Source organism: Lethenteron reissneri, chromosome 38, assembly GCF_015708825.2.
Source record: "Lethenteron reissneri isolate LAM-NWPU_2019-01 chromosome 38, ASM1570882v1, whole genome shotgun sequence".
Lineage (NCBI taxonomy): Eukaryota > Metazoa > Chordata > Hyperoartia > Petromyzontiformes > Petromyzontidae > Lethenteron > Lethenteron reissneri.
Genome location: NC_083816.1, coordinates 3,136,986 through 3,423,439, shown reverse-complemented (window position 1 = coordinate 3,423,439; position 286,454 = coordinate 3,136,986). Strand labels below are relative to the sequence as shown.

General features: G+C 51.6%; 9 protein-coding genes across 20 annotated transcripts; 5 read left to right on the top strand and 4 right to left on the bottom strand.

Moving 5' to 3' along the window:
* Positions 1–12,170: 12,170 nt before the first annotated feature.
* On the bottom strand, positions 12,171–13,899 carry LOC133351671 (tetraspanin-7-like). Its single transcript, XM_061567064.1, has one exon. The coding sequence runs from the start codon at positions 13,305–13,307 to the stop codon at positions 12,567–12,569; it is 741 nt and encodes a 246-aa protein (XP_061423048.1). The 5' UTR covers positions 13,308–13,899; the 3' UTR covers positions 12,171–12,566.
* A 10,467-nt stretch (positions 13,900–24,366) lies between these two features.
* On the top strand, positions 24,367–41,635 carry LOC133351630 (CXXC-type zinc finger protein 1-like). 3 transcript variants are annotated; one of them, XM_061566973.1, is made up of 16 exons: positions 24,562–24,975; positions 25,231–25,379; positions 25,830–25,936; positions 26,381–26,598; positions 27,253–27,353; positions 27,462–27,580; positions 28,336–28,494; positions 29,651–29,785; positions 30,454–30,561; positions 30,863–31,047; positions 32,390–32,597; positions 33,471–33,581; positions 34,458–34,507; positions 35,114–35,210; positions 36,857–37,009; positions 41,021–41,635. In XM_061566973.1, the coding sequence occupies exons 3-16, from the start codon at positions 25,880–25,882 to the stop codon at positions 41,168–41,170; spliced, it is 1,851 nt and encodes a 616-aa protein (XP_061422957.1). In that variant the 5' UTR covers positions 24,562–24,975; positions 25,231–25,379; positions 25,830–25,879; the 3' UTR covers positions 41,171–41,635. The 3 variants fall into 3 exon arrangements, with proteins under 3 accessions (XP_061422958.1, XP_061422956.1, XP_061422957.1); XM_061566974.1 differs by lacking the exons at positions 24,562–24,975; positions 25,231–25,379 and adding an exon at positions 24,367–24,435 and having other exon boundaries at positions 28,345–28,494; XM_061566972.1 differs by lacking the exons at positions 24,562–24,975; positions 25,231–25,379 and adding an exon at positions 24,367–24,435.
* A 2,626-nt stretch (positions 41,636–44,261) lies between these two features.
* On the bottom strand, positions 44,262–64,125 carry QRICH1 (glutamine rich 1). 4 transcript variants are annotated; one of them, XM_061566885.1, is made up of 9 exons: positions 64,012–64,125; positions 56,877–58,165; positions 55,642–55,828; positions 54,757–54,911; positions 54,342–54,456; positions 52,725–52,833; positions 51,898–52,049; positions 48,221–48,311; positions 44,262–46,449 (listed from the first exon to the last, which is right to left on the bottom strand). In XM_061566885.1, the coding sequence occupies exons 2-9, from the start codon at positions 58,149–58,151 to the stop codon at positions 46,266–46,268; spliced, it is 2,268 nt and encodes a 755-aa protein (XP_061422869.1). In that variant the 5' UTR covers positions 58,152–58,165; positions 64,012–64,125; the 3' UTR covers positions 44,262–46,265. The 4 variants fall into 4 exon arrangements, with proteins under 4 accessions (XP_061422869.1, XP_061422867.1, XP_061422868.1 ...); XM_061566883.1 differs by lacking the exon at positions 64,012–64,125 and adding an exon at positions 59,587–59,808; XM_061566884.1 differs by lacking the exon at positions 64,012–64,125 and adding an exon at positions 59,594–59,808.
* A 431-nt stretch (positions 64,126–64,556) lies between these two features.
* On the top strand, positions 64,557–81,452 carry LOC133351608 (tetraspanin-33-like). 2 transcript variants are annotated; one of them, XM_061566930.1, is made up of 8 exons: positions 64,557–64,840; positions 68,855–68,912; positions 71,279–71,406; positions 72,358–72,432; positions 73,138–73,233; positions 74,050–74,178; positions 76,082–76,243; positions 77,227–81,452. In XM_061566930.1, exons 1-8 carry the CDS (start codon positions 64,754–64,756, stop codon positions 77,329–77,331), a joined length of 840 nt encoding a protein of 279 aa, XP_061422914.1. In that variant the 5' UTR covers positions 64,557–64,753; the 3' UTR covers positions 77,332–81,452. The 2 variants fall into 2 exon arrangements, with proteins under 2 accessions (XP_061422914.1, XP_061422915.1); XM_061566931.1 differs by lacking the exon at positions 64,557–64,840 and having other exon boundaries at positions 68,884–69,022.
* A 3,536-nt stretch (positions 81,453–84,988) lies between these two features.
* On the top strand, positions 84,989–100,347 carry SARS1 (seryl-tRNA synthetase 1). The gene is given in 14 exon segments (XM_061566926.1): positions 84,989–85,136; positions 86,707–86,920; positions 87,765–87,835; positions 88,458–88,538; positions 89,400–89,558; positions 90,082–90,225; positions 91,078–91,233; positions 93,074–93,196; positions 93,198–93,296; positions 96,217–96,346; positions 97,601–97,758; positions 98,350–98,442; positions 98,444–98,480; positions 99,366–100,347. Coding segments are annotated over 13 exon segments (1,515 nt in total). The 5' UTR covers positions 84,989–85,136; positions 86,707–86,784; the 3' UTR covers positions 99,494–100,347.
* Positions 100,348–104,104: 3,757 nt separating this feature from the next.
* Positions 104,105–127,216, top strand: STRIP1 (striatin interacting protein 1). 5 transcript variants are annotated; one of them, XM_061566980.1, is made up of 21 exons: positions 104,105–104,567; positions 105,279–105,348; positions 106,061–106,135; positions 106,808–106,942; positions 107,329–107,449; positions 108,947–109,015; positions 110,617–110,723; positions 111,633–111,760; positions 113,137–113,322; positions 113,926–114,137; positions 114,355–114,420; positions 115,388–115,451; positions 116,184–116,255; positions 117,222–117,296; positions 118,055–118,152; positions 119,371–119,497; positions 120,678–120,778; positions 121,937–122,003; positions 123,259–123,363; positions 124,512–124,716; positions 125,264–127,216. In XM_061566980.1, the coding sequence occupies exons 1-21, from the start codon at positions 104,478–104,480 to the stop codon at positions 125,515–125,517; spliced, it is 2,427 nt and encodes an 808-aa protein (XP_061422964.1). In that variant the 5' UTR covers positions 104,105–104,477; the 3' UTR covers positions 125,518–127,216. The 5 variants fall into 5 exon arrangements, with proteins under 5 accessions (XP_061422964.1, XP_061422962.1, XP_061422961.1 ...); XM_061566978.1 differs by having other exon boundaries at positions 117,222–117,332; XM_061566977.1 differs by having other exon boundaries at positions 113,923–114,137; positions 117,222–117,332.
* Positions 127,217–128,126: 910 nt separating this feature from the next.
* Positions 128,127–142,303, top strand: SELENOO (selenoprotein O). The gene is made up of 9 exons (XM_061566981.1): positions 128,127–128,969; positions 132,265–132,468; positions 133,241–133,421; positions 135,826–135,956; positions 137,087–137,364; positions 137,589–137,733; positions 139,125–139,310; positions 139,903–140,062; positions 141,425–142,303. The coding sequence occupies exons 1-9, from the start codon at positions 128,221–128,223 to the stop codon at positions 141,590–141,592; spliced, it is 2,202 nt and encodes a 733-aa protein (XP_061422965.1). The 5' UTR covers positions 128,127–128,220; the 3' UTR covers positions 141,593–142,303.
* Positions 142,304–142,549: 246 nt separating this feature from the next.
* On the bottom strand, positions 142,550–155,620 carry OTUD5 (OTU deubiquitinase 5). The gene is made up of 9 exons (XM_061566982.1): positions 154,509–155,620; positions 151,719–151,812; positions 149,063–149,127; positions 148,781–148,937; positions 147,604–147,752; positions 146,538–146,723; positions 145,840–146,086; positions 145,130–145,255; positions 142,550–144,032 (listed from the first exon to the last, which is right to left on the bottom strand). Exons 1-9 carry the CDS (start codon positions 155,214–155,216, stop codon positions 143,884–143,886), a joined length of 1,881 nt encoding a protein of 626 aa, XP_061422966.1. The 5' UTR covers positions 155,217–155,620; the 3' UTR covers positions 142,550–143,883.
* A 19,768-nt stretch (positions 155,621–175,388) lies between these two features.
* Positions 175,389–200,401, bottom strand: LOC133351776 (S-adenosylhomocysteine hydrolase-like protein 1). Of its 2 annotated transcripts, XR_009756224.1 has the most exons (18): positions 200,270–200,401; positions 198,500–198,611; positions 197,421–197,558; positions 196,835–196,935; positions 195,603–195,705; positions 194,049–194,143; positions 193,644–193,750; positions 191,909–192,025; positions 189,429–189,492; positions 188,405–188,493; positions 187,104–187,174; positions 186,932–187,026; positions 186,371–186,469; positions 184,315–184,383; positions 183,233–183,311; positions 182,130–182,250; positions 177,774–180,354; positions 175,389–175,630 (listed from the first exon to the last, which is right to left on the bottom strand). XR_009756224.1 is itself a non-coding variant. In XM_061567283.1 (17 exons), the coding sequence occupies exons 1-17, from the start codon at positions 200,384–200,386 to the stop codon at positions 180,348–180,350; spliced, it is 1,584 nt and encodes a 527-aa protein (XP_061423267.1). In that variant the 5' UTR covers positions 200,387–200,401; the 3' UTR covers positions 177,673–180,347. The 2 variants fall into 2 exon arrangements, 1 of the variants encoding a protein (XP_061423267.1); XM_061567283.1 differs by lacking the exon at positions 175,389–175,630 and having other exon boundaries at positions 177,673–180,354.
* Positions 200,402–286,454: the final 86,053 nt, after the last annotated feature.

Below are 286,454 nucleotides of genomic sequence, written 5' to 3'. Positions count from 1 at the left end.
GGGTAGGGTTAGCTGAGTGACAGAGGTAGGGTTAGCTGAGTGACAGGGGTAGGGTTAGCTGAGTGACAGAGGTAGGTTTAGCTGAGTGACAGGGGTAGGGTTAGCTGAGTGACAGGGGTAGGGTTAGCTGAGTGGCAGGGGTAGGGTTAGCTGAGTGGCAGGGGTAGGATTAGCTGAGTGACAGGGGTAGGGTTAGCTGAGTGACAGGGGTAGGATTAGCTGAGTGGCAGGGTTAGCTGAGTGACAGGGGTAGGGTTAGCTGAATGACAGGGGTAGGGTTAGCTGAGTGGCAGGGGTAGGGTTAGCTGAGTGACAGGGGTAGGGTTAGCTGAGTGGCAGGGGTAGGGTTAGCTGAGTGACAGGGGTAGGGTTAGCTGAGTGACAGGGGTAGGATTAGCTGAGTGGCAGGGGTAGGGTTAGCTGAGTGACAGGGGTAGGGTTAGCTGAGTGACAGGGGTAGGATTAGCTGAGTGGCAGGGGTAGGGTTAGCTTAGTGACAGGGGTAGGGTTAGCTGAGTGACAGGGGTAGGGTTAGCTGAGTGACAGGGGTAGGGTTAGCTGAGTGACAGGGGTAGGGTTAGCTGAGTGACAGGGGTAGGATTAGCTGAGTGGCAGGGGTAGGGTTAGCTGAGTGACAGGGGTAGGGTTAGCTGAGTGACAGGGGTAGGGTTAGCTGAGTGACAGGGGTAGGGTTAGCTGAGTGGCAGGGGTAGGGTTAGCTGAGTGGCAGGGGTAGGGTTAGCTGAGTGACAGGGGTAGGGTTAGCTGAGTGACAGGGGTAGGATTAGCTGAGTGGCAGGGGTAGGGTTAGCTTAGTGACAGGGGTAGGATTAGGAGTAGGATGATTGTTATGGGTAGGTTTAGCGGTTATAGGTAAGGCGTAGGTTTACAGGTTAAGGTTAGATGTTAGTTAGGGGGTTTAGAGGTAGATTTAGGGTTTACGGTTAGCGGTTACTCGATGCAGTTCAGGGTTAGGTTACTGGGTTAGAGCAGGGGACTTGGGCATCGCGGTCACTGGTGGGGGGTGTAGGGTTAGGGCAGCGGTCGGGAACCTATGGCTCGCGAGCCATATATGGCTCTTCCGGTGACGGCATATGGCTCCCAGACAATTTGAGTTGAAAAAAAAAATCAGTTTGGAACTGATTTTAAAATACTTGTGATATTGCTTAATAATACTGTGTCATTTTAAAGTAAACAGAAATTCGTTTTGAAGATAAAATTTCTCGGGTCACGGGTCCCGTGACCAGAAGTCACATTAAATGTAAGACATTTAATTTATTATACGTTAAAAATACTATATGGCTGTCAATGAAATATATTTAGAAATATTTGGCTTTTATGGCTCTCCCAGTCAAAAAGGTTCCCGACCCCTGGGTTAGAGGTTCGTGGTGGAGGGGGACGGCGAGAGGACTGCTGGCAGTGAGAGTGTGAGCGAGGTGTCTCGTCCACCACGAGCAGAGAGGATCCGTTCGCGCGCGGGTCGGAAACCAAAATAACAAGAACGGCTATTTTTTTAGAATTCGGCAAAAACAAAAACTCAATATGCCAAGAGCCGCAATGCCCTCCTGCGTGGTGAATGCGAGGCGGTGGTCCTTACTAAGGCACGTCACGAAGCAGCCCTGAAGGAGCTGCGTGCTTGCTCTGGAAACCGCGGGTCGCTGACAGCGGGCGGAGAGCGCCTCCCCGTGGAGAGCGCGCGTGTGGTGATGTTAGATGGATCACGACGGCGCGTGGCGACAAGTGCCGTTGAAACAGGCGCAGAGGCTCACACACCGTGCAGTACCACTCAGTGGGACACTAGGGGCGTGGTACTGGGTGCGAGCAGGAGGAAGCCAGATGAGTCCCACCGACAGAGGAGGGGATTGTAGTCTCCACCAGCGCCGCAGGGAATCACCACAGTGGGCCAGAGGTCGCAATCGGGTACCCGATACCCGTACCCTACCCGATACCCGGCTACCCGTACCCGGCCGGGTATCGGGTAGGGTACGGGTACGGGTACCCGATTGCGACCCGGGTGCGGCCGGGTACGGGTAAGGAATCAAAACCTGTTTGCGGCCTCTGCAGTGGGCCACTGGGAGAGTGTCAGAGGTGGCAAACAGGTTTTGATTCCTTACCCGTACCCGGCCGCACCAGGGTCGCAAACGGGTACCCGTACCCGTACCCAGCCGGGTACGGGTAGTCGGGTATCGGGTAGGGTACGGGTATCGGGTACCCGATTACGACCTCTGGAGAGTGTGGTGGGGGGTGGCTGGTGGTCGGGGCCATGTGAGGACGAGTCACCCGGGCACCGGGTTAAGCACGTGATAGGCCGGGGTGAGTAATGTGGGCCAAAGGTGAACGAGAGGGCATGGGGGGTGTAGCTGAGAACGTCCAGAGAGTTCCCGAAAGAGGCGTGGTTAAGGGCGGAGCCAGAGAGGGAAGAGGTGCGGTGTAGCCTGGAACCGTCAGGAATATTCTCGACGTAGGGCGCGGCCGAGGGTGAAGCCAGACCACGCCGAGAGAGATAAGGATGTCGACGGACGATGAAGACGATGGAGCGATGATTCCCCAGACAGCCCCGGGGACCGGGAGCCCAGAGAGGTGCTCCCCGCGGAGCAGCGCGAGGAGGACTGCACCTCGGCGCTGCTGCGGGCGCCTGCAGGGGCACGCCGGTTGAGAAGCACGTGCCTCTCCGACCTGTTGTCTGCGGCTGCGGCGCTTGTGGCCGAGATCGAGGTTGAAGTGCCGGATGGAGAAGCGGCGGCGTGGGAAAAGCGAGGAGACAGTCCGGCCGCCCCCGCCGCCGCCATGTCACGAGCGCGGGAAGCCATGGAGCCGTAGCCTGCGCGGGCAGCCGCCATTTTATCGGCGGGGCGGCAAAACCGCTCCCGCCAAAGTTGACGTGCCGCCGGCTTCGCGCTTGGAGGTGTCCACCCTGGGGAAGCGGTAAGGGAGTTCGCTGCCTCTGGGGGCGATTGGGCAGCCTTTCAAAGAAAATTTCTGTAATGTGCGAACTAGCTGGTTGGACTGACACGCGTGCGCTGCCTACAATGTTAGATGACGATGCCTTAGCGGCTTTTTATGCGATTCCCCCATTGGAGAGGACAACGTTGACGATGGCGTGCGCGCAGATGACATCGATTTTTGACCCGCCGTCCAACGTGCGACAGAAGTTTGCCACGCGGAGACGGGGAGAGGCCGAGATGCCCCTCGCCTTCCACAGCGCACTAATGTCGCTGGGCCAAGCGGCGTACCCTAAAATGGATCAGGCAGGGTTGGACTCTCTGGTTCGGGAACGACTGTTGGCGTTGGCACGGGACATGGACGTTTTTTTGACCGCCACAGAAGATGACGACCTAACATCTCTTAGGGCAGCGCGCTGTATCCAGGCGCACTGTAATTTGCGGCGGCAAGTCGGAGTGACCGCGTGCGCTCGACTGCCGGGAGACATCGAAAAGCCAGAGGAAAAGGAGTCCCCTCCAATTTGAGCATCGCTGGTGGGAAGTCAGCGGGCGAGGATGGACGTGGGATGGCAGCAGGAGGTCGTCTCTTCCCCGTGGAAGGCGCCCACCACCTGCTTCAAGTGCGGCCTGCCCGACCACGTCTCCAAGGGATGCCGCGCCGAGCCGGGACAGCTCGTCGCGCCTCCATCATTCTCCACCCCGCCGACCTCCGCTCCTCCGAGCCCAAAGGCGAGTCATGGTGCATCACACACCCGGCCTACGCAGTTACCTCAGGCATCTCCATCACAGACGCATGTTCGCGTGTCGCTGATTTTAATCGTGTCACGGCGCGTGAGATGCGTGTGTTTTGAGGGTGTTGGATGGCCGCGGCGTTCGGGTCAGTGGACGGCATTGGCACACGGGGCCATAGCAGCGGCAGCGGGATCGTCAGCAATTGTAGGGACGGTGCGGGGTGTAGAGGTCCGGGTGTTGATAGACACCGGCGCATCCGCCACCCTGATTTTGGAACTAATTAACAGGTTGTTGCCGCAAAAATCGATTTGTTTGGGACCTATAGGGAGTACTTGTGTCGCTGTTAATGGTGGAAGTTTGGGCATTGTGGGTCAGATAATTGCAATGGTTCGGATCGGAGATATTGAGATGACAGGACCAGTGTTAGTCTCAAAGTCACTTTCTGTACCTTGTCTATTGGGGACAGACTTTTTGAAGAAGATGCCCCTTAGAATACTTGTGGACCAGGGTTGTGTTGAACTGCCGTCGGGGAGTCGGTTGGCGTTCTTGTCGGCCCCAACTCGATTGAGTGCGGTGCATGTTACAGTTCAGACCCTGGTGAGGGAGGCTGTTCGAGTTCCCCCGGGAGCACAAATTCTTGTGCCGTTACGACTGCGAAAGCAACTCGACCGAGAAGTTATGGCCGGGGGGTTCTCCTGACTTCCTCGAACAGGGCAGTTAAGGGTCTCATGCTGGTAGGAGCCCAGACGATCGTGAGGGGGGATCAGAAAACTTTCCTCCAGGTTTTGAATGCAGGATTTCATACCGCGGTTGTGCAGGCAGGTACGGTTTTGGCTCACGCCACGGCTGCGTGTTGTGAAGAGGTTTCAGTGGAGCGAGGAGTGGCGGCGGACGAGTCGTGGATGAATGTGTTCTGCGCTGAGAACCCAGATTTGACAAGTGAGCAGAGGGGCGAGTTACGAGCCTTGCTCCGGGAGTTCTCTGACGTTTTTAGCAAAAGTAGATTTGATATGGGATGCACGTCTTTGATGCATATTGATACGGGTAATACCACTCCCATCCGCCAAAATTCGTTTCGGTTTAGCCCAAAAGAAAAGGACCTTGTGCGTCAGACTGTCAATGAGATGTTGGCCGCCGACATGATTTCACTGTCCACCAGTCCGTGGGGGTCGCCCATCGTTCTGGTTAAGAAGAAGGACAGGAGTATGAGATTTTGTTCCCACGGATGGACGATTCATTGGATGCCTTGTCAGGTGCGCGATTCTTTTCCACCTTGGATTTGCTGTCGGGGTTTTGGCAGTTGCCCTTGGATGAAAGCTCAAAGCCCAAAACAGCGTTTCGCACCCCACATGGGCTTTTTCAGTTTAACTGTTTGCCGATGGAACTTCACTCGGCCCTGGCTACGTTTCAGAGACTGATGGAATTGGTGTTATCGGGACTCCAGTAGGAGTTGCGCTATATTTATTTGGATGACGTGATCGTCTTTGGACGCACATTTCGAGAGCATCTACAGCAATTGCGCTCGGTGTTTGTTAAAATGCGGGCGGCAAATTTGAAATTTAAGGCGCAGAAGTGTCATCTCTTGCAGAGGTCGGTTCGTTACCTGGGGCACATTGTGAGTGAGGCGGTGATTGCCATGGACCCCAATAAAACTGCTTGTGTGCGCTCGTGGCCAGCCCCCAAGTCGGTGGGTGACATTCCCAGTTTTGTGGGGTTCGCGTCGTATTGTCGCCGCTTTGTGCCCTGGTTTGCGACAGTCGCGAAACCGCTCGACGCTCTCACCGCTAAGGGGCAGAGATTTCGTTGGGGAGAAGAGGAGGAGGCCGCTTTTGTTGCGTTGCGAGATGGTCTCGTGAATGCGCCACCCCTCTGCTACCCCGACCTCTCTGTACCGTTTGTGCTGGACACGGACGCCAGTGACACCGGAATAGGCGCCGTCCTATCGCAGCTAGAGAACGGGATATAAAGGTTGGTCGCGTACGGGAGCCGGGTGCTGTCTCCCGCAGAGCAGCGTTATTGTGTTACGCGCCGCGAGTTTCTAGCCATCGTTAACTTCATGCAGCAGTACCGGCCGTACCTATACGGTAGACATTTCGTGGTACGCACGGATCACGCGGCTCTGCAGTATGCGCTACGAGTTGATCAACCATCGGGACAGCTCTCGCGCTGGTTAGAAGTTTTGCAGGATTACTCCTTCACTGTCACCTACAGAAAGGCGTCGTTGCACTGTAACGCGGACACTTTGTCGCGATTGCCGCCGAAAGGCCAGTGGGGCAAGGTGTTGTAAACCAGAAGGTGACAGAGTGCCTTGCGCTATGGTAGCGTATGTGGACGTTTCATACAGTAGCGCATGACAGTCGCGCGCGACAGTACCATCGGCTTTGCGCTCGACGAGTGGGGGCGCCTCCAAGTGGAGGGCGCCTCCCTTTTGAAAATGCGTCGCCGCGTCGGTACAGCGAGTTGCAGAAAGGGCCCGGGGGAGGTCTCCCCGATGGTCATCAGGGATGGGCTGCTTATGAGGTGGGATGCAGAATCGCAGCACCATCGCATCGTTGCACCAACTGTCCTGCGGGGTAAAGTCGTGAGGGCTGCCCATGTGCGGCTAATGCACCTTGGTGTGCAGAAGACATTGTCTTCTTTGAAGCACGACTTCTTTTGGCCCAGGATGTCTGCAGACGTCCACAACATCCTACAAGCATGTGTGGAGTACGCGCGTCGTAAACACCCGCAAAGGCTGGCCCGACCAACCACCGCTGCAGTCTATTGGGGTGTCGTACATAAACGAGCTTGTTGCTCTCGACATCCTCGGCCCATTTCCCACCACGCCGAGGGGAGATACATTTCTGCTCATGGAAGTAGAATACCTGTCACGGTGGGCCGTCGCATGGCCCCTGCGGGATCAATCGGCTACATCCATTACCGACGCTTTCCTTAATGGGTATGTCTTGGACAAGGGGGCCCCGGAATGTCTCCTTACGGACCAAGGCCGTAACTTTTCTTACAAGTTGTTGAAGGATGTGTGCGACCTATTGGGTACTAGGAAAATTCGGACTTCGCCCTACCACCCACAGACTTAAGGGATGGTGGAAGGGCTGCATAGGGCTCTCACCGCAATGTTATGCCAGCAGGTCAATGAGGCATAGTCCGACTGGGATTTACACGTTACGGGCGTCCACGCGGCCTATAGAATGGCCCCTCACGCCTCTACCAGGTTCTCCCCGTTCTTTTTTACGTACGGGAGAGAGTGTGACTCCCCCCATGGAGGCCCAGTTGAATATTGACTCACCTGCTAAAAAGATTGCTGTGCCGGAACTTACGCGCCTCACGTTTAGACGGCTGACTGAGGCGCGGGAGGCGTCCTGTCTGAATTTGGCTAAACGACAAGCGTCCAACGAAGCCGTGGAATGTCGGGGAGAGGGCTTGGCAGGACTGCCCTCAGGTGCCCGTGGGCACGTCCCCCAAGTTATATAGCCAGTGGCAGTGCCCGGTCGAGGCGATAGAGGTCAAGAGGCCCCAATGCATTCGGATTCAGGTCGGTCGCAGACTTTGGTACATGCACCCGTCGCGACCGAAACTGTATTTTCTGCCTTGTCTTTATGTTTCATCCCCACTGCCCCGAGGCCGGGTGTCTGATGTGCCCGACGAGCCCAGGCGTGCGCCTACCGAAGTTGTGCCTCAGTGGATTTCTGTTCCTCCGCCCACAGGAATCCAGCACTTGATGACCTCGGGGCTGCCCGTCACGCCGTCAGAAAGCCATCCAGTGGGGAGGGAGCAGCTGACATCCGCTTCCCCTCCTCTCCTATCTTCTGTCCAGGAGGGGCTACGCCCGTTAGGCCTTCTTCAAGTCATCCCCGGGGCCCCCGGTAAACCTGCCCTTGCCCCGCCTGGGGGCCCGGCGACAAGAACCCGCTCCAAAACTGTGACTATTTAATAACCCACCCGGTCATCCTATTTATTTCGCCGCCGCCTGACAAGAAACTGCAGCCATGAGCCAGGCTGCGTTTGCCGGTTGAACTGGGTCCTTCCTGGACTCGTGGGCGGCGGTGGGTCGGCGGTTATCGAGTTTTGTACATAGTCCAGGGTGGGTCATTATGGGGTGTCGGAATATTTTGTTGTTGTTATTGCTGTATTGCATTGTTGTTGTTCGTTCGGGCTCTTGACTTGCGAGGGAGGTTCTTATTGTTGCTGCTGTTCATTGCGGGTAGGGTTTTCGAATTGTTGTCTCGCTATTGTTTACGAGGTCTTCAAGTTGTCATGTTTACTTTTGCTTGCAAGCTAGGGGCTTCGTTGCTTTGGGTGTTGTGTTCTGGTAGTTCGTCCCGCTGTACAGGGTATGGGTGTCAGCTGGGACGGCTGAGTTGTAAAACGGGGGGGGGGGGGGTGCTGTAGTGATGTTAAATGGATCACTACGGCGTGTCGCGCCAAGTGCCGTTGAAACAGGGGCAGAGGCTCACACACCATGCAGGACCATTCAGTGGGCCACTAGGGGCATGGTACTGGGTGCGAGCAGGAGGAAGCCAGATGAGTCCTACCGACTGAGTAGGAGATTGTAGCCTCCATCAGCGCTGCAGGGAATCACCACAGAGTGGGCCACTGGGAGAGTGTGGTGGGGGTTGGCTGGTGGTCGGGGCCATGTGAGGACGAGGCACCGGGTTAAGCACGTGATAGGCCTGGGTGAGTAATGTGGGCCAAAGGTGAACGACGGGGCACGGAGGGAGTAGCTGAGAACGTCCAGAGAGTTTCCGAAAAAGGCGTGGTTAAGGGCGGAGCCAGAGAGGGAAGAGGTGCGGTGTAGCCTGGAATCGTCGGAAATATTCTGGACATAGGGCGCGACCCAGGGTGGAGCCAGACCGCGCCGAGAAAGATAAAAGGGAAGCCCCGATCACAGATTCGGGCTGTCTGCAGGTGAAGTGGAACCCAAGTGCTACGTCTTCGTCTCCGTCTTCGACATCGTGGGTCAGGCAGCACGTTGCTGCATTGACCCGATTATAGTTATCCCGTATGCAAGAGAAATAGGTGTATTGTGGTCCTATGCATAACAAGAGTGAGAATAAGCGTATTTAGTCCCGTGTGTAACAGTGTTGGGTAAAGTGTAGAATAAACTTTGTTGCCTCCTAAATAGTGTCTCTGAATGACTCACTACACGTGTATGAGAGAAGGGGAGAGAGAAGGGGGGGGTGGAAGAGTACAAACCGCGCACGAACTGCTGACGCATCCGACCCCTACCCATAATCTTTCCCATAACTCCCACTACACTCACCACACTTCCCACACCACCAATTACTTCACACACCAAATAGCACCCATATAGGTTTTTGGGGCAAGTGCTGTTAGCGAGCACCTATGCGGGCCTGCACGGCGGTGCGATGTTTATGCGCCGTACCAGCTACTCATTTAAAGCTGAGTCGACCTAGGGGGAAGCCCAGGACCGGTTCATATACAGTGAGGGGAAAAAGTATTTGATCCCCTGCTGATTTTGTACGTTTGCCCACTGACAAAGTAATGATCAGTCTATAATTTTAATGGTAGGTTTATTTGAACAGTGAGAGACAGAATAACAACAACAAAATCCAGAAAAACGCATGTCAAAAATGTTATAAATTGATTTGCATTTTAATGAGGGAATTAAGTATTTGACCCCCTCTCAATCAGAAAGATTTCTGGCTCCCAGGTGTCTTTTATACAGGTAACGAGCTGAGATTAGGAGCACACTCTTAAAGGGAGTGCTCCTAATCTCAGCTTGTTACCTGTATAAAAGACACCTGTTCACAGAAACAATCAATCAATCAGATTCCAAACTCTCCACCATGGCCAAGACCAAAGAGCTCTCTAAGGGTGTCAGGGACAAGATTGTAGACCTACACAAGGCTGGAATGGGCTACAAGACCATCGCCAAGCAGCTTGGTGATAAGGTGACAACAGTTGGTGCGATTATTCACAAATGGAAGAAACACAAAGAACTGTCAATCTCCCTCGGCCTGGGGCTCCATGCAAAATATCACCTCGTGGAGTTGCAATGATCATGAGAACGGTGAGGAATCAGCCCAGAACTACACGGGAGGGTCTTGTCAATGATCTCAAGGCAGCTGGGACCACAGTCCCTAAGAAAACAGTTGGTAACACACTACGCCGTGAAGGATGTCCTGCAGCGCCCGCAAGGTTCCCCTGCTCAAGAAAGCACATATACATGCCCGTCTGAAGTTTGCCAATGAACATCTGAATGATTTAGAGGACAACTGGGTAAAAGTGTCGTGGTCAGATGAGACCAAAATGGAGCTCTTTGGCATCAACTCAACTCGCCGTGTTTGGAGGAGGAGGAATGCTGCCTATGACCCCAAGAACACCATCCCCACCGTCAAACATGGAGGTGGAAGCATTATGCTTTGGGGGTGTTTTTCTGCTAAGGGGACAGGACAACTTCACCGCATCAAAGGGACGATGGACGGGGCCATGTACCGTCAAATCTTGGGTGAGAACCTCCTTCCCTCAGCCAGGGCATTGAAAATGGGTCGTGGATGGGTATTCCAGCATGACAATGACCCAAAACACACGGCCAAGGCAACAAAGGAGTGGCTCAAGAAAAAGCACATTAAGGTCCTGGAGTGGCCTAGCCAGTCTCCAGACCTTAATCCCATAGAAAATCAGTAGAGGGAGCTGAAGGTTTGAGTTGCTAAACGTCAGCCTCGAAACCTTAATGACTTGGAGAAGATCTGCAAAGAGGAGTGGGACAAAATCCCTTCTGAGATGTGTGCAAACCTGGTGGCCAACTACAGGAAACGTCTGACCTCTGTGATTGCAAACAAGGATTTTGCCACCAAGTACTAAGTCATGTTTTGCAGAGGGGTCAAATACTTATTTCCCTCATTAAAATGCAAATCAATTTATAACATTTTTGACATGCGTTTTTCTGGATTTTGTTGTTGTTATTCTGTCTCTCACTGTTCAAATAAACCTACCATAAAAATTATAGACTGATCATTTCTTTGTCAGTGGGCAAACGTACAAAATCAGCAGGGGATCAAATACTTTTTTCCCTCACTGTATTCATATGAATATATTAGTCGTGAGCGGGAATATAATTCGAGTGGCCGGGTTTGGAACGCAGCACCCTAACCACTACGCCACCGCTCACTCACTACATCGCACTCACTACACACCCTACGCCCACCACGCTGTCATCACACTGACCACGCTCACACCACGTGCACACACCACACTAACCACACTCACAGCACACACACCACACCTACCACTCACCACACTCACCACGCTCACAGCACATGCACACACCACACCTACCACACCTACCACTCACCACACTCACCACGCTCACAGTACATGCACACACCACACCTACCACACCTACCACTCACCACACTCACCACGCTCACAGTACATGCACACACCACACCTACCACTCACCACACTCACACCACATGCACACACCACACTCACCACATCTACAACTCACCACACTCACCACGCTCACACCACATGCACACACCACACTCACCACACCTACCACTCACCACACTCACCATGCTCACAGCACACACACCACACCTACCACTCACCGCACTCACCATGCACACACCACACTCACCACACCTACCACTCACCACACTCACCACGCTCACAGCACATGCACACACCACACCTACCACTCACCACACTCACAGCACGCTCACAGCACACACACCACACCTACCACTCACCACACTCACAGCACACTCCCCACGCATATTACCCTGACCACACCACACGTACTAAACTCACACCACACATACCACGCTCACCACACTCACCACACTCACCACACCACACATGCTACACTCCCCACCCGTACTACACTCACCACACCACACCACACGTACTACACTCACGCCACACATAACTACGCTCACCACACTCACCACGAGCTGCCCATGATGTGAGCAGTTGCCGCGTTTTATTTTCCGATCAAGATGAACAAGTCATGGGGGTGGGGGGGGGCACGCGCGGACGGGGTTCAAGGCCACACATGGCCAGTTGCGGTTTTAAGTTCGGACAAGGTGCGGGGGGCAGTGTCCACCCCCTCCACCCTCCCACGTGCCCCCCATTCACCGGGTGAGGTCACGTGACAGACAACAGATTACACGACCGCCACCCCCCCCTTCCTATCCCGTCCACGCGGGGCCCCCAAGGGCCGGGGACTGGTGGGGGGCCTGGTTTGGGTGCCCCCCCCCCCCGGCCTCTGGGTGTAGAGTCAACGCTGCCTCCACACGGTGTACGCGACACGCGTAGCCCAGGTATGTGACACAGGTACCCCGGGTGCCGCTACACGTGTATCCCGGGTACACAACACACGCACCCCGGGTACGCGTCAAAGGTACCCCAGGTGCGCGACTCAGGTACTTCGGGTACGCGACACACGTACCTCAAGCACGTGACACACGCACCCCGGGTACGCGACAAAGGTACCCCGGGTGCGCGACTCGCTGCACCCACACGCGCTGTGTTCGCGATTCACGCGTCCCCACGGGCCCCCTTCAGCCCCCTCGGACCCCCTTGGCCTCTCAGCAGACGTTCGTCTTGACCCTCCCTGAGTCTCCCCCGGGATCCCGTAGGAGCTCTCGTGGCTATCCCCACGCGGTTACTCACTGGACCTCCTTGGTCCTCTGGGTCCCGTCAGCAGGGGTTGTCCCCCTCGCCGTCGGCGTCTTCTGTGTCTCCTCCGAGGACCCCCCCCCCCCCACCCCACCGCTGGGCCTCTCTCCAGCCCCGGTCCCTTTGCAAGTCTCTCTGGAGCCCCTCCTGGTTCCCTCGGGCCCGTGGCCTGGGGCCCCTTTGGTAGAGACGCGTCCCGATGCTCGGGGTGGAGCGGCAGGGCGGGGAGGGGAGGGCCACCCCCTCCTAGGACAGGGTGTCGCGGTCGCCCTCGGGCCCCGGGCCGGCCTCGATGCGCGCCGCGAGCACGCAGGCGAGCGCGATGCCGATGACCTGCGTGAAGGCGAGGCCGAGGGCGCCGCACGCGATGTAGAAGAGGTTGTCGCTCACGAGGTCGACGAGTTTGGTGAAGCAGCCGTCGGGGAAGATGCCCTCGCCCGCGGGGCCCACGGGGTCGCTGCGGCACCCGCGGCGGCGCACGCAGCAGCTCTCGGGCACCGAGCCGTTGTTGAGGCGGCCCCGGGACCAGGGCGCCGGCAGCCAGTCCTGGAAGCCGTCCACCCCGCAGCAGTCCAGGGCCCTCTGCAGGCCGTCCATGGCCGCGCTCTTGGCGTCGTCGTCTCCGTAGAGCCGCAGGGCGCGGGCGAGCCCGTGGCGGAAGCCCTCGGCGATGTCGCGGCGGTAGAAGAGGCCCGAGAGGCCCGCGGCGAGGCCGGCCACGAGCACGGCGACCTGGAAGAGGCCGTAGACCCGCAGCAGGCGGGGGTTGCCGGTGGCGGCGCTGAAGCAGCCGAGGAAGCCCCAGGCGGTGACGGCGGCCCCGGCCGCGAGCAGCACGTAGGGCGCGCTGCTGTAGTCGCCCGTCGTGAGCTCCTCCAGGTAGAGGGACAGGGCCAGGCGGGCCCACAGGCCCAGCGAGAGCGTGGCCAGGCCGGCCAGCCAGAAGAGCAGGCTGAAGCACACGAGCGAGGCCTTCACCACGTCCATGGCGAAGGTGGTGACGATGACGGTGGTGGAGGTGGTGGTGGGAAGGGGGGAGATGACGAGGTTGATGACGGCGGGAGGTGAGGGCCCTGGTGGGGAATCTGAGGGAGATGATTCTGTGAGAAGTGAGGGAGGTGAGGGGTGGATGAAGGGAGGTGATGGGAATGAGAGGGAGATGTGAGAAGTGAGGGGATTTGTGAGGGAGATGATTTGGGGGAGAAGTGAGGGAAGATGAGGGGAATGAGGGAGTTGAGGGAAGATGATGAGAATGAGAGGTGAGTGAAGGTGAGGGGAATGAGATAGTTGAGGGAAGATGAAGGAAATTAGAGGGAGGGAAGAAATTATGGAGGTGAGGGTGGGTGAGGGGAGACGCCAGAAAAGGTGAGGTGTAAATGAGGGAGGTGAGAAGTGAGGGAGATGGGAGGATGATAAGGAGGGGTGGGGGGCGGGGGGTGTAATGAGAGGACGTGAGAGGTGAGGGGAGACGAGGAGATTGAGGGAACTTGAGGCAAATACGAGGGAGTCGAGACGTGAGAGAGCCAACGAGAGGCACGTGAGAGGGGAGATGAGAGGGAGGTAAGGGCACGTGAGAGGGGAGATGGGAGGGGAGATGAGAGGGGAGATGAGAGGGAGGTAAGGGCACGTGAGAGGGGAGATGAGAGGGGAGATGAGAGGGGAGATGAGAGGGAGGTAAGGGCACGTGAGAGGGGAGATGAGAGGGGAGATGAGAGGGAGGTAAGGACACGTTGGAGGGGAGATGAGAGGGGAGATGAGAGGGAGGTCAGGGCACGTGAGAGGGGAGATGAGAGGGGAGATGAGAGGGAGGTAAGGACACGTTGGAGGGGAGATGAGAGGGGAGATGAGAGGGGAGAAGAGAGGGGAGATGAGAGGGAGGGAAGGGGAGGTGAGAGGGGAGATGAGAGGGGAGATGAGAGGGGAGATGAGAGGGAGGTAAGGGCACGTGAGAGGGGAGATGAGAGGGGAGATGAGAGGGAGGTCACGGCACGTGAGAGGGGAGATGAGAGGGGAGATGGGAGGGGAGATGAGAGGGAGGTAAGGGCACGTGAGAGGGGAGATGAGAGGGGAGATGAGAGGGGAGAGGAGAGGGGAGATGAGAGGGAGGTGACGGCACGTGAGAGGGGAGATGAGAGGGGAGATGAGAGGGAGGTAAGGGCACGTGAGAGGGGAGATGAGAGGGGAGATGAGAGGGAGGTCAGGACACGTGAGAGGGGAGATGAGAGGGGAGATGGGAGGGAGGTAAGGGCACGTGAGAGGGGAGATGAGAGGGAGGTAAGGACACGTGAGAGGGGAGATGAGGCGAGAAGCGAGGGACCGACGGAGGAGGTGGTGAGGTTATGAGGGGGATAGGTGACGGAGACGAGGAGAGGGAGGCGAGGGGAGTGATGAGGAAGGGAGAGAGGAACGTGAGGGGGGGGGGCGAGGGGAGACGTAAGCAGCGCACGGGGAAGCGCAGAGGGGGAAGAAGACGCAGTAGACGTGGGGAAGCGAATCGGAGACGTGGTACAAGACCTGAGTGGACGAGGGGAGAAGACGCGATGGAGACGCAGGGAGACGCGGGGGCACTTGAGTGGATACGAGGGGAGAAGAGGAGGGAGACGCGGTGGAGGGTGGGAGGGGGGTTGAAGCGGCGTTAGCAGCGGCCGCCTCCGGCCCCGCGCATCGCGGCCGCTGCTCCTCTGGCTCCGGGCGTCGCTCCCCGGGGTTCTGGCTGCAGGGATGGCGGCGACGACGAGGACGGGAGGTGGAGGAGGAGGAGGATAGTAGAGGGGGTAGGGGGGGGGCAGGAGGAGGGAGACGCGGAGCCGCCCTGATCCCCCCACCGGCTCCGTGATTTACGCGTTGCGCGGAGCGTAAATCGTCAGCCTCCCTCCTCCCGGCCGCTCCCCGGGGTCCATCTCAAGGGAGACGGAGCGGATCGGAGCGAAGCGGACAGATGGAGGCATGAGCGGCTCCACGTGGATGAGGGGTTGGGGGGGGGGGCTGTGCCCCCCAAACCCGGGCAGACTTCAGGAAGATTTGGGGGCCAACCATAGAACCCCACCGCCCCCCACTCCAATTAATAAAATAACCAGGCGGATGACACGATGTCTCCTCCTCCTCCTTCCCGTATTCGTCTCTCCGAATAGAACAAATAGCGGCATCGATTGTTTGACTCATCCCGTCAGCTACGCGGCCTCCTGGGCGGGAGACGAGGAATTGCAGAGAGAGAGAAAGAGGCATTGCTGACGTGTTGGTCAGTTTAACACGTAGTAATCGTAGTCGGCTTTCGCGAGCTATATCATCCATGATAGAGTTTTCTTTGGGGTTAGATCGCGTAAATATATAAATGTGTCGTTAAACCCCGCCACCACCCGACACAGCCAGTGGGTAAGGGCTGTGTCACGTAAACAGAACGTGCCAATTGGAGAGCAAAGCCACAACATTTACAATCGACTCAGATTGTAAATGTCGTGGCTTGGCTCTCCAACACACCGGTTAGTGCTGGACCAGTCACGAATTGGCCACGTTCTGTTCACGTGACACAATCCTTACGAGTTGGCTGTGTCGGGTGGTGGCGGGTTTAATGACACATTTATATATTTACACGATCTAACCCCCCCCCCCCAAAAAAAATACCTGTATTATGGATGACGCGTTGGTGTTGACGAGAGAATGAAACCTGGCAGAGATTGCCACCCTCCCTCCCCCCTTTCTCCTCTCTCCTCCCTCCCTCCCTCTCGTCTCCAATCAACTATGCTCATCCCCGCTCCGACTTCAATCCCTCTAACCGTGTTCTTCATTGCAGCGGCTCGGTGCCCTTGCAATGAAGAACACGGTTAGAGGGATGTAAATGAGACTTGGATTGCAATCTTGTGTTTCGTTAAGAGCTTTATTGGGGACCGTAGATCGACATCGGTGCAGTTGAACAACAAGTTAAACATGGGAGTGACCTCCTCAACCTCGTCGTGAGCGCCGCACGCTTAACGCGGTTGACGAGGTGACGAGGTGAAGAGGTGAGGCGTTGCCCACGTGGCTTAGCCGCAGAGATTCATAGCGGCCAAATACTGTAAACGCACGTTGATTCTAAATGTGGAGGGGAAAATCCACGCGGCCACAGAGAGACACGCAAACTCCAAATATACAGCAGCAGCAGGCATCGTCAGGGTCGGGATCGAACCCACGACATCCTGTACACCAGGCGAGGTAGTTAACATCTCATAGCCACCGTGGCGCCCCCGGGGCCGCTGATGGTTCCACCACCACCACCACCAGAGTCTTCCAGGAGGAGGAGGGTTGTCAAAGCCAGGAGGTGTGCGATGTTTGGGTAATTGACTCTATGCGTGCTCGATGTTGAATTATTTTGAACCATATCGCATCATAATGCTGTGCATTACAGATAGAACTAGGACCCGCATCTATACACATCTGGGCCAGGTCACCAGCATCGGTTTAAAGCGACGCCTGCTGCTGCTGCTGATGATGATGAGACGCTGAATGTAGAACCAACAATGAACACTGCTGGGAATGCTGCACTCCTGAGAGCAGCGGTTCTTAAACCTCGGGGGCATCTCGCACCGCCTGGGGCTGCGAGATGCCCTTCCTGGGGATGCGAGAGACATGGACAGATTGTTTTATAAAGCAAATAATGGGAACACAAATCAAGCACGGGCACGTAAGTACAACTACTTTGTTTCGCCAAACCTCTGCAGCTATTAACATTATAGAAATGAAGTACTCTTGAAGACGCTTGGACACCGTAGTAAGGCACACGTATTTATTTACACAATGTCGTACAGCACTGGAGGGGTGTATCGGCCCCCTCACCCGTATAACTGGGAATACACCTCTAGCTAGCCTTCCTACCCGAGTCCTCCACTAACGGGCTAGGGGAGGCTGTCTGGCCCGACACTGGTCAGTCGGGCTACGGTACCCGGAGTCCCAGAGGACTAACTCTGGTTCCGGGACCACGCCACTGGCTCCAGCCTGCGCTGCCCTTACAAGGGCGGCGTCCCAGGGGGAGTCCAGGGCCTATCTGGCCGGTCTTCCGTCTTCCCTTAATTACTCCAAGACTGAACCCCGAGCTCTCTGGCTCATCCCTTTTTGTACCCCCCTAGAGGATCGAAACCCCCCTCACGCCGTCCGGTGCGGACGTCGTTGCGGGCACCACCCCGTGTACTCACGGAGTCCCCGCCCACTGTGTTTATTATCCGTTAGCTCCTATGCAAACAGCCCTACACAAACAGCCCCTCTGTAACAGCCCTACATCACCCCCCCCTGTACAGCTCGCAGCCGTCCCGGCTGCAACAACTTCAATAAAGGTTAATTAACCCCTGGATCCCCGCGTGTGCCTCAAAAAAACGTTTTGTAACGATAACATGAAGGGAACAACAACAACAACAATAAAACCCACAAACCCCGAAGGGAACAATCCGACGCACCCCCCCTGAATAAATACGAATTCCGTAAGAGCGACGTATATACAGGTTTAGCAGGGAACCCCTAGCACACATGCAACACAACAAAAATGTGGCAGGAGCTCCCCACCGACGCAGCACCCCGCAACCGTACACAAGAGAATTAAGTGTTCTTCCAATGCATCATAAGAGTCTGCGCATTTTTGCGCGCGTCCTTGCTGCAGGCCCGTCACACGGGGCAATCCCGGGTGGCGAACCCGCCGGTGGCAGTTGTTCATTCCGTATTGAGTCCGCGTTTGACGTCGCGAGACCCTCGGCATCCCTCGCAGCGGTAGGTGGGTGCGAGCCCGTCAATCCCGGTGCACCTGTGGGCGGGACAGCCGGCGACACGTCAGGCGAGGGCAGCAAGGACGGACCCTTTGAGTCGGCCGACCCCCCACATGTTTGGCCACGCGTGTGTGGAGTGGGGCCTCGCACCGCAACGAATGGTTTTAGTCTCGAGGGGTGCACAAACCACCGGCGCTTCCCCCATTTGATGCGAACACACTGAGGCCGCAGAACCTCGACCACCTCTACAGGACCCCTCCACGGCCGCGCCAGTTTAGGGGATGTTGCGAGTGGTACCTGGGGGCAGTGCAGCCATGCCCTGTCCCCCGGCTTCCACTGCAGCACGTGCGCGCGACCCAGTCTGAGGCGCTCATTTGCTTTTTGACGCTGTTCTGAATTTAGCATGGCAGCATCCCGTGCCTCAGTCAATTTTTCAAGGTTGAATTTGACATGGTCAATTAATTTTGTTTTACCCAGTGGTGTGGGGATCTGCAGCTGCGCCCGAATGGGTGGGTCAGGGTCGCGCCCATACATGAGGAAGAATGGTGAAAATCCCGTTGCAGCATGGGGGGCCAATCTGTATGCTGCCAAGACCCCTTGGATTTTCAAGTCCCAATCAGTCTGTGAGTCCGAAACCTGCTGTGATAACATAGACGAGATGGTGCGATGCAGACGCTCGACCATCCCGTCAGTTTGCGGGTGATAGGGGGAAGTACGAATCTTTTTCGTTCCTAGGAGCTCACAAACCTGTTGGAGGAGTTTTCCGGAAAAATTTCTACCCTGGTCGGTCAGCAGCCGCTCCGGGGCACCTTTGTCCATGACATAGCCTTGGACAAAGGCGTCGACGATGGCTGCTGCCGACTGATTGGCCAGGGGCCAGGCCATAGGCCAGCGCGTAAAGTACTCGACCCCGGTTAACAAATATCTATTACCCCTAGGGGTGGCGGGGAATGGGCCCAGAATATCCAGCGCGACAAGTTCGTTTACTCTGGAGACCCTGATAGACTGCAAGGGCGGGTTTGATTCTCGTGCTGGTGGTTTTCGCTGTGCACACCGCGGGCATGAAGCCAACAGATCTGAGACATCCCTTGTCATGCCTTGCCAAAAGAAATCACGCTGGAGCAAGGCGAGGGTCTTTTGGGTACCCAGGTGGAGGAGGCGCTCATGAGCAGCCCACACCACCCTACCCCGTAAGCCCGAAGGGACCACCAGCCGGTGTCGGTGGGATTTTCCGTCCCAGTGCAACAGCAACCCCGCGTGCATTTCCCATGCGTCGGCATCACCCGATCCCCGCCCTGCCTCCCCGGCGCGACGACGCAACGCGAGGAGGGAGGTATCCTCCATCTGGAGGCGCCCCCATTCCTGAATGTGCAAACCCAGCAGGGAATCTTTCCCTTGTTGTTCAATAGAATTCGGAACAACTGTCCCGCCGTCGGCGGCGGCCGCAAGGCCCGGAACCGACACGTCCCCTGCTGGCTTGCAACGTCCCGACCCCAGGAGGCACGCACATTCCGAGGTGGTTGGCATGCGCGACAGAGCGTCCGCGTTGGTGTGGCGAACGCCCTTACGGTATGTGGTGTCGAAATCAAAATCCTGGAGGATCTCCAACCATCGGGACAATTGTCCCGATGGCTGTTGAACTCGCAGGGCGTACTGCAGTGCCGCATGATCTGTGCGGACGGTGAAACGCCGACCGTACAGATATGGGCGATACTGTTGGATGAAATAGACAATTGCCAACAGTTCTCTGCGGGTGACACAATATCTTTGCTCTGCTTGAGACAACACCCGACTGCCGTACGCAACCACCCGTTCGACGCCGTCAACCACCTGGGAAAGCACGCCCCCAATACCCGTGTTGCTCGCATCGGTGTCGAGCAGAAACGGCTTTGAAAAATCGGGGTAGATCAAGGGAGGAGCTTTTACCAGGGCGTCCCGAAGGGAGCAAAAAGCAGCCTCCTCCTCTTGACCCCAGTGGAACCGAACCCCTTTTGATGTTAATGCGTGTAGGGGTTTGGCAATTGTTGCAAAGTCGGCGACGAACCGTCTGTAATATGACGCGAAGCCGACGAAACTCCTGACCTCTCCCACCGAGGTGGGAGTCGGCCAGGAGCTGACACACTGCGTTTTGGCGGGATCGGTAGCAATACCCGAGCGCCCTACGATGTGGCCCAAATAACGCACGGAATCGCGTAACAAATTACACTTTTGGGGCTTGAACTTCAAATTAGCAGCCCGCATCTTTAGGAAAACCGCCCGCAACCTCTGGAGATGTTCGTCAAAAGTTTTAGCGAAGACAATAACATCATCCAAATAAATCAGGCACGACTCCCATTGCAATCCAGCCAAAACCAATTCCATCAAACGTTGGAAGGTTGCCGGCGCTGAGTGTAAGCCCATCGGCAACCGGTTGAATTGGAACAGGCCGTGCGGTGTACGGAAAGCAGTTTTAGGTTTCGATTCATCATCCAGAGGAAGCTGCCAGAATCCCGAAAGTAAATCCAGCGTGGAGAAGAATCGCGCTCCCGCCAAGGCGTCCAGCGATTCGTCCATCCGTGGGAGCGGGTATGCGTCGGCAACCGAAATTTTGTTAAGGCGCCGAAAATCAACGCAAAACCGCAACGAGCCGTCCTGCTTTTTAATCAGGACGATCGGCGCTCCCCAAGGGCTGGTAGAGGGAGAAATAATGTCGGCGGCTAACATGTCATCAACAGCCAATTTGACATGGTCCTTTTCGGCGGGACTCAACCGAAACGGATTTTGGCGAATTGGCGCGCTGTCACCCGTGTCAATATGGTGACGCAGCAGATGAGTACAACCCAAATCGTATTTATTCCGACTAAAAACGTCGGAAAATTCCTGCAGTAGCGATCTAAGCTGTTGGCGCTCTGAATTTGACAGGTCCGTCGATCCCGCACAAAGCGCGTCGAGCCACCCGTCATCGCTGTCCGAATGTGGGTGCAGTCGGGCGGCGGTGCCGACATGATTCGCAACCGGTTCCTCGCAGGGCATCGGCGTCGCGTGCGCAAGCACCGTCCCTCGAGGAACTACAACAGGTTGCGATCCCACATTGAGGACCGCGATGAAAGGGTCCCCATCTCCCCTCACGACGGTCAGGGCCGGAATCAAATGCGGTCCACTAACCCCGGCCCTAGACGGTCCCAACAGGATTCCCTGGGCCCCGATGCCCTCTGCGAAGGGCCGACGAAGTCTTAGAGGCACTAACATCTGAGCTCCCGGCGGCACACGAACCGTTTCAACGACGGACGCTGGTATAGTTACGAACGCCGTCCGAATCACAGAAGGGGAGGGTAAAAACGCCATGCGCCGTCCCGACGGGAGCTCAATGCATCCCTGGTCTATTAAAATACGGATCGGCATTTTACCCAAGAAGTCCGTCCCCAGCAGGCACGGAACCGCCAGCGAGGAGGAAACAAAAATCGGGCCTGATAATTTGATATCCCCGATACAAATTTGCGCTCGAATCTGTCCAATGATGCCAAGGGAGCCCCCGTTCGCCGCATAGAATGGGACATTAACTGGCAGTAAGGGACGGCTTTGGACAGGTAAAATGTTGTAAATCAATTCGGAAATAATGGTCGCCGATGCCCCCGTGTCAACCAGGATGCGTACCTCAACCCCGTCAATATGTCCCACGACGGCCGACGACCCTGACGATGCGGCCACAACGCGATGGGCCAACGCGGACCACTGCCCGGGCTCGATTCGAGTCCCCACAGTGGTACGCGCCGGCCCGTCGCGATGCAACGTCGTCCCCCCATTCGTTGCGATGCGAGAGTGTGCGACAGGTGTGTGTGTTGGCCAAACATGTGTGGTGTCGCGACTCGCCGGATCATGTTGATGGAACTTGGGAGGAGGAGGAGGCCCGGCGTCCTGGCGAGGCGTCGTCCCGCGCTGTCGGGGAGAGCGGCACCCCGAGGCGACATGGCCCCGGACGCCGCAGTTGAAGCAGCGCGGGAGCGCCGGCGGCGATGACGGACGGTCGAAGCGGCTCGACCCATCCCGGCCCGGCCGTGCTCCCGTCCCCTGCTGCCGACGATGGTTGACGGCGAAGACCTCCTCCGCCGGGAGGGTGGCTGCCGCCACCGCACGCCCAGCCGCTGCCCTGCTGGCCTTCCGCCGCTGCGACAGCAGGTTGGCGTGGAGGAGTCGCGCCGCTTGTAGAGAAGTCATCTCTGTATCCTCCTGTGCCACGACGGCGATGTCCAGGTCGTCTGCCAGCAGGAGGATTTTCTCAGTCACCATGGCGTCGACCCCGTCCTCGTCCATGCGAGGAAAGGCTGTCTTGGCCAACGCCAGGAGACTTGTTCTGTATGCCAGCGGCGACTCCTTCGCGCCCCGCTGGCGGTCGTAGAACTGCTGCCTACACTCCGCGGAAGGCCCGTAGACCCCGGCCAGCAGCTGCAGCGCCATCGGTAGCGTAGAGCGCTTCTCCTTCGGCGCTGATGTGAGGGCGGCGAGCGCGTCGCCGTCGAGGAGCGCCGGCAGCGCGCAGAGAGCTTCAGCATCTGTCCATTTGGCCATTTCTTGGTGGGCGAGGAAGCGTCTCTGGAAGCCGCCCCAGTCGCCCTCTGCGCCCACAAATTCTTTAAGCGGAGGCAGTCTTTGGTGCAGCGCAGCGGTTGCCGTGGAGTCCCGCGGGCTGCTGTCTCTCCGACTCGGCTGTGTCTCGGCGCGAACGGCAGATGGTATCGCCTGTCGCAGCCTTGATGACGCGCCCTCCTCCGTCGTTGACGCGGCAGCCCCAGCGCGGCCGATGTCGGACCCGAGGTTGAGGTTGGCCACGCCCCTAGCGGTCGCCGCGTCGATGGCGGGAAATTCAAAGTTTGAATCTTCGGAAATGGCGGGAAGGCGCTCCGGACGCCGGCTCCCCTCGCCCCGCGGTGGACCACCAGCCCCCAGCCGCGTGATGTTTTCCAGCGTGGCGGCAGCGGCGTAGAGCAGTTCAGCCAGCCTCTCGTGAGCCAGCCTCAGCTCGTCTGTCCGCGGCTCCTCTTCATGCCGACGCTCCGGTAAGAACGCGTCCGGCCCCGGCTGCACGTTGTCTTGTTGAGCCATCTCGGGCTCGACAATTTCGGCGGCGTCTTCCATTTGTTGTACTTTGGCCCGAGCTGATTGGCGCGTGTCCATGTTCGTGGTTCTTCTGACGCCAGATGAAGTACTCTTGAAGACGCTTGGACACCGTAGTAAGGCACACGTATTTATTTACACAATGTCGTACAGCACTGGAGGGGTGTATCGGCCCCCTCACCCGTATAACTGGGAATACACCTCTAGCTAGCCTTCCTACCCGAGTCCTCCACTAACGGGCTAGGGGAGGCTGTCTGGCCCGACACTGGTCAGTCGGGCTACGGTACTCGGAGTCCCAGAGGACTAACTCTGGTTCCGGGACCACGCCACTGGCTCCAGCCTGCGCTGCCCTTACAAGGGCGGCGTCCCAGGGGGAGTCCAGGGCCTATCTGGCCGGTCTTCCGTCTTCCCTTAATTACTCCAAGACTGAACCCCGAGCTCTCTGGCTCATCCCTTTTTGTACCCCCCTAGAGGATCGAAACCCCCCTCACGCCGTCCGGTGCGGACGTCGTTGCGGGCACCACCCCGTGTACTCACGGAGTCCCCGCCCACTGTGTTTGTTATCCGTTAGCTCCTATGCAAACAGCCCTACACAAACAGCCCCTCTGTAACAGCCCTACAGAAATATAAAACAACATGTTACTATTGAAAACTAAAGAGGTTGCAATGCTGCAGTAAAGGTGAAGAACCTCTGGCTGAGAGGCAAGCCCCGTGCGGCTCACGGAATGGGTCAAGAGATCGGATCACCTCCACAGGGAGGGTGGAGGGGGTTGGGGGGTAGAGGCGGGGGGTGGAGGTGGGGGGGATGAAGATGGGCGGGGTGAAGGTGGGGGGGATGGAGGTGGGGGTAGAGGCGGGGGGTGGAGGCGGGGGGAGGAGGCGGGGGAAGGAGGCGGGGGGGATGAAGGTGGGGGGGATGAAGGTGGGGGGGATGAAGGTGGGGGGGAAGGAGGCGGGGGGGATGAAGGCGGGGGGGATGAAGGCGGGGGGGATGAAGGCGGGGGGGGTGGAGGCGGGGGGGATGAAGGTGGGGGGGATGGAGGTGGGGGGGATGGAGGTGGGGGGTAGAGGCGGGGGGTGGAGGTGGGGGGGATGAAGGTGGGGGGATGGAGGTGGTGGGGGGGATGGAGGAGGTGGGGGGGATGGAGAAGGGGGTGGAGGCGAGCGGCCACACAGCCCCCCCACCCCACCAACTCGTGGGTCCCGCGTGACGTCACTCTGCGCGTGCGCACTGAGGGCGACGAAGTGAGGCCCAGTGTGGGCTCGCTCCCCAGCGGCGCTGTGAAGACGGCGAGGAGGTGACCGGGTCCCCCCCACGACCCCCTCATCATCATCCCCACGGCCCCCCTCATCATCATCCCCACGGCGTCCCTCATCATCATCCCCACGACCCCCTCATCATCATCCCCACGGCCCCCCTCATCATCATCCCCACGGCCCCCCTCATCATCATCCCCACGGCGTCCCTCATCATCCCCACGGCGTCCCTCATCATCATCCCCACGGCCCCCCTCATCATCATCCCCACGGCCCCCTCATCATCATCCCCACGACCCCCTCATCATCATCCCCACGGCCCCCCTCATCATCAACCCCTCGTCATCCCTCTCGACCTCCTTCATCTCTCGCGGTTCGCGCTGACATTCCAGAGCCAGACATTCGACGCGGTGGCGGTGGTGTTGGTGGCGGTGGTGGGTCGACTCTGGACAGACTGGGCCCTGTCACAGGAGCGTGGAATGCGCCACTGCTCCGGCTCTGCGGAGGCGCTGGCGCACTAGTCGTGTGCCCTCACAGTGGTCGCTTGAGTAGCAGCTTTGCCCGTGAGACTGGGGCACAGGGTGAGGGCTCTGAGTGGCGAGGGCTAAAGTTGCTTTGGTTCACCAGCCGAGGCAGTTGCACGGGGTTCGTGGTCGCGTAAACTAAAACTGTTCAAACATTTATTTTGTATTTAACAGTTAAAGCCCGCGGCGCTCTAGAGCTCGTTTGCAGAAGCGACTAGGCCACAAATGATAGCTGGGCTAAGTGGCTTATCATGTGGACATTTATAATTTACATTTATTATTTATATGGCGCTTTTCCACCAACGTTTTAAGGTGCCTAGCAGCCGAGTACTCGAGACGCGTGATGTTGATTCTAAACGTGGAGGGGCGAATCCGGAGGACCACCTGAAGAGAGACGCGCAAACGCCAGACACACAGCAGGCGTCGGGATCGAATCCACAACCTCCCGCATACCAGGCGAGGTAGTTGATATCTCGCCAGCGCACGTCTTGTTGGATCAGGGGGTCAGGGGGTCAGGGGTTCACGTCTGGCAGCTCAACTCCGTGCAGAACCTCACCCATCCCTTTCAACCCTCACCTCGGTCGTCACTCAGCTCTCTATGCTCCAACCCTCTCACCTGTCACCCTCTCACCTGTCACCTCACCTCTCAACCCTGCACCTCACCCGTCAACCCTCGAACACCTCACATCTGTATCTCACACAGGTTCTAAACTCTCTCACATTCGCAGCTCACCCCTCACCTCATTCGCTCCCTACTTCTCTCACCTATCACCCCTGTCACCCCTCTCACCCATAACCCTCGCCCATCTCTCAGCTCTACACCCAGGCACAGGTTGTCAACCCTCTCACCTGTCGCGGCTCGCCCCTCCTCCGCGTTGTCGCCCGTGTTTCTGTTTGGCTGTGGGGGCCAGGTGGAGGTGAGGTGGGGTCACGTGTCCGTGGGAGCAGCTGCCCCCCCAGCATGGAGAGCAACAGCACGGAGAGCGATGTGGAGCCGATGAGTGGCGCCAACAACAAGGTCACTCGCCGCGACTCGCCCTCACTCAGGAACTCGCGTGCACACTACAGACTCTCACACAAACACCACAGACAATGAAATCCATATACTGTTCTTGTACAACAACAACTGCCATTCGTCACTAAGTGGCGGTGACCTCACCACGGTGCCTGTGTCAGGCCAGGTGAACTTTTAGGCCACGTGAAGTGTCGAAGGCTCGCTGACAGGAGGTCACGGGACCGATGCAGCAGGTGCCATGGGTTGATTGACTGAGATGACTGGCAGATGCACCAGCTGTGCCCCCGACTGTGCTAAATTGTACACCACAAACACCACTCACACGCCTGTCACCCTTAACCTCTGTCATCACACTATTCCAGCGCTCTCTCTCCCAGCACTCTTACCCACTCAGTCACCCACTCACCCCCAGCACTTTCTCCTGTGTGTCCGTTCTCGCTGGCACAGGATGGTGCTGGGCCAGGTGACGCCAGTCGACGGCGAGGAGATGGGGTGGGAGACCACGAGGTCCGGGGGTCCCGGCCTAGCGGTGGGGGTGGCGGGGCAGGGGGTGGCAGGGCCCCACCCAATGGAAGGGTTGCTCCGGTGGGGGGGCGGACCGCCCTTGAGACGGAGCCGGCTGTATACTGCGTGTGCCGCAAGCCAGACACGAACCGCTTCATGATGTACGTGCCGGTATCACCCACTTGCACACCCACTCGTCCATTCAGCTCCTCAGTCGATCATTGACCCACTCACGACACCATTCACCCACCCACCAAAAAAAAACAGCCGCCATTCGCAGCTAAGTGGAAGTGACATCACCACCGCGCTTGTGCCAGACCAGGTGCACTTTGAGGCCACCCGCTCACCCATCCACCCACTCGCACATCCACGCACTTACCCACCCACTCACCCACACACTTGACACACGTGTTTGGTATTGTGAGAAGTGCCATTGTGGTGGACTATCATATCCTTGTACATTTCAACCACTGTGGAAAACACTATTCACCCAACCCATAGCCGAGGCAAAGCACGTTCCTGCTCACATGAGCATGAAGGCGGTGCTCATCTCCCGTTTACAGCCCTCTGTGCCAGTGGTGGAAATTCCTAATACCTCTGTGTCACCTGAATCTCAAGTTTTCAAGTTGTTGGTGACCGATGGTGGAGTATCTGCGTGGCGTCGGGCAGTAGCTAAATGTCTCTCGCTTGCAGCTTGTGATGCGATGTAACCGAGTATGTTGTATGAGGTGCGCCGGTTTCTGCCAAGCCGCGGAGATCGCGTTGTCCGCGGCGGATAATGAGTCGGGTCTGCGCCGCCGTGGCTCGCTGCACAGAGGCTGTGACAAGTGCAACGAGTGGTTCCACGGCGACTGCATCGATATCACGCAGAAGATCGCCAAGGCCATCAAGCAGTGGTACTGCGACATGTGCCGCGGTACGTGGGCCCCACCCCCCTCCCCCGCCACACGTACCCATCGTCAAGCGCACACGGGCCGCGTAGCTGACTTGTTCTTTCCGTTTGTTGCTGCTGCTTCTGCTGCAGCCAAGGACCCGTCGCTTGCCATCCGCTACCGCCAGAAGAAGATCAAGGACAAGAGCCGGGATGCAGCGCGTGACTATTCGGCCGAATACGACGGCAACTGCAGCTCGGAGAGACGGAAGGTACGTGTGGGGGTAGGCACGGTTCACGGGAGGCCTGTGCAGCACCTCAGATTTATTGAATTGCTATGCTTTTTCTTGTTTACCCAGGAAAGACATACAGGAGGGTCCTGCCAAGTTTTCCCTAGAATGGGGGCGATGTTGTTGCCGCCATGTGTGATACCAATTGAGTAATTCTTTCGCGAAATTTTCAGCATTGGGATGTTTTGGCCGATACTAGTTACATTGTATATTTGTTTTTAGTGAGGGGAGGAAACTCGAGCAGAACAGAGGGAGAACATATAAAGGCCACAAACTCATACAGTCGCCTGCTCACGCTCTCATTTACTCTCACTCTCACCCACTCACCACACCGCAGGTCGCACAACACTTCTCTTTCTGCTTCTACCCTCATACCGTTGCACTGTGGAATTTCCTCCCATCATTGTCGTATCTTTGCACAGGCTCTTACAATCATAACCTTACTTAATTCAAGAAACTTGTCGCACTCTTATTTATCTCTTACAACTTTGATCGTGCTGTTTTTTGCAGGCTTTTTGGGCCTTTGGTCCTGTGCTCGGCAACTGCTAAGAAACTCTGCTGTTGACTCTGCTCGTGCTCCTGCTGTTGTTTTCTGCTGCAGTTTATTCTGCTTGTGTTTCTGTTGTGGTTTCTGCTGCTGTTGCTGCTGCTGTTGCTGCTGCTGTTGTGTCTGCTGCTGCTGCTGTTGTGTCTGCTGCTGACTGCTCGTGCTGTCGTTATTGTTCTCATTGCCGCAGCAACTGAAGCGCTCGGTGCGCATGTGCGGCGAATGCGAGGCGTGCTGCCGCACCGACGACTGTGGCCACTGCGACTTTTGCCGGGACATGAAGAAGTTTGGTGGCCCCAACAAGATTCGGCAGAAGTGCCGGCTCCGGCAGTGCATCGTGCGCTCCAGGGTTCGTTCCGTTACGTTTGGCGGTCGCCCGACAGCCGACAGCATTTGTACTGAGTGTGTGTGTGTGTGCTGTGTGTGTGTGCTGCGTGTGCCTTGCGTGTGTGTGCCATATGTACTGTGTGGTGTACTTCATTTGTCATGTACTGTCCCATGTGTGCCGTGTACTCTCGTGTTTCTCGCATACTCTGTGTGTCGTGTTCTCCACGTGTCGTGTTCCCTCTGCGTGTTGTAGTCTCCGCAGATCGTGTACATGGTGCGTCGTGTTCTCCACACACTTCGTGTCCTCCATGTGTTGTGTCCTCTCTGCATGTCGTGTTGTGTACTCCGTTCATGGCTTGTACTTCAGATGCGTGCCTTGTATCCTGTCGTGTCCTCCACGTGTCGTATACTCTATCGTGTCCCCCACGTGTCGTATACTCTATCGTGTCCCCCACGTGTCGTGTACTCTGTCGTGTCCCCCACGTGTCGTGTACTCTGTCGTGTTCCCCACGTGTCGTGTACTCTATCGTGTCCCCCACGTGTCGTGTACTCTATCGTGTCCCCCACGTGTCGTGTACTCTATCGTGTCCTCCACGTGTCGTGTACTCTGTCGTGTTCCCCACGTGTCGTGTACTCTGTCGTGTCCTCCACGTGTCGTGTACTCTGTCGTGTTCCCCACGTGTCGTGTACTCTGTCGTGTGCTCCACGTGTCGTGTACTCTGTCGTGTGCTCCACGTGTCATGTACTCTGTCGTGTCCCCCATGTGTCGTGTACTCTGTCGTGTCCTCCACGTGTCGTGTACTCTGTCGTGTCCCCCACGTGTCGTGTACTCTGTCGTGTGCTCCACGTGTCATGTGCTCTGTCGTGTCCTCCACGTGTCGTGTACTCTGTCGTGTCCTCCACGTGTAGTGTAATCTGTCGTGTCCCCCACGTGTTGTGTACTCTGTCGTGTCCCCCACGTGTCGTGTCCCCCACGTGTCGTGTACTCTGTCGTGTCCCCCACGTGTCGTGTACTCTATCGTGTCGTGTACTCTGTCGTGTGCTCTGTCGTGTCCTCCACGTGTCGTGTGCTCTGCCCTGCCCCCCACGTGTCGTGTGCTCTGTCGTGTCCTCCACGTGTCGTGTACTCTATCGTGTCCTCCACGTGTCGTGTACTCTGCCCTGCCCCCCTCGTGCAGAAGCTGCTGCGTGTGCGCGACGACCACGGCGGCTCGAGCCGCGAGGGGGCGCCACGCGGCGCCGGCCTCGGCTCCTCCGATTCGGACGCGCTGCTCTCCTACCACGACTACGCCGCCTCGCCCCGCGGCGACCAGGTCCGTGACGGGGGGGGTGGACATGGGGGGCGTGGGGGAAGGGAGGCTGTGGCGGGCTGTGGGGGGGAAGCGGTTGGAAGGGGGGCGGGGGTGTAACGCTCGTCTTAGCGTCACATTCGTACCGTGCCGCACAGACTCAGCTCACTCCCGGAGAGAGCGAGAGAGAGACTGATTGGTAGGCACGTTAAACACAAAGGTGAGGGGGAAGCCAGTCAGAACCAGCGCTACCAACACTTGCCTAAGCTCTGTGGTCCTATTTTGGGATGTTTGGCCAACTCCATTAATGATGAGTGTGTGCATAGGATATCGATTCTTGTGGCACAGTATCATTTTTCTAAAGTATAGCACAAAAAAGTATGATTTGTTAAGTTATGGTAGATAACACAGATTTCGTTTTCATGGTACATGTGTGCTGCGCATGTTTGCGTACGTGCACGGGTGCCTATGTATGCATGCGTGTCTGTGTGTGCGTGGAGAGCAGTGGCGCATTGGTTAGTGTGCTGCACCACGAACTTGTCCGGGCGTGGTGCTGGCCACCCACCCCCCATCGTGTGCCGTACCGGCCTTCATAGGTGCTCGCTAACAGCACTTGCCCCTACAGTCTTGTTTAAGGCTATCCGGGGGATCTTTGTTTTTGTGTGCACGTGCGTGTGCTTGTGTGCGTGCAGTTCCCGTGGAGCAGTGGGAAGGAGGACTCGCAGGATCACAGCTTGTTCCGTAAGCGCGCCGTGAAGCTCAAGCACGTGCAGAAGCGCGAGCGCCGCTACGAGAAGCAGGTGCTTGCTAGAGACCCCTCGCTCGTGCAACTCTGCGTCCCCCCGGATCCCCGTGTGTCCCTGCGTGTGACCCTGGGAGTCCTCGTGTTTCTGGGCGTTTCTGTGTTTCCCCGTGTTTCCCTGGGTGTCCCTGCGTGTCTCCGGGTTTCCCCGAGGTGTTGCTGCGTCCCCCCGTTTGTCCCCGCATTCCGGCGTCTCTCGACACGTCCGAACTTGTCTGCGCGTGTCTCCACGTGTCCCCGCGTGCGGCCCCCCCACGGGCCCCCACGTCTCACGGCTATGCTGTGGCGTGGCACCGTAGAACCGCTCGGAGCGCCACCGGGACAAGGCCCGGCACAGGCTGCGCGTGCGGCACAGCGAGCGCGGCGGCCCCGAGGCGCGCGAGACCCCGCGCCAGCGCCAGTGCCTGGGCCCCGGCTGCACGCAGGCCGTGAGGCCCACCTCCAAGTACTGCAGCCACGAGTGCGGCATGAAGCTCGCCGCCAAGTGAGTGATGCAATATCAGCCTCTCAGAGCCACCCAGAGCCTCGCTAACAAGGTACACGATACCAAGTGGGTGACACTAACACAAAGATCCCCCATATATCCTTAACAGACTGTTGGGGCAAGTGCTGTTAGCAAGCACCTATGAAGGCCGACACGGCACACAATGGGGTGGGTGGCCAGTGTGGACAATTTTACACACCACACCAGGTACTCATTTGAGGCTGATTCGACCTAGGGGAGGCCCAGGACCGGTTCAAATAATCGTCACTGATGTGAGCAGAAATCGAACTCGGGTCGCCGGGTTTGTAGCGCAGCACGCTAACCGCTACACTACCACTCCCTAAACACATCCACCCTTACCACCTGTACTGACCTTTACCTTCCAATCACTACACCAGTGTCGACGGTTACCAGCCGACTCTGGCAAAAAGAGTGACACCGGCCCCCTCCTAACAGTTCTCCCTGCATCCCCCACCCTGTGTCTCCCTGCATCCCCCACCCTGCGTCTCCCTGCATCTCCCACCCTGTGTCTCCCTGCATCTCCCACCCTGCGTCTCCCTGCATCTCCCACCCTGTGTCTCCCTGCATCCCCCACCCTGTGTCTCCCTGCATCTCCCACCCTGTGTCTCCCTGCATCTCCCACCCTGTGTCTCCCTGCATCTCCCACCCTGCGTCTCCCTGCATCTCCCACCCTGTGTCTCCCTGCATCCCCCACCCTGTCTCCCTGCATCCCCCACCCTGCGTCTCCCTGCATCCCCCACCCTGTGTCTCCCTGCATCTCCCACCCTGTGTCTCCCTGCATCTCCCACCCTGTGTCTCCCTGCATCTCCCACCCTGTGTCTCCCTGCATCTCCCACCCTGTGTCTCCCTGCATCTCCCACCCTGCGTCTCCCTGCATCTCCCACCCTGCGTCTCCCTGCATCTCCCACCCTGCGTCTCCCTGCATCTCCCACCCTGCGTCTCCCTGCATCTCCCACCCTGCGTCTCCCTGCATCCCCCACCCTGCGTCTCCCTGCATCCCCCACCCTGTGTCTCCCTGCATCTCCCACCCTGTGTCTCCCTGCATCTCCCACCCTGTGTCTCCCTGCATCTCCCACCCTGTGTCTCCCTGCATCTCCCACCCTGCGTCTCCCTGCATCTCCCACCCTGCGTCTCCCTGCATCTCCCACCCTGCGTCTCCCTGCATCCCCCACCCTGCGTCTCCCTGCATCCCCCACCCTGTGTCTCCCTGCATCTCCCCGTCTCCCTGAGCATCACCTCCTGTCCCATTTCCCGCCTCCACATCACTGTCTGTGCTCAGTTTGGTTTCAATTAATCACATTTTTCCCTCCCTCCCTCCCAGCCGTATCTACGAGATCCTGCCGCAGCGTATCCAGGAGTGGCAGGCGAGCCCGTGCGTGGCCGAGGAGCTGGGCAAGCGGCTGCTGGAGGGCGTGCGCCGCGAGCAGCACACCGCGCGCCTGCGCCTCGCCCACATGGACCGCCGCTTCCTGGAGCTGGAGGCCGTGATCACGCAGGCCAAGCAGCAGAGCGTGTGCGAGGACGAGGAGGTGCAGCGGCGCCACGCCACCACCACCACACGGCCGCCACACCACCACACCGCCACACCACCACACCACGCCACCACCACCACGCCGCCACGCCACCACGCCGCCACGCCACCACGCCGCCACACCACCACCCCGCCACACCACCACACCGCCACACCACCACACCACGCCACCACCACCACGCCGCCACGCCACCACGCCGCCACACCACCACCCCGCCACGCCATCACACCGCCACACCACCACACCACGCCACCACCACCACGCCGCCACGCCGCCACGCCGCCACACCACCACCCCGCCACGCCATCACACCACCACACCACCACACCACCACACCACCACACTACCACACGACCGCACGGCCATGCCGTGGCGCCACACCACCACACCACCGCACGGCCGCCACGCCGCCACACCACCGCCATGCCAGGGCGTCACACTCCTACCACGCGGCCACGCCGTGGCACAATGCCACCACACACTGCCACATGCTGCCATCACACTGCCATTTCACGCTGCCAGAACACCACGCCACATCTGCCACACCACCGGAACGCCGTGCCACGGCGCCACACCACACCGCCACAGAATGCCACCGCCACATCACTACCGTGCCATACCACCACTGCCACCATACCACACCACGTCACTCCGGTTCCAACACTCACTGACTCACTGGCTCACTGGCTTGCACGCATACTCGCTCGGACGCATACACATGCTCTATTGGATGCACATTCATGCTCACTCATCACTCACTCTTCCCGTCCCTCCATATCTCACCTTGTCTCCGGTGTCTTTCCATGTGTCCCTGTCTCCCCGTGCCTCCCCGCCTCATCTCGTGTCCCTGTGTCTGCCCGCGTGTCCCAGGTCACAGATGGGGACAACGAGGAGGCGGATCTGCAGATCTTCTGCGTGTCGTGTGGCCACCCCATCAACCCCAAGACGGCGCTGAAACATATGGAGCGCTGCTACGCCAAGGTGCGCCGAAGACACGCGCGACGGCGATACTACTGTTAACTACTTTTTTTCACCTAATTTTATTTTACCAGGTATGGCTCACTGAGTTATGTAGCTCTTTTTCAGAAGCCACCTGGCCACAAATGATAGCCCAACGAAGCAGCTTCTCACGTGGAAATATATTGCAGCCAAAGACGGCGGGGAGATGAAGAGAGTGAGCGGAGGGATATGGAGAGAGAGAGGAGAGGAATGCTTGTAAAAGAGTAAGACAAACATAGAGAAGGAGAGAGAGTAAAGGATGGAGAGACAGAGAGAGAGACGGAGGAGAGAGTGCGAATAGGAAGGATTATAACTGTGGAGGGAAAAACCAGAATCGAACCCACGACCTCCTGAATACCAGGTGAGGTAGTTAACATCGTGGCGCCCCACTGCGGTGATTGTGACCGGCACGTGATGGCGTAACGCATGCTGACGTAACGCGTGATGACATAACGCGTGATGACATAACGCGTGATGACATAACGCGTGATGACATAACGCGTGGTGACATAACGCGTGATGACATAACGCGTGGTGACGTAACGCGTGATGACATAACGCGTGATGACATAACGCGTGATGACATAACGCGTGATGGAGTAACACGTGATGACATAACGCATGATGACGTAACGCGTGATGGAGTAACGCGTGATGGAGTAACGCGTGATGACGTAACGCGTGATGGAGTAACGCCGAGTCGATCTCGATGGCCACCGTCACTACGCGGCAGTGAGCAGGGGACGAGAGGCGAGGCGTGGAGACGCTCGCGGGAGCAGCCGGAGCGCGCGTCCTGACGCGCGTATTTCTGTGCTCGTTTCTAACCCTTGCTCCCGACCGCCTTTGTCTTCCCCGCAGTACGAGAGCCAGACGTCGTTTGGATCCATGTACCCAACCAAGATCGAGGGGTGAGGATGAGCACGCGAAGCCGCCCTGAGCCGCGAGACCACCACCCCCCCCCACCCCAAAATAACTAAGCAGACAATAATTCACTTCCTTCCCATATCCACCTCTCCATATACAAAAAAAAAGTTTTTTTTTTACATCCCATCAGCCTTCTGGGAGAGCATAATCTTAGCAGCATTGGTCCAAAACGGGTAAAACTCAGGACCGGCTTTGACATTAAGTATCTAAACAGCGGAGTCGGGCTTGCTTGAACCAACGCTGGTGAGATGCCAGATATTTATTGGCAAGGACCCTTGTGTTGTGTGTGGAACACACGACACAAATATAAGTAACAAAATAAATAAGAAGACATTTCGCCAATGAATACGAACGTAGGGAGTTCGTACGCCATTTTATGAGTCCAGACCCTTACGTGTAGGCGCACACACGCGCACGCATGTGTGTGCGCATGTGCACGATTGCGCTCTTTGTGTGTGTGTGCGCTGGCCACCCATCGCCTCTCGTGTGCCGTGACCGGCCTTAAGAGGCGCTTGCTATCAGCGCTTGCCCCAACATCCTGCTAAAGGCTATATTGTGGGGGGTGGGAATCTGTGTGTGTGTGTATGCAGGGCGACGCGCTTGTTCTGCGATGTCTACAACACGCAGAGCAAGACCTACTGCAAGCGGCTCCAGGTGCTGTGCCCAGAGCACTCCCGGGACCCAAAGGTTGGTGGTACCCCCTTACACCCCCTCCGACCCTCCCTCCCCACACCCAGAAACCCCAAAAGGGGGTTGGTCCTTCGTGGGGTCCCCTCCTCCCTTACGCTCAGGGGCCGGTCTATAAAGATGCGTGTGTGGGGGGGCGGTGGGGCGAGGAGTAACACTCAATCTCTGGTGGGGGGGGGGGGGGCGGTTGGGCGGTCCTGACATGTCGGCCTTTTCAAACATGGCCCCCCCCTACATGAATGGACACGCACGCAATGCGTTCTGTCTCTAGTAACTAAGAATAAATACCAATTATCAGGAGCTCAAGGTGGACAATTGTGCCCATAGCCCCTCGGCCCCCGGGTTAGCCGGCATTGGTCTGAGCGACCCATTTTTTTTTATCATGGTTTCTGCGCACAGGCCCAAAGTTCCAGAAGGTCAAGCTGCCAGCAAGAGACGGCACTCTCAAATTTGCGAAATAGCCCCAAGGGTTAACACGTATCTTGCCTTGAGCCAGGTTGTTGTAATAACCTGGTGGGAAAAGAAACGGTGGTGATTCTGGGCGGAGGGAATTCCACATTGGAGCAGTGCGAGGGAAGAATCAGAAAGATAATTATTGTGGTGAGAGCGAGTGAGTGGCACAGGCGCCTTGGTGACGTCACCGCCACTTAGTGGCAAATGCCAGTTGTTGTATGCTGTGTGTGGGGAGCGGTAGTGCAACGGTGAGTGCGTTGTGCTACGAACTCAGCGACCCGAGTTCGATTCCCGCTCACGGTCAACACCAGTGACGATGATCTGAATCAGTCCTGGGCCTCCCCTAAGTTGACTCAGCCTCAAATGAGTACCTGGTGCGGTGTGTAAACATCGCCACTGGGGAAACAAAGGTGGCCGGGCGTGGTGCTGGTCACCCACCCCCTTGTGTGCCATTCCGGCCTTCATAGGTGCTACTCGCTAACAGCAATTGCCCAAACAGTCTATTAAATAGACTATAAGGGGGATTTTTGTATACTGTGTACAGGTGTGCGCGTGTAAGTATAATCAGGTATATAAATGGGCGTGTGCTTGTGTGTATGCATCAGTGCATGTGTACAGCATGTGCCTTTGTATGTGTGTGTAGGTGTGTGTGCGTGTTTTGTCATGTGTGAGTGTCGATTCGCTGTAACGGCGCCGGTCGTCTTATCGGCGCAGCTCAGATGCGCCGCTCGGCCGGCCTGGCGGAGGCTGCTGGGGTTGGTGCCATGTCCCTGCTGATTTATGGGCTTTGCCTCTGTGTGTCTGAGGCGTGCGGTAGAGGGGGGGGGGGGGCACGCAAACCGCCGCAGTAACGAAACGCCCACATCCAGCAGCAGGTGCCACGGCCGGGCGGGATTGATGGGCGGCCGTGTTTCATGTCGTATTAAAGTGAGGGAGGAGACTGACGGTCTGGAGATATTCATGGGATCCTCACAGCGGGAGGTGGCCATTATGAAACGTTACAGCTTTGCTTTTTTGTAAGGAATGCTTCCACCATCATACCGCGCTGTTCTGCTGAAGATGAAGTCTCACTGCTGCTCGGTGTGTTGCCACACCCCCGCCCCCCCCCGCGTGTGTGTGCGTGAGTCGCCCTCCATGTGTGCGTCGCTTCCCCCCCCCCCCCCCGTGTGTGTGTGTGTGCTCACGGACTGCAGGTCTCAGTGGACGAGGTGTGCGGCTGCCCGCTGGTGCGTGACGTGTTCTCGCCCACCGGCGACTTCTGCCGCCTGCCCAAGCGCCGCTGCAACAAACACTACTGCTGGGAGAAGCTGCGGCGCGCAGAGGTCGACCTGGAGCGCGTGCGCGTGGTACCTTGCACACGCCGCCCCCCACGGGCCTCATCGCACAGCATCAACAACAACAGCCACCGTCCAATATTATTCATAATATAGGTTTTTTGGTCAGAAAATGTGTCGTAACCCTCCACCACCCGACACGGCCAAACAGTAAAAAATGTGTCGCGTTTTCAAAGGACAAAATTATTCACTTCTTTTTAGCCCACCGGTGTGCTGAAGAGGATCAACAGCATTTTAAAATTTGAGTAGTACGACGTTTCGCTGATAATTACAATCAGCTTCATCGGGCAAGAATGGTGAAGCTCTCCTGTTGCTTCCGTTCTTAAATAGAACAGCCTCAGGGTGACGTCATCATTTATGAGCCACCGTCCGCCACCAAGTGCCGTCGAAATCGCCGCGGCCTTCGTGCCACACTAGGTGAACTTTGAGGCTATTGTGGAAAGGGTGGAAGGCTTTTGCTGCTGGCAAGAGGTCACGAGACATACGCAGGTGCCGTGGGATGACTGAGATAACTGGCAGATGCATCACCTGTGCTCCCTACTGTGCAAATTTCCTGCATTTTAGCCACCCGACGCTCTGCTCGTTATGGTAAGCGTCGCTCCTCTGCCCTCCGCTATTGTTGGAGGGCGACTACCTCCAACTGCCCAGTAGCCTCACAGTGCACCTAGCCTGGCACTACCCAGTAGAATACTTCACGAGCCTCCAGAGGCCAATTTTAACATTGGTACCAGTTATCGGCAAGAGCCATTAAGCTCCACAGCCTTCTGTACCACATCAGCTCCATGTCTTCTCTGGCCCGTGCCGTCCCTATTTAGCCCCCTCTATCTGCTTCGGTATGTGGTGGCTGGGCATGCGGGCTACGTGACCCAGCCAACGCAGCCTCACTTCATCACAAGTGCCCTGTGTCACACACACACACATACAATCGTCGGGCTGGGCCCTTTCTCATTAGAAGTCGCACTGCACGCCAGCTGAGAAGCCATCTCGTTGCATTTGCCTCTAATCAGATGCACTCCTCACTGGCGACTGATTATGAACGATCGCGGTCGCTGCGCGCCAGGTAACTCAGCAGCAGAGCGAGTGGGAACGTTGTGCTTTCAAATCTTGCTTTGCTGGTTGAATCGGCCCGTCTTTCCCGCCGGGGAGGATATGAGTACCAATTTATGGGGGGGGGATGACCAACAGTGGTTGACTGAGACTCGCCCCTGCCAGTAGCAATGTTTAATTTACACCTAGGTTGCCGCCTTGTCTGGGTTTTATCGTCTGTAACCGAGATCTGGTTTCAGCATTGCTGTGCTGAACTGTGTTCCAGTAGACTGCACAGTGTCGATAGACCTGGGCTGACTGATGTGTGCCTGGGTTTGGTCTGTGCTGTGGAAGGTGTCGCCACCCTAATTTCCCTATTCACCCCCCCCCCTGACTGGGTGTGCGGGGCTGTGTCCAGGAGATTGAGCACCAATGCCACAACTCTCATTCGAGCGTTCAGCCAGAGGGCAGCAGCATCACCGTCTCCATACTCTCTTCTTGTCACGCAGGGTTTACGATTTGTGACGCGAATCGTTGTCAGTGTCCGGGTCTGCAGCATCTTCGTGCAGGCTGCAGATTCAAACGCTGCTGCTGCTTGTCGAATTTGTAACGCGCACCGTTTTCGTTCGGAAGTGCGGGAAACTACGGACGAGCGGGAAAGCGACCCAGAACCGGTTGTGTCAACAAGTCATTCCCCTTGCTCTGTGGTCCTATGTTGCTATGTTTGGCCACTTCCGTTACAAGAACGAGTGTGTATATGCCATGTGGGAGGAAACGTGAGTACTGGGATAAAACCCACACATAGGTGTGTGGGGGGCGGTGGGGGGAGGAGATACACTCAATCTGTAGTAACTTCCAAAGCTCTGGCCCTATATCGTGATGTGTTGGCTCGTTAATCGTCGCACGCGCTGACGCGAGGTCGCGTGCCATCGCACACACGACTGGCGCGCCTATTGAACAGCTGTTGGCGAACACAAGCGGTCGATACGAGCGGAGAAAGAAAAACACAGTCAGCGATTTGGCCAACATGCCTCACACGGGTTGGGGAGGCGGGTGGGGTCAGGGGTGGGTGGGTGGGAGTGCTGGGGTGGAGCTGTGAGGAAGAGCAAGCGTCAAGCCTTTAGCCTCCTTTGTGAGGGTGCTCACCTCCCTGGGTACAGCCCTTGCACAGCCAGTGTTGGAAATTCTACATTACTATGGCAGGGGCGAGTCTTTTCATAAGATGACCACTGTTGATTTAATCACAAATTGGTACTTATTTTTATCGACGCCTCCCCCCACCCCGAGGGAGAGATGATGGGGCGAGTCAACTCAATAGCAGGATTTTACCTGACAGCCCTTCCGCTTGCGAGAAGCCCTCTTACTCTGCCGCTGAGCCACCTGTTTGGCGGACCGCGGAGATTGAGACGGGAGTGTTGGGGGTTCGTCTGTGCGTCCCGTAGCATGGGGAGGCCGCGTGTGCCCGGCTGTGTGCCCGGCTGTGTGCCCGGCTGTGTGCCCGGCTGCGTGCCCAGCTGCGTGCCCGGCTGCGTGCCCGGCTGCGTGCCCGGCTGTGTGCCCGGCTGCGTGCGTGTGGAGTGCTGCGTGGGGAGCGGTAGTGCGACGTTAGCGCGCTGCGCTACAAACCCAGCGATACGAGTTCAACTCCCGCTCACGGCCAACACCAGTGAGGATCATCTGAATCGGTCCTGGGCATCCCCTAGGTCGACTCAGCCTCAAATGAATACTTGGTGAGATCGTCTAAACATCGGAACATGGGAGACAAAGGCGGCCGGGCGTGGTGCTGGCCACCCACCCCCTCGTGTGCCGTGTCAGTCTGTTAAGGGTATACGGGGATCTTTGTTGTGCTGCTTGGAGGCTGTGTGGTGCACATCTCTTGTGTATGGGGTGCATGTGTTGTGTGTACGTATTGCGCGTGTTGCATGCACATATTGTGCGTGTTGCGTGTGTTGTTGTTGCGCACGCGTCGTGTGCATTGTTGCATGCCTGGAGGCCGTGTGACCTTGGCTCTCCCCGTCTCTTTGAGCCGCAGCTCGGGTCAACGCGTGATGAACGAGCGTCCAGGGATAGTGGAGTCGCACAAATCTCTCCTCCCCCCCGCCCCCCCTTTTTGGCCCCGGGCCCAGCCACACACGTTAATCACGTTTATTTCTCGTGCACGCCCCCCCCCCAGCCCCCTCCTCCACACCACAATCAATCCTTGTGCCCAATTATATAAAGATGTCATTTGCATTCCGTGATGACTGGGAGGAGGCAGCAGCAGAACTCGGGGGGGCCCAGATTTGCGTCAGAGTTGTCACGTGTGCACGCCCCCGGTGGGCCAACGTCAACCACGCGTCACTGCACGAGCCCTTTAAACAAAAACATCTCCCGCCCCTGCTACCCAAAATGTTGAATATTTTGCATTTCTATGGGGCTCACTTAAGTGTCCTGGCATCTCAGAGCCTTGCATCTCAGAGCCTGACATCTCAATCTCAAGCATTCAAAGGGCACCCCAGTGCAGCTGCGAAAGTGTGGCATCCAAATTGAGTAATTTGTTGTGTAAATTTGCCAACTTTCAACCAAAAAGCCCGTGCGCAATGGACTACTTTTACTGAAATGACGTCACAGGATCTTCATCCACTGCGTAGCAGACTGGCACGGAGTAGTTTTACGGTCAATACACACCTCAGTATTAACCAGTGCAGCCTGCCGGATTACAACCACGAACCTTTTATAAAAAAACAAGGGCTCCCGCACTCCCACTGGGCCACGATGTCCCGATCGCGCTCTCGGTATCCTAAAACTAGGAATCCGTCGTGAAGCCTGGCAGGGCTACTGCAACCCTCCTTCATGGTGTGTCCCTGTTTCCATGTGTACGTGTGTATATGTATACGACTGCGCGTCTCCGTGCGTGTCCACAATTGTCCGTGTGACTTTTAATGACTGCGTCTCCTTGGCTGTCTGCGTGTCTCCGTGTGTCTCCGTGTGTCTCTGTGTGTCTCCGTGGTGCCTCAGTGGTACAAGTTGGACGAGCTGTTTGAGCAGGAACGGAACGTGCGCACGGCGATGGCAAACCGCGCCGGCCTGCTGGCACTCATGCTGCACCAGACGATCCAGCACGAACCGCACACCACCGACCTGCGTAGCTCCACCAAGGACACCTGAGCAGGTCCACCAAGGAGACCTGAGCAGGTCCACCAAGGAGACCTGAGCAGGTCCACCAAGGAGACCTGGGCAGGTTCCACCAAGGAGACCTGGGCAGGTCCACCAAGGAGACCTGGTGAGCTCCTTCAAGGACACCTGCGCAGATCCAAGGAGACATGAGAAGAATCCCGTCTCGTCGCATATCTCATCTCGTTCCCGTTCCCTTTCGTCTCGAGGGGAAATGCAGGTATCACGTTTGCACCGTGAATGTGCGAGTCACAGGGTCAGCTGGAACTGCACTCTTCCTAACTCACCTGTAACTCGCTCACCTGTTGGTCCCTTCTCCCAGACAGAACATTTTACTCGCCGCGTGTACAAATCGCTTTCTAAACTCGTTATTTCTGGAGGTGAAATCTCTGCGTTTCTGTTTTACTTTGTATCGAGAGGCATTGGGGCCTCAAGGGCTCTTCCAATAAAGACGTTACCACTGAATGTGTCGCATCGAGGTGTGTGCTTGGTGGTGTGCGGTGCTGGTTGACACCAGGACCTACTGTGGACCTGGTCTGCTTGTCATCTATAAGTTCCATCTCCCACTGCGGAAAAGACCCCTTCAAACCCATAGGAGCCTGGTCTCAGCCAGCTGATTAAGGTTACAAATAAAAGTCATCCCATGTGGGGTTGGAAACATACCCCCCCCCCCCACCATCCCGATGCAGAGAGGAAATGGGAGAGGTTCAGGACTGACTCGTACAGCTGCATTTGGTACGCAGCCCAGACCTCCCCAGACCCTGGCTAACATCGGTGGCGTTCAGCCTGCTCGTCCACCAGCGGATTGATCAAATCCGAATGAGCGCCACTCACACGTTGTGGTTCGCTTGCAGGCCGCGTCTCTGCTCACGGCCTGAGTTCCAAATTGAGATGGAACCCAAGTAAAATCAACGATGTCTGGAACGTGCAGTATTCCCAATAATCTTTGGTTCTTTCGGTAAAGTCACGTAGGTGAAAATAAATTCCCAATGTTAACATCGACGTTCGCAACGAGATTGGAATGAAAACATATGCAGTGGTTTAAAAAAAATTACTATTTAGAAGAAAAGAGTTGCATGAATATTCAACAGCAATGTTCAACGTAAAATTTTTACTTAACCGTTAGTGACTGCAGGAATTCATATTCTATGGTTCTTTCGGTAAAGTCACGGAGATAAAAACAAAATACAAATAAAGTGAATAAAAAATAAAAAAAAAGATTACATCATCATTGATTGTGTTACGATCGAAACGTGATATTTTTATTATTTTTTATTAACTTAATTTTCATTATTTTTTCTATCTACGTGACTTTACCGAAATAACAATAGAAAAATGTTCAACATTGCAGAAAATCATGAACGACTAAATCGCAAAAACTAATCATGCATGATACTGCTGCTACAGGGCGTTACTTTCCAGGATAGAAATCGCAAAAAAAGAACTATTCACCATTGTTAAATCTACAAATGCGTGAGGCTGCTGCTGCTGCTGCTGCAGGATCAACACTCAAGCAACCGTGAGTCTGCTCTCCGGAAAGTTCCCTGTGAACCTCTGCAGTATCGACACCAGCCAACGGGCACGTGTACAGAGACCAGGTGTTTTAATCAGTTTACAAAAATATATATTGGAGCTGTGTGGGTGAGAGGCGCGATGTCCTGAGGCACAGGCACTGCATCCCCTTTCCCCAAACCTGCGTCTTTGCTCTCACCGCTCAGTTTCATTTTCTACAGCAAATTTCCCCGTGTGGTGCTATCGCATGGCAGCAAATCCTATCACCCTTCCTTGACAAATGCACATGGCAGCATGGAGTGATGTGTGGGACAGAGGACCACATGACGAGAGACAAACATGTGCACAGCATCACTGCGAGGCTTGGGCAGGACGCGTCAGGGTCAGAAGGGACACTGATAGCTGCTGGTCGAGACTGAACAGTGGCAGCCAAGCAATGGAAGGCGACCCAGCGGACGTCCACTGAGCAGATGGAGCGATGATGATCCATTGGTGTGCAGTATCGCATGGTTGTTGAGAGGTGGTGGCGGCGGCTTGGGGAGGACTTCATCCAGTCATGGTTTTGCCATGGCTGATGATGAATCATGTTTACCGGTGATGGGTGGCCGGGTGGCAACACTTTTGTCTCACGGTAAGGAGTACCTGGGTTCCATTCTTCACTTTTCTGCGTTGAGTTTTTATCTTCTCTCCTTGCTCTGCATGAGTTTACCGTGGGTATTCTGTGTCTGTCGGTAGTTGCGTAGATAGGTTCAAAGAAAATAACAAAAAACTCTGTTTCGATCGCAACGCAAGCGGTCGTTTTTTAATTTTCTTTGAACCTATGGAAAGACCCAAAGAATATGGATTCCTGCAGTCACGAAAGCTTTAAATCAGCATTTTTTCCTATGGGTTTTGAGGTTTCCTCCCATAGCTAAATACAGGTATTGGCCAAAACCACATTACATATCTGAGAAAGTACCTGCACTCAAATTGCGCTCCCGCGCACGATCGCGTGACAGTGGCGGCACTGCTGCTCGGGAAGTCACGAGCTCGGAGGGTGCGGCGCACGCGCATCGTGTCAAGGGAGTCCGTGTGTTCTGTATCTGGGTCTTAAACCAGTCGCATGTTGAACTCTTGAGTTCGTGGTCTGGACAAGACAGAGGGCATTTTACACGACATGTGGGTTGTCTTGTGCCAGGCATACAAGGCACATTGATGGGAGTGGAGCCCTCCCGCTGGCTATGAGCAGCGCGCACCTTTGCTTGTTAAATCTACTCAAACACCCACTTACTCGCTCGCTCGCTCTTTTGGTTCCAGCCTCCACGCAGTCTCCTGCCGTGTGGGTTGTGGCTCATCATTTGCAGAGGGAGCTGGGTTTAAAATAAGTGTGACCTCGGGATCGACCCAAGGCCTAATGGAGGTGGGAAGATGGGGTCGCCATGTCTGCTGTGCACCAACAGCATTCGGCAGGGAGGTGCAGTGGTGGCATGACAATGGCCTTGGCCGCGAGGACATCTTGATCTCCCCCCCGATGCCACAGGGCCCAGCAGGGCCACCCATTTCGCGCCCGTGTGCGGTTCACGCCGGAGGCGACTGCGCTTGGGAAATCACTTTAATTTGCAAACTCGGCGAACTTTTATTACCTTGAAACTTACACAAGATAAACTAATTAGGATTACATGTATGCGTCTAAACCGATTACACGGAAAACACACCACCAGGAGGCCTACAGCAGGAAGGACACCCTTGCCTTGCGAGCTACTCAACGGTTACAAAATAACTTTATAAAAATATTTTCATACATGTATTAGAAACACGGCTCTCGTGCCACGATAGGAATGTCACCTATGTCGGCCGCCAACCAATGTGAGCGCACGAAGCATCGGGCCCCCCACGTTGGCCACCCGCCCGCTCGCCCCGTGCGGAGGCAGTTGTTCGAGTAGATTTACTAAGAAGCAGTGGCCTTTACCATCAGATTTAGTCAAGCCACAAGTTTATTGTACAAGTCAGCCACGCGGGCCCCAGATGTACGGCGAGGGGACACCCTGCAGATGAGGGAATTTTGGGGGGGGGGAGCGAGGACACCAGCTGTCAAGAACAGCCACTGAAAGCATAACCCGTGCTGCGACACGACCGCCCAGCTAGCGGCACACTGTAGTGTTAACGAGCGTGGTGTCTCACTGGATGAATGGCTTCCACTCGGACCCTGTGTCTGCGGTGCTGCGATTGGGGGTTGCGTGATCACGGTGGGGATGAACACGAGGCAGAGGGTGGTGTGGGGTGAGCATGGTGGGGGAGCAGGTACAGCCCAGACGCCGGGAGATGGGGGCTACCCTCACACCCCCCTCCCAGGTTCTCCCACAGCAAACACTCCACAGGGACAGCTTCACCTCATCCACACTGTAGATCACTCACCCAGCCACCCACCCACTCGCCCAGCCAACCCACCGACCCATTCACCCAGCCACCCAACTACTCCTGCAGGTCACAACACTTCTCTTTGCTGCTTTTCCTCACACTGCTCCAATTTGGAATTCCCTCCCCACTGTCTCTTATCCCAAGCTCTAATATCGGTAAAATTGCTCAACTTCTTGGTTCTTTCGGCAAAGTCACGTGACTTTACCGAAAGAACCAAGAAGATGAATCCCTGCAGTCACGAAAGCTTTAAATCGAAACATTGCTCAAATCAAGAAACACGTCGATTCTTATTGGAGCGATGTTTGCTGCTGCTGCTGCTGGCCGTTGGGGTCTGTGCTCAGCAAGTGTAAAAAAAATAGAGGGGCGCGGGAGTACAGAACCCACACGCGGATCTAGATGTGAATCCGCGGAGGGGAGGGGGGACTCGGGGGCCCCCCCACCCGCCCACGGCGGACTAAGGTGCAAGGGGTCGTTACAAACCCGCCAGCGGCAGAAGCACGGGGGAGAAGAGAAGCGGTTAGCAAGGCAGCCGATTCAGAAAACACTTAAGAGCAGAGCCGACGGCACACGGCTGAGTGGGGCCGACCTCTTGACGCCACCGGTAAAATGCATGCATCAGGGCCACGTTCCGTGCCCAATACTCACCTGCTCCTGGCGGCACGGGCGGTGGGTAGGGTGGGGTGGCGTGGGGGGCCGTCGGCACCGCGCGGTTATATACAAGCGGCGCCGACTCTTCCTGCGCGACGGCCGCACGTGTGCGCCGAACCCCGTCGGAAGCAGCCGGGTCCCCGCGCGCCGACATGGGGGAGCGTATCGATTCGCTGGGCAGCACGGCGTCGGGCGCCGCACACGCGACCGAGAGAGCGTCGCCAAGGGACCCCTAACCGTGTCCGGGACCGTTCGACAAACGCCCGTGCCCGTCGACGGCCGCACCGCGCCTGGCGCGAGACGGCGGAGGACGGGGAGGGGGGTGGCGGGTGGCTTGGCGGCAGTGCGGGTGGCCGCGGCGGTTCACCGGGCCCCCACCGCCACGGGCGGCCACGGCCGCGTCGGCGCGAGGAGTCGTCCTGTCCGCACAGCGACGGAGGCCGCGTGCCGTCGCGTGCCGCCGCGGCGGGGCCGGCCGCGGGCCGCATGCAAGGCCGAGCGCGCAGCCTCCTCTGCTGCTGCCGCCGCCGCCTCAGTGCAGGCCAGCGCTAGAGTGAGCGTCCTGCACCTCCCGCACCAGCAGAATGCGCGCCAGCATCTGCTCCATTCCGCTGGCGCCCACGGGCTGCGCCGAGTACCAGATGGGGCTGTTGGGCGCAACCACGGGCTCCGGCGTCAAGTAGAAGATGTCGCTCTTGCCCTTGACGCTCTGGGGGCTGAGATGCAGCGGCGAGGCAAAGCAGCAGTGGGCAGCGTGAGTCCCACTCTCGGCGCACGGCGAGTGAACCAGAGACAGGACCCCGTGAGAGTGAACCAGAGAAAGGACCCCGTGAGAGCGAACCAGAGACAGGACCCCGTGAGAGCGAACCAGAGACAGGACCCCGTGAGAGCGAACCAGAGACAGGACGCCGTGAGAGCGAACCAGAGACAGGACCCCGTGAGAGCGAACCAGAGACAGGACCCCGTGAGAGCGAACCAGAGACAGGACCCCGCGAGAGTGAACCAGAGACAGGACCCCGTGAGAGAACCAGAGACAGGACCCCGCGAGAGTGAACCAGAGACAGGACCCCGTGAGAGCGAACCAGAGACAGGACCCCGCGAGAGTGAACCAGAGACAGGACCCCGCGAGAGTGAACCAGAGACAGGACCCCGCGAGAGTGAACCAGAGACAGGACCCCGTGAGAGCGAACCAGAGACAGGACCCCGCGAGAGTGAACCAGAGACAGGACCCCGCGAGAGTGAACCAGAGACAGGACCCCGTGAGAGCGAACCAGAGACAGGACCCCGCGAGAGTGAACCAGAGACAGGACCCCGTGAGAGTGAACCAGAGACAGGACCCCGTGAGAGCGAACCAGTGACAGGACCCCGTGAGAGTGAACCAGAGACAGGACCCCGTGAGAGCGAACCAGAGACAGGACCCCGTGAGAGTGAACCAGAGACAGGACCCCGTGAGAGCGAACCAGAGACAGGACCCCGTGAGAGTGAACCAGAGACAGGACCCCGTGAGAGTGAACCAGTGACAGGACCCCGTGAGAGCGAACCAGAGACAGGACCCCGTGAGAGCGAACCAGAGACAGGACCCCGTGAGAGTGAACCAGAGACAGGACCCCGTGAGAGCGAACCAGAGACAGGACCCCGTGAGAGCGAACCAGAGACAGGACCCCGTGAGAGCGAACCAGAGACAGGACCCCGTGAGAGCGAACCAGAGACAGGACCCCGTGAGAGTGAACCAGAGACAGGACCCCGTGAGAGTGAACCAGAGATAGGACCCCGTGAGAGTGAACCAGAGACAGGACCCCGTGAGAGCGAACCAGAGACAGGACCCCGTGAGAGTGAACCAGAGACAGGACCCCGTGAGAGCGAACCAGAGACAGGACCCCGTGAGAGCGAACCAGAGACAGGACCCCGTGAGAGCGAACCAGTGACAGGACCCCGTGAGAGTGAACCAGAGACAGGACCCCGTGAGAGTGAACCAGAGACAGGACCCCGTGAGAGTGAACCAGAGACAGGACCCCGTGAGAGCGAACCAGAGACAGGACCCCGTGAGAGCGAACCAGTGACAGGACCCCGTGAGAGTGAACCAGAGACAGGACCCCGTGAGAGCGAACCAGTGACAGGACCCCGTGAGAGCGAACCAGTGACAGGACCCCGTGAGAGCGAACCAGAGACAGGACCCCGTGAGAGTGAACCAGAGACAGGACCCCGTGAGAGCGAACCGGAGACAGGACCCCGTGAGAGCGAACCAGAGACAGGACCCCGTGAGAGTGAACCAGAGACAGGACCCCGTGAGAGTGAACCAGAGACAGGACCCCGTGAGAGCGAACCAGAGACAGGACCCCGTGAGAGTGAACCAGAGACAGGACCCCGTGAGAGTGAACCAGAGACAGGACCCCGTGAGAGTGAACCAGAGATAGGACCCCGTGAGAGTGAACCAGAGACAGGACCCCGTGAGAGAGTGAGAGAGAGCGACCAGTGCGAGATGCTCACCACTTGAAGAGGTAGAAGTCGTAGAGTTTGATGGGGCAGCGGAGCGGGTTCTCGACGTTCTCGGGCTGCTCGGCGTACATGTCATCCGTGACTGCAAACAAAGACAAAGATCCCCCGTGTAGCCTTAACACGACTGTTGGGGCAAGAGCTGTGGGCGAGCACCGAGGCTGCACGCGCACACACAGCGCCCATCACTGGAGTTGCTCATCAAAACAGATCAACAGCCAGGTAGACGTGGTGGCTATGCACATGGCCTGTAATCCAGCACTGTGGAGGCAGCGAGAGTTGGCGGATCTCACACTCGTTTTGAAAATCCCTTCTATTGGACGTCGAGAAGGAGCTGTACCCTGGCTTGCCATGTGAATGCGGAACGGCAAAAATATGAACGCCACTGGTTCCGTCTGTGTGGCATCGCGTTGCCTCCTCGCATGTGTGGGTTTTCTCCAGGTACCCAAGGTACCTCCCACAAGTATGAACTCTCATTAATTGGATGAAAACACAATAAAAAATGCTAGCTCGCTGCCTGCTGCCTTGCTACTCATCTGTGGTTCCTCCACGCGCTTCCGAGACAATGGTTGTGCGTGCCTCTGCGTGCGTGCGTGCCTCTGCGTGCGTGCGTGCCTCTGCGTGCGTGCGTGCCTCTGCGTGCGTGCGTGCCTCTGCGTGCGTGCGTGCCTCTGCGTGCGTGCGTGCCTCTGCGTGCGTGCGTGCCTCTGCGTGCGTGCGTGCCTCTGCGTGCGTGCGTGCCTCTGCGTGCGTGCGTGCCTCTGCGTGCGTGCGTGCCTCTGCGTGCGTGCGTGCCTCTGCGTGCGTGCGTGCCTCTGCGTGCGTGCGTGCCTCTGCGTGCGTGCGTGCCTCTGCGTGCGTGCGTGCCTCTGCGTGCGTGCGTGCCTCTGCGTGCGTGCGTGCCTCTGCGTGCGTGCGTGCCTCTGCGTGCGTGCGTGCCTCTGCGTGCGTGCGTGCCTCTGCGTGCGTGCGTGCCTCTGCGTGCGTGCGTGCCTCTGCGTGCGTGCGTGCCTCTGCGTGCGTGCGTGCCTCTGCGTGCGTGCGTGCCTCTGCGTGCGTGCGTGCCTCTGCGTGCGTGCGTGCCTCTGCGTGCGTGCGTGCCTCTGCGTGCGTGCGTGCCTCTGCGTGCGTGCGTGCCTCTGCGTGCGTGCGTGCCTCTGCGTGCGTGCGTGCCTCTGCGTGCGTGCGTGCCTCTGCGTGCGTGCGTGCCTCTGCGTGCGTGCGTGCCTCTGCGTGCGTGCGTGCCTCTGCGTGCGTGCGTGCCTCTGCGTGCGTGCGTGCCTCTGCGTGCGTGCGTGCCTCTGCGTGCGTGCGTGCCTCTGCGTGCGTGCGTGCCTCTGCGTGCGTGCGTGCCTCTGCGTGCGTGCGTGCCTCTGCGTGCGTGCGTGCCTCTGCGTGCGTGCGTGCCTCTGCGTGCGTGCGTGCCTCTGCGTGCGTGCGTGCCTCTGCGTGCGTGCGTGCCTCTGCGTGCGTGCGTGCCTCTGCGTGCGTGCGTGCCTCTGCGTGCGTGCGTGCCTCTGCGTGCGTGCGTGCCTCTGCGTGCGTGCGTGCCTCTGCGTGCGTGCGTGCCTCTGCGTGCGTGCGTGCCTCTGCGTGCGTGCGTGCCTCTGCGTGCGTGCGTGCCTCTGCGTGCGTGCGTGCCTCTGCGTGCGTGCGTGCCTCTGCGTGCGTGCGTGCCTGCGTGCGTGCCTGCGTGCGTGCGTGCCTCTGCGTGCGTGCGTGCCTGCCTCTGCGTGCGTGCGTGCCTCTGCGTGCGTGCGTGCCTCTGCGTGCGTGCGTGCGTGCCTCTGCGTGCGTGCGTGCGTGCCTCTGCGTGCGTGCGTGCGTGCCTCTGCGTGCGTGCGTGCGTGCCTCCGTGCCTCTGCGTGCGTGCCTCTGCGTGCGTGCGTGCCTCTGCGTGCGTGCGTGCCTCTGCGTGCGTGCGTGCCTCTGCGTGCGTGCGTGCCTCTGCGTGCGTGCGTGCCTCTGCGTGCGTGCCTCTGCGTGCGTGCCTCTGCGTGCTCTCAGATCTTCTTGAACTGAGAATGGGGCTCTTTGTGGTCACTCCCGGTTCCAGTGGATCTACTGTGCCACGGCGCGAAGTGGTGTCCACATGTCCAGCGTTTTCCGTTGAATGTCTGGACATTAAAAGGATGGGGCTCGCGACCCTGGGCTTTTCAGATCAGGCAAAGAACGTGGACAGCCTCAAAGGGCTGGGTCAATGCCAGCCACTGGAGGGCGTTCTCCTGTTGGTGCATCAAAGTGGATCAGGACCACCTGTCATGCGGGTTACCAGATACACCCAAACTTTTCCCATCGTGGGGGTTACGTTCTTGAAAATTGCAGTAATGTGCAAATCCGCAATTTCCGAACTCAAAGGCATATGGGGAAACTAGGGTTTGATTCATGGTGCGTAATACGATATCACCTCTCCTTTTGCTTTATGCTACCCTACATTAACCCAAACACGAAACGGGAAGACAGGATGGTCCAGAAGGACCCCACCAGAATGGCTGAGGGCTCATTCCATGAGAGCAGTGGTGACATCATGGGCCTGGACATCCAATGTGCTGGTTGGAAGTCATTTGCAAGGTATCGTAGTGCAATGCCTCAGCCTCCGTTGGCAGAGCAGTTCTAACGATGTTTAAGGAGTGACCTATCTCTCCTCCAGGTACCAGCTTTAGTATTATTGCTAAATGTTCAGAATCACATAAGACCAGTGGGTGGTGGCATGGACTAGAGTAATACCCTTTATCGAGATACAAAACGTTATATTGTGACTAGTTCCGTGACTAGTTCCGTTTTGGCAGCAGAGGTCTTACTCTGAATCATGAGCGACATTTTTTCCATCGGGCTGTGTAACGCTGTGTGGAAGCCATCTGGGATGTCGCTTCATATGAAGCTTCATATGAAGCTTCAGGTCTTCTCGGCCACAGTCATGCCCTCCCTCCTCTATGCTTGCGAAACGTAGACCCCTCTAAAAGAACATCTGTGCCAGTTCGAAACTTTCAGACTGGCCTGCCTATGACCCATCCTGGGTTTAACCAGGCTGGATTGTGTGAGCTCAAATGTTCTTCAAAGATCTGACCATATTCCCATTGGCGAGCATCTCCAGCAGGCAAGACTGCATTGGTTGGGTCTTATAGCCAGCATGCCCAGCCACCACATGCTCAAACAGCTTCGGTTTGGCCATAGAGGGGGCTTAATGGGTGTGGCACGGGCTAGATAAGAAATGAGCTGATGTGGTACAGGACGATGTGCAGCTGAGTGGAGTTGCCGATGGTGTCAGCTGAATAAAGATCGGCCTCTGTAAAGAAGGTTTGTGGGCAGTTAGAGGCAGGCACCCTCCAACAACAACATAGGGCAGATGAGTGATGCTCACAACAATGAGCGGAGCGTCGGGCGGCTAAAACGCTGAAAGTTTGCACAGTAGGAGCAGTCAGTCAAACCATCACACCTGGGTCTGACCCGTGACCTGTTAGCAAGCCTTCGACACTTCACATGACCTCGAAGTGCATTTAGCCTGGCACAAGCAGTGTGTTGACATCACTGCCACTTCGTATTGAATGTTGGCAGTTGTTGTGTGTCCTTGTCTCTCTGTATTTGTGTACGCTCTCGTCTCTCCAGCGGCCACCGTGTGTGTGCGCAAGGTCGCCAGGTGTGACTGTGGTCCCGGTGTGCGCATTCGGTACTTTTCTGCCCGGCCTGGATCTGCCCGTAGTTGCGCAGGTAGCGGATGCTGGCCGTGCGGTCCTTCACGCTGTTCGGGTTCTTCTTGGTCTGCTTGAGTACGCGCGAGAACGCCAACTTGGCGTGCTGCTCCACCGTCTTCAGCATGAAGTACCTGCGTGGGTACACACACAGAGTAACGGTCCCAGAACACATTCAATGTTCACGCCTGGTCATGCTACGGCGGGTTGCGTAATAGATGCTAAAAACAAGGTGTCATGATGGGTGCTCGGGTGTGTGATGGGCGCTGGGAAGCACAATGGGCACTCGGGAGTGGGTTATCATGGTTGCTAGGGGAAAGGGAAGATGAAGGTTGCTAGGCAGTGTGACAGGTACTATGGACTACGCATTATGATTTCGATTTAAAGCTTTCGTGACTGCAGGGATTCATCTTCTTGGTTCTTTCGGTAAAGTCACGTAGAAGGGAAATATTAAAATAATAAAAATAAAGGCGCCCTTCCTCCTCTAACCCAGCATAAATATACGCTGCCAAGCTTGGTGCTGTTCATTCAGACGCTGTCTTTCCGACAGACCTGTTCTTCACCTGAGGACGGCTGCTTGCGTTGTGGCCGAAACGTCGTGAGAATTGTATTTTATTATGTTTTATTTGTTTTTCCCTTCCACGTGACTTTACCAAAAGAACCAAGAATATGCGTTATGATGTTTGGCAGGGACTCGGGAGTGCGATTGGCGTGAGGGAGTGTGGTGGCTGCTATGGATTCCACATTGCGATGGTTGGCAGAGACACTTTTCGTGCCTGGCATCTGCCGAGAGGCAGCGTCAGACTCACTTTGTGTTGAAGTACATGAGAGTGTTGAGCAGCGTGGCTGGGGAATGAGCTCCCAGCTGCTTGCATTCCCACAGCATCTCCTCCGTGATCTGGCTCGGAATGATAAACCCTGCGGCGTAGACACACGCCCACAATGAACACACGGTGCATAGCCGGCATCCGCCAAGATCACAAACATTATTTATGGAACCTTTTTGCCAATATCAAAGTATGAAACATAAGAATAGGTTGTACCCTTTCTGGCAATAAAACAGGTATTAAGATTTCGATGTAAAGCTCTCGTGACTGCAGGGATTCATATTCTTGGTTCTTTCGGTAAAGTCACGTAGAAGGGAGATAATAAAATAAAAATAATAAAATATAATTCTCACGACGTTTCGGCCACAACGCAAGCAGCCGTCCTCAGGTGAAGAACAGGTCTGTCGGAAAGACAGCGTCTGAATGAGACGCTGTCTTTCCGACAGACGCCGTCTTTCCGACAGACCTGTTCTTCACCTGAGGACGGCTGCTTGCGTTGTGGCCGAAACGTCGTGAGAATTGTATTTTATTATGTTTTATTTTAATTATTTTATTATTTCCCTTCTACGTGACTTTACCGAAAGAACCAAGAAGAGGTATTAAGATGTGCTCAACCCAAGCGATAACTGCACTGATACTTGCATTGACTTTGTGCTGTTCGGCTTTTGGCGTTCTCTGGTGTGACGCTGGCGAGACGAGGCCATAAAGAAGGCTGTCTCTGGTGTAGGCCAATCAGTTTCCAAGACAATGCCTTCTATTATGACAGCATGTTTGTTTGCATGTTTTTCCACAAGAACATGTGATTAATGCAGATTTGATTCCTTGCGAAAAGTATATATTTGGTGTTAAAACCTGTTTTATTGCCAGAAAGGGTAAACACCTATTCTTATTTTTCATATCACAAACATTACTTGTAAATTATGCAAGCAGGATCACACAACAACCGTCATTCGCCACTAAGTGGCGGTGACATCACCACGACGCTTGTGCCAGGCCATATGCACCTTGAGGCCACGTGACGTGTCGAACACCCGCTGGCAGGAGGTCACAGGGCAGATCCAGGTGCCACGGGTCGACTGAGACGACCAAGATGACTGGCTGATGCACCACCTGTGCCCCCTACTGTGCCAACTTTCTGTGCTTTATCCACCCGGCGCACCGCTCGTTGTTGTGAGCGTCACTCCTCCGCCCTCCGTTGTTGTTGGAGGGCGACTGCCTCCAACTGCCCAGTAGCGTCCTTCACAAGCCTCCTCCACTGAGGCCGATCTTGACACCGCTGGTACCAGTCATCGGCAAGTCCACTCAGCTCCACATCCTCCTGTACCACGTCACTCCATCTCTTCTCTATCCCGTGCCGCGCCCGTTTAGCCCCCTCTATCCGGCCGAACAAAAGCTGTTTAGGCATGCGGTGGCTGGGCATGCGGGCTACATGACCCACACACATACATACAGGAGCAAAATTGCCCCCTACTGAAAAATCTCGACAGGACCCTCCTGAATAAAACATTCCGAGGCTGGATGAGGATTTCCTAGGTAAACGAGGTGTGGGTGTGTACGGCACGGCGAGGGGTGGGAGAGGAGAGTCGGTGGCCGTCTTACCGAGCGGGCTCACTTTGGGCTGCCAGTCCCTGAGCACTTCGTGCAGCTGCTCGGTGAACTTCATGTAGTAGAGGTCGGTGAAGATATTGTCCACGCGGCCATTGTCGAACATGAACTGTGGGAGGAGAGATTCAACAAGAAGCGGCTCACACCACCGCTCTCACCACCACTAACCACCACTAACCACCGCGAGCACAGCGCAGGTGGGGGCCCCACACATGCGGGAAGAGAGCGCGGGGAGCATGGACAGGAGATAGCAGGGCGAGGGGAGAGGGTGCAGGGAGAGGGGAGTGGGCACAGGGGGAGGGAGTGCAGGGAGAAGCTAGAGAATGGGCGCAGGTAGAGGGCGTAGGAGGGGGCACAGCGAGTGGGCACGTGGAGAGGGTGCGGGGAGTGGGCACAGGGAGAGGGCCACCTTTTGGATGTTGAGGAAAAGCAGGTAGAGCGCATCGGAGGGGTAGGGCGTGCCGTCAGCGCGCCGAGACTCGCGCGCGATCAGGCAGAGGCCATAGTTGAGCTCGGCCACCGCGGCCGACAGCAGATCCTCCTTGAACTTCAACGGCGGCCTCCCTGCACGACACGGACACGCGGGCGTCTATGCGGGCGTCTACGTGGGCCACAGACGCGGGGACGTCCAAGCGCGAGCGTCTGCACGCGCCACGGCCGCGCAAGCCACGGACACTCGAGCGTCTGCGCGGGCGTCCGCGCGCGCAACCGACGCACCGGCGTCTACGCAGGCATATACGCGTGCCATGGACGCGCGGGGGTCTGTGCGTGCCACGGACGCGCGAGCACCACGGACGTGCGAGCGCCTGCGCAAGCGTCTATGCGAGCATATGTGCGCGCCACAGACGCGCGGGCGTCTGCTCCCGCCATGGACGCACGGGCGCGTACACGTGCCAAGGATTCGCCAGCGCCTACGCGCGTGCCTACACGTGATGCGGACACGCGAATGGCTTGTTCCAGAGGGTTGTGATTCAAATTCGGTTCAAAGTGTAGAGGTACTGAGGGTTGTGGATGAGACGGTGTGGGTAGTGAGCACTGTAGATGAGTGTGGAGTGGTGAGGGCTGTAGACTGTGTGGGCAGCGAGGGTTGTAGCTAGTGAGCACTGTAGATGACTGTGGAGTGGTGAGGGCTGTAGACTGTGTAGGCAGCGAGGGGTGTAGATAGTGAGCACTGTAGATGAGAGTGTGGAGTGGTGAGGGCTGTAGACTGTGTAGGCAGCGATGGTTGTAAATGGTGAGCACTGTAGATGAAAGTGTGGAGTGGTGAGGGCTGTAGACTGTGCAGGCTGCGTACTGGTGGGGGGCTTGCTGCTGGCCTCCTTGGTGATCTCGGCGTTTTTGTTCTGTGCCCACTGCCTCCAGAAGGCCATCCCCTCCTCCGGCTTCAGGGAATCGTCCAGGATCATATCCGGGGGGGCCGCCGGCTCTGGCTGTCCCAGCTCCACGGCGGGGGGCGCCGGCTGCTCCGAGGGGGCCTGGGGCTGCCGGCCGTGAGCACGCAAGGGTCATCACCATCCCCACGCGTCACGCAAACCCGCAACCCCAATCCTCCCGCACGTAAGCGGACCATCACGACAACACCAGGCACCCTCCCTTATTGCAAGCACTGCATGGTTACGTCCACCACTCATACGGTGTCGAGGCACCGCCTTCACCGCACTCCATGCACCGCAGCATTAACATAAACCATCTTCATCCGCACCAACATTTCCTTTTACAATTCCACATATTTGGCTGAACAAGCAAATAAAATTAGGTTCTGCGGCTCTAGAGGATTAAAATATCAGTTCGACTTGGGTGCGACAAAACACATTGCTCTTATAAGCAGTGGGAAGAACTGCCCTCGACTGTCTTCACCAAAAAGTAATTTAAAGGGATCTTAAGCGTAGCTCTTATTTGAACTTCCGTGTGCCACTCTAACACGAAGGGTTGTACTCTTCAGTTTGAGTCCCGAACGGATTCTTCGTCGTGCCGATATCGCGATCGGTTAAATTTGGGAGAAAACGAGAAAAGTAAATAAATCCTAAACAAATGGCTAGTGTGCACTGAGAGGTATATTTTATGTAACCAGGTGGGAATTCAAGAGACCAGGATGAGTCTAATTTGCAAGAGTAACCTGGGTCATCAAAATGACTAAAACAATAACATAAAAAGTACAGCAAAATGAAACAAATAGAAATAAAAAACAACCAGAGCAAAAATAACCAAACAGAAATCAAAGCATAATCAACCGCGTTACGAAAGTCGAAAACGTTGCAGACAATTTCATATTAAAGAGAATATAGATGTGCTTAAGTGCTTGTTTTCGATTCCGAGGGGAGCACAGCAGATGGCAGCACTTGCCACACTGGATATGACAATACAATACAAGTCATGTTTTCTCCACAAAAGCTCAACCGATATTCTCCATCTCCGAACTGGAAAATCGGCCAAATTGAGTGCAGCAGCAACTGTGATGCGATGGACTATTTTGTATCGTTATTTCGCGACGATGTACGTGACATTACACATTTGTGCCTTCAGCCTTACCAATGCGGTCTCTCGTTCGACGCCACTCCACACCGCGCTCGCTCGCGACGGGAGCGTCGAGTGCGTGGCCCAATGGACCGCGGCCCCCCCCCACCCACCACCCCTCACCTGCAGCTGCTGGTGGGGCTCCCAGTACTGGGTGGCCTGCGAGGTGTACATGTTCCCGCCGGCCTGCACGGCCACGGGCAGCTGGATGCTACCGTTGACGAACTGCGAGGCAAACACCGGCGTGCCGATGGCGTGGATGACCTCCTGCGTCGTTTTCGAGACGACCGACTGGTTGTCTTTGTCATCGGCACCGACCCCGGGGCCCCTGAGGCCCAGCACGGTGGCCTGCCCGGGGGTGACCTGCACGATGCTGTAGGCCTCCTGTGGCAGGCTGGTGTGGCCCTGTGCGTCCCCACAAGCGCCCGCGTGCGGCGTGTAAATGGCCCACGTTTCTGTCTGCGAGGGCGAGATTGCGTTGGAGGCGTACAGCTGGCTGCTGTCCACCGTCAGTAGTTCCTGATGCACAGGGATGTAATTCTGCTGCTGCTGTTGTTGGTTTTGCGAGGGCAGCGTCAGCACTGTCGCCACGGCGTTGTGCATGGGCTGCTGCTGCTGCTGCTGTTGTTGTTGTTGGTGGTGATGGGCGATGGTGTACGACACGCTCGCCTGCATGTCCACCTTGCGCTTCTTGACGGGCTGGGGAACGCCCGAAGAGCTGGGCCTCCGCTCGCCCACCTTGGCCACTGTCTGTTCGTGAGGCGGTGAGCCGCCCTGGGGAGGGGAACCGTGGCTCTGCTGCATCTGCTGCTGCTGCTGTGCATGCACGGCCTGGCCCTGCTGCAGCTGCTGAACTTGCTGCACCGTCAGCTGCTGCGAGAGCTGCACCTCTCGGATTTGCTGCAACTGTATCTGGTGCGCCTGCTTGGTCTGGCTCTGAGGTGACTCCGCCTGCAGGCCGCTGATCGGACACTGCATCTGCTGCTGCTGCTGCTGCTTCATCTGCAGCTGCATCTGCGGCGACTGGCCACCCGGCTGCCCGTCCTGCTGCAGCGGGGAGCTGATGGGCCGGGCCAGCTCGAGCAAGGAGCCGGCCACGTCGGCGTTCTCGGAGTAGATGCAGTGCCCCGGAGCCTGGTACATCTGCGGAGACGTGAACTGCTGCAGTGCCTCTGGGCTCTTGCCGCTCAGCGAGTCCAGGAACTCCTTCATGCGGTTCTGCGGGATGGCGCGCGCCTTGAGTCGCACCAGCTCTTCATAGGAAACGGCGTTGTCAAGCGAATGATTCATTCTTTTTGAAGGACCTGAAACGAGAGGCACGGAGATGTGACTCGCGAGGGGTGACGACGTTTCCCCCGACGTGACGAGGCACAAATACTCCCGTGGTCACACTCGAGGTGATCCGTCTCGACCGACGAGTCGAGTAGCGCAGCACGGGCAAGGAACCGTGGTGGTGGGGGGGGGGGGGTGCATGGCACGCAGAGGGATGGGGTAGAGGGGCCGGGGAGAGGGGACAGTGGAGATGGGGAGGGACGAGAGTGGACAGTAACAGGAGGGGAGAGTGATTGTAGATGGAAGGGGGGGGGGCGAGAGAGGAGAAGAGGCAGGAGCTGGAGAGGGGAGACGGGAGAGTTTAGTGACACGAGAGAGACGGGACGGGCACACGTGAGAGCGAAGTGAGGTAGAGTGACAACAGCTAGGACAGCGGGGAGGGTAAACAGAACAGAGGGAAGAGGAGAGATTGGAGAGCGTGTGGGTCAAAAGGGAAATTTGAGGACGGAGAGGAGAGGAGGGGAGATGTAGGGGATAGCGGGAAGGGAGAGAGGGAGGCGAGCACGCAGAGTGGATAATGCAGTGAGAGTGAAGAGGACAAGGGAGATGGGGGGTGCAAAGGGAGATGATGGGCGCGAAAGGAGCGTTGAGAGAGCAATAGGAGCTTGGAGTGTGAATGGGGGCGCAGAGGGTGAGTGGAGATGGTGAGTGGAGGGTGAGGGGTGAGGGCGTGAGGGGTGAGGGCGTGAGGGGTGAGGGCGTGAGGGGTGAGGGCGTGAGGGGTGAGGGCGTGAGGGGTGAGGGCGAGAGGGGTGAGGGCGTGAGGGGTGAGGGCGTGAGGGCGTGAGGGCGTGAGGGCGTGAGGGGTGAGGGCGTGAGGGGTGAGGGCGTGAGGGGTGAGGGCGTGAGGGGTGAGGGCGAGAGGGGTGAGGGCGAGAGGGGTGAGGGCGAGAGGGGTGAGGGCGAGAGGGGTGAGGGCGAGAGGGGTGAGGGCGAGAGGGGTGAGGGCGAGAGGGGTGAGGGCGTGAGGGGTGAGGGCGAGAGGGGTGAGGGCGAGAGGGGTGAGGGCGAGAGGGGTGAGGGCGTGAGGGGTGAGGGCGTGAGGGGTGAGGGCGAGAGGGGTGAGGGCGAGAGGGGTGAGGGCGAGAGGGGTGAGGGCGAGAGGGGTGAGGGCGAGAGGGGTGAGGGCGAGAGGGGTGAGGGCGTGAGGGGTGAGGGCGTGAGGGGTGAGGGCGTGAGGGGTGAGGGCGAGAGGGGTGAGGGCGTGAGGGGTGAGGGCGTGAGGGGTGAGGGCGAGGGGGGGGACGCTGCGAGCGGCCTCCCGCCCCAGCTCGGAGCGGCCTCGACTCTCGCCCAGTTGAGTCCTCAGGCCGCATCTCGGGCCTAGTCGCCTCAGCGCTGCGCTCGCTCGCGGGTGAAGAGCCCCGCGACCGAGGCGCGTTCGCGCACCTACCTCGCACCTCGCTCGCGTCCCACTCAACGCGCCGCCCTCCGCCCGACGCCGCCACTGCCGCTGCTGCTGCTGTTGTTGTTGTTGTTGCTGGTGCCGGGCCCGAGTCGCCTCGACTCTTACAGCTGCCGACGCGGCGCCATCTTGTAGTCTCCTCCAGGCGAACTCTCGCGAGAGGTGGCGCGAGATCCGCGCGCGAGACTTCCCCCCCCCCCCACACGGCCCCGCCCCCTCGCGGCCCCGTCCCTTCGTGGCTCCTCCCCCCCCATCGCGGCCCCGCCCCTCCCCCATCGCCCCTCCCCCTCCTCCTTGCGGCCCCTCCCCTTCCTTGCGGCCCCGCCCCCCCGGGGGGCGAGTGGTCACGTGGGTCGAGGAGCGTGCGTCGCGATTGTTGTCATGGGGAGCGGTGGTGCATCGGTTAGCGCGCTGCGCCACGAACTCCGGCTGCCCGGGTTCGATTCCCGCTCACTGCCAACACCGTTGGCGAACATTCTAACCCGTGTTGGGCCTCCCCTAGGTCGACTCAGCCTCAAATGAGCACCTGGTGCGGTGTTTAAACATCGTCACTGGGAAGACAAAGGCGGCCAGGCGTGGTGTTGGCCATCGACCCACCTCGTGCGCCGTGTCGGCCTTCATAGCACTTGCCCCAATAGTCTGTTAAAGGCTTTACGGGGGTTCTTCATCTTTGTTGTGATTGTTGTCATGGGGAGCGGTGGTGCCGCGGTTAGCGCCTGCGGAGCGCGACGAACCAAACAAGACGAGTTCGATCCCCATTCACTGCCAACATGTGGCAGCGAATATATCCGAATCAGCCCTGGATCTCCGCTAGGTAGACTCAGCCTCAAATGAGTACCCGGTGCGGTGTGTAAACACTAGCACTGGGGAGACAAAGACGGTCACTGCATCGCGCGCTTGCAGATGAGCTTCTGTGGCCGTCTGGAACGCTCTTTCTTCCGATGTTAGGAAGCCACTGGAGCGATGCACTTTTTAAATCCTTTATATTAAGTTCACATGCTTGCTTGCGCGCTTACGACCGTGCAAATCTTTCGGTCGTTTTTTAACCCACTTCCCGTGATCCAATCGAGCTGACATTTTCCACACAGACTCGTTGTGCGTGACAATTAATGTTCGTGGGAAAAATTCCAAAATTTTACACTTTTTAGGACAAAAATATTATATTTAATTACCAATTGCTTAATGGTGCAATGCAATCATCTGACCCATAGGTGGCAGCCATCTCAAGCCAGAGGACGAGAGGACTCTAGCCGCCACGCATATAAAGGATTTATAGTGAAAAACTTTGTTTTTACGGGTTATACTTGTTAATAATCCAGACTGAAAACTGATTTCTTGAGAACTGCTTTGTGTGTTTCGTCTGTTGTCCTTCCTCCGATTATCACGGTTGGCTACGTACGGTGCGAAATAAGTTAAACATACACACAGTGCATGGCCACGAGCGCGCGTGTGTACACAAGTCACACGTGGTGACACCAACGACACAACCACCAACACAACAACCACCAACAACAACCACCACCAACACAACAACCACCACCAACAACAACCACAACCAACACAACAACCACCAACAACCAACAACAACCACCACCAACCACCACCAACACAACAACCACCAACAACAACCACCACCAACACAACAACCACCAACAACAACCACCACCAACACAATAACCACCACCAACAACCACCACCACCAACACAACAACAACCAACAACAACCACCACCAACACAACAACCACCAACAACAACCACCACCACCAACACAACAACCACCAACAACCACCACCACCACCAAACACAACGTCGACCTCATCAGAGCGAGGTGCTACTGCTAAATCGGTCACGGAGCCGTCGGTGCTCATCTCCTGCACACAGAGCTGCCTCGCCAGTGGTGGAGAGGACAACCACTGTTGGCTCAACAAAGTGGTACTCGTTTTATCGACCCCGGAACTAAGGATGATGAGTCGAGTAACCCCCCCCCCCCCCCAAATCCATCGCACTGATCAGTAATCAGGAGTAAAGGATTGTGCATGTGTACGTGCCCTCTGGAAATACTCGGCCCCGCCACAGGAACGTGGAAATTCCACCACTGGCCGAGAATGGTGAACGGGAGTTGTGCACCAATTCCTCAATGTTCTCTTCATCATACCATTACGTCAATTCGATACGTCCCTGCTGAGTGCTCTAGGCAGGAAGAGACGTGTTAACGAATAAACCTGACAGTTTAATGTAGACGTTTCGGGCGACTGGCCTTCAAGCAAAATCGATGTTTAGAGAGAGAGAGTTGGTGGGGGTGGTTGGTGATGGGGGTGAGCAGAGAGCGGTGGCGCAGCGGTTAGCGCACTGTGCTACGAACCCGAAGACCCGAGTTCGATTCTCGCTCACGGCCAACACCAGTGACGATTACTTGAACCGGTCCTGGGCCTCCCCTAGGTCGACTCAGCCTCAAATGTTAGTTTACTACCACGTAGCAGTAGTAAGCTTTCGCGACCAATATCATCCATAATAGAGTTTTTTTGGGGTTATATCTCGTAAATATATAAATGTGTCGTTAAAACCCGCCACCACCCGACACAGCCAACTAGTAAGGGTTGTCACGTAAACAGAACGTGGCCAATTCGTCACTAGTACAGCACTAACCGGTGTGTTGGAGAGCCAAGCCACAACATTTACAACCAGCTTGTGACAACCCTTACTAGTTGGCTGTGTCGGGTGGTGGCGGGTTTTAACGACACATTTATATATTTACGTGATCTAACTCCCCCCCCCCCAAATACCCCTCTATTATGGCGTGCAATGTGTTGGAACAAACACGTGCTGAGGCATTGCAGGAGGGACTCGTGTGCGGACTGAATTGGAATCGCGTTTCCTCGTTTGCGTTTGAAAGCCCCATTGAGGGAGTCGAGCAGTCATGATTCTGGTAGGAACCTCCTGGTTCCACCAGCCCACAGGGGATTATTGTGTCCGTCCGTCCGTCGTGCATCCAAAAATGGGGATGTGATGTTGGTGCTGATGATGATGTTGGTGTTGATGATGATGGTGTTGGTGATGTTGGTATGATGATGATGTTGGTGCTGATGATGATGATGGTGTTGGTGAGTATGATGATGGTGATTATTGGTGATTATGATGATGATAGTGTTGGTGAGTATGATGATGGTGATGATTGGTGATTATGATGATGATGGTGTTGGTGAGTATGATGATGGTGATTATTGGTGATTATGATGATGACTAGCTGTACTACCCGGCTTCGCCCGGGACTTGTATCCACCACGGCCGGCCGCCTTTGTCTCCCCAGTGGCGATGTTAATACGCCACACCAGTTACTCGTTTGAGGCTGAGTCGACCTATGTGAGGTTAAAATAATCTTGATCGGTGGTGGCCATGAGCGGGAATCTAACTCGGTTCGCCGGGTTGGTAGCGCAGCGTAGCGTTAACCACTACACCCACCGCTCCTCACACACACAGACGCACACACACACAGACACACGCAGAAAACACACAGACAGACACAGACAGACACAAAGACAGCACGCTAACCACTACACTACCGCTCCCCACACACCACACACGCAGACACACACACAGAACACACACACAGACAGACACACACACACAGACACACAGACAGCACGCTAACCACTACACTACCGCTCCCCACACACCACACACGCACACACACAGACACACACACAGACACACACACAGACACACACACACAGACACACACACACAGACACACACACACAGACACACACAGGCAGCACGCTAAGCACTACCGTTCCTCCTACACACCACGCACGCACACACACAGACACACACACACAGACACACACACACAGACACACACACACAGACACACACACACAGACACACACACACACACATAGACACAGGCAGTACGCTAAGCACTACACTACCGTTCCCCCTACACAACACACGCGCGCGCGTCCATAGGTACACATACACGCGCTTGCTGCAGACACACACATACACACACATACATACACGCACATACACACAAACACATACACACACATACACACAGACATACACATACATACAAACACACACATACATACACACAAACACATACACAATACACACACACATACATACAGACACACACATACATACACACAAACACATACAGACACATACATACACACATACATACAGACACAGAGACATACACATAAACACATACACACATAGTCATGACCCGGCTTTGCCCGGGACTTGTATCCACCACGCCCGGCCGCCTTTGTCTCCCCAGTGGCGATGTTAATACGGCACACCAGTTACTCGTTTTGAGGCTGAGTCCCTCCCTCGCCACTCTGCCTCCCTCGCCACTCTGCCTCCCTCGCCACTCTGTAGAGGACGTGAAATTTGTATGAATTTACCTCAGAGTGGCGTGTTGGGTGTCGAGGCCTAGCACCGTGCAGAGCCTCCCGCCTTGCCTGATTTTCGCACCCGGCGAACGCTGGGTACGGGTGCCGGTCCCCCCCCCCCCCCCCCCCCGCGCTATTAAAAATGGCGTCCACCCCGCGGAGAAAAGTTGCTACTCGTTGCCAGGGGCAACCGCCGTCCAATGAAAGCGGCGAAAGCGTGGCTAGCCGTTGCCAGGGGCAACCGCCGTCCAATGAAAGTGCAGTCCACACACACACACACAGACACACAGACATGAACGATTTTATATATATAGATAGTGTTGGTGAGTATGATGATGGTGATGATTGGTGATTATGATGATGATGGTGTTGGTGAGTATGATGATGGTGATGATTGGTGATTATGATGATGATGGTGTTGGTGAGTATGATGATGGTGATGATTGGTGATTATGATGATGGTGATGTTGGTGAGTATGATGGTGATGATGTTGGTGCTGATGATGATGTGTCGATGTCGATGACCCGTGCCTAGGGGGCGCTCCCTCCTCCTCCTCCTCTGCTCCCGGTCGCGACGACATCGAACTGCACGAGACGGGAGGAGCGAGCGAGAGGCACACAGAGCCGCCGGGAGGTGATTTGAGAGATCGGGAATCAGAGGAGGAGAGAGAGGAGACGACGACAGGAGGAAGAGAGAGAGAGGAGAGGGGAGCATCATCGTCATCGTCGTGGTGAGGCCGGACCCGACTCGGGCATGGCGGGCGCCGCAGGGGAGCAAGACTTCAGCTTCGTGAGCCCGTTGATCAAATACCTCCTCTTCTTCTTCAACTTCGTCTTCTGGGTGAGTGAGCGTCAGGGGTGGAGAAGGAGATGGAGGCAGAGAGAGAGAGAGAGAGTTGGGGGGGTGAAGGTCGCGAGTCGGAGCGTGAGAGGGCGACGCGGGGCCCGAGGCCGAGCGGTCTGCCAGGGCGTTACCGCCCCGCACCTGGCGATGTCCGTCTCCCCCATGTCCCTCTGTGTCTCTCCCTGTGTCATGTCTCCCTGTCTCCCGTCTCCCCCATGTCCCTCTGTGTCTCTCCCTGTGTCATGTCTCCCTGTCTCCCGTCTCCCCCATGTCCCCTCTGTGTCTCTCCCTGTGTCATGTCCCCTCTGTGTCTCTCCCAGTGTCATGTCTCCCTCTGTGTCTCCCTGTCCCTCTGTCTCATGTCTCCCCCATGTCCCCCCCCTGTGTCTCCCGTCTCCCCCATGTCCCTCTGTGTCTCCCGTCTCCCCCCTGTCCCCTCTGTGTCTCTCCCTGTCTCATGTCTCCCCCATGTCCCTCTGTGTCTCCCTGTGTCTCTCCCTGTGTCATGTCTCCCCTGTGTCCCTCTGTGTCTCTCCCTGTCTCATGTCTCCCCTGTGTCTCTCCCTGTGTCTCTCCCTGTGTCATGTCTCCCCCATGTCCCCTCAGTGTCTCTCCCTGTGTCATGTCTCCCCCTGTGTCTCCCGTCTCCCCCCTGTCCCCTCTTTGTCTCCCTGTGTCATGTCTCCCCTGTGTCTCCCTGTCTCCCGTCTCCCCCATGTCCCTCTGTGTCTCTCCCTGTGTCATGTCTCCCTCTGTGTCTCTCCCTGTGTCATGTCTCCCTCTGTGTCTCCCTGTCCCCCCTGTGTCTCCCTGTCTCATGTCTCCCCCATGTCCCCCCCTGTGTCTCCCCCCTGTCCCCTCTGTGTCTCCCTGTCTCATGTCTCCCCCTGTCTCCCCTGTGTCTCCCTGTCTCATGTCTCCCCCTGTCCCCTCTGTGTCTCCCTGTGTCATGTCTCCCCCATGTCCCCCCCTGTGTCTCCCTGTCTCATGTCTCCCCCTGTCTCCCCTGTGTCTCCCTGTCTCATGTCTCCCCCTGTCCCCTCTGTGTCTCCCTGTCTCATGTCTCCCCCATGTCCCCCCCCTGTGTCTCCCGTCTCCCCTCTGTCCCCTCTGTGTCTCCCTGTCTCATGTCTCCCCCTGTCTCCCCTGTGTCTCCCTGCCTCATGCCTCCCTGTGTCATCTGTGTCTCCCTGTCCCATGTCTCCCCCCTGTCTCCCTGTCCCCCTGTTCTTGTCACCTGCTCTCTGTCCATTGTCTCCTGTCCCACTTCTCCCTGTCCCACGATCCACTGGCCCCCCTGCCCCCTCTATCCCCTCTGTCCCCTGTCTCCTGTCCCCCTGTTCTCTGTCCCCCTGTCTCCCTGTCTCCTCTGTCCCCTGTCTCCTGTCCCCCTGTTCTCTGTCCCCCTGTCTCCCTGTCTCCTCTGTCCACTGTCTCCTGCCCCCCTGTTCTCTGTCCCCCTGTCTCCCTGTCTCCTCTGTCCACTGTCTCCTGTCCCCCTGTTCTCTGTCCCCCTGTCTCCCCTGTCCCCTGTCTCCTGTCCCCCTGTTCTCTGTCCCCCTGTCTCCCTGTCTCCTCTGTCCCCTGTCTCCTGTCCCCCTGTTCTCTGTCCCCCTGTCTCCCTGTCTCCTCTGTCCACTGTCTCCTGTCCCACGTCCCCCTGTGCTCCTGTCCCCAGGTCTCTCTGACCCGAGGTTCCTCTTTCTCCAAAATCCGTTGTTGCTGGTGGTGGTGGTGATGTGTGTGGTGGAGCACCTGGCAAACGGTGGTGGTCGTTGTTATTCTGTACTTCTGTGCTTGTGTATGTACGGACATATACATGTGTGTGTGTGGTGGTGTGGTGTGTGTGGTGTGTGCGCGGTGGTGTGTGCGTGGTGTGTGGTGTGCGGTATGTGTGGTGTGCGGTATGTGTGGTGTGTGTGTGTGTGGTGTGTGTGTGTGTGTGGTGTGTGTAGTGTGTGTGTGTGGTGTGTGTGTGCTGTGTGTGTCTGTGGTGGTGTGTGTGTGGTGGTGTGTGTGTGGTGCTCGTTAACAGAACTTGCCCCTACAGTCTAAGGTTTCAAACTGGTCTTGCAAAGAGATTAAATTATACAAAAAAATAGGTTTCTATTTGGTGTTTGAACATTTTAACACCTGTTGTATTGCCAGAAAGGGTTAAACCTATTCTTATTTTTTCATACTTTGATACTGGAAGAAAGGTCCCATTTTGTAGCTGGTCACCACCAAATTGTAAATGTTGTGGCTTGGCTCTCCAACACACCGGTTAGTGCTGTACTCGTGACGAATTGGCATGTTCTGTTTACGTCACAACCCTTACTAGTTGGCTGTGTCGGGTGGTGGCGGATTTTAACGACACATTTATATATTTACGTGATCTAACCCAAAAAAACCTCTATTATTTATGCACCACCAAATTCTTTGTCGGTCTGCCTACAGTAGAGGTGTAGGGAATTTCAACAGGATCTACATCTCTGCTTTATTGACCTGGTCAAGACCTATGATACCATCAACAGGCCAGGGCTCTTGATTGTTCTTCGTGCTTGCTTCCCACTGTGAGAAAGAGTTGGAGATGCTACTGCTGAATCTGGAGTGTATTGCTAAGAAATATGGGGCCTTACCATCAGCCCCACAAAAAAAAGCATCTGCCTGGGTATTTTATGTCATTAAATACTCCACGAGTGATAGGGAAGTTGTGGAGAGGGTGGAGGAGATCTCATACCTGGGCAGTGTGCTTATTAACGCCTCTGGTTTGGCAGCGGAGGTCTCACTGAATCAGTCGAGCAGCATTATCTTTTCATCAGCTGCATAATGCTGTGTGGAAGCTATCTAGCCTGTCACTCAATACTAAGCTCCAGCCACAATTTTGCCCTCCCTTCTCTATGCTTGCGAAACATTGAGCCCTTTTAAGGAACATTTGCACCGGTTTGAAATATTCAGACGAGCCTGCCTAGGGTTGAACCAGGCTGTATTGTGACAAGCTCACAGATCCTTGAAAGATCTGGTCACAGTCCCACCAGTGAGCTTCACCAGCAGGCGATGATGGTGTGCATTCTGGGTAACGTAGCCCGCATGCCCAGCCACCACTTTCCTGAGCAGCGACTGTTTGGCCGATTGAGGGGGCTAAATGTGTGGGGCATGGGCTAGAGACGAGATGGACTGATGCGGTACAGGAGGATGTGAAGCTGAGTAGACCTGCAGATGACTGTTCCCAGCGGTGTCAAAATTGCCCTGTGTGGAGAGGCTCGTCAAGGACGCTACTGGGCAGTTAGAGGCAGTTTCCCTCCAGCAACAGCGAAGGGTGATGCTCACAACAAGTGAAGCGCCGGGCAGCTAAAACGTATAAAGTTGTCTCAGTGACGAGCATAGGTGGTGCAGCTTGGCAGCCATCTCGGTCAACGTAGCACCTGGGTCTGCCCTGTGACCTCCTACCAGTGAGCATTCCACAATTCACGTGAACTCAAGGTGAACCTAGCCTCGCAAAAGGTGTGTGGCTGTTGTTAATGCCATGGGTGTTGTTTTTAATGTAGTTGGTGGTGGTGTTGATGTGGCTGGTGATGATGGCGTTGATGTGGCTGATGATGGTGTTGATGTGGCTGATGATGTTGTTGATTTGGCTGGTGATGATGGTGTTGTTATGTCGCTGATGATGGTGTTGATGTGGTTGGTGACGATGGTGTTGATGTGGCTGGTGTGTGTGTAGTCGGGAACGGTAGTGGAACGGTGAGCGCGCTGCACTACGAACCCGGCGACCGGAGTTCGATTCCCGCTCACGGCCAACACCAGTGACGATTATCTGAACTGGTTCTGGGCCTCTCCTAGATCGACTCAGCCTCAAATGAGTACCTGATGTGGTGTATAAACATCGCCACTGGGGAGACAAAGGCGGTTAGGTGTGGTGCTGACCGCCCACCCCCTTGTGTACCATGCCAGCCTTCATAGGTGCTCGCGAACAGCACTTGCCCCCACAGTCTGCCAAGGTTATATGGGGGATCTTTGCCTTTGTCTTTGTAGGTGATATCAGTGGTGGTGCTGGCGGTCGGGGTCTATGCCAAGGTGGAGAAGATTGCAGGTGATGCCCGAAGCCTGGCTCAGGTGCTACGGCGCCAGCGTGCAGTGCGGGCCACAGTCGGCAAGGACAACCGCCAGCAAGAACAGCGGCAGCCATTGAGTGCATGTGTGGTATGGGCGCTGTCGGTCCGGGTGGCACGGGGCGATCACCACGGAGGAAGGCGCCGTTGTGTTTCACGGAGACAGGTTGCACGAGTTTCACAGCAGTGGGGGGGGGGGGGGGGGACGATGTTGCTCCTCTGTGCACAATCACCCCCATTGATTAATTTTCAGTTGATTGTGTTTTATTTTAACGTGGACTGTGACGCCGGTACACGTAGCCCACTTTCTTCGAACGACGTCGCGGGAAACTTTAACCAAGCAGACCGCAAGGAGAAGTGTTTTTTGGTTAATTCACCTGCGGTGTTAACCGGGGTGGCCTGCTGGATTCTAAACGTGAACCTGTGAAACTATACTTACGTATGTTGAAATTCTTTCACACAGGTACGTAGCCGAACTTACTAATCGGGGGTGTGGGGAAGGACAACAAAGTAAACACAAAAAGCAGTTCTAAAGAAATGTGTTTTCAATCTAGATTTAAAATTGCCAGTGGCTAAGAGATTTCTAGACGGCTGCAAAAGCGCATGTGAAAGCACACGATATTGTGACCATCTTTGTTCAATAGCTCGCCAAAAGCCACTGCGAGGATGACTGGAGTTAGTGTGATGGTGTATGCTCCTTGACGGGATCAGCGAGGTATTCTGGTTAATTCGTGGCAAGCACTTTATGTGTGTAATGAGTGCAACCATGTAACGTATTCATTCGGTAACCGGAAGCCAATGCAGCTTGGCGAGCACTGGACAGACATGGTAGGATCTCGCAGTGCCCGTCACGACACGTGGCAGGGAATTTTGTCCACGCTGCAGCTTAAAAATACGCTGCCAAGCTTAGCGGTGTTCATTGGGACGCTGTCTTTCCGACAGCTCTGTTCTTCACCTGAGGACGGCTGCTTGTGTTGTGGCCGAAACGTCGTGAGAATTTTATGATGTTTTATTAATATTATTTTATTATTTCCCTTCTACGTGACTTTACAGAAAGATCCAAGAATATGAATCCCTGCAGTCACGAAAGCTTTAAATCGAAACTTTGTTTGATTTAACTGGGTGATAATTCGAGAAACCAAGAGAGATCTGGTCACCAAAATGAAAAAAAAAGCAAAACAAATCGAGCACAGCAAGTGAAGCAGCGAATAGAAACGAGCACAGCAAATCACTGCGTCACATCGCATGAGACGTTGCAAACGTTGCACAAAAGCAACGCTGAACTCGGTGCAGCGTGCGTCAGCTCCGGCCAATTGCCTCTTGACTGATCATAGCACGACGAGCGGCGTCGTGACACCAGATACGGGGGCCTATCGCAGGATGTGAGGAAAGCAGAGGAGACGCACGCCAGGGCTGGGAAGGCGCGGACCGAAAGGCGGCGTGCCTCCACACCCATGTGTGCAGGAAGTGAAGGAAGCTTTGCTTCCCGTGTCTTTGTTCTGCGTGGTGCTGGGTTGATTCGCAGGTAATTTCTCGGCATCGGGAATGTTTTTTTGGCCAATACCAATGATACTGTGGTTTTGTTTTATCAACGGGAATAAACCGGGGAATCTGGAGGAAACCCTTGCGTGTGGCGGGGGGGGGGGGGTAACGCGTGGGCGGCGGTGGCACAGTGCTGATGCTGGTTCAATTCTCGACTCTGGTGCCTCTCTGTGTGGAGTTCTGCAGAGTGTGTGTGAGTGTGTGAAAGTGTGTGACCGTGTGTGAGTGTGTGTGAGTGTGTGAGAGTGCGTGTGAGTGCGTGTGAGTGCGTGTGAGTGCGTGTGTGTGCGAGTGTGTGCGTGTGTGCGAGTGTGTGCGAGTGTGTGCGAGTGTGTGCGAGTGTGTGCGAGTGTGTGCGAGAGTGTGCGAGAGTGTGCGAGAGTGTGCGAGAGTGTGCGAGAGTGTGCGAGAGTGTGCGAGAGTGTGCGAGAGTGTGCGAGAGTGTGCGAGAGTGTGCGAGAGTGTGCGAGAGTGTGCGAGAGTGTGCGAGAGTGGAGCTTGTGAGTTCACCCCCTGTTTCTGCTTGGGTTTCCTCCGGGTTTTGCGGATTCCTCCCACGGCTAAAACAAAACCGCTCGGTGTAGCTGGCATTGGCCAAAAAAGCATCCCTAATGCTGAGAAATCACCTGCAGATCACTAAATCTGGGTCACCTGCAGCAACAGCAGAAGCCGCAACATCACCCCCCCCCCCCCCCCACTACTGTGACAAACTTAGGCAGGACGCTTTCGAACATGAGCGAGACTCAGCGAGGCCTTCGTGGCTGAACACTCAAGTCACCATGCGTTGTGTGCGTGCGTTGCGCAGACGCTGCGGTGGCGACGCTCATCGCCGACCCGGCCGTGCTGCTGATTGTGGGCGGAGGCCTCATGTTCCTCATCACGTTCTGCGGCTGCATCGGCGCGCTGCGCGAGAACATCGTGCTGCTGCAGATGGTAGGACGCAGCGCTGCAGCCCGTTGCTCGTTGCAAGGGGTTCGCGGTTCAAATCCCGTTGGCCGCCCCGGTTAATGCTGCGGTGGGGGTATTAACTGTAAAAACAAAATGACCACTACCACGTCCACCGTCGTCTTCTCTCACGGCGGGCGTTAAAGATCCCGTGATGTCGTTTGAAACCACTGGGTCATCGCCTGCCATGGGTGCCACGGTCCAAATTGGTGAGATGACACAGCAAGCTGCCCGATAGGGATCGGATCACGCAGCAGCGGTCGTCGCACACCAATGCTTGCTCGCAGGCTGCACAGAGACAACTGCCGCTGGGGGTGCCTGTTCATGTGTGTGGAGAGACGATATGAGAGTCGCTGATCGCGTGTGAAGCGACACGCCTGACGTGAATGAGGGTGGCCCCATTTAACACGCATGGTTCGTATCTACCCGAGTGGTCCTGAGCATGGATTTACCCCCCGTCATAGGAACGTGGAAAGTCGCATTGTCAGGGCTGTAAACCGGAGATGAGCGCCACCTCGATGCTCATTCGAATATAAAACCGTTTTGACGCAGACCCACACACGCGTGTACTTGTGTTGCAACACAGACGCACACGCGCGCGTGTTTGTGTGCAACACGTGTATGTGTGCAACATGTGCATGTTTGCAACACATGCATGTGTGTCTGTGTAATGGAGCTCAGACTATGCATTACAACTGACAATGTCACCGACGCACATCACACACACAACGCTCTCACACACAACATGAATCTTAAAACTTACTTGCACACACAAAATCCCACATGTAGCCTCCAGCAAGCTGTTGGGGCAAGAGTTGTTAGCGAGCACATACGAAGGCCGGCATGTGAGGGAAGGGTGTGTGGCCAGCGCCACGCCATTTCCTTCTCTGACCCCCCTCCCCCCCCTGCCCCCCACACCCCCCCCCCCGCCCCCCACAGTTCTCCGTGTGTCTCGCGGTGGTGTTCCTGCTCCAGCTCGCGGCCGGGGTCCTGGGCTTCGTCTTCTCCGACAAGGTGACGGCGCCATCGCGGGACAGCGTCGCAACGGTCGCCTCCATTGAGCCCTCCACCACCCAACACGGCCAGACACGCACACACGCGTCGTTACGACGCGCTGGCTCGTATTGCCTCGGCTCGCTCACCCGGTGAGCTAGAGAGCGATCCTCACGGTCCGTATTGTCTCAGCTCGCTCACCCGGTGAGCTGAAGAACAATCTTCACTGTCAGATTAAGCGGTGATTGGGTACGTGGCGCTTCACGTGAATCCGCAGTGAAGCCACGGTTTTCTGTGACGATGCGACACTCGCCAGCAAACTGTTAAGCGGTGTTTTTGCTGTGATTTCTATCGATTTTTGCTATGATTTCTGATTAATAGAGATGTTTGTGTATGCGGGTGTGTGGGTGGGCATATGCGTGTGTGTGCACGTATGAGCCGTAGTGCAGTGATTAGCGCACTGCGCTACGAACCCAGCGATTTCTGCTCGTAACTAATAATAGTGACGAATATTTAACCTCATCTTCGGCCTGCCCTAGGTTAACTCAGCATCAAATGAGTACCTGGTATAGTGTGTAAAACGATGCTACTCGGGAGACAAACACGGTCGGGCGTGGTGCTGGACACCCACCCCCTCGTGTGCCGTGCCGGCTTTTATAGGTGCTCGTTAACAGCACTTGCCCCTACAGTCTATTAAGGCTATACAGGTGATCTTTGTCTTTGTAGGCACGTGTCCGGATTAGTAAACTGATCAACAAAGGCATCGTCTATTACCGTGAAGACATCGACCTGCAGAACGCCATCGACTACGGCCAGCAGGAGGTTGCACATTCACTCACCCACCCACTCACTCATTCACTCACCAAAACACTCACCCACTCATTCACTCACTCACTCACTCACCCACTTACTCATTCACTCACCAAAGCACTCACTCACTCACCAAAGCACTCACCCACTCATTCACTCACCCACTCACTCATTCACTCACTCACCCACTCACTCATTCACTCACCAAAGCACTCACCCACTCACTCATTCACTCACTCACTCACCCACCCACTTACTCATTCACTCACCAAAGCACTCACCCAGTCACTCATTCACTCACTCACCACCCACCCACTCACTCATTCACTCACCAAAGCACTCACCCACTCATTCACTCACCAAAGCACTCACCCACTCACTCATTCACTCACTCACTCACTCACCCACTTACTCATTCACTCACTCACTCACTCACCCACTTACTCATTTACTCACCAAAACACTCACCCACTCACTCATTCACTCACCAAATCACCTACACACTCGCCCACTCACCCAATCACTCACTCATGCCACTATTCACTCGCCCACCCACCCACTTGCTCACTCACTCACCCACCCACTCACCCACTCGAATCACCAACCAAACACTCATTTGGGATCACACACAGCAGCAGAAAGCAGCAACATCATCCCCTACTGCGACAAACATGACTGGACCCCTCCCCAATTAGAGCCTCGAGATTCAGGGAGACTTTCCCGGGTAACCGAGCGCAGTATTCTGATTCTGACAACGCACCAATACTCACAATAACGGCAAGCCGTGGTCGTCACTCCGCCGCCGGGCGGCTGTGCCTGCCGTTGCAGTTCGAGTGTTGCGGCGGTGCGACCTACAAGGACTGGAGCCGGAACATGTACTTCAACTGCTCGCTGGAGAACCCCAGCCCCGAGCGCTGCGGGGTGCCCTTCTCCTGCTGCCTCGCCCAGCGCGACGAGGTGCCGCCCCCCACTCCCACGGCCACGGCCGCTACGCCGCGGTCGACCGTGGTAGCGATAGAAGAGGCGCACGGGGGGAGTGGGGGGCAATTGTCTAGCCGTGGTGGCGGCGACGCAGCTCAGGTTGCCGTCGCGGGCGGTGGCGGCCACGCTGCTGCACGTGGTTGCCTGTGATCCCGCGCTGTGGAGGCGGCAGCGAGGGCTGGTGGATGACACACACGCGTCGTTGTGAAACTCCCCTTCTCATGGGCCCCAGGGAGGAGCCGTAACCCTGGCTCGCAGAGGAGAAGGCGGTAAACCAAAAATGTGGATTCGACTTGTTCCGTCTCTTTGGTTCTTTCGGTAAAGTCACGTAGGTGGAAAAATAATTGATCGCGACGTTTCGATCGCAACACGAGCAATCGTCATCAGGTGGGACAACCACAGCTGACTTTACCGAAAGAGCCACAGAGTATGGAGTTCTGCAGTCACGAAAGCTTCAAATCAAGAATGTTCCGTCTGTGTAGGATTGAGTGTGGGCTTTCTCTTTGTGCTTCGGTATTCTCCCACATAAATGAACACTAATTGGCCGATAACACCTCCATATGTAGAGGACCGCAGACCTTGGAGAATTGTTGGTAGGGCCGGCTCACTGCCTAGCTGCTGCCTTCCCTCTGTGGTTTCTCCTCGCGTCTCGAGTCGTCCTCTCTTTGAGAGCGAGCGGATCCTGCGTGGGGTACAGGTTTAGATCGTTATTATTGCGCACGCTTAAGGTGGGGCAAACACAATTGTCTCAGCTCGCTCACCCGGCGAGTTAAAGAGTGGATACGTGATGCTTCACTTCAGACTGCGGTCCTGCCAAAAGACAATAATTGCTTGGGTCTTTTCCTGATTATTCTGGACAAGTTGGTGGGTGGGTCACTGGGTGAGTCACTGGGTAGGTCAGTGGGTGGGGGGTTGGTGAGGTTGAGGCTGGTGAGAAGTGAGGCTGGCAATGCTGGTGAGACTAATGTTGCTCGTGAGGCTGGTGAGGATGGTGATGTTGAGGACGATGAGGCTGGTGATGTTGAGGCTGGTGAGGTGGCTAATGATGTTGAGGACGGTGAGGCTGGTGATGTTGAGACTGGTGAGGTGGCTAATGATGTTGAGACTGGTGAGGCTGGTGATGTTGAGGCTGGTGAGGTGGCTAATGAAGTTGAGGACGGTGAGGCTGGTGATGTTGAGGCTGGTGAGGTGGCTAATGATGTTGAGGACGGTGAGGTTGGTGATGTTGAGGCTGGTGAGGTGGCTAATGATGTTGAGGACGGTGAGGCTGGTGATGTTGAGGCTGGTGAGATGGCTAATGATGTTGAGGACGGTGAGGCTGGTGATGTTGAGGCTGGTGAGGTGGCTAATGATGTTGAGGACGGTGAGGTTGGTGATGTTGAGGCTGGTGAGGCTGGTGATGTTGAGGCTGGTGAGGCTGGTGATGTTGAGGACGATGAGGCTGGTGATGTTGAGGCTGGTTAGGTGGCTAATGATGTTGAGGACGGTGAGGTTGGTGATGTTGAGGCTGGTGAGATGGCTAATGATGTTGAGGACGGTGAGGCTGGTGATGTTGAGGCTGGTGAGGTGGCTAATGATGTTGAGGACGGTGAGGCTGGTGATGTTGAGACTGGTGAGGTGGATAATAATGTTGAGACTGGTGAGGTTGGTGATGTTGAGGCTGGTGAGATGGCTAATGATGTTGAGGCCGATGAGGCTGGTAATGTTGAGGCTGGTAAGGTGGCTAATGATGTTGAGGACGGTGAGGCTGGTGATGTTGAGGCTGGTGAGGTGGCTAATGATGTTGAGGACGGTGAGGCTGATCATGTTGAGACTGGTGTGGCCGGCGAGGCCGGTGAGGTTGACGTGTGCCACGCTGCCGCCCGCGCGCGCGCCGCAGGCCGTGCTCAACTCCATGTGCGGCTACGGGGTCCAGCAGCAGGAGCAGCTGGAGGCGGCGCGCTCGGTCCACACGAGCGGCTGCATCGACAAGCTGGTGGCCTGGGCCCACGGCCACCTCTACCTGCTGGGCGGCGTCGCCCTGGGCCTCGCCGTGCCGCAGGTGACCCCCCCCTGACCCCCCACCACCACCCCTCGCTACCGACCACCCCTCCTGCCGCCGCCCACCCCTCCCCCCAGAGCCCCCCCTCACCTCCCTGCCCGACTAGTAGTGTCGTGAGTCCAACTAAGTCGCAGACGTTATCTTGGGAGCAACACTTTTATTCACACAACATAATGTAATCTACATATGGATGTTGAACGCCCATCTAACCATGCTACGGCAGAACGAGACGTGGTCTCGCTATCCCGGTGGCCTGTCCAATTCGGACCGCGAGCCTCAGCAACAAGCTGGAGGAGCGCGCAACCGCTGGGCCGCTTCATGACGAGCCGTCGTCAAGGGTCAGCCACCGCTTCGCTGGGCAATTCCCTCCCTCCCGTCACCACCGTCTCTCCTCTGACCCCAGCTCTTCGTCATCCAGAGCCTGCCTCAATTCCCAGACGTGCAGACTCCTCCGTCGCTCAGAACTCTGATTGCGTCACCGTCCCCGTGAACTTCGCTCATTGATTTGGGGCGCAACAGTGGCGAGATGTTAACTCTTTTGCCTGGTTTGCAGGAGGTCGTGGGTTCGATCCAGACCCTGATGCTTGCATATTTGGATTTTGCATGTTCTCCCCGTGGTCGCGTGGATTTTCCTCCGGATACTCCGTATTTCCCCTCCACATTTAGAAACATGCGCTTCGAGTATTTGGCCGATATAAATTTCCACGTGATAAGCCACTTGGTTGAGCTATCATTTGTGGCCAGGTCGCTTTTGAAAAAAAGATATAGCTCAGTGGACCTTACCTGGTAAAAGATATATATATATTTTAATTTTAGATTACTCCACCCGCGAGAGGCACCCAGGCTCTCTGACTGACTGTGTTCGTCTCTTCCGTACCACGTTCGTCCACCACCGTACCGCAGGTCACGACACCCGTGCATCTCTCCCCCCCCGTGCGTCTCTCCCCCTGTGTCTCTCCCCCTGTGTCTCCCTCCCGTGCCAGCTGGTGGGGATCATGCTGGCGCAGCTCCTGATCAACCAGATCAAGGACCAGATCGAGCTGCAGCGCTACAACCAGCTGCACCGCGCCGACCAGTGGCGCTCCTAGCGGCAACAGCGCCACCACACAGCTCCTCGCACACCGCAGTCACCCCCACCACACTCACCCCCACCACACTCACTCACTCTACACTCACCCCACCACACTCACCCACTCTACACTCACCCCCACTACACTCACCCACTCTACACTCACTCTGCACTCACCCACTCTACACTCACCCACTCTACACTCACCCACTCTACACTCACCCACTCTACACTCACCCACTCTACACTCACCCACTCTACACTCACCCACTCTACACTCACCCATTCACCTCCACACTCACCCACACTCTTATGGACTCGCCTAATTCTCTACACTTCCCTACACCCCTGCCTTTCTCGTAAAACAGCAATTCACCCCTAAGTGGTGGTGACATGACCACGGCGTTAGTGCCAGGCTCATTGCACATTACGGCTATCACTTGGAGTGTGGAAGGCTCGCTGCTGCTGGCAGGAGGTCACGGAACAGACCCAGGTGCCATGGGTGGGCTGCGATGACTGGCAGATGCACCACCACCTGTGCTTCTCACTGTGCCAACTCGCTGCGGTTTATCTCCACTCGTTGTGAGCGTCGCTCCTCCGCCCTTCATTGTTGTGATCTCAAGGACATGGGCCTGTATCCGCTGTTCCATCACCGCAGTCCAGCAGATGTTCTAAACGGACCTGGCATGTGGATGCACCGATGCCAGAACAGCATGGTGAATACAAGCCCATGGTCTGCACCGGTATCTAGCAGCCTCCTACAACCACTGCCCAATAAGTGCCACTCGGTGTTGTTTGATAGTTTCCAGCCCTGAGAGAGGAGGACTGTCCATCCCTGTGGTGACTGGAAACAGAACCAGTCCACTGCCCCCCTCCCATATTTCATAGAGGTCCAGACAGTACCGGTCAAGTTCCCGACGGAGGATTGGCAGCCTTTCCTCAACAGTGATCATGTCCACATTCCACATGGTCAGCCGCAGTGATTGCCCGTTGTTTCTGGATGAACCCCAAGGGTCGGGGAGGTGGGGGGTTAAGTATCTTAACTCTGCCAAACATGGTTTAGTCAAATGACGTCATGGTTGCCTGACCCCCTCGGAGCCCCCGGCACAAGTTTAGTTTGGTGTTTCATTCGTGGTTTTGGGACATAATTGAAAGGTGGGGGGCTCACCAGCCCCTCGCACCAGTCCAGCGCCCCCATTCGCCTCTGTTGTGGCTGTGAGTGCCATGAGGGTAACAGCTGATTAGCATCAGCACAGCCTTCTCCCAATGGCATTGCTTACAATCACAGTATTATCATTTGACACCATCACAGAGGTGAGGCTGGTTTTCCTCTACAATCACCCACTCACCTACACTCCTACCTGCCCTCTACACTCACCAACACTCCTCCCTGACTCACCCCACACCCCACTTACCCACACTCTTACCTGCCCTTTACACTCACCCACACTCCTCCCTGACTCGCTCCACACCCCACTCACCCACACTCCTCCCTCCCCTCTACACTCTCCCACACTCAGTGAGGGCTATTAAACTATGATCGGTAACCCGGTAACCCAATTGGCTTCCACTAAAGGTTTAGAGGGAGTTTGCTACATTCTTCTCAGCTGACCAGGTATGTTCGTAGAGGTGGGCGTACTCATACTCTACCCCACCGCACGCAACTGTGGAGGACTGATTGGCGCCAATGCGAGAAACCTCAAACTGCGACTGAAACTTTTATATTCGTACGGCGAACCGGTTCAAAGCGGTGGTACCGGCGTTCTCGTGCCACAATGAGAAACCGACTCCAGCCGCCCCCCCGGTATCAAAGCGATGCCCAACCGCTCTCGCCCGGTCGCGACAGCGGCTGCACGCACCGCGCACGCCAGCCCGGCACGGGGGGCTCCAGCCCCCCACGCATGTCCGCAGGGCCGGGCCCGCTCGGTTTCCCCGTGCCCTGATCCCGCGGTTATCGCTCTCCGCTGTGGGCTGCAATGCCTGCCTCTGTGCCTGGGTGTAGCGGTTGGCGTGCTGCACCTCCGAACCCGGCGACCCGAGTTCGATTATTGCCCGCGACCGACAGTGATGATTATCCGAACCGGTCTTGGGCCTCCCATAGGTCGACTCAGCCTTAATTGAGTACCTGGTGCAGTGGGGAACCACGGTGGTGAGATGTGAACTACCTCACCTGGTGTGCAGGAGGTCGTGGGTTCTAGCCCGACTCCGACGCCTGTATATTTGGAGTTTGCGTGGCCTCCCTGTGGTCAAGTGGATTTCTATCCGGGTCCTCCGGTTTTTCCCTCCACGTTTAGAAAACATGCATTTAGAGGATTTGGCTGCTAGAAATTTCCACATGACAAGCCAATTTGTCGATCTATCATTCGTGGGCAGGTCGCTTCTGAAAAGGAGCTGTACATCTCAGTGGGCCTTACCTGGTAAAATAACAAAAAATAGTTTAGTGTATATAAACATCGGCACTCGGGGGACAAAGGTGGGTCAGGCATCGTTGTGGCCACCCACCCCCTCGTGTGCCGTGTTGGCCTTAATAGGTGCTCGCCAATATCACTTGCCCCAAAAGTCTGGTGAGGCTATACGGGGGGGTGATCTTTTGCCTAAAAGGGAGTTGACCACTGTCATTGGACCGTGCGGAGGTCACCGTCGGCTGTGAACGGGTCATTCGTAGACCCGGACATTGTGCTTTGGCTGCGTGAACCCGTCGAGCGATGAAGTTGCTCTTCACGGGGTGTCGTGGGAGAGAAGGAGCAGCTTGGCTCGGGGTGGGGCCGTTACCGAGGTGATCGCCTCTCTCCCGTGAGTGCTGTGACTGCAGGGTGACCCGAGGAGGTCGTCGTTTCTGTTCACGCGGTTTTTTTTCGGTTTGTTTTCGACACCGTTGCACAGCGCGGGCCCAAAACGTCAAGAGGCCAGCAGCAAACGGCACGAGTAGCATCGTCGCGGTGATGGACAGAGAGTGTGACACGTGTCTTGAATTGAGCCAGGGTTGTGCCCGTTATGAGAGCTTGGTGTGTGTGCGTGTGAGGGGTGGGGGGACAATGGGGCGGAATTCCAGAGTGGAGCCGCGCGAGGGATGACGCAGGAATGAGAATTGAGGTCACCTGGAGTGCGGTGCGTTAGGGGGGGGGGGGGTTGAGTTGTTGCTGTGACCTGCAGTGCGGAGGCCGAACGCGGCGTGGACGCGACACGAATGGTCGTGTGTGAGTGTCGTTCTGCTCTGCGCGGATCGCTCCCGTGGACTCGTGCATGGATTTGCGAAGACCCCCTCCTCCTCCCCCTCCTCCCCCCGCGGTTCGCCCGTGAATAACGCGTCGGTTTTTTCCTCCTTCCGATTCACATCTCACGCTTTGCTCTCTCGCATTAAGAAGGCATATGTTACATGCAGTACTTTATAAGTGCAATTCTGTGCCACTGAGGATTCCTGGATTATGGACTAGAAGCAAGCGACGCGTTTCAGATTTAAGCAATTCGGATGAGGTTTTTTTAAAGGGAGATTTCGCATTTTGCAATTATTCCCACGGGGCGCGGTGAGACGGCCCGGAGCGGTGGTCGCGTGTTGGCCGCTCGTTGCAGAGGTTCGCGGTTCGAATCCGGCAGGCCGCCCCCTCCGATTAATACTGCGGCGTGCGTATCAACCGCGACTGCTTGCCGTCATTTCTTTACTCGATCACAAGAGGGGTAAGGCCACTTACAAATCACGCCACCGCCCCTCACATATCTGTCCCTCCACATTTAATTATAAAAGTTTTTTTTTAAACACCCCTGCAGCCACGTGGCCTGGGAGTGAGTTTAGTTGTAAACACTGGAGCCGTGCGTGCGTGAGAAGCATTTACCGGCACAGCCGATGCACGGCGTCCGCGTAAACGGAACCCGCCTGGATATCTGTGAAAAAGAGCGTTAAAGCTCATCGGATTCTTCCAGTATAAATATTCAGACTTTCACGTGCATCTCATCGCAACTCGACACCGAATTTATTTCACGAGAATCGCAGGTCTTACATTTCATAACTTGTTTTAGAGTGAAATTAGCTATGGCTTTTTCTCCGTTTGCATAAGCTACTTTTGTTATTCGGTTGCGGTTTTAAACTAGGGAACTTTAAGTTCCAATGTTGAGCCACTGCGTCAATAAACGCGCGTGAGTGTGTTCACTGGAGCCCATGTGGCTCTTTTTCCCATCGGTGGGTCGGTGTGTGTGGTGTGGAGGAGGAGGCTTGTGCCACGCAAGGTGCACTGTCAAGCTACGGGACAGCTGGAGGCAGTCGCCCTCCAACAAAAACAGTGGAGGGCGGAGGAGCGACGCTCAAAACAATGATTGAAGTGCCGGGAGGATAAAACGCAGCAAGTTTCAGTTTCATTTCAGTTTTATTTATTTGGTTATAGCCCTGTGAGCCATTCGGCTCTTGAATCGGGTGCAACCGCAACAAACAGAAACATGAACAAAAAACATCTTATTGTAACTACACGCAAACAGAAACATCCAGAAAAAAACAGCAAAGTCTTCTAGAAAAAGCACCGTATATCAATGCTGTGTGCAAAAATCCCAGTGGGATGCAAGTCAAACAATAACAACCATAAGACAATCTAGATTAAAGTTATCAGTCTAACTCTGTTCTACAACAAACAAATATGGCTAAACCAAAACGTTTTCGAAATCACCAAACTAAAGCTATAAAAGCAATGTAACAGTGATCATAGGAACTGTGATTGAATTTTTTTTTTACACAATTGGGAGCCCAGGTGGTGCATCTGCCGGTCATCTCAGTCAACCCGTGCCACCTGGGTCTGTCCCCTGATCTCCTGCGAGCAGCCTTCGACACGACGACACGTGATCGCCCCAACGTGCACCAAGCCTGGCACAAGCTCTGCGGTGACATCGCATGCCATCTCGTGGCTCAGCAGCCAGCAACAAGCCGCACTCAAGGCTGTAATAAATACGAGTTGTGAAACTCTCTTCTTGAACTGAGCCAGATTCTTATAGGAGCTCGGGGGTGAAGTAGACGGCGATGGGAGGGAAGAGGCGGCAGAAAGAGGATTGTTGTGACGGTGTGGGTGAGTTGGTGAGTGGGGAGTGTGTCGTGACAGTGTTGGTGGTGGTTGAACAATGGTGATGAGATGAAATAGTATACTCTTAGGTTTTTTCGGTAAAGTCACGTCTCGAATGTGCACCTTTAGCATGTGCACCTTTAGCATGTGCACCTTTAGCATGTGCACTTAGCATGTGCACCTTTAGCATGTGCACCTTTAGCATGTGCACCTTTAGCATGTGCACCTTTAGCATGTGCACCTTTAGCATGTGCACCTGTTGTTCTCTTTTAGCTCCGCCCCCCCCCAATACGTTCCGTTCATTGGCTACCACACTCAGATAAGCTCCTCCCCCCCTCCTCCCCCCTTAACTTGTATTTAAGAACTTGTATCTTGGAATGTTTTGCCTCACTTGATACAGTAAATCTAGCTGTAACGGTCCCACCTGGTGACGGACGCTTGTGTTTCCTCCGAAACGTCGTGATTTATTATTTTATTCTATTTCTATTATTACTTTTATTAATTTTATTTTTATTTTTTACCTACGTGACTTTACCGAAAAAACCTAAGAGTATGAATCCTTGCAGTCACGAAAGCTTGAAATCTAGAATGAAATAGTATCTTGGGGAAGGGGGGGGGCGAAGTCAACCGTGGTTATCCTAGGTAGGACTTTCCCCCGCCATACGAACGTGGATTTTCCACGGTCACTGGCTGTGCAGGGCTGCACAGTAGTAAACAGGTGAGCACTGATAACGCCGGCGTTGGCCTGGAGTTCAAGCGTTGTGTCGAGTTTCGCGATTGACCTCGGATCTAGATTTGAAGTTTTCGTGACTGCAAGGATCCATACTCTTTGTTTTTTTTGGTAAAGTCACGTAGGTAAAATTTTTTTAAAACTAAATTAATTCACAAACATAAAATAAAAATGAAAGCAAATAAATTAAATCACGACGTTTCCGAAGCAACACAAGCCTCCGTCTTCAGGTGGAACCGCCACAGCAAAATTACTGTCGTGAATTTCACTACTGAAGACGGGAGCTTGTGTTGCTTCCGAAACGTCGTGATTTAATTTATTTGTTTTCATTTTTATTTTATTTTTGTGAATTAATTTAGTTGTTTGTATTTTTTTTACCTATGTGACTTTACCGAAAAAAACAAAGAGTATGACCTCGGATCCACCACCAACCGGAGGCAAGCGACAAAGAGCAAAATAGGTTTGCATAGCTGTCAATCGATACGGGTCACCCCGTATTCTTGTACAGGGAAATTGCGTTTTCAGGTCCGTACGGCGTACAGCCGTTTCAATGCTGGTAACAACAACAACATGGTCCCGTCTGTAAAAGATGTGGTTCCAGACATACAGTACCCTGGCGTCTACAAACTAAGTTGCCTCTGTGGTAGCAGTTACATTGTAGAAACCAAACGACATGTCTCAGACCGCATCCGTGAACATACGGCAGACCTGAAACACGGTAGGACAAACACCTCAGCCGTGGCAGATTACTGTTACAATTCAGTGGGCTCACATGACATTGACTTCTCCAAGACAGAGGTTCTCTGCAAGCCATCTGGCTATCATGAGAGATTCGTTCATGAGGCGATCCACATATACAAACACAGAGACAATTTCAACCGAGAAGATGGATTCTGGCTTAGCAATCATTGGAAGGACGTAATAAACCATTTCGGATCTTAACTGATTGTGTTCACGTTTACGGTGACTTTCAGACCGCGTTCCACTCACTGGCATGGTGCAGTGTGCAGAGTAATGTATGGTTTCGTAATTGTATAGTAAATATATAGCAGTGTGATACACATTAGGGTGGGTAGAATAATACATAGTGTTATATGAAAATGGATAAGGCAGCAACTGCAGCAGCAGCAGCAGCAACTGCAGCAGCAGCAACTGCAGCAGCAGCAGCAGCAACTGCAGCAGCAGCAGCAACTGCAGCAGCAGCAGCAACTGCAGCAGCAGCAGCAACTGCAGCAGCAGCAACTGCAGCAGCAGCAGCAACTGCAGCAGCAGCAGCAGCAACTGCAGCAGCAGCAGCAACTGCAGCAGCAACTGCAGCAGCAGCAGCAACTGCAGCTCCCTTTGATGCTGTTAATCCTGCATAATGCACATGCAGTACTAATCACATTCCTGCATTTCCCATAAATATGCTAAATTCCTCTTGATATGCAAATTCCTGTGTCAATGCGCCCAGCTTATATATATGCTCCAAGCTCGTGTGCTGTTTCATTCAGACTCTGTCGCCTCGACGGACCTGGTTTTCACCTGAGGACGGCTGCTTGCGTTGTGGCCGAAACGTCGTGAGAATAATTTTATTATGTTTTATTTTTATTATTTTATTACTTCCCTTCTACGTGACTTTACCGAAAGAACCAAGAAGAACAACATGTGTCTTTGTGTCTCTCCCCTGTGATGGGACTTTGTAGAACGAACGCTGAGATCTATAAAGGCAAGCAGTGACCAATAAGGTCTGAATTGGTCTGTAATCAGGTAGGGTCACTGATAAGAGGTTGACAGGTATGTAGTCATGTATAGTAGTGTAGTGTATAGTAGTGTATAGTGTAGTGTATAGTGTAGTGTACAGGAGGTTGACAGCGGTGGGTTTACCAAATGCCACGGGCAGCACCCCCTCCTCCCACGTGACCGAGCGTCACGCCGCACGGCCACGTGGGCGGCGCAGGCGTGTTGCGCATGCGCAATGCGCGGGTTGCATCAGCCTCATTGAACGAGGTGGAGAGGGCGAGAGGCAGCGGAGAGAGACGAGGAGGAGAGAGACAAGGAGAGAGACGAGACGAGGTAAGATATGGAGAGAGAGAGACAAGGAGCAGGAGAGAGAAGGAGGTGGAGAGAGACAAGGAGAGAGACGAGGTAGAGACGAGGTAGAGAGAGAGAGAGACGAGGTAAGATACGGGGGGAGAGACGGGGAGAGGAGAGAGACGGGGAGAGAGACGGGGAGAGAGACGAGGAGCAGGGGAGAGAAGGAGGTGGAGAGAGAGACGAGGAGGAGAGAGACGAGGTAGGATATGGGGAGAGGAGAGAGACGGGGTAAGAGACGGGGGGGAGAGACGGGGGGGGGGTGAGAGACGGGGGGGGGGGGGGTGAGAGACGGAGGGGGAGAGACGGGGGGGGGGAGAGACGGGGGGGGGGAGAGACGGGGGGGGGTGAGATTCGGGGGGGGGGAGAGACGGGGGGGGGGGGGAGAGACGGGGGGGGGAGAGACGGGGGGGGGGGGTGAGATTCGGGGGGGGGGGGTGAGAGAGAGACGGGGGGGGGTGAGAGACGGGGGGGGGTGAGAGACGGTGGGGGGCAGAGACAGGGGGGGGCAGAGACAGGGGGGGGGAGAGACGGGGGGGGGGGGAGAGACGGGGGGGGGTGAGATTCAGGGGGGGGGGTGAGAGACGGGGGGGGTGAGAGACGGGGGGGGTGAGAGACGGGGGGGGGCAGAGACAGGGGGGGGAGAGACGGGGGGGGGGGGGAGAGACGGGGGGGGGGTGAGATTCGGGGGGGGGGGTGAGAGAGAGAGACGGGGGGGGTGAGAGACGGGGGGGGGGGGGAGAGACGGGGGGGGGTGAGATTCGGGGGGGGGGGTGAGAGAGAGACGGGGGGGGGTGAGAGACGGGGGGGGTGAGATTCGGGGGGGTGTGAGAGAGAGACGGGGGGGGGGAGAGACGGGGGGGGGGGTGAGAGACGGGTGGGGGGCAGAGACAGGGGGGGGAGAGACGGGGGGGGGGAGATTCGGGGGGGGGGTGAGAGAGAGACGGGGGGGGTGAGAGACGGGGGGGGGGGGAGACGGGGGGGGGGTGAGATTCGGGGGGGGGGTGAGAGAGAGACGGGGGGGGGTGAGAGACGGGGGGGTGAGAGACGGGGGGGGGGAGAGACGGGGGGGGGAGACGAGGTTCGGGGGGGGGGTAGAGACGGGGGGGGGTGGGAGAGAGACGGGGGGGGGGTGAGAGACGGGGGGGGGGAGAGACGGGGGGGTGAGAGACGGGGGGGGGGGAGAGACGGGGGGGGGGGGCGAGAGACGGGGGGGGGAGACGAGGTTCGGGGGGGGGGGGTAGAGACGGGGGGGGGGGGGGTGAGAGACGAGCACTAGACGAGGAGGAGGTAGGAGCTAGAGGGAAGTGAGAGTAGTAGCTGGGGAATGGGGAAGCGAGGTGGGTCAAGAGGGAGATGGAGCGAGCAATATGTTGACGATGTGGCGAGGTGAGACGCGCAGTGGAGGGAGACGAGCTGTATGTGTGTGTGTCGTGTGTGTGTGTCGTGTGTGTCGTGTGTGTGTGTCGTGTGTGTGTGTGTGTTGTGTGTGTCGTGTGTGTGTGGTGTGTGTGTGTGTCGTGTGTGTGTGTGTCGTGTGTGTGTCGTGCAGCAGGAGGAAGGACCGTGAAGAGGGACCACGAGGTTTTGAAGAGGAGGACGAGGAGCAGCAGCAGCAGGCACCGTCGCCATGGTGCTCGACCTGGACCTGTTCCGCGCGGACAAGGGGGGCGACCCGGCACGGGTGCGCGAGAACCAGACGCGGAGATACAAAGACGTGTGCCTGGTGGACACCCTGGTGCAGGCCGACACGCAGTGGCGCGCCTGTGAGTGCAGCGGACGACCCCGCATCCTCCACACCCTGCACCTAGCCTGGCACAGGCGCCGTGGGGGCGTCACGACACAAAGCTCCCCCGTGTTGCCTGTAAAAAACCGCTGGGGCAAGTGCTGTTAGCGAGCGCCTATGAAGGCGGGCACGGCACACCAGGGGGTTGGTGGCCAACACCACGCCCGGCCGCCTTTGTCTCCCTTTACACACCGCACCGGGTACTTATTTTAGGCTGAGTCGACCAAGGGGAGGCCCAAGACCAGTTCAAATAATCACTGATGTTGGCCATGAGCGGGAATCGAACTCGGGCGGCCGCGCTAACCGCTACATTACCGCTCCCCACGTGCGGTGTGTGTGTGGTATTGGGTACGCGAGGTGGTGGTATGTGTAGTGTGAGGAGGAGCGGTAGCAGAGTGGTTAGCACGCTGCGCTACAAACCCAGCGAGTTCGATTCTTGCTCACGGCCAGCACCAGTGACGATTATCGACACCGTTCCTGGGCCTCCCCTAGATCTACTCAACCTCAAATGAGTACCTGGTGCCGTTTTTAAACATCGCCACTCGGGGAGACAAAGGCGGCCGGCCACTGGTGCTGGCCACCCACCCCCTCGTGTGCCGGGTTTCATAGGGGCTCTCTAACAGCACTTGGCCCAACAGTCTGTTTAGGCTATATAGGGGACCTTTGGCTTGTTTGGTGTGGTATTGGATATGTGGCTTGGTATGTGGTGCAGTGTAGGATGTGGTATGCTAAATATGTAATGCGGGCGGTATTGGCTTTGTGATGATGGTAAGTGGTGATGTGATGACCACGCGGCGTGTGACGATGTGCGATGTCTCGTACAGGCAGGTACCGCGCTGACAACCTCAACAAGCTCAAGAACCTGTGCAGCAAAACCATCGGCGACAAGATGAAGGTGCGAGCGCCAGCGATCGCGAGACCAGAACGCGTCTCCCCGCTTGCCCGAGGCTCAGATGCTCGACTCTTGCGTCAGAGTCCTCGCTGGGGGGGGGGGCCAGTGGTAGTGCCACAGTGGTAGTGCCACAGTGGTAGTGCCACAGTGGTAGTGCCACAGTGGTAGTGCCACAGTGGTAGTGCCACAGTGGTAGTGCCACAGTGGTAGTGCCACCGGCGCCACTGACCACCGGCATGGCCACGTCGGCAGCCACAGGCATGGTCGCATTGACCACCAGCATGGCACCAAGCGAATGCCCCGTTGGCTGATTGACTTCTGGATTCTGCGCCTTGGCACGTAACCAGACCTGGCAGTGGCACGCCACGTATTTCCTAACAATTTGTGGTGTAATTTGGACCGTGAATGACCAACTCGTTTAGAATGACATCACCTGCTCCGAATCCTGCTTTGTAACCACGTGAAACCCGACGTCCCCACTCGTACTGCCCCGTGCGTATGTTGCACTTATTTCTCGCCGTGCGTAGCCAACCGTGTTCATCGGAGGTGCGGCGAAAGTGCGTGCACTGGTTCTGCAGCAGCGGTGGTTGACGCCGCGTGTTTGTGTGCATGTGCGTGTTTGTAGAAGAAGGAAGATCCTGGGCAAGACGAGACTCTCCCCGAGGGGACGCCGGGCCTCGATGAGCTCACGGCGGACGCGTTGGCCGTAAGCACTCAGCCGCGGGCAGTTGTGGCACCGCGCGAGCGCCGCTGCTGTGAGCGGCAGCCTGGCGGTTGGCCTGGGCGCAGCGTTTTGTTGAGAAGTGCTCGCCGGGGCCGTTATCGTGTCCGGAGATGCGCGACGACGAACTTGTTGGGCGGAACCCGACAAGCAGGTGGCGCGACGGCAGTGCTCGCGAACGGCTCGCAGTCAGACGGTGGCGAGTTCAAATCCTGGTCAGGGAATCGGCTCTGCCCGTCATTCTGTGGAGTCGATCAATTGAGTGCCACGTTTTGGGGAAGATGAACAGTGGCTGTCACTCATTATAGGCATGTGGAATTTGCACCACTGGTGAGCGCCAATGCCTCAATTCTTAATTGAGCAGTAGGACCACACATGCTGTTGACTGTGATTCAACTTTACGTGCATCTCCCTACCAGCTAGCCGGGAGGGATGGTGCCCAGTGCAGCTCCCGGTAGGCCAAATCACGGAGCAGATCGAGCCACAATACTGGTAAAGGTGCAGCACTGCAATCATGCACTGTGTGTATGTGGGGAACGGTGGCGCAGTGGTTAGCACATTGTGCTACGAACCCGGCGAGCTGAGTTCGATTCTCGTTTGCAATTAACGTCGGCGATAATCTGCATCTATCCTGAGCCTCCCCTAGGTCGACTCATCTTTAAATAAGTGCCTGTTGCAGTGCTTAAACATCAGCACTGCGGCCTGGAGACAAAAACGGCCGAGAGCATTGTTTGCCACACCGCTCCCGTCGTGCGCCGTGCCGGCCTTAATAGGTGCTCGCTCGAAAGCATCTGTCCTTAGAGACTGTTCAACACTACAGGGGGAGACTTTGCATTGCTGTTGCAGGCGCTGTCGGTGGCGCAGATCAAGGTGCTGCGCCTGCAGATCGACAACGCGATCGCGCTCGGAGACACCGAGCGCCTGCGCCTGGAGGCCGTGCGCCTCGACAGCCTCCGTGAGGTTGGCAACATCCTGCACCCCTCGGTGCCCGTGAGCAACGACGAGGTGAGGCATTCTCCGTCATCACGAGGACTCGGCGTTGCGCAGACACGGGCACAGAATTGCGCAGCGTCACACAGACACGCAGACTCAGGAACACAACAGCGACACTCAGACACACACAGACATAGAATTATGCAGATGCGCAAACTGGCACAGGGTCACGCACAGACCCAAAGAGACAGCCTCACACACAGACCCACACAGACAGCCTCATGCAGACACCCACACAGACAGCCTCACGCAACACACAGACACAAACAGACATACGGACTCACACAGACGTAGCATAACATGCACACATGGACCCACACAGACAGCTTCACCCAGACACACACGGACTCGCACAGACATAGCATAGCATGCACACACAGCATCACGCAGCGTGTGCGTGTCGCGCACGCGTCTTCGTGTCGCGTCCCAATGCCGTGCCGGTGTGACGCTGTGGAGATGACGAGGTGGAGATGATGATGATAAGAGTGCGACGGGGTCCGGTGGGTGTCGTGGGCGACCGCTCGTGGGTGTCCAGGACGCGGACAACAAGGTGGAGCGCACGTGGGGCGACGTCACCGTCCGCAAGCGCTACTCACACGTCGACCTCGTGGTGATGGTGGACGGGTACGAGGGTGAGAAGGCGGCCATCGTGTCAGGCAGCAGGGGCTACTTCCTCAAGGTGAGCTCTCGGAGCTAGCTCTGGATTATCCGCTTCTGCGGGCCCTTTCTGCGTGGACCATTTTGTCATTTGGAGAAGAAGGGTGTGGACCAATCAACTTCAAGGACAGTGCATACATTATCAGAGTTATGTTTTTTGTTTGCATTCCAACTGCAGGTATTGTGGTCAATGCAAACATGACTCGTAAAAAAGGTGTCAGTTTTGTTGCCAGATTAAAGGGTAAAAAACTAATTATCATATTTTGCTACTGGCAAATGAGGTTCCAATGGTGAAGAAGGGTGTTGTAGAACTAGCTGCTGGAAATCTTGGCAGAACCCTCCTGAAAAATACTCTTGGGACGCGGTGAGACTGTTCCAGGGTCAACGAGAGCAATCACAATAACAGGTGCGTGCGTGGTGCTGCGCTCTCCGTCACGTTGCGTTTCATTGAAGAAACAATGTTGAGCCATTTCATACCGACTTCGGGGATTTTGCTGAAGATGCACGTCACATTTCTTCACTTCATGCTTCCTCCCTCGCACTGCTCCACTTTGGAATTCCCTCTTCCCATCATCTCTTCTCCCATAACCGTGCTCAATTCAAGAAGCCCATTACACTCTTGGATCTATCAATAGCACGGTTTGTTTCTGGTCACTTGAGGTTTTGGTCCTTCCGGGTCTGTGCTCGACAGCTGTGCGTGTGACGGAGTTGTGTGTCTGCAGCGACTGACGTTGACGCAGACGTGGCGACACCCGGAGGTGACGAGTTCGGTCGGCATCGCGGTCGGCCGGTCGCATGTCTCTCCTTCGGGCCCGTGCTCAGTGACTGTGTTGGTATCAAAAAACTAAACTCCCGCTTGCGATCGCTCCGTCAGGGCCCGCTGGTGTTCCTGGAGCAGGCGTTGATCCAGCTGGCGCTGCAGCGTCTCTACAGCCAGGGCTACACGCCGCTCTACCCGCCCTTCTTCATGCGCAAGGAGGTCATGCAGGAGGTGGCCCAGCTCAGCCAGTTTGACGAGGAGCTCTACAAGGTGTGTACAAGCGTGCGTGGGTGCATGGGTGGGTGGGTGCGTGCATGGGTGGGTGTGTGCATGGGTGGGTGTGTGAGTGGGTGCGTGCGTGGGTGCGTGCGTGGGTGGTTGGGTGCGTGCATAAGTGGGTGGGTGTGTGCATGGGTGGGTGGGTGGGTGCGTGTGTGGTTGCGTGCGTGCGTGGGTGGGTGCGTGCGTGGGTGGTTGCGTGGGTGCGTGGTTGCGTGCGTGCGTGGTTGCATGGGTGCGTGTGTGGTTGCGTGCGTGCGTGGGTGGGTGCGTGCGTGGGTGCGTGTTGCGTGCGTGGGTGGGTGGGTGCGTGCATGGGTGGGTGGGTGGGTGCGTGCATGGGTGGGTGGGTGCGTGCGTGGGTGGGTGGGTGCGTGCGTGCGTGGGTGGGTGCGTGCATGGGTGGGTGGGTGCGTGCGTGGGTGCGTGGATGGGTGCGTGCGTGCGTGCGTGGGTGGGGGCGTGCGTGCGTGGGTGGGTGGGTGCATGGGTGGGTGGGTGCGTGGGTGGGTGGTTGCGTGCGTGGGTGGGTGCGTGGGTGGGTGGGTGGTTGCGTGCGTGGGTGGGTGCGTGCGTGGGTGGGTGGGTGCGTGCATGGGTGGGTGGGTGCGTGCATGGGTGGGTGGGTGCGTGCGTGCGTGGGTGGGTGCGTGCATGGGTGGGTGGGTGCGTACGTGGGTGCGTGGATGGGTGCGTGCGTGGGTGGGTGCGTGCGTGCGTGCGTGCGTGGGTGGGTGCATGCGTGGGTGGGTGCGTGGGTGGGTGGGTGTGTGCATGGGTGGGTGGGTGCGTGCGTGCGTGGGTGCGTGCGTGCATGGGTGGGTGGGTGCGTGGGTGGGTGGGTGGGTGCGTGGGTGGGTGGGTGGGTGGTGGGTGGGTGTGTGCGTGCGTGCGTGCGTGCGTGCGTGGGTGCGTGCATGGGTGAACGTCCCACACCGCACTCCAGCACGCGCCGTGAGATCATGCAACAAAAAGCACCGGGAGGCTGCGTCATCCATCCATGCTTACAGTGCAACGGTAATGCCTCCACATCATCTTTCCAGTCATATCAACATGCACATCTTTTGGTGAGTTCCCTGAAAAGGTTAATTTTATTTAAAAATTAGTTTTTATTCAATCGTTTTAATATTCGTTTTTTTAATTAATATTTAGGTATTGTGAAAAGTGATATAGGTGTACATTTTTAGGTTAGGGGTAGAGTTGGAATGTCTTGAAACACATCCCTACATTTTTTTGTATGAAGTTAATGGGAAAAGCCGTTCCGAGTTATGAAATTTCATTTTACGCGTGTTTTTTGAAGAACATATTCAGGGTTACCAGTGTCAAATTTGGATCGCATACAGCAACAACATCGCTCTCCCTACTGCGAATAGTTGGCAGGACCCTCCCTAAAAAGAGTTTAGATTTTGTGATAAATAAACAACAATAATAGTAAGAAATAAAACTATGCTCACCCACAGTCACGCTGCATACAAAAATACTCATATAAAGATCCCCGTATAGCCTTAACAGACAGTTGGGGCAAGTGCTATTGGCGAGCACCTATGAAGGCCTGCATGGGACAAGAGGGGGGGGTGTCGGTGGCCAGCACCACGCCCGGCCGCCTTTGTCTTCCCAGTATTAATGTTTACACGTCGCACCAGGTACTCATTTGTGTCCAGGACCAGTTCATATATTCGTCACCGATGTTGGCTGTAAGCGGGAATCGAACTCCCGTTGCTGGTTTTGTAACTCGGCACACTCGCCACCACTGCGCCACACCGCTCCCCACGTGTGCAAACACGCCCGCTGATACACGCAACACGCACGTGCGCACGCCGGGTCGCGCCAGGTGGTGGGCAAGGGCAGCGAGCGCGCCGACGACAGCTCCGTCGACGAGAGGTACCTCATCGCCACGTCGGAGCAGCCCATCGCGGCCTTCCACCGCGACGAGTGGCTCAAGCCGGAGCAGCTGCCCGATGCGCTACGCGGGCCTCTCCTCCTGCTTCCGCCAGGAGGTCGGCTCGCACGGGCGTGACACGCGCGGCATCTTCCGCGTGCACCAGTTTGAGAAGGTGAGGGTCGTCGCCATCGTTGCCGCCGTGGTGATGAGTTTGAAGGTGACTCGAGAAAAACAACGAACGCAGCAGCGTGAGGAGTGCAGGCCGCGAGCGAACCAATTCGATGACGCGTGCGGGCACACGGCATGGCGCCTGCCCACAAACGCCGCGTACTCCAGCTTCCCTTTACTTTGTTTGGGCCTCCTGATGATGCTTGATGCAGTCTCGATCGAAGACGTCGCGTATCTAATGGCTAAATGTGGCTGTGAGAATCGCTGTCTAGCTTACCGGGTGAGTGAGCCGAGACAATACGAGACTATGCGCGTTAAACGCCTTAAAGCCAGTTGACGATTTAAGTTTTTGTAATTTGTCAGGTGGTGGAGCGTTTTACGACACAAATTTGGCCAGATCATTCTGTTTCTTAACCCAAGTATCAATTGTGTATGTAGAATTGTAACGTGCTGCACAGGTTTCATTTGCTCCATTCACGAGTGTTATATACGTGTGGAATGGAAGAGGAGTGCCCGGAGAAATCACACACACACACACGCACGTGAGGTGGGGGTAACACAATCCCCATTCAGATGCAAGTTAAACCCACTTGCTGTACTGCCATGAGATGCTAGAAAGCCATGAGATTGTGGCCACGTTGATGCCCATGGGTATAGAGAGGGATCATGAATCTGTGCATGAACCACGAACCCCTAACTCCACAGTGCAGCATTAGAGGCTGCATGCAGCGGTAGCCACCAGCTCCCAGCCTCTCAGACATTGGCTACCACGTCACTCCTGCAGCCGTCGACTGCCTCTCCTGCCTCTACATCTCCCAGTAATGTCGCGCCCATCGCGGCGGTCGGCCCCAGCGCCGTAGACTCGCGTTGAGGAACCCTGGGAGAGAATCAGATTCAGACTTCATTGAGACTGGAGGAATCCGCTGAGCTGTGAAGGTCTTTTTCACTGATGTCCAGTAGGGGGCGGGTCAGCAAGTTACAACAACAAACAGTAGAAAACAATAGGAGTGCAAAATAGAGAAAAGGTAAGCAAGTCACTACAAATAAAGTATATATTTACAAATTGCACAAGTACATTAATTCATTCCGATTTTTCAACATGAAATGCAAGCTTGAGCAAGGCAGCAAAACAACAACAAAACAGTCCCAGACCACACCAAGACAACACACAGTCCCTCAATAAAATGGCACAGGGTGTGCGATGACTCACGTTGAGGAATCCAGGGAAAGCTGATTCTGTATGCGATGAGTCAGCAGGCCCTACTCACAAGCTCATTACACAACAAGAGCAACACGTCAATGGGCAATGTGAGTCTATGGGCTGTGTGTGAGTCTATGGGCTGTGTGTGAGTCTATGGGCTGTGTGTGAGTCTATGGGCTGTGTGTGAGTCTATGGACTGTGTGTGAGTCTATGGGCTGTGTGTGAGTCTATGGGCTGTGTGTGAGTCTATGGGCTGTGTGTGAGTCTATGGGCTGTGTGTGAGTCTATGGGCTGTGTGTGAGTCTATGGGCTGTGTGTGAGTATATGGGCGTTGTGTGAGTCTATGGGCAATGTGTGAGTATATGGGCTGTGTGTGAGTCTATGGGCAATATGTGAGTCTATGGGCTTTGTGTGAGTCTATGGGCAATGTGTGAGTCTATGGGCTGTGTGTGAGTCTATGGGCAATGTGTGAGTCTATGGGCTGTGTGTGAGTCTATGGGCGTTGTGTGAGTCTATGGGCAATGTGTGAGTCTATGGGCTGTGTGTGAGTCTATGGGCTTTGTGTGAGTCTATGGGCAATATGTGAGTCTATGGGCTTTGTGTGAGTGTATGGGCAATGTGAGTCTATGGGCTATGTGTGAGTCTATGGGCAATGTGAGTATATGGGCAATATGTGAGTCTATGGGCTATGTGTGAGTCTATGGGCTTTGTGTGAGTGTATGGGCGTTGTGTGAGTGTATGGGCAATGTGAGTCTATGGGCTATGTGTGAGTGTATGGGCAATGTGAGTCTATGGGCAATGTGAGTCTATGGGCTATGTGTGAGTCTATGGGCAATATGTGAGTCTATGGGCTTTGTGTGAGTGTATGGGCGTTGTGTGAGTGTATGGGCAATGTGAGTCTATGGGCTATGTGTGAGTCTATTGGCAATATGTGAGTCTATGGGCTTTGTGTGAGTGTATGGGCGTTGTGTGAGTGTATGGGCAATGTGAGTCTATGGGCTATGTGTGAGTGTATGGGCAATGTGAGTCTATGGGCAATGTGAGTCTATGGGCAATATGTGAGCCTATGGGTTATGTGTGAGTGTATGGGCAATATGTGAGTCTATGGGCTATGTGTGAGTGTATGGGCAATGTGAGTCTATGGGCTATGTGTGAGTCTATGGGCAATGTGAGTCTATGGGCTATGTGTGAGTCTATGGGCAATATGTGAGTCTATGGGCTTTGTGTGAGTGTATGGGCGTTGTGTGAGTGTATGGGCAATGTGAGTCTATGGGCTATGTGTGAGTCTATGGGCAATATGTGAGTCTATGGGCAATATGTGAGTCTATGGGCTTTGTGCGAGTGTATGGGCGTTGTGTGAGTGTATGGGCAATGTGAGTCTATGGGCAATGTGAGTCTATGGGCTATGTGTGAGTCTATGGGCAATATGTGAGTCTATGGGCTATGTGCGAGTCTATGGGCAATGTGAGTATGGGCTATGTGTGAGTCTATGGGCAATATGTGAGTCTATGGGCTATGTGTGAGTCTATGGGCTGTGTGTGAGTCTATGGGCTATGTGTGAGTCTATGGGCTATGTCCTTGCCCAATCCTGACCAAGCATGGATCAAAAACTCAAATGAACACGAGAGGGAAGGGGAAGCTGCTGTGCATTACAGGGTGGAGTGGGGGTTCAACTCGGTACCTCGATGGGGTTTAACTCGCCTCTGTGGCTGTTTTCGTGCAGATCGAGCAGTTTGTTTACACGTCGCCCCACGACAACAAGTCCTGGGAGATGTTTGACGAAATGGTGAAGACGGCGGAGGGCTTCTATCAAGAGCTGGGCATCCCGTACCGCATCGTGAACATCGTATCCGGTGCGCGTCGCCCGCCCCGCTCGCACGCACCACGGCTACACGGCCACACCTAAACTGTACACTAAACTATTTTAATTTTACCAGGTCAAGGCCCACTGAGCTATGTAGCTCTTTTTCAGAAGCGACCCGGCCACGAATGATAGCTCGACGAAGTGGCTTGTCATGTGGAAATGTTTTTATCAGCCAAATACTCTAAACGCACTTGTTTGTAAATGTGGAGGGGAAAACCGGAGGACCTGGAGAAAAATACACGAGACCACGGGGAGAACGTGCAAACTTTAAATATACAGGTGTCAGGGTCGGGATCAAACCCACGACTTCCTGGTTACCAGGCAGGATAGTTAACATCTCACCATCGTGGCGCCCACCTGCACTGCCACCACCCTCGACTCCGTGCCGTCACGGAGAGAGCAAACTGGCATCACAACCCTTCTGAACGCTTTTGTAAGGGTATACACCCAGTGGCAGCAGTCCTTGTGGGCACAAGGTGACTCGCACCTGGCCTCCGAGGGCGTATTAGTCTGCTGCCGGCAGTGGGCTCCGACTTAGTGCTGCGGTGATAGCTACCGACTTCGTGCTGCGTGGAAGCGAATCGTCAAATAATACATTGTTTAAATGCATCACCTATACAGGGCACCATACTTTAATAGAGATGACCGTTGGTACGACAATTTTAATACACACAATGGACAGGAAGGACACGATCAAAGGGCTTGCATAATGCGCATGCTAATTGTACGTTGGCTCATTAATCCCCCCCCCACTTTGCGCAAGAGCACAGAAGTCTGGTCACCATATCTACGCCTCTATATAAGGAACGAAACAGGTGGACTTCTCCACAAATCTGGCTGTCGCCTGATGAAGCTAGTTATAATTACTGGCAAAACGTCGTACTCAGATTGTAAATGTTGTGGTTTGGCAAGTTGGCACAGTGGGGAGCACGGATGGTGCCAGTCATCTCAGTCAATCCATAGCACCTGGGTCTGTCCCGTGACCCGCCAGCAGCGAGCCTTTGACACTTCACGTGGCCTCAAGATACACCTAGCCTGGCACAAGCGCCACGATGAAATCACCGCCACTTTGTGGTGAATGGTGGCTGTTATTGACGGTGGCTGTGTGTGTATGTGGTGATGTGTGAGGTGTGGTATTGTGTATTGCTGTGTGTGGTGATGAGTGGAGGCTGCGTGCGTCGTGTTGCTCGTGTCTAAAAACCCTTAACACGCGCGCGCAACTTCATGCCACACCGACCTCTAGGGGCACTCAACCACGCGGCCGCCAAGAAGCTGGACTTGGAGGCGTGGTTCCCCGGCTCTGCCGCATTCCGGGAGCTCGTGTCCTGCTCAAACTGCACCGACTATCAGGCGCGGCGCCTGCGTATACGCTACGGCCAAACCAAGAAAATGATGGACAAGGCAAGTGTCTCCTCCACGGTCTCTTGCCTACCCTCGCTGTGGCTCACAAGGAGCCGTCCATAAATGACGTCACGCACCGAGGGGGGTGGTGTCAGACATTTGTGACGATGTGTGACGAGGGGGGGGGGGGGTTTGTAAAATTTGCCATCACATCAAAATGCGCAACACGTTCTACTTAATTAAATAGACTTTTTCATAAATGTTTTCTCCTACAACATCAGAGTGCAGCGGCACATTAAATACGCGCTACAATGACAATAGTTTAAAGCGATTTGAAGCATGTTTTATTTTTTGTGGGGGGGGGGGGGGGGGGGGGGGGCACAACTTTGTGACGTCATATTTGAGGGGGGGGGGTCTGACTTTTTGTGACGCCGTGTGACGAGGGGGGGGGGGGGGGGTCAAAAATCGTCCAAAATCGCGTGACGTCATTTATGGACGGCCCCCCAAACACACAAAGGTCTCCAGTGTAGCTTGTGCAAACCGTTGGGGGCAAGTGCTGGTTAGCGAGCACCTACATGCGGAGGCCGCTGGGCCGACGCTTGCCGAGGGTGACGTGGGTGCTGTGGGCATGTGTGCGGGGAACGCGTGCAGGCGGAGTTTGTGCACATGCTGAATGCCACCATGTGTGCCACGACACGCACCATCTGCGCCATCCTGGAGACCTACCAGACCGAGACTGGCGTCGGTGGTCCCCGAGGTTCTACGGCCATTCATGCCTCCCGGTACGAACGAAGCACCGCGCTGACCACCGCACCGCTCGCTCGCACATTCAGGTTTATTCTTGTGTGATCAAATGGGAACTCGAGAGGCCAGGATGAGTCTCGCTTGAAAGTATCGCTGGCCTAGGTCACCAAGATGATGAAAGCAATAACATAAAAAGTACAGCTACGAAGCAAATAGAAATTAGAGCATAAGCAAACAAATAAAAATTGGAGCAAACCCAACCATTCTGCAGTGACATTAAGTAAAAGAGACATTCACATGGAAGTGGTGTGATTGTTGCACCAGTGTGTAAACAGACAAGAACAAATATTAGATTCAACGGAAAGTGAAATCGTCGCCCAGAACCATCAGCGTTGCTTTGTGATGCAGCTGGGAGAGTGTGGGCGTCACGGTGGCGAGATGTTAACTACCTCGCCTGGTATACAGGAGGTCGTGGATTTGATCTCGACTCTAACGCCTGTATATTTAGAGTTTGCAAGTCTCTTTGTGGGCGCGTGGATTTTTCTCAGAGTACTCCGGTTTTTCCTTCCACATTTAGAAACATGCGTTTAGAGTATTTGTCTGATATAAATTTCCACATTAAAAGCCACTTCTTTAAGCTATCATTTGTGGCCAGATCACTTCTGAAAAATAGCTATATAGCTCAGCGAGCGTTTCCTGGTAAAATAATTTTTTTTATTTAAGTGAGTGACCGTAGGCAATTGTGAAGTGATGGAATTTTTCAGGTGTTTGGGGCATGAGCAGACCAGGAGTCAGAATCACGTGAACTCTCATCCCAGTCCAGTGAACTCCTAGTGTAGAGACTCATCCAGAAGTGTGGAGATTTTCGGTACTGAACAAACCGCGCGGGCCCACACGTGGTTGCTTGCGTGTTTTCTCCGCAGGGTTGAAGGAGGAGTTGAAGTTTGTGAAGTCGGCTCCCATTGACCAGGAACAGATCAAGAAGCAGAAGCGCGGCAAGGGAGACGGCCTAGCTGCCAACCTGGGCAACATGGCCGTCAATGACGCCTAGGTGGCCTGCACTGCCACGCTCAACTACTGCTTGCACTCCCGCAAACATAACTCTCACATGGGTGTTACACCTCCTCAACAATGATCGCATGGATTGCAGCGTCGCGCTGTCAATGATTAAACCCACGCGTAACCCTAGGATTTGTGGCGTTGCGTGTGTCTGGATGTGGGTACCTCTCTACGCATCTCCTCCCATTGCCTTCTATTTAAACGTGGGATGGCGCACAGAGATAAAGATGGCGGCAGCACGACCGCTCGAGTGAACGGGATCGAGACACGAGCTCCTGCATTGATCGGTGGTTCCTGATCTCTCAGAATCAGAATCTTTTATTTGTCCTGGAGAAATCCGATGAGTTATGAAGCTCTTTCACAGATGTCCAGTAGGACTGTGGAAATATCCCTCGGGGCTATTTGCCATACTATTGTAATTTTTCAAAAGCTCTTAGAAATTATTCCTTGCTCAATTTAAGAAACTCTTGTCAATTGCAACTCTGACAGTGCCGTTCGATGCTGGCTGCTTGACGTGGGCTGTTTCCCACTGCAGACCAAACCTTGGGGTCCTGGGAACCGCTGGCTTAAAAGTAAAGAGGGATTTTATTTTACGGGACTTAACCTTCACCCCCGGGGCTAATCACTCCCTCGTTTACATCCACCCTGTATCGTGCAATTGCTCCGTGTTCCCTGTGGTGTGGAAAGAGGCCGGTGTGGTCGGTCCTGGTTTGCGCGACTCAATGGCGTTGGTTTTTCGTACCACGGTTAACGACGAGTCGTGTGTTCCTTGCTGCGAGGTGCGACGCATCCTTGTTCGGTTTGTCGTGGGAGTATCGATGATTAAATAAAGCTCAAGTGAATGGGTTTGTGCTGTGTGCGTCTCATCGCAACGTGGTCGAGAGTCGCTGAGTTGTCGGGGGTTTTTGGGAGAGGACTTGATAATCCATCCACCTTTTTCCATTTTCCCACCGGTCCTGACAATCGGCCACCATCCATAACCGTGATGTGTCCTGCCCAAGCACACCTTCGTGATTGCCAATGTGATGTCTATAAGTTCCGTGTGTTCTCTAATCCACGTGTTCCCCTTTCCCTCTCGGTGTCATTCTTTGCGCACTTGTTTAGCTTTTGTTCCATTTGTGAACGTCCACGTATTCGCCTGACAATCGCGTTCCACAATTTGAAGCGTTCTTCTGGAACTAAAGGAGTGTTGCTTTCTCTCGTCAAACTAATTTTTTTACTTAATATCGTGTTATTTTAGGTAAACCCACTGTTGTGTCCCCCCCCCCCCCTCAGTTGTCACTCAAGACACGAAGCTCACGTTGTGCGTGACTGTGTTGTCCGCGACCTTTGTTTCGCTCGTATTTATCTGGAGCCCAACTTTGCACTCTTCTTCACCAGGTTCTTCATTCAGTCTTCAGATCATCGGCCCATCAGAGAAGTGACACTAGGAGCAGGGGTCGGCAACCCGCGGCTCCTCTTTAAGGACCGCTTAGTGACGTCTTTCACATCTATTGCAGCTCTTGAAATATTGGGGCGGGGGGAGATTTTATTTTTGGGACCGAATTTGAAAATTTAAACGGCGCTTGTTATTTTGGTTGCCAACCCCTGAGGGCGAACGAGAGGGGGAGCCATGCTGCATGTCCATCCAGCTCGTTCGGTCTGTAAAGCCACATACGCCATAGTCAGCCAGATGCCCAACCTTGTGGTCTGTCAGTAGGGGGCGACGATTGCTGCTTTGACCAAGGGCACCCCCAGTGACAGCTGTCTCTATGCAGCACAAAGAGACTCAAAAGTCCAGAACTTCCTGCTATCAGGCATTTGTCTACCAGTAGGGGGGGAGGCACTGATTGCTACTCTTATGTTGTCATCCCAACGGAGTAAATTTCTGCGTCATTTTTTTTTCAAATGTGGACCGTGGCGCCCGCACACAAAGGCCGACTCGTTTCGAATTACGTCACCTGATCTTTAACGTCCACTGTTGCAGCAGACGACGTGTATCTTCGCGTGTTTAATCCGTGCAGCCGCAGTATTAACCAGGGTGGTGCCGAGATGTAAACTACCTCGCCCTGGTATACAGGAGGTCGCGGGTTTGATCCCCGTTGGTCGCGTGGATCTTTCATCGGGTCCTCCGGTTTCTTTCCCCCTCGCATTGAGAATCAATAATCACGCGTTGCGAGCATTTGGCTGCTATACATTTCCACACGACGATAAGCCACTTCGTTGAGCTATCATGTGTGGCCAGTAGGGGTCGGCACGGTTTGAACCGACTCAAACTGGTTTCAAATTGAGCAAACCAAACCAAACAAGCGACGACTGAACCAAACCAAACTAAGCTAAACCAAACCTCTTGAGTTGGCTTGAACCGAAAAGATGCGTGGCAAACAATATTCGCATTCAATACAAATATCAAGTGTATTAATCGCAAATTTCTACGCAGGCTTTCTTCATATTGAGATTCACTAGCAAGTACTGGACGACGATGTCGTCCACAGCCATCTCCTCAAGCTTGGCACGCCCAATGTCCTTAAACGCAGTGTGGTAGTTCAATGGCAGTGAAACCCCAACACTAGGCAACATCCGCGCCCACGAGCGCACACACATCTCGGCCTTGAACGTGCACTTGTGCAGGTTTGGTCGGTCGAGAAAGGAGCGCTTGGCGGCCGAGTTTGCTCTCTCGGAGGGCACGGACGACGCCGGGATAGGCAAATAGTCGAGGGCCACGCGTCGTAGGCGCGGGTACTTGCCGCCGTACAGCTTCCACCACTCGACGACGTCCATGCTCAGGTCCTGAGTCGGCTCAAGCAGGAAGCGGTCGACCTCAAAGGCGGCGCCGTCGTGAGCGTTGGGCGCGTAGACCATGTCAAAGAGGATGTTAATGCCGCCACGCGGCGCCGCCTTCGGCGCCGCGTCCGTCGTCAACGCTGGGTAGCGCTGGTTGAGAATGTCCGTCATCATGTCCTTGATATTGCTGTACTCGGCCTTTACAACCAACCAAACTAGTTTGAGCCGGTTCCACCCTGTCCGAGCCAAACCGAGTCGGTTTTCGTAGCCCCAAACCAAACCGAACCAGTTCAAACAGAGCCAAACCAAACCGATTTGGTTCGGTTCAAACCGCGGTTTGGTGGTTTGAGCCAAACCGTGCCGACCCCTAGTGGCCAGGTCGCTTCTGAAATAAATAAAACAAATAGATTTTAGCTCAGTGGTACCTTCCCTGGTAAGATTTGATTATTTTAAAAATAGTTTTTAGTTTGGGATTCCAACCGTGACCCCACTGAAGAGCTCCCCTTCTTCTGGAGGCCATCCCGCCAGCGGTGTGTGGCACGAGCCGCTGCGGCGCTGCGCCTTTATCCTCGCGCCCCATCATCATCATCATCTCCTCCTGGAGGTTAAATTTCGATGTAAAGCTTTCGTGACTGCAGGGATTCATCTTCTTGGTTCTTTCGGTAAAGTCACGTAGAAGGGAAAAAAAAATTTATTTTTTTATTTTATTATTTCCCTTATTCGTGACTTTACCGAAAGAACCAAGAAGATGAACTCCTGTAGGTTTCTCAAGGTCCCACAGTTTCCTGCTCGTTCGGCCCTTTCAGAGCCAGTGACCGTGGACATTTCCACATTCCTGTGGCGGGGACGAGTATGATTAGGACGGTCACTGTTGAACTCCCCACTGATGCAGTGATACCCTCAGATACCCCCTCACACGGCGATCCCTTCACAGAGTGATTCCCTCAGGTGTTTCATCACACGATGATCCCCTCACACGGTGGTCCCCTCATTTATTGATCCCCTCAGGTATCCCCTCACCCAGTGATCCGCAACCTTGGAGGGATGATGGACAATCAAAATGAATCACTTGCGAGGGGATATCTGAGGATATCACTGTGAGGGGGAATCTGAGGGGATACTTGAGGGGTCACCGTTTGAGGGGATATCTGAGGGAATCACTGGGATTGGATATCGAAGGAAATCGCTGTGTGAGGGGACATCTGGTATCACTTATTGGATATCTAAGGGGATCACTGGATTAGGGAATGCTTGAGGGGATCACTCTGTGAGATCACTATAAGATGGGATTACCGTGAGGGGATATCTGAGGGTATCACTGAGTAGTGGCATAGAGTCAGTAATGTACTATAACTTTATGAGGGGATATCTGAGGGGGTCACCGCGTGAGGGGGTCACCGCGTGAGGGGGTCATTCTGTGAGGGGGTCACCGCGTGAGGGGGTCATTCTGTGAGGGGGTCATTCTGTGAGGGGGTCACCGCGTGAGGGGGTCATTCTGTGAGGGGGTCACCGCGTGAGGGGGTCATTCTGTGAGGGGGTCACCGCGTGAGGGGGTCATTCTGTGAGGGGGTCACCGCGTGAGGGGGTCATTCTGTGAGGGGGTCACCAGAGGTGTGGACTCGAGTCATGTGACTTGGACTCGAGTCAGACTCGAGTCATGAATTTGATGACTTCAGACTCGACTTGGACTTGCATAACAATGACTTTGTCCCACCTCTGGGGGTCACCGCGTGAGGGGGTCACCGCGTGAGGGGGTCATTCTGTGAGGGGGTCACCGCGTGAGGGGGTCACCGCGTTGGTGACGTCACCGGCGTGACGCGCGCGTGACGTGTCGCGCGGCCGCCATGTTGTTTGTGTGTGGTGGTGGGGGGGGCGAGGTTCCCTGTCACTCCCTCTTCATTCTCTCTTTCCACTCATTCCCTCCTCTCTCATTCTCTGCTCATTCTCTCCCCCTCTGCATGTAACGCGCTCTGTCACCAATGCCCCCTGCGGTCCACTCGCTCTTCACGCCCTTGACTGACTCTGCTCTCTTCCCTCGCCACTCGCCGCCGACGTTCCGCAACCTCCTCCTCGGCCTCGACAGCAGCAGCCGCAGCCGCTCGCTCGGCAGCCTGGCCTCCCGGCCTCCCGGCCTCCCGGCCCCTGCCGCCGATCGGTAGTCACCGCTGGGCCCTCGCCTCTCGTGGAGACAGGGGGAGGAGGAGGAGGTGGTGATGATGATGATGGAGGCGGGAGGCGCGGGCCGCCAACGCGGCCTGCCCAAGCTCAAAGACGTCCTGCGTGGGCAGAGGAAGGACTCCGAGGTGGGTGGGGATCGGGGGGCAGAGAGAGGGATAGGGGGCGATAGGGGGGCATGGACAGAGAAGGGGTGGGGGATAGGGGGGCATGGACAGAGAAGGGGGGGGGGAGAGAGAGGAATGGGGGGACAACAGAAGGGGGGGGGGTGGGGGTTGTTGGGAGAGAGGAATAGGGGGGCATGGACAGAGGGGGGGGGGTGTGAGGATAGGGGGGCATGTACAGAAAGGGGGGGGGGGGCACGGGCAGAGAGAGGGAGTGGGGGTACATGGTAGAGAGAGTAAGGGGGTTTGGTGAGAGAGAGAGGGAGTGGGCATGGGTAGAGAAGGGGGGTGTAGGGAGAGAAGGATAGGGGGGCATGGGCAGAGAAAGGGTGGGGGGCTTGGGTAGAGAAGAGGGGTTGGGGGGGCATGGGCAGAGAGAGTGATGGGGGGGGGGGCATGGAAGAGAGATGGAGGGGGTATGGTGAGAGAAGGGGGGGAGGTGGGGAGAGGGTGAGGACATGGGCAGGGAAAGGGTGGGGGGCATTGGTAGAGAGTGGGGGGTGTGGGAAGACGTTGGGGGCATCGGCAGAGAGAGGGGGAGAGAGAACAAAGGGGGTTGCATGGAGGGCACGGTGAGAGAGAGGGGGCATGGCGGGATAGAGGGCACGGGCAGATCGAGGGATACCACGAAGAGAGGCACCGATGTGACACTGTGGTGTTGTGCTTCCTTTTCAGGGTTCACCCGAGTCTCCAGATCTGGAGTTTAACTACAGCGATTCGGATGAATACGCAGCTGAGCTTTCTGGTAACGATCACAGCTCCAGGGCACCACGACTTATTTTATATCTTTCGTAAAAAAGCCTTCCAACAAAGGTGGCACAACAAGAATGTTAATGTTTGAGTCCTGCAAATTGCTACGACTATGGTCACTGTTCCCCTGAGCTTGACTCGTTGATTCCTCCACTTGACCGGTTTCGTCTCATCCACAATGTTCAACCATCATGAACACTACAGGTCACATTCTTAGGTTTTTTCGGTAAAGTCACGTAGGTAAAACATAAAAAATTAATAAAATAAAATAAAAATCACGACGTTTCGGAGGCAACACAAGCTTCCGTCTTCAGGTGGAACCGTCACAGCTGTCGTGGCTGTGACGGTTCCACCTGAAGACGGAAAAAACCTAAGAATATGAATCCTTGCAGTCACGAAAGCTTCAAATCTAGAACTACAGGTCACAACAACTCACTCGCTTACCCACCCCACGCATAGACGAAGCCACTCACGACACTGCAGGTCATAACTCCGTCTCTGCCTCTTCCCTTGCTCTGCTCCACTTTGTAATTCTCTCCCATCGTCTCTTTTACAAAGCTCTTACAATAACCTTGCTCAATTCAAGAAACGTGTTTCCTTTGTTGGTAGCCACTTGACGTTTTGTACCTTTGGTACTGTCCTTAGCCACTGTTTAAAAAAAATATCTCGGGCTCTTAATCTTGACTTGCGTTTTGTTTGATTTTTAGAACTCTACAGCTACACAGAGGAGCCCGAATTTGCCATTAACAGGAAGTGCTTTGAAGAGGAATTCAAATCGATCGGTATTTTTACATCAAACACACAGCCTGTTAGTGTAACATATTCATACTTTATCATTGTACCGTCAAAAGTCAGGGGTTTCCTCAAATCAGCATTGAGACTCTTCTGTTTACAGCTCTGCAGAGCCAGTGACAGTGGATTTCCACATTCCTATAGCAGGGGTGAGTCACCGAAGGACAATCATTGTTGGTACCCATTTTATTCACCCCAGAGGAATGATGGGTTGAGTCAACCCCTCCAAGATCTTAACTTGCCACTTATTGTGAGCCGCTCCCTCTACCTCTAAGACACCTGGCCGGACATAACATTACAGTTTTATAGAGGAGTTGCCATAGAGGTTTTATCCACCCCAGAGGAATGATGGGCTGAGTCAACCCCTCCAAGATCTTTACTTGCCACTAATTGTGAGCCTCTACCGCTAAGCCACCTGGCCGGACATGACATTACAGTTTTATAGAGGAGTTGCCATAGAGGTTGCCGGTTCGTTTTCATCTCACGGCACGGCATTCCATATGACTTGTTGCGTGCACTCGTGAATGTGTCCATGGACCAGAATATATCGCTCCCTGCCTTGCACGAGACCCTGCACCTCCCCTGGTGGTGTGGCTTCTCCTGGTGGTGTCGGTTCCCTTTCCTCACCGCCTCTGGTGTTGTGGCCTCCGCTGGTGGTGCAGGGGAGGGCGTGTGCTGGCAGGACGTGGGAGATGAGGCACGACGCTCCTGCATTCTCAAGCTGCTTGATGGGTTGGAAGTGACGAGCCGAGAGAAGCGGCTGAAGGTTACACGCGCCATCCTATACTTGGCCCAGGGTACGTGCCCCACCACCTGTGCTGGACTCCCCGGATTTTGACATTGTAGCTCGATGCGAATGGGAACGGTGGCTATGGCTCAGCCGTCGTTTGTCCAGGAGGGACCTGTAGTCGGTGCCGATGTTGCGATGTGCGATTCCCAATTGAGTAATTTCAGGTGTAATTTTTCAAATTGAGCAAATTTGGAGCTTTACACCAGCACACAATGGACTCCTGTTCTTCCAAGGATGTCACGGGTCGTTTAACGTTCACTTTGAGTGAAGCAGAGAGCACATCGTAGCTTTTGAAATTGAAGCTTGACACCGGTCGTATGCAATTGCCACGTGTTGTGTGCACGTTGCGAATGAAATGTGTTGACGTTGCAAAATGAACTGTTGACGTTGCAGGAACGTTTGCGGATTGCAGCAGCGAGGCAGAGGTGTTGAAGTGGGTGCGACAGAATGTGTTCCTGTTGCATGAAGTCGGAACGTTCAACGCTCTAGTGGAATTACTGAACATGGAAACTGAGTAAGCACGCACTATATTTTTGTTGCATTTGCATTTTTGCACATTACATGTGTAGGGGTTATTACGGGAGGAAAGGCGGACGGGAAACACGGGTGTCTGCACCCATACACACGGGTGTCTACACCAACGTCCGCATCCGTTAACCACTGGGGGGCCATGGGGGCTCCGTGATCCCCCATAACCCCGCCCCTCCGAGGGGATCCCTATAAAAGGCGGGGAGCCAGAGAGCTCGAGGCCAGTTAAACAAGAAGCTGACCAGTGAAGTCCGAAGACCGGGAGATTAGGCCCTGGGACTCCCCTGTCTCGCTGCCCTTGTCAGGGCCGAGCTGGGTAAGCCAGCGGCGCGGCCCAAGAGCTTCCGGACCTCTGCTCTTGTAAGGGCAAGGCCGGCTTAGCTGGGTGCCGGGATCTGTGCTTACCAGGGTCAGATCAGACAGCCTCCCGTAGCCTATTAGAGGAGGACCGGGAACAGGACAGGGGGCTTAGTACTAGGGGTGGTTTCCCAGCTAGTACGGGCGAAGGGGCCGTTACCCCTTCAACTATTGTGTCTGTCCCTGAGTTAATAAAAAGAGTGTGCCTCAACTCCGTCGTCCGTCTCCTTGCAACTCACTACACATGTACCGAGTTGCCGGTTCGATTCCACCCAACAGCAGTGTAAATGGGTTCGCCACAGTTTGTCGATCGGCAGGTCACTTGTGATGGGTAAAGTGTGGGTATGCCAATCTCTTCTAACACGTCCGGTCAATGTGGAGGACTAGACTAATACCCCCTTAAGTTTCGTTATAAATCTAAGTTGTATATAAATTATATAACATTCTACCGTGTGAAATAAAAAATAATATTTCTGCCAGGCAAACCTGCACGCTTTATAATAACACTACTATGCTTATGACCAAATCACCTGCAATGCTCCCAAATTTCTCGGATGTTGTAAGCTAAGCCGGTTCGAGCCTGGATAGTGCTTGAATGGGTGACCACTGTGCATAATAGGTATCATAGGCTGCTGTGGTGCTACGTTATGGGCAGCAGAGGGCAGTGCAGAAAAATCTATTCTACTGTAGCCTTCTCCAAAGTCTATGCACCCTGCCTTCAACTCACACTGACCAGTTTGGTCAAGTTATGGTCAAATAATGCTTGAATGCTGTCCCAATTTTTTGAGACAGGGATAGGGAATCCGTCTTGCATGTGTTGTGTCCGGATGTTTTGTGTTGCCAGCCAGGTGACTTGCCGGTAGAGCGAGTGGCTCTCAATTTGAAGGTTGTGAGTTTAAATCCTGGTTGGGGCTTGACTCAACCCATCACCACCCCTCCGAGGTGGATGAAATGAGTATAACTCTGTGAGGAAGTCAATTGTGGTTGTGTTTTGGACAGTTGCACTTCCGCTATAGAAATGTAGAATGTACACGTCTATCTCAGGGCTGTAAACAGGAAATGAGCACCACCTCAATGCTCTTTTGAGCCGGAACTCACTTTGACTTTGAGCTGTGTTGTGTTGCAGTAACAGTCAAGCTCTGAGCAGTGCCCTGAGGAAACCGGCCATCTCGCTGGCAGATAGCACGGAGCTGCGGTGAGTGAGGCCTTCTGAGGGCCCAGGTGCCATCCAGCAGTTATCACAGGAGCGAGAAAATCACCGTCGTGATAATAATCGTCACATGTACAGGGCGTTCGCAGAACTTCTTCACAAACTCAAACTGCCTTACATTTTTTAATTTAATAGAACTGTTCACAAAGGGTGTCCCCAGTGGTAGCTGTCCTTGTCTGGCATGAGGTGACCGCACAGGTCTGCCAGTGGGAATTCGTCTGCCAGTAAGGGGGTAATGATGCAATGTGTTTCCAACTTGAGTCAATTCTGGTGTAATTTTTCAAATTTGGAGGGTAACGCGGGAACACATTGGAAATGTTTTATAATTACCTCACCGGATCTTTACCATCAACTTTGAAGCAGACGGAGCGTAGTATTCTACGGTTAACACACATCGCAGGGTGGTGCAGGCGTAACACTTGTGCCTCACAGCAAAACGGTCCTGGGTTCGATTCCTAACTCGGGCACCTTTCTGCGTGGAGTTTGTTTTTTCTCTCCCCCTGTTCTGCATGGGTTTCCTACGGGTTCTATGATTTCCTCCCATAGCTAAAACAATCAACATACAATGCAACTGGAAATGGCCAAAACATCCCAATGCTGAAACATTAGCTGCAAATTACTCGATTGGCTTAGCAGCTATATCGGCCCCTCCTGCAAAAACTTGGCAGGACCCTCCCGAAACAGAGTAGAGACTTTCGTTGGTAAAAAAGCAAACCATGGCGGCCTGCCGGATATGAACCACGAACATCTGCAACGAGCGGCAATGCGCTACTGCTGGGCCGCGGAATAATTACCAACAAATTTACACAATTTTTTTTATACATGCAGCTACCAACGCAACACAGTGTTTATCATTTTCGCTAATGTGAAATCGGCCCTTGTCACCTGTTGCTCGTCACTGTGTTGTGTTATCTGGCAGGAGTTTGGGTTTTATCTGGGCGCTTGAATGATGTGCCCGGGTGTGCGTGGTGTCACATGTTGTATTGTGGTGTAAGTGGCTGTGGTTGGGGCTGAGAATGCGTGTGGGTTTCAGAGATGTGTGCGAGTGATTGTGGCAGCCTTAACCCAATTTTTTTTCGCGTTTAATAACCGTATGTGTCATGTGCTACTTACCTATGCTAATCAATTTATTTTCCAGAAATTACAGTCCTGTGTCTCTTTTGATTTAAGTTGTTTAAATGCAAAATCAAATTAATTAATTACTAGCCTTATTCACACTTGTGTCAATTTATTGTTAAAGTTAGGTTTGATTTGTTTCATTAAAAATGTTAAAATATTGTGTCCTTAAATTGTTCTTTGTGTAAACCAGGTCACCCTTGCCAAAGAGGAAATGAAGTCTCCCATGTATCCTTGGGTTTAGCTTGGCACGTAGTCCTTCACAGCCAATACCAGGATTCGAAAAAATTAATCAATTCGTAGCTAAATAAATGGTACTAATTGACTGCCTGATGTGCAGAGTTGTGTGTGTGTGTTACATGCTCACGGTGTTTGAAGTGGCTGCGATTAGCCCTGGGAGTACGTGTTGGTTACATGTTGGTTACATGTTGTTTACATGTTGGTCTTGCGTGAACCCGTGGCACCTGCAGTGTGCTGCTGAACATAATGAACATCATGGTGGAGACGCTGCGGAGAGAGGAGGAGGGAGATCGCCCCGAGTGGACAAGAATGCGCGACACCTTTCGACAAGATCTGGGTAACAATTGCCGTGCGCCTTGATGCACAAGAGGCCACCGTTTCCTCAGGAAAGGAGTGGGGGGTGGAGGCTTCAGATGGGTGGAATTGGCCAGGATGCTGCGGTCAAGTGTGTGGTTGTTTTTGCTGTGAGGGTGACAGACAGCAGCAGTCTTGGGAGCTAAGGAAGCAGTTCTGGATGAGATAACGATGGATAATATGTATTATAGTGAGGGGTGAGTTTGGGGGGTGCAAAGTGTCAAGGATGCAAGAAGATGTTTAGATGATATTATTAGAAAATTTAGTGGGGGTAGCTGTATTTGCTTGTGGTGATGTTTGTGCCTGGTGTGTGTGTGTGTGTGTCCTGTGTTTTGTTAAATTTTTTATGTGTTAAAATATTTCACCTGGAACATTCCTTGAGATGAAAAAACTCGTTTGCAAGTGTCCATGAAGGCATAGAATGCAAATACCACACACATACACACTCAACAACAGCAACCACCATTTGCTACTGAGTGGTATTGACATCACCACGGCGCTTGTGCCAGGCTAGGTGCATCTTGAGGTCACGTGGAGTGTGGAAGGCTCTTGCTGCTGACAGGTCACGGGACAGACGCAGGTGCTATGAGTTGACTGAGATGACTAGCAAGTGGCTATGCACCCATAACTCTAAATACGCAGCATGCGCGACTGTAATACATAAATAATAATGTGGTGTACAATGCTGGTTTCTATAGACTGTGCTCTTGTAAGCTTGTGTGCTTGCATTTTTATTAAAGATGTAAATAGGTTTGAGACAGGTGGCATATGTCTGTGTGGGAGATTGTTCCATGCTGAAGCCGCTCTCTGTGTCTGAGAGAGAGTGGGCCTGTTTGGGTTTTTAATCTAGAGATGGTTCTTATGCTGTGATAAATCGTGTGTGTGTGTGCAGGCCTCCCCATATACAGAGAGGACCCTCTAGCAGCGATCCTGTTTGGCATGCTGACGCGGTTCTGCAGCGGTCACGCGCCGCACTTTCCCATGAAGAAGGTTCTTCTCTTGCTGTGGAAGGTGGTGCTGGTGAGTGTGTCGGTGGTTGAGCGAGCGTATGTGGGTGGGTGATTGTGTGTGGGTGAGTGGATTGATGGGTGAGTGTGGGTTGGTAAGCGAATGTGGGTAGATGAGCGGATGTGAGAGGGTGAGTGGGAGAGAGTGGGTCGGTGACAAACACTGGGTGCCAGGTTCCCACTAGCAGCTCAGAGTATCATTGTCGTCAATCGCGTACACAAACACGTAATGATCTGGCTAAAGTGTTTGTCATAAGACCCTCCACCACTCAACACAGCCAAACAAATTAAATTGTCACATGGTGTACACGTGTTTAACGCGTTGGTTATTAGTGTCTCAGCTCCGTCGCCAGTTAACTGCAGAGCAATTCTCCCAACTAACTTTAGACAGATACGCGACGTTTCGCTTTAAGCTGCGTCAAGCATCTTCAAGATCCAGGAAATCGGCTGCGTCACCTGACCCAGCTTCCTAAACATGTGTCCCGACCTCGCAGAAAACCGATCATGTTTCAAAGTGGATATTCACCATTATAGATTCACTTAATTTCAATAAGAATTATACTGGTAGGAACCTCCTGGTTACACCAGCCCACGGGGTTATTGTGTCCGTCCGTCGTGCATCCAAAAATGGGAGGGGTGGAGAGGGGAGGGTGGGGAGGGGCTGGGTGGAGAGAGTGGGGGGTGGGAGGGGTGGGGCTGGGTGGGGAGGGGCTGTTCACCTCGTGGTGCCCTTAAACGTTTAACCTACTCACGCCGGCTTGTGCCCGCCCTCACAGTCGGCCATATTTGTGGAATCCACCACGCCGCCGTTGACCCTGGCCATTGACCAAGCAACCCAACGTTCCTACCAGCTTCCTCCGCAGGAATGTGTTCTGGGTCAATGATTAACATGATGCGTTATTCAGTGTCATTACTCATGAATATAATAGACTGCAGCAGAATATCATTATGTTAACTGCAGCTTCACTAATGATTTATCTGTTTTTATGATTGATTTTTGAATATATGTCACCTACTTGTTTATGTGTCCAAGCTACATTTAAGCTAAAACTATCAGCCTGTTTGAAGGTGTCTTTTGCTATATCGGGTGATGGAGGGACTTATGCCAGAAATGTTGGCCAAATCATTGTGGCCGAACCAAAAAATCGATTGCAACAATGATCATTTAATTGATTTGCTATCTACGCCATTTGTATAGCACAAGGATATCACAAAGGAAGGCGCTGTGCTCAACACAGTCTGCAGTGTTTTCACTGTAGCGGCGATGTTGCCGTGTGTAATTCCAATGAAGCAATCTTCAGGTAATTTAGACCAAACAATCGTCATATTAGTTACCGACCCCTACGTGTTAAGCGCTTACCTGCGTTGCCATGCCGTGCGTGAGCGCAGCTGTCCCTCGGAGGCTTTGAAGAGCTGCAGAGCAGCAAGGTGCGACGACGTGCCGAGCTGGCGCTGCCCGTGCTGCCCGAGGATAGCTTGGCGGTGACGCGGGCCATGCGCGCCGCCTCTCCCCCCGCGTCCGCCGCCGACATCATGGAGCAGCAGCAGCAGAAGCGAGCGCGCCGCCCCCGCAGGGTAGCAGCCACACGAGGCAGCCACAGCGATAAGCTCACCGTGATACGCTCACCACGACACCACGACACCACGACATGTCATAAACTCACCACGAGACCCTGTGATCACGTTTCTTACAGGGTAATTGTGACAAAAAAAAGGTAAAACCAGGTGAACGTTATGTTTGTATTGCTTCACTTTCCTGTACGTATGCTAAACTTGTGACTGGGTCTCTTTCATATGGTTACTGCATGAAAAATACTAAGATATTAAACTTTTTTTTATTGATCGCGCAACGATTACCATGTGGACATGTATAGTAGCCAAATACTCTAAGCAAGTTTATAAATGTGGAGGAAAAAACGGAGGGCCCAGAGAAAAATCCACACGATCACGGGGAGAACATGCAAACTCCAAATATATGGACATCAGGGTCAGGAATGAGCTCACAATCTCCTGTGCGAGGTAGTTAACGTTTCGCAACAGTGTTCGCCCATGAAAGAGAAACCCTCCACTACACGGCACGGCCACCGCCAGGCACGGCTAATCCGATCTGAACAACCCTCGCGTTCTGCACGTACGGTGACCGTGGCATGTGCGTTGCACCAGGGGCTGCTGAAGCAGGATAGCCTGGACTCATTCAATGAGAAGGACCCGTACAAGGGCGAGGAGAACCGCGACGAGGACGAGGATGGGGACGAGGGGGAGGGGGGCTCGGAAAACGAGGGGGACCTCATGGAGCGAGAGGACCTGCTCCCATCCCACGCTCTGGCTTCTCATTCGTCCATCTCCCACCTGCACGTCCCCAAAGGCCTGCCCTGGGGGCCCAAAGTCAGGTGGGTTCAATATGTGTGGTGCGCTGCATAGCTTCCCCCGCCTGGTGCTTGATGGGCACGCACTCCTCCGTGATGCACGTTGAACACTGTCCGCACCGTAGTGTGTCATCCTCGCGGTATTCAACGCGCGAATGGTGTCGCAACAGGAACCCCCACACAGCTGCCTGCTGCCTCCTGCAGCGCGAGGTGTGACCGCCGTGAGCGCGTGTGTTCGCAGGGAGAAGGACATTGAGCACTTTCTGGAAGCGAGCCGGAGCAAGTTCATCGGCTTCCAGTTGGGAGGGTGAGTCTTCCGCTCTCTGTTGGAAGTTGCCATCTACGCCACGAGCGCAATAGACATGATCGGTTGTATTCGTTTTGCCAAAATATATTATTGTTATTCCGCTTGTTTACCCAGGAAAGCCTCGCTGAGTCTCAAGACTTTTCTCAGTAGGGTCATGCTCAAGTTTTTGCAGCAGGGCACAATGTTACAATGTGTAATACCATTATAGACTGCCAGTACACTCACCCAGCTTAACCATTGCTACAGTCTACGTTATAGACTGGCAGTACACTCACCACACTTAATAACCAAGCTACAGTCCATATTATAGATTGCCAGTACACTCACTCCTATTAAGAACCAGGCTACAGTCTACATTAGTGTTTTTTTATTCACTTTATTTTTTATTATTATTTTTCTATCTACGTGACTTTACCGAAAGAACCAAAGAATATGTGTAATCCCAATTTGTAAGTAATTTCTCAGCATTTGGGATTTTTGGCCAAAACCAGTTAACATTTTCGAGTGTGTTTAGCTTTGGAAAGAAACTTTAGAATCCAGAGGAATCTCGTGTGGAGCAGAGGGCGAATTGGGATGTTTTGGCTAATAGCAGTTACATTGTTTTTTTCTTGAGCTATGGGAGGAATCTGGAGTACACAAAGGGGGAAACCCTCACCATGTGGAATTTGTATGTTCTCCCCCAGTTCTGCATTGGGTTTCCTTTCGGGTTCTCCAGTTTCTTCCCCCAGATAAAAATAAAACACACAATGTAACTGATTGGCCATAGATCTCAATGTTGAAAATATACCCGCGTATATCAGCAACATCGCCTCCTTACTGTAAAACTTGGCAAGGCCCCCTCTGATAAAGATACTCTATAAGCCTTTCCTGGGTAAACGAGTGGAATAATAATAACATAATTTCGCTTCAATCGCACAGACACGTGTTAAAACAATGACGATGATGACCTCTCTGTCAACATTCTCAGGGACACGGAGACAGTGGTGGGACTGCCGCGGCCTATCCACGAGAGTGTGCTCATCCTGAAACAGGTGCTGTAGTTTGAGTATTACGTTTACTTTGTTTAACCTGGTGAGAACTCAAGTAACTGGGATTAAACCTTGTTTATAAAAGTGACTCGGGACACTGGAATGACAAAAGTAATAACATCATTAGACCTCCTCTGCCAGTACCAAAATATAATAATAGGGTTTTCCCCCTTTTTTCTGGCAACAAAACTGAAACCTTTTTACAAGGATTCATGTCTGTATTAACAACAATACTTGCTCGACCAGAGGACGCCAAAAGGCGTCCTCTGGTCGAGCACCAATTGGGTCGAGGCTCAAAAGAAAGCCGTCCCTTGGTGTGGACCAATCAGTTTCTAGGACAATGCATATATTATCATAGTATGTTTTTTGTTTGCATTTTGACTGCAAGTATTGTGGTTAATGCAGACATGAATCTTTGTAGAAAGGTTTCAGTTTTGTTGCCAGAAAAAAGGGGAAAAACCCTATTATTATTTAAAGTAATAACGTAAAAATGTATGACAGCAATGAAGCATATAGCAATCGGAGCAAAACAACCAAATATAAATCAGAGTAAGACAACCAAATTGAAATCGGTGCAAAACCAACCGTGTTACAGAATAAATGGATAAACATTGCACAAACGTAAACCAATGTTACGTAAGATAAACGTCCTGTAACTCGCCACTGTTTTTACAAGCCTGTGACTGCATCAGCAGACGCTTCACCACTGTCTCTTTGCATGTGTGTTCCTGACAGCACAAGTACATATCGATAGCTGAAGTGCAGATCCAGCGGGAGGAGACGCTGCTGCGGATGCCCGTGCTGCAGGTACCGGCTCTCCCAGCTCTCCCAGCTCTCCCAGCTCTCCCAGCAGGCAGTTGTCATTGAAGAGTCGCAGTGAGTTCCTGCCTAATGAGCATTGAGGAGGTGCTCATCTCCTGGTTACAGCCCTGCAGAGCCAGTGACTGTTGGCTTTCCCAACGAGTGTTGCTCATTTTATCGACACCTGAGCGATGATGGGCCAAGTCAACCACTCCAACCAGGATTTGAAATCGCATTAGGTCCGATTACGAGCTGCTCGCTCTATCGCTGAGCCACCTGGGCGGATTGTCGTTGTACAAGGAACGTAGATTTTGAGGAATGGTGTGATTTACAAATTGAACGTGAAATGTAACAAGGGGCATGGTTACCACAAGTGCAACGGCGGATCCAATGAGGGAAGAATGTAAATTTTATTTTATTATTTTGACTGCTTTTTTACCCAGGAAAGCCTCACCGAGTCTCAATTATTTATTTTAGGAGGGTCCTGCTAGGGTTTCCCAATGAAGCAGTTTTCAGGTAATTTTTCTTAAAATTGCCAAATTTTTACCTTGATGCCACGACACAACGGTCCTGCTCTTTTTTTCGAATGAGGTACGGGATTATTATAATCCACCGTGTAATATTTTACAAACGGATTCTGAGTGTAATATTTAACGGCCTGATTCGAACCATGAATCTCTGCAGCAAGAGAATAAACACATTACCGCTAGGCCATGGCACCGCTACAGTAGCAATAGAAAAGTGATACGGAGGCGACTAACTGCCAGCGAGAGAGCAAGATATCTGAGTGAATCCATGAGTGCTGGATCATCAATAATTTTGACAAATGTGGGTGCTCGTCGGCTGAATGACACCCCCCTCCTCCCGTGCAGTGGAGCAGTGTTGTCGGTTGGTGTGCGTTGAGCGCTTGCCCTTCGATCGCCTCTGCGCGCACGTCTCATTGCGGGGTTCTGCGTCTTGTGCGTGCGGCAGGGGGAAGAGGATGTGGAGCAGACCCCAGCAGAAATCCTCTACCAGGGGATGCTGCCCAACCTCCCGCAGAACATGGTGCGTGCTTCCGGAGGTGACCTCCAGGGGACCATGGGAAGTGATTCACGCCATGTGTAGTGTTTATTGGTTTTAATTATTCGCAATCTCCGGCAGTCGCTGGGTTCTCAGTTTGTGCTGCACGAGACCATTATCTGTCGGCTGTCGACCTCAGAATCATTATTTATCCTTCAGAAATCTGATGAGCTATGAAGCCCTTTTTACAGATGTCTAGTCGGGGCGGGTTGCAACATCAATAAAAAAAGGAAAGTGCAAAGTATGGGAAAGGTAAGCAAATCAATACAAATTAAATATATAAACTAGATAATGTATGTAAGTTCAAATTGGATTAGTACACCAATTCCCAAGCTTGGGCAAGGCAGCAAAACAACAGCAAGGTTTTGATGTAACGACGCGCAGAGGCATGTCACATGACCACCACATCACATGGACACTGCTGTCAGCCTTGTCTAGACTACCAGCTCAAGGGCTGAACAAGTGGCCTTGTTATTGAGTCGTTCACAAAAACAAAGAGTTGAAAAATATGTCTGCCCCAGCAGGCAGCTGTGAAACAGAAACAACTCTGTTCATGTTTCGCCCTCATTAGGACTCATCAGTACTCATCAATGTTCACTGGTGCCATCTGCCTCTGGGAGCCATATATATGGAGAGGGATTCCCTCCACTATTGGAACCCCAATGAACGATCACTCGCCTAACGATGCCGAGGTTTTCCAGGACGCTTGAGTAGTTTAATGCCTCATGTATTTTTATTTACAGATTGCGTTGCTCAAAATACTGCTGGCAGCAGCACCCACATCCAAGGCCAAGACGGACTCCATCAACATCTTGGCAGACGTACTCCCAGAGGAAATGCCGTGAGTTGCCCTCCATCCCATCACACGCACCCCCACGCACCTTCGTTGACCCGTGCATGCACTGCACACAACAAGCCCATTAACATTTTAGCAGAACTAGCGGCTACACTGTGCCCTGGCGGTTATGTCGCACCCTGGTGGTTATGCTACGTTCCCGTAATGCAGCACTGCAGGTAGTGAGGGTTGGTGAATCACACACAGGTTTCGTGAAACTCCTTACCTGTTGGCGTCGAGGTCGCTGCCATCTCCTGCCTTGCCAGGGTATGGAAGTACAGAAGGTGGGTTCATTCCAATCTGTAGGGGACTGAGTGTTTCCCCCCTCGAATGCATGGGTTTTCTTCGCGCACTCGGGATACCTCCCACATCTTTAAAACGCCCATGAATACAATTGGCCAAACATTCTAATACTCGCCTTTTGCCCGTCCAAGGACGGGTGTATTGCAGTAAATCTGAAACTTGCAAGCGAAAAGCAGACCGCGACGTGATATTCATTGCATCCATTCGTGTGCAATTTGTAAGGCCGCGGTGACGCAGACTTATTTCATTTAAAGGTTATAATCCCTTGTTCATCATGACGTCCTTTTTACTTCGATGTCTCAACAGCGTTACGGAGATCACGTGACGTGAGGGTTCTGTCTTTGTGGTGAGGGCTGTAAGTTGACGATGAGGAGGGGGGAGGAGGCGCCTCGCCCCCCCATGTGGAGTGACGTCACCCACTAATTATTAATGGAGGGGGTGTCCATTTGGAGTGATGTCACCTGTTCATGGTTATTAATGAGGGGGCTGTTCGATGTGCAGTGACGTCACCTGTTCATGATTAATGAGGGGGGTTCTCCATGCGGAGTGACGGCACCCACTCGTGATTATTAATGAGGGGGGGTCCATGTGGAGGACGTAACCTGTTCATGATTATTAATGAGGGGGGCTGGTCGACGTGGAGTAACGTCACGCGCGGGACACACAGACATTATTGGCTCATTATAGTAGTTGATGGGACCACATAGCTTAGGCTGGTTCTGGTTTCCTTATCACTTTCTTGTGGTTAATAAAACGTAGTTTTGAGATGCAGGTTACATGAATGATGCTAAGTAACATTATTAAATCCTCTTGCCTGTCATCCTGTAATCTGCACATGGGTTAACTGTTCACAACAGATGCTCATTGATGAACATTATCTGCCATCTGAGCTGGAAAACACTGTGGCTTGTGTGCTTGCAGGATAACGGTTTTGCAAAGCATGAAGCTGGGCATCGACGTCAATAGGCACAAAGAGATTATCGTCAAGGCCATCTCAGGGCTGCTGCTGCTTCTGCTGAAACACTTTAAACTCAACCACATTTACCAGGTGAGCACACACACTGCAGACGCACACCATGGAATGGAGTCTGGAGCATAGAATAATCCCAACTCCTGTTATTGTTCCTCCAAACCATTTTCACTGCTGCTGTGCAAAGCACAAGTTTGGCCAAAGGCTTAATCCTGTTCCTACCTCGCTGCACTTGATAGAATTAAGAGTAAAGCAGCAGTATGTTACTCCTATTTTGCTACTACCATGGTTACTGTACCTGTGAACCTCACCACCAGACTGACAGTTTAGTCTCATCCACACTCAACCACCACACTGCAGGTCAGAACTCACCCACTCACTCAAACATTCACTCCGCCACTCTTCCGCCCACTCACTCGCCCCTCACTCGCCCATTCACTCACTCACCCACTCACTCACCCACCCACTCACCCACTCACTCACCCACTCTTCCACTCACTCACCCACTTACTCACCCACTTACTCACCCATTCACTCACTCACCCACTCACTCACCCACTCACTCACCCACTCACTCACCCACTCACTCACCGACTCACCGACTCACTCACCCACTTACTCTCCCACTCACCCACTCACTACACTGCAGGTCACAACTCTTCTCTCTTTTCTTCCTTTGTACTGCGCCACTTTTTCCCCATCGTCTCTTTTTCAAAGCTCTAATAATAATTTAGCTCAATTCATGAAACGTGTTAACTCTTTACCTGTTCCAATGGAAAATGCTGTTTGTTGCTGGTCGTTTGACGCTTTTGATATTTTTTGGGCCTGTGCTCGGCGATGGTGATAAAGTGATCAAACAAACAAACCAACCTCAGAACAGCAGCCTTGCATTCCTTCTCAGGCAGCGATACATTACAGTCTAACCGATGTGGGCCCTATGCATGCACTACCATGTATAAACACGCGTTCATGGTGTTGCCCAAATATCTCAATATAGGACCACAGGGTTTGAGCAAAAGCTGGCACCAGTTCTGGCTGCTCTCCCGCTTGCGCGTGGTTTCCCACACCTCTGTGCATGTTACAAATTCTACTACAGCAACGTTTATATATGTGATTTGCGCTAATAACAATGCTATATAACACCTACACAAAATATTGTTATTATGGCCATTTCACAAATGTCTTGTGAAAATACCCACAGAGGCCAATACAGCTACGTGTCGTGTGGCTGGCGTGCGTGTGTGTGTGGCGTGTGTAGTTTGAGTACATGTCCCAGCACCTGGTGTTTGCAAACTGCATACCTCTCATCCTGAAGTTCTTCAACCAAAACATCATGTCTTACATCGCAGCCAAAAACAGGTGTGAGCTCTAAATCTGTAAAACATCTGCAAACAATTCACCTCCTTCACATATCTGTCCCTTCTTGTAAAAACATACAAGTGTTTTTTTTTACATCCCATCAGCCACATGGCCTTCTGGGAGTGATTTATTTTCAACAGCGGTGGTTCATCACTAGCAATTTCTGAATCGGTTTCGACTTTCGGTGTCTCATCGATCGGCAAGAGCTTGCTTGAAGCAATGCTGGTGAACCTACCAGATGTTTATAGATGAGGACCCCTCTCCCCAGGAAGTGTTGCACGAATCTACACATTGACTCTCTATGCAGCCACAAGTCACTTGACACTGCATAGCAATGTCTCGTCAAAAAAAAGGTAATGGGAATGGTACGGCCTGCAAGTGTTGCTCACGCCACATAGCTCGTGGAAGGGCCTTCACGAGAGTAAATTCTAGAGGGCATTTGCTCCTTCACTTCCATGTTGACAAGATATGTTGGAAGTGGTAGGGGAGTTCCCATACTTTACCCCACCACACGCGACTTACCCCATTCAGCTACCGTGTCGGGAGTTTGAATCGAACCGGTGACATCTGGATTGCAAGTCCAACTTGCGAACGATTACAACCACGGCAGCTCCCATGCTTTATCCAAATTGGCAGAGTGTTGTAGATTCTAGGGAGCGTTGCCTCTGTCACAAGACACCAATACAGGCAAGTTCCAAATATAATTCTTTAAATATTCCGTCTGGAACCATAATGCAGCTGACGGTGCATGAATGTGCTCCAGCACCCAGTAAAACCACTTTTATAATCTGGATCAACCAATATTACAAAACAATAACTTAAAAACTAAGTAGAACAGTGAAGCAAATAGAAATCAAAGAAAAAAACACTGCATTCCAGAACAAACTGTGCACAAACAAGAATCATTATGAAAGAAAATAATGTCTTGTTAGGTTGGCTTGGACAAATTACTTATTAAAACCAAGTAAAATAAAGTTACCGTGGATTGAGGGTGATTTTTGCACCCGTGTCAATAGACACGAGGTCTTGTGTCAAATACAACTGCAAGTCAACTCATTAGTATTGCTGCTGCAGGCCACAGCTAGGAATGCCTGGACAATGTGGAGTTGCTCCTGTGTTTGTGTCGCCTGATGTGACTTGTGTTTTTCTGTTTTTAAGTATCGTGGTGCTGGATTACCCATACTGCGTGGTGCATGACCTCCCTGACCTGACAGCCGAGAGCCTGGTAAGTCCTCACCTCAACCTCATATCAACCTCATCTCCACCCACCACCACCCATCTCCATATTAAACATGAATTACAACTGCAGATGTGTAAGATGTCTTTTAAAGTTCCAGGAGTTTGTCCTGCTGAGATTTCGAATCATTCTTTTAACAGGGGATGTTGCAATGGATATTACTCGTGCTTGTGTGTGATTTAGATTTAACAGCATACATAGGTGTCCAGCATTGTGTATAAAAGCCTTATCCAGATCACCAGCTTTAAATCACTGAATATCTGGACACTTCGTTGATTAGACAAATGACTTCAGACAGTCAGAATTGTTAAACTTAGTTATTGTTCGTATGCCAAACAAAACGGCTCAAGTGTTTTGCTTGCGTGGCCACTTAATGGAAGGTGCAAAAAATTAGTGACACAATCTCATGAAGCATGAGTTTGATGTCAATAAAGTTTATTTTGATGTGGGATTGTTTCAAATTTTTATATTAAACTAAATATTTATAGGACTCTGTAATCTGTAACAAAATCAATAAGTATCCAATAAGCCTCCTTCACATATCTATCTCTCAACATAAAAACGTATTTTTTTACACATTCCATCAGCTACACAGCCTTTTTATGAGTAGCAATGGTTTGATACAAGCACACACAGGTCCAGCTTCGTTATTCAATGTCCCGTCAGTAGTTGGAGGTTGCTTGAACCAATGCTGGTGAACTGCCAGATGTTTATAGACAAGGAACCCTTTCTGTTAGATGAGTCCTAGTTTGACGCAGAACTATATAATGACACAATATAATTTGTGCCTTTGTGAAGAATATCGGTAACACTTTTAAACAAACAATACGCCTCCTTCCCATATTGCTTCACGAGCATTGGTTTCAGCAAACCTGACTGCCGATGGGACACGGAATGTCGAAACCGGTCTAAAGTTGTGTTCATGTTGAACCAATGCTCCTGAAAAAATGCACTCCCACAGAAAATAATTTTATTTTATATGGAGAGACATATGAAAAATAGGTATATTGTCTACTTATTTATTGCGTTATATTTTGCATGATGTTAATGATTATGTTGTATACAATGTGTACAAACATTACAGTATAGGCAATTGTTGGCACCGGTTCTAACTGCGTTCTGCACGCATTACAAATTCTTCTCCAGCGGTTTGAGATGGTAATTTGCACGAATGACGCTACACAAAATAACCGTTACAATGCAAACTGAGTGACGTGTTTACTCTGCTGTCCGTGTGGTACAGGAAGCCGGGGATGAAACCCAGTTCTGCTGGAGGAATCTCTTCTCATGCATAAACCTCCTCCGAATCCTCAACAAGCTCACCAAGTGGAAACACTCGCGCACCATGGTGAGCCATGCCGAACTAGCATTTGTTGTATGCAATGGACACCAAAACAGGGCTTGGTTACAATTTTAACTGGTTTTAGCAAATCTTTGACCGGGACTGAATCTTTCAAGAGCATTGTAAGCCAATTAAACTGTAACCAATTCAACTGATTGTGTTTACCCGCACCATACATGAAAACCAATCGGTTCGACTCCTTAGTTCGGAGAGGACCTTTACACAAGACACATGTTGTTAAAATCTTGCATAGATCACCAGCATTGGTTCAAGTAAACCTGACTGCTGATGAAACATAGAAGGAAATAATGCACTTCCAGAAGGCCATGCAGCTAAAGGGATGTGTAAAAATAATTAGATTTTTATGCAGAGGGACAGATGTGGAAGCCTGTTGCCTGATTATTGATTCTGTAGAAATAAATTTCGATTTAAAGCTTTCGTGACTGCAGGGATTCATCTTCTTGGTTCTTTCGGTAAAGTCACGTAGAAGGGAAATAATAAAATAATAAAAATAAAACATTTAATAATTCTCACGAAGTTTCGGCCACAACGCAAGCAGCCGTCCTCAGGTGAAGAACAGGTCTGTCGGAAAGACAGCGTCTGAATGACGCTGTCTAGTAGCAGCGTGTTTCTCTGTCTTTGTGGTCGATGGAGACCGGGTGGAAGGAGGGCGGCTTAAGCAACAACTAGTGACCTCGTCACATGCAGTCTCACCAGATTACACGTGAAATAATCGTACAGTATTATCCACTTAGGAGATATTTACCTACGCAATTCTTGAGTTGACGCTCATCAGGGGTGAGCGGCACAGTGTCAAAGTGGTGACACTTGTGCCTCCGTGAGAAAGGACTGTGTTTGATTCCTGACTCGGGTGTCTCTGTGGATTTTTAGTTTCCTCTGGGTTCTCTGGTTTCCTCCCATAGCAAAAAGAAAAAGCCCAGTGTAAATGATGTTGGCCAAAACATCCCAATCCTGAAAACGTACCTGTAAACCACTCAACTGTGATTACACATTGCAACATTGCTCCCTCCTGCGATGCGATGCTCCCCCTGGGTAAACAAGTTTAATATAATCATTATCACCTGACTGACCCCCGTTGAAAGGACATTGTCCGCAGCCAGGGCTGTGCGTGATGTGGCGCCGTCTGCCGACAGATGCTCGTGGTGTTTAAGTCGGCGCCCATTCTCAAGCGCGCGCTCAAGGTGAAGCAGGCCACGATGCAGCTCTACGTGCTCAAGCTGCTTAAGGTTCAGACCAAATACCTCGGGCGGCAGTGGCGAAAGAGCAACATGAAGACCATGTCGGCTATCTACCAGAAAGTACGGCACCGTCTCAACGACGACTGGGCATTTGGAAACGGTATGTGGCCAGTTCTGCGCGCCCTTCCCTGTGTGCCAGGTCCCTGCGGCGAGCGGGCCACTGCCTGGGTGTTGATCGTAGTAATATTCTCGGAGTGTGCGCAGTTTTTATTCACTCGCAGAGGCACAGGAAACAGACAAGTGCCAGGGAAGACGGTGAGAAGCAACACCAGCGATTGCCCGAGCTCTGCGATCCTATATTAGCTTGTTTAGGCAACTCGATTGAAGAGTTTTATACATGTGGGTGGAAAGCGTCGTGCCTGGAGAAAACCCACGTGTGAGGTGGGGGTAAGACTCAATCGCCCGTACACATGGAATTTAACCCACTTGCTTTACTGCCATGCCCTGGCAAGCCAGGAGATGTCCGTGACCTCGACGGCCTGTGTGTGATCCACCAACCCTCGCTGCCTGCGCACTGCAGCATTACAGGTCGTGTGCAGCATAGCCACCAGCGTCCGGTACTGTGTTCACACACGCGCAATACATTATGGATATTTGCCAATCGGCGCCGCGTGTTTGAGAAATCTGCTGTCGTCTTGCGGCTGCAGACATCGACGCGCGGCCCTGGGACTTCCAGGCAGAGGAGTGCGCTCTGCGGGCCAGCGTGGAGCGCTTCAACGCGCGCCGCTACAGCGGGGAGGCGGCCTGCTGCGACTACGCGCCTGTCGACAACTGCCTTCAGAGCCTCCTGGGCCGCTCCACGGAGCTGCCCTCGCACTTCTGCTGCAGCTACGAGACGTGGCTGCACAGGGAGGTCTTCTCTCAGCCTATCCGCTGGGAAGAGCTCCTGAAGCCTTTGTAGACGCGAGACAGGAAGACACAGGGAGGGTTTGCTTGAGGTGTGGAGTTTGACGGAAGGAATGCATGTGGAGTGGTTGAGGGACTGACAATAACGATTACTTCTACATGTGCTTGTTTACCCAGGAAAGCCTCAAGACTCTTCTTTCAGGTAGCAGGGTCCTGCTACGCTTTATCAAGAGGGAGTGACGGTTGAGATATATTTCCCAGTTGAGTAATTTGCAGTGTAATATTATTTTTTTTGGCACAATGACCTACTGTTTGAATGACGTCATCGGATCTTTAACGCCCGCTGAGTGAAGCAGACCACGTGTAGCGTGTTGTGGTTAATACACACCGCAAGATCAACCAGGGAAGCCTGTCAGATTCAAACTACGAACCTCTGCAAGAAGCAGCCTCTGGGCCATGTTACTGCTCCACGTATACACTCCGGGCTCTTATTTATTCCAATGTACCACCATTACTCTTTCCTTGACATTGTGACATTGCAAGCACATGTTTGAGGTTTTTTTACCTAAGTTTGAAAAGTAAAGTACAACTTGCTACTTTTGTATATACTCTGATAAAAGACAAATGGACACTGGTTTTGTCGTGATTAAACTTGACCCCAGCTTTGCCATCACTGCATGATATTGTATCCTTTCACAACTCTATGTTCTCAAGACAGAGCGTGGCATTTTCCACCTCATGCATCAAGTTGATCAAATATCCTCGTTCTCCCCCACCGCCTCTCTCCACCCAGCAGTATAAATGGGTACACCAGTCATTTGGGGGAGGTCGTGTATGGTGGGGTAAAGTGTGAGTTATCCCATCGCTTCCAACACGTATGGTCAGCATGGAAGAGCCAAACATACCACTGAAGATCTAGAATTGAAGCTTTCGTGACTGCAGAAATTATACTCATTGTTTTTTCGGTAAAGTCACGTATGTAGATTTTTTTCTAAAATAAATTAAATTTAAATAAATCACGACGTTTCTAATCTCTTATCCACCTGATGATGAGCGCTTGTGTTGCGTTCGAAACATTGTGATTTATTTAAATTTAATTTTTTTTATAAAAATGTTATTTCTACGTACGTGACTTTACCGAAAAAACCAATGAGTATTCCACTGAAGAGTTTGCTCTAGTGGAGGTGCTTCTGCCAGCAATTGCAGGGCTGCGGCCTACACGTGGAGTTATGCTTGCTTGCCCGCATTTTGCAAAAGGCAAGTGGTAATGGTGATTGATGCTTGTAAAGGATCGCATAATTACTCTACATCTCAGTAACTGATATAGATGGCAATTCGTGCGTTTACCTGTGCTGCGATTAATGTATTTATAAACGCTAATAGGAAAGCCAGGTGGCTTGGTGGTACAGCGAGCAGCTCATGGTTGGGGGGTTGACTTAGAACTTCATCCCTGCAGAGTCGATAAAATGAGGACCACTTGATGGGGAAGTTAATGCCCTCTGGAAAGACTTGCCCTGCCATATGAATGCAGAATTTCCATCACTGGCTCAGGGCTGTAAACGTGAGATGAGCTCCAATGCCTCGGTGCTCGATTGAGCAGAATATCACTTTCACTCTAAAATTAGGACATTAATCTGTACCTAACTTGTACCTAATATTGTTCTGTTCATGTTGACAATGTCTTATGCACAGATGCGAATTTATTTCAATGCTGTATCATGAAGTTTGTGTTTGAATAAAGCATTTTAAAGTCAGTATTGTTGTGTTGGTCATTTTATATTGAGAAATGTTTGCGGTGGCAGCTTGGGTAAGCCTTCGTCCAGCAGTGGATTGATCAAGGCTGATGTTTAATTGATAATGGAATTTCATGTGGCAACCAGTCCCGTGTCTCTTCATCCATGCGACCAGACTGGGTTTGTCACTCGTCAGTACCAAGCATCACCTTAGCTGCTTCGATTTCTGTGGTCAACAACATTGAATTGTGATAACCATGAGATATGAGTGGGTTATCAAATAATTCACTTGGTCTGACTTCTAAAGAGAATGTTGAAACTGACCCAGAGTTTGGTTGTATTCAACTAATCCTCATGAAAAATTCACTCCCCAAAGGCTGTAACTGATGAGATGCGTAAAACATGTTTTACGGTGTATTTGTTTAAATGTGGAGACAGTCTGCTTATTGTGATGTCCCACATTTTATCACTTAATTCACTTGTTGGCCATATAGAGAATCAGAACCACTTACGAGAGTTAGGCCACCCAAGATGGTACCGACCTGAGGTGACCAAGTGAAATACCTTGTCTGATCTCGTGGCAGGTGGTCGCCACAATGAATCGCACGGTCTGATCTCGAGAACTAACGAGGGGTCACAAGGGGCATTGTGGCAGTGCAAGTGGTAACACTTGTACCTCATTGCAAAGGCGCTCTTGGGTTCGATGTTCTGACTGGCGCCTTCCATGTGCAGTTTATATGTTCTCCCTCTGGGAAGAAACAGTAGAACCCGGAGGAATCCCAAGTAGAACAGAGCTGAACACACGCGAAAATGTGACTGCTTTTGGCCAAACATCCCAAAAGCAGAGAAATCACTTTCAAATTACAGTACTCAACTGTAAGTGCGCAGCAGCAGTAGCAACATCGCCCCCTACTGAAAAAAAATCCCTCGGCAAACACTCCTGAAAAAGAAAGAGTTGAGAGCCTCCGTGAGTCTTTCCTGGGTAAATAAGTGCAACAACAAAAATTGGTAAAGTAACGAAATTAATGAGTGACTCAAGCGCCATGGTTCCGAGGACCACGCAGCCTGGGGTCACGGCCCCGTGTGACCCCGCCGCCGCCACCACCGCCGCCGCGTTCAGCTGCCGAGTCCATCAGCTCCACCCTCCACCACCTCCACCCCCTCCTCCTCCCTCTCCCTTCTCTCCTCTCCTCTTCGTCGTCTCTGCTGCGTGGATGAGCGCGTTTCGCCGCCTCTTCGCAGACCCGTGCCGACGACGACTCGGACAGAGACGAGGAGGACAACAACAACAACAACAGCCGCAGCAGCCGCATCCAACCTGGGCCATGGCGACTCGTGCGTGCGCCACGGGCCCCCCAGGGAGTGGCACCTTAGAGACGCTTCGCTTCGACAACTCGGCGCTGCGCCGACTCCCGCTCGACCCCAGCGACGACCCGGCGCCTCGGCAGGTGCCCGGGGCCGTGTTCTCGCGGGTGAGGCCTAGCCCCGTGGAGAGGCCTCGCGTGGTCGCGGTCTCCGTGCCCGCGATGCGGCTCCTGGGCCTGCGCGACCCCGAGGCCGAAGCGGCGCGGCCCGAGGCGGCCGAGTTCCTGTCGGGGAACCGCGTCCTTCCCGGGGCGCAACCGGCCGCCCACTGCTACTGCGGCCACCAGTTCGGCAGCTTCGCCGGGCAGCTGGGCGACGGTGCGGCCATGTACCTCGGCGAGGTGCAGGCGGGGCCCGGGCAGCGCTGGGAGTTGCAGCTCAAGGGCGCTGGGCCAACGCCGTATTCGAGGTGCCAGGGGGGGGTGTCAGAGGTGCCAGGGGGGGCACTTGGGGGGTGAGGGTCCCAGAGACGCTAGGGGGGCACTTGGGGGGTAGGGGTGTCAGGGGGGGCACTTGGTCTGGGGGTCCCAGGGGCTCCAGGGGGGGGGGCACTTGGGGTAGGGGTCCCAGGGACGCCAGGGGGGGCACTTGGGGGGTCCCAGAGGTCCCAGGTGGGCACTTGGGGGTAGGGATTCCGAAGGTGATAGGATTTCGTGATGGGATTCGGCGATGGGATTTCGTGATGGGCTGAGGTGATGGTATCAGTTGATGGTCTTCGATGATGGGAGCTGGTGATGGGCTTCGGTGATGGTATTCGGCGATGGGATTTCGTGATGGGCTTAGGTCAGGGGTCGGCAACCAAAATAACAAGAAGAGCCATTTATTTCCAATTCGGTACAAAATTCAGTATTTCAAGAGCCGCAATGCATCTATGTGCATATTACATATCGTCAAGAAGCAGCCCGCAAAGAGCCGCATGCGGCTCCGGAGCCGTAGGTTGCCGACCCCTGGCTTAGGTGATGGCATCAGTTGATGGGTTTCGGTGATGGTATTCGGTGATGGGAGCTGGTGATGGGAGCTGGTGATGGGATTTCGTGATGTGCTTAGGTGATGGTATCAGTTGATGGGCTTCAGCGATGGGAGCTGGTGATGGGCTTCGGTGATGGTATTCGGCGATGGGATTTGCTGGGCAGTGATAGAGAGGAGGGCAAATCATGGTGCCCCCCCCCTGCGTGTGCGTTGTGATGTTGGTCGCGTAATCGGTCGGTCCCGTGTCCTTCCTTTAACCAGCAGATTAAATGAACCCATTGAGAAATACGCAACACATAATCGCCTCTGTTAAGCAAGGGTTGACCTGGATCCCATCATCAAGCCATTTTGAGTACAGTACAGTATTCAATGTCTTAGAAACACGTTTTACATTTAACCAATCTGCCACAGTGGTGCAATGGTTCTCACACTGGACATGCAATACAGAGGTAGCCAGTTGGATTAAATCCTCACCCGCTGGGCAAATAGAAATGGGTACGGCCACAGTCGATTGGCAGGTCGAGTGTGGTGGGGTAAAGTGTGGGGGGTACGTCAACCTCTTCCCAAACGTCTGGTCGGCGTGAAAGAATAGACCAAGTTTCCTCTAGAGCTCCCTCTGGCGAAGCAAGCGATTTGAGGGCTGCACCACTACCGTTTACGAATGCCTGGCTGGCTTTTGCTGCTTTAAATTCCCACGTGATAAGCCACTTTTTTGAGCTGTCATTTGTGGCCAGGTCGCTTCTGAAAAATAAATTAATACCTCCGTGGGCTTTGCCTGGTAGGATGGGGATGGGTTAGTTTTATTTGTGTGTTTTTGAGTGATTTGTTGACCTTTATTGTACTTTGCACGACTGTCGTGTTTTTGTGCTGTTGTTGTGACGTTCTTACCCCTTGCCCCGACTGAACATCTGGGAAAAATTGCTTCATGGGTCATAGAATTCCTCCAGCATAAATACATATTCTGATTCTGTTTAACAGAGGTATCGCGGGCAAATGAACCACGTGGTGACTTAGGCCGCCGTACGGTTTGTACGCCCGTTCATGCCAATCAGTTTTCCTACTCTGGGAACCAGGTAACCACTTCTCGTGAGAGAACACAAAGCAACACCGAGGAGTTTCTGCAAGTAACCATTAAATCTGCCGGTCTAATCCAGTCTCTCTCCTAAAGCTACATTACACTCGGTATATGTTTACAATTTAAAGCACAGTTTACCTTTTCACTCGGCCTTATTCACATTGTAATGAGTTCATTTACTGTTAAATTCGGAATCAGAATCTTTATCCCGGAAGAATCTGATGAGCCATGAAGTTCTTTTTCACGGATGTCCAGTCGAGGCGTCTCTGCGAGTATCACCGGTAAAATTGTGCCAGATAGATATGGGTGCGAGATAGAGAAAATTTAAGCAAATCCCTAAAAATTACAAATAAATATTAATACAGTCTGAAAGTGCTAATTGTACGAATGCATTAATTCCTGCCGATTTGTCAACAACAAATGCAAGCTTGGGACAAGGCAGAGAAACAACAACAGTCCCAGACCACACCAAGACAACAACACACATTCTCTCAATTACATTGCACATTAAAATGTGACTATCGATGATGCACTGGTCAGGTTCAAAGTTACAAATCACATGTTGCAAACCTGGCTGTATTTGACACTAATCTTCTGCTTCAGAATATTTTTAAAGGAATATTTACGAGGTTAGGGGAGGAAGCAAGGTTCTAAAGTGTTGGTGTTGCAATGGCAAAGGCTTTTGTCACCTAATCCAAGTTCTTGTTCTCGGGATAGTTAAAAGAAAATTAGATGGACGTCTTAGGTGTCTTGGGTTTGACAATGGGGTTAATGAATTAGGTATGTATCATCTAGCGCAGATTTTCAAATAAGGAGATTGTGGATGAACAGTGCCCAATGTAGAATTCGTCTTTCTTCAAGTGATGTGAGATTGGATTTTGACTGGAGGTCACAATGCTGGGTACTGTATGGTACAATCAGGGTAACTCGAAGGGCAAAATGATAAAGCGGGCTTATCTGCTTAATGTTTCATTAGTAGCTGATGTGTAAGCAGAGTCACAGTCGTCAAAAAGTGGGAGAATGATAGCTTCAGAAATTCGCAGGGGTCATGGGAAAACAGTGTTTGTTTCTGTAGAAAAAACCCCGATGTTTGATTTGATTTTCTTTGAGATGTGATCAATATCGAGTTGGAATGTACATTTTAAATTAATCAGTAAACCCACGTATTCGAAGCACTCCGTTCAATGATGTTGTATCTGATATCCATAATAGGTGAAGTGAATGAAACTTGATTTTAGTTTTAAGAAAGAGAAGTTTTAGTAATACTTGCAATTGAATTAAGTCGAAATCATATTTTAGATTCTGCAGTCAATTGAGTTGAGGTGCTAATGATGTCCCCACTCTGCAGACACACGTAACCATGGTGACGTGGAAGTGGTGATGTCCACACTCTGCAGACACACGTAACCATGGTGACGTTGAGATGGTGATGATGTCAGCACTGCAGACACTCGTAACCATGGTGACGTTGAGGAGGTGGTGATGTCAGCACTGCAGACACACGTAACCATGGTGACGTTGAGGTGGTGATGACGATCTCCCCACTCTGCCGACACTCGTAACCATGGTGACGTTGAGGAGATGGTGATGATGTCAGCACTGCAGACACACGTAACCATGGTGACGTTGAGGTGGTGATGACGATGTCCCCACTCTGCAGGCACGCGGACGGCCGCAAGGTCCTGCGCTCGAGCCTGCGCGAGTTCCTGTGCAGCGAGGCCATGCACCACTTGGGCGTGCCGACCACGCGCGCCGGCTCGTGCGTCACGTCGCACACTACTGTGCTCAGGGACGTCCACTACGATGGCAACGCCCGGCCCGAGCAGTGCAGCGTGGTGCTGCGAATCGCGCCCTCCTTCCTCAGGCAAGACACCGCAGGGACACGGCCCGACAGGGCGCTCGCGATCCGGCAGACCGCCCCGGTCGCCGCAGCAATTACCTCGGTTAACGAAGCCTCGGGGAACGAAGCTCTTTTATAACGATGTCGGCAATGGAGGGCCACTCGGCCCGCCTTATTTTTGCACGAACCAAAAAAAATTGCTAAATTAAAAAATATATATTTAGAAATCATGCAAAGCGATTCAAGAATAGTAAAATGATTTACTCTGCAGACATGTTGTAAACACAATCCAATGGGGTTTGTTTACGTTATCAACGCCGGTACAGCGAGGAGCTTCATGAGACTCCATAACTTGGGTCACTCTTCCCGCTCCCTCCCGCCATTGCTCAGGCTACTCGTGTTGGTAAAATTTTATCGTGGTTTTTTTTTTTTACAGTGAAAAAGTGATTTTATTTCTCCCATTACTTCATACGTGTGAGTGGCCTTACTGGGCAAAAAGTTCAGCGAACATGCAAATTTTAAGGAGGGTAGAGGCGGGAGACATGAAAAGTGAAGTGGTGCGTTTTTGTTATGGTTAGCGCAGTCCTCCTTAAAGACCACTTAACCTAGCAGACAAAGTGAAGGCTTGGTTTGAAGCTTTCGTGACTGCAGGAATCCATACTCTTTGGTTATTTCGGTAAAGTCACGTAGGTAGAAAAATAATAGATCACGACGTTTCGATCGCAACACAAGCAATCGTCATCAGGTGGGACAACCACAACACGACGCAACAACGCTGACCCATCGTGTGTTTTAGGTTTGGTTCGTTTGAGATCTTCAAACCGACGGACAAAGACACTGGGCGCACCGGCCCCAGCGCCGGCCGCGAGGACATCAAGGTCACCATGCTCGACTACGTCATCGACACGTTTTACCCGGAGCTGCTCGAAGGCCATGGTGACGGCGCGAGCCACAAGTACGCGGCTTTCTTTAGAGAGGTTAGTGCAGGGCCTCCGATCGTACCGGTCACATTCGCGCACACACACACACACACGTGTGTGTGTGTGTGCGTGTGCTCTGCCTTGCCTCCCAGCAGCAGCCAAACTGGTTGGCGGCGGCTTCTCTGCTTCTGCGCGGACTTCCTTAACACATTTGTTGAACCCAGAACCAATGGCCCGGAACATCGAGCGGCCAGCAACGTACAAGTGCACTGTCAGTTGTGTTGGATAAAAGGAAGTACATTTGTTGAATCGAGTCAGGTTATTATTTTTTTAAGAGCTTGGGGAATAGAGACGATGGGAAGGAATTCCAGAGTGGAGCAGTGCGGGGGAAAGGAGCAGAAAGAGAAGCGTTGTGACCTGCGGTGTGGTGACTGAGTGATTTAGTGGGTGAGTGGGTGAGGGAGTGGGTGAGTTATTGAGTGGGTAAGTGAGTGGGTTGGTGAGTGGGTGAGTGAGTGGGTGAGCGAGTGGGTGATGTGATTGATTGAGTGAGTGGGTGAGTGATTGAGTGGGTGAGGGAGTGGGTGAGTGAGTGGGTGAGCGAGTGAGTGATTGAGTGGGTGAGTGATTGAGTGGGTGAGTGATTGAGTGGGTGAGTGATTGAGTGATTGAGTAGGTGAGTGATTGAGTGAGTGGGTGAGTGGGTGATTGAATGAGTTTTAGTGACCTGCAGCATGGTGGTGGTTGAACAGTGTGGATGAGACGAAGCACTGAATCTGGTGGAGGAATCTTGAGTAGTGAGCGGTAACCATGGTAGTCGCGAAAGAAGAGCGATAACAATACGACTGAGCGCCGGTGAGCAAGTGACCGGTCTGAATCGGTGAGCGCTGGTTCAACAGAGGCACCCTTTTCTCTGGGGGGAGACAGTGGGCAGTCTTGCGTGACTTGCAGTTTCACGAGCAGCAGAATGTGTGCCATTCCTGTGCTCTTGACACGGTTTTCCTGGGCACTCTTCCGGCAGTGATTCCAGTGAATGGAAGAGAGCTTTTCTGTAGGCCTTGTGATGTTTTGGTTGCTAAGCTCAGGGATTTGGCTTTGCTAGGGTGTAGGGAGTTCCTTTTGTGTGATGAGTTTTAGAGTATACATACAGTATTATAATGTAAAAAAATACATTTTTGGTGAGGCCATGTCATGATGTGGTCCAATGTGTGTTGTGAGACTCTCCACCACCCGACATGCATATAAATTAAATTTCCCCGTGTACAAGCATTTAACTTACCAATAATAATTGTTTAACCTTGCTCACCGGTAAATTGGACAATTCCCACATCCAAATGTATCCATTATATACGACATTTATTTTTTATATCACTTGGGCGGCAGGGTGGTGCAGTAGTAACATTCCCACCTCACAGAAAGACAGGCCTGGGTTAGATTCCCCACTCGAGCGCTTTTCTGTGTACGATCCCCCCCTGTTCTGCGTGGGTTTCATCCCAATGCTAATAAAACGATTCCAGTGCAACCAGTATTGGCCAAAACATCTCAATGCTGAAAAATAACCTGATCAATTATTCGTTTGGGATGACAGAATTAGAATATTTATACTGCAGGAGGAATCCGATGAGCTCTAAAACTATTTTTACAGATGACCAGTAGGGGCAGGTCAGAACGTTACCGCAACAAACAATACAAGACACGTTAGGGGTGCAAAGTATAGGCAAGGTGAAGCAGTTAACAAAAAAATATACAAAGCCCACTGAGCTGTTATAGCAGCCGAACAATCTAAAAATGTTCTAAATGTGGAAACTTGGCAGGACCTTGCTGAAAATCAGTCTTGAGACCCAGGCAATCTCTGGGTCACGATGAAAATGTCAAACAAGCAGTGTGGCGGTAGAGGAGACCGGGCGGTGGACAAGCTCACCAGGGCGTAAGCTCACCCCGTATCTGCTTTGCGCAGGTTACTCTCATCATCGATTCTGAGAGTTGATGAGAGATGGATCTCAATGGTTCGTTGAGGATTCTAGGATCCAGGTGCGGGCTTCCGGGTTGGGCTGCGTGTCAGGAATTTATTCTTGTACTACTTCCTGCAGGTATCTTCAGGAGTTGAATTAGATGATTCTCACTGGGCATGTATATATATACTTGTATGATGTAGCGGTTAGCGCGCTGCGCTACGAACCCAGTGACCCGAGTTCGATTCTCACTCATGGCCAACACCACTGACGATTATCTGACCGATTATCCGGTCCTGGGCCTCCCCTAGGTTCACTCGGACTCAAATGAGTAGTTGGTGCGGTGTGTAAAAATTATCGCCGCTGGGGAGACAAAGGCGGTTGGGCGTGGTGCTGGCCACCCACCCCCTCGTGTGCCGTGCTGGCCTTCATCTGAGCTCACTAACAGCACTTGCCCCAACAGTCTGTTCAAGGCTACACGGGGGATCTTTGTCTTTGTGTTGGCGAAGGTGGTGCAGCGCACGGCGCAGCTGGTGGCCGAGTGGCAGTGCGTGGGCTTCTGCCACGGTGTGCTCAACACGGACAACATGAGCATCCTGGGCCTCACCATCGACTATGGCCCCTTCGGCTTTATGGACCGGTAATTGCTGTCCCCGTGCCACGAGTTATCGAAATCTTCCCATCGTCCCCAGAACCAGCACCGTCATGGCTGAGCGGTGTTTCTTCGTGGCTGCACCGCTTGTCTGGAACACTGCTGTACCTATTCAGCGGCATCCAAACAGCATCATTCACCTTCAAGCAGCAGCTCAAGCATCATTCACCTGTCCAGGGCCGCGCCCATCCAGGCTCTCACCTGACCAGGATCTCACCCGTCCATACTCTCACCCGTCACGGCCGTCACCAGTCCACACTCTCAACTGTCCAGGCCCTCACTAGTCCACGCTCTCAACTGTCCAGGCCCTGACTAGTCCAGGCCCTCACCTGTTTTTATTATTAAGAGCCTGTGTTGGATTTCCAACTTGGCTACCTTTCTGCGTAGAGTTTGTATGTTCTCCCCCTGTTCTGCAAGGGTTTCCCGAGTTATCTGGTTTCCCCCATCGCTAAAACAAAACGCAAACATCCTAATGCTGATAAATAACCTGCAAATTACGTACCGGCAGTGTACGCCGACTGCAAACACTTGGCAGGATCCTCATGAAAAACGTATTTTGAGACTCGATGAGACTATCTTGGGTCAACAAGCAGAGTCATGAAAATAGCAATGATTATTATTTACATGAGGCACAATCATGGTGATTAGTGTTGATGGAGCCACCCTCCTTCACACTGGGCGTCTCGCTTCACACGCGATCGGTGACTCACAAATCCATCTCAACGCATTTAAAAGGGCACCCCGAGTAGCAGCCGTCCCTGCGGGCAAAATGTTACTTAGCACTGGCCTGGTATTGGGCGTTAGTCTGCGAGGAGGAGGCAGCGATTGCTACTTTGCGTGTGATCCCAATTTAATAATTTGCAGGTAAAATTGTACGATTTGGCAAATGTGTAACGCGACGCCGGCCAACAACGGCCCGCCGTGAAGCAGACGGTGCGCAGGTCGCATTATTTCCGCAGGTCAATCCCCACCGCAGCGATCACCAGGGCAGTCCACCCGGCTCGAAACGCGAACCTCCGTGACCTCCTGCGGCAGCGAACGCGCTCCCGCTGGGCGATGTCACCGCCGCAGCTGCGAGTCAAGTAATTCGCCACTCCCTCTCTCGCCCTCGTACGCAGGTTCGACCCTCACTACGTGTGCAACGGCTCGGACGAAGGCGGCCGCTACGCCTATGATCAGCAGCCGGACATGTGCCGCTGGAACCTGGAGAAGCTGGCGGAGGCGCTGGCCCCGACGCTGCCCGCCGAGCTGAGCCGCCCGGCGCTGGACGAGTACGGCGCCCTCTACGAGGCGGCCTACTTGCGCAAGATGCGGCGCAAGCTCGGCCTGGGCCTCCTCGAGCAGCCCGACGACGCGGGCCTCGTGACCTCGCTGCTCGAGACCATGCAGAGCACTGGTACGGCTGGCGCGGCCGGCGTGTGCGAGATGATGGCGGCGGGGGTGGTGGTGGGGGTGATGGCGGGTGATGCAACGGGGGGGAGGTGTGGAGTGAGACGTGGGGTTGAGTCGAGAGCGATTACCGTGTGGCGGCGGCATGCCGCGTTACGCGAGTTCAAGTTTTACAGCTCAAAAGTTGAGATATCCTGCTCGTGCGACCCTTTGCCTGTCGCGGCCCAACAGGCGCCGACTTCACCAACTCCTTCCGCCTGCTGAGTCGCCTGACGCTCGAGGCCGGCTCCGTGGAGGAGCTGGCGACGTTGCTGTGCCAGCAGTGCGCCACCGTGGAGGAGATGAAGAGAGCCTCCAAGCCGAGGATCGACTCCAGGTGCGAGCCCCAAGGGTCTCCACTGATTCGTGGCTCGGAGGGCCAAGCGGGTGGCCACGTGGCTGGAGGACCTGACACGGCGTCAGAGAACTCCATAATTGCAACGACACAATCACCTCGGCGTCTTGCAGTGCTTTACGTGCGATAAGTGACTTGCATCTCATCTCGAACGTACTCTTTTTAAATCCTTTATATTAAGTTCGCTTGCTTGCGTGCTTGCTTACGACCGTGCAAACCTTTCGGTCGTTTTTTAACCCACTTCCCGTGATCCAATCGAGCTGACATTTTGCACACAGACTCGTTGTGCGAGACAATTAATGTTCGTGAAAATTTTTTTGCTAAATTTTACACTGTTTATGGAAAACAAATTAAATATTTAATTACCAATTGTTTAATACTGGCAGACAATCATCTGACCCATAGGTGGCAGCCATCTCAAGCCAGAGGACGAGAGGACTCTAGCCGCCACGCATATAAAGGATTTAGAGTGAAAAACTTAGTTTTTACGGGTTATACTTATTATTTTACCCAGAGCTATATAGCTTTTTTTCAGAAGCGAGCTGGCTATCACAAATGGTAGCTCAACGAAGTGAACATGTATATCAGCCAACCGCATGTTTCTTAATGTGGAGGGAAAAACTGAAGGATCCAGAGAAAAAGCACGTGACCACAGGGAGAACATGCAAACGTCAAATGTTTCGGCGTCAGGGTCGGCAAAGGAGCAAAGCTCATAACGAGTGAAGTGATGGGTGGCGAAAATGCAGCAAATTGGCACAGTGGGGATCACAGGTGGTGTATCTGTCAGTCATTGCAGTCAACCCATAACATTTGGGTCTGTCCCATGACCTGCCAGCAAACCTGACACTTCACATGGCCTCAAAGTGCACTCAGCCTGTGGGGACATCACCGCCACTTGGCTGTTATTGTCCGTGTCAGGCAACTGTGTTGTGGGGAGTGGTGACACAGTGGTTAGCACATTGCGCTACGAACCCTGCCGCCCGAGTTCAATTCCCGCTCACAGCCAACACGAGTGACGATTATCTGAACCGGTCCTGGGATTCCCCGTGGTTGAATCGCACTCAAATGAGTACTTGATGCAGTGCGTGAACATCGCCACTGGGGAAACAAAGGTGGCCATGAATAGATTTATTTTCTTTCCATTATTACTTCTATAATTTTAATTATATTTTTTACCTACGTGACTTTACCGAAAAAACCTAAGAGTATGAATCCTCGCAGTCACGAAAGCTTCAAATCTAGAATGAAGTGCTGCCTACACCACCCCCTTGTGCCGGCCTCCATGGGTGCTACTCGCTCACAGCGCTCGCCGCTACAGTCTGTTAAGGATGCACGGGGATGGGGGGGGTCTTTGTCTTTGTGCGAGCGAGCAGACAGCTGTCCCTGCTGCTGGCGCTAGCGCAGGCCAACCCGCAGGTGCTGCGCATGTTTGGCGGCCGCTCAGGGCTGGAGCGCGAGCTGCGCTGCGTCGAGGCCTCGGAGCGCTGGCGCCTCGCCACGCCGGCGGAGAAGGAGGCGGAGGACGCTCGCGCCTGGACGCACTGGCTCAACGCCTACAGGTGGCGCCCCCCCCCCCCCCACGGCCCCTTTCCTGCCGAGCCTTGGGTGTCGCGGCGGCATGGCGCAGATGGGGACGTCGTCGTGACCCCCCGAGTCGATTCCACGGCAGTGCCTCCGCACTGCCGACGCTTCACACCCTCCTCGGCCAGATCCCGCTGCTGCTGCTGCAGTCACTGCGCGCTGACCTCCAAGCACTGCCCTGATATCGCTGTGCCACCACCACCACCTGTGCTTAGGTCTTCTCTTCTCTTCGGTCGCCAGAATCGGCAGTCGCCCCTCCTGTGATCTCATCTACTACACTCCTACCCCCTCCCCCATCTTGGGTTATCATATCCACAGCACTTGCCGCTAGATACGCAAATGGGTCATGTTGTCTGGTTACTCCTCATGGGCTGGAGCAGCTGTGTGGAAGTGGTCGAGTGGCAGCTCCTGCGGGAGCGGCTGTGACACACCCCCCCTCCCACCATGGGTGACCCCAGCGGGTACCTCCCGTGGACGACTCCCGTAGGCGACTCCCATAGGCGACCCCCAGTGGGTGACCCCCATGAGCGACCCCCAGCGGGTGACCCCTGTGTCCGTGTGGTGGATCAGCTGCCGCCTGCTGCAGGAGCGAGAGGTGTCAGGGCTGGAGGCGGCGTCGTGGCGGAGGGAGACTGCCGCCACTATGGACTCCGCCAACCCCAGGGTCGTCCTGCGCAACTACATCGCCCAGCGGGCCATCGCGGCCGCCGAGGAGGGCGACTTCACAGAGGTGCGTGGGGCCATCGGCCCCGACGGGCCCCGATGGCCGAGCTGCTCACGGCCTGCAGTGGCTGCGGTGTATGGGCCACGAGGGTTGGTGGATCACACACAGATTTGTGGAAATACCTCCTTAACCCGTGGGCGTCGAGGTTGCTGTGGGGGTACAATGGCAGTACAGCAAGTGGGATAACTTCCACCTGTATGGGGATTGAGTGTATACCCCCCCCGACTCTTCACGCAAGGGTTTTCTCCAAGCATTCTGGTCCGTCCTCACGTGTAAACACTTAAGATAATTGGCCAAACAACCCAATATCGGACTACAGAGCCAGGGGGAATTGCTGGTGCTGTTCGTGGCTACCTTCCTATAGCACTGGAGTCATTCCCTGTGAGTGAACGGAAGCCGTGTGGTGCAGTACAAATTCTACACGATTGTTTTATTACTTACGACATCTGGATACAGGGGGGGGGGGGGGGGGAGGTGGGACCAGCATGAAGTGGGGATATTCAACTGCATGTAGCCTCAGAGGGCTGCTGCTGCGCCTACAATGTCACAGTTCACACGCTGGACTTGCCATCCATAGGCGACTGGTGCCATTCCATCTCCTTGGCGTGGCAGATGGAACCAGTTTCTCAAATTCCAAACCCCCCCCCCACCAGTGTGCCCCAGCATTGTGTTTCGCCACAGTTGGTCAATCGGCAGCTCGCATCTGGTGAGGTAAGAATGTGGGTCCTGTCCACCTCTTCCAACACGTCTGGTCAACGTGGTAGAGTAGAGCAAATACTCCTCCGAGTTGGCTCTAACGGAGGCCCCCTTCTGCCAGCAGTGGTGAGACGCGGCCCCGGCGTCTTTACTGGCGATCCTCAGTTTGTCGCGTCACGCACGGTCGAGATCAAAACGTCCGTCGCGCCTCCGCATTGCCAGTCGCTTCCCACCTTTACATTCTCAAACTCACACCGATTCGGAATGGTGGTCACCACGACACCCGTGCCCTGTGATTGGCACCGGCACAAGAAGAATTCGAAGTACGGCAAGTCCTCGCCTAACGCGTGTTCAAGCAACGAGTTTTCGCACAACGCGGAATGCACATTGTTACAACGCAGCTTCCGAGTCGTCAACGACAAACTACTTTCTCGACCTGCGCGGTTAAGCGGTGTGATGCAGTACACGGATTGATCCTTTACACGGCGTTCACTCATCTCATTTGCTTGTCCTGCCATGGGATGTCGCAAGCTACATTTTATCGTGCAAACGTGATTCAAAACAGCAATTCCTCGCTTAACGTATTACTTTTCAGTTACGCATCAACCATGTTAAACGAGGAATCACTGCCATCCCAACACTGTCCCTGTGTGTGGGGTCTGCGTGCTCCAGGTGCGGAGTGTGCTGCGGGTTCTGGAGACGCCGTACGCAGACGCTACCGACGAAGAGAGCAAAGCCCCCCGCGACACAGAGCAGGCTCTCTCCGCTGCTCCACCCGCCTCCTACACCTCCAAACCACCCCCCTGGGCGCTCGACCTCTGTGTCACATGATCCTCGTAATTGCCTGGCTCGCCGGCGACCTCCTGCCCCCCCCGTGGATGCCCCAGGGGGGCTCGGCGGAGGCTATGGCGAGCCTAGGCCCTGGTAGTAGATGCTGTGAGGAGCGCCCGACGGGGGACTGTCTGTCCGCTCGTGCGGATTCTCTCGTCTCCATGACGACCGATGCAATAACCCACATATCTTGGGCCGCTTCAGTCTGATTCTTAGCGTTCCTCACGGCGACGATCCCCTAATATAGATGTAAACTGGCTGCTGCTGCTTGGTGCTGTTGCCATGCCGGGTTCCGGAGTGGTGGTTGTAAATGGGTTGTCTGGACTGGGAATAAGGAATTCACTGTTCATACGAGTTAAATGATCTGCACGTTGTATATCTAGTTGAACTAAAAAATCGCTCAAACAATAACTTGTGTGGGTGTACATGGCAGTCGTCATTCATGCAAATTGCATCTCATAGCTGCACCGTTGTCACATCGGGTTGCAGAGAACCACAGACAAGTGGCAAGGCAGCTCAAAACCCATGCCAGCAAATTTCCCAAGCTTGGCGATCCTACGTTTGGATGTTGGGCCCAACTCCAATAAGTTGTTTGCTCAGCGGCAAAGCAAAGTGGCTTCACAATCGCAGGTTACGTTAACTGCAAATTAGTTTTCTGTAGCAATGCGCTCACTCACTCATTTACTCACTCAGTCCAACTCGCACCCACCCACTTACTCGCTCAACTAATTCGCCAGCACGGAAACCCACACGTGGACCCATAAACTTGGAGCTGGGAAAGCAGCCACCACCAACTGCAGAGCGGCCGATTTTGGGAGCGAGGAGGCAGCGGCGTCGGGCAGTCAATAGTGGAATAAATCACGCGTGACGGACCAGGAACTTTTTACATACACGCGGTGTCTTACCACGGTACCGCCAGCCCTTTTAGTGTCTGTGCGCAACAAATCGGTACCGTTCACAGCATCGTGAAATTAACCATGTATTTGAACAGTAGTCGAAGTTGTACAATAATAGCTGTTCCTCGCCTTCCAGATTATAACACCGTCAACACCAGCAGCCACTCGGCTCTGGCAAGAAGGGAAATGCCTGGGCCGGACGTGCTGTGGAACCGCGCACCTTTAGAGTCGGCAAGGCCCACTCGCCCATCCTACAGGACGCAGGCCACTGCGCTAGTTCTACAAGACACCTACAGAAATGTCACGCAACACCTCAGCATTCACATACAGGTAGCAATGAAAAAATACAGGAAGACATCGGCTATACTGAAAGTGAAGTATGTCATTTTAGGTACATTAATAATAAAAATAATAAGTTTTGGTTACACATCTAACTAACGACACGGTGGACTACGGTAAAAATGAGAAGCCACACCATTGGCGGCGAAGGCCGTCCTGGCGGCACGGGTTGCTGGCTCCCGTTTACTCTTAGTACCGGAGGGATGGCCGAGTCCCGTTTCCTTTAATCGTCCTAAAGGTAATTTCTGCTCACGTGTGAGCATCGAGGCTAGAATGGTGCTCATCTCCCATTTACAGCCCTGAGCCAGTGGTGGAAACTCCACATTCCTATGGCGGGGGCGAGTCCACCCATAGCACAACCACTGTTGACTTCCCCACAATGCGGTACTCATTTTAACCGAGATTTGAACTCGGAACCTTCGGTTGCGAGCCGCTGGCGCGCTCGACCGCCGAGCCACCCGTTTGCCAGTTTTCCTCGTGCGGGCTTCTGTGGCGCAACTCTGGCACACTGTGGTGGATCAGTCGCAACTCCACAAGTCCCTGCTGGGGAGCGAGTGACGACTTGCCCCGATGCTGCGACAGGTGTAATAATGACCCAAACAGAAGCGATCACGTGTCCAGAGGGTGCTCCAAGACTGAGCCACACGCTATTGGGCTGTATCTGGGGACGTGTGTGTCGCCGAGAAGTGGGTCACTGTGTCGTGTCACTGTGCTAAGCAGGTGTCACTTTGTTAATGTCACCGTGTGCCGAGGTGGCACTGTCGAGGTGTAACTGCGTGCCTAGGTGTCTGTCCGTGTTACTGTGTACGTGTCTACGTCTGAAGCTCTGGGCGTCTCTGGGTGCTACCATCTCCTGCTGCCGTGCTTAGGTGTCAATGTGCTCAGGTGTCGTTTGTCGCTGTGTCCCGAGTGTCGCCGTGTTAAGTCCTCAGGAAGTGCCGCTTTCTCTTGCGTTGCTCCCGTGTGCTATAATCGTTGCTATGAGGCCCTGGGGGGCGGGGACTGGTGAAGCCACACGGGGGGGCCGAAGGGAGTGCGTTCGTTTTTGGGGGAGGGGGGCTGCTATCAACTGCTGTCGGGCGAAGGGGGGGCACGGACACTGCCGGGGGACTGGGGGGGGCCCCCAGCATGCTTCCTCAGGCTGTCCAGGTATTCCTGTTGAGATGCAGCCATTACCGAGGCCAGAATGTCATCATCTTCCCAGTCCGTGAGACCTGCGCAGTGTCGACAAAAACAAAGATCCCCTGTATAGCCTTGAACAGACTGTTGGGGCAAGTACTGTTAGCGAGCACCTACGGAGGCCGGAGCGGTACACGAGGGTTGCCAGCCTGTGTCTCCCGAGTGGCGATGTTTACACACTTCACCAGATACTTGTTTGAGGCCGAGTCGTTCTAGGGAAGGCCGAAGACCGGTTAAGATAAATCTGCACTTGTGTTGGCCCACGAGCGAGAATTGAACTCGGGTTGCCGAGCTCGTAGTGTAGTGCGCTAACCGCTAACACTACCGCTCCCCAGCTGCGCAGTGTCAATATGCATGCACACGCATCCCCAACACGCATCCCCAACACGCATCCCCAACACGCATCCCGTACACACAACAGATGTACAGAAATGCGCAGGTAGGCACACAGCACAGGCATGTGACACAGCTCCCACGTACATTACACTCACTTCAGACATCACTTGCACACATTGAACACAGCACTGATACCATTACACACAGCAGGCAAGACGCATCACACACAATCACCCCCTCACATCATCCGTACAGTACTCCCAGTCCACAATTCACTTGCGCATCTCCAACAAACAGCTCCTACACTTCACCAATGTACAGTTGCCACACCACCCACAGGCAGCCCCCACACATCGTACGCATTTAAGCCGCTTACATTACTACAGCGCTAACAATTCATTACCATGTGTTGTACAAATGACACGTCAACTAAAACTATAAACTTCTATTTTACCAGGGAAGGTCCATTGAGCTCTACAGCTCTTATTTAGAACCGACCTGGCCACAAATTTTAGCTCAACGAAGCGGCTTATCGTGGAGAAATTTATAGCGACCAAATACTTTAAATGCGCGTTTCTAAATGTGGAGGGAAAAACCGGAGGACCCGGAGAAAAATCCACGCGACCACGGGGAGAACATGCAAACTATACAGGCGTCAGGGTTGGGATTTAACCCAACACCTGTCTACCAGGTGAGGTACTTAACATCTCGCCACCGTGATACAAGCCTGACACGTGCAGCAGGTGAGGGGATCGGGGGGGGGGAGCAGGTGAGAGCAAGGGAGATGTCGGCTCACCGAAGGCCGTCGGCGACATCTGCTGCATGACGGTGCGCGAGTCGAGGGGCTGGCTCGCGGCCCCGTGGAGGCCCGTGAAGGCCTGGCTGCTCGAGGGCTGCGGGGAGTACACGTGGGAGCTTGTGCCTGCACACGTGACGGACACGAGCGTCGTCATGGCAACTCCCGTGCGGCGCACGCGACATGGTTGCTTCATCGTAAAGCGAGCGGCCACGTTACGGTCTTGGTATGGAGATGGCGCGTGGAGAAGCGACACACGGGGGCACGTTTCACAGCTCTAATCCGTCAGGCTGTCCTCGTTAATACCGTGGCGGTGTGTATTCACCATGAATACTAAGCGCCGCCTGCATCCAGACTATGTTGTCTCATCCACAGGTCACCACACAACTCACCCACCCACCTACCCACCCACTCGCAAATCCTTTCTCGCTTATTCACGCCACCCACCAATGCACTCGCCATAATGCAGGTCACAACCCTCCTCTTTATGGATCTTCCCTCGCACTGCTGCACTTGAGAGCTCTCTCACCATCGTCACTTTCCCAAGCTCTTAAAATAATAACTTTGCTCAATTTAAGAGATGCGTTAACTCTTTACCTATTACAACTTTTATAATAGTGCTGTTTGCTGCTGGCCACTTGATAGTTTTTGGCTTTTGAGCCTGTGCTCAGCAACTGTATAAAAAAAACACGGGGGGGTAAGGAGCTCACCGGCAGTCGGGGAGGGAGGCTTGGAGTAGATGGATGGGCCGGGAGAGGGAGGCTTAGGGCCTACGGAGGAGGGCCCTCCCCTGGGCCCCGGCTCGCTGCCCGTGGCCTCCGGGGGGTCAGGGGAGCTGCAGAGTGCGACGCGGGGCCGGGGCGAGCGGCCCCCACCACTCTCCTCCGCAGGGCCCCCGCCCCCCACCCCAGCAGCGGCTGCTGTGGCCGAGCTGCAGGTGGCGGTGGCTTTCCTGGGCTGTGCACGCAGCACACGACGTCGCACGACACGCCACGTCACGCATCGCAAACGCACATCAACACAAAGTTCCATCGTATAGCCTTAGACTATTGGGGCAAGTGCTGTTAGCGAGTGCCTATGAAGGCCAGCACGGGACATGAGGGGGTGGGTGGCTAGCACCACGCCGGGTCGCCTTTGTCTCCCAAGTGGCAATGTTTACACATCACACCAGGTACTCATTTGAGGCCAAGTCGACCTAAGGAAGGCCCAGAACCGATTCAGATAATCGTCGCCGATATTGGGCACGAGCGGAATTAAACTCGGGTTGCCGGGTTCGTAGTGCGGCGCGCTAACCGCTGCACTACCGCTCCCCACACTTAACACAGCACACACACTAACACACCGTACACGCCTGTGTGGTGGTGATGGTACGAGTGGACACCTGTGTGCCAGATGTGGGTGGAAGCACCTGTGTGGCTTGCTTCTCGTGTTCGCGCAGCCACTGCAGGTAAGACTCCCTCGCCACCTGCTCCTCAATGGCCTCGTTGGTCGCCTCCCAGTCGGTCGCCCGCTTCTTGTCCTCCAACATCTGCTGCTCGATCCAAGACTCCTCCGACGTTTTGATGGCGCTCTGCATGAGCGTTTTATCTGCATTCTATGGTGTGCACCGCCACAATCCCAAACACCCGACCACACGATCACACCACACAACCAACCACAATGGCAGGACAAACACCACCACATGCCACCCGCACCACCCATTGCACCACAAGATGGCACAACCACAGGACACAGCCATCAAACATCACACTGACATACAACGCATTACCGCACAAACGCCGCACCAACATGCAAAGAAACTCGTGTACAATCAGACTTTTGAGACCCGTGCTGTTATAAAGCACATTGTTTTGGGCCGCTTAGTTTGATTTCCTTCTCCCACACCTCTGATTAGCACGATTGGCTACGTACGGTGCGAAAGAAGTTCCAAGTACATAAGAAACTGCAGACCTACGAGAAGTAGCGTGGCCAGAATGAGATTGCTAGCAGCTTGATGTGCGGTGCTTTTGGGCCTGAACTCAGCAAGTGTTTTTATTAAGGTTCTCAGCTTGGTCTGCGTGTGCAGCATTTCTCCTCAAGCTTTCGCCATGCACTATTACTGGCCTCCTGAATCGCAGCAGTGCGTGGCAAAAGCCTGAGCAAAGAAATTGTCAACTCGCAGCCCAAACAGAAGACCCCATTCAAGTGTCAAGTTTATTTGTTTTAACCAGGTGGTGAAAACTCGAGACCAGGAGTCATCACTTGCAAGAGAGACCTGTGTCACCAAACTGACAAAGGGCAATAACGTAAAAATATTCAGTACAGCGACGAAGCAAAGAGAAATCGGAGCAGAGACGACTCAACAAATCGAACCTTGTGCGTAAACTAAAGTATTTGTTCTCATATAAATTTCCCGTCACAAGCGTTGGCTCGGAAAAAAAAGCACTTTTATAAACCGTTCACAGCGAATTCAAGTTGAAGAGATGGCGGCCTACCCCAGGCTTGAAGGAGGGCAGGCCCAGCCCCACACCGATGGTGGCCTTGTTGGGGTTCACGACCGAGTTGTAGTGCGCGTTTTGGTGGTAGCTCACACGGATCGGCTCGTTGTCCGTCCTGTAAATGCTGTGGAACGTGTTGATTGGTTCTGTGGCAGGAAACACGATAGGCGTTTAGCAGTGAGAAAACGTGTACAACGCATCAAGTGCGCTCCAGCACACTCAGCTTTGCTACATCTTAAAATGTTTCACCAGGAACATCCCTCGAGGTGGAAAAACGTGTGTGCAAGGGTGTCCACCGGGGTGTTAAGTGGGCGTACAAGGCAAACACGCGAGGACACATATATACAAAATACACACAAACGCTTGCACATACACACGTGTATATATACACGCACACACGTAGTACAGTAGTCCCTTATTTAACAGTGACATCGGTTAACGTTTCACCTCTCACAGGACCCCATGGTTGAGTAACGTTAAGGAACGAAACAGTAAGACTTCTCCACAAATCTGGCTGTCGCCTGATGAAGCTAGTTGTAATTACTGGCGAAACATCGTACTCAGATTGTAAATGTTGTGGCTTGGCTCTCCAACACAGCGGTGTGCTGTACTAGTGACGAATTGGCATGTTGTTTACGTGACAACCCTTACTAGTTGGCTGTGTCGGGTGGTGGCGGGTTTTAACGACACATTTATATATTTACGTGATCTAACCCAAAAACCTCTATTATGCAAGTTTTATTTGTTTAACCAGGTGGCAACTCCAGAGAGCAGGACAAGGCTCATGTGCAAGAGAGCCAGGCACTGGTAATCATTTCCTGTGAAAGTTTAGTAATGAACGTCGATGGGCTCGACCTGCCAACCGACTCGCAGGGATCTTGGCCCCATTGTTTGACTGCTGCGCCGGGAGTTAGAATCGAACCCACGACCTCCGGATTGTCCCATTTGCCAAGCATGTCACTGCTGTGGCAGATTCCTCCGTTTCTCAATTCCACATCTAAAATGCGTTATGTTCATCGCTCTAGATGTTTCTATGTGCGCGGTATTAACCGTTTGTGTTTTTTACGGTTTTCATTTGAATACCGGTCATGCATAAACAACACTTTTGATGACCCTGCACGCAATAATGTAAAAACAAGTCCAACAAGGAAGTGGACAGGGTTGGGAGCAGCACCTGTGCTGTACTGGTACACCTCGAAGGTGCGGTTGTACATCTCCGCCATGGCTTGCATCTCGATGTGGTTGCCATGGCAGTGGTTCATGCGCTTTCTGTTCACGTACGTCGTAAAGTCTTCCGTGACATAGTTGGAGAAATAGTCTGCGTTTTTCATCTGAAATGAACAAATGTCACGGTTTATGGGAGTTCATAGTATTACAACAGAGAATTTTTTTCTGGTGTCCTTTGTTTTTGTGCGAAAATCCAGGAATGGAAGAGTTGAAGGTGCGATGCACTCACCAGGTAATCCATACAGTGCTTGCGCACGACATCGTGCATGTCCTGGTCCCCATACACTTGGTCTGCTGCTCGACACAACATGCACAGACGATACGTGCACATGCGGCACGCACACCCATACCACATGCCATGCGCACACACACGACACAAAAAAGACACGTATGCGCGACAAGCACGCAATATGCGCGACACACAAATACAGACGCCACGCGCACACACGACATACATGTGACACACACACACAAACAGAATATCCACAAACACACAATTAGCACCATGCATGACGTACGATACACACACAATGCACAACAGTGCCAATAGACGACATGACCATGGCCGATATCCAAAAAAATAAACGTGGAATTATGCCCAATCTCTGCGTGCCTCAAATTTCAGCAACGAAGCAATGTGGACCAACTCGTGTGCTGCAAGTGTTGTGCCCAACACACATCTACTCAGAAACGTGTCCCACTAATTCAACTGCCAAATCAAACCGGCGACCTCTGGCTTGCAAGTCCAGTGCATTAACCGTTGCACTGCCACAGCTCACTTCGATTTTTCAATTTATGCTTCCAAATACAAAGGCGGCCCGATCGGCATCGTCCAACGTCTCACCACGTCCAGCTCCCTTGTAGCATATTTACCTCTGGCTCTACAGTCCACAAACTCCCGACCACATCAAGTTCCTCGGCATCACTCTTGACAGCCACACCAACCGCATCTTAAGATCTTGTCACCTCAGGGCCCTTCATCAATTCAGTCCACTCATCACTCCGAAAAAAAACAATATCCTCGTCCGCACCTTAGTCAGGTTTCATCTCGACTGTTACCACTCCGTCCTTGTTCGATCCTCATCGAGTAACCTCAACGCCAAAAGTAGCATAACAATGTCGCCCACGTTGTCCTCGAACACCCGTCATCCTCGGCTAGATTCCTTCACTTGGGCTCTGCTCCCTACTGCACCGACTTCCCATCATCGTCAACAGCACGGTAAGCTACAACATCGCCCGCCTGTGACGCTGCCGCTCTACTTTTGGTCGTCTGCCATATCTCTCTCCGCTGCCGTCACCCTGCACTACACCTCGCGGTAGAACTCTCCGCAGCCAACTGCGTTACTCGCAATCTCCTCCCTCTCTACACCTAGGACCCGGACCATCATTGCTGGGCGTCGTTTCCCCATGGCAGCCCCCTCCGTCTGGAACGCCATCTCGCTCCAGCTGCACATTCACAGCGGCACTCAATCTCCACCGAATTTTAAGAGACACTTAGAGCCTCACCTCTCTCGCCAAGCTTTTGATTTACGCCGAGCTTGGCTCTGTGCGGCAGCCACAGTCATTTATGTCCGTGAAATATTGCGTGCACTATAAATAGCATTTTTAGTTTTAAAATGTTAAAATTGTATTGTCTTTGCTCGACATTTCGATATGTGCGGCTGCCTGGTAATGTTTTTTTTCTCCTCACGTGGTTACTGGTACAGTAGTACTCCGCTTTATGTCGGGATGCGTTCTTGAAAGCTGCGACGAATATTGAAACAATGCAAATATAATTTTTTGATTTAAAGCTTTCGTGACTGCAGGGATTCATATTCTTGTTCTTTCGGTAAAGTCACGTAGAAGGGAAAAAATAAAATAATAAAAATATAAAACAATAAAATGTATTATTTTTTATTATTTTATTACTTCCCTTCTACGTGACTTTACCGAAGAACCAAGAATATAATGTAAATAGAAGCAATTTTGAAGTTAAGTGGAGGCAAACACTTACGCGACGGATATGAGAAAGGATGAATGCCGTCAGTGATGTGTGGGTTGAGGCGACGCAAATCAGGAAGTGGCATTAATACATTGACGACGTATATGCAAAATGACGTAAAAGGGGGAGAAGAAAATCGGGGTATGCCTATAATCTTATATTTATTTTACAGCCCCAACCTATACTTTTGACACTCTTAGTTCACCGCGACCCAGGCTAAAATCAAGTGAACCACTGGACAGCAGCAGAGGCCCTTCAATCGACCATCACGCCAGAGGAGCGGGGGGACCAACAGGGACGGCGTTGATGTTAAAAAACAGGAGCCAGACTGAAGATCCAAGCGCCAAAGAACCTGCCTGCGCACGAATCCGGCGGCAGTGGGTGACTCCCCAAGGGGGGCGATGTGGATCACATTTGATGCACGAGTGGCGATGATGACAGAACAATCCACACTGCAGCCGTGCGGACATACTTCACACAACGGAACGCATCGTGAACACAGTCGCCCTTTATAGTAACCTTTCAGCGAGACAAAAGTCAATTCCGCATCCGATGATGTACCTAACTGAATCTCTCATCTCGACCTACCAATGTGAAGTTGCCATTCCATACCGCAGAAGACTACAAAAAAAGCAATGTCCCCTTCGCATATTCGTTTCTCCACGTGAAAAAAAGGAACAAAAGTATTTCTTACACAAACCATCAGCCACAACAAGGCCTTCTCCAAGTTTAGAAGCTCAACAAGACAAGCAAACTCTGGACCGGTTTCATCAGCGGGCAGGCTTGCTTGAATCCATGTTGGTTAACTGCCAGATCTTAAGAGGCAAGGAAGAACCCTCTCCTGACGTTATGGGGTGCCTAGTAAATGAAGCCGCTCACGTCTGGGGAATGCTTTGCCACTTACCAACAGCACGGAAGAGGCAGGCTCCGTCTTCTGACATGCGCTTGATGATGAATCCCTGATTCTCCTTCAGCACGTTCTCAAACCACGCCTCGCCCTGCACACGCGCGCGCACACGCAGTGGGGACTCGTCAAGACTCCCCTCACCACCCCCAACTGTGACCCGGCGCAAAGTAAGGGAAGCTGCGATGTTAGGGTCGCGCAAGACGGATCGCGAGTGGAGCCCCTTCAACGTTGAAGCAGCTGCACACTGGGTTCGGCGACACGGCCCAGCAGTTGCACGCTCACCGCTTATTGCAGTGGTTCACGCTTCGGATCCAGCAGACCACCCTGGTTATTAATGCGTAATGTGTAATGCTATGTGCTGTCTCCTTCACCTCACAGTGAACGTTAATTCCCCGTGACGTCATTCGAAATGAGCAGGCCATCGTGTGTCGCTGTTATGATCCAAATAAAAAAAAATCCACCTCAAATGACTCAATTAGGCAAAACACAAAGCAATTGCTGCCCCCTACTGGACGACAATTGGCCACTTGCTTGCCGGTACCGAGTAGTCACCTTGTGCCGGCATAGGGACAGCTGTCAAAGTGGGTCACCTTAGAATGGTTTGCGATGGGTTGTGATAAAAAGGGCGCTTTGAGTTGGCAAAGGCATTTAAGCAAGCGCTACTCAGATCACAATTTCAGGTTAGTAAACCCGAATGCAGCCAAACACCTGTTACTTGTCAACAGCGGCCCTCAACCTCGTATGTATGGCTTTCCTCCAACCAAGCCAACTTGATTATTGGGTTCTATTTCTATAGAGTCGGTTTTTCTCCGATTTCTATTTGCTTCATCGTTGTACTTTTTTATGTGACCGTTTATTGTCTGCTTTGTTCCCCAGGTCACTCTTGAAAATGAGAGACTATGGTGGTCTCTTGAGTGCTCACCTGGTTAAACAAAACATCACTTGACACTTCAGTGACAAGAGACACGCGTGTGCAAGCATATGGCATCGCCTGCGCCGATGACACCGCACGACCAGCCAAATGCCAGGGCAAGCACGACTCACACCTTGATTTGACGAGCAAGGCGACGTGAAAGCCATCTGTGCACACACAAAGACAAAGATCCACCGTATAGCCTTGACATAGTGTTCGGGCAAGTGCTGTTAACGAGCACCTATGAGAAGGCCGCCACGGCACACGATGGGGTGGGTGGCCAGCACCACGCCCGACCGCCTTTGTCTCCCTAGTGGCGATGTGCCATCCGTGCACGCACACACACACGCGCCCTATACCTACATCCCTTCAGCCCAGGGGGGGGGGCATCCTCCCAGGAATGAGGCGGCTCTATAAATAAAAGGAAGCTTTGCGCGCAGTCGACGAGCACAGGTCCAAAAAGGCACAAAACGTCCAGTGGGCCAGTGACAGTCAAAAAAATCGGAACGTTGCTTCAAGGTGGAAGTTAAAGGTCTCGTGGCATCGTTCGAAGGAGACTTGGCCATCGTGTGCCGCGGCGTCACGATCTAAATTTGTCCCAATTTGAGAGACCACTCCACCCCAAATTATGCAACTGGGAACGCAACGCGATCATCGCCCCCTGCTGCGCAAACTTAGCAAGACCCTCCCAGGATAAAAACAAAGTCGAAGACTCTCGGTGAGGTTTGCTTTTCTCGCCGAACAATAACGAGAATCAACACCGTGGCGCACGCAGCCAGCGTCTCCGAGAGGAAACGTCGGCTTCGTGAGCACCGCGACATCTAAAGGACTCGGTCAAACGACGTTCCGAATGAACACACGTGTCCATGTAAACAACCGTGACACCAGCACAGAACCACATCAACGAGCCGGACAAACTCGCCACACTAATAAACCAAACAACCACACGACTTCCATGACTAGCACCACGCCGCCACGCCATAAACATGACACATCAACACCAACACCACCATCACGTAAACCACAACCACCCATGACACCACCAGATACCACACCCACACGGCACAACTCCCATCAATACCAAAGAAAAAGATCCACCACCGTGTGGGCTTCACAGACCGTGAAGGCCGGTGCTGTTAGCGAGCGCCTATGAAGGCCGGGACAGCACACCAGGTGGTGGCCAGCACCACGCTCGGCCGCGTTTGTCGAGGGGACATCCATTGAGCAGGGACATACAAATCTGTCAAAACTTGACCCCCCCCTCTCCCTGTACCCACGCGGATTCTTTACACCCCTCCCCCGAATCCTATAGAACGGTCGATATGTAATCGACGCAGAAACGATCAAGGATTATTAATATTCACGTGTTTAAGCAAACAGATAGTCCACCGCCGGACTATCTAACTCAGTTGAAGGCAAATGTAGACACATTATTATCGAGGCTTCACCGCCCCCCCCCATTTCCTATGTGTACATTGTCAGTGACCCCCCCCCCATACGCAAACGTACGCATTTGGGTTAACCCCCCCCCCCCTCCATGTGTACGTATTAAATGGATGGCCCCCTACCGAGTGGAGACGTTTACACACTGCACCAGGTATTCATTTAAGGCCGAGTCGAACTAGGGGAGGCCCGGGAACGCTTTAGATCTCCGCCGGTTTGGTAGCGCATTCGCAGCCCTAACCACTGCGCCACCGCTCCCCACATCCACACAACAGCAGCCACCACGTGGCGGTGACGTCACCACGGCGGTCGTGCCAGGCTAGGTGCACGCCGAGGCCGCGTGACAGACCCAGGTGCCATGTGTTGACCGACTGAGATGACAGGCAGATGAATCAGCTGTGCCCCCCCCTGTTGGTACACACCACACACACCTGCTCCCCACTAGGCGCGTCCTGTTGCGGCTGCTGCTGCTGTTGTTGTTGGATGGGTCCGGCCCCGGCTTCATGTTCATCTTCACTGTTACATCCTCCTCCTCCACCTCCTCCTCCGCCTCCTCGGTCTCCTCCACCTCCTCCGACCACCCCGGGGCCTCGCTCCTCGCTACGCGGGGAGGCCGAGGCTCTCTGGCCCACAGCCCCCGGGCCCACGGGACCTCCGCCACCGCCTCCTCCTCCTCCCCCCCCTCCACCACCTCCTCCTCCTCCTCCCCCCCCGTGGTGGTGGCTGCTGGCCCTGTGGCTCTTGCGGGAGGACCGGTGGGGGGAGGCGCGGTGCCTCCGCTTGCTGTGGCTGGGGCCGCACTCCAGGCTCTCGGCGTCCTCGTAGGCTGCCCGCGCCTCTCGGGGCCCGACCCCCCCGGGGACCCCGGCCACCCCGGGGACGCCCGACACCCCGGACACCCCGGACACTCCGGAGACCCCCACGACCACGACGCCCCCGCGGTCCCCGCGGTCCCCGCCGCGGTCCCCCCCGCCGCGCTCGTCCCGCGCGGCCGGCCCGGCCCAGGAGCCCCCCGCGGGGCCCCGGGGCCGCGCGCCCCGCGCCTCGGGCCCCGCGGGGAGGCGGAGGCCGTGCGGGAGCTCGGCGCCATCGCGCTCAGACTCCTCCTTCTCGGGCTTCTTCTTGGGCAGGATCGTCATGGCGAGACACCGACACCAACACCACCAACACCGACAACACCAACACCACCGCCGCCGTCTTCACCGCTCGGCTCCGTCTGCTGCTTGTCGCACTCGCCCACGGTTGCTTCTCTCTCCCCGCTTCCCCCCCCCGTGCTTCCTGCTGCCTCCCCCCCCTGAATGCTCCCGCTGCCCGCCGTGTTGCCCGCTGCTGCTGCCGCTTCTTGCTTCACTTCTGCTTCAGATGCCGCCGCCGCTTCCCCCGATCGCCCGGGCCCTGCTGCCCCCCCCCCCGCTTCTCCTCCTCCTGCTTCCCCCCCCCCCGTTCCTCCTGACAACAGCCCCCGGCGCTTCTCCCCCCCACCCCCTCCACCCCCTCAGCCTGTCCTGCTCCCCCTGCTCCCCCCGCCGCCGCCGCCGCCGCGAGTCTCCCGAGGGCCGCCGCCGCCTCCGCTTCGTCGCCGCTTCCACGATCACGGCCCCCTCAAAACATGGCGGGGTGCGCGCATGCGCACGGGCTGCCTATGACGAGCGCGCGAGGGGGGAGGGGGATGGGGGGTGGGGGCTGGGGGGAGGGGCTTGGGGGGTGAAGATCCCCCGCAGCCCCCTCACCCCACCCGCCTCACCCACCCCCACCTTACCTCAGCCCCCACCCGCCTCACCTCGCACCCCCCCCCGCCTCGCCCCCCCGCTTCGCCCCGCCCGCCTCGCCCCCCCCCGCCTCGCCCCCCCCCCGCCTCACCTGTGCATTCGTCATCGCACGCCCGTATGGCTGACGTCACGTCAAATCTAGAATGACGTCACGTCAAATATAGAATGACGTCACGTCCACGATTACAACAAAAGTGGATTTTCCACATGGCACGATTTTTTTTTACGCAAAATGTTAAACAGACAACACGTTTAACAAACGTATTTAAAATATCCTCAATTGTCGACAAGATATAACATAACTTATTTCATCTTCTTAATTATGAACATTTAATACTTTTCAATAATTAAAACTATTACGTTGTTGCACGTAGTAAAATAACTCGTACATTACGAGGCTTTTGCCCGTCCAAGGACGGGTGTATTGCAGTAAATCTGAAACTTTCAAGCGAAAAGCAGACCGCCACGTGATATTCATTGCATCAGTGCGTGTGCAAGTTGTAAGGGCGCGGTGACACAGACCTATTTCATTTAAAGGTTATAATCCCTTGTTCATCATGACGTCATTTTGTTACACGCTTTTATTTAACTCACTCTGTTGTTGTCGTATCCTTAAATCTTGTAACTCAATTTTAACCCACTTCCCAATGTGGTATCGACCGCAAACTTGGTATACTTATATCATACTGATGACAATACCATATTCTGTAAAAAAAAATACAAAATATTTTTAAACATTAATTTTTACAAGTTTTGTTTCGGCTTGGGTCTAATTGTCCACGGTAAACTGACATTGGCTTTAAATGACCACGGCGCCTTACGTTCTGGCAAGCCTCGGGGCCACTTCCTGAAGTCGTGGAGTTCTTCCATTACGAGTAGGGTACATTTCATTAAAGCGTGTTTAAAAAAAAAGTTTTTTAAATATTACTCATTTTTACTTTGATGTCTCAATAGCGTTAATTAATATTAATGGTAGGGGTGGGGTGTCCATTTGGAGGACGTCACCTGTTCACGATTATTAATTAGGGGGGCTGTTCAATGTGGAGTGACGTCATCTGTTCATGATTATTAATTAGGGGGGGGCTGTTCGATGCGGAGTGACGTCACCCGCTCATGATTATTAATTAGGCGGGTCCATGTGGAGGGCGTAACCTGTTCATCATTATTAATGAGGGGTCTGGTCGACGTGGGGTGACGTCACGCGCGTTACACACCGACATTCTTGGGTAAATTATCGTCTGGTATTCTGGTTAGCTCTACTCTTTGGTTCTTTCGGTAAAGTCACGTAGGTGAAAAAAATGAAAAAAAAAATAAGAAAAAAAATAACTAGATTAGTTATGTCGTTAGCTCTAGATAAAGAGGGGACAATGGACCTTAAAAAATGTCATGTGCGCCTTAACAAAGTTTCATTTCCGCTGCACCTTTCTCCTTGGGGAGTGACGATGATTAATGAGCTGAATGTAATGGCGGGGCAAATTGGCAAAAAACAATGTCATAAAAACCGTACTGCATGTAACTGTAGCACTGTATTAATGTGAGTTAATGTAGAAGAAAATGAAGACATAAAACACCTCACAGCATTAGACCGCAGCACTGCAGTGATGGCAGTGATTGTTGTACGCAACTGTAGTGACATAAGAGGGGAGGGGCTGCTGGGGGCTCTGGGACCCTAGGCAACCCAGACGCTTAAGCCCCTTGGCGCCACCAACGGGGGGGGGGGGGGGGCTGTGTGTGCTCTGTGGGATATCTGGGGGCGCACACAACCCCACCCCTCGTTGGGGACGAGGCATAAAAGGGCAGCTCCCTGGACGATCGAGGCCAGTTGTAGCTCAAGACCCAAGACCCAAGACCAGCCATCTCAGGACCCTGGGACGATGTGAGGGCCAGTGGTGGGACTCTGGAGGGCGAGATCCAGAGCGTAGCCAGAGTAGTGTATCTAGGCTGTGTACCTAGGCTGTGTACCTAGGCTGTAACAGAGTATCAGGACTGTTGGAGTGTTGGATTGTAATAAAGAAGTTACCTCTACAAGTGTCTCCGGAACCCATTACACAACTATGTGATAAAACAGCTGACACAGTGCTCTGAGACGTAATTATCCGCTTTAGCTCGCCGGAGTTGCAAACAATTTTAATTGGAGTCAATGGCCGCAAAGCAGCTGAAAAATGTTGAGTTTAGCATACATTTTTATTTCAGCATAATTTGGAAGCGTAAAGTTGACCTACCTTTTGTTAGACGCGGTGAAGAAGAATTTAAGCCAGGAAATGTAGTGCGATGTGGCGTTGAATTAATTTCATGGTTAACTCGCTCCAACATCCTCAGCGTTAGTAATGAAATGCAGCGACACATTAATATTCACGAGGGGAGGGGCCGCATGTTTCAGTTTCAGTTTCATGTATTAGGTAATAGCCCTGTGAGCCATGAGGCTCTTGACTCGGGTGCAACCGTAACAAACAAACCATGAACAAAGAACATCTTAAAGTGATGTTTCGTAACAGAAACATCCAGGAAAAACCAGTAAAAATCTTCCAGAAAAAAAGCACCGGATATCAACGCTGTGTGCAAAAATACCAATGGGATGCAAGTCGAACAATAACAACCATAAGATAATTTAGATACAAGTATCAGTCTAACTCCGTACTTCAGCAAACAAACATGGCTTAACCATACGTTTTCGAATATCACCAAAATAAAGTTATAAAAACAATGTAATAGTGATCATAGGAACTGTGATTAAAATGTAACAATAAACGATATACATAACATGTACGACCAAACTTTGCAGCCATAGCTGGCAGCATGAGTCGCTCCATAACAGCAGGAGTATCAAACATTTTCAATGCACCTTTAAAGATCAGCACACATTTACCGAGACTCAAGATGATACTTTGTAGCGGATATCCGGAGCGGTGCATTTGATTTCAGGCCACTCTGCATAGCAGTGACAGCGGGGGGGGGGGGGGGTGTACAGCTCCTCAAGAGCAGTTTTTAGTGCTGATCTCACAGGTAGTGTTCCTAGTTGCATTCCAGACCCTGGGGGCATCAACAGCAAAGGACCTTCCTCCAGCATTTGTACGGCAATAAGGAATGTGAAGCTGGTAAATGAGCGAAGACCTTAGGTCACATTTGTTCTTCGAAACAGTGAGGAGATCCAGCAGGTAGTCTGCTGTTTTTTTTTGATGCACAAGCCGTCTATCATTGTTAAGTTTGACCCAATGTAGAGATCGCAGTGGTGGGTCCTATATGGGCAGTTCAATGCAAATCTTAAGGCCGAGTGATAAATTGGGTCAAACCTCTTCAGTACAGTACAGGGGGCTGATTTATATACGATGTCACAGTAATCAAGTAGAGGAAGTATGGTAGTTTTTATCAATTCCAAACGGAACATAGGGGGGAAGCAATGTTTGTGTCGATACAGAAAAGCAATTTATTTTTTTATTTTTACCAATATAATCAATGTGATCTTGACAATTCGGTTTTGAATCCAAGATGACCCCAAGATACTTATATATCTTTACCTGCTCTATTTGATAATAATTTAAGGAATGTAATTGGGGAAAAATAGGTTCCTGCTTTAGTTCTGGTGAGAAGCATAGCGCCTTTGTTTTGGAGGTATTCAGGACTAGTTTTAGAGCAACTAGCTGATGTTGTAGTTTGTTGAAATCACCCTGGAGCTTAGCAATCACGTCATCCGGAGAGCGGCCTGCAGTAATCAGTATCGTGTCATCAGCAAACAAATTCACCCTAGAATGATCCAGTTCAGTGCCCAAGTCATTGACATGAAGAGAGAACAAGAGGGGGCCGAGGATGGAACCCTGTGGAACCCCTTTTGTTATCTTAACACTGTTTGACCTCCAACCATCTATGAATATAGTTTGGGTGTGAGAAGAGAGGTGCATTTTTTAAAATCCTTTATATTAAGTTCGCTTGCTTGCTTAGGACCGTGCAAATCTTTCGGTCGTTTTTTAACCCACTTCCCGTGATCCAATCGAGCTGACATTTTCCACACAGACTCGTTGTGTGTGACAATTAATGTTCACGAAATTTTTTTTCCAAAATTTTACACTTTTTAGGACAAAAATATTATATTTAATTACCAATTGCTTAATGGTGCAATGCAATCATCTGACCCATAGGTGGCAGCCATCTCAAGCCAGAGGACGAGAGGACTCTCGCCGCCACGCATATAAAGGATTTATAGTGAAAAACTTTGTTTTTACTGGTTATACTTATTTTTACCATTCTACTACGTGTCTGGAGAAATGGAGGCAACTTAGTTTACTAAGCAGGATATTGTGGTTTTACTGTATCGAAGGCTTTGGACAAGTCAAGAAAAAGACTGGCGTAGTACTGCTTATTATCAATGCTACTGAAAATGTGATTTAGAGAGTCTAATGCAGCAGATATGGTGCATGTGGAGTGAGGTGCACGCGGGAGACACACGCAGACGTTTTTGGCACACGCTACATTAGGTGACATGTATATTACTTTAGAATAGTGGCAACGTGCAAGCAATTGTTCCGAAACAAATGTAAGTTTCCGCTCCACCTTTCTGCTTGTGGAGTGAAGTCATCCGTGAACGATTATTAATGACGCGGGGGGGGGGGGCAACCCCTCCAATAGGAGTTGTTAGTAAAGACTTGTCCCTTCATCATTTGACCTCTTTTGCCAGTACCACAATATAATAATTGGGTTTTCCCCCTTTTTTCTGGCAACAACACTGAAATCTTTTTACAAGGAATCACGTGTGCATTAACCACAATACTTGTGGTCAAAATGCAAACAAAAACACACTCGGATAATATATTCATTGTCCTTAAAACCAAATGGTGCACAACAGAGGCAGCTTTCTCTGGTGTGGACCAATCAGTTTCAAGGACAATTCCACTATATTATCAGTGTGTTTTTGTTTGCATTTTGACCACAAGTATTGTGGTTAATGCAGACATGATTCCTCGTAAAAAAGTTTCAGTTTTGTTGCCAGAAAAACGACGGAAAACCCTATTATTATGACTTGTCCCTTGATTTTTATTCGACGCGTGTGCGGCGATGGCGCAGCCATCGATCGGGGTCGAATTCGAACCGCGTTGTGTGATCAGCATCGCGCTCGCTGAAGGTGTTTGCCTTCAGGGAAGTCGTGTACTGTGTACGTGTGGTGCCACAACGACGGGGCCGCTCTGCCGAACCAGGGAGCCGCCCGGCTTCCCCCACCGCACTGCCCCCCATCACCCGCCCCACATAAGCACACACCCGCACGCATTCCCCCCCCCCCATAGAGCTGGAAGGGAAGGTCACCTGATCGACCGGTTTTTATCCGAGAGACCCTTATCGGGATTAATTCTCACGGTTTCCGGCGATCAGGGAATTGGATGACCTCCCCGTGCTACGTGGCACCGCGGCGCTGCGGCCGGCCTTAATATGGTAGGTCGTGGCGTGGGGCATTCGGCCACCGCGGTTGAGGCGCATTTCCCCCCACACACACTCCCACGGGTCGACGGGGCGAGCAGGGGAGGCACGGGACAGCATGAATAGCGGGGTCACAGGGGCTGTTGCGCATAGTCATGGAGGGTTGGGATAATTGCGCTTGAGCGCGCAAGCCCCATTGGTAGGAAGGGTAAGGGAGTAATTAGGATTTACGCCTTGCACGCAGCACACTGATTAGCATATCAACAGCGCCTGGGGACTGCCGTGCGCGGGCTTGGGGTGCACGAGCCCATTGTTCAGCGCAGCATCCCCTTTGGGAGGTAGGGAGGATAAATAGAGGAGCGCAGAGGGGAAATCGCTCTCTTACTCCAGCGCCAGGCGACCAGACGCAGCTCGAGCCAGCGACCCGGACGTCCGTGCGACGCACCGAGGCACGCGGTTAACACAAGGATCAGCGGACCGCCGTGGACACTTAACAGTGAGTAAGAAGGGGAATTAGAATCATAGCCGATAAATAGGGAATAGGTGCCGGTTTAGTGGAATAGGCCAGCCTCGTCGACTCACTAATTCAACATTAGTTATCAGGTAATAAATCATTAATAGCGAAGCGTGGTCTCGCGTGATCTTGTCGTGCAGTGTGAGCGTGTGGGAACGCGTGTGGTACTGTGTGTGCGTAAGCTCGCAGCGTGCGTAATCGGCGTCCCCCAGGTGCGCGATCATAGCGTAATCGGCTGCGCATTGTTGTACGGTTTATCTCGCGCGCACGGCGGCGGCGACTTTAGTCGTTGTGTCGGCGTGTGCCCCGCTTGCGTGTGCTCGTTACGTGTTATAAGTGTGAACGCGTGTAGTACGGTGTAGGCGTAAGCTCTCGTCGTGCGAAATCGGCGTACCCCAGGTGCGCGATTGTAACGTGAGCGGCCAGCGCGGCGCAGAGAAGCGCAAGAGTGAGTGCCGTACGGAGCTGTGTGTGTGGGTGTGCGCGTACGTAATTAACCATGCCTGCTACGCGGACCCGCGGTGGAGTGGAATCCTCGGGCGACGGCTCCCACCCCATGGGTGAGGAACTTAGCAGCGGTTCGCTTAGCAGCGGGGGGGCGATTGATGATGCTAGCCCGGCCGTTAACATTATCGAGGGAGGGATCTCGGGGGCTAGCGACCCCCACAAATTGGTGTCAGAAGCGGTACGGACCCCCGCGTTACCTCACGCTAAAATAAGACTAATATTTACCGGCCGGGGGGCCCCTTCGTGGAAGGCATTCGCCCGCAATCTCTTAGGGGCCAAGGAAATTAATGGATGGACGGACGCGCAGGCAGTACGTCAACTTAATATGAATCTTGATGGGCGGGCAGCCGATTTTGTAGAAGCGTTACCCGCGAGCGCACAGACACAGCTAGAGGAGCTGATGCGCCGACTCGATCAGCGTTTTGGCACGCGTGACGAGGAGGAAGCAAAATCGGCCTTAGAGGCGCGCCGGCGCCAACCTGGCGAAGATCTACGTGATTACGCCGAGGATGTGCGTGAGTTAACAAAGATCGCACGCCCGGGGTACGCAACTGATGTTATTGAGGAACTGGCCGCCGAGAAAATCCAGCGGTACCTGTCTCGCACGGCGTGGTGGCAGCCAGACATGAGCTGCCCACGTCTTCCGTTTAACACCCTTGTCGAGCGCGCACGTAAGTGTGAAAGAATTCACAGCGAACGCGCGCAGCTCCGGGGGCTGGGACGAGAGCGCGCCATTGCGAGCCTGCTCTCGGAAGACGAGGAGGAGGGACAGGAGCTCGCGAGGACGGTAAGGGGCCGGGAAAGAGAGCCACAGAGACCCAGCGAGACGACCCCGGGGTGGGTAGCCGGGTTACAGGCCGGCATGGGAGATATGATAACCCAAGTAGGTGAGAGGGTAACTCACGTAGGTGAAAGGGTAACCCAGGTACGCGAGGAAGCAAATAAAAATATGACCAAACTGCAATCCTCCGTTGAGACCATCCGATCCGAAATGGGGGACCTACGCGCCACGGTGGGAGGGTTATCTGGGAGGGTAGCCCGACTAGAGGCGGAGGGTGGACAGCGGCGTAATGGGGGGGGAGGGAGCGGACAGGGGACCCGCTACGGAACCGCCCCCCCTCCCCGGGCATGTTATATGTGCGATCGCCGAGGGCATCTAGTGAGGGACTGTCCTGAAATCACCCGAGCGAGACAGACGCGGGGGTTAAACTCCAACGCCCCCTAGAGAGCGGACCAACTAGGGGTGCAATCGACGCGGTCCCGATACAAATGGACGATAATGAGAATAATGGCGAGCGAGTGATCTCCACACAGGTTCCAGCAACAACGCCCACGGAAACGGTGACTCCTGGCGACTGGCTACGGGAGCTGGTGGCGGGGATCACGGGGGCCACGTCGCTGGTGGAAGGGGAGGTTAACGGAGTGCGTACCCGAATCCTGCTGGACACGGGGGCGGTGGCCTCGCTCGTGAGCGCAGCGCACTGCAGCGCGATCGGGGTCGACGTGCGTCACCTGCAGGCACCGGACCGCGCGCTGCACACGGCGAGCGGAGCCGGAATGGGGCTGCTGGGGAGAGCCACCCTAGAGGTCCGCATAGGCAGTCAGGTGTGCACCCAGGAGTTCTACGTGTCGAGTGCGTTGTGTCACGAGTGTATCGCAGGTACCGACCTCTTAGAACGGCTGGGACTCAACGTGCAACCCCGCCAGCGATGCGCCACCATGGAGAGCAACGGCGAGCGGATACCGTTCCTGGGACGAGAACCGACGCGCCGCCGCTTTGCACCTGTGGCCGCTATCCTGACGACGGCAGTCACCATCGGCCCGCTCACCGAGATGCTGGTGCCGGTGGCAACATCCCCCACCGACCCCGCGCTCCGACCATCAGGGGAGGTAATGCTAACTCCTCACCCGGAGTTGGCAAAACGGTATGGGGTTGTGGGATCCGCCACGTTGGTAAACGCAGATGGGGACCGATTGTTTATGCGGATGTTTAACCCCCACAATACCCCCGCGATACTGCGACGGCGCACCCCGATAGCCACAGTACACCCCCTGCACGCACGCCACTCTAACGACTCGGTGTTCGCACTCTGGGCTGAGGACCCCGGTCGTCCTGAGGGTGAGCAGGACCTGGCCTGGCGAGTCGGCCCGACTCCCCGAGCCGAGGTCGTTCCCCTGCTCGACGCGTTACATGTACCATGGGCGGACTTACCTAAGGGAGAGGCCGATCGGCTGCGCGAGTTACTGCGGGAGTATGCCGACGTGTTCAGCGAACACGACTCGGACGTGGGTCGGACCGACCTTGTTAAGCATCAAATTGACACCGGTGCAGCCCGACCCATCAAACTCCCTGCGTACCGAGTGGGCGCACCCGAACGCGTCCAAATCAAAGAGGCAGTTGGGGACATGCTTCGCGATAACATAATTCAGCCCTCGGCGAGCCCCTGGTCAGCCCCGGTGGTACTAGTAACGAAAAAGGATGGGTCAACCCGATTCTGCGTCGATTACCGTAAACTAAACGCAGTCACGCTCGGCGATGCCTTCCCCATACCTCGCATCGACGACACCTTCGACAGTCTCGCAGGAGCGCGGTATTTTTCCACCCTCGATCTGGCGTCCGGTTACTGGCAGGTGGAGATGACGGAGGAGGATCGGCCAAAAACAGCATTCACCACCCCGATGGGCCTGTTTGAGTTTCGAGTGTTGCCGTTCGGACTCACTAACGCGCCCGCGACGTTCCAGCGGTTGATGGAGTTGGTGATGCGGGGCTTGCAGTGGGAACAGTGCCTGATTTACTTGGACGATGTGATAGTGTTCAGTAGATCTTTGTCTGAGCATTGGTCCAGGCTTCGAGAGGTGTTCCAGCGGCTGCGAGCGGCTCATCTCAAGCTCAAGCCACGTAAGTGTTACATCGCACAACGCGAGGTGGGGTACCTCGGGCATCGCGTCAGCGAGGCAGGCGTGCGCACCGATCCGGAGAAGGTACGCGCCGTAGTGGAGTGGCCACGGCCAAGGAATCTGACGGAGATCAGATCATTTTTGGGGCTCGCCACCTATTATCGTCGATTTGTAAAGGGATTCAGCGAGATTGCACGCCCCCTCACCCAACTCACCTCCCCTAAGCACCCCTACCAGTGGACGGGGGCCTGCCAGACGGCCTTCACCACTCTCAAAGACCACCTCACCCACGCCCCCACCCTCGCTTTCCCCGATTTTACCACCGATTTTATTTTGGACACCGACGCCTGCAGCAGCGGGCTGGGCGCGGTGTTGTCACAGGTACAGGATGGGGCGGAACGAGTCATCGCGTACGCCAGCCGGACCTTGAGTGGGGCCGAGCTGAACTATTGCGTGACCCGCCAAGAGTTGTACGCCGTGATTTTCGCATGCAAACAGTTCCGACCGTATTTGTACGGCAGGAGATGTCGCGTACGCACTGACCATTATGCTCTGCAGTTTCTTCTTACATTCAAGGAGCCGCGGGGGCAGATGGCCCGGTGGTTGGCGCAGTTGCAGGAGTACAACCTGCAAATCGAGTATCGGGCTGGCCGGACGCATGCAAACGCGGACGCCTTATCGAGGCGACCCACGGTGTACGCCGAGACGAGGGCGGAGGAGGCCTGCCCGTGTTTCACGGCGGGACGCTGCCGGCAGGCAACGGACCCCCGAGAGGCCGCGGCCACTGACCCCCCCCCAGCGAGGGAGAGTGCAGTGTGCGCCACAGAAACCCTCACAGGTGGCACTGAGGATCCCGTCGACCGCCCGGCAAGCGCGGGACCCGCGGCTCGGGACCCGATCGGACGGATCCAGGAGGACGTCGGCTGCGCCTTCCCGGGCCTAAACGACGAGCAGCTGAGACAGACCCAGCAGCGAGATCCGGATCTGGCGGCAGTGGAGGCGGCACTGCGGGAGGAAAAGAGCGCCCTACCAGGACCCTGGAGCGGTTTGTATGCCCGGTTGTGTGTGCGGAACGGAGTGGTACGGGAGTTAACCGAGGCCGGCCAGCCGGGGGGCATCTGTGTTCCTGCCCAGGTGCGACCCCAGCTGCTACGGCTGGTGCATGACCACCCACTCGGGGGCCATGATGGGGAACGGCGCACCCGGGAGACCCTGCGTCGCCAGTATCTCTGGCCCAAATTGGCACAAGATGTGGCCGCCTGGGTGCAGGGCTGCCGGGCCTGTCAGCAGTGTGGGCAAAAGCCGGCGAGGTACCAGGTACCCCTGAGGCCGTTCCGAGTCAGTCGGACGAATCAGTTGGTCGGAATCGACCTGCAGGGGCCCTTTCCACGATCCCACCGGGGCAACCGATATATTCTCGTAGCGGTGGAATACTTCACCCGCTACCCCGTGGCGGTGGCTATCCCCGATAAAACAGCCCTTGTAGTGGCCCGGGCCTTCGTGGAAAACTATGTACTTAAGTGCGGGATCCCCGAACGAGTCATTACCGACCAGGGTAGTGAATTCGAGGCCGAATTATTTCAGGCGCTGTGCCGAGAGTTCGGGATCCAGAAGGACCGAACCACGGCGTATCACCCCCAGGCGAACGGGATGGTAGAGAGGATGAACCAGACTCTGGCCGGGAAGCTTAAACGCATGGCGGCCGCGAATCAACAGGACTGGGACGAACACCTTCCCTATGCCCTGTTCGCCTACACCACCGCCGTTCACACCTCTACAGGACAGACCCCGTTCCTAATGATGTTTGGTCGCGAGTCTCGCCTGCCCGCAGATCTGCTGTTCGGTGTTCCTCCGCCGCAACGGGAGGAAGGGAGCCACCCCGTGGAGCACTTGCTGGAGACCCTGCGAGGGGCCAGGGGCCGAGCCTGCCCGCACGGAGAGGCCGCGCACCAGCGGCAAGAGCAGGGCGCCCGACCCCGTATGGAGCCCCCCTTCTACACTGCGGGCTCCGAGGTGTGGCTGTACACTCCCCGCGTCGGTGCCGGACAGGTGGGGAAGCTGACCACCTACTGGCGAGGACCCTGGATTGTGAGACGGCAGATCTCACCATGGACGGTGCTGATTCAGGGAGGAGAGAGGGGCCGGGAGATGGTGGTCAACATCCGCCGACTGAAGCCGTGGCGAGCAGCCCCCGAGGGGGGGAGCCCCGCCGTCCAAGTACCCCGAAACCCCGGGGTCCCCCCACCCCCCGTGCCCGGGGGCCTCGCGCAGTACATGGGCCCCACGGAGCCCCGGGCTCCGAGGGGCCCCGGGCGGGGCCGGGGGCGACGAGGACGGCGACCCTTAAACCCCACCGCCTCTGAGTTTGTTCCCCAGCCCGCAGGTGCCAGAGGCCGAGGGGAGCCGTTGGAATGGAGGAGGAGACCACCGCCGGAGCCCCAGGAGACGGAGCCGCCACCCCCGAGGCCAGCCACAAGGGCCGGGCGAATCCCGCGGACCCCGCGGCGATACCTCGTGGGGGCAACCCAGGCGAGGTGCTCCAGTCAACCCGGGACGGGGACTGGCACCCCGGGGGGCTATGTGGTGCCACAACGACGGGGCCGCTCTGCCGAACCAGGGAGCCGCCCGGCTTCCCCCACCGCACTGCCCCCCATCACCCGCCCCACATAAGCACACACCCGCACGCATTCCCCCCCCCCCATAGAGCTGGAAGGGAAGGTCACCTGATCGACCGGTTTTTATCCGAGAGACCCTTATCGGGATTAATTCTCACGGTTTCCGGCGATCAGGGAATTGGATGACCTCCCCGTGCTACGTGGCACCGCGGCGCTGCGGCCGGCCTTAATATGGTAGGTCGTGGCGTGGGGCATTCGGCCACCGCGGTTGAGGCGCATTTCCCCCCACACACACTCCCACGGGTCGACGGGGCGAGCAGGGGAGGCACGGGACAGCATGAATAGCGGGGTCACAGGGGCTGTTGCGCATAGTCATGGAGGGTTGGGATAATTGCGCTTGAGCGCGCAAGCCCCATTGGTAGGAAGGGTAAGGGAGTAATTAGGATTTACGCCTTGCACGCAGCACACTGATTAGCATATCAACAGCGCCTGGGGACTGCCGTGCGCGGGCTTGGGGTGCACGAGCCCATTGTTCAGCGCAGCATCCCCTTTGGGAGGTAGGGAGGATAAATAGAGGAGCGCAGAGGGGAAATCGCTCTCTTACTCCAGCGCCAGGCGACCAGACGCAGCTCGAGCCAGCGACCCGGACGTCCGTGCGACGCACCGAGGCACGCGGTTAACACAAGGATCAGCGGACCGCCGTGGACACTTAACAGTGAGTAAGAAGGGGAATTAGAATCATAGCCGATAAATAGGGAATAGGTGCCGGTTTAGTGGAATAGGCCAGCCTCGTCGACTCACTAATTCAACATTAGTTATCAGGTAATAAATCATTAATAGCGAAGCGTGGTCTCGCGTGATCTTGTCGTGCAGTGTGAGCGTGTGGGAACGCGTGTGGTACTGTGTGTGCGTAAGCTCGCAGCGTGCGTAATCGGCGTCCCCCAGGTGCGCGATCATAGCGTAATCGGCTGCGCATTGTTGTACGGTTTATCTCGCGCGCACGGCGGCGGCGACTTTAGTCGTTGTGTCGGCGTGTGCCCCGCTTGCGTGTGCTCGTTACGTGTTATAAGTGTGAACGCGTGTAGTACGGTGTAGGCGTAAGCTCTCGTCGTGCGAAATCGGCGTACCCCAGGTGCGCGATTGTAACGTGAGCGGCCAGCGCGGCGCAGAGAAGCGCAAGAGTGAGTGCCGTACGGAGCTGTGTGTGTGGGTGTGCGCGTACGTAATTAACCATGCCTGCTACGCGGACCCGCGGTGGAGTGGAATCCTCGGGCGACGGCTCCCACCCCATGGGTGAGGAACTTAGCAGCGGTTCGCTTAGCAGCGGGGGGGCGATTGATGATGCTAGCCCGGCCGTTAACATTATCGAGGGAGGGATCTCGGGGGCTAGCGACCCCCACATACGCAACTACGCACAATTCTGTAACTGCTTTGCCGTTACTTATTGCCAATTATGGACTCAGACTATTGTCCTATCATCTAGTAGAGTTCCTGGCACATAATAATATGCTACACAGTGGCAGTGGGGGTCGCAACATGCCGATTTATTACTAATAAACCCCAATGATTCGATCGAAATTAGGGATTTTGATCTGATCATATGGAGGGCACGTGCCACCCCCCCTGGTAGACAATACGGAGTCACGTCAGCCGCTCATGATTATTCATGAGGAGTGGCGGGTGTCCATTTTGGGGATGGTACCTACTAATGAATATTAATGAGGGGGGCTGGTCGATGTGTTGTGACGCATTAAGATTAAATATCGGCCGTTCTATAGGATTCGGGGGGGTGCGTCAAGCGGGTTTTACGCAGATGGGGGGGAGAGGGCGTGCGTACAGGAAGGGGGGGGGGGGGGTCAATGGATGGCCCCTTCGGTGATCCGAGGGGAGAATTGAGCTAGAATGATGGCTTTAATCGAAGTTGTCTTGTGGTTGTTGTTGTTGTTGTTTGACTTGCATCCCACTGGGATTTTTGCACACAGCGTTGGTGTACGGTGCTTTTTCTGGAAGATTTTTGCTGTTTTTTTCCTGGATTTTTCTGTTTGCGCATAGTCACTTTAAGATGTTTTCTTGTCATTGTTTGTGTTTTTTGTTTGTTGCGGTTGCACCCGATTCAAGAGCCGAATGGCTCGCAGGGCTATACCGAATAAATGAAACTGAAGAAACACCCACGTGATCCAAGGTGACAGTGTCATTGTGACGTCACGAGGGGCGGGGCGAGAGAGAGGCAACGCCCAGGGAGATGGAGGTGACGTCACCGGGTGAGGCGGGTGGGAGGCGTGCGGCCTGACGTCATCAACTCCTCTCTTTTAACACCTCCCCCCGCGTCTCCTGACGTCACTCCCTCTCTTCACTCGCTCACCCTCGTCTCACGTGACGACATCATCCCTCTCCCTCAACTCTCCAGTGTGGCGTGACGTCATCACCCCTTTCCATCTCACCACCGCAGGTCTCGTGACATCACCACCCCACATGCTCCCTCCGCGTATCGTGACGTCATCACTCCTTCCATCTCACCACCGCAGGTCTCGGTTACGTCACCATCCCCTCCTGCTCCCTTTGCGTTTCGTGACGTCATCACTCTCTCCATCTCACCACCGCAGGTCTCGTGACGTCACCATCCCCATCTGCTCCCTTCGCGTTTCGTGACGTCATCACTCCTTCCATCTCACCACCGCAGGTCTCGTGACGTCACCACCCCACCTGCTCCCTCCGCGTCTCGTGACGTCACCACTCCTTCCATCTCACCACCGCAGGTCTCGTGACGTCACCACCCCACCTGCTCCCTCCGCGTCTCGTGACGTCACCACACCTATCTCACCACCACAGGTCTCGTGACGTCACCTACCCACATGCTCCCTTTGCGTCTCGTGACGTCATCACTCCTTTCATCTCACCACCGCAGGTCTCGTGACGTCACAGCTCCACCTGCTCCCTCAGCGTCTCGTGACGTCATTATCCCCTCTATTCACAAACCTCAGCCCAGAGCCGCCGTTCGTCACTAAGTGGTGGTGACGTCACAACGGAACCTGTGCCAGGCCCGGTGCGCTTTGAAGCCACGTGAGGCGGTCGAAGGCTCGCTGACAGGTCACGGGACCGAACCCAGCAGCTGCCACTGGTTGACCGACTGAGATGACTGGCAGATGGCGCCCCCTACTGTGCCAACTCGCTGTATTTTAACCGCCCGGCGCTCCGCTCGTTGTTCTAAGGGGCCGTCCATAAATGACGTCACGCACCGAAATGGGGGGTGGGCAGACATTTGTGACGATGGGGGGGGGGGGGTGGAGAAATGTGACGTCACATCAAAATGCGCATTTTTAATAAATATAGACGACACGTTCTACTTAATTAAATAGACGTTTTAATAAATGTTTTCTCCTACAACATCAGAGTGCAGCGCCACATTAAATACTCACTATAATGACAATAGTAATGAGGTGAGAAAATATAATTGCTCGGCTGTGTAAGATCGGCTGTAGCTATCAGGCTAAGTCAGGCTGTAGTTGTCAGGCTAAGTCAGGCTGTAGTTGTCAGGCTAAGTCAGGCTGTAGCTGTCAGGCTAAGTCAGGCTGTAGCTGTCAGGCTGTAGTTGTCAGGCTAAGTCAGGCTGTAGTTGTCAGGCTAAGTCAGGCTGTAGCTGTCAGGCTAAGTCAGGCTGTAGCTGTCAGGCTGTAGTTGTCAGGCTAAGTCAGGCTGTAGTTGTCAGGCTAAGTCAGACTGTAGTTGTCAGGCTAAGTCAGGCTGTAGTTGTCAGGCTGTAGTTGTCAGGCCAAGTCAGGCTGTAGCTGTCAGGCTGTAATTGTCAGGCTGTAGTTGTCAGGCTGTAGCTGTCAGGCCAAGTCAGGCTGTTGTTGTCAGGCTGTAGTTGTCAGACTGTAGCTGTCAGGCTAAGTCAGGCTGTAGTTGTCAGGCTAAGTCAGGTAAGTCAGGCTGTAGTTGTCAGGCTGTAGCTGTCAGGCCAAGTCAGGCTGTTGTTGTCAGGCTGTAGTTGTCAGGCTGTAGATGTCAGGCTGTAATTGTCAGGCTGTAGTTGTCAGGCTAAGTCAGGTAAGTCAGGCTGTAGTTGTCAGGCTGTAGTTGTCAGGCTAAGTCAGGTAAGTCAGGCTGTAATTGTCAGGCTGTAGTTGTCAGGCTAAGTCAGGCTGTAGTTGTCAGGCTAAGTCAGGTAAGTCAGGCTGTAGTTGTCAGGCTGTAGTTGTTGTCGTCTCTCGGCGCGAGTCACGCCCCGGTTGCCACGGCGACGGGAAGCGCGGCCAGAGACGAGAACCTCGGAGCGGCCACCCGTGAGTGAACCCCTTTGTGTATATCCCTGAGTGAACCCCTGTGAGAGTGAACCCCTTTGTGTATATCCCTGAGTGAACCCCTGTGAGAGTGAACCCCTGTGTATATCCCTGAGTGAACCCCTGTGAGAGTGAACCCCTTTGTGTATATCCCTGAGTGAACCCCTGTGAGAGTGAACCCCTGTGTATATCCCTGAGTGAACCCCTGTGAGAGTGAACCCCTGTGTATATCCCTGAGTGAACCCCTGTGAGAGTGAACCCCTGTGAGTGAGCCCCTGTAATCGGACCCCCTGTGAGAGTGAACCCTTGTGTATATCCCTGAGTGAACCCCTTTGAGAGTGAACCCCTGTGTGTATATCCCTGAGTGAACCCCGTGAGTTGAACCCCTGTGAGAGGGAACCCCTTTGTGTATATCCCTGAGTGAACCCCTTTGAGAGTGAACCCCTGTGAGAGTGAAGCCTTGTGAAAGTGAACCCCTGTGAGAGTGAACCCCTGTGTGTATATCCCTGAGTGAACCCCGTGAGTTGAACCCCTTTGAGTTAAAACCCTGTGAGAGGGAACCCCTTTCAGTTAAACCCCTGTAAGCCCCTGTAATCGGACCCCCTGTGAGAGTGAAGCCTTGTGAGTGGACCCCCTGAGAGTGATCCCATGTGTATCCCCGAGCGAACCCCTGAAAGTGAACCCCTTTGAGAGATAAACCCGTGAGTTAAACCCCTGTGAAAGTGAACCCCTTTGAGAGTGAACCCCTGTGTATATCACTGAGTGAACCCCTGTGTGTATATCCCTGAGTGAACCCCTGTGTGTATATCCCTGTGAGTGAACCCCTGTGAGAGTGAACCCCTGTGAGTGTGAACCCCTGTGAGTTAAACCCCAGTGAGAGTGAACCCCTGTGAGTGTGAACCCGTGTGAGTTAAACCCCTGTGAGTGTGAACCCCTGTGAGAGTTAACCCCTGTGAGTGTGAACCCCTGTGAGTGTGAACCCCTGTGAGTGTGAACCCCTGTGAGAGTGAACCCCTGTGAGTGTGAACCCCTGTGAGTGTGAACCCCTGTGAGTTAAACCCCTGTGAGTGTGAACCCCTGTGAGAGTTAACCCCAGTGAGAGTGAACCCCTGTGAGTGTGAACCCCTGTGAGTGTGAACCCCTGTGAGTTAAACCCCAGTGAGAGTGAACCCCTGTGAGTGTGAACCCCTGTGAGTGTGAACCCCTGTGAGTTAAACCCCTGTGAGTGTGAACCCCTGTGAGAGTTAACCCCAGTGAGAGTGAACCCCTGTGAGAGTGAACCCCTGTGAGAGAGAACCCCTGTGAGTGTGAACCCCCCGTGAGAGAGAGACCGCCTTGCCGAGATCTGCTGTCTTCACAGGCACACAGAGGAGCCATCAGCCCCGGCGCGTGCGACGGGAGTCAGATGGTGAGTGAGCGAGTGCCTCTGGCTCACAGCAGCACGGCGACCAGTCGCCTCGATGAATCACTTCTCAGATTCTTTACTCATCCCGGAGAAATCCGATGACTTACGAAGCTCTTTTCGCAGATGTCCATGGCGACTTCTTCTCGTGATCTCTACTCCTTGACTACTTCCCCCCCCCACCCTCCCCAATGTTGAGGACTGTCTGCCAGATCGTTTGGTTCTCAGCCAGTGTTCAGCCACCATGCTCACCTCCACACCGCGCAGGTCACAATAAGACAAAGATCCCCCGTGTAGCCTTAACAGACTGTTGGGGCAAGTGCTGTTTGCGAGGCTGGAACGGCACACGAGGGGGTGGGTGGCCAGCACCGCGTCCGGCCGCCTTTGTCTCCCAGGTGGCGATGTTTTTACGCACCGCGCCAGGTACTCATTTGAGGCTGAGTCGACCTAGGGAAGGCCCAGGACCGGTTCAGTTAATCGTCACCGGTGCTGCCCATGGGCGGGAATCGAACTCGGATCGCCGGGTTCGTAGCGCAGCGCGCTAACCGCTGTGCCACCACTCCCCAATAACCCCGTATAGAAACAAAGATCCCCATATAGCTTTAACAGACTGTAGGGGCAAGTGCTGTTTGCGAGCACCTATGAAGGCCGGAATGGCACACGAAGGGGTGGGTGGTCAGCACCGCGCCCGACCGCCTTTGTCTCCCTAATGGCGATGCTTTTACGCACCGCACCAGGTACTAATTTGAGGCTGAGTCGACCTAGGGGAGGCCCAGGACCGGTTCAGTTAATCGTCACTGATGTTGGCCGTGAGCGGGAATCGAACGCACACTTGCTCACCAACACCCCGATGCACCCACACACGCACGCGGCTCACCACACTACATGCCATAACGCTTCTCTTCCGGCTTTTCTTACCCCAAGTTCTTAAGAATAATAACCTGGTGAAATGTGTTGTCAAGTGTGAATTACATATCCATTGCAAACTGTGATAACACTGCTGTTTGTTGCTGCCCGCTTGACGTCGTTGGCCTTTTGTTTTGGCTCAACATCTGTTTATACACCTGACGGCCTTTCATAACACATTCCTGCGGAGGGAGCTGGTAGGAACGTTGGGTTGCTCGGTCAATGGCCAGGGTCAACGGCGGCGTGGTGTATTCCGCAAATATGCCCGACTGTGAGGGCGGGCACAAGCCGGCATGAGTAGGTTAAACGTTGAGTTTTATAAGGGCACCACGGGGTGACCAGCCCCTCGCCACCCAGCCCCACCCCCCCCACCCAGCCCCTCCCCACCCTCCCCTCTCCACCCAGCCCCACCCCTCCCATTTTTGGATGCACGACGGACGTACGGACACAATAATTCCCCGTGGGCTGGTGTAACCAGGAGGTTCCTACCAGTATTACACTCGCAGCTCTCAGCTTCGATGTACGTACTACTGCACGTTGAACTTCTTTCGCACCGTACGTAGCCAACCGCGCTAATCGGAGATGCGGTGGAATAACAAACTGAAACACACACACACACACCAAAAATCACTTCTGAAGCAATCGAGTTTTTCCAATCTCGACTATTTCATAGTTGGTGGCTTCCCCCATCGTCTCCCTCGCAGCCTCCCAAGGCTCGGAGCAATCGGAGCAAGAGCCGGGCGAGCAGCGTGGGCAGGAGCAGCAGGAAGAGGAGCAGCGGGAGACGTAGGAGCGCATCGCGTCCCCGGCAGGGCGACCCATCATCGTCCCTGCTGAGCCCCGCCTCGCTACTCAACTTGCACTACATCGCGCACGGGGTGCAAGACGGCCTCAACATGCGCGGCTTCGCGTGGCCCCAAGGCCCCGGTGCCAAGAAGGGGGCTCGTAAGGGCAGGAGGAAGAAGAAGACGTAGCAGCAGCAGCGACGGCGACAACACGACGGTGTTTACGCGCGAGTGCAATAGCCGTGTTTATTTGCAGACACAGTAACAACGGAAATGTACTCGTCAAGATCCTCATGACGTGAGACGCTGTCGACGGGAAGTATTTCAATTTTGACGCAATCATCATGATAATTAAACATTTTCGGGCAAATTGATACCCTCCACCTCTCCCCCCACCCCAAATCGCCCCTTTGCGCATTGTGTGACGCGTTTGATTCTTGTCCGTAAACAGAGGCATTGCTTTTCGATTTAAAGCTTTCGTGACTGCAGGGATTCATCTTCTTGGTTCTTTCGGTAAAGTCACGTAGAAGGGAAGTAATAAAATAATAAAAATAAAACATAATAAAATAATTCTCACGACGTTTCGGCCACAACGCAAGCACCTGCTTATGATTGCAAGTTGTTTCGGCCACAACGCAAGCAGCCGTCCTGCTTGCGTTGTGGCCGAAACGTCGTGAGAATTATTTTATTATGTTTTATTTTTATTATTTTATTACTTCCCTTCTACGTGACTTTACCGAAAGAACCAAGAAGAAGAGGCATTGCTATTTAGTGGTTACACGCAAATGGGACCGGAATCGCTGCAACACGGCTCTGGTGTATACGTCGCGGTTCTTGTCATCGTCATTCTTTTTTTTAGGAGCGAAACAATAAAGTCAGCGTCTCCTTTGCCTCGAATGCGCTGGAGAGCAACACGTTAAACGTATGTGCTGCGAAGGGCCACTGCCCGAAACGTCGCCTAACCCAGTACAGTATACACTTTTCATATTCAGAACCATGGCGCTATTGACGAGTATTACACTGGTCAACAAAAAAAAAACATTTATTTCTGGCCTGGACTTTTGCAGCTGTTTTAGACTGATTTCAGGGTGCTGATTCCAAATCTGATCTCAGATTTGCTCCATCACCATCTCAGTTTTATGCTATCGGTATACCCCATTTTCATTGATTTTACCCGAAATTAACTCTGTCACTTATGATTGCAAGTTGTTGCGAGTCAGTGACTGCTTTAGTGTTAAAATATGGTGCTGTTTTTTTAGGATATTGTTTATAATATAATTTTATGTAGATATCCATTTATTTAATATTTTTCTTCTGCATTTTTATTGAAAATGCAATATTTGATATCTCAAAAACCTAATGTGATAGACAAAAACTGATGTCAGATTTGGAATCAGCACCCCAAAATTACCTTTAAACCGTTGGAATACCTTATGCCAGAAAAAGTGTGTTGACCAGCGTTATCGAGCGTTTGTAATGCGAAATCCCCGAGCGTCGAAACACAACCCACATCCCAGGCGCGCCTTGTGACAAGCGCCGTCACGGCGGCCAGGACTCGGGGCCCACACGCCGTCTCCGTGGCACGCAGCTGTCCGATACACGTCTTGTACAATCTTCACTCTCGACCGAAGCTTTGGAACCCGCGTCTCTGGTCGCATAGACGCCCGCGCAATCGCGATTCTGTCGCAACGCAAAGCAAGCCGACTTGCCAAAGGTGCGCGCCCGCCCTCCCAGCACTGCCCCCCACTGCGACCCCACAGATTCACCGTCACACGCCAAGCCGCGACACATTCGCAGGAGCCACACCGATTTCCCCGAGTGTGTGCGCAGGGCGATGTTATCCTACAGGGAGATGCGAATGTAATTTTCACGGTGGAGGGTTGTTTGTGCAGTGAATTACCGCAGGAGGCAGAGAGCTTAGGTGTCAATTTTTTATCAGATGTGGGGACCTAGCAGAATCGCTGGGTATATTGTCCGGTGCGTTGGGACGCGGTTTTGGACGTGTAGAAATATGCAATTTGCTGGTCATTGTCATGAGCAAGGTGGCTCACTGCGTGGCTCGCAATCTAAATGTTGCGAGTTCACACTGTGGTTCGGGTCTGTAAAACATTAACAACTGTGTTGCAACGTCTACGAGTGGTTATCCTACAGAGAGACTCGCCTCCACCGTGGTAACGTGGAACTTCCACCACCGGCTCTGTAGGGCTGTAAACGAGTAGACGACTACCAATGCCTCAATTGAGCTGCAGGAACTCTCCACTGGTAACCGTTAGTGTAGAACGCATTATGCCGAGGTGCACACGCATGACATAGAACCTCTTCTTGGTTCTTTCGGTAAAGTCACGTAGAAGGAAAGTAATAAAATAATACAAATAAAACATAATAAAATAATTCTCACGACGTTTCGGCCACAACGCAAGCAGCCGTCCTCAGGTGGTCCAAGAAGGTGGTCCACCTGAGGACGGCTGCTTGCGTTGTGGCCGAAACGTCGTGAGAATTATTTAATTATGTTTTATTTGTATTATTTTATTACTTCCCTTCTACGTGACTTTACCAAAAGAACCAAGAAGATGAATCCCTGCAGTCACGAAAGCTTTAAATCGAAATGACACAGAACCTCTCGTGCGAGTTATGAGGCGCGCCCCCGAGTGACAGAATGTGAATGTTATTTGGCACTGGAAGCAAACCGGCGGATAACGCGTTACCAAAGCGCTGCCGATTGCTGCCTCTGCACACGTGGATGCTTGAAAGGGGGCTCCACTTTCATCCCAGGAATCGAGGACTAGACCTGGGTTTTCACGCTTCAGTGTTGGAGCACGTCCGTGTCAGGGGCGCCCAGAAGCATGGCCCAAATATGAGAAATGACTCTGAAACCGACTCAACTGGGAAATACGGCGCGACTTTGCCCGACACTCAGAAAACACGACAGGACCCTCCTGAGGAAGTCTCGGGGCCTCAGTGAGGCTTTCCTGGGTAAACAAAGTGTCACAATTGATACGCTGTAATTATTACACTGCATCCGGCAGTTTACGCGCGTTAAACAGTGGCGATTTAAATCCACTATGGATCGTGCGGAGCTGCAGCCAGGGGGCTGTGGTAATGTTGGGGATGTGGCGGCGATCCCCTCGTGTGCGCGCACAACAGATGGCGAACAGTGGACTCACGCAGGACCCTCATGCACGGACAAGGCTACAGCTGGGTACTGGCTGACGGGGGAGAGTTGCGCGCAATTGCTCGCTCACGCCGCCGCTTGCCAGAATGGCCTCCACTCGAGGCAATTCTCAAGCGGTATTGATCTGCTTGTCCACGCCGACCAGACGTGTTTGGAAGAGGTGGGCGTGCCCACAATTTACCCCAACACACGCGACCTGCCAAAATCGACTGTGGTGCACCTATTTATACCGCTGGCCAGATTGAAACGGCCGTGGGAGGGATAAGAGAAACTTGCCACGTTGTTTCACCTGTCGCACCGCGAGACTGCATGGAAATGGCGACCTCTGGATTGCAATTCCAGCCTGCGGCTAACCAACGTGCAAGGTGCGATTTGATGGGAGGGGGGTGGGAGGTGATAGTGGGGTGGTGATGGGGAGATAGGGGTTGATGTGATGGGGTAGGGAGATGGGGGGTGATGTGATGGGAGGGTGCGCGTAGACCGCTGCCCTCAGCGATTGGACATTGCCGCCAGCAGCCGGGCCGATAGCCTGGATCGTGGTCGAGCGCGAGGGTGCTTGGGACTAGCAGGTGCTGTAGTGTAGGGGCTGGCCAGAAGATGGCAGTACAGCAATGGATTATTGAATCCATCTGGGTGGAGCTTTAAGTGTGACCCACTCCTCTGTGCTGCCTTTTCTCCACGTTCTCCGGTTACCTCTCGCAAGAAGCCAAACTCTCGTTGCTGGAATTAACCGAACATCCCAATGTAGCAAGATCCTGCGGAAATTGTGTCTTGAGACCCTGCGAGGCTTCCCAAGCTAATATGCATCAGTATAATTAGTTCAAAGTGCGTATCCCACAGTAAGGCAATATAATTCACCTGCTATGTGTGTCATAATTAATATTGTTGCTATCAGTTATGTGTCAATCTATTATTGCACAAAGGCCTCCCTCCGATGAGCACGGTTGGCTACGGAAGGTGCGAAGCTTCAACATACATACGTGTTTAGTTTGTTGTCCTTCCCCGCACCTCTGATTAGCACGTTTGTCTACGTACGGTGCGAAAGAAGTTCAACACACGTACATGTTTAGTTTGTTGTCCTTTCCCCGCACCTCCGGTTACCACGGTTGCCTACGTATGGTGCGAGAGAAGTTCTACATACGTACACACTGGAAATGTGACAAATTGCACCTTGTGTAACGTTGGTAGGGGAGAAGGGCAACTTGATTTGCCCTCAGCTTGCATTGACAGAAGAGTCGATTCGCTTCTCAATGCGAAACACAGCGCTAGCACTGAAGCGGAGACGCACGCTAAGGCGACACTACTCTCTACGACAACACGCGCACGTCGCTGTGCTACATCTAACCGCGGAATCGTCAACGCGCGCGTCAGGCGTTTTCACTTTCTGAAAACATTCGATGATAAAATATTTTTCCCACCCCGAGGCATTTCTGCATATTCGTAATAGTCCCTGAAAATGTGATGAAATGTCGCTGTTTTAGTGAGAATAGGAATGATAATTGCTGTATTTGTATCGAGCGTCGTTACGGGTGCACACCGCGTCACGCCACCGTGGGGAAACCCCAGACGAGCAGGAAGGCAGCCAGAATTGACAATTGCCCAAGCTCTGTGATCCTATATTTGGTTGTTTCAACAACTCCATGAATGAGTGTTGAGATAATAACAATATCATTTAACTTGGTTCAAATGTGTCTGGTGATATCCGGGCCACCCACTTTGTCCTGGCAGTAAAGATGAAAGGGTTTTCATTCAACACATATTCAATCGTGTTCCACACACACACACGCCCTCTGTCCTGGCAAATAAAAAAACATGAACACAAACCTCTCTATTGTACTAGCACAGTGGACGTCAGTGGTGCCCCGGGGGGGCCGCGGCTGCAGGAAGGTGGCTACACGAAGCTGAATGATTATAACCACCACCAGGGGGCTCATGATTACGGTCGCCGATGCAGCACACCGTGCCGTGGAGGTCGCCTCCACTGCCCAGCCTGGGGTCAGCTCCACCTCTTGGTCTGCGTCAATATCTAGAGACGACAACACACACGTCACTCTTCCCATCATCGTCATCGTCAGCCACGATCTATCCACTGCTGGATGAAAGCCTCACCTTGGGGAGGCTGCCAGCTCTCGCGACCTGGCAACCCAACAATCCACCCAGCACCTGTTACACGAACCTCAGTGGACGTTCTCTCGGCCACGTTCCATTCCTCGGCACGTAGGAAGAAGATGGCTGTATTTGTAAAATGTCCTTTGTAACAACTCCTAGGTTGAAAATGTGATGTTGGTAACCAATATTTGATATCTTGACTTAAAGCTTTCGTGACTGCAGGAATTCATATTAATTGGGTCTTTCGGTAAAGCCACGTAGACAGAAAAAATCATACAAATATCACGACGTTTCGATCGCAACACAAGCAATCGTCATCAGGTGAAAGAATAGCGGGAGAGCTGCTGAGGCAGGATGTTATCAAGGTTTGAGATGGGTGTGGCCCAAGGGTCATAAGCGAAGTGGGCGGGGCTAGTGATGAAATTTGCATGTAAATTTCAGATTGGGTATATCGGAGAGCTACCTCCACTACGAAGCTGCAGAGGTGGCCGTTGTATTGTGAGAGATTAGCATGTTAATGTTAGATCGTAGCGCCACCGCCACATCGAGGAAAACCAGCAACGGTGGCTGTGTTAGTGTGAGACATTTAACCTGTTAGTGAGACATCTAACCTGTTAATGTAACACCAGAGAGTCGAAAATAACTACTAACATCGGCAGGTAGGATGGAAACATCACAGCCAGTTATGACTTAAACTGGTTAATAACGTCCTTCCAAGTGACCCAAAGAGATCACCAGCATCTCTGTGGAGAATGTAACAAAATCACTTCGCAGGCGACATCCTCCTGCTCCAATCGTCTGTCCCGCCAGGTAGACAGACCGATCATACGCATAGCATTCTGGGAGTGCATTACTTAGGAGCATTGGTTCAACGTGAGCAGTGGTGGCAATGCTGTTATAAGTGTTTAAATTAGGGTTTAATATGTCTCCTTGTGAAATAAACGACGCTGACCAACATCTGCATCCAATGCATCTATCTGCATCCAATGTGCCCGCACCTCCGATTAGTACGGTTGGCTATGTATAAAAGAAGTTAAACGTACATACAGACATTAGGCCTAACATTGCGTCAGTCACATGGACAAGGCTGGCATCAAACGTCAGCAGCCAAAGTGAGTGATGCTCATGTTTACGGCCCTGGGCCAAGTGACCGTGGAATTGACACATTCCTATGATGGGGGCAAGTCGATCCACAGGACACAATCACCGTTGATCTTCTTGGCAAAGTGGTACTCAATTTACAATCCCAGAATGATGATGGTCTGAGTCAACCCCCCCCCCCCCACCCAGGATATGAACTGGCAACCTTTCGATTATGATCCACCTGGTCGGGATCAAGGATAAAACATCTATTTCACTCCAGCGACTGCGTGTGTGTGAGGCCCGTGGATCCTTAGTAGTGGGGAGTGGTAGTGTAGCGATTAGCGCGTTGCGCTACGAACCCGGCAACCCGAGTTTAATTCTGCTCGTGCCCAATATCGGCGACGATTATCTCGACCGGTCCTGGGCCTCCCCTAGGTCTACTCAGCCTCAAATTAGAGCCTGGTGCGGTGTGTAAACATTGCCACTTGGGACACCTACCCCCTCGTGCACTGTACTGGCCCTCATAGGTGCTGCTCGCTAACAGCACTAACCCCTACAGTCTGTTAAGGCCATACGGGCCGATCTATGGCACGTGCATGTGCTGCCCACCTGTAATAGTTTGGCTTGAAAGGACCATTCTTGCTCATCCCCAGATACTTTGCTTGGTCGTCTGTGAGCTCGGTGAGATGAGCATCAAATGTTGGCAGGTGCAGACTCGCCACGTACTCGTCTGTGACACGGACACAGGTGATACACACAGTCTGTTGAAGCACCAACAATAACGTGCTTCCAATAGAGACCGATTTCCCCTTCACTTGATCAGGCCACATATTGCAATGTCTGGAAATATATTGGGGACTAATGTGGAACGGTGGAAGCGTGCTTGGGGATTGCTGCAGAGGTTCGCGGTGCAAATTCGGCAGGCCGCTCTGGATTTGAAAAAAAAATTACCTGCAAATGACTTCATTGGGATGAGCATAGCAATCATTGCCTCCTACTACGAAAATTTAGCAGCACCCTCCTGAAAAAAAGTGTTGAGACTCAGTGAGGCTTTCCTGGCTAAAAAACATTAAATAACATTAATGTCTAGGACGACACAGAGAGCTGTCTTTTGTTCACAATGCGGTGCCCCGGCAACAGAGTTCAATCACCGCTCATGGCCAACATCGGTAGCAAATATGTGAAGCAGTCTTGGGCCTCCCCCTCGGTCGACTCAGCCATATATGAGCACCTGGTGCAATATGTAACAATGTGTAAACATCGCCAGTCGGGAAACAAAGGTGGCTGGGCATGGTGCTGGCCACCCACCCCATCATAGGTGTGCCAGACCGGCCCTCTTATGTGCTCACGAACAACACTTGTGCGTTTCTGTGCATACAATATTTTGTAGAACAGAGTACGCAAGTAACGGCATCCTTTGGGGCATAATGCGATGGGCGAGCCTTGAGCACTTTGCTCTGATCCTCCCAGAGATCATAACGTTTTTGAACCGTCTTTGGGATTCTGAAGCTCTTTGTCAGCTTCCCTCACTCGTGTCCTGTAGGTGCTGGTCTAATGGGAGTTCTGGAGTTCATTTGCGACGAAGTAGAACTGTGACAACGGCCACTGTACGAACGGCTGTGCAGCGCGTAACAAACCTAACGGTATTATGAACGCTGCAAATGTCAAAGAGTGAAAAAGAATGCACAGCAGGGATGAAGTGAATGTCTCACCCATCTTCTTCGGCAGTAAATACACATCCTGTTTGTAGCGTCCGTCTGGAGCATTGTACAGTTCAATTAGAGCCAGCGCCTGTCACACACACGCGCAGAGAACAGACCGTTGGGGCAAGTGCTGTTAGGGAGCACCGATGAAGACCAGCATGGCACACGAGGGCGTGGGTGGCCAGCGCCATGCCCGACCACCTTTGTCTCCCAAGTAGCAATGTTTACACACCACATCAGGTACTCATTTGAGGCTGAGTCGACCTAGGGGAGGCCCAGGACCAGTTCAGATAATCGTCACTGGTGTTGGCAGTGAGCGGGAATAGAACTTGGGTCGCCGGGTTATTCGCGCAGCGCGTTAACCATTACACACACGCGTGCACACACAAGCACGCATGCACACATGCAAGTATTGGGATCTCATGTCATCACACGTTTTTTACGTTTAGCATATGCACACGCACACTTTCCAGAGCAAGAGCATGACTTCTGGTACAATCAGCACACATCTGACGTGAGTGTGTTGGTGTGTGCGAGTGGGAGTCTGCGGCTGTGTTTGCGTGGTTGGCAAGTGTGTCCGAGTGGAGAGTATGTGCGAGTCGTGCGAGTGGCATCGTGAGTAGTATCATGAGTGTCAATGGTATAATAAGTGTGAGTGATATTGTGTGAGTGGTATTGTGAGAGTGGTGAATAGTGTCGTGAGTGGCGAGTGGTATCGAGGGTGAGTGATACCGTGAGCGGTGATTGAGTGGCATTGTGTGAGTGGTATCATGAGTGTGAGTGGTATCGTGAGTGTCAATGGTATAAGTGTGAGTGATATTGTGTGAGTGGTATTGTGAGAGTGGTGAATAGTGTCGTGAGTGGCGAGTGCTATCGAGGGTGAGTACGAGTGATACCGTGAGCGGTGACTGAGTGGCATCGTGTGAGTGGTATCGTGAGTGTGAGTGGTATCATGAGAGTGAGTGCTGAGTGCGTCTGGCATTGTACGAGTGGTATCACTCGTGGTCAGTGACTGGTATCGATAGTGTGAGTGGTATGGCGAGTGGCGAGTTGCACTACCAAGCACCGACGCGCACTGCGTGTCAGTTCACCTGTGTGGTGGCTGTGATGGACAGCACAAACGAGGGCACACTCGAGCTGCTACGGTTCAGAAGACGGCCCTAAAAACGTTCAGCAAAAACAGAAAAAAAGCAAAGGAATTGCTTAAGAAAAAAATAAATAAATCACCAGCAAAGGAGCAAATGCAGAGAGCAAAATAAAAAAGAAAGCAATGATACGCAGAGACATGAGCGAGGTCCACCCTGAAAGTACGGTTACTGAGCATCATGTCGATTAGGTGAACAAGAAGAACGACATCCGATGATTTTGGCCAACTTCAGCAGCAAGCAACGATGCCAAACAGTGTCATAGGCAGCACCACAGGGGTCAATCATTGCTGTGCCGATTTTCTGTTGATGCTGGAAACCAGCCTCTATGAGGGTGGTGAAGGCAAAGGTCTGTTTTGCAGCAGCTAAGCCTAGTTTGAAAACCGATTTTTTTTTTTGGGGGTCGATAATGAGTAAAGTCTGGCAAACATGACACGTTCCATCAGCTTGGAGGTGGAGGGCCAGAAAAATGGTGATGACTTTGACCTGCTTACATTCTTTCGGGAGTTTGCCTGTCCATATAGTACTCTTAGGTTTTTCGGTAAAGTCACGTAGTTAAAAATAAATTATAAAAATGATAGAAATGACAATAGAAATAAAATAATAAATCACGACGTTTTGGAGGCAACACAAGTCTCCGTCATCAGGTGGGACCGTCACAGCTAAATTTACTTGATACAGTAAACTTGATACAGTAAATTTAGCTGTGACGTTCCCACTTGATGACGGAGACTTGTGTTGCCTCCGAAACGTCGTGATTCATTATTTTATTTCTATTATCATTTCTATCATTTTTATTATTTATTTTTACCAACGTGACTTTACCGAAAAAACCTAAGAGTATGAATCCTTGCAGTCACGAAAGCTTCAAATCTAGAATTAATGTCCATATAGTCCCAGATTATGTCGAAACGCAGGACACAGACCATCAAGTCCCTTGTTGGATCTTGTTGCCCTGAGGGTCTCAAGAGCCAGAAAATCCTCACCGAGTCTCAAGACTCTTCTTCACGTGGATCCTGCAAAGTGTTCGCAGTAGGGGCCGATGATTTATTGCTCTGCGTGTTTCCCAATTGAGCAATTTGCGGTGTGTAAAATTTGGACCGTGGCACCTGCACAATTTCCAACTCTTTCAAATGACGTCAGCCACTGTGACTAGTTATCAGCCACTGTGAGTGAAACTGATGGCACGTGGTATTGTATGGTTCATACACTGCAGTATTAACCAGGGAAACCTCTGGATTTGAACACCCACGAACCTCTGCATCAAAACTGTTCAACCACCACACTGGAGGTCACAACAACACACCTACTCATTTACTCACTGTCCCACTCACCAACTCACTCAGCCATTCGCTCACCCACTCACATCTTCTTAGGCAGCCTGCTGGGCCGTGTCACTGATGTGGTTGTGTGTAATATTTTATCGTCCTATACCTTGTGTCATTATTTATCTGATGGGATTTTTTAATTAAAGATGGACCAGGTTGATGATGATGACGCAAAATGTGTGTGAGAGCGGATTGGAATAAAATATGAAGTTGAACGTGATAACGAAACGTGGCAATGTGCCCAAGACATTTTTAACGAGTGTGTATGACCCACTATGGTGACTGGATGAGGCACGTGCAGACTGACAAGTACAATGACACAAAAGATGAAAAGTGCGCAAAAAAAGCAAAGAGTGACGCATGCTGGGAATGACACCGAGACACAGGATGAACATACGGATCGGAGAAAATGCACAAGTTATAAACATCATGGCTTAATAACACGAAGGGGACTTGGGCCGGCCACGTCACGGCAAGACGACTAATTACGGAATGGCGGCCAAATGAGAGCACGCACCGAAGAGGATGTCCCCCACGCAGATGGAGCGATGAAAACAACTCGTGTCCAGGAGCTAAATGGCGTGCGCATCGGCCACGGATGATAAAGATGATCGTGAGAGGTGGTCACAGCTTGGGGAGGCCTTCATCCAGCAGTGGATTGATCATGGCCGTACCTCGGCCAGCAGAACGAGGCGCTTTCCATCGGGCCAAGTCACATGGTCCACGTGAGTTCGCACTCGCTCCCACGTGAGATCAGGACTGCGCAGGCTCGCCTGCTCAGACGCACGCACACACACAGACGCATACATCGGCAAGAGAGTGTGTGTGTGTCAGTGTGTGTCAGCCTGTGTAAACAAGCATTCCTGTATGTGTCAGCATGTTTCAGCGAGCGTGCTCCAGCGTGCGTGTCATTGCGTGTCAGTGCCTGTGTGTCAGCGTGTCTGTCAGCGCGTGAGCATGTCAGGGTGTCAGTGTGTGTTAGCGAGCATGTGTCAGCGTGTCGGTGCATGACGGTGTGTCTGTGTCAGCGTGTGAGCATGTCAGCGTGTGTCAGCGTGTGTGTTAGCGGGGGAGCGTGTGTCAGCGTGTCAGCAGGAGCGAGCGCGTGTCAGCGTGTCGGCATGAGTTAGCGTGTCACAGCAAGCGATTGTGTGTTAGTGTGCGCCAGCGCATATCAGCGAGCAAGCGAGCGTCTGTCAGTGTTTGCGTGCCAGCGTGTGCCAGCTCGCGCTCACCACGTCGATCTCCGTGTTGGAGTGGCCCATGTTGCACACGATGCAGCCGTTCTTCAGCCGGTCCAGGTGCTCGCGTGTCACCACGTTCTTGTTGCCTGTGAACGGCGCGAGTGAGTTCGGAACGGGGGCCCTCGCGGTGGCGGCGTGTGCCGCAGGGCCCAACGCAGCTCACCTGTGCAGGTGATGATGATGTCTGCTTGACGCACGATCTCCGCGAGTTTCACAATCCGGTAGCCCTCTAAGCTGCATTCCCACAACGCACAACATGTGGCCTTTCATTATTTTCATTTCGTCCTTTAAAACAGTTGGTGAGCAAAGGCTCTAAGGCCCAGTATGTCAAACAGTCAGCCACAAACAGCACTATCGAAGTAAGAAAAGGTTTTTTGAATTGAGCAAGGGTACTAATAAGAGCTTTGGGAAGAGACGATGGGAGGGAATTACAAAGTGTAGCAGTGCGAGGAAGAAGCAGAAAGAAAAGTGTTGTGACCTGCAGTGTGGTGACTGGTTGGGTGAGTGGGTGGAATGTGAGGGTGAGTGAGTGGGTGAGTGAGTGGCTGACTGAGTGGTTGAGTACGTTGGTGAGTGGGACAGTGAGTGGGTGAGTAGGTGTGCTGTTGTAACCTGAAGTGTGTTGGTTGAACAGTTTGGATGAGATAAAAACGAGTCTTATATAGTCAGTGATTTCCTACTAAATTGAGCAGAGGCATTTTTGCTCATCTCCTGTTTAGGGCCCTGCAGACAGAAATGACACATTCCTAGGACGGTGGCGAGTCCATCCAAAGAACAACTACTGTCGATCTTTCCCACAAAGTGGTACTAATTTTATTGACTCAGAGATGATGGGCTGAGTGGACCCCAATCAGGATCTGAACTCGTAACCTTCCGCTCGCTCTCCAGCTGAGCGACGCAGTATTCTTGTCTATATGGAGACACAAACGTGTGCTGTCGGTGTATTTTGTTGACCACGTGAAGTGATTCAACGCATAGCCCTCGCAGCCAGCATTAACTAGAGCACAGTAATGTTTTTACACCATTGGAACCTCCTTTGCCAGTAGCAAAATATGATAAAAAAAATTTTACCCTTTTATCTGGCAACAAAACTGACACCTTTTTTTTACAAGGAGTCATGTTTGCATTGACCACAATACCTGCAGTCGGAATGCAAACAAAAAACACAACTCTGATAATGTATGCACAAATGTGAGACTAGGCTCTAAGAAAAGCTGTCTCGGGTGTGGACCAACCAATTTCAAGGACAGTGCATACATTATAAGAGTTGTGTTTTTTGTTTGCATTCCGACCTCAGGTATTGTGGTCAATGCAAACATGACTCCTTGTATAAAAAGGTGTCAGTTTTGTTGCCAGATAAAAGGGTAAAAAAACAATTATCATTATTATAGTAATGTTTTTGAAAAAGCACTGCCACTTTGTAAATGTATCGGTGCAGAGGACCCAACCACTCGACATGTTTACCAGGCCTGCAGGGCACATATTGGATCCATCTCCGTGACGTAAACCACGGCACCCAGCGCTTTCAGTGCAGAGCAGCAGCCCTTGCCCACCTGCATGCCACAAGACCAAGCGCTGTCAGCGGGCACCTCCGAAGGCGAACCAGGCATGGAGTGGCCAACACCATGCGCACTGATGTTCATTACACACCGCACTGGTACTTATTTAAAGGTGAATCAGCCTGGGTAAACCACGGAATGATTCAGATATTCGTCACCGACGTTGGCTGCGAGCAGAAATCAAACCGATTGACTGCGCGACTGCTGATGAGGCATGGAATATTGAAGTCAATACAAAGTTTGCCATTATGGGACCTTTGGGTGAATCACACAATAAGCAGCGAATAACATTTGCAAAATGGGGGCTCAACAGCCTGCACTGGGCCACAACACTCACATTTAGATATATTTTTTCTTAAACACAATTTTTCTGAACACAGCCCCAAAGCCCTAAAACATCAAGCGGCCGGCAACAAACAGCACAATCAAAGTTGTGATTAGAGTTAACACGTTTCTTGAATGGAGCCAGAGTTATTGCAACAACTTGGGGGAAAAGAGACGATGCGAGGGAATAATCAAAAAGGGAAGTGTCGAGACCCACGGTGTGTTGAGTTAGTGGGAGCATAGATCATTGACTGGCTAAGTGGATCAGCGAGTAAGTGGTTGAGCGAGTTGTTATGCCCTGCAGTGTTGGTTGAACACAAGTGTGGATGAGATGAAGCGGTCGGTGTGTGGCAGACCGAGTCCTCAACACGGGTGCACGAATCAACGAGTGAAGTTCATGAGAACAGTAACCACGCCAATTGCATTTGCAGAAGAGTGACACGGAGGTGACTGACCACCGGTGAGCGAGCGACGGGAGTGAATCAATGAGTGTTGGATCATCCTTCACCCTGACTGCTGTTCTACTCTGAATTCTATTGAGTGCAGTTTCGGTAGGAACTGGGTGCTAGACCCCAGATAAGTTTGTATCAGACACAAGAGCTCACCTCTCCATATCCGCACACCACCACCTGCTTACTGCCAAACATAATGTCTGTAGTCCGTTTGAGACTGCACAAGACACGAGGGTGGGCGACATAAAAAAAATATTACCGGATGGGATTTTCACACAAAGTAGAGACCAGCAGCGATGATAACAACAGCGCGTGCTTGTAGCGCATGCAGACGAAACCACATGATTCGAAGCATCATTGTAATTGGGCAATAATGACAGCTCTGACCGGAGCGCATTAGAAGGTTAAAAAAGTAAATTAGCAGAGTTTTAGCCTTGTAGATATATTGATACAGTACATGTAAGCTGGGCTTACGAAAATTGTTGTTGTTATAACTACAGGGATATTTTTAATAAAAAATAATAAATTTCTGCTGAAACACTGCACAAAAATGTTATAGACAGTCATTGTGGTGTTACTCCCTCTGATGGTGTCACCCAGTACGGTCCGCACCCCCCACACCCCCCTAGTGACGCCACTGCGTATGTGTAAAGTCATAAGCATATAATTATGATGGAAGACATAGCGCACGCTTCCATGCCTGTTAATTATTGCAATGAGTAGCAACTGTTAGGCACCCTTGTTATATACGTGGCCTGCTTTCGATTTCTAGGTATATGTGTAGCGCGCTGTAAAGGGGCTACGTGTACTTACCTGCAGTAGCAGACAGGGCCCACCAGGGGCAGTAACTTGGACCGACATAAAGGTCGCTAGATTCCCCAGCCCCAAAGCAGGGGGGAGGCTGTGGGGTGTTCTAGGTTCCCCCGCGACCCCTCCCCCCCCCCCCCGGAACTCTCTGGGAAGGAGGCGTGGCCAGGGCCTGGGAGGTGTATAAAAGCCGGACCTCTGGACGGGTCCGGGGCCAGTTGAAGACTGAAGCCCGGCTAGCTCGGACCCTGGGACTCAGCTGACCCGCCGTCCTTGTAAGGGCCTGGCCCGAGCAGGCCAGTGGTCGGAACCTGTACCTTGGATGGGTTGGGTCAGAACAGCCTCCCCTAGGTCACCTCTAGCCGGAGGACCCAGAGACCGTGGCCCCAGTAGTGGGGCACGTCAGTGTGCAGGCAGTACCTCCTTAGGCAGCGGGTGAAGGGGCCGTAACCCCTTCGAGTGTTAAGGGTTCGGTACGTGCTGTATCGTAGCTTTGTGTTAATAAACGTGTTGCCTCCAAACCTGCGTCTCCGCCATCGTGAAACCCACACTACATATGTACGGATGAGTGTGCATGTTTATATGTTGATGTGTCTTTGTCTTTCTATGGGGAACAGTAGTGTAGCGGTTTGCGTTTGATTCCCAATCACGGTCAACACCACGTGACGATTATCTGAACTGGTCCCGGACCTCCCCTGGGTCGACTCAGCCTTAAGTGTGCCTGGTTCGGTGTGTAAACATCGCCACGAGGGAGACAAAGGTGGAGGGTGTGGTGCTGGCCACCCAACCCTCTTGTGCTGTGCCAGCCTTCATTAGGTGCTCGTGAGCAGCACTTGCCCCTACAGTCTGTTACCACGGTTGGCTACGTACGGTGCGAAAGAAGTTCAACATACTTAAGTATACGTGTATTCTTTAGGTGTATGTCTTTGACGTTTGCTATGTATGTGTATGGATATTTACGTGCAGTAAAACCTTTTCATTTGTGGAAGTTTTCACGAAATTCGATTATTCACAATTTCATATTTGTACAGTAAACAAACCTTGGATTGTGAGTAACTTGGTCTGCGAGTGTTTTGCAAGACGAGCAAATTTTTTAAATAAATATTAATTTGATAAACGAGCGAGGTCTTGCAATACGAGTAGTGCGTGTATACGCTTTGTCTGCCGAGCGTCACGTGATCACAACTGATATACGAGTGCTTTGGATTACAAACACGTTTCCTGGAACGAATTATGCTTGCAATCCAAGGTTTTACTGTATACTGGTTCAGGTTTTGCACCTTTTAATGTGCATTACACGCATTGCCTTGTGCATCTAGCCGTCCACTCGTTGAGGTGCCATACGGACGCCTAGTTGGTGTATCGTTAACGTTCAAGTGTTGAGGTAAATTATGTATCATATTGTTGTATTATTTGTGTTATTATCTATTTGTATCATTGTACAATTTAATTAAGTATATAGATGCTATTTATATGTAGAGTAAAGGATGAATATGTTGAAACATTGAAATTTTCTCTTGTATGTTGTCAGACACGAGAATCTAACCCCCTTTTTCCTATATAAACATACCATATCTACAATCGCGAATTCTACTATTGTCAGTTTTTAAAGAACGAGGCCTTACTGTATTTACCATATTTGTCATTACGTATTTGCTATGTATGCATCCCTTGACACCCTGGACACCCTGGACACCCTTGCCAACGAGCCGTTCATTCTCAAGCGATATTTTCCAGGTTAGAGATATATATAAATACAAATATATAGACCGCACAACACGCGTTAACATTTATCAGTGTGAGTTGCGCACGGAGGCCCTACGCACCCATCAAGAATGGACTCCCGGCAGCTGTACAGGTTATCAAACTTCTGCTTGGTGACCGAATCATTAACATTGACAGCTGGCACGCACAGCTTGCCGGCCTTGGACAGCTGGTACAGCCTGCACACAAACACACGGCAACCACCAGAAGGAGCATTCAACAATCGCGTGCAATGCCACGGTAGCATTCAGCCAAGTTCAAGATGACGTTGTGGAGTGACTCATGCAGCCAGCTATGGCTGCAGGGTTTTGGTAGTACATGTTGTTTATGCCATTTATTGTGAAAATTCCATCACAGTTCCTATGATCACTGTTTCATTGGTTTCATGGCTTTATTTTGGTGATTTCAAAAAATATATTGGTTTAGCCATGTTTGTTTGTTGTAGTACAGAGTTAGACTGATGGCCTTAATCTAAGTTGTCTTGTGGATGTTGTTGGTTGTTTGACTTGCATCCAACTGGGATTTTTGCACACAGCGTTGGTGTACGGTGTTTTTTTCTGCAACATTTTGCTGTCTTTTCTGGGATTTTCTGTTTGCACTCAGTCACATATTCACTTTAAGATGTTTTTTTGTTCATGTTTTTGTTTTTTGTTTGTTGTGGTTGCACCCGATTCAAGAGCCGAATGGCTCACAGGGCTATACCTAATACATGAACTTGAAGGGGCAACGTTGTTCTATGGAGCGGCAACGTGGTCCAGTGGTAGTGCTTTCACCAGCCTGTAGCAGAAATTTGTGGTTTGAATGCGGAAGGCTACTACGGTTAACATTTAGGAACAAGTTGTCATCGTGCACGAAGACGCTGACGCCACCACATCTCCCTGGCTACCGACGCTTTCTACCCAACGCCAGATCTCGCAGCCGCTGCACAGTAGAAGCGCAGCAATCTCCAATATCTAGCCAAACCATAACGCACCTGCCGTCCACTGCACTCGCAGTGGACGTTAACAATCCTGTGACGTCATGCGAATAAGAGTAGGCTGTTGTGCCCCAGCGTCAAGGTCCAAAATTGCCAAATTTGAAGAATTATACTGCAAATTACTCAATTGGGATGACACAGAGAAGAGCGATCATCGCTCTTCACTGGCAGAATAAAGCCCAATTACAGGTTGCTGCAGTCACCTTGTGTGGCAATGGGACAAACTGCAATTAGGGGGAAGGGGCCCTAGGCAGAAAAAAATACTAAGAGAAACACAGAGCAATCATCGTCCCCTACCAGATAAAAACTTAAGAGGACCCTCCTGAAATTGAGTCTCGAGGCTTGGGCGAGGCTTTCCTGAATAAAACAAGCGTAGCAGTCATGATGGTGATGATCTGTGCTATGTTTTAGGCAGGTGGCTCTCAGCCGGTGGAGAAAATTGCAGAGGGAAGTCTGCCAATAGGACGGCCACCATTGATCTTCCTCACAAAGTGGTACTCGTTTTTACCTAACATGCAGGGATGATGGAATGAGTCAGCCCCCAAACAGGATTATATATCGCAACCTTCCGATTGCGAGCCACTCGTTCTACCACTGAGCCACGCGGCTAAAACACAGCACAGTAGGGGGCACAGGTGGTGCATTGTCCAGTCATCTCAGTCATTCAACCCATGGCACCTGGGTCTGTCCCGTGAAGCCCTGCCAGCGGGCATTCGACACTTAACGTTGCCTGAAAGTGCAAATAGCCTGGCACAAGCGCCGTGTTCACATCACCGCCACTTAGTGGCGAATGACGGTTGTTGTTGTTGTGCATGAAGCACCTGTGCACGCCCGTGACACTCTCCTCCACGATGCCCCGCACGGTGCGGAACATTGACGGGTACTGCTTGTACATCCAGTGGGTGAGGTCCCCGCCGTCATCCAGGATCTGTCGGCACAGGCGTCGCCATCTCACCGTCACCGCGCGGTAAAATACGCAAAAAGTTGGCGAGTTCCTGCTCAAATGAGCATTTGAAGGCGGAACTCATCTCCTGTCCACAGCCCTCAGCCAGCGGTGAAAATTGCACATTTCTATTGCAGAGGCAAGTCTGCCCATAGGACAGCTACCATTGATCTTCCTTACAAAGTGTTACTCGTTTTGATCGACCATGGAGGGATCTTTGTCTTTATTTTGTCTTTCTGTGTGGGGTGTATGTGTCGTGGAGTGGGTGTGGTGTGTTGGAGACCATGTTCGGTTGCCAGCCCTCGACGTTAATGCAGCGGTCGATACACCACCAGAAGTCATCCTCCGCCTCTCCCTTCCAAGCAAACACCGAGAAGCCTGCGAGAGAAGAACATGTCGAGTCACTCTGGTACCCAACTCTGTTCCCCCACTCCCTTCCTTTTAAAATAATAAGTTGCCATGCCAATGCCATTAAGGTTGTCTTTGTGTTGTATAAAAATAAACATTTGTAGATTGTTACGGTACAATATTCCAAAAAGTTTATGTTTTGTTCATAAACACGTCAGAACAAGTGATATCAATCAACCTAAAAAAAACCTCGTCTGATATTTCTATACTTTTTTATGGGGAGTGACTTTGTACAACCTACTCTTTTACCAAGTGTTTTTGTATCAAATAATAATAATACAAATAAACGTGTTAACACACGCCGCACCCTTCACTGTGGCTGTAAAGTTCCCTTGACGTTATTCAAAATGAGAACGCCACAGCAGCAATCATCATCGCCTAATGGCAGGGTAATGCCCACAGGGTGCAAGGTGATTCGGGCAAAGAGCGAACATGCACACAAAAGAAGCATGGAGACATGCACGCACACAAAAAAAGGAACACGTGGATTAGAGAAACGTACACGGGTTAATGAGATCATTAAAAACTGTGAAGCAAAATGGGCTCCGGCAGGATAAGCTAGTCGCAGGGGTGACGGTCGATAAAATAACAACGAAATCGGTTAGTGTGCAGGTGCTGGATGGACTGTTGCATCGTGGGAGGTGGCGGCGGTTTGCAGAGGCCTTCATCCAGCAGTGGATTGACCATGGCTGACAATGATGATGAAAGGGAACAGTATAAGATTACACCCAAGCTCACAGTAGCCACTGGCGAGCAGGCCATCTGGCTTTTGCTAGCAGAGTGATGATGATGGAGCCCGTGGGGGTGAGGACAGAGGAATCGATTAATGTTGTAGCAAGGATGGAATTCTCCCAATTTGTATTACTGCTATTCTTACGTGTATTCACCCAGAAAGACTTTCTTTGAGGAGTGTCCTGCGACATGTATCACCAGTCAAGTAATTGTGCGGCTAATTTTTCAGCATTGGTATATTTTTATTTTATCTACGGGAGGAACCAGAGAACCCGGAGGAAACTGATGCAGAACAGAAATGCATGCAAGCTGGGAGCGGAATCCAGGACACTTTTTGCTGTGAGGCATGAGTGTCAACCACTGCCACCCTGTGTCGTGGTGCCACGGTAGCATTGAGATGTTAACTACCTCGCCTGGCAAACAGGAGGCCATGGGCTCGATGCCAACCCTGATGCTTGTATATTTGGTCGCGTGTATTTTCTCTGGGTCCTCCGGTTTTTCCCTCCATATGTAGAAACGTGCGTTTAGAGTATTTGGCTGCTATAAATTCCCACAAAGCCACTTGGTTGAGCTATCATTTGTGATATCTAGGTCGTTTCTGAATAAGAGCTATATGTGGGCCTTACCTGGTAAAATATAAATAGTTTAACAGTTTAGTTGAGTAGTATGGGAGAGTGGGATTTGCTCGCATTCCCACCAGACTCGGCGAGTGCAGCCGCCACTTCATCGTGCGTGGAGAAGATGTTGCAGGCTGCCCAGCGACACTGCGCCCCGAGGGCACACAGAGTCTCTATCAGCACCTGCGCATACACATGACACACGGTGTTAGTGTCTCACACGACACGCCATTAGCATCGCACATGACACGGCATTAGCATCACAAACCAAACTCTTTTAAGTACAAAAGTAAATTTCGATTTAAAGCTTTCATGACTGCAGGGATTCATCTTCTTGGTTCTTTCGGTAAAGTCACGTAGAAGGGAAATAATAAAATAATAAAAAGAAAACAGAATAAAATCATTCTCACGACGTTTCGGCCACAACGCAAGCAGCCATCCTCAGGTGAAGAACAGGTCTGTCGGAAAGACAGCGTCTGAATGGGCACCACCAGGCTTGGCAGCGTATATTTAAGCTGGGTTGGAGGGAGGAAGGGGCACCTTGCTTGCTCACGCCATTGATGAAGGGACTTGCGGTAATCTTCCACGTTGATCGGATGTATTGAAAGTGGGCACACCCATACTAAACGCAAACTGCTGGGTGGACAGAGGTGGTGGTGAGCGAATCAACTTATCCCCCATTGTTTCAACTGCCATGGCCAGGCAGAGCCATCCGGTGGCAGGTCGTGTCAGACGGAGCCGTCCGGTGAATCATGGCGACCGCCCCGGGCCCCGCACTTCGACGTCACGGTATCAGATGTAATACTTCCAGTTTAGTTTGAAAGGGTCGAGGGGCCCACACCTGCCTATGGACGGCCCTGCGGCCAGGAGATTTAAATTGAGCCAACTACTCTGGATTGCAAGTCCGGTGTCCTGACCGTTGCACTGCTGTGGTAGCTCCCGAGTGACCTAACTGACCATGGCAAACGTCCCCACTAGAGTAATCAGTGAATCTATAAAGCACAATTTTTTTATGAATTAACTCATTAAAACCAGTAACCAAATGCTCTTTTTGTAGGGTATGAGTTTCATTCTAGAGCAGGACATTTGATGGAAGGTTTGGTTTTCAATTTTGGTTCATGCAATTACTGGTTTACTCCGTTTAACCATTTTTTGGTTCGACCCCCTGCTGTTGCTAACTGTTCGACACCACTGTGGCAGCGCCCCTCAAAATCGGAATATATTACAAAACCAAAGACTCGACCACAGCCGACCTGGGGCCCACGGATGCCGTGTAGTTCACGTAAACTTGACGGCGAGGGTGTGGGCTCACCGCCGCCTGCGCCGTGATGTGTGTGCAGCCGACCACCTTGGCTCCAGCCAGGGGCTTGTCCCCCTGGGCCCGCTTCCTCAGCGCCATCAGAGCCGGCATCTCTGCAATGGTGCATCATTCATTTTCATTGGGTGACAGGATGGCGGCAGCACCATGGTAACACTTGCAGCACGCAGCAAGAGGCGCTAACCACTCCGCCATTGACTCGGCCGCCTTTTTGCGTGGAATTTGTATGTCCTCTCTTTGTTCTGCATTGGGTTTTCCTCCAGGTTTCTCCCATAGCTAAAAAGCATCTACACAATGTAACTGGTATTTGCCAAAACAGCCAAATGTTGAAAAATTACCTCCAAATTACTCAATTAGAATTACACATGGCAAATCATCGCCCCTCCACCCTCCCCTACTGGCAGATAAATACTCACTTGCTGACCAGGATCTGAGTTTACCTTGTGCCCACTGGGGCAGCTGCCATTGTGGGGGTGCCCTTTATTGCGTGCAAAGCGCTGAAACGTCCCGGCACGAAGGAGGGCGGCTCTATCAAGCACAAATCACCGTTGACGCTCTCGCTACGATTATCATTCCCTACCTTGCTCGGCAATCTCGATCTCTCTGCGGCCGAACTCGGCTTGCTTGATGTTCTTCACACAGAAGTCTGAGCTGCTCTTGGAGTTCGACTGTCGCTTCTCCCTCGGGGAAACCTCATCCTCGCTCTCCGAGAAAGACGCTGGAAATACAGGAACCAGCAATGAATCAGTCAACGCAGATGTTTCATCGTTAATATTATCATGGCTTTACCTGACACACGTCATAGAATTTTGGGTTAGGCCACGTAACGATCTGGGCAATTTTTTTTTATCACGAAACACTCCACCACCCAACACAGCCAAACAAATTAAATTGTCGCGTGTAGAAGCGTTTAATATTCCAAATATTGTTTAAATTCACTAAGTTAAACACCAATTATTACAGCCATATTTTGCAGTGTGATACGCGATGTTTACTTCAAACTGCACCAAGCAACCTCAGAAGTCAGAATAACCGTGTTAATGACCTTGGGTTCTCAGACAGGCATCATGACATCATGGCCAATATCTGGCTTGATTCCGATTGGTTGTTCCTGTGATGCCATGACACCTATTTAGGAAGCCGGGCCCGATTGCAGTAAACCGTGGTCACCCGTTGGCGGCAGAGGTTCGCTGATCAAACTCTGCAGGCCATCCTGGTTAATACTGCAAGTGGGTGTATTCACCTTTTCCTGTTCCGAGACGTCTGTAAGTTGCAGGGTGGGTCCCTTTTACCACTGAATCTCGGAATGCTGTTGTTTTTAAAGGAAATGTACTCGTCGCAGAGAACTGTAGTGACACGATTGCATTCTATGATAGCTGGCGCCAAACTGAGCCACACGCACATCCGCATGGACTTGTGAGAGCCTCGATACCGATAAAATAATAAAAAACAATTCTTCCGATTTTATTCCGATTCCGGAATCTGAAGAAAAACTGAAGACGGACACGTATATCATCGTAAAATCGTAAAATACTACGTGCCGCTGTTTGCTCCACTCGCAGTGAACTGAACGCTTGTGGTGGGCATCATTAAACACAAAACTCCCCGTCCATTCATTCGCTGCCGTACGACTCGTGTGTCTCGCTGTGCGGAAGTCACCGGAGCTGTAGCTGTCCGCCGAAGACTGCGAGATGGAGCGCGAGTACGCGGCCACTCCCGTCTTCATGGGCCGCTTGCTCACCTCCTGCAGTTGGTCCGCGAACTGGATCTTCTAAAAACGTAAATGACGAAGGGCAAGAGGGGCCACGTCGCACGGGCACGCGTAAGCAGTGAGGCAGGGACGCAGCTCATCCTGATGTGGTGCGACGACGACGACGACGAGGTGTGTGCGAGTTACCTCGCAGCACAAGGGCAGAGGGGGTGGCAGAAAAATGCACAAGCGCCACTTGCGGACTGCACGCCACTATTTTTATATTTTACCAGGTAAGGCTCACCGAGCTATATCGCTCTTTATTAGAAGCGACCTGACCACAAATAATAGCTCAACGAAGTGGCGTATTACGTGTCAATTTATAGCAACCAAGTACTCTAAACGCATGTTTCTAAATGTGGAGGGGAAACCCGGAGGACCCAGAGAAAAATCCACGCGACTACGGGGAGAACTCCAAATATACAGCGTCGGGATCGAATCCACGACCTTCTGTATATCAGGCGAGGTCGTTAAATCTCGCCACCGTGGTCCCCCGCTTAACGTGTGTTGCTTGTGAGCTTCTAAACAAGTTGGCCGGGTGGTTCACGTATCAAATCACAACAATCAATGCAGAATAATCCCCTTGTTATGCAATCCCTCACTACACAAAGACCCCCCCCACCCCCTCGTAATAGCCTTAACATACTTTTTAGGACAAGTGCTGTTAGCGAGCACCTATGAAGGCCGGCACGACACACTAGGGGGTGGCCAGCACCACGCCCGGCCGCCTTTGTATCCCCAGTTGGCAATGTTTTACACACCGCATCAGATACTAATTTGGGGCTGAGTCGACCTAGGGGAGGCCCAGGAGCGGTTCAGATAATTGTCACCGATGTTGGCCGTGAGCGGGAATCGAACTCGGGTGGCCAGGTAAACACAGCTAACCGCTGCACCACCGCTCCCCACACACCAAAGACAAAGATCCCCCGTGTAGCCTTAACAGACTGTTGGGCCAAGTGCTGTTAGCGAGCACCTATGAAGACCGGCATGGCACACGAGGGGGTGGGTGTCCAGCACCACGCCCGGCCGCCTTTGTCTCCCCGAGTGGCGTTATTTACACACCGCACCGGGTGCTCGTTTGAGGCCGAGTCGACCTAGGAGGAGGCCCAAGACCGGACCAAATAAACGTCACCGTGAGCGGAAACCGAACTCTGCCCCGCCAGGTTCGTGGAGTGCAACTCGCGAACCACCGAGACCCCCACGAGCCGCTCAGCCACACGGAGACCACAACCACCACCACGGGGGGCAGACGTCTCGCTGCGTCTCCACTGCGAGGCCTAGGAGCCTGCCCAGCCTCACTGACCACAACGACCCCCCCCCCCCGTGTAGCCTTCACAGACTGTAGGGGCCAAGTGCTGTTAGCGAGCACCTATGAAGACAGGCACAGTTACACGAGGGGGGTGGGTGGTCAACACCACGCCCGACCGCCTTTGTCTCCCCCAGTGGCGATGTTTACACACCGCACCGGGTACTCATTTGAGGTTGAGTCGACCTAGGGGAGGCCCGGGACCGGTTCAGATAATCGTCACTGGTGGTGTTGACCGTGAGCGGAAATCGAACCCGGGTCGCAGCGTAGCGCTAACCGCTGCGCCACCGCTCCCCTCATTGACCACGGCCACTTCGCGTTTCGCCTGCCCCGCATCTCCCTCACCCCGCGCCGCCTTCTCTCCCGCCGCTACCTTGGGCCGCGCTTTGGCCTGAGCGGCTGCTCGCGCCGCCGCCGCCGCTGCTGCTGCTGCCGGCGTCGTCTCCTCCGCCTCCTCCTCTCCCCGCTGCTGCTGCTGCTCGTCCGCCATCTTGAGCAGGGATGAGGCCGACGACGACCTTTGACCCCTTCCCCCCCCCCCCCCAAAGGTCACCGCACCCCCAACCCCCCCTCCCCCTCCCGCCTGCTGCAACAGACTGCTGGGGCAAGTGCTGTTAGCGAGTAGCGCCTGTGAGGTTCAAGCTACAAAGACAAAGATCCCCCAAATAGCCTGCAATGGACTGTTTGGGCAAGTGCTGTTAGCCAGCACCGATGAAGGCCGGAAGGGTACACGAAGGGGTGGTGGGTGGCCAGTACCACGCACGAAGTCAGACAAACGCCACCTAGTGAAAGACCCAACTCAGAAGATCACCTGGGGTTTTTTTATATCTTACACGAAGTTGCTCATGGTCCATCCCTACCGAAACTGCACCCGCTTGCACAAACGATGGCGGAAGATGCGAATACCTGATGCACAAATGGGAAATATAAAAAAATAAACTCTCCAGTAGTGTTAGCGACTGTGGTCATCCAGAACATAACGTAGCAACATATAACGACGCAATGCCCGATCGACAAACGGACGAATTGGCGGTACGCCTGTGCAACGTCACACACCGGTCCTCATAAAACACTTTGAAATGGAAATTTGAATCAGTAAACCTGTTTATCAGCCTTTCATCGACCCTGTCGCCAAGTTCGACGCGATTCGAAGGTGTATTCAGTATACGGAGACTTGTTTAGAAAGGGTCAATATTGACCATTGGCTTGGGTCCGAGGGATGCGATTTTTTGGGTCGACTTGTAAGGCGAGCGCCTGGAGCAGCAGCAGCCGCTTTCTTGCGTTGCCTTACGAGCCTCAGGTGGGACTGGGGCATCATCTTCGTCGTCATCTTGACCCGCCGATGATAGTATGGCAAGTAGGGATCGTTAGGGTTATGAGGTCAAAATATAAAACTCGTGGGAAAAAAACAAATTCTATTTAAGGACAAGGTTTTCCAATATAGGCAGAATTGTTCATGTTTCTCTAACCTAACCCTCGCCATCCGACTAAGTCTCGGGCACGATTCAAAGCGCTGAGCCAAACGTCATCAGGCTGGGTGCTTTACTTCAACAGACTGTGAAGCTTCGTGTCCAGCTGCTCATAACTTTCGTCTTCCGACAGCTTCGACATCACGAGAACTGATTTTGACGCACTACCCCGCGAGATTTTCTAAATATAGTGAAAAAAATGTGGTAAACATTAGATTTTTTATTATTATTCCATACACCTTTGTACCGCCAATACGTCCAGATGCAGTTACCTGGCTTGATCACCTGAATGTGAAATTATAACTTAAAATTTTTGTGGCTGCAGGAATTAATATTCTTGGATCTTTCAGTAAAGTCACGTGGATAGAAAAAGAAAAGGAAAAAAATGCATTTAATTAAACATAAAAGCAAAAAACCCACGATGTTTCGATCGCAACACAAGCGTTCTTCATTAGGCCTTCATCAGGTGACTTTACCGAAAGAACCAATAATGTGAAATTGTAGTTGTTGCTCTGCATCTACATCAGCTGTACGAGAGAAGAAGACGCCCTGGTGCGATGGTCGTTAGGGCAGCCGCTCTGGGATCGACACATGAGCGTAACGAGTGTGGAGGCAGGCGTTCCTTGGCCAAGGGGGTGGCCAAATGTACGAGTTAGGGCCCACTTGACAACCACCGTGACATTTGTTTTCAGCAAAACAGTGGAAAAGAACACAACACTTTTACAATGATGAGGGTTAGGCAAGAGAAGCCACGATGTACAGTATAGCCTAGGTGTGACTGTGCGAGACAAATCAAAAATTGGGGCCTCGTCTGACCGATCGACGTACTTCCTGAGCTCATAATGTAGCTACTACGCCACTGGGTCGAACCGTGACTTTGTGCGCCCATGTGCTGCCACTAGGGCTAGGGGTCGGCAACATTGCGGCTCTCAAAGGACTGCAGTGCGGCCCTTGAATTTCGAACAAATATGGCTCTTCTTGCTATTTTCGTTGCTGACCATAGAAGTCCAGTTCATCATGGAAGTCCAGTTTACCATGGAAGTTCTGTTTACCATTGGAGTCCAGTTATTTATTCAGGACCGTCTCGTATTCACCACGTCCATTGTGGCTCTTCAAATTTTATTACATTACATTTACCGAATTAGAAAAAATGGCTGTTCTTGTTGATTCGATTTCCGACCCTTGCACTCGGCCGTGTCGCCGTCCTGATGCGTGGCTTCATCGTGCCACACCGGTGCTGAATATTACATTTGCCACAATTGAGCCAAAATACCTTGCTAGTGTCTCGCCACGGAGCATAAACCATCACCCATTTACACCTTCACGATTACACCACAATGTTATTAATAATTTCGCAATGTTTATAATATAATTTCATACATTTTGTTATTACACGTTGAATATAACACTGCCAGAGGTCTTCTAATCATTAGCACTTTACAATCTGTGACTCCTGTAAACGCACATGCTGTAAGTTAAGCAACACACCGCAAATATTTAAAAACAAATATGACGTCACATTATAATCACTGCGGAAAACGTAGTACAAAGCATTAATTTAATGGGTAATACAACTTTAATTCGCGTGTTTGTTCTTTCATAAATATTGTTAGGAAATTAAACGTTTGCAACAGTAAATTCAATTACTTGAGCGGTAAATCACATGAAGATTTTTTTGCATAAAGGTTAAAACACGATTATCGTTCATGTTATATCCTGCGACATATCGTAATATCGCAGCAACCGAAGTAACTAATGTTGCCAGAGGATCTCTTGTCAAAGTGTTCACTGGTGTCGATGCACTAATCAAGGCCCAGTTGTATCCATGATCAGATAACTATGGGGCATCGATCATCTCTGTTGGAAGCCACAAATCAGTCGTTGAAATTACACATGACTATAAAGTAAATTCAATTTTTTTAAAATTGTGCACCCTTATGAGTCCAGTCCATCAAGAATGCGCATTGATCACACATTGAAGTAGGCTCTCTGAAACAACAACAACAACAACACCGCTTTTGAGTCTGTTGCAGAACTGCAGAACTGGCTCAGAATCTGTGATGAATTCCGAACATGACCTTGGCAGCATGTTCCAGCATCTTTGGGCCGGAGACCCCGAAACTGTGCTGACCAATGGGGCAGTGCCGGATTCAGCTCGTGCGGGGTCTGTAGCATTTTTTAAACCTATAAATGTCATTCTCTTTGGGTCTTTCGGTAAAGTCACGTAGATAGAACGTAAACCTCAATAGATCACGACGTTTCGATCGCAACACATCAATCGTCTGCACCTGAAGACGTTTCGATCGCAACACAGGCAATCGTCTTCACCTGATCTATTATTTGTCTATGTACGTGACTTTACCGAAAGACCCACAGAGTATGAATTCCTGCAGTCACGAAAGCTTTAAATCAAGTTTGTCTGTGTGTCTCTCTGTGTGTGTGCGGCCGGAAACTTGTGAAGGATTTGGCTCGCAAACCGTGGTGGTTACGCTAAACAAAAGTTGCCAGGTAGCACGCCATAAGTCCCGTGCTGAGTCAGCGCTATTCCGATTTCGCGTCCGTCACCTTTAAGGTAGTTTAATTCGCAATTTACTGCTGTTTTCGGTTATTTATTTATTAGCTAGCGCGCGCTCGACCATACAACTCACACGCGTTCGGTAGGGGGGGGCCCTACCAAGTCACACGTGTTTGGTGGGGGTGATGGGCCATTTATTTATCTTTTGTGTTGACACTGCGCGAGGTAACACACGTCTATTTAATTAAGTAGAACGTGTTGTCTATATTTATTTAAAGTTGCACATTTTGATGTAACGTCACATTTCTCAACCCCCCCCCCCTCGTCACACATCGTCACAAATGTCTGACCCCCCCCCCCTAGGTGCGTGACGTCATTTATGGATGGCCCCTATGAGGCAGGGTGAGTGTATGCCAGTCTATAATGTGCACCGTTTCCTGGTTCTTTACCTTGGGCAGTGTACTGCCAGTCTTTCATGTAGACTGCAGCCTGCTTTTTAAGCTGCTGATCGTATTGCCAGCTTATTATGTCGACTGCAGCAACGCTTATGTAATTGAGTCAGCATACTGGCAGTCTATAATCTAGACTGTAGCCTGCTTCTTAAGTGTGCGTACTGCTGCTCTATAATGTAGACTTATTCTACCTTCTTCAATGCATTTCAATTGTTTTGTTTGCTCACGTCACGCTATTTACTGATATGTAGTACTGCGATGCTGATTTCTATGTTAGACTGCTAAATACGTTGGACTTTCTTTGCTACAGCTGATTACATTTCGTCTAATTTTTTGTTACATTGTTGGGAAAAGCAACCATTTTCAATTTGGCGAACTGCACCTTTTCTTTCCACCCATGCGGGGAGCACGCAGGGAGGTTCAATGCCCCTACTTGTGTTGAAGTTACTGTTCTTACGGTGGCTGAGGACTATGGTAAGAGAGACATTGTGCTTTGATACCAAGACAGCACTATCAAACGAATTCATGAGACAAACAGAGCATAGGATGCCCTACAATACCCCATTTTACTGTGGCAAGTCCAAGATGGGTAGCACGGCCAGATTTCTCAAATTATCAAAGCTACAGGACAAAGACATCATCACAAAACTGTCTCCTCTAAAGACTTCTATTCCTTCATAATCATGGACAGACAAGGAGGAAACTCCATATTACGGTGCGCCAACCTCTTTCACCAGTATGTTGTTGATGACGATGCCAAAATTGAGAGTGAGCGCCTTCTCTACATTCAACTTCATCAAAAACGCCTGCGTTTAGAACAGTATGCTCATCTCAGGGACGCTATTAATGCTGACGTAGATGCAAACGCTCAGAATGTGGGTAGATTAGTTGCACCAAGATACATGCATGAGAAGACTCATGATGCCATGACGTACATCAGGCAATATGGGAGGCCCGATCTTTTTATCATCTTCACTTACAATCCTAAATGGAAGGAGATCCAGGTTGAGCTTTATCCAAACCAAAAGCCAACAGACAGACATGACATCATTGCAAGGGTCTTTAAACTCAAAGTTGATTAACTCATGAGGCTTATTACGACTAAAAAAGGCGGCGTCTTTGGAAAGACAAGATGTAACTTGCACACCATCGAGTGGCAAAAACATGGTCTTCCTCATGCTCACATTTTGCTATGGATAAGGGAAATAATTCATGCAAGTGACATTGACACATTTATCAGTGCTGAGCTACCTGACCCCCATCAAGACCCTGCCCTATTTGATGTGGTCTACAAGCAAATAGTCCATGGCCCGTGGGGAGTTCAATCCTAATTTGCCAAGTATGCAAGACCGCAAGTAAGGTGCATTAACAATTGTTTGCATTTCCCCTCCTCCTTGGTTCTTTCCCTGACATGACGTACATTGAAAACTAATATTTAAAAACTGAGTTAGTAAATAGAAGAGTTCAAATGTGTGTAAGTGGATGTCTGTGTGTAAGCCCATATGCGTGTGCGTGTAGATCGATGTGTGTGTGAGTCTATGTATGTGTGTGTGTGGGTCGATGTCTGTGTGTGTGTAAGTCGATGTGTGTGTGTCTTTTTTGCCCGGGCAACGCCGGGTACTTCCCGCTAGTATGTTATAAAGGGGCGCTAAAAACATAAATATTAAAACACACGTTTTTTACTTGCATAGTAAAGTAATTGTATTTTTTTTTATTTGCTATACAGCCAAATAATACGAAAAATCACTAAACTTAAACACCTAGTCGTTCATAAAAGTTGAAGGCAGTGTAATACTATAGTAATAGAGGAAGTGCAGAATCACTGAACCGGAATTGACAACTTGAAAGCATTTACCGTGGGGCCTTTGAAAGTGCGGGGCCTGTAGCATATACTACTTTTGCTACTAGGATAATCCGGCACGGCATAGGGGTAAGATGAGTGTTGGCTTCCCACAGTGGCACTCGTACAATGAGGGAAAAAAGTATTTGATCCCCTGCTGATTTTGTACGTTTGCCCACTGACAAAGAAATGATCAGTCTATAATTTTAATGGTGGGGTTATATTGAACAGTGAGAGACAGAATAACAACAAAAAATCCATAAAAACGCATGTCAAAAATGTTATAAATTGATTCGCATTTTAATGAGGGAAATAAGTATTTGACCCCCTCTCAATCAGAAAGATTTCTGGCTCCCAGGTGTCTTTTATACAGGTAAGGAGCTGAGATTAGGATCACACTCTTAAAGGGAGTGCTCCTAATCTCAGCTTGTTACCTGTATAAAAGACACCTGTTCACAGAAGAAATCAATCAGATTCCAAACTCTCCACCATGGCCAAGACCAAAGAGCTCTCCAAGGATGTCAGGGACAAGATTGTAGACCTACACAAGGCTGGAATGGGCTACAAGACCATCGCCAAGCAGCTTGGTGAGAAGTTGACAACAGTTGGTGCGATTATTCGCAAATGGAAGAAACACAAAATAACTGTTAATCTCCCTCGGCCTGAGGCTCCATGCAAGATCTCACCTCGTGGAGTTGCAATGATCATGAGAACGGTGAGGAATCAGCCCAGAACTACACGGGAGGATCTTGTCAATGATTTCAAGGCAGCTGGGACCATAGTCACCAAGAAAACAGTTGGTAACACACTACGCCGTGAAGGACTGAAATCCTGCAGCGCCCGCAAGGTCCCCCTGCTCAAGAAAGCACATATACATGCCCGTCTGAAGTTTGCCAATGAACATCTGAATGATTCAGAGGACAACTGGGTGAAAGTGTTGTGGTCAGATGAGACCAAAATGGAGCTCTTTGGCATCAACTCAACTCGCTGTGTTTGGAGGAGGAGGAATGCTGCCTATGACCCCAAGAACACCATCCCCACCGTCAAACATGGAGGTGGAAACATTATGCTTTGGGGGTGTTTTTCTGCTAAGGGGACAGGACAACTTCACCGCATCAAATGGACGATGGACGGGGCCATGTACCGTCAAATCTTGGGTGAGAACCTCCTTCCCTCAGCCAGGGCTTTGAAAATGGGTCGTGGATGGGTATTCCAGCATGACAATGACCCAAAACACACGGCCAAGGCAACAAATGAGTGGCTCAAGAAGAAGCACATTAAGGTCCTGGAGTGGCCTAGCTAGTCTCCAGACCTTAATCCCATAGAAAATCTGTGGAGGGAGCTGAAGGGTCGAGTTGCCAAACATCAGCCTCGAAACCTTAATGACTTGGAGAAGATCTGCAAAGAGGAGTGGGACAAAATCTCTTCTGAGATGTGTGCAAACCTGGTGGCCAACTACAAGAAACGTCTGACTTCTGTGATTGCCAACAAGGGTTTTGGCACCAAGTACTAAGTCATGTTTTGCAGAGGGGTCAAATACTTATTTCCCTCATTAAAATGCAAATCAATTTATAACATTTTTGACATGCGTTTTTATGGATTTTGTTGTTGTTATTCTGTCTCTCACTGTTCAAATAAACCTACCAATAAAATTATAGACAGATCATTTCTTTGTCAGTGGGCAAACGTACAAAATCAGCAGGGGATCAAATACTTTTTTCCCTCACTGTATGTCATAGCTCATCGGTGGGATGAAGGGTGGATTCGTACTTTGCATCAGCTGGCGTTGCTATCGAGTGTGCAGGCCCTGCAACTGCACCGTGCTCATACGGGTCGGAGAGACGCAGACGCTGGGTTACAAAGAGAAGGGGGACAAATCCTGCTCCCACCGACTGAACATCTGTGAAAGAGAGATTAATAGTTTTTTACACTATGAGATCTCTTTTACCAGTGGCAAAATATAGTAGTAGGTTTTTACCCTTTTAAACTGGTACAAAACTGACACCTTTATTCAAGGCATCATGTTTGCAATAACCACAACACAAGTAGTCAAAAAAGCAAACAAAAAGAAGCAACTCTGATAATGATAATAATATGCACTTCAAGGACAGTGCATATTATTATGCACTTCAAGGACAGTGCATATTATTATCATTATCAGAGTTGCTTCTTTTTGTTTGCTTTTTTGACTACTTGTGTTGTGGTTATTGCAAACATGATGCCTTGAATAAAGGTGTCAGTTTTGTACCAGTTTAAAAGGGTAAAAACCTACTACTAGAGATTAATAGCTCATCGGATTTCTCCGGGATAAATAAGGATCCTGTTTCTGAATTGCACTGGGGCCCCATTTCATTCCTTGCACTCGGGGCCCGTGCATTCTGGTCGTGGCTCTGCACGACCAGAATGTGACCTGAAAGTCCATCGCTGTCACTGCAGCGCCTCCTCTTATACATCAACCATCATGTGGTCACATGGAGAACACTCGATTCATGCGTTTCGGCCCCGAGGGTTTCAGTCCGCGTATCAGGATTAACGTGGCGTTTGTTGTCCTTTTTTACCCCCTGGTGGCGAATATTGGCACCGCAGACACTTCTTCAAAAGCGAGGCGACCTCTACGTTCGACAGTGGCTCGGGCAAGAAGCTGCCAGATGGTGGCAGAATTGTGCAAGTCTTTTTAAGATACACCAACACCAGTTGTACTTCGGGTTAAATGATGGTTATAAGGAAATAGCAATGATGAGGTTGGTTTTCAACATTTGTAGAAACGGAGAATGGTTAAAACATTATTTCCAATTGCCAGGCTACATATTTGTAAGTTGTTCTGTTTATGATACGTTTTACCGTCAACGTATACAATTAGCAGTAATGACCAAATTACGTAAGATGTGACTAATCTCAGTGGATCTCGGAAGCTAAGTTAGGCATGCTCCTGGAAAGTGCATGGATGGGGCGACCACGTGCACAAAACGTGTGCTGTAGGCTGCTGCGTTGCTCCGCTGTCGGCAGGGGGCGGTGCATCTAAAGCCACTGTTGCACTGAACTTTGCTACAGGGTGTATGCTTCACGCCGCCTTCACAAAACCCGCGCTGACTGGCATGTTAAAGTCCGGTATGGTCTGTAACCCCCATGACAGGAGGACACGTGGAGGCCTTTATCCAATCGAGGATTCACATAGAGCCGTGCAGGTACATTCTCCGTAGTCAACAGTATTGAGAATGTTTACAAAGAAAAACAAGTTGAAATATTTAGCACCGACATTTTTTGGGAGGGGTGGGGGGGGGGCCTGAATCAACAATTTTGTTTTTTGTGGATCTTGCATCTGATGTCACTTTCACAGAGCTCGGTTGAGAAAAAAGTCGAAAATGTTTTCCCATCTCACCCTTACCGCCCCCCTCTTGTTGAGGACGGTTTACCAGACTGACTTTCACCTCATCCACACAGTGCGTTCAACCACCACGCGTCAGGTCAAAATAACTTCTCTGTAAATAAAACTGTGCTTTGAAATTCTCAACATTCGCTGCATGCACCAATATTTAAGTCATACATTCATCTGATTACGTTACATTCGTTCTAATACATTTGATAATCGGGGATAAACCGTCCGTAACTTTATGGAAGTAACCTCCCAGTACTATATTTGTTTTGCTTTCATAAAGACTCATCAGTCGGCATATTCAGCTGAGAACTGCTGTTGTGAGTTGTTCGGCATGTCGAATATTTGGCTTTCAGGATGTGGAGTGAACCATCATTCACCGTGCTGAACAGCTACGACCTGAACACACAGCTGAGAGCTGTACAGCACAATCACGGACACCTGCGGGAACAAATTATTTGGTGACGCTGTGTTAACTGTAGTGCACACGCACAAATAACAAAACGTTCACCACATTCGTCAATAACATCGTGGCCTTCAAAAGGAAAATATATCATTGGCAATCTTTCAGGCAATGGCCCTTCATATCACATGCATAGAGAAGCCAGGGAGATAGAGTTCTACTTTGTAAATTCTACGCAGTTGACTTGTCAAACACATCCAAAGCATTTTATTGCAATGGGACGAATGGCAGAATTTACCATTTCCATTGAAGCACTATTTTGTAATGTCCTTAGCCGCTCTGATGTGGATAGCTGATGCACAGATGGAAAATAAAAAAAACGTTCCAGTGTGCGACTGTGGTCATCCAGAACAGATCGTACAACGTATAAGGATGCAATGCCCCGATCCACAAACACGATGGAGACATCACGGCGATGCACTACGCTGCTCCTGACGCGGTTGTCTGGGTTTGACCACCTGAATGCGAAATTGTTGTTTTTGCTCTGCCATGCGAAAGAAGAAGCCGCTCTACGATGCTGCGTGACACGCGGTCACGTTACGCGGCGTGGAGAATGCACCAAGCAGGATCTGTCAGTATAAGTTCAGTACCGTGTGAGACACATGATACAACGTCACACCGTGGTAATTGTGGCAGGAGGCCCTTTGCAACGCTCGCCGTGGGACAACACCACGTGCCTAGGTAGGGTGGAATGCGATGCGTAACATTGAGGACATCAAGGTAGCTGAGAGACATCCTCAGCCGAAGACTTTTAGAAGTCACAGCGGTGATGATGATGATGCTGGTGGTGGTGTATCATTGTGGCACTAAGTTTAAGGGGACCCACAGTAGACATTCTGAATGAGTTTATTGTGGAAAATTTTGAAAAACTCTTTTAATGTATTATAGATACTCTTAGGTTTTTTTCGGTAAAGACACGTAGTCACGTCATGTATTTAAGGGCTGGTCTTTTGGAATTTTCCTCACTTGATGCAGTAATTTTAGCTGTGACGGTCCCACCTAATGACGGAGACTTGTGTTGCCTCCGAAACGTCGTGATTTATTATTTTATTTTACTTCCATTATTACTTTTATTAACTTTTAATTTTATTTTTCACCTACGTGACTTTACCGAAAAAACCTAAGAGTATGAATCCTTGCAGTCACGAAAGCTTCAAATCTAGAAGTATTATAGATAAAGAGACGACGATTTTAATTTCTGCAATGTATTTCTCAGCGAGGAACGCGTCTGAGAGGACATTCAGGAGATGAGGCGGCTACATCAGGTCGCGTGCAGGCTCAACAATCCTTCATCCAGCAGTGGATGAAACATGGATGGCGCTGACGATGATGATTGCAGGTAACATAAAACGCAATGAAATGAGGAACAGACTGTATGGACAGTGGTGAATGTGATATGCCGATGCAAGGATAAAATAGACACTGTAATATGAAACGGCGGTTTTTAATTACACTTAAAAAGCCCCGTGTTTTATTGTACATTGTCAAAGCTTATCACAAAGGTGAGAAGTGGAATTTACAAAACATGCTGTGCAGTTTTATGTCAAAAAATGCGCTGAATTAATGAGCACCAAGGGAAAACGAAAATCGGTGAACACATTTACGCGAAATGCACACATTGTGAGGCAGTGGTCTAATTTGATGTGAACGTTACAGAATCATTCAATCCAGAACAATATACACAGGGCTTAATGTCTCACTTGATATTTTTGTTGGAACGCGGCTAAGTTGGCCTGGGTACAGGGATTATTGGCATAAGGCACTGTCACTGAAGTGCAAGGTGTGCCTATCCATACTAATCTTAGATTTATTGAACCGTATATTTATGTAATCATATGAACAGCTGTATAAAACTTGGAGGGCAAAATAAAGCGAGATGGATGTGGCATGCCAAAGTAATTCCTGGAATAGTGTGCTGGACCTTTCCGGCTGAAATTGAGCACCGCAGTTCAGTGCGAAACACCCAATGTCTTCATACAGGAAATCAGTCAAATTGTAAGTTATAAAGCAGATTACAGGGCAACTACATGCAGGCTATAAAAACGCGAGTTACATTTGTCATTTACAGTACCATCATTCACTTCAGCATTGCCTTATAACGGATGTTAAAATTCAACATACCAAGGAAAGCATCACCATCGGCCATGACCAATTTCGCTGGTGGATAAAGGCATCATCTACATGCCATTAGTGCATTTTTTTTTGAATTACTACATTATTAATGTGTGTTGTATAGTCGTAAAGGTACGGCTGGAACTCGAAAATATTAAAACGATAATCGTAGACGAAACAAATAACTCCAATTAATAAGACTAACCATGCGGTTAGAATTATAATGTACGTGGAATAAACAATGTTGCATTCACGCCTGTGTCGCAGCTGCCTGTATGTTTCCGATATCTAATGATGAATTTCTATTTATAGAGCGTCTTTACTCAAGGCACCGGACATAGCTTACAAAACGATGACATAATAGAATGATGTAGGGGCGAACGAGGATTGAGGATTGAGTGACAGCAATAGAGAGGGACTTGGGGATCACGGAAGGGTAGGGGAGAGACGGGAAGGAGTGGTGGGGCGTGGAAGAGAATGGGCAATTGGTCGTTTTGGTGAATACCGGTTGATGTCATCGCAAACAATAGTCCCTGCAACTGATGCACGCACAGGTGACGTGGGCTACAAAAGATCCGCAATTATCCCTGGCTCTCCAACTTGTGTGCGCCACTCTGCGTTCCTTCCAGTGGTGTTGGTGGCACGGCCCCAGTGGGGGAAGCTGAGCAGACATTGTTTTTGGGAACTGCCTTTCAATCGAATGTTTAATATCCTAGTGAGACGACAGAAGAAATACTATTGGGCAAGAGATGACACGTTAAGTGCGACACAATGAGAGCAATGCGGACATGGCAGAGACATGAGAGACGAATTGGCGCGTTATATTAATTCGCTTGCTGCGTTTATTAGGATTTTAACGTGAGGCTGTATTCGATATGCTGATTTTCATTCACCCAGGAGCCCCCCCCCCCCCCCCGAGCTGCTAGGGGCAGCAGGGTAACGAGCGTGGTAGCAGTGGGTGCCTTGGCGCCACCCCTGGTGGCCAAAGCAACGAGTTGGAGCCTCCTTGACGACCACTACGAGTGGCATTTTCAACAACAGTATGAAAGAACAACAACAACGTATTTAAAACGCGGTTTACATTTATTTTCATGAAAATGATTTCATTTACCTTCCACGTTTTGTTTACATTGAATTGAGAGCTGTCACGTTTGGCTTCCGAAAATTGTGCAAAATCCAAATATTGGCGGCCCCCACCGGACCGATTGCCGCACCCCCCTGAGATAATAATGTCGTCACCGATAATGTCGTCACCGATAATGTCACTGAACTGATAATGTCGTCACCGATGTCACCGATAATGTCTCTGAACTGATAATGTCGTCACCAATGTCACCAATAATGTTTCTGAACTGATAATGTCGTCACCAATGTCACCAATAATGTTTCTGAACTGATAATGTCGTCACCAATGTCACCAATAATGTCACTGAACTGATAATGCCGTCACGACGCCATTGGCCAGGGTGCTCTGCATTTCTGCAGGGTTTGCTTGGGCCGAGCACTGCCACTCACTGCGCCTCCCCCTCGCTGGAGACACGTGTCCCACTCAGCAGCACGGATGTCGCCATGGCGAGGAAGGTGCTCTCTTGCCGTATACTGGTTCTCAAACCCAGAGGCAGATCTAGAAACTTATCAAGCGAGGGAGGCAGGCGGTGGCTTCCCCCCCCCCCCCTAACATTTCGTTTAAAAAAGTTATTAACATGGCCCTGCATTAATGAAATGCAAACAACTGCATTTTCACTTCCAACTATAAATACGATACAACTTCCCGGCGTTTCCATCTTCTTCTCACTCAGCCCTGCCGTGGAATCTGTCCCATCCTCTTGCACGCGCGCCCCTGTCCTACCGTTTCCGTTTTAACTCCAGCCGTGTGATCCAAAACAGCGACACACATTACCCCACACCCCCTAGTGCCGGATTATCCTAGCTTCAAAAGTAGCTACATATGTAGTCGCTACGGGCCCCGCATTTTCAAGGGCCCCGCGCTAAATAATAAAGCTATAAATTCCTTTTTTTCTCTCCGCCTGCTGAAGATCGCTTGTGTAGCGATCGGAACGTCGTGGGTTTTTTGCTTTTATTATTTTCTATTTATTTTTATTTTTTCTTTATTTTTATTTTCTATCTACGTGACTTTACCGAAATAACCAAGAATATGAATTTCTGCAGTCACGAAAGTTTAACATAAAAATGTAACTATCAATTCCGGTTCAGTGATTCTGCACTTGCTCTATTATCATAGTACTATACCGCCTTCAACTTTTATGAGCGTTAAGGTTAGCGATTTGTCGTATTATCTGGCTGTATGACAAATAAAAAAAAATGCAATTACTTTACTATGCGAGTAAAACAATAATGTTTTAATATTTATGTGTTTTATTTATTTATTTATCTTTATAACATCATACGCTACAGGCCCCGCACCGAGCTTCATCCGGCACTGACCCCCCCCCCATCCCCTTGCTCCCCCACCCCACCCCCGTGGCTCGACACCCAACCTTGACCTCTGAGCTCTCGCAAAGTCGACTCGAGAATTCTAGATTTGAAGCTTTCGTGACTGCAAGGATTCATACTCTTTGTTTTTTTTCGGTAAAGTCACGTGGGTAAAAATAAAATAAATGAAAATTCTATTAATACAGTAATTTTGGCTGTAACGGTTCCACCTGAAGACGGAAGCTTCTGTTGCCTCCGAAACGTCGTGATTTAATTTAGTTTTCATTTACTTTATTTTTTACCTACGTGACTTTACCGACAAAACCAAAGAGTTCCACTCGACAAGTCCGCTCAGGAGGAGCGCTACGCAGCGTCCTCATCTCGGAGTTGTTATTCTGCAGCGGTCCGAGCGACGAGACGGCGGTGAAATCGCGCTGCTTCCAACCAACGCAACACAAAAAACACACACACACAGGTGGATTAATGTACCGCGCAAATAAGCCCTAAGCGCTAACCAAAACCAGATTTGACTGGGAGGAAATTGGTGAATATAAACTATACTCGGGGTTTCCTGTGCATTGGTGGATGGGCCTATAAAACAAGTAAATGATGACGGATGATGATATCGGGTTTTCTCTGCGCACTGCGGGGCGAACATAACTCACGGAGAGCTCAAAGTATCCCGCTAAAATTAAGCGATCTTCGAACCATCGGCCTCGCGACGCCGTTTCTCCCCGCTCGTGCAGATGCTGCCACACACAACCACCCCGCTCCGGTGCCACATGCAGAGACGACGGCTGCTTGCTGTTCAGGGACACGCGCGGAGAGACTCTCGATAACCCTACACCCCTCTGCTGCCACGAACGAGTGCAGTACATTTTGTTTTCGTCGATTATTGTGAAAATTCGGTCACAGTTCCTATGACCATTGTTCATTGCTTTTATGGATTTATTTTGGTGATTTTCGAAAAGTTTTTTTGGTTTGGCCGTATTTTGTTTGTGGTAGTACAGAGTTAGACTGATGGCCTTAATCTAAGTTGTCTTGTGGTTGTTGTTGTTTGACTTGCATCCCACTGGGATATTTGCACAGGGTTGGTGTACGGTGATTTTTCTTCAATATTTTGCTGTCTTTTCTGTTTGCACATAGTCACTTTAAGATGTTTCTTGTTCATGTTTTTGTTTTTTGTTTGTTGCGGTTGCACCCGATTCAAGAGCCGAATGGCTCACAGGGCTATACCTAATAAATGAACTTTGAACTTTGAAGAGAGCTGTGGCACAATGTACCGCAGACAACAGCCCCCCTCCTCCCCTCCATTCGAACCGCTGCAGAGCCTCCACTGAAACAGCAAGGGGGGTGGGGGGGGGGACAGGTCATATACTGAATGCACGTTATCATCTGCTGCTGAACGAGGTTCTTGCCCACGCCGTTTCGGGTCGCGGGGCATATTCGTGGGTGCACAGCCTGTAAGCAACCTGCGCTGTCCAGGCTCAACCCGTCTTAGTTCCCGAGATCAAGATGAGATCGGCCGCCATTCCGAGTGAAGGAATACGCGACACACAAAAAACCCCACAATGGGCACGTGTTTGTAGATGCACACCAAAGGGGACGGTGCATCGTGGGGGATGTGTATGGCGGGGTAAAGGCGCAGCCCCTGCAATGTCTTGGTCGCGCCACTGCTGGCGGAAGAGCCTTCAAGAGGAGGAGCGCTCGGGGGCCTCTCTAGCTGGCCAGACGTCGTAGAAGGAGAGGTAGGAGTAGCCACGCTTCACCCCACCGCACGCGAAACTTGCCGATCAACTAACTGCACTAGCGGGTGTACAGAGGCGGGGGGGGGGGGGGGGGATTAATATCAGAACACCCCTGCCAACTGTTACGCCTGCCACGCCGGGAGATCGAACCGAACCGGCGACCTCTGTCTGGATTGCAAATAGAGCGAGCTCACGGCTACACCACCGCAGTTCCCACGCGTGGCTTTGTGCGTGCTGAGATGGTGGCACCACCCCATCGTTCTGGCCTACAGGCAAAATCCTGCCGATGTTAGCGCGTGGAACAGGAGGAGCTCACGGCTCCAACCTGCCCCACGCACCCCGTGCCGCGGAGCGCACGGCACTAAAACGAGCCAAAGTTGACCCTTGGCATCGCTTCGTTCACAAAGTCCGACTCTGAAATTCCCATTCCCCCACCCTCTCGCGCCCAAGACCGCCGATGCCGTGGCATGCCCGCGCCGGTCCTTAAGCATCTTGGCACTCGATGTGAACTGTAACGGTGCCCCAATTAAGCGTTGCGCATTACGTGATTTGGAAAGCAAGAAAATGAGGACGTTAGTGGGCGTGCGTCTGTGTGTGTGTTGGCGAACCGAGTTTGATTCCCATAGCCAACACCTGTGACGATTATCTGAACCTGTCCTGGGCCTCATTTAGGTCGACTCAGTCTCAAATGAGTGCCCGGTGCAGTGTGTAAACATCGCGACTAGGGAGACAAAGGCGGTCGAGCGTTGTGCTGGCAACCTAGAGGAATTGTACACCCCTAGCTGCCACTGCAATTCAGTGGCCTAAAATACAATGTTTCGCTCCGGATATCGCTGCAAAGTATGACCTGTGTTTTGATTTAGTGTGCTGATCTTAAAGGTGCATTGAAAAATGTTGATACTCCGACTGATGCTCCTGCTGTTGTGTAGTGACTCATGCAGCCAGCTATGGCTGTAGAGTTTGGTGGTACATGTTGTTTATGTCGTTTATTGTGAAAATTTGGTCACAGTTCCTATGATTACTGTTTCATTGCTTTTATGGCTTTATTTTGGTGATTTTCGAAAAGTGTTTTGGTTTGGCCATGTTTGTTTGTTGTAGTACAGAGTTAGACTGATGGCCTTAATCTAAGTTGTCTTGTGGTTGTTGTTGTTTGACTTGCATCCCATTGGGATTTTTGCACACAGCGTTAGTGTACGGTGCTTTTTCTGCAATATTTTGCTGTCTTTTCTTGGATTTTCTGTTTGCAGCATAGTTACTTTAAGATGTTTTCTTGTTCATGTTTTTTGTTTGTTGCGGTTGCACCCGATTCAAGAGCCGAATGGCTCACAGGGCTATATCAAATAAATGAACTTGAACTTGAACCCACCCCCTCGTGTGCCGTGCCGGCCTTTACAGGCGCTCGCTAACAGCACTTGCCTCAACAGTCTGTTAAAGGCTATACGGGGGATCTTTGTTGCTGCTGGGGTGGGGGAGGGTGGAATTTGTGCTCCCGGAGGGTGGTGGATAAGTGGAAGCGACTTCCATAAACTCATCAGTGCAGACACCGTGGCTTCCTCCTCCTGCGGTTTCGGTTGAGACACCCCAGGGATGAACACGTGGAGAGGGGGGGGGGGCGAGAGAGAAACCCGTCGACTGTACTCGAATTACATGGAGCTTGGAGCAGTTGTGGTCGTGTGGGGTGGAGAGAGAACGGTGAAAGTCAGATCAAAGGCGCGCGCTGGAGTTGCTTCACGCGCGCAGAGCACACCAATCAATTGCGTCACGGCCAAACGGACGCTACGGGTCACGTCCTTTATAATCACCCCTCCCCACCTCCTCACCGCCCGCTTCTCGCAGGCAGATACCGATGGTGGCCTCCCGGTTCTGCACACGTCCAGGCAGGGCCGGATTAAGGTTTTGTAAGCCGCCCCCTGGGCTACAGGTACTGTGTGAGGCCCCCCGTAATATTTTCAAAAGGAAAACAAAGTTGAAGAAAAATGAAACTTATTTTTTTACAAGGCTAACAACAAACACAATTCAGCATTCACAAGTGAAATCACTTTTCACTTCAATCTCTGGAGGCCCTCTCCAGCTGGCGGAGGCCCGCTGGCCTGCAGCTCCTAAAGGCCCCGTGCCTTAATCCGGCCCTGCGTCCAGGGACGAGCACGGTTGGCTACGTACGGTGCAAAAGAAGTTCAACGCAGTGTGCATACATCAAGTTTAAAGTTCATTTATTAGGTATAGCCCTGTGAGCCATTCGGCTCTTGAATCGGGTGCAACCGCAACAAACAGAAAACAAAAACATGAACAAGAAAACATCTTAAAGTGACTATGTGACTAAGTACAAACAGAAAATCCAAGAAAAGACAGAAAAATATTGCAGACAAAGCACCGTACACCAACGCTGTGTGCAAAAATCCCAGTGGGATGCAAGTCAAACAACAACAACAACCACAAGACAACTTAGATTAAGGCCATCGGTCTAACTCTGTACTACAACAAACAAACATGGGCCAAACCAAAAAACTTTTCGAAAATCACCAAAATAAAGCCATAAAAGCAATGAAACAGTGATCATAGGAACCTAGTCGCGGCAGCGCCTCTTACAACGAGACTCGGCTCACGCTTGTGCCGCTTGGAGCGTGCTCAGAGCCTCTTAGCAGGGCGCCACGGTGCTGAGATGTTAACTCCCTCGCTCGGTATACAGGAGGTCGTGGGTTCGATCTCGATCCTGATCCTGGCCTGACGACTCTATATTTCGAGTTTGTGTGTGTCTCTCCTCTGTCTCCGTGGTCGCGTGGATTTTTCTCCAGGTCCTCCGGTTTTCCCCTCCACGTTTAGAATCAACATCACGCACTTAGAAGTTTTTGGCTGCTTTATGTTTCCACGTGATAAGCCACTTCGTTGAGCGATCATTTGTGGCCAGGTCGCTTCTGAAAACGAGCTGTATAGCAAAGTGGGCCTTCACTGGTAAAATAAAAACATAATAACACACGTGTCCAGATGTTAACACACCAAATAGAAACCTTTTGCAAGGAATCTCGTCTGCATTAGGCCACACGTACTCGTGGTGAACACACAAACAACAAATATCTTTACTCTTTGTTTTTTTCGGTAAAGTCACGTACTGTAGGTAAAAAATAAAATAAAAAGAAATTAAATCACGACGTTTCGGAGGCAACACAAGCTTCCGTCTTCAGGTGGCACCGTCACAGCAAAATTACTGTATCAAGCGTGATACAGTAATTTTTATTTATTTTAATTTTATTTTTTACCTACGTGACTTTACCGAAAAAACCAAAGAGTATGGACCCTTGGAGTAACGAAAACTTCAAATATAAAAATATATATCTTGTTTGGTGTTTTAACATCTTTAACACCTGTTTTATTGCCAGAAAGGTTAAAACCTCTTCTTATATTTTAATACTGGCAAGAAAGATCCCATATTGAAATTAAAACAGTTTACTTTATCTTCTTGGTTCTTTCGGTAAAGTCACGTAGAAGGGAAGTAATATTTTTATTATTTTATTACTTCCCTTCTACGTGACTTTACCGAAAGAACCAAGAAGATAAATCCCTGCAGTGGCGAAAGCTTTAAATCGAAATTCAGTTTACTTTAGTTTTTTTACCAGGATTTTTAACTCAAACACGTGCAACTGATTTGTCGGGTTTGTCACGGCTGAGCTGCGTGGCTCTGCTGTGTGGCATTCGGCGTGATGTTCGACCTGTCGCTGCCGCGTGCCTGGAAGCTTCGCGTGGTGCCAAACAGTCGGACATAACGCCGAACAGGACGTGGCCGACACGCGGTGAAGTTGAACCGTCACTGGTCTACAGCCCGTCTCGGTGGTGACCACATTGCCCACAGCGTGGCTATCCGTTACGTTATCTTCGTGCTAAAAGTAACAGAGAAACTCAGTTTTCCCGGTGTGCGACACCAATAGTAACGTCCATGTAGTTATCTATCTATCTATCCAGAAAGACCTCAGTGAGTCGCATGACTTTTGTTCGGGAGGGTCTTGCGCTGCTATGCTTGGTCGATATTTTACGCTTTCAAAACGAGGTTGAAAGTGTAAAATGTATTAGACTCTGCCTTTCCGTAACAGGAGGGTCACTATAACGCTCGTGACGATGATCTTCATTGCCGAGTCTCACCAGTGTCATGCGAACAGTACAAAGCCAATTCAAGAATCAGAGCGTTTACAGCTCGGGTTGAGCAGTTAAATATATTTGGTGTTTGAACATCTTAACACCTGTTTTATTGCCAGAAAGGGCAAGACCTATTGTTATTTATCATACTTATCGGGGGTTTATCCGGCCCATCAGCCCTCTGGGGTCAATAAAATTAGTCCTACGTTGTAGGATAAGTCAATGGTGATTGCCCTACGGACTCGTCCTTGTGTGTATGGTGAAGTTATTTCGCGCCATACATACAATCGGAGGTGTGGGGTCTTTGTCGTAGGAACGTGGAATTTCCACCATTTGGTTCAGAGCTGCAGAAAGGAGATGCACATCGCTTCAATATCGCTCATTTGAACAGACACTCACTGTGACTCCGAATTCTCATTGAACTCTGCCTGGGCGCCTGAGATTTCCCATCGTAATTCCATCGCTTGTCAGCTGTCTCACATCTCAGCCGCCGCCTCGTTGTCACGACGAGAAAGTTTTCCTCGCTCTACGTGCCCAGTGTCACGGGGATATTTCCAGGAATGATGGTGCCAAGCTGGGGCGCTTTCTGCGTGAACTTTGGGTGGAAAAATGTTGTTCAACCATAAAAGTCATTTGCTTTGATTCCGTGTACATTGAAACAACGTGCAAGCAATTCTCTCTTCGCCTCCCAATAGGAGCGTTGTTGTTTCAGTCATTTGGCTTTTGAGGCTAACCCCGGACGTGACTGCCTTCCGGGAGTCCAACATGAAGGAGCTCGGTTCATGCGGCGAAGTCAAGGCGTCACACGAGCGTTGCGGTTGCTCTCCTCGTGCATTGCTGGCCCTCAGTGGTGCAGGGAATCCCACATTACCAAGGCAGTCGCTCCGTATCACAAACACCGTTGACGTCCATCAAGGCGCAGCTATCCGATGTGATGTTGCGTTGCACCGTGTGTTGGTCAGCACGATGTCCGACGTTTCGTTCCACAGCCACAACAAAAACACAACAACAAAGCAGTGCACAAGACAGCCGATGTGCAGACGCCCGCGGCATTATCTGCGCAAATTAGATTTCATTTTACGGATCTCAAGGCGGGTTGGGTGGCCGCAAGTCAACCCCAAGACCAGGACTTGACCTTTTGCCCTTCTGCCGATGGCAATTCAAGTGATCTAACCGCAGCGCCACCTGGCCAGATTTGGTTCGTTTATCAGAGCAATCATCTGCCAATGTTGTTTCCTACTCTCGCGACACGATCGCTCGTTGCCGTGACCCGACGGGGGCAGTAGAGCGTGAAATTAGAATGCTTCACTGCGGCACCACACCGAGCCACCGGTCTAACGTATGTAGAGGTGGCAGCGTGCTGCACGTCACGTGTGGGCTTGTGCGTTGCTCAGGGTTGTGCACTGATGGAATGAGGCAATGCCCATATCTCAGAGGTCGCAACCGGGTACCCGATACCAGTATCCTACCCGATACCCGGCTACCCGTACCCAGGCCGGGTACGGGTACAGGTAGCCGTTTGCGACCCTGGTGCGGCCAGGTACGGGTACGGGTAGGGAACGGGTACCCGTACCTGGCCGGCTACGGGTACGGGTACCCATTTGCGGCCCTGGTGCGGCCGGGTACGGGTAAGGAATCAAAACCCGTTTGCGACCTCTGCCATATCTACGGGGGGGGGGGGGGGGGTGACTCAGCCGTCCTGGGCCTAAACACTTCGCAGAGTAACTGAGCCACGGTGATTAGATGACGTTATCATTTTAGCGGCAATTTTCATTTTTGCGGCAATTTTTATTATATAATTCGCGCTTGTGTAACTGATCATTTTAGCGGCAATTTTCATTTTAGCGGCAATTTTTATTATATAATTCGCCCTTGTGTAACTGAGAGCTTGAGCAGATGGTAATTGTTGGAACAACTCATGGCAGGCCGACGTTGAGTAAACTGCAATTGGATAACTTTCAAGTGACCTTTATATCTGTACTCCAGAGTACATCAAAGCACAACAAAACGATACGGTACGATGCAAAGAGGAAATATCACCGTGGAAAAGGACACCGCTGCGACCAACACAGCCAGATCTCACGGCAACAACACAGATCTGAACTACAGTTGCACAGTTAAAGGAAAACCGACGCAGTGACAATCGTAACATCGTCAAATTTGAAATCGTAAATCGTAAAAACCCTGCTTTGCAAACACGCATCCCCAGTACGCGTGGGCAGATTCAAACCCTGCGTTACGAGTGATCCCATCGTACGTAATGGCAGGCACCGAAGTAGAAGCCTCCCTGCAATTCACGAGTTCGATGGGGAATCGGCATTACAAAAACACATCCAATCGGCTGCGAGTTGAACGTTAATAAGTAATATTAAAAAAAAAAACTTTTTTCAAAACACGCTTTAATGAAATGTACCGTACGAGTAATGGCAGAACTCCACGACTCCAGGAAGTGACCCCGAAGTTTGCCATAACGTAAGGGACCGTGGTATTTTACAGCCAACGTGAGTTGAGCGTGAACAATAAGACCCAAGCCGAAACATAACATATAAAAAATATTGTTGATTTTTTAAAAATTTGTAATGATAGAATATAGTATTGTCACCAGTATGACATACATATACCAAGTTTGCAGTCGATACGACATTGGGAAGTGGGTTAAAATTGAGTTACAAGATTTGAGGATACGACAACAGACAGAGTGAGTTAAATAAAAGCGTGTAAAATGCGTGTAATAAAACGTGGTCACAGCGGTCACAGCCGGCACCACCGAGAACTTCGAATCCAGGCAGCAGCCACCTGTGATGAGACAAGGCTCTCAAGTGGAGGTGATGGCCTCAGCCAAGTCACCAATGACTGCACATTAAAAAAAACGCAGTGAAGCTTGGATCGTCCTTCAAGTTTCCCCTTGCAAACGAGTCTGACGTCTCGATCATTTCTGAGGACAAACACCGAGGGAGAGCCTCATTCGATGATCATGCATTGTTTAGAAAATTATTGCAGTGCATGGTCGGTCGTAATGATGATAATAAACACCATAACATTGTAATTTATATTAATATGTAATTGATATGGTCTTCGCACACGATTGGCTCACAAGTGACAACATCACATGTATCCCTCGATCTAAGACTGAAACAGGAGGAGGATTTCTCCACAGCTCTGGCTGTCGCCTGATGAGACTGGTTGTAATTACCGACGAAACGTCGTGATGATGTTGTGGGTTTACTCTCCAACATACCGGTGTGCTGAACTAGTAACTAATTGGCATGTTTTGCTTACGTGTCAAACCTTCCTAATTGGCTGTGTCGGGTGGTGGCGGGTTTAACGGTACATTTGTATTTACGTGATCTAACCCCCAAAAAAAACCCCTTATGGAGCATTACATTATTTCGAAATATAAAACTTGCACAAGACCAGTGTGTTGTCGTAGACAAGCGATCGCTTAACCTTTGGCAGTTCCTAACAACCCCAAGTTTTCTCAATGTAAGTTGTGTTGCGTGCACCCATTCTGCCAAAGTTTTCTCGACGAGACACTGATTTTGTTTTTGTTACAGCATTTACGAACCATTCACCACCGTACGTTGTCATCGTTCATCAGCATCGACAGTCGCCAAGGTTTCGCAGTTCGCATGGGCGGCTGTTTGAACGGGAGAGTTAAAACGTTGACAATGCCGGACACGAGTTCCGCGGCGAAAGAGGCACAACGATTTTGGCCTTCTGTCTCTCGGCTTGGAGTCTTGCAATGTGGCACGTTTGGTCAATGCCATTAAGTTATGGGTTTTCTAAACTTCTGGAATTACATTTTTAAAAAGAATGTTATTATAATGTATCATATTCTTGGTTCTTTTCGGTAAAGTCACGTAGAAGGGAAATAATAAAATAATAAAAGTATAAAACAATAAAAAATTCTCACGACGTTTTAAAAAAAATTCTTGCTGTGGATTTCACACCTGATGATGATTGCTTGTGTTGCAGTCGAAACGTCGTGATATTTTTTTTATGGTTTTATATATTTATTATTTTATTATTTCCCTTCTATGTGACTTTATCGAAAGAACCAAGCATATGAATCCCTACAGTCACGAAAGCTTTAAATCAAAATATACTTAATCATGTTATATTATCATGATTATTATAATTAATAATACGAATGTATAGTAATAAAAAACGATTGTAATACAATTATTATATACATTAAATAAAAATGTGCTCCAGTTAATTGCCACGAATTTCGGTGTTACCTGGAAATGAAAATGTGTTGTAAAAAACCCCCACGATAAATAACTTTGATATATATCTAAAAACGGCAGAAGAACTGCATCGCGAAAAGTGTCGTAATGATTCATTGAGGGTGTGTAGATTTTTTTTTCAAAAAGGGCACCACTCTGTAAAACGCGTGCGATAAAAAGCGATCACCAAGCTTCTGTCATAAAACTAAAAATATATTCCCTTTATTTTAATCTTCGGTATGTGAACACGTTCATACGATTATTAATTAAGTTGTCACTGCATATAAGTTGCAAGTAGATGGGGAGCGTGTTTCTGTCTCAAGGGGAACATTTCAACAGTCACTGGAAATTATTGTTGCCAAGTTTGAAATGTATAAAACCACCGAATGCATGACCGAATGTGCATGCAATGAATGCCATTTGGGTTTTTGATGTTCAGAAGCCCAGTGAAATGGTAGCAATGCACGCCCTTTTGATGTCTACATGTCAAATTTAGAGTTTTATTCCCAACGTACAAATCTCAGATCTCACGTCTCTGCCAAAGCCTCTGGCCCGTGGAACTGCTGAAACTCTTAGTGGATTGCAATTATCTATTGTGTAATGCAGTTCAAGAGTAATACAGGTTTCCCTCGTTTTAGCACGCACAGTGCACATACACAGTACAGACACAGTGTTGTCCCACGTCCGACCGCATAGCCGCATATGAGCGAATTCAAACCGCATAGAGCGAATTTTGGTAAGAAACAGGCGAGCTGCATATACGCTAAATCGCACAAATCGAATCCGCATAAAGCGAGGGAAACCTGCAATCGCATCTCGAAATGTCTCCCAGCTTAAACAAATGCACAATTCGTAGCGTTCATCTGCATTGGTGGCCCTGAACCAGTGGTGGAAATTCCACATTACTATGACGGGGGGCAGTTCTTCCATAGGACAAATACTCTTAACTTCTTACAAAGTGGTACTCAATTTATCGTGAATGAAGCTTGAACCAGAGCACAGATTAAACCCTGAGTAAGAGGTTTTCGACAAGTGTATCAAGCTATTTAACAATGCCTTTTGTTAAGCGCATACCCTTAGTTATCTAAACAACTTTATACTCGTATTCTTCTGCGAGCAATGGACGTGAGCCGAACACTTTATATAAAAAAAAAATCACAAATCTTAAAACCACCGCGTGAGCACACATTGCTCTGCGAACGCTGCGAATAATCTCCGCGTTTCTTGGCGTTTCGACGCCGTACAAATGGCACTATGCTCCTTAGAACACGAATTCTATCGTCAGCCATTGTCCGCCCACTGCTGGATGAGGGCCTCCCACAGTACGGTCAATCATCCCTCACGGGCCAGGGCTGCTACGGCATTTAAACACTCCATCTCCGTGGAACAAAGACAAAGATCCCCCGTATAGCTTGTTACAGACTATTGGGGAAAGTGCTATTAACGAGCAGCGATGAAGGTCAGAACGGCACACGAGGGGGTGGGTGGCCAACACCACGTTCGGCCGCCTTTGTCTCCCCAGTGGCGATGTTTACACACCGCACCAGGTACTCATTTGAGGCTGAGTCGACCGAGGGGAAGCCCAGGACCGGTTTAGATAATCATCAGCTGATTTTGGCCGTGGGCGAGAATCGAACTCGGTTCGCCAGGTACGTAGCGCAGCGCGCTAACCGCTGCACCGCCGCTCCCCATCTCCGCTGAACACACACACACCTTCTCCGGAGAGCGTTCTCTCCTTTTCGACGAGCGCGCCTTCACTAACGAATGGGGGTGGTTGGGGGAGGAAATCTTCATCTCATCAGCGGCTTTGTTTACCAGCATGAGACACGCGGACGCCCTCTGTGCCATCCGACCCCCCCCTCCCTCCCCGTGTGGAACACGCGAACCAGCTGAGCGCCGCAGCTGCTGTACGCGGTGGTTCTTTGTTTTATTCGCTCGCACTTTTCAAAACAACTTTCTGTCCGCACCACGCGCCAATTCTGATCGAGCAAGCGCAGGGAGTTGGGGGGGGTGTGGGTTCTATAGTCTACTCACAACAAATATTTAACAAACAAAAAAACCCCGCACCGCAAATGCGGGGCCCAGTGTCCCGCATCACGAGACTCGCACTTGGCCTGACATCTGACGCGGCAGAGCCACGAGAGAGCGAGGAGAGCGCTGTTGTGGTCCCCCCCCTCCCCATCTCAGTCGAGGCGGAGGAGGAGTAGTCGTGGCTGGCAAGAAGACTCACGCCGCTCGCCACTCACTGGCTCGCCACAGCCGACCGCTCGCAGATGTTGCGCGTCGAATCATCCACCCCACCCCACCCAGCCACCACGCACAACTCAACTTGCGTGGTGCAACAACAACGCAACAAGCCTCCACCAAAAGACAAAGATCCCCCGTATAGCCTGAACAGACCGTTGGGGCAAGTGCTGTTAGCGAGTAGCACCTATGAAGGCCGGCCACGGCATACGAGGCGGTGGGTGGCGAATACCACGCCCGGCCGCCTTTGTCTCCCCAGTGACGATGTTTTTACGCACCATATAAGGTACTCATTTGGGGCTGAGTTCACCTAGGTGAGGCTCAAGACCGAATCATAAAATTGTTATTGGTGTTGGCCGTGAGTGGGAATCGAACTCGGGTGGCCGGGTTCGTAGTGCAGTGCGCTAACCACTGCGCCACCGCTCCCCACTCCACCGCACTATTCCCCACACACCCTCTTCATCCGCTTCACGCTGAATCCCGTCGCTGATGTAGACGTAGAGCAACGACTGCAATTTGACATTCAGGCGGTTCAAGGCAGACATTCGCGTCAGGAGCAGCGCAATGTGTCGATGCGATGTCTCCTCTGTATTTGTGGATCGGGGCATTGCGTCGTTATACAATGTATGGTCTGTTCTGGATGACCACAGTCGCACACCGCTGGAGACTTTTTAATTTTCCATTTGTTCATCAGGTATCGGCATCTGCACTGGTTTGTTTGGATGCGATTTAGTGTGATCTTGTTATGTCCTGTTATATTTGTACAGGGTTATCCATTTCCTGCATATAAGCTGGATCCAACGAGTGACTAACGTGGAAGTAAAAAGAACGTGAAGAATACATGATGATGATGATGCAGGCAGTGATGAGAAGGGAACTGGCACTAATTGGACACATTTTTAAGATGGACAACAACATTAAAATGTAAAGTGTTGTTGTTGTTCGGAAAGATGGAACGAACTGGAAAGAGAGGAAGACCTACCAGAGATCGTCTTGACGACGACATCACAAGAGATTGGTGCCTGAAAGATGCGGCACGACTTGAGAATATTGGCACGAGACGTAGGAAAGTGGAAACAAAAGACGAAATGCGCAGTGGACACCCGCGGGCTATCTGCCCGTGGGTCGTGATGATGATGATGATGATCCATTTATAGATCATGATGGTCAAACGTCAGGCACCGTGAGTGGGGCGCAGGGCCCGCTTTGCAAAGTTCGATATCGGCAGACGTCTAGCAAATGTGTGCAGAGAAATGACTCAAAAGTTGTGAGGTGGCCATTAATGACAGTGCGGCACCATCCAGAAAGCCGTTCACAATCGCGGCGCAAGAACACAACATTATTAGGAGTGCAGGTGTCTCAAATGAGCAATCGTCATCACCCACGAACAATTCGCCTCAGGACGAGGGCCTCCAAGCCATTGTCACATCTCACGATCCTGCGACGAAATTATCCAGAGCATCTGCACACGAGCCGCGTTCATTTGTGTGTACGTTGAACTTCTTTCACACCGTACGTAGCCAACCATACTAATCGGAGGTGCGATTATCTCCTCAGCGGACGCCCTTTTGGATGCGTTCCACTTATACTGGTAGGAACCTCCTGGTTCCACCAGCCCACAGGGGATTATTGTGTCCGTCCGTCGTGCATCCAAAAATGGGAGGGGTGGGGCTGGGTGGAGAGGGGAGGGTGGGGAGGGGCTGGGTGGGGAGGGTGGGGTTGGGTGAGGAGGGAAGGGTGGGGAGGGGCTGGGTGGGGTGGGTGGGGAGGGGCTGGGTGGGGAGGGGATGGGTGGGGAGGGTGGGGCTGGGTGGGGGGTGGGAGGGGTGGGGCTGGGTGGGGAGGGGCTGGTCACCCCGTGGGTGCCCTTATAAAACTCAACGTTTAACCTACTCACGCCGGCTTGTGCCCGTCCTCACAGTCGGACATATTTGCAGAATACACCACGCCGCCTTTAACCCTGGCCATTGACCGAGTAACCCAACGTTCCTACCAGCTCCCTCCGCAGGAATGTGTTATCCATCTACATATATGGTTCTATACCCCCACAAAAAAACATTTATTTGTATAAATTACTGCAGATATAAAACATTTAATCTCAAAACCTCTGCTTGCTTCCCACCAGAAGTTGCTTTTTGCCTTTCTCCCCACCAGCGTGATGTCAGAATATGTTTCCCATATGAAAACTGTGCCTATTATTATTATATTTGTCTCACGGGTCCAGACCAAAATTTTTCAATTGTTAGGACCACCTCATTTGATATCACTTGTCTAATACAATGATCTTTAAATCACCAATAAAAGTGAATTATGGTTTGGTCGCATTAAATAAGTATCCTATCACGTAATAAAACCACTTTTATTCGCCATATTCAGAAGCTGTGATGCCTAAATATTTCCACCATCTCGGTGCTACCGAATTCTACTCTGGCTCATTGACGATGTCCACTTCACTGCATGTAAAATTATTTTCCCAATTCCCTGTCACTGGGTGAAATAATGTACGGATGAAGTACTAAAGTAAATGGTCAATCGAACACATTACAGTCCAAGTTTATCTTTCATTACCCAGGTGTCATTCCACATCCACCTGATTAATGCATTTCACCAAGTCATTATTTTATTGGCAATCGAGTCGTGTCTAGTTATTGCTCATCTAGCCGCGCGTTGCCCAGTCGTAGGGGCCGTCCATAAATGACGTCACACACCTAGGTGGGGAGGGGGGTCAGACATTTGTGACGATGTGTGACGAGGGGGGGAGGTCGGTTTGAGAAATGTGACGTCACATCAAAATGCGCAACTTTAAATACGTATAGACAATAGAATAATTATAACACTAATTTTGATTAATTTTCATCATTAACTATTTGATTATTTAAATTTACTCGGGTCACCTTTTATTCATTCTATGAAGGAGCATTGTGCTTCTCCATTCTCCCATGGAGAAGCATACATTTTGTAATTGTTTTGAATGATTGTTATTAAACATTTTGATTCGAATGATTCTACCAGGGCTTTTGATTCTGTGTAATGAATATGTGATTGTTGTACTTGTACTCTCCATTTTGCTTCGTTCTACTACAAAGTGTAAAGTCTTTTTTTAAATAGTTATAATTACTTTTAATATTTTATAATTATAATAGAATTTCAAAATAATATTCTGAACATCTGCAGTTTTAGTTAGACGTTGAATATTTTCAACTGAATTTTATGTTAAATTTCAGCTTTCCAACGCCTCCTTTTGAATAAATGTTTTCTCCTACAACATCAGAGTGCAGCGCCACATTAAATACGCACTACAATGACAATAGTTTAAAGTGATTTGAAGCATGTTTTATTTTCAAAATGAAAATATGGTTTGCGGGGGGGGGGGGGGGAGCAGAGCTTTGTGACGTCATATTTGAGGGGGGGTTTGACTTTTTGTGACGCCGTGTGACGAGGGGTGGAGGGGGGGTCAAAATCCGGCCAAAATCGCGTGAAGTCATTTATGGACGGCCCCTAGGAACGCGAGATTAGAACAAATCCCGATCGGAGATTCACCAAGTCCCATGATCACTCCAGGGTCGATATAAGGAGCCCCAGATAGCGGGAAGCCACCAGTGCGTGCGTCCTCCACAATGATCGGCCCCGACTATAAGGGACGTGGAAATTTCACCACCGGCTCCGGCCCACCAGTGGAGATGGAGCGACATCCAATGCTTGGTTGCAGGTGGCGACAATTTGGGCTTCGGCTCGTTGTTTACAATGTTACTACGAGAAAGGGCCTTGAGTCGTACAGATGACAGAGTACAGTGGTCACTATTTAATTTCCCATCGTGCACTTTCCCATTGAAAGTGTTTAGTTTGGGGTCCTTTCGGGTGTGAGGGGGGGGGGGCAATGGAAGGGAGTGGAGGCACCGAGGTCACGTGACCGATCAGGTTACATACCAATAAATCAGCAATGCCAAGTGCTCATGGGAATTGTTTAATCGCGGTGTTCACAGGGATTAGCGCAGCCAGCAAGCTCAATTCACTCGTATACATCACGCGAGCACCGGCGTGTTTGTGTCTACACGTGGACAGTTGTGGCGGCGTTCTCGTTGGCTTCCCAAACCTGGCTACTCAGGATCGATTCCAGGCCGCCATACACAAGGTTACCAAGTTGTGTAACGACTTATTATTCTTATTGTTGTCGCCCGGCTGATGATGCAGATGCAGAGTAACAGCTACAATTTCATATTCAGGTGGTCAATAATCGCGTCAGGAGGAGCGGAGTGTACACTAATCGCCGTGATGTCACCTTCGCTTTATTGGAGCGTCAGAACATCAACGTTGCGTGTTTTCATTATCACACCTGTCAACCCGTACAGTTCATGCTTGTACAGGGAAATTGAGTTTTCAGGTGCACACGGCATACGGCCGTTTCAATACGGAAACATTTTTGTGTCTATTTGTTTGTGTTTCTTCCTAGTGATGGGACTTTGTAGGATTAACTTTGACATTTATAAAAGGGCACGGGGTGACCAATAAGGTCTGAATTGGTCTGTAATAAGGTAGGCGCTGATAAGGGCTTGGCAGGTTTGCATTACGTTCCCGAGATGCTCGCAATTCGCCTGGGAGAGGCCCTCAATGTTCAATTGTTGAGGACCCGTGTCCCAGGGCCCTGTCTGGTGCGCCGGTGTTTGACCCTGAACAAAACCGCTGTCGTGGCTTGTGTTGCTGTTGCTCTAGAAACCGGGACATCGGTGACCGATGTTCAATCGCCGCATCGATGGCGTTCGTCGCGGTTTCTCGCCTGACAGTGCGGGGACGCGTGAAGGATGCTGACATCTTCCACTTTGCCATGGGGAGCTGCAAGTGGCGAGAGTCACGTGATCCCACAGGACTTGCAGGACCGGCCTTAATTGCATACCTGTCAACCCCTTATCAGTGCCTACCTTACTACAGACCAATGCAGACCTTATTGGTTACCGCGTGCCCTTATAAATCTCAAGGAATTTCCATTACAAGGGAGAAACGCAGAAAAATAGACAAAAACATGTTTTTGCCAGTATTGAAACGGCTGTATGCCGTATGGACCTGAAATCTCAATTTCCCTGTACAAGAATACGGGTAAACATTATGGGTTGACAGGTATGTAATAGACACTCGATAAGAGCAACTCAATTGTGGATCGTTGTTATACTCGTGTTTTTTTTCTCTTAACCAGGGTGGGAACTCAAGAGACCACCATTAGTTGAATTTTCAAGAGTGCCCTGGGCCTCATCTGCCAGGAGATGGCGACGATTGCTGCGTATAATCCCAATCGAGTAATTTACATATATAACACTTCGGCTTTCACGACCAATATTATTTATATTAAAATGTATTTTGGATGAGATCGCGTAAATATAAATGCGTCGTTAACCTGGCCCACCGGCAATTCGTCGGTGGGCGATTTTGGGCGAGATCGCTAGCGAAACGTCGTACTCAATTGCACATGTGGGTTTACTCGCCACCACAACGATGTGCTGAAGAATTGCTAATAGGCACGTTTTGGTCACGTCACAAACCCTACTAATTTGGTGTGTCGGGTGGTGGTGGGTTAACGGCACATTTATATTTACGCGATATAACCCAACAACCTTTAATACGAATTTGCGGATAATGTTCCCATTTGGGTAGCTTGGACCCTCTCACCAGCACACAATGGCCTGCTCTGGCAAATAACACGAGGGGGGACCTTGATGGCCGCTGTGAAGCGCGTAATACTACGGTCGTTTTACACCCGCAGGAATAACCTGGGAGGCCACTGGATTCGAACCACAAACCTCTGCAACGTGGGCTACTGTTAGGCCTTGTCGCCTCCCTGTGTTTAAGTTACTGTAGTATTAACACGCTTGTGTTGCATCTTACGATTGCTCCTGTGGTTTAACTCATTCGGATTGCAATCCAGAGGTCGCTGATGCAATTCGATCTCCCGGCACTGCAGTTAAAACAGTCAAACACGTAGCAGGCTTTCGCGACCAATATTATTCATAATCAACGTTTTTGGGTTAGATCGCGTTATTTATAAATGTGTCGTAACCCTCCACCACCCGACATGGCCAATTAGCAAAAAAGTGTCACGTTGACATTTACAATTTTTGTGTGTGTAAATGTTGTGGTTTCACTCTTCAACTCACCGGTGGGCTAAAATAGTGACCTATTTGTCTTTTGTCAACGTGACACTTTTTTGCTGATTGGCTGTGTTGGGTGGTAGAGGGTTACGCCACATTTATAAATAACGCGATGTAACCCAAAAACCTTTATTATGAAAACAGTCAAACGTTTATTAAATGTTCCCCCCTCTCTTCACCCAGCGGCATAGATGGGTCCACCATAGTCAATCGGGAGTTTGTATGGTGGGGTAAAGTGTGGGTACACCCAGCCCTGCAAAGAAACCTGGGCAACAGAGCTCCCTCTAGTGGGGCCATTCTTATACATTTCTATATAAACTTCCACGTGATAAGCCACTTCGTTGAGCTATTATTTGTGGCCAGGTCGCGTCTGAAATAATAATAATCTAATAGCTCAGTGGGTTTTACCAGGTAGAATAAAAAATAGTTTTGTTTTCTTTGTATATTTTAGTGATTTTCTTACCTTTCCTATCCGTCACTCCTATCGCGTTTTGTATTGTTCTTTGCCGTAACTTTCGGACCCCCCTGCGCCCCTACTGGTCCATCTGTGAGAAAGAGCTTCATGGCTCATCGGATTCCTCCAGCAGTAGAAAGATTCTGATCGTGATTCTCATTCCGCCAGCGGTGGCATTGTGCGAGCGATTGCAGGGCTGGCCACGTTCATCACGGTCGCTGAGACTGGAGCAGGGAAGAGAAAGCCAGGGTCACCCAAAGTGACAGTTGGGCATTATTTATAAATTTTAGTTTTTACAATGAAGACGATGGGAATTACCGGGAAATCGAAAACCTCACCGCGTTATCTTGAGCCTGCACGGTTGAAGTGTCAGTAAAGAATCGGTGATTTCGGCGAAATCACTGATTTTGGTCTTCAGGCATTTAAATGCCGAGCACATTGACATCTCCTAACTTCACCGCACGCCTTGTAGGGACTGAGTTTGTGAGCTGCAGTGAACCAATGATTACGCCGATTAGATGTCCTGATGTCTGATAATGGCTGTTGTTCACAATAGCACCCGCAAAAAAAGCGTCATCCTCTTAAGAGATCTGTGGGTAAAAAGGGAAGAAACGACTCAAAAAAATTCTACCGATGCTGAACAGGACAAAAGGTCATCGTTGCACACACGTTGGCGCATCGCGCTCTTGTCGATTCACTGCTGGTACGAGGGCCCTCCCCGTGCCGTGCGCTTTCGCTCTGGTTCTCCACTCAAGAAACACGTCGTAACAACTAATCAGTTCACACATTCGACGGGCGGCGCTTCTCGCGGTTGGACACTTGGCGCTCGTGGGCCTTTCGGGGCCTGCGCTCAGCAATTGTGGGTTTTAGAAGAAAAAGGAATGTTATTTTATTTTTCTGGGAGAAATGTCCAGAAGCCGGCGTGAGTGAGTTGCTGCCTTGTTTCTCTATTCTCGCCTCAACGGCGCAGTACCTGGCAGAGGACCGAGCGCGCGAAGAGTAAACTCGGACAAAGATGACAATTGGGATTTTCCTGAAACCCTAGCCTTGTGTTTTTCTGTGTTTCACGCGCACAGACTCCTATAGACGCGCCTAATGAAATTCCTGCGTCTTGTTCGTGCATATTTAAAGCCAAGTACAACTGTACGCTCAAGGAGCTGTTAATCTCAGGACTACTGAACCTTGCCGTTTGATATATGAACTCCCTTTATTGAAACCAAGAGACTTGATAGACTTTTTGTGTATGTGTGAAACATGATGATGATGATAATAATTAATAAAACAATAATAATGTTCAGCGCTCTGGAATTGCATTGCTCGGTGAAGGCCTTCCACACCACTCCACGTCGGTCAGTGCGACGATACTACGCCGTGCTGGTCAGTTTGAATAAGTCTCCAAAACGGTTCAGATATCACGTGCCACTGACGTTAGCCGTGGCTGGGAATCTTCGTAGCGCAGCACGCGAACGATGCGTCCACCTGATAGCACAAATGACGCCATCAAAGATTCGGCGGCCTGCGACCGTGGCCACGAATCACCAAACCATCGACCGCATCGTAAACACTCCGCCGCGGGTGTCTTCACTCCTTTAAAGGAGGAATGGACGAGATCCACTCTGCGTCTGAACAGACAATTGAGTGGATAGCAAATATAAAATGGCATCTTTAATCTGCTGCTATTAATCCATACGAAAGAAGAAGAAGACGCGAACTATTGCGTCACAGGTTCGCGGTTTGAACCTCGTGCTCGGATAAATACGCATCACTCAAAAGCCCGGTCTGCAGTCAACTCGGTCTATCATTCCTCCAGGGTCAATACAACGAGAACCACTTTGTGCGGCGTCAACCTTGGCAGTGTTGCGGAGAAGACGACGTCAAACCACGGGAGTGTGTAATATCCGTCATTTGCATCGGGCTACCAACTGACATGAGTACCTCCCGTCACTTATGTCGGCAGGGAGATACCTGCATGTATGTAGAACTTCTTTCGCACCGTACGTAGCCAATCCCTAGCACAGGACCGACCTGCCTGGAGAAGAAAAGTACAGGACGGTGCAGTCCTCTGTGAGAGTAGGAGAAGCTCATGTGCTATCTTGAAGAGGCAACAGCGCAAATCTACCAAGGAAGGACGTGTGGCTGCACCTCAGAGCTCCACATCCTCCCTGACCTGTCCAGTGTGCCACAGAGAATTTCGGGCTGGGATTGGCCTGTTCAGCCATCAGCGCACCTATCAAAATCCAACAAAATGACAAACGTGCCATGGTCATCATTAACTTTGATGGACGAACAAGAGAGAGAGACGTAGCCAACCGTGTTGATCGCAGGGGCGGGGGGAAGGACAACAAACTAAACACAAAAAGCAGTTCTACAGGAATGAGTTCACTTCGGCTTGGTATGCGTACCGCTTACGTTCTGTGCACGCGTATCTAGACATGCCGGTGGCTGCTCTCTCTGTGCTCCCCTCCCACGGAGTCCTTCTCAAGCCGAGCGCTGCTCCATCCACTGCTGGATGTGCTCTGAAAACTAAACACTGCTGACTCCGGGGCCACGGAATGGTTCAAGACATTAAAAAAAAAAATTGGAGCTTCTCTGTTCTGTCTTGTCCACATGCCACTGCTATGTAAACTGCACACCCACGCAGCACGGAGACACAATATGCCATTACTTGGCAGTTCGGGGGCCTTTAAACCAGGTAAGACGCCACGGAGACCAATGTGGAAGTGGAGGCTTTAGGTAAACGCACGGTGAAATGTATGTACAGTATGTACCTGTGGGATCTTTGTGCCAATCTCTAAGTTATAAAGAAATAAGAATAGGCTTTACCCTTTCTGGCAATGAAACAGGAGGTGTTAAGATGTTCAAATACCAAATAAATATATATTGCAAGGCATCATGTCTGCATTAACCACACATACTTGTGGCAAAACAAGGCAACAAACATGATCTGGTCAACAATTTTCTTTTCTTTCTGGCCTGGACTATTGCAGCTTTTTTTAGACTAATTTCAGGGTGCTGATTCCAAATCTGATCTCAGATTTGCTCTATCACATCTCATTTTTATGCTATCGGCATACCCCATTTTCATTGATTTTACCCGAAATTAACTCTGTCACTTATGATTGCAAGTTGTTGCGAGTCAGTGACTGCTTTAGTGTTAAAATATGGTGCTGTATTTTTAGGATAGTGTGTTTATAATATCATTTTATCTAGATATCCACATTTATTTAATATTTTCTTCTGGAGTTTTTATTGAAAATGCAATATTTGATATCTAAAAAACCTGATGTGATAGACAAAAACTGATGCCAGATTTGGAATCAGCACCAAAATCGTTGGAATACCTTATGCCAGAAAAAGTGTGTTGACCAGTGTAATACACGCATTGTCTTTGAAGCGGATTGACCTACACGAGAGACAGCCTTCTTGTGTATGGCCTCGTCTCGCCAGTGTCACACCAGTGAACGCCAAAAGGCGAACAGCACAAATGCAATGCATGTATCAAAGTGTGAATATCGCGGGTTGAGCAGTTATATCTACGGTACATTTTTCGCAATACAAATATCGTAAACAGTACGGATATGTTTTGATTTAAAGCTTTCGTGACTGCAGGGATTCATACTCTTGGTTCTTTCGGTAAAGTCATGTAGAAGGGAACTAATAAAGCAAACAAATAAATAAAAAAATTTTCTTTTATGTGTATATTATTTTATTATTTCCCTTCTACGTGACTTTACCGAAAGAACCAAGAATATGAATCCCTGCAGTTACGAAAGCTTTAAATCAAAACATATCCGTACTGTTTACGATATTTGTATTGCGAAAAATATATATATTTTATATGCATATTATTCTATTATTTCTCTTCTACGTGACTTTACCGAAAGAACCAAGAATAAAGTACGGATATGTTTGCGTCCTACGACACTTGCCGGCGCCGTGGCCTGAACGCTGCTCGCACGACTCCCACATTCGAAGCCACAGTGACCCCCACGTTGCCGCAGCTTAAAACGGGCCCAGAGTAAGCTTAGCCCCACGGTGCTTAAACACCACACCCTCCCGCCAGCCTCGACCAACAGCTCAGGTGGGAGTCAACTGTTTGCTAAAGGGGGGCAGCCCAAAAAGGGGGGCTTCACGAAAAACACGGCAACGTCTTCCTCCCTTGATTCGCAGTGCGCCCTCGCGTCCGAGCTTCGTGGCCCGAACTCTTCCCAGGGAGGCCCCGCGCGCTCCCCCCCCCCCCCCCCCCCCGCTTGCTTTAGCCTCCAGCACGGAAGCTGTCAGATGGAAACGTTTTGCCAGGGCAGGGTCTTTTTTCACGGTTCACCTGCTGTGGTCGGGGAATGAAAAAAAAGGGACGAAAACACTCTGCGCGTCTCTCCGCTGTGCCCAAGTAGAGTTTCAACCACGAAGCCAACCTGTCCAGGATAGCCCTTGTCAGCAACTCCCCCAACGCCCGCCCGCGCTTATCCGAGCCATCATTCTGTTCCCAGGGTATTAACCCCGTGCGTAGCTTCCTGAGATAATCGCGCATGCCATCAGCTGATGTGTGGTCTGTCAGGGTGGCCGTGCACCGCCGCCACCACCACTACCACAATCACTACAACAACGGCAAAGACAAAGATCCCCCGTGTGGCCTTAACAGACTGTTGGGGCAAGTGTTGTTTGCGAGCACCTATGAAGGCCGGCACGGCACACGAGTGCGTATCTGGCCAGCATCACCCCCGGCCGCCTTTGTCTCCCGCGCCAGGCTCTCATTTGAGGCTGAGTCGACCTAGGGAGAGGGCCAAAACCGGGTCAGATAATTGTCACTGGCTTTGGCAGGCCGTGAATGGCAATCGAACTCGGGTGGCCGGGTTTGCAAGCGCAGTGCGCTAACCGCTGCACTACCGCTCCACACTAACCACTGCACCACAACCAGCGCCACCATCTCCACCTGTACCAGCGTCATTGGATCCCACAGCATGAAGGTCCTGGGTTCGAGGCCCGACTCGGGCACTGTTCTGTATGGAGTGTGTCTGTTAAGGGGCGCCACGGTGGCGAGCTGTTATCTGCCTCGCCTCGTATGGAGGTCGTGGGATCGATCCCGACCCTGACGCATGTTGTATATTTGGAGTTTGCATGTCTCTCTCCCCGTGGTGGCGTGGATTTTCCTCCGGGTCTTCAGGTGTTTCTCTTCACGGGTGCTTTGAGTATCTGACTGCTATAAATGTGTACGTGATAAGCCACTTCGTTGAGCTATCATTTGTGGCCAGGTCGCTTCTGAAAAGCGCATATAAAGCTCAGTGGGCCTTACCTGCTAAAATAGTAAATAGTTTTTGATTAGTTTATGTTCTCCTCCTGTTCTGCATGGGGTTCCCCTGGGTTATGTGGTTTCCTCCAATTGCTAAACAAAAACAACCCATCATCATCATAACCCCTCCACAATCTACAACATTAGTGTCACTTTTTGGGCAATAAATACTGGTTGTCCGATAGATAGACAGACTGCCCCCCCCTACCATAGGAATGTCGAATTTCCACCACTGCCTCAGGGCAGCAAATTGAAATGAGTGCCACCCAAGGCTCATTCGAGCACGGAATTAACTTTGACTTGGCTGACTTTCATGGTACGTTTGTGACCTGGGTTTGAACCCGAGCATAAAAAGCCACGAGCCAGTGAAATATACTCAGTAGACTCAGCCTTAAATGAGTAACAGCGCATTGTGCAAACATCGGTACTGGGCAAAAGGTAAAGCCCAGAATGGTGCTTTGCCATGTCAGCACCTCGCGTGCAGTGCCGGTATTAATAGGTGCTCGCCGATAGAACGCGCCTCGAAAGGCTGGTGGGGATAATTGGGAGGGGATCTTTGTCTATTTTAGTTGCGTTTGCATGCAAGCGGCCGCTCGCTGTGAACAGCTGCTGTCCAACCGTTTGCGGGTGGCGGCAACGAAGCACACGAGCCAGTCGCCTGCCTGCAAGTCTACAAAACCCCCAAATGAAACCCACACCGTGAAAAGAGTGGAATTTACCTTCTTAATTGGACCACAAGGTGTCATATAGCCATGAAAGGAGTTCGCTCAATTATTTTCTTTTAAGGCGAGGAAATATTGTGTAACGGGCAGCAACACTGCACCACTTGCGATCCTGAGGTTGCCAGATCGATGTATTCTCCCGGCGCGGCAAGTTGTAAAACAAACGACCTGAAATTTGTGAAAAAGAGCTTCATAGCTCATTGGATTTCTCCAGCATAAATATTCTGAAGGAAATATTCTGAAATCATGGGGGAAAGTGGATTGATTTCCTGCAACCGTCCACCAAGTTGTATAACCGAGTGTGCTACAGTTTAGTCGATCGGTGGGGTAAAGTGTGGGTCCTCTTACCTCTTCCACGAAATCTGGCCAGCGTGGAAGGAGTCGCACAAATGCCCTCTCTGCAGAGAGCTCTCGATATAATTTCAACTAGAAGCAAAAAACACCGCAATGATGACACTTAACTGACATAGCACTTTGTAAGCTGGTGTTCGGTGTCCAGCTATTTGCGGCCGGGATGAAAACATCAGATGGCTGCACTTAAGAACCTGGATCTATCTCTGGGCGACTTGACTTGATTTTGAACCCAAGGCCACAAAGCTGCCAGGCACGGCCCCTTCGCCCACCAGCCACTCTACCCACTGCCCCCCCATGGCGACCAAATTTCCCTCCACGAGCTTTTTTATTTGGTTGCAAGCCGCCACTGCATCGCATAACGCGGCCCTGGGCAGCACCCGGGGCGCTGTGAGCTCCGTTTCCTGGTAACCCCACCAATGCCTCCCTGCCCCTCGCCCAAACCCTCTGCGCTCTGCAACACTGGCAACTTAATGGGCTCCCCCCTTGCCTCTTAGGGGAGCGGGAAACTCGAGATGACTTAATAGACAGCGGTGGGCCATGCTGCCCAGGCCTGGACGGGGAAGATCAATGTGCTCATAGCATCATCCCAGTAAGGATCGGATCTCAGGTCGCGCTCACTCGCTCCATCTGTTTTGTGTCTCTTGCCCCCTAATCTGTGGCCTTATCTCGCGTAACGTTTAAAATCGTGCATTCCTGCGCGCCCTTGCGCACCTAAGGGCACAGAGGAGGCACGGTCCCTCTGCAAAGGTGCCGACGTTTTTAGAAAACGAATTTACATTTGGCTTTCTTAGTTTGCTAGAAAGTTTATTCAAGTGCTGTATTGTACGCTGTGCAAAGAATGTGTATGATCTGTCAGTCCTGCTCCGTCGTTAGAACGCTCAACTCACAATCGGAAGAACGCCAGTTCAAATCTTGGTTCTCAGTCAGCCAATTGTTTCTCTGGAGTTGATCAAATGAGGACAATTTTTGCGAGATGTCATCAGTGCTCACCCTATAAATAGACTGGGCTCTGCCATGGGAATGTGGAATGTCCACTAACGGGTTGAGGGCAGCCAACGGGTTTATGAGCGCTGCGTCATTTTGCCATGTGGGCAGAGAAATATTGACACTCGGTATCATTTTACCTTGAACCTTATTTAGTTCAATTGAATTGCTTCTTATGAAATGACGCAATGGTAAAATCCAACTGCAACATTTTATTTCCGTCATTCTGAATACCTACGAACTCCAAACGATCACTGTGTGGTCGAGAACGACGAGCTACAGCGAAAAGCACAAACCAGGTACATTCTGACACGTTATTACCGAAATACACTTCTGGTTATCCTACGATTTGACACATTTGGACAAAGACATTGCCACAGTGAGACTCGTGCCATGGAACATCTGCTTTATAACAGATGGGGAAATGTCAGGATTTGAAGCTTTCGTGACTGCAGGAATCTATACTCTTTGGTTCTTTCGGTAAAGTCACGTAGGTAGAGAAATAATAATAGATCACGACGTTTCTGTCGCAACACAAGCAATCGTCATCAGGTGGGACAACCACAGCAAGAAAAAACTGCTGTCAGGATTTGAACCATGGAATAGATTACCGCTGTCATTGCAAATTGGTTGTGGTACTTAAAAAATAAAACTACAGTTCGATGCAATGCGTGGCTATAATTCTGAGATAAATGTTTTTTTCTGTTCGTTAGAAATGAATGCTTTGTCGACACAATTTACACTTTCGCACGATCATCATCAGCCATGATAACGTCATTGCTGGACGAAGGCCTACCCAAGCCTCCACACTTCTCACGATCCAACAATCCATCCGGCACCTGCACACGGGCGGATCCCATCGACTCCATCTCCTCGGCGATCGTCCTCCGTGGACGTGTTCTCTCATTTGGCTTGCCGTTAACAAAGCCAGCCTCGCCCATCGTCCTGGTCAGCGACGAGACCGAGCCTAAGCCTGCTTGTTCACCTTTGTGCATTGTGCAGAACGGTGGTGGTTTTCAACCGGGGGGGGGGCCTTGAAGCACGTGGCAATGTTCCAGGGGGTACGTGGGGTGATAGATAAATGTGTGAAATTCTATCGTACATGAGTGTTATCGGTCAATAGTCACGTATGAATCTGGCAATATAAAATAACTACGATAAAATGTAAATCCGTATGGTAACCTAGGACGATATAACAGACCTTTCTAAACTCATTGATCGTAAACAAAGTGGTTTACAAGAGTAAGCAGCGAGCGCGAACACATGTCGTCACGCGTGCAGAGCGTGCGTTGATCTTTTTGTATTTGCTTGCAGTTACCAGCTAGTTAGATTATACCTCCTAAAATGGACAACTGGTTAAAATATTGACGTGTATAAAAGACGAAGATGAAGACGGAAGCTTGTGTTGCCTCCGAAACGTCGTGATTTAATTTATTTTCCTTTTTTACCTACGTGACTTTACCGAAAAAACCCAAAGAGTATGGACCCTTGCAGTCACGAAAACTCCAAATCTAGAATTAAACTATTGACGTTCATTATTCATACATTTGTTTCTCAGGACCATGTTGAGTCAGGCCAGGGGCTACATTCACTTTAAACAAAATTCAACACGGGGGGGGGGGGGGGGTACACAATAGCCAGCAAATGGTTGAGAACCACTGCTCTAGAGATAAGCCCCGATGTGTGTGTTCAGGACTACATGTGGCTTCAATGGGAAATACTGCAAACGCATACGTTTGGGGGCACGGCATAGTGTCGTGAAAAGTAATATTGATCAAATAAAACAAAACCTGTTGCACGAATGGAAGCATTTTACAAAAAAGCGTCACAGCTTGCTAACCGCTTTCTCCATACGGCCTTTCCAGGAATCTGATCTCGTGACCTTGAGTCGATATTACACAGGGCTGTTGTTAACCCCTTGCATATACAGTACACACACACACAGTAGTGGCATATACCATATGAATCTTAGAGGGATTGCGTTCATATCAACTTGGTCAATAGCAACTCACCGCATTAAGCGCATCCACAAATCAAAACCAATCTCTTGATCGACAGGTGGGGTCGTAAACACGAGCAGAGCCGAGACCGCCGTGAAGTCAAACTTCGTACCTGGTGACGGTTTATTGACACAGGCACGGCTGTGTACAATCGCCATCCACTGCTTTAACGAGGGCAGGGTCTGTGCATCGTAAATACACCATCACGGCACAAAGACAAAGACCGCCACCCCCCCGTATAGCCTGTAACAGACTGGAGGGGCAAGTGCTGTTAGCGAGCACCTATGAAGGCCGGAACGGTACACGAAGGGGATGGGTGGCCAGCACCACGCCCGACCGCCTTTGTCTCCCTAGTGGCGATGTTTACACACCGCACCAGGTACGCATTTAATGCTGAGTCGACCTAGGGGAGGCCCATGACCGGTTCAGACAATCATCACTTGCGTTGGTGGCCGTGAGCGGGAATCGAACTCGGGTCGACTGATTCGTAGCGCAGCGCGCTAACCGCCGCACCACCGCTCACGACACAAAGATACAAAGATCCCCCGTATAGCCTTACAGACTGTAGGGGCAAGTGCTGTTAGCGAGCACCTATGAAGGCCGGAACGGTACACGAAGGGGGTGGGTGGCCAGCATCACGCCCGACCGCCTTTGTCTCCCCAGTGGCGATGTTTGCACACTGCACCAGGTACTCATTTCAGGCTGAGTCGACCTAGGAGAGGCTCAGGACCGGTTTATATAATCGTCACTGTGGTGTTGGCCGTGAGCGGGAATCGAACCTGGGTCGCCGCACCACAGCTCACGACACACGCACAGACACACACACAGACACACACACACGTGCAGAGCATGCAGAGCTACAAGGTAGCCAGTGGATCACAATCCAGGGCACGTCAGGAGATTGACTCACGAGAGGTGGACAATATGGGCTACAGAATAGAGGCCGCGTGAAGGCAGGAGAAGCAGAGATGGGGGAACGAAGTTACACAACTCGGAGGCCACTACTGGATAGGAACAGCCAAGGGAAGCAACGGAAGAAAATGGGGTTGGAGGGCTTTGCCTAACAACAACGAATTACAGTACAGAAAGTAGGTGGTTCACCTGTCAGTGCGTTGACCTCCTGGTATACAGGAGGTCGTGGGTTCGATCCCGACCCTGACGCCTGCTGTATATTTGGAGTTTGCGTGTCTCTCTCCCCGTGGTCGCGCGGATGTTTCTCAGGGTCCCCCGGTTTTTCCCTCCACATTTAGAATCAACGTCCGTTTAGAGTGTTTGGCTGCTATACATTTCCACGTGATCATAATTCGCTTCGTTGAGCTATCATTCGTGGCCAGGTCGCTTCTGAACCAGAGCTATGCAGCTCATTGGGCCTTACCTGGTATGATAAAACAAGTGTAATAATTTAATCTTGGTAGAAAAATAAAAAAAACATATTTTTCTACCTAGGTGACTTTACCGAAAGAACCAAAGAGTATGGATTCCTGCAGGCACGAAAGCTTAAAATCCTGACATTTTCTTATCTGTTATAAAACAGATGTTCCATGGCACGAGTTTCACGGTGGCAATGTCTTTGTCCAATTGTGTCAAATCGTAGGGTAACCAGAGCTGTGGTTCGGTAATAACTTGTCAGAATGTACCTGGTTTGTGCTTTTCGCTATAGCTCGTCGTTCTCGACCACACCGTGATCACGTTTGTAGTTCGCTGGTATTCAGAGTGAAGAGAAATACAATTTTGCAGTTGAATTTTACCATTGCGTCATTTCATAAGAAGCAATTCAATTGAACTAAATAAGGTTCAAGGTCGTCACGTAAGCTTCAAATCAAGATTGTAATCATTTAGTCATCAATTCTCCGGAAGAACATAACCATGCCTTGTAAGAGTTACAAAATGCAAACAAAATTGTATATTATTTACAATAATTTGATAGGATCACCAGATTCATAACTGAACATGCGATGTTATTTAATTTTTGGGATAAACTCATCAGCTATATACATTCTAACTTATGGTATTCCAGCTTTTTGAATAGAAGAACTCGAAAACCTACTCTTGGAATTGTGTCCACTAATGCTGATTAAGTGGCTAAATTAACCTATTAAAAGTTAAGGCATGTGCCAAAACAAACACAACTGTTTTGTTAGAGATCCAGTATTCATTGTGGTTCAATTCTCCTTCTTTAGAAGTTGAAACGTCTCACAGGTGGTCGGGTGGCTCAGAGGTCAACGCGCTGAGCCGGTTCGAATCTAGGCTGCGTTCTCAAGCGTGTGTATGTTGAACTTCTGTCGCACCGTACGTAGCCAACTGTGCTAATCGGAGGTGTGGCGGAAGGTCAGCAAACCGAACACAAAAAGCAGTGATACAAAATAGTTTTCAATCTAGATGATTTAAAAGTGGATCGCTTCAGTGGCTTCCTAATATTGGACGGAAGGGTGTTCCAGACGGCTGCAGAAGTGCATCTGAAAGCACGTGATGCAGCGGCCATCTTTGTTCGATGGCAGGCCAAAAGCTGCTGCGAGGATGACCGGAGTTTACGTGATGGTGGTTTATGCTCTTTGATGAGATCAGCAAGGTATTTTGGTTCATTTGTGGCAAGCACTTTTTGTGTAACGAGTGTGATTTGACGCTCTCGGCTTGGCCACCAATGACTGCACATAAACAACCCTCACAATAAATTTGGCTCTGCACTGAATTATTCTAAATTTCAGCTGTTGAGAATTTAAATGTTGACTCGACTCGTCACGCGATTAACATTACTGTCACACGCAGTGCAAGTGCGAAAGTGCCTCTCCCTGCACTGTGTGGATGAAAGGTCATCTTACGAGGTCGCTCTGTGATATCCACTTCCGTGTACCATTCTCTCAGGGTTGCACTGACCTGAAAAAAAGCTCCAAACGGACTCTCTGTTTCACGAGTTGACGCCGACAGCTGGACAAGACGGATCACTGGAAGGGATGATGGCCGAAGGTCAAGAGCAATAGCGGAGTGACAGCCAAGGAATGGAATGGGTCCGGGAGGACGTCCCAACTCGTGAGAAGGTGCTGGGTGGACCGATAACATCGCAGGCTCGCGAGCGGTGGCAGTGGCTTCGGGAGGCCTTCATCCAGCAGTGGATTAAGCATGGCCGAGGATGGTGATGTTAACGCTACGTCAGCGATCATGTTTATAGGCACAGACACACTATATAAATTAAATGCAATGGTGAGTTTCAATTGCCGATTATACATATTTCCTTGCCATAGCCTCTACGTCAAACTCACAACCCGTAAACTAAATAAGTAATATTTAAAACGACTTTGTTAAAAACACGCTTTAATGAAATGTACCGTACTCGTAATGGCAAAACTCGACGACTCCAGGAAGTGGCCCCGAAGCTTTCCACAACGTAAGGGACCGTGGTGATTTACAGCCAACGTCAGTTGAGCGTGGACAATTAGACCCAAGCCGAAGCATAACATGTAAAAAAGATGGTTTAACATTTTTTTTAGTTTTAATGATAGAATATAGTATTGTCATCAGTATGACATAAGTATACCAAGTTTGCAGTCGATACCACATTGGGAAGTGGGTTAAAATAAAGTTACAAGATTTGAGGATACGACAACATTAACAGACAGAGTGAGTTAAATAAAAGCGTGTAAAAACGGAACGTTTTATTTGACCAAGGCCCACTGAGCTATATACAGTCCCTCCAGAAAAACGCGGAGTTTTTTGGTGATTGTTGCGGGCAAAAATCGTTGATTATGCGGCACGTTTTCTTAAAAAATGCGATGGAATATGCGGGATATTTATGCAATTGTATGCGATTAAATTGCGGGGACTTGCAAAAATTGCGGGGACTTGCAAAAATTGCGGGGACTTGCAAAAACTGCGGTTTGATGAAAAAGAGAAAAAAAAGTGATTCCCCCAACACCCTATTCACTCGGCTACTACTTTAATGTAAAGAGTCATTTCTTATTACTTCCTATGATAAGCAAGCATACTACATCACAAAGTGCTGGGAATATTTAAGTTCTCATCTTGTTTTATTTCAGACCTTAACAAACAGATGGCTCAAACTTACAAAACATTAAGTCGAACAAGTTCTGTAGCTTTACAAAATGAATATGCTACAACTTCTGTAAAAATGAATAAATAAAATATTAAAAAATAAAATGTGTGCTTCCTGTTTTACAGAGGTAGCTATACAAAACAGACATCTTCTGTTAAAATAAGTGTTTTCAGTGCACAGTAACGTAAGCAATACAGTAACAGTACAGTCTTACAGTAATGTAAATTTACATACTACTAACAAAAAAGTGCAATCTTACAACTGTAAAGTTGCATAAACTCCTGAATAAAACTAACTACGTAGCCTCTAACACTTCATAACGTTCCCATGGCAACAGGGGAAATGGCTGCGCTTGTGTGAAGTAAACGCAACATTTTTCAACTTTCTGCTAAGATATATGTGACTTTTTGCAACGAAAATGCGGGGATTATGAAATCATGCAAGCCCGCATATTTTGCGCGCGGAAATCTGCAATTTATGCGGCGAAAGTGCGGCGTATTTGAAAAAACGCGCCCCCCGCATAAATATGCGGACTTTGGCTGATTTTGCGTGGAATCTTGCGATCGCATAATCGCGTTTTTCTGGAGGGACTGTATATAACTATTTTTAAAAGCGACCTGACCACAAATGATAGCTCAACGAAGTGGTTTATCACGTAGAAATGTATAGCAGCCAAATACTTGAAACTCATTTTTCTAAATGTGGAGGGGAAAACCGGGAGGACCCGGAGAAAAATCCACACAACCACGGGGAGAACATGCAAACTCCAATATACAGGCGTCAAGGTCGGGATTGAACCCGCGACCTCCCGTAGGCCAGGCGAGGGAGTTCACATCTCGGCACCGCGTCACACCGCCGTATTTGCACCTGAAGGGCCCATTTTGTGGAAAACTATTTTCACGATACAAAAGCCCTCGGCACAATTGTGGCAATGGGATTGCAGTCCTATACTCAGCTGATGATCCTCAAAAAGAGCAATACCAGCTTCTTGGTTCTTTCGATAAAGTCACGTAAAATGGACAACGCTGTCTCCCCAACAGACCTGGTCTTCACCTGAGGACGGCTACTTGCGTTGTGGCCGAAACATCGTGAGAATTATTTTATTTTGTTATTTTGTTATTTCCATTCTATGTGACTTTACCGAAAGAACCAAGAAGATGAATCCCTGCATTCACGAAAGCTTTAAATCGCAAAAAGCAATACCAGTCAAGTTTCCCTCTTTACACTGGCGGTGAGACAAGGCCAATCAGTTTTCAAAGAGCACGTTTGCTTACATGTTTTGCCACAAGTTTGTGTGGTCAATGCAGACTTGATACCCCATAATTGCTATCTATTTGGCGTTTGAACATCTAAACACCTCCTGTTTACAGAAAATGGTAAAGACGAGTCTTGTTTTTACATCATTTTGACACTGCCAAAAACGGTCCCATAGATATCTCCCTGTGTCTGTCCGGCTGCAAAATTCTAACAAGTAAACCCGTAAAAACAAAGTTTTTCACTATAAATCCTTTATATGCGTGGCGGCGAACTTCATATAAAGGATTTAAAAATATATTCGCCTGTGGAGGACACGGGGATCGATCCCGCGACCTTTGGCATGGGAAGCAAGGGCACTACCAACTGCGCTACTCCGCCACGGCTTGTGGAGGGGTTACGCTCTGGGCTCTTACACTCTGACGTTCAACCAAAGCCATGAATGCGTTCTATTTGAATATATGTAAATATTTTTTTTTGCCTAAAAAGTGTAAAATTTTGGGAATTTTTTTTCACGAACAATAATTGTCTAGCACAACGAGTCTGTGTGGAAAATGACAGCTCGATTGGATCACGGGAAGTGGGTTAAAAAACGACTGAAAGATTTGCACGGTCCTAAGCAAGCAAGCACGCGAACTTAATATAAAGGATTTAAAAAGGCCCCGGATTTGCGGGTATGCAGCCGGTGACAGCTGCAAACCTATTTTGCGCCTGGCAATGTATCGTCGCATCCACCGCACCACCGCACCACCGCCACCCCGCTTAGCTACCTAAATATGTTCCACCTTAGCGTGCATTGATTGGCAAACGTTTTGGAACGTCTGCAAGGGAGAGGGCTGAGTACGAAGGGGGATTGTGTACGATGCCCATGACCACGTGTTCAGCACGCACCCTCGATCGCAACAACGGCGAAGTCACGTTCACCGTTGTTGGACAAAGCCCGAAATCCATCGAGCGAAAGGGAACCGCGAGGCCCTTCAGCGTCAACGGGGGGGGGGGGGGGGGGGGGGCTTTGTTGTCCAAGTTCTGGAATCCAAAAGTGAGCGGCGCACGTGAGCGCTGGGAAGGAGGAAGATCGATGATTGGGGAAGGATGGCTGGGTGGGTGGAAGCGGTGGTGGGGGGGGGGGATCGTGACGGGGGTGGGGACTCTGGGCCATGTGGGTAGAGGGTCAGTGTGTGAGTGTGTGTGTGTCTGTGTGGTCGGGCGTGGTGCTGGCCACCCACCCCCTCGTGTACCGTTGCGGCCTTAATAGGCGCTCGCTAACAGCACTTGCCCCTACAGTCTGTTAAGGCTATATGGGGGATCTTTTTTTTATCTTTGTCTGTGGGGACCGGTGGTGTAGCGGTTAGCGCTACGCTGGGCTACGAACTCTGTGGCGGCCCCGAGTTTGATTCCCGATCACGGCTACTCACAACCAGTGACAATTATCTGACCCGGTCCCGGGGCCTCCCCTAGGTCGACTCAGCCTCAAATAAGTAAACATGTGTCGTGCCGGCCTTCATAGATGCTCGAAAGCAGCACTTGCCCCAACGGTGTGTTTAGGCTATACCGGGGAGGGGGGGGGGGTCTTTATCTTTGTGTAGTGGGGAGTGGTGGAGTGCTCCGGTAGTGGGCGTGAGTGGCATGCAGGAAAAGGGCTTCTCTTTGGAAAGCCGACACTGCCCGGATGTGTTCCGCACGTGAGATCAGCCACGCGAGGCTGTGTGTGTGTGTGCACGCGTGTGTTCTGTTAGAAAAGGTGTTCAAAAGAGAGTGGGGGCGGGGGTGGGTGGTCGACTGGGGGCTGATGATTAAGACGTGGGCTGTGATTCGTCAGTGGTGAGGTGGGGAACGGGGGTTGAGAATGGGGTGGAGGGATTCGTAACGCAGCGGAAGCGTGGGCGTCAGCACGCGGCATCCGTGCGTGTAGGGGTCATCCATTGAGTCGTAGGTAACGCAAAAATCTGTCAAAACTTGATCCCCCCCCTCCCTGTACTCACGCGGACTTTTGACCCCCCCCCCCACCTGCGTACGCACGCTTGATGAACCCCCCCCCCCCCCAATTCTATAGAACGGCCGATATTTAATCGACGCAGAAACGATCAAGGATTAATCATATTCACGTGTTTAAGCAAACATAGTCCACCGCCGGACTATCTAACTCATATGAAGGCCAATGTAGACAAATTATTATCGAGACTTCACCCCCCCCCCACCCGTTTCCTAAGCGTACGTATTTGGGTTACCCCCCCTCCCCCCTCAATGCGTGCGTACTAAATGGATGGCCCCTATATGAAGTTGGGCATAGGTAGTTGAAGGCGTGTGAGTGTGTATGTTAGTGTGTGAATGTGTGTGAGTGAACGTGTGTTAGTGTGTGAGTGTGTGACTGTGTGTGAGTATGTAAGTGAATGTGAGTGAATGTGTGTGTTAGTGTGTAAGTGTGTGAATGTGTGAGTGCGTGTGAATGAATATGTGAGTGTGTGTGAATGTGTGCGTGTATGCGACCCGAGCTCTTTTCCCGCTCACGCCCAACACCAGTGACGATTATCTGATCCGGTCATGGGCCTCCCCTAGGTCGACTCAGCCTCAAATGAGTACCTGGTGCGGTGTGTAAAAAACATCGCCACTGGGGAGACAAAGGCGGTCGGGCGTGGTGCTGGCCACTCACCCCCTCGTGTGCCGTGCCGGCCTTCATAGGTGATATACTCGCTAACAGCACTTGCTCACACAGTCTGTTAAGGTCATTCGGGGGATCTTTGTCTTTTGTGTGAGTGAGTGTGTGCTGGTTGACTCAGCCCCATAATGGGTACCTCGTGGAGGATGTGTCAATATCAGCCCCGAGGGGGACGAAAGCGAGCGGGCATGGCGATGCTCTTGGCTGCATATAGGAAGCTCGCGAACGCAAACTTTGGCTCCACAACTTTACGCCAAAGATTGCCTTCACGCACCACCACCACCACCCCCTGTGTATAACTTCGCACGCACGCACAGATGCACGGTCACAGGCACGCTTCGTGTCACCCGGATTGAGTGACGCCTCGCTTAGCCCCGGCGTCTGAGTCACGGTCGTTCGTGTCGGTGAAGTCTTGTCCACGTTATACATTTCTTTATTTGTTATTAATACTCGAAAATGTTCACGGCGAAGCTATGTTTTTTCCACGAGGTTACCTCGACCTAACGTGAGTAACTGTTGTGGACTCCCAAGAATGAGCTTAGCGGAGATCACAGACGCAGGGGTGAGCGTGCATGCATCATCTGTCCTCTCCAGAACGCAAAGTTGTTTGAGTTTGAATGGAAAACACCACAGCATTTCTCACGCATACCACTGCAACTTGTAATCGTATGTGATAAATTAGAAAGCAAGTCGAGACTCAGACTCTCGTACTTACTACACTATGTAAGCATCAGATTTCTTTGAAAGCTTCTCCACTCTTTGTTTAGATTTCGCCGTGGGGTTTTTTCTCTTCCTGCCCTGGCATCACCGTTACGCGCCTCGTGTCTGGGCAAAGACAAGCTGCGGTCGGGGTACTCGACAATTGGAAGTTCAGTTGCGAGTTCAAATCCCGGCCAGAGAAACGACAACAGTCGAACATACATAGAGGGTGGATGGCATAAGGGGCCGTCCATAGATGACGTCACGCACCTGGGGGGGGGGGGGGGGTCAGACATTTGTGACGATGTGTGACGAGGGGGGGGGGGGTGAGAAATGTGACGTCACATCAAAATGCGCAACTTTAAATAAATATAGAATTGCTATAACAACATCAGAGTGTAACGCCACATTACATTCGCACTACAATGACAATAGTTTAAAGCGATTTGAAGCATGTTATATTTTCAAAATGGAAATTTGGTTTTGTGGGGGGGGGGGCAGAGGTGTGTTGACGTCATATTTGAGGGGGGGTTTGACTTTTTGTGACGTCGTGTGACGAGGGGGGGGGGGGGGTAAAAAATCGTCCTAAATCGCGTGACGTAATTTATGGACGGCCCCTAAGCATCAATGTGTGGCAATTTAACAAGGTGTTTTTTTTGGACAGACTCGCCCAAACCATAGTAATGTGGAATTTCCATTGTTAGTTCAAGATCTCCGGCAGACATAAGCACCACCCCAAACACTCATTTCGGCAGGCGCACCCTTAGATATAACGATTGCCTTGAGCGGAATTGATCTCTATCTTGTCTGAATATATTCTCTCATCTCGATACGTATATCTCTATACAGTAGAACCCCTCTTAACGACCACCCCCGTTAACGACTAATCACTTAACGACGGGCCTCCATAGAGCCCAATGTGTAGTGTATAGTGTAGTGTATAGTGTAGTGTATAGTAGTGTATAGTGTAGTGTATAGTAGTGTAGTGTATAGTGTAGTGTATAGTGTAGTGTATAGTAGTGTATAGTGTAGTGTATAGCAGTGTAGTGTATAGTAGTGTAGCATATAGTAGTGTATAGTAGTGTAGTGTGTAGTAGTGTATAGTAGTGTAGTGTATAGTAGTGCAGTGTATAGTAGTGTAGTGTATAGTAGTGCAGTGTATAGTAGTGTAGTGTATAGTGTAGTGTGTAGTGTATAGTGTAGTGTATTTTAGTGTATAGTGTAGTGTATGGTAGTGTATAGTAGTGTATAGTGTAGTGTATAGTGTAGTGTATTGTAGTGTAGTGTATAGTGTAGTGTATTGTAGTGTATTGTAGTGTAGTGTATAGTGTAGTGTATTGTAGTGTAGTGTATAGTGTAGTGTATTGTAGTGTAATATATAGTGTAGTGTATTGTAGTGTATTGTAGTGTAGTGTATAGTGTAGTGTATTGTAGTGTAGTGTATAGTGTAGTGTATTGTAGTGTAGGGCCTCCAGAGCCCAATGCGTTCGCTTACCGACTATTCCCCTGTTAACGACGGGCTGTTGTAGATACAGTAAATATGAATTGATGCATCGATTAACCATGTTTCTCTTTAATATTACATGTTTATAATGTTGGTAGTATGTTTATGTATTACTATCCATTGAACGAATTAAGCCGTTAACATGTATTTCCTATACTCGCTTAATGACCGGTTTCGTGGAATCAATAACCGTCGTTAAGTGGGGTTCCACTGTATATATGTAGACATTGTATCACTAACAACGACACTCACCTGACGTGGTTGGACACCTCTTGACACGGATAATCAGGAAGTACAAACAAGCCCTCTGATTGGTACATCACGGGCCCTCAAAGGGGATTGGTTAGAGGCAGGGAAATTGACGGGATTGGAGGAGAAATAGAAATGGCGGGAAACGGAGGATGATTGACAGAGAGCTCGGTTGGGATACGTTCGAGAACGTGGAAGGTGATTGGCTGGAGGGAAAGTGAGTCCAGGAACCTTCGAGAAAGGGGCTTGAGGGGGGTGGGGGGGGGTAACGCGAGAACTCGAGACGCTTGGAGTGAAATGACTTCTTGAAGACCGTGTCTCGTGCCTGTGGGAATAATGACTCATATGGTTGAAGACGGCTGTGTGGGGTGTCACTACATATTGTATTTATACTGGTAGGAACCTCCTGGTTACACCAGCCCACAGGGGATTATTGTGTCCGTCCGTCCGTCGTGGAGGGAGGGGCTGGGTGGGGAGGGTGGGGCTGGGTGGGGAGGGGAGGGTGGGGAGGGAGGGGCTGGGTGGGGAGGGGCTGGGTGGGGAGGGTGGGCTGGGTGGGGAGGGGAGGGTGGGGATGGGAGGGTGGGGCGGGGCTGGCTGGGGAGGGGCTGGGTGGGGAGGGTAGGGCTGGGTGGGAGGGGTGGGGCTGGGTGGGGAGGGGCTGGTCACCCCGTGGTGCGCTTATAAAACTCAACGTTTAACCTACTCACGCCGGCTTGTGCCCGCCCTCACAGTCGGCCATATTTGCGGAATTCCCAAAAATATATTTTCGTGCTTAGGAGCCGCGATGGTCCAGCACCACCACAAACATTCGACAGCCTCCTCTTGTCAACAAACATGTCACACGAGGTGTTTTACAATAGACGGGGCACTGGTGTGGACTCGAGTCATGTGACTTGGACTCGAGTCAGACTCGAGTCATGAATTTGATGACTTCAGACTCGACTTGGACTTGCATAACAATGACTTTGTCCCACCTCTGAGGTGTGGACTCGAGTCATGTGACTTGGACTCGAGTCAGACTCGAGTCATGAATTTGATGACTTCAGACTCGACTTGGACTTGCATAACAATGACTTTGTCCCACCTCTGAGGTGTGGACTCGAGTCATTGTGACTTGGACTCGAGTCCGACTCGAGTCATGAATTTGATGACTTCAGACTCGACTTGGACTGCATAACAAGACTTTGTCCCACCTCTGAGGTGTGGACTCGATCATGTGACTTGGACTCGAGTCAGACTCGAGTCATGAATTGATGACTTCAGACTCGACTTGGACTTGCATAACAATGACTTTGTCCCACCTCTGAGGTGTGGACTCGAGTCATGTGACTTGGACTCGAGTCAGACTCGAGTCATGAATTTGATGACTTCAGACTCGACTTGGACTTGCATAACAATGACTTTGTCCCACCTCTGCTGGGCAGGGTTGGGGGCACTTTGGTTGTTCCCCTTAAACATTACCGGGTGATTGCGGCTAGTGGGCCGACCGCTGCATGACCCCTGCATGACCCCGTGACATCCGATTCAGTGGTGAGCCCTCTCTGACCACAAGGCCACTCTCTGGACCTTGACGCTCATTTGTTAATCCCACACACGTGACAAGAAATAACAAAAAAAAAACCCAACAGACTTTGTGCAGCACCCACCATTGGCAACTTGTCATCGATTAACTGCGTCGTGGTTCCAAATTGCGCGATTACTTCTGCCACGTGTTCTTGTTGAATGGCTGTGTGTGTGTGTGGCATAGCCGGGTGGGCTTGCCACCGTGCAATTGGGATGTCCACGCAATATTCGCTCACTTTGGCCCAGTAAAGACAGGTCAGTAATGCACAGGGTGATTAGAAATCTGAGGCAGCACTAACTTCACCACCATTCAAAGATATTTGTGGTCTATAACCATAAATTATTATGAGCACCCTCTATATATATACTATGTATATTTATGTTCGGTAGTGAAAACTTTTGAAAATTAGACCTTACAAAAACGTTTCCTGTTGTCAAAGTTAAAAGTTTCTCAATATACAAATGAGCAAATGGAGCAGCACTCAACCCTGTTGCATCCATGAGTCATGGATGGAATTTCCACATTCCAATGACACAGTCAGTCAATACTTAAAACAACCACTGTTTACTTCCCAAAAAGTGGTACTTATTTTAATGACCCCAGAAGGAGTAATGAGTTGAGCTCACCCACAGCTTGAACTTCCAACTTTCCATTTGTGGAAATTATGTTTTTAAAGGTTTGCTCCAACTTTACAAGAAAATAAGTGTACAATAAATCCCCCAAGGGAATGTGACGGTGTACACCACAATGGGCCCAGTGGATACTCGAGGGTGCATGTGGAAACACACCTTGGAGATAACGTGTTTACTACATTTAGTGTACATTAATTTCCTTAATCTTAGAAAATTTCACGGAAATATATTTATACATGCATGTTTATATTTATATTTACCACTCCTCCTGAGCTCAGGATATAGATTAGTTAGCGGTTTAGCAGGGCTCACAATCACGAGGTCACGGGGTTCAAATCTAACCAAGGTTGACTAAGCGCCTTATCTGTTTGGGCTGAGTAAACTTAGTTCAACTCGATAAACCATCATGTGCAGATGACCAACTCACCCGGAATTCTGTGCACAAATGTCATCAGATCTCGGAGGCCAAGCAGGGTTGAGCCTGCACAGTGCTTGGATGGGCGACCATCATGCATATTACACAGATGCAGTAGGCGATGTGGGCAGCGGAAGGCAGCAGAGGGCAGTGCATACATATCCACGATTGTTCTGCGCCCTCTTAACCATCATCAACCCACATTGACCAACGTGGTGGTCAGCCCGCAAGGTGCAGGGGAGGCCCCTCATCCAGCAGTCGATTGACAATTGGGCCGCGTGTGAGATTCATGTAACATATAAAGAGTTAGGGCAGTCCTCGGCTGACGAACGGGTTACAGTGCTGAGAGCCGTTCGGAAGACGATTTGTTCGTATCTCAAAACTCAATGTTAATTGTACAGTACATATTCTCAATGTTATAAAATGTGTTATCGTTCAACAAAGGGAAGCATTGTTAAAATCATAAATAAGAAGAAATATTGCACATTTGCATGTAACATAAAATAAAGTAAGATGAAAAGAAAAACGTTTTATTTTCTCTTACTTGGCTTGCTTGTCGGAAGGGGAGTGCATCACCCTGGATGCTGGGACTCATTACATCTCGCGGAGAATCGTTCCGCCAAACAAAGTAGTTCCGCGGTTCGGCTCGTACGACTGAATGTGCACAGCCTACATACATACGTATGTTGAACTTCTTTCGCACCGTACGTGGCCAACTGTACTGCACAGTAGATTTGTAGGTCACGTGTGGTGCATAAGAACGTGGGTACTCCCACCTTTAAGGATGCCCGGCCAGCGTGGAAGAGTAGACCAAATACCCGAGCGTTTCTGCCACTGGAGGGCCTTCTGCCAGCAGTGGCATGAGCAAGCAATTGCAGGGCTGCCCCTTTAACTTCCACCTATTTATTTAATGTTTTACATTTATTTTCAACCATCGAGTGAACAACACGCCATGAACATTTTGAACTCTTTCTTAAAATTGGTATTGTTGTTGAAATTCCATCGCAAACTCAGATGGGGGTGGCGACGGGGGGGGGGGAAGTGAAATAACAGGTGCCCCTGGTCAAAAAAGAAAACCTTTGCAAGATGAGCCGTTAAACTCGCGAAACAGTGAATCTTGTTTTGCTAAATTGAGCGTCCGCTTCTGAGAATTTCTAGGGACTCTGCGTGAGTGCGAGAGGAGGGCGTGTGTGGCCGGCTGGTTCTGTTTTTTTAATCTCCCACACGTTTACCCTCGCCAGTGGCTGCAGGCTGAAAGGCAAATTTATGGTTCATCTCCCTCCAGGAATTTCCCTAACTTCTCAGGGCTGTCATCACTTTACAGCAGCACAACAAGTCAACTCACAAGGCACTATTATACGATAGTTGTATTAATGATCTGCTGCTGGGGCAGTAAGGGGAATTCCGTGCGGGAGGATTGTGTGTGTGTGTGTTTGTGTGTGTGTTTGTGTGTGGTGGGGAGTGGTGGTGCAGTGGTTAGCGCGCTGCAATGCACGAACCTGGATGCTAGAGTTCGATTCCCGCTCACGGCAAACGCCAGTGATGAATATCTGAACCGGTCCTGGGCCTCCTCCCCTAGGTCGACTCGACCTCAAATGAGTAACTGGTGCGGTGTGTAAACATCGCCACTGGGGAGACAAAGGCGGCCGGGCGTGGTGCTGGCCACCCACCCCCTCGCGTGCCGCTGCCGGCACTAGCCCCAACAGTCTGTTGAGGCGACACGGAGGATCTTGCTCTTTGAATGCAAGAAGCGCTCTGTGCTATCTTCTTGGTTCTTTCGGTAAAGTCACGTAGAAGGGAAATAATAAAGTAATAAAAAGTAAAACATAATAAAATAAAATAATTCTCACGACCTTTCGGCCACAACGCAAGTAGCCGTCCTCATGTGAAGAACAGGTCTGTCGGGAAGACAGCGTCTGACAGTGGCCGAAACGTCGTGAGAATTATTTTACGATGTCTCGCTCGATTTCTATATGAACACATATTTTGGAAACGTTCACAGTGGCCTGGCAGGATACTGGCCCCAAATCCGCCCCCATGAACGGCTGCGGTCTGTGATAGGTGGCACTTTGCCACGGCACTTTCTTCCGCGTTAGAACGCCAGGCGTTCACCAACCTGCCAGTGACCGGCTGAGCCCATGAACTTAAACCATTGACCTCCACGATGAATAATAACAACACTGTGGGAGATGGACCGACGTTCTATAGATATGCTGGGCCCTGCCATTGTAACGGGGAATTTGTCAGCACTGGCTCCGAGGCCCCCATCCATCCACCCATCCCACACTCGTTCGATCACGGAGACGACGCGACTTAAACCAATGTAATAATACATATTTGCGCTGTACAAATCGTACAAAGGGCACCGATGAAAGGGAGACAGGCATCGTGAGAAACACTGCGCGTGGGGATTGAACCGTCGCCCCATATGACAAACCAACAACAACAACAGCAGCAGCAGCTCCAGTGGCTGCCCGACTGGGCCGTGCTTCCAGCTGCCCCCGTGACCGTGTTGTGGTCGTCACGTGCTTTTGTTTTTATTAGACGAGCAGCACTGCGATGGAACAGCTGCCTCGAGTAAAACAACAACAACAGCAGCAGCGTTCCCGCTCGTGGGAGGCCGATGAGTATGAGGGCAGCAGTAAGGAATAGAACAAAACAAAAACATGCGTTCGGATATCCCTGCCAGAGGCCACCCCCACGTATCCACGTCTCCAAGTTTAGACCACCTCCCCCCACCCCCAGCCCCCCTGACCCCCCCCCGTCAGCTGGAAACAACAGAGAGCAGCAGATTGAGGGCAATCGCTTCGAGTGCAAACCCACACAGGGCAAAGATAGATGCCACGTCGTTCTCCGTTGCCAATTTTAAGCGGTGCTGGCACCCACGCGTTCTGTATTGTACTCAGGGCCAAGCGCCCACTTCGCAAGATAGAGCTCAGCGTGTTGGCGCTCATCTGAACATGAATCGCGATGAGCAGCATCAGCGGCTGTGGCCAATCCACAGCTGGATGAAGCCTCATCAACCCCAACCCACCCATCCAGAACTCCGACATGTCTCACAGCCCTGCACGCGAGCAAATTCCATCACTCCAACTCGTCGGGAGATGTCCCCTCGGACGCGTTCTCTATTCCTTCTGTACGCCTTGTTGAATTTCTTTCACACCGTACGTAGCCAACCACGCTAATCGTGGGTGCCAACAGCGCCAATTCTTCGTCTGCCACTCCGTGATTATCCTTGAACATCGGCTGTGTGTCCTGCCCAAGCCCAATGATTTCACTTCACAATTAATGTAACTGACCTGCGTATGCGTGCAAGCATGTGTATTGGACTTCTTTCGCGCCGTACGTAGCCAACCGCGCTAGTCGTAAACGCGGATGATCTGTGTGCGGTCCGTGCCTCAAGGACGATGTCCACATTGGGCGGCGGTAGTTTTTGAAATAAAAAAACTCCTAAATGTCGCGTGTGTACCGTGGCGTGTGTACCGTGGTGTGTGTACCGTGGCGTGTGTACCGTGGAGAGTGTACCGTGGCGTGTGTACCGTGGTGTGTGTACCGCGGCGTGTGTACCGTGGAGTGTGTACCGTGGCGTGTGTACCGTGGTGTGTTTACCGTGGAGTGTTTACCGTGGTGTGTTTACCGTGGTGTGTGTACCGTGGAGTGTGTACCGCGGCGTGTGTACCACGGCGTGTGTACCGTGGCGTGTGTACCGTGGCGTGTGTACCGTGGCGTGTGTACCGCGGTGTGTGTACCGCGGCGTGTGTACCACGGCGTGTGTACCGTGGCGTGTGTACCGCGGTGTGTGTACCGTGGTGTGTGTACCGTGGCGTGTGTACCGTGGCGTGTGTACCACGGTGTGTGTACCGTGGCGTGTGTACCGTGGAGTGTGTACCGCGGTGTGTGTACCGCGGTGTGTGTACCGCGGTGTGTGTACCGTGGAGTGTGTACCGCGGTGTGTGTACCGTGGAGTGTGTACCGCGGTGTGTGTACCGCGGTGTGTGTACCGTGGAGTGTGTACCGCGGTGTGTGTACCGTGGAGTGTGTACCGCGGTGTGTGTACCGTGGAGTGTGTACCGTGGAGTGTGTACCGCGGTGTGTGTACCGTGGAGTGTGTACCGCGGTGTGTGTACCGTGGTGTGTTTACCGTGGAGTGTGTACCGCGGTGTGTGTACCGCGGTGTGTGTACCGTGGAGTGTGTACCGCGGTGTGTGTACCGCGGTGTGTGTACCGTGGAGTGTGTACCGCGGTGTGTGTACCGCGGTGTGTGTACCGTGGAGTGTGTACCGCGGTGTGTGTACCGCGGTGTGTTTACCGTGGAGTGTGTACCGCGGTGTGTGTACCGCGGTGTGTGTACCGTGGAGTGTGTACCGCGGTGTGTGTACCGCGGTGTGTGTACCGTCGCGTGTTTACCGTGGTGTGTTTACCGTGGCGTGTTTACCGTGGTGTGTTTACCGTGGTGTGTTTACCGTGGTGTGTTTACCGTGGTGTGTTTACCGTGGTGTGTTTACCGTGGTGTGTTTACCTTGGTGTGTGTACCGTCGTGTTTACCGTGGCGTGTTTACCGAGCACTCGCACGCTGTAAGGCCGAGCGCGTGCGCGAGTTTGGGCTCTAGCTGCGCTCGCCAGCCCAGCCGCGGGTCGTACCCACCACTCTGCCCGCAGTCGGGGGCACTGCAGCGGAGTGTGAAGTGGCTGCAGAGGGGTGGCGTGTCAGCTTGCGTCCCCCAGCCCACTCATTAATTCCCTCCCTCTCTAACCTCCCACTCTCCACACCATCCACCGCCAACCACCCATCCACCCCACCCCATTCGGCTGCTATCCAATGTGTGTTTTCATACCCAAAACACAAGCTCAGCCCTCCTCCGATCCCGACAGGAGCGTGCAGGCTGCCCAATTCCCATCTTGCCTCCACCCACGATCTCACCGCTCGCTCTCTCGACGTGCCCATTCCCTCCATCGTCTCGGTCTCTTCACCCTTGGCTCGCCTCTTTCTCCGCCTCTCCCCTTCTCCCTGCTCCACCCCTTTGCCGTCACAGAATCAGATGACGTGTCTTCACTGGAGAAATCCGATGAGCTATAAAGCTCTTTTCACAGATGTCCAGTCGGGGCGGGTCAGAACGTCACAACAACAAACAGTACAAACACACGATACGAGTGAAAAGTATAAAGGTTAATTCATTACTTTATAAAATGGAAAAATGTAACTAAAACTAAATGTCTATTTTTGTATCTTATTGGGTAAGGCCCACTGAGCTACGTAGTTCTTTTCCAAAAGCGACCTGACCACAAATGACAGCTCAACGAAGTGGCTTATCACGTTAAAATTTATAGCAGCAAAATAATCACACGCCCGCAAAGACAAAGATCCCCACGTACAGCCAGAAAGCACTTTTGGGATGAGTGCTGTTTGCGAGCACCTATGAAAGCCAGCACGGCACACGAGGGGGTGGGTGGCCAGCACCACGCTCGGCCGCCTTTGTCTCCCTGCTGAGACAAACACACACACATACGAGCACACCCATGCAAACACAACGATCCTTCTCGCCACATGTGCTGTAAGGCCCATGATGTTCTATGTGGGGTTGTCGTCAGTGCCGGATTAAGCTCGTACAGGGCCTGTAGCATATGTTATAAAGGGGCCCTAAATAAAATAAAAAAACACGTAAATATTAAAACACGTACATTTTTTACTTGCATAGTAAAGTAATTCACTTGCTATACATCCGGATAACACGACAAATCGCTAACCTTAACCACCCAATCGTTCATAAAAGTTGAAGGCGGTATAGTACTATAGTAATAGAGCAAGTGCAGAATCACTGAACCCGAATTGATAGCTTGAAAGCATTTAGCGCGGGGCCCTTGAAAGTGCGCGGCCCGTAGCTACATATGTAGCTACTTTAGCTACGAGGATAATCCGGCACGGGTTGTCGTGGTGGTACTGCCCAACTCCCCGAAGTGTCTTTCTGAGTTGTACCGCGTGTCGTTCGGCACGATGTCCGACGTTTCGATCCCCGCGCTGAAAGCTTTCTTCAGGAATCGAATGTGTCCGGCGTTTTTTGTTTACTCCACGTGCTCGAAGCAAACTATTTCGCGCTGCTTGCCGAGAGCCGGGAGCGACACGTCAGGCCACCACAAGTCGACATGCACATTGGAGAGAGCGAGCGAGTTGAGTGAACACCGAACTCAGACCATCATGGCACCGGCTGCAGTGTGACCGGCACCACGCCCGGCTGTCGCCGGACCCCTCGATGTTTGTACTTCTTCTTTCGTATGGCCGCTTGATGCAGAGCAACAGCTACAATCTCACATTCAGAGGAGCGGAGCAGCGTATCGCTGTGACGTCTCATTCGTATTTGTGCCGCGCTTGTGTTTATAGACGGAGCCACCTGCAGTTGGCCTGGAGCAGCAGGCCCAGGTTTCAGATATCACTCAGCTGGAAGTGTAGCACAATGCAGGAACGTCTTGCACACACGCGCACCATGAATGTGTCTGCATCAGAACAGCAGCAAGCAGCATCGCTTCACTTGATTCGGCCGTACTCTGACCAGTTACAAAGCTTCAAGAACTTATCACTCCAAATGTCCCAGTCGACAGCCGTGCATGCACGCACACACGTGCGTCTCAAAACCAATTTCTGTCGCACGAAGACAGATCCGCTCCTTGGCTCGTGTCGACCGTTGTGGTGCTGTTGGCGCGAGCTCCGATTTGAAGCCACGAATGGAACGAACTCCTGGTGGCTGCTGCTGTTGCTACCACAAGGCACGCTTTGAGTCATCTTCGTTTTTCACCGTGCTGACGTTGACCGCGAGGCTGCACGAGACGCTCACTTTAGGCCGAGCCAACCCAAGGGATGCCCAAGACAGTTTTGGATTTCAATTTCCACTGATGTGCATGGCCAGGAATTGAACCTCGGGTCACTACTGGGCTCACTGTGTCCCCCTGGTAATCACCCACACCACTGATATCCACAACAAAGGCAACGATTCCCCGTATAGCCTTAACAAACTGTAAGGGCAAGTGCTGTTCGCGAGCACCTATGAAGGCCAGAACGGTACACGAGGGGGTGGGTGGCCAGCACCACGCCCGGGCTACCCACACGTACACACACTCACAAACACGTGCGCATGTTGTACTTAAACCGAGAGAACGTGAATCTATTCACGCATTCAACCATTTAAAATCAGTCTGTCAGTGCCCACTATTTACCAGCCACAAATTCCGAAGAGATTCACGCTATATTTTGCAATGGTTACCTCGGTGACTTGAGCCTCATATGGAGAGTCATTAACGTCTAAAATGTGAAGTTGTAGTGATGACACTGGTCTAACATGGCATTGTGGCAGAACACTTAGCTCACAAGTGGATAATAATACTGTGAGTTGCACTTTATTTGGCGGCGCGCGTTCGCAATTGACTTTGCTCAGTCGACGTTAGCCGCCGAGGTCGTGAAGGGTTGTTTCGTCTCATCCCTGTTGCACTCTGCCCCCGGTACCGGCAATCCGTTCTGCTGTGATGTGCACCGATGTTGACTATATCGAGGGCGATATTGACACGTACAATAAATATTTAAGGCCAAAGAAGGAAGGCTTCTTCACAATTCTGGCCAAACGCCTGATGAAGCTCGTTGTAATCACCAGCGAAACGTCGTACTCGAATTGTAAATGCTGTGGGTCTACTTATCCAACACACAAGCGGTGTGCTGAAGTAGTAACGAATTGGTACTAATTGGCTGTGTTCGGTGGTGGTGGGTTTAACGACACGTATATTAAATCATTACAAGGTCAATCAAATCAGCACCGCTTTGTGGGAAGTCCACAGTACTTGTCCAGAGCGCACAGAAGGATTGACCCTGGCGTGGCCTGCCACTGACTCCGTGCCATCAATGGAGAGGATCACCTGCCCATATCTGACTGTTTATCTTTTACAAGGTAAGGCCCACTGAGCTATATAGCTCTTTTTCAGAAGCGACTTGGTTGTCACAAATGATAGCCAAACGAAGTGGCTTATCGCGTGGAAATGTACAGCAACAGTCAAATACTCTACACGCGTGACGCTCATTCTAAAGGTGGAGGGATGCACAGGACGCGGAGAAACATCCACGTGACCATAGGGAGGACACGCAAACTCCAAATGTACAACAGGCGTCAGGTCGGGATGGAACCCACAACCTCCTGTATATCAGGCGAGGCAGTTCACATTTCGCCACCCTGGCGCCAAACCAGTGTCCGGTGTCAGTCATGTTACACAAATGTGGCCACACACACGCTCGCACACAGTATAAGACGCACCCCAAACCCTTTCTTTAAAACGCAGGGCAAAGAAGCACGTCTTGTTATCCGGAGAATGCCACATTTAAAGCTGAGAGATATTTGTGACTGTTACACATGAAGTATTTGAATTGACGGCAGGAACTTCTTGACGGGTAACACACTTTTATTAAATCTTGACGTGTCACAATACAACGGGTGGTCTCTATCCTTTGGACTATACACTCCACTTAACTCGTGTAGACTCTATGCTTCTGGCTACACACAATACACTTGACTCGTGTAGACTCTATGCCTCTGGCTACACACAATGCATTCGGCTCGTGTAGACTCTATGCCTATGGCTACACACAATACACTCGCCTCTGGGTTACACAGAGTCCCGGTCCCGTTAGGACAGCGGGACTAGGTACCGCAGGGCCCTATGTCTTCATCCCCATCTTCATTCTTCGCTGGTTACATACTGCCCTTACGCCTGTGTGCATCCCCTTTTATAGCCCCTGCTCACGAGAGACGGAGCTGATGCGGACGTCGACGTGAGCATCGCTCCTTAGTGAACCAATCACGACGCACTCTCTCTACGATCCGTTTTCCCCAGCGCGTGTTAACACTACTCCACCACACGCGGATGCGCGCACAAAACGCGGGTGAAGCAGTACCATAGAAGCCACATTACGCGAAGATTTGTGACGGTACACGTACAGATGTCGCCTGCGTGTGGATGATGTCACAGGCTCTGTGACAGAGACACAAACAGCGAACACCCTTCGGTAATGTCTGGATGGTGGTGGTGGTTGTGGCAGGTACCACCTTGTGCATTGCAGGTGTTGGGATGGTGTGAGTTGGGGGAGTGGGGGGGTGACAGGCCCCCTCGCCCCCCTTTATAAATAATTTTAAGTCAAATTTCGATTTAAAGTTTTCGTGACTGCAGGGATTGATCTTCTTGGTTCTTTCGGTAAAGTCACGTTGAAGGGAAATAATAAAATAAAAAAAATAGAACATAATACATTTTTTATTATGTTTTATTTTTATTTTTTAATAAACATAATAAATGTTTTATCATGTTTTATTTTTATTATTTTATTATTTCCCTTCTACGTGACTTTACCGAAAGAACCAAGAAGAATTTTAAGTCACTTTAGCGAATGAGCATTGAAGTCTTTGCTCACGTAATGACATAGGGGGTGGTGAGAGTTAGAGCAGTCGGCCACGGCAGATGAAAGCAGACCGTATCGTTTACTCATTCTGTGCAGCGTTGAACATTTGTTTAAACTTCGCGTAACATTGACCGTGCCGTGCTCCCCACTCGCTTGTTGTTCGCCCCCTCCTCTCCCCCCCACCCGTGCCCCCCCCCGACTCCCTGTAAACAAAGATCACGCCACAGGGGGCTGACCTTGTGGGAAGTTCAACAGTCGTAGTCCTATGGAAATCCTGGCACCGCGTCATATCAATGTGGAATTTCCACCACTGCGCTCAAGGCTGCCAAAGCCAACTCCCCGATGCTTCGTTGGGTGAGGGAGATGCCATTGCCGCTTAGTACAAAGACAAGGATATCCCCCCCCCCCCATATAGCCTTAACGTACTATTGGGGCAAGTGCTGCGAGCGAGCACCTAGGGAAGCCGGAACGGTACACCAGGGGGTGGGTGGCCAGCACCACGCCGGACCGCGTTTGTCTACCCAATGGCGATGTTTTCACACACCGCACCAGACACTCATTTGAGGCTGAGTCGACCTAGGGGAGGCCCAGGACCGGTTCAGATAATCGCCACTGCCGTTGACCGTGAGCGGGAATCGAACCCGTGTCCGCCGAGTTTGCAGCGCGGTGCGCTAACCGATGCACCACCGCTCCCCACTGCCGCCCAGTAACGCACGTACACAGGCAGCACGTCAACACGTGAAGTCAGCCTATCGCTTACAGGCTGCGCGGCCGTGTTGTGATGCCATAGCCGGCGCACGTTGTCCGATCGCAGCGGTGTGGCTGTGTGGAGAGGGCCCCGTGCCAGCTGGGTGAGAGGCTGCGCCGACGCTTTGTACCGGTGGTCGCCAACCCGGCTGTGTGTGGGGTGAAGGAGTGCGGGAGGCACACACGACTGTTGCTTTGGCGCACGCGTGAGTTTGTCTGTGTGCCGCATTGCGCGTGCCCGTGGCTGGACACGGCTGGTAATCCGTGGGCAAAAAAGAGCTGTGTAGCTCATCGGATTTCGTCCAGGATCAATAAATATTCTGATTCAGTGTGGTCAGCGTGCCCGGTCACTTGAGCCCCGGTTGCACCGCGTTGGTGGCTGGGCTCTTGCCACCACCACCACCACCACCTTAACGACCTTGAAAGTGCGCGTATCGTGTAATTGGCCGTGACGAGGATCCCCTGATCACGCTTTGAGCTCGCGACCACGGTACTGGGCGCCACAGCAGTGTCCAGGAGATGTTAACTACCTCGCCTGGTATACAAGAGGTCGTGCTTATTTTGAGTTTGCGGTGTCTCCCTCCCCGTGGTGGTCGCGTGGATTTTTCTCCGGCTCCCCCCCCACTCCACATTTAGAATCAACATCACGCCTTTCGAGTTTTTGGCTGTTGCTACACATTTCCACGTGATGATCGGCCAATTCGTGGAGCTATCATTTGTCGCTTCTCGAAAAAAAGGAGCTGTCCAGCTCGGTGTGGGCCTTACCTGCTCAAAACGAGAGGTACACATCCTCGGTGGGAGCCGAGCACTCGACCACAGCAGCACCGCTCACGAGCATCGCACCGAAGCCGACACAGCACGAGGGCCAAGTGCGGCGTGGTTCTCCAAACCTTTTAGTTGGCGACTGTTATTACCCCCCCCATCCCCCCTTGTTGAATTATCTTTCAACTAAGTGTACTCTACCCCCCGCCCAGCCTCCCGCACCCTTGCCTGACCCATCGTGGTTCTGAGAAACCAACGTACGAATAATGAACGTCGATATTTTAACCAGTTGTTCATTCTGTGAGGTATATCCTCACGGAGCTCGTAACTGCAAGCGAATAGCGAGGGACAGACACTCTGCACGCGTCACGTGATTTATCCGCGCTCGCTGCTTACTCTTGTAAACCACGTGGTTTACGATCAATGAGTTTATAAAAGTATTTATATCGTTCGAGGTCACCATATGGATGTCAGTGTTATCGCAGTTATTTGACATTTATTTAAATGTTATCGTAGTTATTTTATATTGAAAAAAATGTTATCGGAGTTATTTTATATCGGCAGATTCACGCGCGATTATTCACCGACGACTCACGTACGATATCATTTCACACACATTTATAAATCATCTCACGTACCCCCCCCCCCAGGAACATTGCCACGTGTACCCCCCCCAAGGGATCCGCGTAGCCCCCCTGTTGAGAACCAGTGACCTCGTCCCGGGGGTTGCACATCAAGGCCCAGCTTCTACGGGCGGCCTCCACTCGCACTGCAGCAGCACGCGTCGTCACGAGCGCCACCGTCCGCAGAGGCGAACTGATGCATTCGCCTCGGGCGCCGAGTTCAGTGTGGGGCGCCAAATTCGAAGACCCACAAATACAAATAAAAAATAATATATATAACCAAGATGTCATTATTTCAATTCCCGTGCGCGTATAGACGGAATATGAATTATAATTAATTTCTCAACATTTCTGAGAATAGTGATATGTTTTTACCCTTTCAACTGGTACAAAAACTGACACCTTTATACAAGGCATCATGTTTGCAATACCCACAACACAAGCAGTCAAAATGCAAACAAAAAGAAACAACTCTGATAATGATAATGATATGCACTGTCCTTGAAGTTGATTGGTCCACACCCGAGACAGCTTTTCTTAGAGCCTAGTCTCCATTGGTGTTGGACCAGATGACGCCAAAAGGCGTGGTTGATAATATTCGATGTCGCAAGGCAAGGCGAGGTGTGAGCAGTGCCGGATTAAGCTAGTGCGGGGCCTGTAGCATATGTCATAAAGGGGGCCTAAATAAAAAACACGGAAATATTAAAACACATACATTTTGAATTTGCATAGTAAAATAATTGTCCTTTTATTTGCATACAGCCAGATAATACGACCAATTGTTAATCTTAAACACCCATTGAAGGCAGTATAGTACCATAGTAATAGAGCTAGTGCAGAATCATTGAACCGGAATTAATAGCTTGAAAGCATTTAGCGCGGGGCCCTTGAAAGCGTGGGGCCCGTAGCTATATATGTAACTACTTGTGCTGCTGGGAGAATCCGGAAATGTGCGTGGGTACTTGTTGCCTTCTTAAAAAGTGGTGCCTCCTTATCCACCTCGAAGGGATGTGCGATGATGATGATGATGATTGTGACCCGATTCGACCTGCCAATTGCCAGTGGAGTGGTCTAACCGCAACGCCATTCCATCAGCTATCTGGCTATAAAACCAACCTCGTAGTAACATAAATAAATACAAAGATCACCCGTATAGCCTGAACAGACTATTGGGTCAAGTGCTGTTAGCGAGCACCTATGAAGGCCCGTACGGCACACGAGGGGGTGGATGGCCAACACCACAACCGGCCGCCTTTGTCTCCCTAATGGCGATGTTTTATACACCACACCAGTTACTCATTTGAGGCTGAGTCGACCTGTGGGAGGTCCAGCACCGGTTCAGTTAATAGTCACTGGTGTTAGCCCTGAGCGAGAATCGAACTCGGGTCGGCAGTTTCGTAGCGCAGCGCGCTCACCGCTACGCCACCGCTCACGCGGGCGCGATCTCGCACTCTGCAAAACGCAGAGGGTTTGGCACCACCGTCCGCCTGTCAAACGCACGCCTGTACGGGGAGAGTTCCGTAGCCTCGAGGGAGAGACGCGACCACAATGGGTGGGAAGAAAGTTTCTCGTTGGCAAGGCAAGTTGCCGAGAAACCATTAACCGAGATTCCTCGGGGCTCAGGTGCGTTCCAAAAGCCGTAACCACATCACACGAACCTGAAAAAGGGGGCCCATACCTTGCAGCCGCTGTGCCGTAAACTTTATTAAAATACATATCGCGTGTCTTGCCCAAAGGAATGTCCGTTTGCGTAAAAAATAAATGATTCCAGTGGTTAGAATGTCACTCTTCTTAAAGATTGGGCCCAGTGCATTGAATTCAGGTCGATGGCATGAATACGTTGCATTAACATACTGTACCGCCTTGGATGAATCGAGCGTCTAAATGCAACTGCATCTACAACGTCTAGAGAGAACGATTGGGAATATTCGTTTCACAGACGGAAGGAGGCAGCCAGCCAGAGGCAGAGGGAGCAGAGGAAGGTCCTAAATGTGGATACGAGTCACCAAGATTCAGAAGCTGTATTTATCCTGGAAAAAAACGATCGGCTAAGAAGCTCCTTCTCGCAGATGGGATTGAATTGGGAGCCGGCAGAGGGATCGATGTGGTCTCGATTAAGAGTGTACGGACGAGACGTCTGTCCAGCTGCATTCATGTGGAGTTTGATGGAGAGGCGGACGTGGAGGAAGAGGGAGTTGCAATCGTCAGGTGGGGGACGTGACGAAGGCTCGGGCAGTGCCAGATTAAGCTCGTGCGGGGCCTGTAGCATATGTTGTAAAGGGGCCGTAAATAAAATAAAACACGTAAATATATATAAAATTGTATTTGCATAGTAAAGTAATTGTATTTTTAAATTTGCTATACAGCCAAATAATACGACAAATCTAACCTTAAACACCCAGTCGTTCATAAAAGTTGAAGGCAGTATAGTACTATAGTAATAGCGCAAGAGCAGAATCACTGAACCGGAATTGATAGCTTGAAAGCATTTAGCGCGGGGCCCTTGAAAGTGCGGGGCCCGTAGCTACTACACATGTAGCTACTTGTGCTACTAGGATAATAATCCGGCACTGGCTCGGGATGAGGGTCTCACGGGCGGCTGGCCGTCAGGATGGGGAATGCAGGAGACGCTGCACACACGGAGGTGTGGAGTCCTGCAGAAGGGATGCACGTGGGAGGAGAAGGGGAGCTCGTCTTCTTCTTTCGTACGCCCGACGTATACGCAGAGGAACGACTGAAATTTCACATTCAGGTGGCCAAAGCCTGGCAAACGCGTCAGGAGCAGCGGAGTGTGTCGCTGTGATGCCTCATTCGTATTTGTGGATCGGGCATTGCGTCGCTATACGTTGTACGGTCTGTTCTGGATGACCACAGTCTCACACATTTAACACATTCCTGCGGAGGGAGCTGGTAGGAACGTTGGGTTGCTCGGTCAATGGCCAGGGTCAACGGCGGCGTGGTGTATTCCGCAAATATGCCCGACTGTGAGGGCGGGCACAAGCCGGCGTGAGTAGGTTAAACGTTGAGTTTTATAAGGGCACCACGGGGTGACCAGCCCCTCCCCACCCAGCCCTACCCCTCCCACCCCCCACCCAGCTCCACCCTCCCCACCCAGCCCCTCCCCACCCAGCCCCTCCCCACCATCCCCATACAAGTTTTAAAATCGGTAGTTGGTGAAAGGCTTTACAAATCAGCAGTCTACCACTAACACCAGTCGTGTTGGCAAGTGTGAATAAATACGACAATTTTCAATTCCCTTGCAGTGTCATAGTGCCGGTCATATTTGCAAAGCAAAGACGGGGACGCCAGTGGACGGGAGGCTGCATCGCAAGGCAGTCGGCCACCTTGCGCTGGCACGGGGGCAGCCACGCTCGTTGCCCAGTCCCGCACACAGAGAGAGGGCTTCTTGCGAATTCCCGCCCCACTCCTGATGGGATGTGCATTACAGGTACCATTGCATTGCCATAAAGCACAGACAAACAGCGAGGAAACATGGAAAGTGTGTGCCATGTATTTAGAGCTGGGAATATACCCCCGGGCAATTACTTAGCTCAATTATAGCGGCGGGTCACATGTTTTTGAGCTGTTACCGAGACTCGAGTTACATGTGGCCCTTCTGAAGAGGTATTCTTGCGTGTGCCCACCACATCTGCCCCCCCCCCGTCCACTGCACTCTAATATTCTCCCATCGATGTAAAGACCCCTTTCACACCAGGCGCCTCTGCACGCCTCCCCCCCAGTATTGTCTGCAGTAGCCAGGAAACGAGACTGCACAGTTCGTCAAAGGCGCACGTCGCAATGGCAGAGCCGTCGCGGTTGCGAATTACGTCACCGCGTTACATCATTGCACACTGCTGGATGAGGGCCTCCACACGCAGTGTGTGGGTCATGGGGGTCATTCGAAAGTACTTCGACGCAACGCGCTGGTCAGTGCGGATTTGTGCGTATGGGGAACATAGACGTGAGTGCGCAGAACAGCACAACAATGTATTTTTGCCGCACCGCCCTCTGCTGTCCACAAAGCCATACAGCAGCCTATAGCACCCGTTACCCTGTCATGGCCACTCAAAGCACAGTCCAATGTAAAACCTGCTTAGCTTCTGAGATGCATCAAGCTTGGATATATTCCTGGCTGCTTAGGTCATTGGAAGTCGTCTGTACGACTGTGCGTAGATATTCACCGCACTGCGTTCATTTCAATGTATTGGTAATGTCATCCATATAACCAGGCAAGAAGACATTGGGATTAATAATATAATCTCTTTTTAAAAAATACCTGGATAGTAATCTACTGGGGATCACTTGAATTTAAATAGGGCTAATCCGAGGCAGCAATGCCACCTACATGGGGTCAAAATAGCTGGATTAAGCAGTTTGCTAAAATAGTTGTTCGTATTTGAACAAAGTTGTCTTGAGACTGACGCTAGTAATGCCATGGCAAGAAAAAAATATAAGCAATGTGGAAACGTGGAAGAGAACAGGGCATGCGTAAACACGCGGAGGCACAACCGATTGTGCTGGGTGCAACACGCGCGCGTGCGGGGTGGGGGAGGGCCGCTTGCCTGGACCAGGCATTGGCGTCGTCTTCCCACGAATCCGGCGACCAAGAGGAAGAGAAGACCAAAGGCCAGTGGGTGGGATGGCGGAGGGCATAGGGCGTTGGCAGTGAGCTGTGGTGGCACCGACGACTTGGGGATAGGATGGCATCCTGATCTGGGATCGGGCACATTGAAGATGTTGACTATGACGCTTCCATATTTATCATCATTACGTGCTCGGGTGAATGATGCCACAGGTCATTAATGTACACTTCATTGGAGACATCACGCTTCAGTAATTCGCCAAATAATTAAGTTTTCATTTTGTCAAATGGTGTTTCGAGCAAATTAAAGGTGAACTCAAAAACGGGGTTCGTGGCGCACTTCTAATCCATCACTCGAGCTCGCAACAACACCACCACCATCGTCATCCCTAGCATTATCAACAGCAGACACAGCATCCATCCCTACAGCTTTCCCACCTTTCTCTCCCATCGATGGCTTCTCCCACCCCTGTGTACAGCAGCACCAGCAGCTGAGCTAATTACCAATCAGGTGAGCCGCATTGTTCTAGCTTAATCCCCCCCCCCCCCCCCCCCAGGTCCGATTCGATGCACCTGTGTGATTCCAGTCCAACCCCCTTGATGGCTCTATACAAGTTAACATCGCGCCGCGGTGGCAAGATGTTGACTACCTCGCCTGGTATACAGGAGGTCGTGGGTTCGATCCCGATCCCGACCCTGACGACGCCTGCTGCTGTATTTTTTGAGTTTGCACGTTCTCTCTCTCTCTCTCCCCGTGGTCATATGAATTTTTCTCCGGGTCCTCCGGTCTTTTCTTTCACAATTATAAATGTACGTTTAGTGTTATGTGGGCCTTACCTGGTAAAATAAATATAGCCGGAGTAGTTTCCGGTCCACCACCTTTTTTCTCTCCACAAGCCACAGCGTCGTCTTCTCTCGCAACAGCACCGGTTATGCTGGCCACTTCCCTGTCACAGACATTTATAAACGTAATGACTTATTTCTCGACAACTCGCTCAATGTATAGCATTTCGCGCCTCCGATTAGCACGGTTGGCTACGTATAGTGCGAAAAAGTTCAGCGTACACACATACACATGGTACATTTTGGAATGGGATGTTTGACCACCCCAACACCTGTGTTCCTCTAAAATGCACAAGCACCCAAATAATGAAAGCCAGAGGCACACGCAGGCCATTCCAAAGCTTCTCATGGGGAAAAGGGATTCAGTCAAAACCTGGGCTCATCACCCAATATGGTTATGCATTTGTTAATGAAACCCCATATGCAGGCAATTCTTTCCCATGCCCTTCCAGGTTTGGCCACCGGTGAGACCACCAACGAGTGGATTAAAGTTCTGTTCGATTGAGCAGGTGACAGCCCTTGTCCACACCCTCCGCTCAACCTCCCAGCCAACGCTCCCTCCAACAAAAACCACCCCAACTCCATCTGACATCTACCGCCTTCAAGCTGGTTTAAATCGGATTAAGAGCTTTTAATAAAAAAATAAACTGAAAATATCACTTGGCCACGGTGCCTTTTTTAAATGCTATATATTGTTCCAAAAGAATAATTTAATGGATTTAAGAAGTGGCTGGCTTAGAGCGAGCCGGGGTGATGGGGAGGGGGTGGGACTCAGGAGTGACACGCTGGCCTCTGAAACCTGGGTTCCCCGGGTGTACCAACTATAACCACACTCACTCTTCCATTCATTTATTCATCATTGCCGTTATATGCTAAGCATTCCACAGTTTTGTTTGATCGCACATTTACCGCCCTGGAAAACAGATAGCTTGCTTTAATGACACGTGTAAGAGATTGGTGCCAGAAAGATGTGGCGCTACTTGAGCATATTGGCACAAGACAGAGGAAAGTGGAAGCAAGTGACGAAATGCGCAGTGGATACCCTACGGGCTATCTGCCCATGCATGGATCGTGATGATGATGATGTAGCCAACCGTGCTAATCGGAGGTGCGGTGGGGGAGGGGGGGGGACCAATAAACTACACACAAAAAGCACTTCTAAAAGAAATTGAGTTTTCTATCTAGATTATTTAAAAGTGCATGCATTTCATGGAATACTTTCACTCTTGTGGAAAGTCAATGGTGGTCACCCTATGGAGTGGCTGGCCTCCCATCAAAGGAATGTGGATTTTTCAACGCTGACTGAGATTAACCCCAGTGTTTATTTGGGAAGGAACAAACTGCGAATGTATATACCCGCTTGAATGTTTAAGATTCAGTTCAATTACACCATATAAGCATCAGTGTTTAGTAACAATAATAATGTATTTGTTTACCCGAAAAAGCTTAAATGAGGTTGAAGATTTATTGTCAGATGCATCTGCGCTTTGAAATCTTTAACCAATTCGTTTACTGTTGTTGTATTGCTTATTTACATGTGGGGGAGAACGCGCACAACTGGGATGCTGGGAGAGACCCACACATATGAGCGGCAAACCCTCAAATACCACACAAACATCTCAAAACCTACTTGATGTACTGCCTCCGACAAGAAACTCCATTGCCCTCCAGACTGGTCCATAACCAAAGTTCCATCTTTACTCGATTCGCCAACCCCATCTCCGAATTTTCGGATTAAAGGCAGTTGCCATCACAACCGACTTTGTAAAAGTACATTTCTAATTTAGGATGTGGAATTGCGACACACAGGTTGTTGTCTATCACGGTGCAATGGTTTTAGCACACTGGAGTTGCAATCCAGAGGTCGCCCGTTTAATGTCCTGGTTGAAAATATGGTGCAAGTTGTTTGGTTAATGTTTTTATTATTATACTTCAATAGGAGACCGGTACAGACCACAACTATGGCGCAAGTAAAAAACAAGCATATTTCCACCCACTGTTCACCGAGCTGTAGACTGATAACGAATTTCTTTCTACTTATTTTTGTGTTTAGTTGGTTGTCCATTCCCCCGCACCTCCAATTAACACGGTTGGCTACGTACGGTGCGAAAGAAGTTCAACGAACATAAATAAATGGGTACACCCACAGTTAGTCGATCGGTAGATAAGTCGAGTGTGGTGGGGTAATGTGTGGGTGATCGCATCTCTTCCGAGACGCCATTCTTTGCATTACTTCATAACTGCATTGGCCCACTGCCTCGGTGCCCCTTTGTCTGGTAGAAACCCTTCGACGAGCGCGGTTGCCTACGTACAGTGCGAAAGAAGTTCAACGAACATAACTCCGTGACGCCGATGGAGCCCACTTACCACTGACAACGATCCTGCCACGACAATGCGACTACGCGAGCCAAGTTACGATTTTATCATCGCCCAACGGACACCTTTGGGGCTGCTCAGCGAGCAAATTGACTCCTCTCTCTCTTTCTGGGCACGTGACCTCTGGCTCAGACAGCACACGGGATTCAGCATCGCCCACCCCCCTTCTGTAAAGAATACGGGCGTTCTCGATGGAGCGAGCTACGCGTTTAGAGTATTTCGATTATTTTGCTGGTATAGATTTCAACATGATTTAAGCCACTTTGTTGAGCTATCATTTCTGGCGAGGTCGCTTCTGAAAATGAAGTTAATACATCAGTGGCCTTTACATGGTAATATAAAAAAAAACAGTTTCGTTTTTTTACGTGAAAAAATATTTGGTAAAGTGATTCGTTTGTCTTTCCTATACTTTTCACCCCTATCGTGTTTTTATAATGTTTGTTGTTGTAACGTTCTGACCCAGGTGCCCTAACTGGACCTCCATGAAAAAAGAGCTTCATGGCTCATCGGATCCCTCCAGTTTAAGTAAATATTCTCATTCTGATTACACGTGCGATTATTTTTAAGCTGGCGCGACTGCACTTTGTCTCGTCCGGGGTGTGCAACACATGGCGACTATTTTCCAGAACGGCTTTCGCTCCCTCGTGCTATCGAGCTCTCGTGGAATTTGCCGTAATCAATTTTGAGCATGAAAAATATGTACCACACCGGGTGCCGTGCCAAAGCCACGTTATCAACCCCCCCCCCCCACACACGTTATCTCTCCCCCCCCACCCACCCACCCAAGCTTGCGTCCCTTTAACTCCTCAATGTTCAAATTGTTTTGGCCGAATTCAGGGCAAAGAACGGGTCCACGCGATAAAGTGGAATTAAACAGGAATCCACGTTTACATTTAGGCGTGCCCCCCCTCCCCCTCACTCAACCCCATCTCTCGCAAAACTGTTAAAGTGTTTTCTTCGGTTGAATATGTTCTCAATTCATTTTGCAGCCAATGCAGTTGTGTGTTTTTGGACACATTTTTTTTAGATTTTAAGGGATACATCGTCAAAATGTAAGCTTGGTTTGAAATCTATTTTTTTACTTTCAGATCTCACCGATCGGAAAGAATCATCATCATCGTCGTCGTCGTGCATGCACGTGGACGGCATCCCGGCGGATCGTGAGTTATTTGGGGTTAAGTGACATTGTGGCTACTTTAAATGCTCCCAGTGTGGTCGCGATAGTGGGTCGCTTTCACGACGAAAGCAATTACCGAAGAATTCCAGAGATAATCAGCTCCTATAAGAATGTGGCATCTAATTTCATCATGTCACGAATGTTTAAATACAGCCCATGAGAACCAGTCGGAGGGAGGGGAAACAAAGAAAAAGCTGTCGCTTTCTAAAAAACCTGGCGGCTTCCCATTGGTCGAAGTATGTGTGACGTCACAGGATGACGCTGCACGGTGCAGTGCGGCAGTGCAGGGTCGTTCTGAAATGAGAAATAGTTGGGGGGTGGGGGGGAGATATCTCTTTCGATCAATCCTGGCTTCCCATTGGCCCAAAGGTGAACCAGCTGGGGTGGGGGGATATCACTTTATATGAATCCTGGCTTATCATTGGTCCAAACGTGAACCAGTTGGGGGGGGGGGTATCACTTTCTATCAATCCTGGCTCCCCATTGGTCGAAGCGTGAACCAGTTGAGGGTGGGGGCGGGGGGATATGTCGCTCTGGCTTCCCATTGGTCAAAGTGCACGTGATGTTACAGAAGGACGTGCAGCGTGGCCGTGCAGCATCGTTCTGAAACGAGAACCATTTGTGGGTGGGAAGATGTCGCAAACTATAAAACCTTGAATAGGCTCACAGTGATGACATCACCTTTACTCCCCGAATTAAGACCGAGACAGGAAGACTTCTTCACAATTCTGGGTAATCGCCTGATGAAGCTGGTTGCAATCACCAGCGAAACGTCGCACTCGAATTGTAAATGTTGTGGGATTTACTCTCCAAACACACGGGTGTGCTGAAGTAGTGACCAATTAGCACGTTTTGTTTACGTGACAAACCTTACTTTTATTATGGATAATATTGACCCGCGAAAGCCCACGTTTTAAACTTCTATAAAAGCTGGCTTCCCATTGGTCGAAGCGCACGCCACGTTATAGAACGACGCTGCAGTGCCACGCTGTCCAGATGTCTGGTGACCCCATCCCCCCTCCATTTAATTCTCTACAACGTAATAACACGTTTTCAAGTGAGCTTTATTTAAAACAGAAGATATCTGGACCACCCTGTGGAGGAGTGTGCAGCGTTGCCTCCACAAACGCCGCTCGCACCGGCGTCACCGCATTCGACGGAACGTAAAACGTCGACTCTGAATTGGCAATTCTGGTGGTGTGAGGACGCCTCCAGCCTATCACCTCTCTGGGGTTGATATAAACAGGTACCACTTTGTGGGAAGGCACTCGTGGTCAACATATGTTTGGATCGGTAAAAGGGGGGGTGGGGGGTCGGGGGGCGGAACCAGTTCAGATCAGAGGTCGCAAATGGGTTTTGATTCCTTACCCGTACCCGGTCGCACCAGGGTCGCAAACGGGTACCCGTACCCGGCCGGGTACGGGTAGCCTGGTATCGGGTAGGGTACGGGTATCGGGTACCCGGTTGCGACCTCTGGTTCAGATGCTCGCTGTGGAATCGAACTCAGGTTTCTACATCATTGGACCTCCTTTGCCAGTACCAAAATATAATAATAATAGGGTTTCTCCCCTTTTTTATATTATCATAGTTTGTTTTTTGTTTGCATTTGACTGCAGGTATTGTGGTTAATGCAGACACGAATCCTCGTAAAAATGTTTCAGTTTTGTTGCCAGATAAAAGGGGAAAACCCTAATATTACGAACTCAGCTTGTTGGGTGCATAGTGCGGTGCACGAAGCACACGCATTTCAGCCAGACGCACAAGACGAGAGACCTCGACTGGCATCTACGACTGGAGTGCGTACCGAGCGGAGTCTCGTGACACTGAGAGACGCGAATGTGAAAGAAGGAGACTTGGTGAATCGAAGCGGCTGGCGTGTAAGCCACACACATCGACGACGACAATCGCCAGACAGGACTGGGCCCACGTGACCTGCGAGGGGGTTCCGTTGTTTGCACTAAGCCGCACTGTTTGGAGACTGCGCCAGGCTTCGGCGAGAGTATTTTTCGCGCAGTCTAAATACAGGATTACTGAACACCGCTTACGTACGGGGCAGAGGAGGGGGCAGAGGGGGGGGGGAGCAAACACGAGGCCCTATTCTGGTATCACTGTCGACGGGTTGTGGGATTCTCCCATGAGCTGCTGGGTCTTACACCGAAGTGGCGGGGGTGGAGTGGGAGGTTGAAGGGAGGCATTTCTCGGGTGTTTTGTGTGCGTGTGAGCTCCGTCCAATGCTGTCGGTGTAATTTTTTTTTCTGAAATCAAAATTAACCCTTGGCAATCTGTAAACGCACACTCTCGTTATCCAAAGAGGGCGCTCTTCAAATTGTATCTCACTGCACTGTTGAGCAACGTGCTACGCTACGTCTGCAAATGTCTTCAATAAATTGCGGTGCAACTGCAGTGCTGAGCGCTCCTAAGCCGTGGGCCTGGCGATCCGAGTTCAATTCCCGGTCAGGGATAATTTCATTGCGATCAGAATTGTCGCTGCCCTCCCTTTCTATTCCCAAGCCACATTGACCAGCGTGGTGAAGTGCGGTAGAGAAATCCCCAGACCGACAGAATATGGGGAGACGTTCATTTATCGGCGGATTGAAAGTTTTCTGTACTGTACTTATGCAAATGTATTCTTGGTTCTTTCGATAAAGTCCCACGTAGAAGGGAAATAATGAAATAATAAAATATAACTATATTATTTCCCTTCTACGTGACTTTACCAAAATAACCAAGAACTATGAATCGCTGCAGCTACGAAAGCTTTAAATCGAAATTATGTAAATGTGTTCATTAAAACAATTAATTATTCAAGAATAAAAAATGAAGCCGTGGAATTGTGGCGATCGCATTGTGCCGCTAACCCAGTGCCTCGGGTTTGATTCGCAGTCATGGCTCGCATCATCACGGGCAAGGGACTATCTGGACCAATCCTGGAGGCACCTTCAGCCACCCACACTGAGCAGCATGGTGACGTGTGGTCAAACAACCCCTACGATTGTAGCCATACACTATAGGCTGTATTCCAGATGTGAAGTTTTCGTGACTGCTAGGATCCATACTCTTTGGTTCTTTCGGTAAAGTCACGTAAGTGAAAATAAAAAAAAATATAAAATAAAATAAAAAAATACAAATAAATAAAATGAAAATAACTTGTTACGAACAGCTTTTGTTCACTCCAGCAAATTATTTATTGCTGTGGCTGTCCTACCTGATGACGGAGGCTTGTGTTGCTTCCGAAACGTCGCGATTTAATTTAGTTATTTTCAGAATTTTTTATTATTAATTTGTTATTTTTTATATATATATATTTCTTTTCACCTACGTGACTTTACAGAAAGAACCAAAGAGTATTGGCTGTATATTAAAACCAATGTCGTCTACACTCTTTCAACGGAGGAGCAACGGTAAAATATGCTTGCTCATTTAATACAACCAGGTGAGAACCATATTCATGAATGTATCTATCTGACAGAGAACGTTTTCTTGAATTATAACATATTAATGATTCTTTCGCAATGGGAATTATAATTGTTAACTACCTCATCTGGCATACAGGAGGTCGTGGGTTTGATCCCAACACCTACGCATGTATGTTTGGGGTTTGGATGTTCTCCCCGTGATTGCGTGGATTTTCCTCCGGGTCCTCCGGGTTTTCTCCCCTCCACATTTAGAGACATGCGTTTCGAGTATTTGGTTGCTGCGATAAATTTCCACGTGATAAGCCACTTCGTGTGAGCTCTCCTTTGTGATAGCCAAGTCGTTTCTGAAAAAGAGACCTACATAGCTCAGTGGGCCTTACCTGGTGGAAAAAAATAGTTTATGTTTTACTGGGTCAATAGGTCAATGGTAAAGAATAACCTTTACCTTCATGCCTTCATGCCATGGTGGAGCGGTTCGCACACTGGACCTTTAATCCAGAGGTGCAAGTTGCTTGGCCGTCTGAAATCTCTCCCTGGCTCTGTCCACCCAGCTACATAAATTGGTTCAGCGTAGGCGCTTCCACCTCTTCCAAGACGTCTGGCCAGCGTGGAAGAGTAGGCCTAATACCCTCTAGAGAGGCACTCGAGAGCTCCCTGCATTGGAGGTCCTTTCACCAGCAGTGGCGTGAGAAAGACATTGCAGGGCTGCACCTCTACAATTCATGAATGTTTACATACGCTCCTTAAAATACATGTATTTGACGCCTGTGTTCCCATATTAATAAGATAATGTCTCATGATTTTACTTTGATAGAGGTGAGCATAGTTGAAAAGTAACGAGCTTATGGTTTGTGAGCGCTTTTAATGTCTTGCTGTTTTACTATTTTTACCTGTGTGTCCCCCACAGCATTTAATATAATATCCTATTTATTGAAATTCACATGTAGTGTAGTGCATATGTATGTTTGTTAAACTTCTTACGCACCGTACGTAGCCAACGGTGCTAATATGAGGCATGCTTGGGTAGTAGCACTGGGGGGAGAGCACACACACCAACCCACAGTTGAAATTCCATTCGAGGCAACAGACAAGGCCCATTCTAATCCCTAGCGGGGTCGATAAAGTGGGTACCAAGTTGCGAGTGGTCAACGGGGCTTGTGGTGTGGACAAACTTTTGGGAATGTGGAGTCCGCGCGAGGAGGCTCCAGGCAGGCAGGCGGACATTCCCTTTCACTGCACCCCAAGATCTGCTCCCAACATTCCACACTTTACAACACTTTTTTTTTATATAAGGGTCACCATGTGGAAGGGGAATTCTGTGATTGGTAAGGGGCCCATAGAAATCTGCGGAAGCAAGGGCATTATTCGCAACACTATAAAAAAAAATATATAAAAGTGCGGTACCCCTTCCGCAGATGTTGTTTAATTTCTAGCAAGGCCGTTATTATAATATATATGCTCAAAATGTCCCCACCAATATATTGCTATAAAATAGATTTCTGTTTATATTATTGTGGTTATGGTTGTACTTTATTAATCCCTAATCTCTGCCATTACATACAATGAAACAAGAAAAGGTAAAAAAGAAAAAACAGAGCAATATAATACAATACACTATTAGACATTATTGTAAAAAGATAAATAAGAAGTCCATCCTATGTGTTAGTGAATTTTTGAAATATTTTAGGCAGGAAATTCGTTTTAAAATTTAGATTATTTTATGGGGGGGGGGAGACCCCCAGACCCCCTGGAAGATTTGGTCCCCCCCAATGTTGACTCCATGGCTACGGCCTTGATTTCTAGGGATGAGTTGTGTCATGCGGTAGATAAGCACAGGACCGACCTGCCTGGAGAAGAAAAGTACAGGACGGTGCAGTCCTCTGTGAGAGTAGGAGACGCTCCTGTGCCATCTTGAAGAGGCAGCAGCGAAAATCTACCAAGGAAGGACGTGTGGCTGCACCTCAGAGCTCTACATCCTCCCTGACCTGTCCCGTGTGCCACAGGGAATTCCGGGCTCGGATTGGCCTCTTCAGCCATCTGCGCACTCATCAAAACCCAACATAATGACAAACGTGCCTTGGTCATCATCAACTTTGATGGACGAACAAGAGAAGAGAGAGATACGCGCGAGCGTGTCCGTGTCACGAATGATTGACGCAGAAGCAGCAGCAACAACAGCAACAGCAGCAACAGCACCGTGGCGTTTGACGAACAGCTCCAGGTATCCCGTTCCCTGCCTTCCATCTCGAGCCCGTGTGCATTCTCGGCGATTGATATCCGAAGCTGGCCCGAGCCATTCCTACGTCAACTCAGCCTAACATTAGTTCTCGGTTGCAGGAATACGACGTGCGTACATCGTGTCAGTGTTAATACATGCCGAGGTGCTCATCACATCCCCATCTCGTGGACCGCGCTGCTATTAATAGGCGTCGACTCGCAGGGTTTGCCCACCGACATATGTTTTGTTGTTGTTTCTCTCCTCAGGGGGACGTCGTGCGTATGGAACATCTCACTCACGCGTTATTTTCACGATTGTTATATAGGTTTAATTGCCATCGCCATCATCATCGTCGGCAGTTGTTGATTGCGGTGGTTGTTGAACCCCCCCGTGCTCTCAACATCCCTAACGAGCCCCCAATGTCAGGGCCCATCTCGCTCGTGCGCATGAAACCTCCACGGAGCGATGTGCTACACATCTCATCTTATCTTAGAGGAATTTATACAGCGCACCAGCCTCTACACGTGATGGACAACGGCATAACAGACGGACGTGATAATGGTGGAAATGATTGGAGGGAGCGATGGGGGGCGGCGATGGGGGGAATCTGTGATGATGCGGGAATTCGGTGAAAGTGAAATTGATGACAGTCAATGATGGTGAGTGCATTGAATGAGTGGGGTTAATGAGTGATAGCCACGTGATGGGAATATGAAGAGAAGGTAACGGCGGTGGTTATCAGGGGGGAGATGAAGAGGTCGTGGGGTGAGCTAGGGAACGATACGTACCTTCCCTTCTAGCCCCGACCACTTCCCCCCCCCACCCTCCCAGTCCCTGACTGACACATGTAGATAAGCTCCTCCCCCCTCCCCTTAACCAGTATATAAGATCTTGTCTCTTGGATTTCTCTTCACTTGATACAGTAAATGTGGCTGTGACGGTCCCACCTGAAGACGGAGACTTGTGTTGCCTCCGAAACGTCGTCGTGATTTAATTGAGTTATTTTCATTTATTATATTTTATTTTATTATTATTTTTTACCTACGTGACTTTACCGAAAATAACCCCTAAGAGTATGAATCCTTGCAGTCACGAAAGCTTCGAATCTAGAAAGATACGTGTGAGTTTTAAGTGAGGAGCGGAAACTTAGTGAGCGAAGGCAGACTGCTGAATGTGGAGGGGGTAGTTGGTTCCGGTGAAGGAGGAGGGCGAGAAGAGAAAGAGAGCGAAAGCGTGAATTGAGGAACAAAGAGAGACAAGCAGAGATAGATAATATTTGTTTTATTTATCTTGTTGGAATCTGTGCCACAACGAGCTCCATTCCAATCGCCGATTGTCGACCCGGTCCGGGTTTTCCAGAGTGCTCACATCAGCCGTGGGCAGGAGATGTATGTGCATTCCACACGATACAACAATCAGCCTTCTTGCTAGCTGTCTGCCACACTTAGAAGGCGTCTTATTCTAAAATCCGGACTGGAACGTTGCCTAGTACATCAAGATATCCAACACGACCATTAATAAGATTGCAAATTCGTATTTGCTCGCCCCAGTGGGTCTCCAAGCACTCACCCATGAGATCCAGAACAAGAGTTCGCAATTTTTAAATTGCTCATAATTTTTGTTTAATGCTTCCTAATCAGTGAACCTAATATCACGGTGTTAAATGCGAAGGCTATCGATTAATACGGCGACGCACGGAGATTCCCTGTGACGGATGAGCGGCGGGCTAGAGAAGAAGGACGGATGACGAACGCCGTCTCTCGTTCGGAACTTGGTTGGTAAAGAATGCAGTCTGGCTTTTCAACACCCACCAAGCTTGTGGACTCGTGACACCTCGATTGTTATTGTCTCAGCTAGCTGCAACAACAACTTGCTGCAACAACAACTAGCTGCAACAACAACTAGCTGCAACAACAACAAGCTGCAACAACAGTTATTGTCGCAGCTAGTTGTTGCAGCTAGTTGTTGTTACAACTAGCTGCAACAACAACTAGCTGCAACAACTAGCTGGAACAACAACTAGCTGCAACAACAACTAGCTGGAACAACAACAAGCTGCAACAACAACTAGCTGCAACAACAACTAGCTGCAACAACAACTAGCTGCAACAACAACCAGCTGCAACAATAACTAGCTGCAACAACAACTAGCTGTAACAACAACTAGCTGTAACAACTAGCTGCAACAACAACTAGATGCAACAACAACTAGCTGCAACAACAACTAGCTGCAACAACAACCAGCTGCAACAATAACTAGCTGCAACAACAACTAGCTGCAACAACAACCAGCTGCAACAATAACTAGCTGCAACAACAACTAGCTGCAACAACAACTAGCTGCAACAACAACTAGCTGCAACAACAACCAGCTGCAACAACAACCAGCTGCAACAACAACTTGCTGCAACAACAACTTGCTGCAACAACAACTAGCTGCAACAACAACTTGCTGCAACAACAACTAGCTGCAACAACAACTAGCTGCAACAACAACCAGCTGCAACAACAACCAGCTGCAACAACAACTAGCTGCAACAACAACTAGCTGCAACAACAACTAGCTGCAACAACAACTAGCTGCAACAACAACTAGCTGCAACAACAACTAGCTGCAACAACTAGCTGTAACAACAACTAGCTGCAACAACAACTAGCTGCAACAACAACTAGCTGCAACAACAACTAGCTGCAACAATAACTAGCTGCAACAATAACTAGCTGCAACAACAACTAGCTGCAACAATAACTAGCTGCAACAACAACCAGCTGCAACAACAACCAGCTGCAACAACAACTAGCTGCAACAACAACTAGCTGGAACAACAACTAGCTGGAACAACAACTAGCTGCAACAACAACTAGCTGCAACAACAACTAGCTGCAACAACAACTAGCTGGAACAACAACTAGCTGCAACAACAACTAGCTGGAACAACAACTAGCTGGAACAACAACTAGCTGCAACAACAACTAGCTGCAACAACAACCAGCTGCAACAATAACTAGCTGCAACAACAACTAGCTGTAACAACAACTAGCTGTAACAACTAGCTGCAACAACAACTAGATGCAACAACAACTAGCTGCAACAACAACTAGCTGCAACAACAACCAGCTGCAACAATAACTAGCTGCAACAACAACTAGCTGCAACAACAACTAGCTGCAACAACAACTAGCTGCAACAACAACCAGCTGCAACAACAACCAGCTGCAACAACAACTAGCTGCAACAACAACTAGCTGCAACAACAACTAGCTGCAACAACAACTAGCTGCAACAACAACTAGCTGCAACAACAACTAGCTGCAACAACTAGCTGTAACAACAACTAGCTGCAACAACAACTAACTGCAACAACAACTAGCTGCAACAACAACTAACTGCAACAACAACTAGCTGGAACAACAACCAGCTGCGACAACAACTAGCTGCGACAACTACTAGCTGCGACAACAACCAGCTGCAACAACAACTAGCTGGAACAATAACTAGCTGCAACAACAACTAGCTGCAACAACAACTAGCTGCAACAACAACTAGCTGCAACAACAACTAGCTGCAACAACAACTAGCTGACATAACTGTAACTAGCTGCAACAATAATAATTAGCTGGAACAATACTAATTGGTGAATTAAACGCCAATAACAATTAGTGGGTGACACACGTGCACACGTGACAGTTTAATTTGTTTGGCTGTGTCGGGTGGTAGAGAGTCTTAACGACACAAATTTAGCGAATATAATTACGTGGTGGCTGTCCAGAATCAGAATATTTAGTTATCTTTATTCATAACGAGCTGGAGGGTTGCTACACATTTATAAATAACGCGATCTAACCCAAAAACCTTGATTATGAATCTTTGTTTATGCTGGAGGAATCTGGTGAGCTGTAAAGCTCTTTTCCACAGACGTCCATTCGTTGACATGTTGACGATCTTGTTACGCTGAAGTGTCGGGATAATTTTTTACCACATTGTTATTTTCTGTTTATAATTACAGAAACACAGAACCACTTAGCGGCGTGAATTATAGTTGCAGCAGACAGATTTTTAGGATACGGTATGGTCCAGGCTTGATTAGTACTGATCCAGGCTTGATTAGTACTGATCTAGGCTTGAATAGTACTGATCTAGGCTTGATTCATATTGATCAAGGCTTGATCATTACTGATCAAGGCTTGATTAGTACTGATCCAGGCTTGATTAGTACTGATCCAGGCTTGATTAGTACTGATCAAGGCTTGATTAGTACTGATGACTTTATTAGTACTGATCAAGGCTTGATTGGTACTGATCAAGGCTTTATCAGTACTAATCCAGGTGTGATGAGTATCGGAGTGATCAAGGCTTGACTAATTGGTAAGTTTAATGGGGGTAGAGTGGTGTCGAAGTGGTTGCTGCCTGCACTCTAAACT

What these genes read in the sequence shown, in the direction of transcription:
- STRIP1 (XM_061566976.1), top strand. Translation starts at nt 104,478, where the DNA reads ATGATGATGATGGAGGCGGGAGGCGCGGGCCGCCAACGCGGCCTGCCC. An exon ending in ATCGGCTTCCAGTTGGGAGG is followed by an intron (nt 114,421 to 115,387) that starts GTGAGTCTTCCG and finishes CAACATTCTCAG; the next exon opens with GGACACGGAGACAGTGGTGG. An exon ending in GTGACCTCCAGGGGACCATG is followed by an intron (nt 117,333 to 118,054) that starts GGAAGTGATTCA and finishes TTTTATTTACAG; the next exon opens with ATTGCGTTGCTCAAAATACT.
- LOC133351630 (XM_061566972.1), top strand. Translation starts at nt 25,880, where the DNA reads ATGGAGAGCAACAGCACGGAGAGCGATGTGGAGCCGATGAGTGGCGCC. An exon ending in TGAGTGGCGCCAACAACAAG is followed by an intron (nt 25,937 to 26,380) that starts GTCACTCGCCGC and finishes TCGCTGGCACAG; the next exon opens with GATGGTGCTGGGCCAGGTGA. An exon ending in CCTCGCCCCGCGGCGACCAG is followed by an intron (nt 29,786 to 30,453) that starts GTCCGTGACGGG and finishes GTGTGCGTGCAG; the next exon opens with TTCCCGTGGAGCAGTGGGAA.
- LOC133351776 (XM_061567283.1), bottom strand. Translation starts at nt 200,386, where the DNA reads ATGGCGGACGAGCAGCAGCAGCAGCGGGGAGAGGAGGAGGCGGAGGAG. An exon ending in AGTGTCACGGGCGTGCACAG is followed by an intron (nt 192,026 to 193,643) that starts GTGCTTCATGCA and finishes GTTTGTGTGCAG; the next exon opens with GCTGTACCAGCTGTCCAAGG. An exon ending in CCAACACGGAGATCGACGTG is followed by an intron (nt 186,470 to 186,931) that starts GTGAGCGCGAGC and finishes GCGTCTGAGCAG; the next exon opens with GCGAGCCTGCGCAGTCCTGA.
- LOC133351671 (XM_061567064.1), bottom strand. Translation starts at nt 13,307, where the DNA reads ATGGACGTGGTGAAGGCCTCGCTCGTGTGCTTCAGCCTGCTCTTCTGG.
- LOC133351608 (XM_061566930.1), top strand. Translation starts at nt 64,754, where the DNA reads ATGGCGGGCGCCGCAGGGGAGCAAGACTTCAGCTTCGTGAGCCCGTTG. An exon ending in TCTTCAACTTCGTCTTCTGG is followed by an intron (nt 64,841 to 68,854) that starts GTGAGTGAGCGT and finishes TTGTCTTTGTAG; the next exon opens with GTGATATCAGTGGTGGTGCT. An exon ending in TCGACTACGGCCAGCAGGAG is followed by an intron (nt 73,234 to 74,049) that starts GTTGCACATTCA and finishes CTGCCGTTGCAG; the next exon opens with TTCGAGTGTTGCGGCGGTGC.
- QRICH1 (XM_061566885.1), bottom strand. Translation starts at nt 58,151, where the DNA reads ATGAATCATTCGCTTGACAACGCCGTTTCCTATGAAGAGCTGGTGCGA. An exon ending in GCCCAAAGTGAGCCCGCTCG is followed by an intron (nt 52,834 to 54,341) that starts GTAAGACGGCCA and finishes TCTACGCCGCAG; the next exon opens with GGTTTATCATTCCGAGCCAG. An exon ending in GATCCAGGCCGGGCAGAAAA is followed by an intron (nt 48,312 to 51,897) that starts GTACCGAATGCG and finishes CTTTGTTTGCAG; the next exon opens with TCACGGATGACATGTACGCC.
- OTUD5 (XM_061566982.1), bottom strand. Translation starts at nt 155,216, where the DNA reads ATGACGATCCTGCCCAAGAAGAAGCCCGAGAAGGAGGAGTCTGAGCGC. An exon ending in CTGCCTCTTCCGTGCTGTTG is followed by an intron (nt 149,128 to 151,718) that starts GTAAGTGGCAAA and finishes TGTGTCGAGCAG; the next exon opens with CAGACCAAGTGTATGGGGAC. An exon ending in AGCACTGTATGGATTACCTG is followed by an intron (nt 148,938 to 149,062) that starts GTGAGTGCATCG and finishes TGTTCATTTCAG; the next exon opens with ATGAAAAACGCAGACTATTT.